This window comes from Ceratotherium simum, chromosome X (genome assembly GCF_057802395.1).
Source record: "Ceratotherium simum simum isolate JZ-2026a chromosome X, ASM5780239v1, whole genome shotgun sequence".
Classification (NCBI taxonomy): domain Eukaryota; kingdom Metazoa; phylum Chordata; class Mammalia; order Perissodactyla; family Rhinocerotidae; genus Ceratotherium; species Ceratotherium simum.
In genome coordinates this window covers 30127629-30413201 of record NC_141940.1, presented here as the reverse complement: position 1 = coordinate 30413201, position 285573 = coordinate 30127629, and the positions used below count along the sequence as shown (strand labels likewise).

The 285573-nt window shown below is 42.8% G+C and overlaps 5 protein-coding genes across 9 annotated transcripts in view; 3 read left to right on the top strand and 2 right to left on the bottom strand.

The window, feature by feature from the left end:
• Window positions 1-72601: 72601 nt before the first annotated feature.
• On the top strand, window positions 72602-80660 carry PGRMC1 (progesterone receptor membrane component 1). Its single transcript, XM_004442257.3, has 3 exons — window positions 72602-73006; window positions 76458-76613; window positions 79339-80660. The coding sequence occupies exons 1-3, from the start codon at window positions 72679-72681 to the stop codon at window positions 79440-79442; spliced, it is 588 nt and encodes a 195-aa protein (XP_004442314.1). The 5' UTR covers window positions 72602-72678; the 3' UTR covers window positions 79443-80660.
• A 2198-nt stretch (window positions 80661-82858) lies between these two features.
• Window positions 82859-203041, bottom strand: LOC101395896 (A-kinase anchor protein 17B-like). Of its 3 annotated transcripts, none has more exons than XM_087426385.1 (6): window positions 202506-203041; window positions 101704-101807; window positions 92558-93326; window positions 90962-91092; window positions 88901-89168; window positions 82859-87285 (listed from the first exon to the last, which is right to left on the bottom strand). In XM_087426385.1, the coding sequence occupies exons 2-6, from the start codon at window positions 101754-101756 to the stop codon at window positions 85642-85644; spliced, it is 2865 nt and encodes a 954-aa protein (XP_087282511.1). In that variant the 5' UTR covers window positions 101757-101807; window positions 202506-203041; the 3' UTR covers window positions 82859-85641. The 3 variants fall into 3 exon arrangements, with proteins under 3 accessions (XP_087282511.1, XP_087282510.1, XP_087282512.1); XM_087426384.1 differs by lacking the exon at window positions 202506-203041 and adding an exon at window positions 105962-106242; XM_087426386.1 differs by lacking the exons at window positions 101704-101807; window positions 202506-203041 and adding an exon at window positions 93764-94390.
• On the top strand, window positions 181679-219514 carry SLC25A43 (solute carrier family 25 member 43). Its single transcript, XM_087426387.1, has 5 exons — window positions 181679-181982; window positions 188339-188580; window positions 191701-191873; window positions 216831-216965; window positions 217669-219514. Exons 1-5 carry the CDS (start codon window positions 181708-181710, stop codon window positions 217867-217869), a joined length of 1026 nt encoding a protein of 341 aa, XP_087282513.1. The 5' UTR covers window positions 181679-181707; the 3' UTR covers window positions 217870-219514.
• Window positions 219515-229291: 9777 nt separating this feature from the next.
• Window positions 229292-232117, top strand: SLC25A5 (solute carrier family 25 member 5). Its single transcript, XM_004442260.3, has 4 exons — window positions 229292-229472; window positions 230467-230953; window positions 231173-231313; window positions 231703-232117. Exons 1-4 carry the CDS (start codon window positions 229362-229364, stop codon window positions 231858-231860), a joined length of 897 nt encoding a protein of 298 aa, XP_004442317.1. The 5' UTR covers window positions 229292-229361; the 3' UTR covers window positions 231861-232117.
• A 44281-nt stretch (window positions 232118-276398) lies between these two features.
• Window positions 276399-285573, bottom strand: part of STEEP1 (STING1 ER exit protein 1) — a 22184-nt gene continuing 13009 nt past the window's right edge. For all 3 annotated transcript variants that reach the window (XM_087427164.1, XM_087427166.1, XM_087427165.1), the window contains 6 exons: window positions 283054-283095; window positions 281174-281312; window positions 280546-280635; window positions 279718-279810; window positions 278406-278498; window positions 276399-276813 (listed from right to left, as the gene is read on the bottom strand). In XM_087427164.1, coding sequence (XP_087283290.1) covers window positions 278436-278498; window positions 279718-279810; window positions 280546-280635; window positions 281174-281312; window positions 283054-283095 — 427 coding nt within the window. In that variant the 3' untranslated portion in view covers window positions 276399-276813; window positions 278406-278435. The remainder of the gene's footprint in view (window positions 276814-278405; window positions 278499-279717; window positions 279811-280545; window positions 280636-281173; window positions 281313-283053; window positions 283096-285573) is intronic.

The following is a 285573-nucleotide window of genomic DNA, read 5'->3' as shown; positions in this document are numbered from 1 at the left end:
CCCCATCAGGCAGTCTTTAGAGTCATTGAGCATCTCCTTCTGCCTGGACACCTTGGATTGGGAAGGGGAGGGGACAACCAGGAAAGTGACCATCATTTGCCACACTTCAGGGTTGTTCTTGTGGTAGAGGAAAGCAACCAGATTTGGAGGAAGTTTGTATTATATGGAATGTTTAGAATGTAGTTTTATTACTTTCAGCCTATATATCTAATAACACAAACTCGGCTCCAGGTGTGGTCCTAGGGGACCCACCTGACTGAACAGAGATGAGAGGAGTTTGTAAATAGCCATTGTGAAATGTTTCTAAATGCACATGCATCCATCTGCTTGCCTGCTTGATTTGCCCGCGTTTCAGATTTTCCCTTTCCTAAGTGGGAACTGGAGCTCAGATGGGGCCCATGAGGTTGGGAGTAAAGGTGCAAGGAGATGAAAGATCCTTGCCAGTTTCTTGCTGGATGCCTTCATTTCCTTTCTCCTGGCTGTGTGAAAACTCCAAAATGATTCTCTCCACTCCCCCAAGCTCCCTGGCCCCCAAGAGCCTGGGGATGGAACAGTGCTCAGGAAGGAGGAGGAATCCAATTTTCTTTTCCCTCACCTCTATCATGGCCAAAATAATGATCCCCAACCTGAAAATCACCAGGAAAGAGAAAGACACACATTTATCACTCACACTTCACTTAGCTGAGAGCTTGGAGGTGTGAAGCAGCTGCAGCCCTACAGCTGCCACCTCCGGGGTCAGAAACCTTGCCAAGTTGCACTTCCCCTTACAGCCAGCCCTGTCCAAATGCATGCCCCCCTCCACCAGCCATCAGCCCAGGAAGCAAGGGCCCAGCCAGGGATGCCACCCCCGCTGGAGGAGGGAGACTTGCTTGGCACAGTAAATGGGGTTTTTACCACCTAGCCAGGCAGAGAACTATTCTGGCTTCTTTGCCCAGGCAGCTGAGGGGGAAGCGACCCCCTGGGTCTGGAATCAGTGATTCATGCTGGCCTACCCAAACAGCCTCCTGCTTTCATTTTATTTCCTTCATTACTTAACATCCTGGAGAAGGAGTTCCTAGTCCTTCCTCCTGGGCCACTGGCATCCTGAGTTGAATGACTGGTCAGTGGGACAAGTAAAGGCATGTAGCCAGGGCAGCTGGCCTCCAAGAACTCCCAAAAAAGAAAGAAAATGCTTCAAAAATTCTAACGGCACACAAAGGTATAAAATGATGAAGCATGAAAGCCCCTCTCTACCCATCCTCCCCAATAAGTCCATATTCTGTGTCTTGGGTTCCTTCCAGGAAATAAAAGAGTTGTATGCATATATATTTTTAGTTCTTTTTGTTTACAAAAACAAAAACCAACCAACCAAACAAAAAAACAAATCACGCTCTACACTGCTTTTTCGCTTGCTTTTGTTCCACCTAATGAGCTATCTTGGCAATCTCCCCCTTGTAGGCCAAGAAAGGGTTCCTCATTCTTTGATAACTGCACACCAACAGACTCTCAAATAATCCTTGGGAATGAAAATTTGAGAACTGCTACACTGGCCTGTCTCTCACACTCACCCCCAAAGTCTCTGTCCTGTTTCCTCAGCCTTGCTGTGGAAGCCTCAGCACCTCAGAGCCTTGCTGTGTGCCAGGTGACAATAGCTGGTAATAGTAATCACACCAGCAAACCAACACGTTATTTGCCTCAAGCCACAAAGAGCATAGTCCTGCTAAGAAGAGGTCCCAAAAAGTGGTGTTAATGATGGGAGGTTCGGGTATCATGGCAGGTCCAGTGCAGAGGATATTTGAGTTGGGGTGAAATGGGGAAAAGGTGTAGATTTACAGGCCACCTCCTATCTGCCACCTACTTGACTGCTGAATTTAACTGTTCTAGTGAATTACCACCAGCATCAAAATGACTTAGCTTTTACACCTAAATGCTGACCCAAACAAGAGCCCAGAAGAAGGGGATAAACAGAGGAACAGAAAGGTCTTTTCTTCTTTAAACTTTTTATTTTGAGCTAGGTTTACATGCAGTTGTAAGAAATAATACAGAGAGATCCCATGTACCCCTTACCCAGTTTCTCCCAATGGTAACATCTTGCAAAACTATAGTATAATGTCACAACCATGGTACTGACTTTAATGCAATCAAGATATAGAACATTTCCATCACCACAAGGATCCCTCATGATGCCCTTTTATAGCCACACCCACTTCTCGCCTACCCCAGCCACCTTCTCAACCCCTGGCAACCACTAATCTGTTCTCCATTTCTATAATTTTGTCATTTCAAGAATGTTATATAAATAAAGTCATACAGAATTGGTACAGCCACTGTGGAAAAAGTATGGATCTATTAAAAATAGAACTACCATATGATCCAGCAATCCCACTTTTGGGTGTATACATAAAGGAAATGAAATGACTATCTCAAAGAGATATCTGCACCCCCATGTCCTTTGCAGCACTATTTACAATAGCCAAGATATGGAAACAACCTAAGTGGTCATCAACAGATGAATGGATAAAGAAAATATGATACACAAACACACACATACACACACACACACACACACACACGAATATTATTCAGCCATAAAAAAGAAGGAAATCCTGCCATTTGCAACAACATGGATAGACCTTGAGGGCATTATGCTAAGTGAAATGTCGTAGAAAGAGAAATACCATATGATCTGACTTACATGTGGAATCCAAAAAAGCCAAACTCACAGAAATAGAGAGTAGAATGGTGATTTCCAGGGGCTGGGAGATGGGGGAAATGGGGAAATATTGGTCAAAGGGTACAAACTTTCATTTATAAGATGAGTAAGTTCTGGGATCTAATGTACAGCATGGTGACTATAGTGAACAATAATGTATTATATACTTGAAAGTTCCTGAGAGAGTAAATCTTAATTGTTCTCACCACAAAAAAAGGTAATTATGTGAGGTAATGGAGATGTTAACTAACTTTATTGTAGTAATCATTTTGCAATATATGTTATATGTCAATTATATCTCAACAAAGCTGGCGGAAAAATCATACAGTAGGACTTCTGGTTTCTGGTTCCACAGGTAAGGAGCTTGGATGTCACCACTTTGTCCTAACAACAGTAAAAAGCTGAACAAACTGAAAAATCAACAACTCTTCTTGGATCCATGAGAGAGGGGAGGACTCAGGGCAAACTGCTGCCACCAAGATTGGAGAGACAGACAAGCAAACACAGGGAGTCATGGCTTCCCAAAGCCAAGATTCACAAACAGAAACTGCTGCAGGAGCCAGTGCCTGGGTAGGAAAAGCTGAACTGTAACTGACGAATTGCTGGAGGCTCAGTATGGACAACTCTGAGAGTTAAAAACTGGCCACACTAACTAAGAAAAAAGAGAGAAGGCACAAATTACTAATATCAGAAATGAAAAAAAAGACATCACTACCAATCCCATGGACATTAAAAAGATAATAAAGGAAAACTATGAACAATTCTAAGCCCACAAATTTGATAACCTAGATGAAATGGACCAATTCCTTGAAAGACATAATTTGCCAAATTCATGCAAGAAGAAATAGACAATCTAAATAGGCCTATATGTATTAAGGAAATTGATTGTTGAAATTACTTATTGAAGTAATAACCTTACAAAATGGAAAGCACCAGGCCCAGAAAGGTTCAGTGGTGAATTCTTCCAAACATTTAAGGAAGAAATTATGCCAATTCTCTACAATCTCTTTTGGGGGATGGAAGCAGAGGGACTACTTCCTAACTCAATCTGTGAGGCCGTTATTACCCCAATACCAAAACCAGACAAAGAAATTACAAGGAAAGAAAACTACAGACCAATATCTCTCATAAACATAGATGCAAAAATCTTTAAAAAAATATATCAAATTGAATCTGACAATGTATAAAAAGAATTATACACCATGACCAAGTGGGATTTATCTCAGGTATGCAGGGCTGGTTCAAAATTAGAAAATCAATTAATGTAATCCATCACATCAGCAGGCTAAAAAAGAAAAAATCACATGATCATATCAATAGATGCAGAAAAAGCATTTGATAAAATCCAACACCCATTCATGATAAAAATTCTCAGTAAACTAGAAATAGAAGAGAACTTCCTCAACTTGATGAGGAATATCTACAAAAAAGCTAAGTTAACATCATACTTGATGAGAAACTCAAAGCTTTCCCACTAAGATCAGGAACAAGGCAAGGATGTCCCCTATCACCACTCCTTTTCAACATCATATTGGAAGTATTAGCTAATGTGATAAGACAAAAAAAAGAAGTAAAACGTATACAGATTGGAAAGGAGGAAATAACACTGTCTTTGTTTGCAGATGACGTGATTGTCTATGTAGAAAATCTGAAAGAATGGACAAAAAGACTACTGGAACTAATAAGTGATTATAGCAAGGTTGCAGGATACAAGGTTATATACAAAAGTCAATCACTTTTTTATATATCAGCAATGACCAAGTGGAATTTGAAATTAAAAACACAATATGATTTACATTAGCACCCCCAAAAATGAAATACTTAGTTATAAATCTAGCAAAATATGTCTAAGATCTTCAAATTTGCTATATGAGGAAAATTACAAAACTCTGATGAATGAAATCAAAGAAAATCTAAATAAATGAAGAGATATTCCATGTTCATGGATAGGAAGACCCAATATTGTCAAGATGTCATTTCTTCCCAACTTGATCTATGGATTCAATGTAATCCTAATCAGAATCTCAGCAAGTTATTTTGTGGCTATTGATAAACTGACTCTGAAGTTTATATGGGTAGGAAAAAGACCCAGAATAGCCAACACAATATTGAAGGAGAAAAACAAAGTTGAAGGACTGACACTACCCGACTTTAAGACTTATTATAAAGCTACAGTAATCAAGATAGTGTGCTATCAGCAAAAGAATAGACAGATCAGTGGAATAGAATAGAGAGCCCAGAAATAGACCCACATAAATATAGTCAACTGATCTTTGACAAAGGGGCAAAGGCAATACAATGGAGCAAAGATAGTCTTTTCAACAAATGGTGCTGGAACAACTGGACATCCACATGCAAAAAAAGGAAATCTAGACATAGACTTTACACCCTTTTCAAAAATTAGCTCAAAATGGATCATAGACCTAAATGTGTAACACAAAACTATAAAACTCCTGGAGATAAAATAGGAAAGAACCCAGATGACCACGTATATGGCAATAGCTTTTTAGATACAACATCAAAGTCATTATCCATGAAAGAAATAATTGATAAGCTGGACTACATTAAAATTAAAAACTTCCGCTCTGTGAAAGACAATGTCAAGAGAATGAGAATACAAGCCACAGTCTGAGAGAAAATATTTGCAAAAGACACATCTGATGAAGGACTGTTATCTAAAATATACAAAGAACTCTTAAAACTCTGCAATAAGAAAACAAACAACCTGGTTAAAAAATGGGCCAAAGACCTTCACAGACACCTCCCTAAAGAAGATATACAGATGGCAGATAAGCATATGAAAAGATGCTCCACATCATATGTCATCAGGGACATGCAAATTAAAACAACAATGAAATACCACTACACACCAATTACAACAACCAAAATCTGGAACACTGACAACACCAAATGCTGGCAAGGATGTGGAGCAACAGGAACTCTCAATCATTGCTGGTGGGAATGCAAAATGGTAGTCACTTTGGATGACAGTTTGGCAGTTTCTTACAAGCCTAGACATACTCTTACCATACCATCCAGCGACCCTTGGTATTTATCCAAAGGAGTTGAAAACTTATGTCTGAACAAAAATACACACACATGTTTATAGCAGCATTATTCATAATTGCCAAAGCTTGGAAGCAAGCAAGATGTCCTTCAATATGTGAATGGATAAATAAACTGTGGTACATCCATACAATGGAATATTATTCAGCACTAAAAATAAATGAGCTATCAAACCACAAAAAGAATGGAATAACCTTGAATTCATATTACTAAGTGAAAGAAGCTGCTATGCTATTGTCTGAATGTTTGTGTCCCCCCAAAATCCACATGTTGAAAACCTAATGCCCAAGGTGATGGTATTAGAAGGTGGGACATTTTGGGAGGTGATTAGGTTATGAGTGTGGAGCCCTCATGAGTGGGATTAGTACCCTTATAAAAAGATGCCAGATCTAGCTCATCCCTTCCACCATGTGACGACACACAAATAAGTCAGAAGTCTGCAACCAGGAAGAGGGCCTTCACCAAGAACCTGACCATACTGGCACCTTGATCTTGGAATTCCAGCCTCCAGAACTGTGAGAAATGTTTGTTGTTAATCAGCCACCCAGTTTATGATATTTTGTTATAGCAGCCCAAATGGACTAAGACAGAAACCAATCTAAAAAAGCTATATACTGTATAATTCCAACTACATGACATTCTGGAAAAGGCAAAACTATGGGGACAATAAAAAGATCAGTGGTTGCCAAGATTTGGGTGGAGAAGGGATGAATTTTTAGGGCAGTGAAAATATTCTATATGATAGTATAATAATGAATACATGTCATTATCCATTTGTGCAAACCCATAGAATATACAACACCAAGAGTGAACCATAGTGTAAACTATGGACTTTGGGTGATTATGATGTGTCAGTGTAGATTCATCAGTTCTAACAAATGTACCATTGTGGTGGGGGATGTTGATAAAGAGGAAGGCTATGCGTGTGTGGGGACAGGGGATATATGGGAAATCTCTGTATCTTCCTCTTTAGTTTTTCTGTGAACCTAAAACTGCTCTTAAAAAATGAAGTCTTTACAAAATTTAATTAATTAATAATAAATAAATAAAATTAAAATAAATGGGAAACAAAGTCACGGTGGGGTGTGGCATGCGGGAATTAAAACAACTGATTTGCTGCAAAGATGTTCTGAATGAAGGGCCCCAGTTGAAAAATGTCTTGAAAGCTCCTTCATGCCCACCCCATTTAATTTTGGGGGAGCTCACTCTTGAGTGCCCTCCTCCATTCCCCAACCTAGTCTCATTAGGCTGAGTTTAGCCCCAGGAGCCCAGACACTACTCCCACTCCCCACCACGAACACAACTTTTTATCTGAACTCTCTTCTCCCATACACAGGAAACTGCTTGCTGATGCATGAGAGCGACAGGCACATGTGGGTTAATCAATCAATGAAAACTCTGTTAGGATTCGTGTTAAAAATCTCCAGAATCACAGTAATCCCACTTAAGCCCATGGGAATAGACATATATTTTTAAGGGCCGTAGGAAACCCTTTCATTCTTTTTAATTCTGATAATGGACATTTTAGCCACTGCAATAGATTTTTCAGTTAGGGCATTTTTTTCACTCCCTTATATTGAGAGACTGAATATACAAACGGACAATATCCAGACCATATATGACAATAGAACTCTGACCCACACCTCTACAGCAACCAGCAGGGAAGTCAAACAACAACCTCTCAGTAATGGGCCCAGATTCCCCATTTTGGCCACTATCCCGCCCTCCCCACCTTCTAACTCAGGAATAATCAGAGAAAGCCAAATAGGATCCACAAATCTATCACATAGGATGCCCTGCTTCTGGTTAGCCCGCCTCCAGCTCCCCCATGCCAACAGCCTCCAATCAGGTCTTACCCGAAGCCTTCCCTTTTTTTTCACTGTAAAGCTTTCCCACTGCCCTGCCTTCCTCTGAGTCTCTGCCAAAGCCAAGTGATGGTGGCTGACTCCCTTGTATAGCAAGCTCTGCATCAATAGCCACTTTTGGTTCTCATTTGGGTGGTCTTTGTTTATTTCCACAATATCATACCACATAGCTGGCTGCCTGCTCCAGCCTGCTACCTGCCATTGGTCAGGGCTGCCCAGAATGTCTACACTGGCACATTTGAACTGTCACAACCACGTTGTGATATAGCACTTCCATGGTTAAGTCCCCTCCTCCACCCCCTGGGGCCTTTTGGCAGCTTGGTAGCTTGATGTGATAAAAAATATTGAAATTGAAGCCATATACTCCAGCACTTAGCTGCATGACCTCAGGCATGTTACTCACCCTCCCTGGGCCTCAGTCTCCACATCTCTCAGATGGAGGCAATAATGTCCTCTGGGCCTCTTTCATAGAGTTGTTGCATCTCCAGAGGGAGACAATGTTGACTTAGAGAGGTATCTAAATGCTTGGGTCCCTGACCCTCAGTGCAATGGTCCTAGCCAAGCGCCCACTGCTGAGCGGTGGGCTGAAAAGCAAACACTTAATGATTTGCAAAGCTTTCATGTGGGAACCATGGGTCAGACAATGGCCCGGGTCGTGGAGAGGTTAGAACACCTGGCTTTTTGTGCCCATTTGGCCCACTGGCTGGGGAAGGAATAGGCTCCTTTGAAGAGTGTACAAAAGATTTATTGAGGAATGAATGAATAGATCCAAAGATCTTTGTTTTTTTCTGACTTGGCCACCAACTGGGTCTGTTGGTAAGCCACTTAAGGTTCCTGAGTCTGTTTTCGCATCTGTAAAATAGTAACAATAACCCCCACCTTCCTGGCTGACTGGATCACTATGAAGATCTGAGGGACTAATGCGTGTGTAACCACGTTTAATTTTCTAAGTGTTATACAGATGCAAGGAACTATTCCTAGGGAACATATATTTACGATGGGAGTCCTGGCAGAGAGAGGCCAAATGAGAAAGGCATGTCTTCTCATGTTCTTCATGTCTTGTGGCTGGGCTCCAAAGTCCACAGTCTATACCAATGGCCCTGTCCCTTGCAAAGGCCTCTCCCTGACTCCTCATTCATGATCCTAGTGTGCCCCAGAAGTGGCTTGTCCATGTCAATGAACCCTCACTATTCTCAGAATATGCCCAGAAATGAAAACCATCTCTTGTCTCGTTACAGCACTTAACAGTTTACAGGTCTTCCTCACACCTTGGCTCCTCACAAGAGCAGAGTAAGGGAGGCAGCCTGGTGGAATGGGTGAGTGCATGGGGTTTAAAACCAGGCTGTTTGGTAGCATCTCGGCTCTGGCACCTGCTAGCTATATAGCCTTGGTAAACAACAAGTTTTGGTGAGGATGTAGAGGAATTGGAACCCTGGTGCACTGTTAGTAGGAATGTAAAATGGTGCAGCCACTATGGAAAACAGTATGGTGCTTCCTCAAAAAAATAAAAAGAGAATTACTATATGATCCAGCAGTTCCACTTCTGGGTATATACCCAAAAGAACTGAAAGCAGGGACTTGAAAAGAGATTTGTACACCCATGTTCAGAGCAGCATTATTTGCAATAGCCAAAAGGTGGAAACAACTCAAGTGTCCATCAACATAATGGATAAACAAAATATGATATATACATACAATGGAATATTACTCAGCCTTAAAAAGGAAGGAAATTCTGACACATGATACAACATGGATGAACCTTTAGGACCGTGGAAATTAATAAACAGAAACCTCATTAAATTGGAGTCAGGAGGCCAAAATGGGGAGCTCTTACGCCCTATGTTGATAACAGAGCCCAAGAGGAAGAAGAAAGACTTCCTCTTCTTGACTGGCAAGAAGCTCAGCCAATGAGAGTTGGTCACAACTCAGCCAGTGAAAAGCCCCTACACATCAAACTCTCCATTCCTCCAATGGACTCTTTGTTTACAATAGCCCTCCCGACTTCCTCTTCCCTCTATAAAAGAGGTTCTCCTCCCTTGCTGCTGGGGGCACTCACACTTAGCTTGCCATGGTTGCAGACCCCAAACTGCAATTCTTTGCTGATCCCGGATAAACCCATTTTTGCTGGAGAAATAACTGGCTGTCTATTTGTTTAAGATCAACAGGACACTATGCTGAGTGAAACAAGCCAGTCACAAAAAAGACAAATACTGTAAGATTCCATTTATATGAGGTACCTAGAGCAGTCAAATTCATAGAGTCAGAAATTAGAATGGTAGTTACCAGGGGCGGGGGATGGGAGAATGGAGATTTATCGTTTAATGGGTACTGAGTTTCAGTTTTGTAAGATGAAAGTTCTGTGGATAGATGGTGGTGATGGTAGCCCAACAATATGAATGTACTTAATGCCACTGAACTGTACACTTAAAAATGGTTAAGATGGTAAACTTTATGTTATGTGTATTTTACCACAATTTAAAAAAACATCTTAATGAGTGCAGTGGTTGGAGGGGAGATAGAGACCTGGGCCAGATTACAAAAGGAGACCACAGTCGGGAAAGTGCTGCTAAAGGAACAGTGCCCAGCCCACAATTCCCAGCATGCCATAGGTCTCATTGTCTTGTTAGGCTCTTCCCAGCCTGACGATTTCTGCTCTATTTCAAGAGGATTTTCCCCCTTGAAACCCAAGACAGTAGGAAATGAGATTTATTTACATGTTAGTATACCCACATATGTTCAAAGAAAGAAAATAACTCTTTTCTTTCCTAAGTAGTAAACTGACCCTCCAAAAGGCTGACATTTTCAAAAAGATCTTGACGAAGAACTTCCCTTGGCTCTTAAGATAAAGATCAAACTCCTTAGCAAGGCCTTCAAGGCCCCTCATAGTTTGGTCTTAGAGCCCCGCTGATTTTGCAGCCTCAACTCCCACCATGCTTCCCCTTGATCCTCTCTCTGCTCCACCACACTGGCATTCTTGCAGGCGTACAACAGGGCATTTGCATATACTGTTCCCTCTGCCTTAAATACCCTTCCTTCTACTCTTTGCCCTGTTAAAGTATACTCATCCCTCAGGTCTCAGCAAAATCCTAACTGCCTCAAGGAAGCTCTCCCCTATCTCCCAACAAGTCAGAACCCTCCTATTATGTGCTCTCATAGCGTATATACCTCTCCTTTCCAGAACTTTTCACAACTGTATTTTTACATTTATTTCTGTGAGTAGGTGATTAATGTCTGGCTTACCAACTAGACTATAAGTTGCATGAGGGCTGGGACCATGTGTGGTTTTGCTCATTACTATAGCAGCACAGTGCCTGGCCACAGTAGAGAGCTTAACAAATATTTGTTGAATATGAATGAAAGAACAACATGTAATATTTACAAAAATTAAAATAGTATACAGTTAAGTTTCCAAGGATTTCTGATCTTAAGAATCTCAAATAAAAGCAATGGGGCATTTCCCTTGGTCTTGAAGCTCCTCACAACCCTTTCCCTTGAGATGACTACATTCTGATTAGGTGGGACAGGCTCATAGAAACTACATCTGCTTCCCTCCCTCCATATCCTTACTTGCCCCCCAGTCCTATTGCCCTCGAGTGTCACCTCCTCACATACCAGGGGTGCATTCTGCTGATGCCTACCCAGAGTGAGGCAACCCCTAGCCCAGTAAGCATAATGCAGGATCCAGAATCATTGTAGTTACAGCGAGAGGATGGCAGTTCTTGTGAGCTCCCCACTCAGGGCTGAGAGGCTAAAGGCCAGGGATGGATGGCAAAATCCTGGGTACGTGGAATGCAAAAAGCTCAGGGTGAGGGGCAAAGCCTTGGGGCTGGGGAGGAAGGAAGGAAGCACCCAGAATACTCACTCTGGAGTCAAGGAATACATATCCTTTGCTATCCACACAGCCCCTAAGCCCTGCCTAAGTGGAGGTATGTGGGAACTGCCAGCAGATTCCAGATGGGAGTCGGAAAGAGAAGATTTTTCCTCTATAACTTGGCACCTCTGTTCTGCAAAGATAAATACAGACCTAGCAGAAAGGGCTGCCTTCTGATTTACGAGGACTCCATGACAAGGTAGTCTGGGAGCCAAGAGGTTAGGATTCCAACCCCCATGTCTTTACCTCTGTGAAACAACATTTTTGTGGGAGGAGATGGGAAGTCAATTAATTTTTGACACCGTGTAAAAAACTGGTATTTCCTGACCAAACACCAGGGCAGCCAGACGTTTATAAATGAAGACTCTATGGTTCCTTTGTTTGAAAATATGTAAGTTGTTGTTGGAATAAGGAAGCTTTATTTCCTAATAGGAAATAGTCTATGCTTGATGAATAGACCCCATAAGTATGTTCCACTGACAGTACGGCCTCGGCATGGGCAGGCCAATGAAATGTGCACTGTCAGCCTGGACTGCAGAGGCACGTGGCAAGAGCAAGCCACACACTGTCACCAGAGTTGAGGGAAGCCCATGGAGTAGGTGGAAATCAAAACAAAACTTCCTAGACTTTGCTGAAGTGCGCTCTGAACAAGGTGGCTTTGTGGCTGCTCCTGGTCTCATTCTTCCCTGCAAGTGACCTCTTAGCATCGCTAGAACTTTGGTCATGCTGGTATTACACCTCCCTTGACCCAGAGAGGGAACACTGGCTGGAGTGTCAGGAACACTAACCCAAGCAGGGCCCGACTCCTATCTTACTATGTTTCTTCATCTAGGAAATGAGAAGTTTGGGCCAGAATCTAGTAACCACATGTTTTCTCTGGTCCCTCCAAGCTCTGATGACTTCTAGATTCTCCTACTAGGAACCTAGAATGCCTCACCCCATCTGTCTATCTCTCCCTTCTAGGTGGGGAAACAGCTAGCACTCATCTCATCCAGGAAACCTTGCCGCCTTATAAATTCCACTCAATCCTAGCCCCAGATTGCATAATCTCATTCAAGTCATCTCATGGGTGTCTTTTGCTAGGTAGGTCCTTGAGTACAGGAGCTGTGCTTTCTAGTTCTTTTCTCTCACACCCCACTCTCAACATGAATATAGTTTTCCTTTAAAACTGGTATGTAATCCAGGCTGTTGAATGACTGGTTGACTAATCAGGCAGTTACATACTGAAGATAATAGAAACCTAGAAGACTTTCTAAAAGAAAAGCAACAGCAATCACGGTTAAACAGCCTTCTTAAGCAAGCCACGTATTATTAAGAATAAGGATTTGGAGTCAGATAGATGCAGGTTCGAAACCCAGCTCTGTTGAGTACTAACTGTGGGCTCTTGAGCAAGTCACTCACACGACTTGTGCCTCAGTTTTCTCATCTATAAAAATAGGCATAGTAATAGTACTCCCTTGGGGCTAAGACCAAGTTTCAGTGAGATCATGCATGAAAAGTTCTCAGCACAGTATCTAGCATATAGGAAACGCTCCGAGATTTTAGCTCTTTACTGATGATGGTGATGATGGTGACAATGGTTATGATGATGTCAACTCATCCCAGGAGGCCAGGCCTCAAGGCAGAATGTCCATAGGCTTGGCCCACTGTTACTTCCTTTCCATTCCTAAAAAAGTAGAAGTGACTTCTAGAATCTTGAACAAATGCCTGGTTACCTTCTAGATATCCACACTTGATTGCAAGGAGTTAGGAAGTGATGATCTGAGATCCTCTTCTAATTGCCCTCATGATTCAGGGAAATGTCTTTATGAATAATGGGAATTCAAGGGTGGATATATGATGTGTTATAAATGGTGGTATTTGGATATAGAAGTATTTGGAAGGAGAAAGTATAGAACCTTGGATATCACCAAAATCTGTTCTTAGAAGTGTATTAAGAGTGAAAAGGAATGCATAGCAGGGAATTCACACAGGATCCAGAAATCCTTTCTCAGAAACACCTCGAAGCTGGACGTCTCTCTTGTTATCCAGCTGCTTACTGGACATCACCCGGATGTCCCACGGGTACTTCAAACTCAACTTGTCCAAAACTGAACTCATTTTCTCTCTGTAATCCACAGTTCCCTAAATTTTCCTCTCCTACCCAATTTTCCAGGTCAAGAACTGAGAAGTCATCCTCAGCTCTACCCTTCTCCCTCAACACTCCACTGTCAGGTAATCAACAAACTGTATAGATTTGAACTAAATAGCTCTCCAATATACCCGTAGCTCGCCCTCTCCACTGCACTGCCCCAATTCATCAACTCTCTTTAGACCAGAAAAATAGTCTTCTTAATAGTTCTTTTGCTATTACTCAACTCATTCCATCCCCACTATCTACAAAACCACTAGAGGGAACATTCTAAAACTCAAATCTGCCCAAGTCATTTCTTGCCTTCAAAACACCTCCCAGTCTCTCCAGGGCCTTCAGGCTGAAGTGGAAACACTTGGTGAGACACAAGCAATGGCCCCAGCTAAATTGTGCCCATCACTCCCTCTTCCCTTGGAGGCCTCAGATCATTTACATAAACTAAAGGAGGGACAGATTATAGGCCTACGAACTGCTCTAATTCATTATTGGTGTGCCTGACTATTTTACACTTCTATACCACTTCTACCCAGGTAGTGTTCCCCTCTTCCTCCCCCGACCTGGTGAATCTTACCTACCTCCTCCGTGAGGTCTTCCCTGTCCCCCCCCACTACAGCCTCTCTTTTGCACACTAATGTTCCATATAAGGCTTTGAACACACCTGTCACATTGTAATTGTCTGCTCGAACTGAGGGCTCTTCAGAGCAGGGACAATATCTTATTCATCTCAGTACCTTTGGCACTCAACACAAGACCTAGCCCAAAGTAGGCATATGATAAAGGTTTGTGGAATGAATTAATGGCCTCACTAAACCTCTATCCCCAATAACAACAAGTCAGTGTCTAATGAGAATTCCCGGACTTTGTCAGGGACAACTGAACTCTTCCATCTCCACCCCGCAGATAAGAAGCACAAAGAGAAACAGAGACACAGTACCACAGTGCCTTGTGCCTTTGGTCACATAATTCCCCCACTCCCTCCAAATCTTCCCTCTGTCCCTGGAGGCCTCGTTTGGAGCTTCTCCATAAAGAAAGACCATTCTAACCTGAGCCCAGCAAGGGATTCCCCCTCCTCTGAACTCCTGAAAGGCTATTTGCCCCGGCAAGTCTGGTACCCATTATAGACCATCTTGTTGGGTTAGTTTAGTTGGCTTTCCAGGGAATCTCAGAATGTCAGAGCAGGAAGAACCTCAGGAGACCATCTGGTCTGACTGTCTCATTGTGCCAAGACCCTGAGGCTTGAAGAGAAAAGTGACTTGCCATAGATTCCAAGTCTCCTGGGAAGTGTGATCAAATAGATTCCTGAGCCCCACCCTAGACTCATGAAATCAGAATAAGTGTCTAAGTGACATCATTTGAGAAGCCTCAAACTACCCCATGCTATATCTACTTTGTAGCTCCTCAACTGGCTCACCAGGGACTATTTGATAGCAGAGGCTCTTTCTTACAGGCTCTCTGTATCCCCCATAGCATCAGCACAGTAGTGCTCTATAAAAGTTTCTTCAGTGATTAGCCCCTGGGCTACTTCCCCATGAGAAAACTCAAATGAGCAAAGAAAGCCAACTTGAAGTTAGTCCAGCTGAGGGCACCAAGGAAGAGGTGGCTTTGGCAGCCCTCCCTAAATACTGCTTTCTGTCTGATTTTCCAAGTCATCCCTGACCAAAATGATTTCAGATCTGAAGATTCTATTTCCTAGGAGGATAAAGGGTCAATTACTTGGACCCTCACAAACATTTTTCTTAACTCTCCTTTAGTGAGAAAAATCAACATTCCAAAACACACACACACACACACACACACACACACACACACACACACGAACATACACACGCATGATTACCTGGACATCTACTGGGATCACAATCTTACACTCTGTTGTTGTCTATCCCCAGCCTTGGCAGTGATCCCAGATAATCAGGAAACTTAATCAGCAAACCAAGGCTCATTACAGTCACCAGGCTAAGCTCATGAAGGACGGAAGGTGGCCTCAGACACTTTGGTAACTTTTCCAACAAGGAGGATGACAAAATAGGCTTTCTGCTTGTACCTCAGTTTCCCAGAAATTTGCACTAAGCCCCTTCCACAGCATTCTGACCAGTCAAGGTTTCACTCTGCTGAGAAGGCCAGATACCTCAGGCCTAGCTCCCCACTGGTTCCACTGACCCTGCAGCCAGAGGCCTCTAGAAAGAAAGGAAGCCTACATGCTTGTCAGCCATCAGAGAACAGACATAGGACCAGCCCTAGACTGGCCCTCAAAATTCCTTCTGTTACCAAAAGGCCACTGCCCTGTCCCTGGATCTTTGAGCACAGTTGGACAGGCAAGAGCACTGGCTAGAGGAGGGAAGGGTTGTTCACTGTCTCACTCATTTCTAGTCTTCCACTTGTAGCAAGCTGGACAGCAAGTGCTCTTTGGAGCCCATTACTACTTATTTCCATCCACAGCTTGTCCAGTCACCCCTCTGGGGGTGGAGGTGATGAGGCAAGCTCCCCTGAGCAGGAGGCCCAGGGGCAGGACAATTACCTGAAGTCCCCTCAAAATTACGAGCTGTATCCTGGAGACCAAAGTGTCTACGTGGGGACGGCCATGTTTGGTTGTTAATTTCCAAGGACTAGTGCAGAGCCAGAAACAAGAGATAAGACCTGAAAAGTCAGATGCCAGAATGAAGGTAGGATTGGAAAACAAGGGCAACAGCAAACTGAGAAAGTCCACTGGGGGCGAGGGAGTTGAGGCACAACCATAGTCCTCAGGGTTCATGGGCAGATCATCCTGGGTTAAAACCCAGGAGACCTGGATGGATGCTACAGTTTTCTGGTGGGGCCTAGATAGGGCCTTGCCCTCAGGGATTTTGAAGTCTAGCAGGGCCTTTCCCTCATATAAAGAAATCCAAACTCAGCACTGGTGCCTCCCAGCCCTAGGTCCCCCAAGACCACCACAGTTTTGAAACCAGAAAAGGTCATTGGCATTACAGTGAGTCCTTGTGCATGTGAGAGGATGCCAACGTCACTGCCCCCCATTCCCCCATTAGCTGGACGTGAACGTTAAGTTATTTTCCTACAAGTGAGATGGACCAGCGCTGAGTCATCCACATTCTCTCATCAAGTCTTCAGTGCGGCTAAAGAAACATATTTGCCAAATTGGGTTGGCTTTGCTATCGAGGGTTTCCTGACTGATGCACCACGTTCCAAACAACTGAGATAACAACACTGCCAACCACCAGAGAGCACCTAGGGAAAGAAACATCACAGTTTCCCCCAGCCCATGCGGCTTGATAATACCATCTGAGCCCATCGTTTTTCTGAGCTTCATTTTTGTCAGCTGAAGTCAGTGGAGCCCAGATGAGGCGTGAATCAGATAAACCTTCTGATGCTTTCTAAATCTCTTCAATTCTATGAGAAAGACAATAAACCTTTATAATCCTGGGGGAAGTAAGGGGAGCCTTTGCAAGATTTGTCACTTTGGGACATTTTTAACAAGAATGAGAAGAACTACCATCCAATTGAATGTTATTCTTCATGCAAAACACTATGTGTGCACTTTACATATATTATCTAACCTAATCCTGACAACAACCCTAGGGCAGAGGGGCTATAAGTAAGCCCACTTCACAGAGAAGTTTAATGACTTGCCCAAGGCCAGACAGCTAATATGAAGCAGAGCCAAGATTCAGGCCCAGGGCTGTGGATGCTCTCAGCCACTGCACCTGTGTTTCTCAAAGCAGGAGCTTGTAAACATGAGCAGATTTCCAGGCCCCACCTCAGACCTATTGACTCAGAACCCTGGAGGGTGGGCCCAGGAATCCACATGCTTAACACCACACCAGGGGGTTCTGAGGCACTGGGATGTTTTAGGGCCCCGGCATTTGGCGTACAGAGCAGGGTACAATGTTAAAGCCTCCACGCCAGGCCTGACGCTGCTCGGCAATCTTCCAGCACGTCTGCCGCCCAGCACTGGTCACTGAAAACCGGGACTCTTTTAGCAGACCAGGACAGCTTAGCCCCTTCATCTAGACCATGGGCCCTAAGCTGTTATGGGGTCATATACCTCTTTGAGAATTTGTTGAAAGCTCTGGATCTTCCCCCTCCTCCCTCCAGACCATATGCACGAGGCCTGCACTCTTTTCGTGGTCCCCTCACACACACAACCGTTTGCATATTTTCAGCGAGTACATAGATCTTCATGAACTGCCTTGCCCACCCAGCCCAAGGACCCCACGTTATGGAAATTCTGATCTAGAAATCTGGACACAGACTAGATCCTGTGGTTATCTTTTTTCTCATCCTTTCTGTGTTATAGGTATGTACTGGAGTATTATAGGTGAAATGATATGTTGTCTGGGATTTGTTTTGAAATACTCCCAGGTATGTGGAGGTGAGGGGCATGGGGAGTGGCAAGATAGATACGACAAGATTGGCCATGAGTTGTTCATTGTTGAAACTGGGAGGTGGGTACATGGAAATTCCTTCTCCTATTCTCTCTACTTTTGTATATGTTTAGAAATGTCCATAATAAAAAGCTATAAAAAATTAGGCTGAATTTTTGTGAATTATATCAGAATAAACCTGTTTTTTTTTTAAATTAACCTTCTTTCTAGATCTGCCTAAATGTGCCAATGGATATACTAAAGGCCAAGAGAGAACCATTTACTTTCCTGCCTGCTGTTCCTTAAAGTCACAGCAACAGTTAGTCAAAACCTCTTGGTCTTGCTAAGATGGCAGGAACCACCCCAAGCAGGCCTCACTGGGGAGTTGAGAAGTCTAGTTGTTGTATATGAAGGGCCACAAGCAGGAGGCCTAATTGCTAATAATAGATATTACTTTGCTAATAATGAGCACAACAATGATAATTATTTGCATTCCATGTTCAGAGCACTTGACAAAGAAAAACTTAACTGACAGTAATCCATACCCTCTCAAGAGGCCAAAAATTACAGCAGACATCCCATTACCAGGCCTATGTCCCTGCTGACTAAAGTTTGGAATAAGAAAGATATTCCCTGAATGGATTTTAAAAGGAACAGTTCTTAAAGCTAGCAATTGGTGATGACGTTTCTCAAGACAGCCACCAGGGTAATCACCAACAGGTTTTCTATACAGAAGGCTGTGGGGGTGAGGGTGAAGAGTGACATCACTGCCCATATGCACACACCTGCAGAGTCCCCTCATCTCCCTTCGTGATGTGAAGCCTAAAGAGGCTTCCTCCAGGCCAGCCCTGTGGCTTAGTGGTTAAATTTGGAGCATTCTGCTTTGGCAGCCTGGGTTCGCAGGTTTGCATCCAAGGTGCAGACCTACACCACTTGTCAGCCACGCTCTGGCAGTGACCCACATATAAAGTAGAGAAAATTAGCACACACGTTAACTCAGGGCTAATCTTCCTCAAGCAAAAAACAAGGAAGATTGGCAACAGATGTTAGCTCAGGGCTAATCTTCCTCAGCAAAAAAAAATTAAAAGATAAAAAATAAAGAGGCCTCCTCCTATGGGCCCCCCAAATACTGTGGCCCTTGCTTGGGAAGTGACTAAACCTACAGCAATCTGCAGAGTTGGCCTAACCATAGCATCATTTTTTACAGCATGTGTCCCTCTGTCACTATAGTTTCTTTGTAAAACGGGGATGACAGTGGTCCCCACTTCAGAGGGTTGATGTGAGGTTTAAATGAGATTATCTAGGTAAAGCCCTCAGAACAGGGCCTGGGCACAGAGCGAGCACTCGGGAAATGTTAGGTATTCTCCTTAATCTTGTTTTCTTGGGATGGCTGCAATACAAACAGATATAGCAGAGAGGATATGGCAGAGTGATAGCCCCTTTGATGGACATTTTCCTCAAATTTCATCTGGATGTGCCCTAGGCTTGAAGGGAAATGACCAGAGTATGACCCGCATCCAATCTTCACCAAGGGCTGGCCACCCGTTTGCCAACACTACAGGCGCAATGACTTGAACTCTGGTGGATTACACTGAATCGGCCCCTCACATTCAAGTGGCAATTGTCCCCTCCCTCAAATTCCCCAAATGGAAGTCCTACATTAGCCGCAAATGGAGAAGAGATGGCCCCCCTCCTGAAACCTACTCTTTCTCTATTCTCTTGCTTTAATCAATTTTTTGTAATAATTTTGATTATTTCTTTAAACAATTTTTCTATCCAGAAGGGCGTTAAGGCATTTTTAACCAGTCCAACCCTCTAAGGATGCCCTCTGAAGTCCATCTAGCCTACAACACTGTAAGGCCAGCTCTGTAATCTGCTCTTAATACACACCCTGCTCCTTATGTGGATTTTCTGTGAGTGGTACTTAATAAGGAAGCCAGCTTAACAAACAAGACCAAAAGAAACCTCCACAACTCCTGGTAAATAAGAAACATGGAGCATTTGATTTTCCCTAAATAGAATCTTGAGTGTCTCTTGGATGAATTTTAGAAAATAAAAACACCCGTCTTTAGTGGATGTAATGAAAAACATAAGGAGAGAGTAACTAGCAAGCTCAAGGCGCGTCCAGCTACACAACAAAACAGACCCCACTGCCATTGGTCACAGCCACATTCCTCTGGGACCCTGGAGACCACAGCTGCAAAGAGCCAAAGGCTTTTGGGGACTGGTGAGCAGGGGTCAACAGATGATAAATTGTGTGCAATCCAGAGCCCAAAGAGCCTATTACTATCTCTCTAACAATAGCCCTTCCGGGTGACACTGGCCCCATTGTTCTGCTACTCTCATTGTTCTGCCCAAGACCCCAGGTTTCAGGGGCAGGCTCTGGCTGTCTTTGATGATAAGACTCGGTTGTGAGAAACCATAAATGGGAAATGATGGCGTATGCACTCTGGGCTGTACTTACAGAGGGTGTTACGGTAGGAGCACTCAGCACCTCGGCCATCTGACCACTGCAGGAGCAGAGCACGGCTCTGCCTTTTGAGTGATTCCCTCGGAAGCTACCAACTTACTGCCTGCCATACAGCCCAATGCCTCTGGATTCCTTTTTATATCCCTGCCCCTCTACCCCTAGCCTGATGCCAGATGCCAAAGCAATAGCCACACTGTGGGGCAGAACCAGAAACCCATGTGTTAGCAAAGCAGCTGGTTCCTCTGGGCAATCTGGATCCAGCTCTAAATGTGGGGGTCATGAGGGAGGGCACAGAGCTGGGCAAGAAATGCAGCAAACTCCATTTTTCCTTAGGCAGGTGGGATTTGTAGGCTTTGCAGATCCCTGTGATGAATTTTAAAAACAACAATTCTAGATTGGCTTTGCTCTGACTCCCAAATCTCTATTGCTAACTGAAGTGCACACAGGGAGATCACACTGGTTTTTGTTATGAGTTCAGTCAGGAACGGTTTGAAAAGGCATAGATGTGCTGTAATAAACTCTCAGACTGAAATATAAAAATATTTCCGTTTCCTTGGACCTAGACCTGAACCTTGATGAATTAAAATTGTCTTGACCAACGACTTCAAATAGCCAGCAAATTCTCCTGGCTTGCCCCAGCCCCTTACAGGGAAATGAGCCAAATCACAAGATAATGGGGAAAATTTTGAAGTGGGAACATTTTGAGCACACCCCCATTCAGCCTACCCAGTCTCCTACTTCTATATCTCTGGGTCTTTGCCATTGGTTGTCAAACTTGAGTGGGCACTGGAATCACCTGGTGCAATTGTTTAATAGGTAGTGTCCCAATCTTGCCTCCAGTCACCAACCTGGGTAGTCAACTTATATTCAGGGAATGCCTACTATGTTCCCGGCACTGTTGTAGGCACTAGGGATCCAATAGTGAACAAGCCAGAGTCCCTGTCCACCAGAAACTTACAATTTAGTGGATGAGATAGGCAAGAAAGGAAGGAGTAATTGTAAGTATCCATGAGTGCTATAAAGTAGATACAAGATGAACGTGGTATGGAACGACTGGGGTGGGGTAGTGATTTTAGAGTGGGTAATCAGGGCAGGCCTCTCTGAGAAGGTGACATTTGACTGAGGCCTGAGTGAACAGAAGGAGCCAACCACGGGAAGGGCGTTACATCAGAAGGAAGAGCAAGTACAGAGACCCTGGCCTGATAGAAAAGTGCTTGGTTCACTCAAGGGCAGAAGAACAGACAGAAGGCCCAGAGTCATTTTCAGTAGATCGGGGCCAGGAAACTGCATTTTTAACAAGAGCTCCCCTGCCAGGTGATTCTGAGGTGCAGGCCCAGTTGAGAACCTCCAGACTAGACTGTCATTCAGAACCCTGACTCCAAGGCCTACAACATCACCCTAGTCGGCAGACCTGTGCTAAGCATTGTCCACTGAGAAGGCAAAGATTTCCAAAAATAATCCACTAGAAAGCTCCTCGAGAGAAGGGATGTTGTCTATTTTGTATCCGTAGTACCTAGAATTGTGCCTGGTACACAATGATATCTGATGAATGAATGAATGGTGAATGGCACCAAAAAGCTCCTGGTGCTCAATGTGTTCATTTTCAGTGAACCAGAATTTTTCTCAAAGAAACCTTCACAGAGCCAGCCCCGATGGCCTAGCAGCTAAAGTTCGGCATGCTCCACTTCAGCGACCCAGGTTCGTTCCTGGTTGTGGAACCACACCACTCTCCTGCCAGTTGCCATGCTGTGGTGGCGGCTCACATAGAACAACTAGAAGACTTACAACTAGGATATACAACGATGCGCTGGAGCTTTGCGGAGGAAAAAAAAAAAGAGAACGATTGGCAACAGCTGTTAGCTCTGGGCAAATCTTTCCCCACAAAGAGAAAAAAAAAAAAAAGAAATCTTCATGAAAACTGAAATAAAAAGCTGTTTACTCCTGCCCACTAGTTACCTAAGAATGCTTCATGAGAACCTCCCACTTTCTGAGACTACTCCAGGGTAGTCTCTGCATTTTGGTAGTCTCACCGTGAGGCCCTGAGGGCTTAGAGGAAATGAGAACTGGTTGAATCAGCTGAGCTCACAGTTGGGACCAACCAGCTGTGGCCACAGCCACTGGGCTCCCTGGAAGGCCCACATTTGAATTCCTTGGTGCCAGGTGCCATCTACAGGCTGCTAGGAGTTTGGCTGACTCACTCAGGAATCCTGGCCAAGACTGCTGCAGGGACTCTGCAAGCCTTCTGAAGCCTCAGCACACTCCAATTGGATAACTAGGGTCTGGGCCATGTTTTGGGGCCTCTTACCTGCCCCTTTTGCATCCCTCTCAACACCTCTTACTTCACGCAACCAGGACTATCAGAATGACTTTAATCTGGACCCATGATGGTACCCAGTCCAGAGGCAGGCCCACCATACCTGGGCAGGGTTGTAGAATCTGCCTTCCAGATCTCTTCCTCTCCTCCTGCCTCCCTTACCAAACAAAACCTTCCTGTGGAGACTTCCATTTCCAGGGAGATGGAGTGGATATACTTTTCCCCATTCCTCCCACTAAGTATAAATAAGAATGCTGGACATTATATTCTTAAAAAAGAAGAAGATGAAGACTCAAAGGTGGAGAGAAGAAGGCAGACTAGAGACTTTAGGACATGAAGATCAACAATGGTGGTGGGTTCCCTGGGTTTTCTTTTTGCCTCACACATCTCAGACTTTGGGCTGAAGAAGCCAACAACCAAGAAAGGATAAGAGATGCAGTTAAAAGCAAATCCTGCTCTCCCTAGCCAAAAGACCAGGAAAGGGGGAGCCTATATGACAGAAAAAAACTATAAATAACTGCTCTACTTCACCCAGACACCACAGAAAATCTGTGGCCCCACCACTACTAAAGCCAGTACAGGCCTGGTGGGGAGCCCACGCACCCACCTCATGAAGCTGTAAGAGGTACCCCTGGACCTCCCAGCGGGGTGGTGTCAGAGGATGCCTAGTGGAAAATGAGGAATTTCCCTGCTGCCCAACAGCAATGAGGCTCTGCCACATGGGAAGGCATACAGATATAAAAGGAAGAAGTAAAACTGTCCCTATTTGCAGATGATATGATTGTCTACATATAAAATCTCAAGCAAGCTATAAAAAATCTCCTAGAACTAATAAGTGAGGTCAGCAAGGTCACAGGATACAAGCTCAACATAGAAAAATCAATGATATTTCTGTACACTAGCAATGAATGCATGGAAACAAAAACTTAAAAATATGATACCATTTACAATTGCTCAGAAAATTAAAATACTTAAGTATAAACCTAACAAAACATACAGCGCTTGTTTGCTGAAAACTACAAAACACTGATGAAAGAAATGGAAGATCTAAATACACGGGGAGACATATGGGCGTTCATGGATTAGAAGAGTCAACGTAGTAAAGATGTCAATTCTCCCCAAAATTATGTATAGGTTTAATGCAAAATCCAGCAAGCTTATTCTCAAATGTATATGGAAAGGCAGAGGAACTAGAATAAATAAAAGAATTTTGAAAAAGAACAAGTGGGCGAGGGCCGGCCCCGTGGCTTAGCGGTTAACTGCGTGCTCTCCGCTGCCGGCGGCCCGGGTTCGGATCCTGGGTGCGCACCGAGGCACCACTCCTCCAGCCATGCTGAGGCCGCATCCCACATACAGCAACTAGAAGGATGTGCAGCTATGACAGACAACTATGTACTGGGGCTTTGGGGGAAAAATAAATAAATAAAATCTTTAAAAAAAAAAAAAAAAAGAACAAGTGGGCGGAATCAGTCTATCTGATTTCAGGACTTACTATATAGCTACCGTAATAAAGCCAGTGTGTATGGGCAGAGGGATAGACACATAGATTAATGAACAAAATAGAGAACTCAGAACTAGACCTACACAAATATGCCCAACTGATTACTGACAAAGGTGCAAACAGTGCTGGAGCAAGTAGGCATCCATAGGCAAAAAAAAAAAAATTGACTCAAAAGGGATGATGGATTCAAACATAAAATGTAAATCTATAAACCTTTTACAAAAAACTGTGGCAGAAAATATTCAGGATCTAGGGCCAGGCAAAAGTTCTTAGACATGACACCAAAAGCACGATCCATTAAAGGAAAAATTGATAAAATGGACTTCATCAAAATAAAAACTTTTGCTCTGTGAAAGACACTGTTAAGAGGATGAAAAGACAAGCTACAGACGGGGAGAAAATATTTGCAAACCCCATGTCCAACAAAGGACTAGCATCTAGAATATATAAAGAACTCTCAAAATCAACTGCAGAAAAACAGTCCAATTAGAAAACGGCCAAATGACATGAACAGACGTTTCACCAAAGAGAATGTACAGATGGCCAATAAGTACATAAAAACATGTTCAATATCACTAGCCATTAGGGAAACGAAAATTAAAACCACAATGAGACACCTATCAGAAAGGTTAACATGAAAAAAATCGTGGCAGCACCAAATGCTGGTCAGGATCTAGAGAAACTGAATCATTCGTATGTTGCTGGTAGGGATGGAAAATGATACAGCTGCTCTGGAAAGCAGTTTGGCAGTGTCTTGAAAAGGTAAACATGCAGCTACCATGTGGCCCAGCAATTACACTCTTGGGCATCTATCCCAGAGAAAGGAAAACTTATGTTCACACAAAAACCTGTACACAAATGTTCATAGCAGCTTTATTCATAATAGCCAAAAATTAGAATCAGCCCAGATGTCCTCCAACAGGTGAATGGTTAAGCAGACTACAATACCTCCATGCCATGGAATACTACTCAGCAACAACAAGAAGAATCAAGTCTTGATACGTGCAACAATGTGGATGAATCTCCAGAGAATTATGTTGAATGAAAAAAGCTAATCCCAGGGCGGCCCCGTGGTGTAGTGGTTAAGTTTGGCATGCTCCACTTTGGCGGCCCAGGCTTGCAGGTTCGGATCCCAGGCACAGACCTACACCACCCGTCAGCCATGCTGTGGTGGCAACATACATACAAAATAGAGGAAGATTGGCACAGATGTTAGCTCAGGGCGAATCTTCCTCAGCAAAAAAAAAAAAAAAAAAAAGCCAATCCCTAAAGGTTACACATTAGATGATTTTACTCAGATAACATTCTTGAAATGATAGAATCATAGAAATGGAGAACAGATTAGTGGTTGACAGGGTTTGAGGAGGGGGCTAGGGGAGAGGGAAGTGGGTGTGGCTATAAAAGGGCAACATGAGGGATCCTTGTGGTGATGGAAACCTTGTATCTTGATTGTATTAATGTCAATACCCTGGTTGTGATAGTGTGCTATAGTTTCACAAGATGTTACTGGGTCAAGGGTATATGGGATCTCTCTGTATTCTTATGACTGCATATGAACCTATCTCAAGATAAAATTTTAATTAAAAAGAAAAGACCTTTCTGTGCCTCTGTTTATCCCCTTCTCTTGGGCCCTGCCGTAGTAATCTATGCTGAGGTGTTAGTGTCTATAAAGGCACTGGCATTATCCCAACTTCCCACTTGTATCTCAACGGGGGCTTCCTGGCCATCATAGAAAGGCAACTTTTCATAGAAGAAACTGCCTTGTATTGAAAATCAGGGTATCTTGAGGCCTGGCCTTAATATGCTTTGTGACCTTGGACAAATTGCTTAGCCTCTCTGAGAATCCATTTCATCACTTGTAAAAAAATTTTGAAGATTAAGTGAAAACACTTGGTAAATTTTTTTTTCCCCAAAGCCCCAGTAGATGGTTGTACGTCATAGTTGCACATGCTTCTAGTTGCTGTAACACTTGGTAAATTGTAAAGCAGTACACTAAAGAAGGATCTTCTTCCTTCTCTTCCTCCTTTCCTGTCCTCATTACTTCAGGTGGAGGAAGGGACTGTGTCCTAGGCCTTCTTGTGTCCCCATGGCTTAGCCCAAGTCCCTGCCCCAGGAGGTGCTTAGGAAGTGCTTGTTAATGCTGATCATGGCAGAATGCTTAAAACCAGGGGTTGGCTTTAATGGGGTAGAAGGGAGGTCCAGCCCCCATTGGGACAGAGGTCCTTGCTCAGTGAGACTTTGAAGAGCCCTTCATAGCATCCCGTGTAGACAGCTCCCTGCCTTGGGCATAACTCCACTCAGAGACATCATCAGATGGAGAGCCAGGGCCCATGGAACAGGCCAGTTGCCAGTTTGGGAGAGAGAGTCCTCCAGAGAGGACTGGAGAGAAGAAAAGCTTCTCACTTTGACCAGGAACTTTCCTATCAAGCCAGCCCTGATGGCCTAATGGTTAAAGTTCGGCACTCACCGCTTCAGCGACCTGGGTTCATTTCCCAGTCACAGAACCACACCACTCGTCTATCAGTGGCTATGCTGTGGCGGCAGCTCACATAGAAGAACTAGAAGGACCTACAACTAGGATATACAACCATGCACTGGGGCTTTGGGGAGAAGCAGAAAAAAAAAGAACTTTCCTATCCATTATCATCTTTGCTCCTCACCACCCTCCTGAGGCAGGCATAGCAGAGAGCGTGTTTGTTCTACATTTGCAAAGCCTGAAGCTGAGACCTGCCGAAGGTTCACACAGTGAATGAGTCAGCAAATGGCACTGCAGGGGCCAGATGTTTTCCACAGCATGGATGGTGTCCAAATGGAAAAGCTAAGACAAAGAAAATGCAGCTCTTCCCTGCCCTGACCTGGAGCCTCTCCCGAGGGAATTGTGGCCAGGCCTCACTATGCCTTTCCACACAACTTCCTATCTGAAGGAGCTGCTGTCGCAGCAGGCCTGGCAGTCTCTGCAGGGTACTGCCATGGGAAACAGCTTCCCTCTCTTCCAGCTCTGAGCTTTCAGTAACCTATTTAAAGGCAGACAAACCAGTTTGGGGTTTGGGTCTCCCAGTGTTTCTCACAGGTGGCTTTCCAAGGCCTTCCTGGACACCTCTTCCAGCCTCTCCTCAGTGGCAACAACTGGGGGTAGGGTGGGGAGGGTGCTTTTCTTCTTAGCTGTCCCCAAAGGTCCAGCATGTCCTTGGAGGCTCACTCAGAGACTGAAGAGAAGCAAGTCAGGGCCTCCCTGGAAGGCTGGCTGAGGAGGAGGTAGCAGCACCCACCACCCAGGGTCCGGATGCTTTCCCCAAGGGCCCCATCTCTCTACTGCTGCCCCCACCAGGTCTCTGATAAGGCTGAAATGTGAAAATGCACATGCTGCTTGAGAGGAGGAGTTCCGGAAGCCATTTGCTTGGATTAGTTCATCCATTTGCCGGTTGCCAACTTGGAAAGCAGAGCACAGCTCTGAGGCCAGAAAGGTTTAAATGGGGGAGGAGGAGGGGGGTGAGGTTACACTGAGAACTGTTGAGCAGTCAGCAAGTCATTTGGCAAGCCCTTACTGAGTACCTCTTCTGTGTCTGGACCCATAGTGTGTCCCGGGGGCCACTGCTTCTGCTGTTGGGTTGCTCCCAGTCTAGGATGAGGGCACAGAGCCCCCAGGGAAGATATGAGGCAAGAGGTATGAAGACAAGAGCATATGCTCAGCCCAGTCAGTTTTGGCTCCCAGGCAACTTGCGGGACCTTCAGCAACTTGCCCAACCATTTATTTGTTCATTCATTCATTCACTCATTAACCATTCCTTCACTTAATAAATATTTATGAAGTGCCTATTGTGTACTTGGCACTGGAGATACAGTGGTGCACAGGGCAGGCTTTCTGCCCTTCTGGAGCTTACAGACTAATGGGGGAGACAGAAGAGGGGAGCTCCTTTGGATAGGGTTTAGATAGGGTAGTTAAAAGAGGCCTCTCATTACCATAAGGCCACACCCTACCTCTTAAAGATCCACAGATGCTTCCCAGTTAGTGCTGCCAAACCTGAAATCTAAGTGTCCTGAAGAAACTGCCAACATTTTGCGGTCATATAAGACTCAAAAATGGGTCCCTAGCACCACATAAAAACCTTCTCCCTTCACAGGGCCTCTCAGCCCTAAAGGAAGGTTTAAAGAGGGAAGAAAGAGGGGAGTGAGGTTGCAGTGAGGCCTCTTGAACGCACAGCTGTTCAGTCAGTGTGTCATTCAGTAATCCCTTCCTCCCAATAGCTCCATACAGTTCCTCCCTATCTTTTAAAGTCACAGTGACTTATAACCAGTTAGTTCTACTTCCCTTCGCTCATGTACTCGAGAAGAATCTACTGAGCAGCCACAAAGAGCTGACACTTCTCTGGGAGCTGGAGATTCAAGGGTGAACTAAATAGCCATGGCCTCTTGGGGAGCTTACAGTCTAATCAAATAGAAGTGACAGAGATTTAATTAATCTCATGAATAACTAATTAATTACAGTTATGCTTCGAAAGAGACTATAATAGGGAGGCCCTCATTCAATGGAGGGGTCAGGGAAGGCTTTAGTGAGGAGATGACATTTAAAGCTGAAAGCTGAAGGATGAGCAGGATTTGGCTAAGTGTGGAGGTGGGAGAGAGACAAGTGCTGACTTACAGAGGATACGGCATGTGGAAGTCCAGAGGCCAAATGGTGTGGTATTTTCAAGGAACAGAAAGCAGGCCAGGGGTTGCAGTTGAGTGAATTAAGAAGAGAGAGACTCACTATGAGTTCTGGGAGATATGCAAGGAGGGACCAGACAGGCGGGGCCTCACAGGCCATGAGAAGAGTTTGGGTTGCAGCCTAAAATCTTTGGGGAGCCATTTAAGGGCTTCTGGCAGGAGACTGAATCAGATTTGCATTGGCTTTGGGGGCAGCCAAGAGTGGAAATGGGGAGTCAGTTGGAAAGCTGCTACAGTCACTCAGGTGGGAGATGATGACAGAAGCTTTGACTTAGTGTGGCACAGTGAAGATTGGAGAGCAGAGGACAGAGTTTAGACATGTTTAGGAAGTGGAATCAACAGGACATTGTGGTGGATGGGCTGTGGAGCTTCAGGGAATGGAGGATTTACTCCCATTCTCTAGAGTGGAGGGTGAGAACACATAAGAGAAAATCTTCAGAACCAAGGGCTTGATAGAGTTCTTAAACAGGATACCAAAAGCACTATCCATAAAGAACAAAAAGGATCAAACTATTGATACACAATGACTTGGATGGATATCAAGGGCTGCGTGAAAAAAGCCAACCTCTAAAGCTTGCATACTTTATGATTCCATTTATATAACATTCTTGAAGTGACAAAACTATAGAGGTGGAGAACAAATTAGTCATGTGCCACATGATGACATTTCAGTCAAGGATGGACTGCATATACGACGGAGGTCCCATAAGATTAGTACCATCTAGCCTAGGTGTATAGTAGGCTATACCACCTAGGTTTGTGTAAGTACACCCTATGGTGTTCGCACAATGATGAAATCACCGAACAACACATTTCTCAGAATGTATCCCGGACATTAAGCAACGCATGACTGTAGTAGTTTCCAGGGGTTAGGGATACGGGGGGAGTGAGTGGATATGACTATATAGGGGTAACTCAAGGAAGATTTTTGTGTTGATACAATAGTTCTGTATCTTGATTGTGGTGGTGGTTACACATGTGATAAAATGACATAGAATTACACACACACATTGTACCAGTGTCAGTTTCCTGGTTTTATATTGTACTATAGCAACATAAGATCTAACCATTGGGGCAAACTGGGCAAAGAATACACAAGAGTTCTCTGTACAATCTTTACAATTTCCAGTGAATCTATAATAATTACAAAATTTTTTAAAATTTGGAAAAAAGAAACAAAACATGGCAACTGTCGTAGAAAGTATTTGACGAAATGTAGCTACTATTAAAACTAAATGTTGTCCCTCATTTTCAGGGAACCTCTAGCTCAGCCCTGTGGCAGGGAAATAAAAGGACCTGTGGCTAGGGTGACATTCCGAGTCTGGGAGACTCAGGCTGTGTTAAACAGAGGGGACAGGAGGAGGGCAGAGAGGGTAAGGGAATCCAAGGGGGCTTTTTTTTTAAGTTAAAAGTACAAATTAGACAAGTTAGAAGTTGAGATTACAGAAGGAGTACCCTTAAAGGTCTTTAAAAGACCAGCCTGCATTTATGAATTTGTTTACAGATCATTAACTCTTTAACTGGAAATCTGAGGAGTGAAAATCAGGGAAATCTTAGCTTTGGAAGCCCCCTTGGTGGCTGTCACTGGAAATGACTGTGTCCTACTAGAACCATGTTACTTCTTTAATAACTCCTCCTGACCAAAACTCACTTTTTTCTCGGGTGTAGATTGGGCTGGGATTTGGGGGCACAGAGGCGAATCTTTCCCATTCAGTTATTTCCCATTCACTGGTTGATGTTTCTTTCCCCTTTAGAGTTTCAGTCCTTCAGCTTAAGGCCAGACTCCTTGTTACAACTCTAATCTTACCTAAGAGTAGATTTTGATGGGGAGAGACTATGCCAGTTCTCAGCTGAGGAAGAAGGGAACAGAGGATATGGGAAGAAGGGAGAGAAGACTTCCCTTTATGGCCTTTGTGGACAACACATCTTGTCAGGGCACATGCCTCACCGTTCTTATTCATTCCTGAGAGCTGAATTCAGCAGGGCAGAGCAAGCAGGCTGCTGCTGCTGATGGTAATGATGATATGAGCTACCATGTTTTAAGTACATACTATGTGCCAAGAACTATGCATGCATTTTCTCTAATTTTCACAATAAATCTTACAAGGGGGGACTATTTTTAGCACATCTTTAAATGTCTAGAAACAGTTTCAGAGAGGCCAAGAAGCTTGGTATAGCCAGGTTAGGAACCCAGGTCTAGTCTAGCCACAAAGGACCACACTGGAAGACTATAATAGAGAGGACCTCATGCAATGGAGGGGTCAGGGAAGGCTTTCCAAAGGTAGAGTCCAAAGGACTCTTCTCCGGATACCCCTTCCATTCTCAGGAGTCAGCCAGCACTTGCTCACCCACGGCTTTTAGGCTCCCATTTCCCTGGTGACAGGCAGTAAGATAGAGATCAGACAAAGAGTCAAGGTATGATCAGGATCCCAATTTGATCACATGTTTGGTTTCAAACCTCCTGATCCTTCAAGTTAGTGTAGGGGAGGAAGAAATTTTCCTCTATGCTTGTAGGTTCTTCTGGCTGGTCTAAGAATTAAATTGACCTTTGATAGAATAACAGGAGAAAATCAAACAAATTTAATAACATGTATACATGGGAGAAACCCAATAAAACTGAGTAACTCGCCGAAATGGCCAAAGCCATCACCTTAAATATCATCTTCATCTAAAAACAAGAAATGATGTTTGGGGTAGTGGTTTGGGACTTCAAAGGAGAGGAAGGCAATTCACATGGAGAGGGAAAAGCAAGTGTTTGGTAAACAAATGTTTACCATGCCTTGCAGAGACAATGAGACATGGAGAGGACTTTGATCAAATGGGCCTTGCTAGGTTCCTCCCTGTCTACCACACCTAGTTCATATTATACTGTAGTCATCTATGGTGATAGCTCCTTCTTGGAACAGGCTTCTATCTTAAACTCTTTTAGGCAATTAGGGGGAAGGTCAAAGTTTCTTCCTTAGTCCTTCGTTCTTAAAAATAATCAAGCCAAAGAGACACATTTTGGGATGGCAAATTCTGCTCCCCTGCATTGGGCATCACTCAACCCTCACCCAGAAACCCAGGTGGCCTAAAATCCGAGTGGTGTAATTTCATGGTGCTTACTCCTCCCGTCATTGCTAGACCTGAACTTTCACCCTTCCTTTAGCTTAGAGCCCCCTTTTCTCCTCTGTGGGGTAGGAACCAGCTAGGTCCCCTCAGCTGCCAAAATGCAACCCCCCCCCAGCAGCTGCCAAACACCACATCCTATGGTGTTCTCACAGTGACTCCCAAGTGAATATCAAGTAGGAAAAAGCTTTTGATAGATGTGGAGATAGAGGTGGGCAAATAGAAAGGGAAAAACTGCATACTGGGATGAGGGCAGGGCTGAAGACTGGTGGTGGTGGTGTGCTTGGTGAATGTACTAAATTTGTGGATGTTTCAGAGGGGGAAATCAGTGTCTCCTAAAGTAGTCAAACAGCAAGCTTAAAGTCTTGATGCAAAGAAAACCAACAAACGAAAACCTGGGCACCAAAGAAGTGACTGGAAGGCAGAATACTAAGTTAATAGTAGTTGACTCTGGGTCATGGGAATATGGATATATACCCATATATATGTGTATATATATGGATATATATGGCTATAATATAGTGAGATAATATAATATAATATAATATAATATAATATAATATAATATAATATAATATAATATAATATAACAATCGAGAAAGAGAGAAGCATCCTCTGCCATCCAGGAACTGGCCTGGCACTATCAGTTAGGCCCTGGTATGACTGGCAGCTGGCCCTATACTCGCAGCTAGGCCTTAGTATTCTCCTGCTGAGCATAAATAACTTCACGAACAGCAGCATCAGACAAGGCCACTCTGTAACAGTGACGGACCAAGGCAAGAACAAGACCACTCCTTAATCATGTCTGAACACAGACAAAATATGAACACTGCCCAAACCACAGAAATGACCAAATATCCCCCTCTCCTGGCTAATATGACTGGCTGCCACTTCTTTACCAATTATAGCTTTAGCCTCATTCTAGTCTGCCCTCCTTCAAGATAAGATTTATTGAAATATCCAATCATAGAAGTGGCCCTGCTTCCTGACAGCATCGGATCTAGAGCAAACTCTGGCTTCCTTAAACCCTCCCTAAATCACAGAACACAAGCCCAAATCCTATAAGTACTTTCTAACACCCTCTTCTTGAGATGGCCATGGTTCCCCATAGTGTGCATTATTCCTTGCTGCTGGAGAGTATTGAGTGTGTGTGTGTGTGTGTGTGTGTGTGTGTGTGACAGAAATATATAAATGTAGATATAAATATATCTCACATGCATATAGTTTTTTCCTACATGATTTGGCCTCAGTTTTAAATTCTTTACTTAACATTAAAATGAAGCCTTGGTTGGACCTCTGAAAAACAGAGCAAAATCTCATTAATTGAAAGAGCCATAATTCACAGTACATGAGGAGTTCAGGCAACTGAAGCTTACCTTTGCCCCAACTACAAAAAAAAGAGTAAGCTACGAAAATTAATCATCTGAATAAAAATGGCTGGAGACCGTTCAACTAGTTTAGGAGAAGCACCATTTGCATGCTAATTGTCTGCTAATTACTTTACCTTATCTGTTCGTTAACAAAGGTCAAGGGAACCCCTACTTAGTTACACCCTGTTAGGCATTAGCTGAGGTTACTGTTTTACTTGAAAATAACTTATTTTTAAACAGTCTCTGAATTGAACTTCTTACTATCATAGGGGACTTTCACCTACTAATTATTCAGAAACAGTGACACCAACTACCATCGTATACCTTAGGGGGTCTCCAGTTGATTCATGGGGCAAAGGCACGTGAGTCAATACAGTTATTCAGGCCATTTTGGCAGACAAGTAATTTGACATCTCTTCACCGTTCAGGGCAGTTCTGAGCTCCATTGCTCACTCCTCTCTAATCTAGGGTTTCTCAGCCTCACGTTATTAACATTTGGGCTGGATAATTGTTTAGCGGTCTGGGGAGTCTGTCCTATGCATTATAGGATGTTTTTGAATTATCCCTGCCCTCTACCCACTAGATGCCAGTAGCACTTCCTCCCCACCCTACCCCCACGTAACAATCAAAATTGTCTGCAGACTTTGGCCAATGTCCCTGGGGGGCAAAATCATCCAGTTGAGAATCACTGTTCTTAGCCCACAGTTTTGCTGAATGGCTTGCACTTTTAATCTCTTCTACCTCCCTCCCACTCACTTAACATAGTGGAGAGTCATCTGGAGTCTTAACCCTAGGCCTACTGTTGCCTCACACAGGTGAAAGGACTGCACAAAACCAAGGTGCAGTTGGAGGAATAAGGCTCAGAACAACCCCCCAATCAGCCTCCTGTAGTGGAGGAAGGTTTCTGGGTCTCTCTGTCACTGGACCCTTGACCTTTGAGGGATTTCCAGAGGGGCTCGTTGCTTAACTACCTTCACGCTACAATTGTAGGAGGGACCACTTGCCTCCCAGATGTCTAGGTGCTCCCTACTGGGCACCTACTCTGTGTTGGCCCTGAGTCAAAAAGATGGCTAAGATGAGCAAGGAACAGACAATCCCAATACAGTTTGACCAGGAATCTGAGAGAGGAAAGCCCAAGGAGACTGTAGAATACCCAAGAAGAGTGCCTGGCCCTTTCTGGGAGGTCAGGGAAGGAGCCCTAAATAAGGTGACGTTTGAGCTAAGTTATGAAAAAATAATGGGAATTAGAAGGCAAACACTGAGCTTGGCTGGGCTAAGGCCAGAGAGGAGTCTAGAACAGATGGATGGCATAGTATGGTCTGTGTGTGGAGGGTAGTGGTAACCTCAAGTGGTTGAGCATTTTCCCAGCTTCAGGAGGGGAGAGATCAAAGATGGGGGAAGAGTGGTAGGCAGGGGCCTGCTCACAAAGGGCCTTGGATGCCAAGCTAAGAAGAGAATTCTTTATCCTGAAGGGTTGTAGGTCTTGAAACACCCCCAGAAACACCTGGGGGACTTGCTAAAATGCAGATTTCTTGCTCCTGCTCCCAAAGATGATAATTTACCTGGTCTGAACTTGAGGCCTAGGCATCTACACTCTCTTCTTTAGATTGTTAATATGGTGGATTACACTGATTGATTTTCAAATATAGAATCTGCCTTACATTACATTACTGGATAACTCTACTTGGTTGTGGCATATTATTCTTTTTATATGTTGCTGAATTCTATTTGCTAATATATTGTTGAGGATTTTTGAGTCTATATTCATGAGGGACATTGATCTGTAGTTTGATTGATTGGTTTTTGGAACATCTTTGTCTGGTTTTGGTATCAGGCTTATGCTGGCCTCCTAAAATGAGTTGAGAACTGCTCCTTCCTCCTCTATTTTCTGAAAGAAATTATGTAGAACTGGTATTATTTCTTCTTTAAATGTTTGGTAGAATTCACCAATGAAGCCATCTGGGCCTGGGCTTTTCTTTTTGGAATGTTTTAAATTACTAATTCAATTTCTTTAATAATTATAGAACTATTCAGGTTATCTAATTCTTCTTGGGTGAGTTTTACTAGTTTGTGATTTTCAAGGAGTTGAAACGTTTCATCTGAATTGTCAAATTTATGGGTAGAGTTGTTGGAAGTATTTCCTTATTATTCCATTGATGTCTGCAGTGTCTGTATTGATATCCCCCATTTCATTCCTGAGATTGGTAATTTGTGTCTTCTTTCTTTTTCTTTTTTTTTTTTTTTTTAAAGATTTTATTTATTTATTTTTTCCCCCCAAAGCCCCAGTAGATAGTTGTATGTCATAGCTGCACATCCTTCTAGTTGCTGTATGTGGGACTCGGCCTCAGGATGGACGGAGAAGTGGTGCCTCGGTGCGCGCCCGGGATCCGAACCCGGGCCACCAGCATCAGAGCGCGCGCACTTAACCACCAAGCCACAGGGCCGGCCCTCTTCTTTCTTTTTCTTTGTCAGTCTTGCTAGAGGTCTGTCATTTTCATCGATCTTTTCAAAGAAGCTGCCTTTGGTTTCCTTGTTTTTTTCTATGATTTCTCTGTTTTCAATTTCATTGATTTCTGTTCTTTATTATTTTCTTGTTTCTGCTTGCTTTGGGTTTATTTTGCTCTTCTTATTGTAGTTTCTTGAGGTGGAAGATTAGATTATTGAGCTGAAAGCTTTCTTCTTTTCTTTTCTTTTTTTCTTTTTTTTTGGTGAGGAAGATTAGCTCTGAGCTAACATCTGTTGCCAATCTTTCTCTTGTTTTTTTGGCTTGAGGAAGATTTCCCCTGAGATAACATCTGTGCCAGTCTTCCTCTATTTTGTATGTGGGTCACCACCACAGCATGGCTTGACAAGCAGTGTAGGTCTATGCCTGTGATCCAAACTAGAGAACCCAGGCCACCAAAGTGGAGTGCACGGGACTTTAGCATTACACCACGGGGCCAGCCCCATCTTCTTTTCTTATATAAGCATTTAATGCTGTAAGTTTCCCTCTCAGCACTGCTTTAGCTGCAGCCCACAAATTTTGATACTTTCATTTTCATTCAGTTCAAAATATTTTCTAGTTTCCCTTGAATCTTCTTTGATCCATGGATTACTTAGACATCTGTTGTTTAGTTTCCAAGTATTTAAAGATTTTTCCTCTTATCGTTCCATTATTAATTTCTAGTTTGATTCCATTGTCATCAGAGAACATACTCTGTATGATTTCAATTCTTTTAAATTTATTGACATGTGTTTTATAACCCAGGATATGGCCCATCTTGGTGAATGTTCTATGTACACCTGAACAAAAAATGTGTATTTGGCTGGAGTGGGTGGAGTGTCCTATAAATGTCAATTAGATCTAGTTGGTTGATTTTATTGTTGAGTTCTTCTATAGCCTTGCTGATTTTGTCTCTGGCATCTACATTTTTAACCAGATTTGGGGAAATGAAGTGCAGCCCTCACTTGAGACCCACTGCTCTGGCGACTGAGTAGGGGATGGTGAAAAACTGACTTAAAGGGTGCCAGGAAAAAAGAACTCCCTGACCCCAACTCTCTCCCACACAGGTGCAGAATGGGAGGGTTTTCACTTACCTAAAAGCTCCATGTTCCTTGGGATGAAGCACCTTGGATTAGATACATTTAGCGGATTAAATCTTTTTCACCCACAGAACAGGATGTTGAGATCGGTTGGTCTGCAAGAGAGTTTTGATTGGGGGAAGGGGGCTCAAGCTGGGGAAGCATTACACTGGAGTTTCTATTACAATTGTTTCTGTTACAACTTTGCCTAAGGCCTGCCCCCTGGCTCTGTGGACCTGTAGGGGCCTGGTGTGAAGGCCCTCAGAATGCTGGCAACTTCCGTAGTGCATGTGAGAATGGAGGAAACCTTGATGTTCCTCCACTGGCCTGGCCTGACCTAGGCCTGTGCCCTGAGATGGTCCTGCCCAGCCCAATGCCCATGCTCATACGGGCACAGTTCTCTGGGATACAGGTAGCCTGGAAAGTCAAAGCCAATGGATCAGAGGTGGCACCTTCCTTCTTTTCTTCCAGTAAGGGGTGGGCAGCACCAGTAAGGGCCATGATTTCCTCCTAGCACTTACTCTTTGCTGCAGCTCCAAGGGGCACACTGCCCTCTCCTCCCGAACCAAGCATGGGCCCCATACACCCCCAGCCCCCCACTCCCAGCTGCAGTTTTCCCTAGGAGCAGCAGGATGGGGGTAAAAGTGTGAGGAATTAGGAAGAGGTGCATGGAGAATCCCAGGTTTTAGCCATATATCCTCCCCTTTCCTCACCCCTCCCTCCTCCCAAGCATGGCTGGAGCATAGATAGAGGTTCCCAAGGGGGCCACGTGAAGGAGGGGGAGGGGGAGACCAGAAAAGAAAGAAGCTAAAGGCAGTGGTTCTTACCATGAATGGGTCCCAGAGCCTTTTGGGAATTTGATAAAATAGTTTTGGAATTTCTTCCCAGAAAAAAATACCCTTGAGATGGACACACAGTTATGCCCTCAGTTTTAGGGATGTTTGCAACCCTCTGAGGAGTAGTCCTTGGGCCTCACTTTAAGAACTTCTGGATTAGAAGAAATGGCAAACTATATGTCTCTCTTCTCCTTCAGTGAAAACCTCCTTTCTCTCTGACCCCTGTCAGGATGGGGGACAATCTCTTTCCACCCTTCTTGTGTTCTTATGGCTGGCCTAATAATAAAATTGACAAAAGACCAGGGGGCCGGCCCAGTGGCATAGTGGTTAAGTTCGCATGCTCTGCTTCAGCAGCCCGGGGTTCACAGGTTCGGATCCTGGGTGCAAACCTATGCACCCCTCATCAGGCCATGCTGTGGTGGCATCCCACATACGAAATAGAGGAAGATGGGCAGAGATGTTAGCTCAGGGCCAATCTTCCTTAGCAAAAAGAGGAGGATTGGCAACAGATGTGAGCTCAGCGCCAATCTTCCTCCCCCGCAAAAAAATAATAATAAAAAATAAAAAATTGAAAAAAGACCAGGTTAACAGGAGAAAAACCCAGTTTAATACGTACATATTGGAGATCATAGAGAAATGATGCTCAAAGAGTGAACAAATCAGGCAGTATATATATCTTTTACACAAAGAAACAATAAAATTGTGAGGCATGACAGGACAAAGAAACTTAGATTTGAGGTACGTAATTAGTGAGGTATTTAAGCCGAGTTTAGGCTTGAGGGAGTAAATTACCAAGGTTTGTCTATGCAGGCTTCTCGGCCCTGAATTCCCCCTAGCTCTGGTGATAAGGATGCAGGGAGAGCACCTTTCACGTGGGAGATTTATTTCCTGCTTTCAGGGGGAACACAGACAGGAAGGTCAGAATGAGCTTTTTGCTTCTCAAGTATCTTTAATTCAAAATAACCAATATGCAATTGTGGGATATTTTGGGGTGGCCTGCCCTGGGTCCCGACAGTTCCCTCCTCTGAAACTTCCCTGGAAGTTTCACATATTAAAAGTCGAGTTGGTAGATTGTTCCATTGTTTCATTGAATTAATCTTTTAGTCTTGAAAATAGATCAGTTCAGTTAGACAGTTGGGTCTCATTTCAGAAGGCAGTGACGCAGGTAGGCTCCCAGAGTTAGGTCTGTGGTATAAGCAATCAGGTATTTAAAAAGGGGTATTTCTTTGGAAACAAAGAAAAACAATGGTTAATGGTTGGAGCAAATTATAAACCAGTTTCTGAGCCTAGGGGACAGCCAGTCAAGAAGGTTTCTAGATGTCAAGGTCAAAGCACCTTTTTCAGTTTGAAATGTCTCTGATGGTGTCATCAAGTGTTCAGGTAAACTTTCTGAGTGACTTAATCAGCAACAGGCACAAAAGTTGTTTAAACATGAGCTATTGTGGCAATCTCTCCTCAGTTTATACTAAGTTGTTCAGCTCCAGTTTGTAGGGCTTCAGGGAAAACGGGGCAGCTTTAGTTCTTAATGATTCCAAGTCAAAAGTGGGAGAAAAATGAGAAACATTATTTTATAGAGTTGTAGCCAAATACTTAAAGAAATTAGAAGAACTTAGGATCTAGTCCAATTTTTAGGTAAATAACAAAACTTCAAGGAAAATTAATAGCAGTAGAATCGAATATTTACAGATGTGTATTATAGTTTTTACTGAAACATAACTTTTCTCTCTAAAATCACCCTTATTTTATCAAAAATAGTCAAATTAAGACTAATTTGTTTGCAAAATAAGTCTAGTTTCAATAAACTTGGCCCAATTATTTACATAAGTGCAGCAAGAATAGTGATTGGGGGCTGGCCCAGTAGCATAGTGGTTAAGTTCGGCACACTCTGCTTTGGCAGCCTGGGTTCACGGGTTCAGATCCCGGGTGTGGACCTACATCACTCATCAGCCATGCTGTGGCCGCATCCCACATACAAAATGAACTTCCCCAAGTCAAATTCTAAGTGAAGTCTTTTTGACCTCTAGCTAACTTTGGAATTTTTCATAGGATCCCTGAAATATCTCAAAAGATTTGTTCTCTTTCCTTATAAAAAGAGGGATATGAAACTCATTAGGCTTGTTTGATATGTTAAATTACATGGGGAGCATTATCAAATAAGAAATAACATTAAGCCTTCTTTATGTTGTATCTGTATCAGTATATGTTATAAGATTTCCAGAAATTATGTGAAATTCCTGGAAGTCTAATATGTCCTGGTACAAAATGATGTCTGTTGTCAAAATTGAGGCTCACAGGAAATATCAGGAAAGTGCCTCAGCTGACCCAGATGTTAGCTCGTTAGCTCAGGGCTAATCTTCCTCAAGCAGAAAAAAAGAGGAAGATTGGCAACAGATGTTAGCTCAGGGTGAATCTTCCTCAGCTAAAAGAAAAAAACAGAATAGTGATTGATCATATAGGTTCCTTTAAATTTACTTTGCTGGAACTTTTATAAAGAATCTCCAGATTGAACTTTTTTTTTTTTTGCTGGGAAAGATTCACCCTGAGCTAACATCTGTTGCCAATCTTCCTCTCTTTTTTATTTCCCTCCCCAAAGCCCCAGTACATAGTTGCATATTCTAGTTGTAAGTCCTTCTAGTTCTTCTATGTGAGCCACCACCACAGCATGGCTACTGACAGACGAGTGGTGTGGTTCTGTGCCTGGGAACCAAACCCTGTCTGCCCAAGCAGAGCGCACCGAACTTTAACCACTAGGCCATCAGAGCTGGCTCCAGATTGAACTTTTAATAGCCTCTCCAGGCTAAGAAGCCACGCCAAAATTTCTACCTCCAATACCTGTAGATTTGGGTGAATTCCTCTTCTTGAGACTCCCAACATAGCTTGAGGTTCTTGCACCTGCTGGGAAGTGACCTTCTTTACTCACCTGGTTAGGCTGTCAGGAACCCTGTAAGTAAGGTACCGGCTGTTTTTTTCAAAGGGCTTTACTTTCTTCATAGAGTCAACCTTAATTTCTTAAAGCTGTTTGCTTATATTTTAGTTTATGCATGTCTCTTTCAAACATAACATTCCAGTCAAAGTGTTGGTAATATAACCAATGTTTCCAATTGTGTCCTATTTCAAGGAGAACAGATTCTTATAGAATTTATGCAAATAGATATATTGTCATGAAAATAAGAATACTCCCTGAGAGGTTCTGAATTCTGGAGGGATCAGGTAGGGAGAAAAGCAATTATTTCAATTCTGCTTACAAAGGTATAATTCATTAAATTGCTGTAAGTCATAAATAGCTTAAGAGAAAAGAAAAAAAAGTTTCCTTAAATCTGAAAAAACAAAGATTAAAAAAAGGAATATTTCAGACAAAAACTCATAAAAATTATAATTATCCTCATCAGTTCATTTACTCCCAGGTAATTCTTGTTCTGCTTGAACCCATTTTTTTTCTATTAGTTCTCTCAACTTTGTCTGATGATTGAGGGTGACAGAGACAGTGATAATTCCAAAAAGTTTACAAGGCTTTCACTAAGGCTTGTATGATTTGCCCAGTGAAGTGGTTGCATCGATCACTGGAGAGTGTGGAAGGTATACCCCAAGTAGGAAGTACATTTTCTAACAGTTTTCTTTGTCACTATGAGGAAATGAGCTTTGTGGCAAGCAAAGGCTTCAACTCACTTGGAAAACATACATAATACAATAACAAGAACATATTGATAACTCACACCAAGCGGCAGTTGAATGAAGTCCTGCTGCAGATGCACAAAGGAGCCAGAGGGAGGAGTTCTGAGGTCTCTGGGGACAGAAATAGTTTTTCCTATAGTGGGTAAAGGAATGTAAAAACCAAAAAATGGGGTTTGCCAGGGAGCCAAGAAGAACCAAGCAGCTGTCCTGGGTTTCCCATAGCCCTAACTCTTTCTTTAATTTACAGCTATTGCTTACCCATCTTAATTTCTCTGATTCAGGAGCAGACTGTTGCTATGTTACAAGGACACTGGGATGGCAAAGGTCTAGCAATAAGGAGTCTTTTTTTTTTGCAGAGGCAGAATGGACTTCATCCACGTGTGTCATAAGCTTTATAGATTCTGTTGTTGCTGCCTTTGCCTGAAAGTCAGCTGAGGCACTTTCCTGATATTTCCTGTGAGCCTCAATTTTGACAACAGACAGCATTTTGTACCAGGACATATTAGACTTCCAGGAATTTCACATAATTTCTGGAAATCTTATAACATATACTGATACAGGTACAACATAAAGAAGGCTTAATGTTATTTCTTATTTGATAATGCTCCCCATGTAATTTAACATATCAAACAAGCCTAATGAGTTTCATATCCCTCTTTTTATAAGGAAAGAGAACAAATCTTTTGAGATATTTCAGGGATCCTATGAAAAATTCCAAAGTTATCTAGAGGTCAAAAAGACTTCACTTAGAATTTGACTTGGGGAAGTTCATAAAAAATATCAAAGAACTTTTAAAACACTGGCCTAAAAAGGATCACAGATCATTATGAAACAATATTTAATTATCTATTTAACCAAAGTGACAAAAAGATTTCAAAGACAAATAAAGAAGTTTACATAGCTGTGTGGGAGATCAAGATTTGGCCACCCTGAAATCTATCTCTTTACCTTGATTGTTTTCTCTGATGGACATTTGACCTCCCCTACTAACTGCCTAAAGAATTTGACATAGAAAATCTGTAATATAATGTAAAATAGATGTTACAATAGAAAAGGCACCAACAAGCCCATCTTATCATCGGAAGTTCTGTCTCTCTGGCCACATTCTCTGGATGGCCCTGCGAGGAGTTGCCAGACAAACATTTACATTTATAAGGGAAATCTCCATTTGTCAAGGTATCTCCCTCTCTGTTTTGGGAAGAGGGGGGATGGCCTCATTTCTAGAAACTTATCAATGTGGAAAATGAGGCCTTAAATCTGCATAATAACCTTACCCTTGTTTACAGTGCTTTAGTGGTAATCTGTAACTGACTTCCCCCACCCCCAACAGCCTCCTTTGTCTTTAGCTGAACATGGTATTTAAGACGAGAATTTCCGCTATTGTGTTGAGAAACGCAGTGTCCCTGCTTTCTCCCATGTATACATGTTATTAAACTTGGTATTATTTTCTCCTGCTAACCTGTCTTGCTAATTATATGGCCAGCCATAAGAACCTTAAGTGAAAGGGCAGAGGGGGATTCTCTCTCTTCCCCCACAGCTGCAAAACCTTAGCTCTTTTTAATAGAAAAGACTCAACTTTTAACATAAAAGCACAGGAAATAGTTCTGATAAAACACAAAAAGGTAAGGAAAAATCTTTTGTAATCTCTTATCAGGGACAGACCAATACTCCAAGAATACTTTGTTCTTTTAAGAGATGAAAAGAAAATCAAGTTCCACTTTTATATGCATACACTATTGATATTAAAGCCTATATTAAAAATGCTTAAAATGACAATTTAATTTTAGCTAACTTGACCACATGAGATAGGATTTCTCTCTCTCTCTTTTTTTTAACAGGGAGAGAAAATCAAATTTTAATCTCATACCAGATTACTTTTGATATTAAAACTCATTTACTTAATTAAATTTATTCCAATCTCAGCCAGCACCCCTGCATTGGCCACACATAAAATCCCTTTCCAAAGATTCTTTTTTAATGGACTTTCTATGTCCATTTTAGTTTGTCCCCTGTTCTTTTTTTTATTGAGAAATAACCAGCTTTATTTTTGGACAAAATTATTATTTTTTCCTCAACAAAAATATTTCTCCATTCCTCATACCTTTTTTTTTTTTACCAAAGACATACATCTTATTTTCCTTGCATACAGAGATTTTTTTATTGTTTTTAGTAGCTTTAATTACTTATATTGATTAGAATTTTAACCCTTAGAAACCTTAATTTATAGTGAAAACTAAGAAGTAAGCAATTGTGAACTGTATGTTATATTCATATTCTTCAGATGGGCAAATTTATGAATATGTTTTATAATTTCTAGAAACATATTTTTTCATAGTGCAATCTTTCAATTAAGCACAAAATATGTTTATTAATAGACCCAAATTTATCTTTCATTCCTTTGTAATGAAAATCCAAAAGTAGATAAACTCCTGTACAGTAATTAATGTTTTATTATTTTATCTTTTCTTGAGATGATCTAGATATTCAATAAACTTTTTATCATTTAAACTTACCTAGTAAAATTCTAAAATTTTCAGTCATCAAAAAGACTTGAGGAAGTTATTTTTAAGTATATGTGGGGAGAGAGGGAGAATCCCCCTCTGCCCTTTCCCTTAAGGTTCTTATGGCTGGCCAAATAATCAACAAGACAGGTTAGCAGGAGAAAATAATACCAAGTTTAATAACATGTATACATGGGAGAAACTCAGAAATGAGCAACTCGTCCCTCTGTCTAAGCTGCTTGCTTAAGTATTGCAGCTAAAGGCGAGGAAGGTGTTGGGGGTGGGTAGTGGTCTGGGACTTCAGAGGGCAAGAAGACAATTCTTTTCAGGGTCATCTATAGATAATGTGGTCAGGGAGAGATGGAGTTTTTTGATAAAAGGGACCTGGTGCCCCTCCTATTGTAACATCTATTTTACATTATCATTACAGCCATCATGATAGATGATCTGTTCCAGGAAGGAGCCACCATGTCAAATTCTTTAGGCAGTTAGTGGGGGAGGTCAAATGTCCCTCAGAGAAAACAATCAAGGTAAAGAGATAGATTTCAGGGTGGCCAAATCTTGATCTCCCACATATACATACCATAAAACATAATTATTGCACCTAAAAATCTTTATTTTATTAACATCCATATAATTTATTTGTTCTTAACAATCATACTTAGATTATTCATGAAAGTTTCATGAGACATCAAAGCAGTTAGCCATCATCATAAGTTATTATCAATTTTTTTTGTTGACAAATTTTTTAACAGAGATAACATAAGCTTATTTGACTCATAACCCGAGTAGAATAAAAGCTGCATGTTTGCATCATATCCAATGATGATACCTCTGAAGGCATGCCTATTTTAATTAAACCAACAAACTTAAGCAAGCTTTTATTTACCAAAGATTATTTCATATCACGTTAACTTGAAAAACATTTGGTTGGTTTCTATTATATTTAGAAATAATTTATATAAGCATTTACTTTAAGTTAATTAAATAGAGCTCTTTAGAAATGAATTTTACTAATACCATCCAGAGGTAGAAAAATAACATATAGATAGACCCAAAGAGAGATCTTATAGCTTTTATTTTACAAATTTCAGCCATGAATCAGGTACAATATAAAACTCACTAATTTATAAATAATTGTGTCTCTAGCAGATGGAACAAGTTAAGATTACCTGCTTAAAAGTTTTTGGTTTTTTTCAAATGGTTTTTTTCAAATATTTGTGGGGAAGACTTTTAAGATTTATTTTATTTGCCTTAGACAAGGAGGCTGTGAATCAGATTGGCAGCAAAAGAGCCTCTCTAGCAGCCTGCATTTAAAACAAAACATTTTTCCTTTTTTTTTCTTTAACCTTAACCTTTATTGATTGAGCTAGCCAGGTTTAGTCTCCGGCAATTGTGGCCTGTTATCTCCTGGGGTGTTTACATCGTAAACACGTGGTAAAATTTGTAACTTCAAAGTACAGAGAGAAAAAAATGCAAGTTTTTTTTATAGAAGTTTCAGGATAATCGAGATTTAGAATTTTCCTTCAGCCTTAGGAATTGGGGATGGTCTAAATAAGAGTTCTTGGAGAGGTTACAAGCCTTTTGAGACAAATAAGGAATGTTTTGGGATTGACAAAAGGGAATGGGCGGAATCTGAACTGCCTCTAGAGCTGCATTTTCAGTTTTGCAAGGATTTGTAGGGTAAATAGTACAGCTGGCTCTCAATTCCTCAGAAATCGGGTTGTAGCTTAAATGACATCATAGATTGATCTTTGTGCCCCATTACATTATTCCTAATTTGTTTCTTTCCTCTGGGTACATAGTTTTATTTTAACTGAGGGAAGAAGGCCTATAAAAAAAATTCCTATCGGGCTCTGAACATCAGTTTTTAATTTGGCCAATTTTCGACCATAGAGCTACTAAAAAAAAAATCGTCTAAATATCTTGTCAGTTTTTAGCTGAGACAAATATTTCCCGCAGTATTAAATAATTCCATGGACCCAAGCGATGTCCTCAAAAGTTCCACCTTCCCAAGATCCAGAGTCGCCGGCCCCGTGGCTTAGCAGTTAAGTGCTCGTGCTCCGCTACTGGCGGCCCGGGTTCGGATCCCGGGAGCACACTGACGCACCACTTCTCTGGCCATGCTGAGGCCGCGTCCCACATACAGCAACTAGAAGGATGTGCAACTATGACATACAACTATCTACTGGGGCTTTGGGGAAAAAAAAGGAGGAGGATTGGCAATAGATGTTAGCTCAGAGCTGGTCTTCCTCAGCAAAAAGAGGAGGATTAGCACGGATGTTAGCTCAGGGCTGATCTTCCTCACACACACACACACAAAAAATATCCAGAGTCATTCCCAAAGAGAGCCAAAAGAAAGAACTGACAGCCTGCGTGCATGTCCCAGGCAGGCAGAAAGTTAAGCCAAGCCCTTAAGACACAAAAGGAGACAAGCAAGAAGGTAGTAGCTATCCCTGGAAGAGAAAGAGTCAATAACCAATGTGTCTGGATTTGGAAAGGAAGTGACAATGTGAATTTTTTTTTGACCGGGCATTACAGAATGGCCATTGAGTGGAGGTAAAAGGGCTGTTGTCCAAGGGACATGAATTCCCTGGGAGGGGGTTCTAGGATAAATCTGCAGAGGATATTGCATAGGGAGGCCTGAAGTTGGCAGAGCCTTGTTATAGAGCCCAGCAAAGCAAGCTTATTGCCTGTCCTAGGTGTTTCCACTGAATTTATTTTCTAGCTTCCAGCATTTACATGAGTAACCTATATACTCTTAGAGATTAGGCTGGAGTGCTCTGTAAATCTTGTAGGAAAAGGAAGCTAAACACTCAGATGGAGCCAGATATTAAAAGGTGGCTTTACGTTGGATTTTTGTGTTGTCTAAATTTTTATTTTCTCATCTTGTAAGGGAGTCGTCAGGTCTAGCTGTTGTATTTTTTCCTTTTCCTTCTTAAGTGCCAGATAATTGTACTTTCAATATCCTGACTTTATTTTACAGTATCTGCAAATGTCTGAAGGCAAATATGAAGGAGTCTGAGTGGACTTGAGTGGACTCGACTTTTGTTCTAATTTCTTTTCATCTTATTAAGGGAGTCTTAATGGCTAGCTCTCATACCAATATGAGAGCTCTGCAAAAATTTTTTCCAATTTAGAAGTTTTGCAATTTAAAGGCTCCATCATCTGGCCATTGACAAGTAGACAAGTAGGATCTTAACAGCAACTCAAAACAATAAACCTTTTTTATGGCTTAACCATGGATGCAAGAGGCATCCCCAAAGGAGAGTGCAAAGGATGCAGCCCTCACAAGATCCAAAAAGTTCACTCTCAAAAGTAGTGTAGAAAGCAAAGACCCTCATTGCATAGGCAGTAAGGACGATGTAGTGAAAACAGTGTCCCCGGTCTCCCACGAGAGCATGAGACGCCTCCAGTCACAGACCCACTAATCTGTGACACCAGGAAGGCACTACTGGAATGGGATTTTTCCAGCACTAACAAGCAATGAAGGCTGAGACGACAAAGGCCCCTTATGGACTGGACTCTTTATGACAAACTCCCCTGAGAGTTGGCACTGCTGGACAAAGAGAGCACTGCTCATGACTGCATGTCTCAGAACCTCATCTTTCGACTGGCCGCCAGGTGCACTCTGGCAAATGCACCTTCTGGGTGGCTGAGACCAGAGAAAATATTTTCACTGGTCACAAAGCCAAGCTCTCAGGACATAGAACAAGTCAGAAGGAAAAACCTCATCTGACTTTTACATAGAACACTCACAGCAAAGTCTGTCTAAACAGATGCTGGTCTAGTGAGTACAGTAAAACACCAGTCTGTGAGGCTGGCTCGAACAGCAGGCGTATCAAGGGCCTGTGCCAGCTGTCAAATGGAATTATGCACTTAAAAATGGTTGGGATGGTAAATTTTATGTTAAGTGTGTTCTACCACAATTTTTTTAAAAAAAAGACAATAGGCAGACAGTAAGGCTATAGCACTAGCTATTCACCCAGCACTTGACCACCAAAGAATCATTCTCCCTCTTAGTTTCATGTCCTTCAGCTCACTTTTGATCTCATTGATTTGTACTTCCAGTCTAGCCATTTGGGCTGTTTCCAGGATGCAAAATCCATCGATTTTCTAGGTATCACTATGTCTAGAGACAGATTATGATGACCAGGATACCTTCTGTGACTTCAGATTTGTGCAAAGTAAGATATAAGGACTAAGTTGCAGGGTGAAAGGGTGCTACAAACTTGAACTTGGTTGCAGCACCAAGGGAACTTAGAAAACTTACAAGTGTATCAGGCCTAGGGTTGAGGGCAGAAACAGAGCGTTTGGTGGGGGCTCTGCATCCTTGTTAAAGTGACTTTTCTTTACCCCACAGGGGCAATGTAGTGGACCCCAAGATCAAAATGCATCTTTCATCATTTTATAATGTTACTTACTTTATACTCTGTAACTGATATATCTTAGGCTTTCTCAACCAAGAACATCCTTTGATTGTTTTATCAGGCAGGAGAAATAAAAAATTTGTTTTGGCTCTCCTGCTCCATCTCATTCAGTCCAGTGAGTATTTTCTCAGGAACATTCCAAGGACTGTGGCTAAGTGAGATCAAGGGCCTGATCTGCGTATATATCTTCCCTTTGCCAGGGAAAGATATGCAAGATGATGTCCAGATCATTCGGTAACTTGTACCAGACACGAGGCTCCTGCTCAAGCCCAGACAAATACAAGTAGTTGTACCCAAGGAGCTGTAGCTCCTGGGGCTAGGAGTTACCTCTGAAGGTGACAGAAGAATCCATCTTCCTGCAGATTCACTGGATATTGCAACAGATTCCTGCCCATGTGTGTATATTTCCACCACACACTGACTTCTGTGCTCTAGTGGCCCTGAAGGATAAGCAAAGACTGTGGTCAATTTGGGGAAGCAGTCGGATACTGTGATGCCCTGGAATGTTTGAGACATATACCTTGCAGCTTAGGGTATTGGCCCTAGACCCTGGAACCAGATAAAGCACAATGGGCTCCATTTTACAGAGTGCAGTAAATGAAACCATTTCAGGACAAGAGCGGAAAACCATACCATCCTATATCTCACTCAGCTACGCAGGTTTTGTTTTTAAAAATTTTTAAATTTTCATTTACTTTTGAAATTGTTAGGTTATTTCCACGGCTCAAAACTCAAAAGGTGAAAAAAGGCATTCAGGGAAAATCCTCCCTCCCACATCTATTCCCACCCAGGTTCCCTCACCTGAGGCAAGCACTAGAACCAATTTCTTCTATGTCCTTCCACTGATACTTTGTTTCTTTCTTTATTAAAATCCTCTCCAAGTTTGGATTGGGATTTTTTTCCCACCATTTCTAGTTTGTTCCTGCAAACACAGAAGTGCTTGCTCTTCACTTGTCATCAGAGGTCACAGAACAAGTCTTTCCTTTGCAAAGCACTGCTCTGCAAGGCTTGCTACTGCTTGGGCTGCATTTTAAGGAATTCGATTCTATTCCATAAGAACTAATGCTTTGCATCCAGCCCTAGGCCCTGTGAGGGACCCCAAGATGAGTAAAGCCTTTGTCACTTCCCTGAGGGAACTTCTGTGTTAGTTGGGGACACAAGGCTACCCATCCAAAATAAGTGGCTAGAGCAGCTGAGGTGCACTGGGGATTCATGGGACTGGTTTATGGAAAGCCTCGAGTGCCAGGAGAAGTTTGACCTCAATACTGTTGGTCTTCAGTAACCTGGTGATTAAATGTCTTGGAGTCAGAGTAGATCTAGTCTCCAATGCCAGCTGTAGTGCTTGATCAGTTCTCATAACCTCTCTGAGGCCCAGTTTCTTCTTCTGTAATACAAGGATAATCATTTGTTACCATGGGCTTGTTTAGAGGATTAGATGAGATGATGAAGATGCAGTACCTGGCATACAATGGGTGCTCAATAAGTGGGTTAATTGTGCTTTTTTGTAGGAGAAACTAAACGAAACTTGAGCCCATAAGGACACTGTGTGTGCGTGTGTGTGTGTGCGCGTGTGTGTGTGTGTGTGTGTGTGTTTGTGTGTGGTGGAAGGAGGAGTACTGACTGTTAGATTCAGAAGCTCTTAGGAGTGGGAGCAGGGAGGAGGCAGGGAGAGAGACCAGATGGAGGCATTACTTACATGTGGAAGCTGATGCCGAATGCATAGGGTTGAGCTTCCCAGTTGACCGCTAGGGTAGGAAATGGAGCAGGGGATCTTTGACAGTCTATGAACATGATCATAACATGGTAAAATTAATGTTTGACAGGACTCATATAGGAGAGGTATGGAGGCTGGTGTGGAAAGAGACAGGACTAGAGGCAGAGGGTCCAGTAAGGACTGTCATCAAGGTGACAGATTCTGAGATCTGGTGCCTTGTTGGGTATAGGGAAAAGGGATGAGTTAAAGGTGACCATAGTAGGGCTTCCAGCCAGGGGAACTGGAGCTAAGATACTGCCTTTAAGAGAATAAGGGAGGGGGGCTCAGTTTGGAGGGGAAAAATAGGGTGGTATGAGCCAGCTGTGTCCTTGAGACAGCAAGATGACTAAGTAAAGCAAAACATTCTACTGAAGTAGGTAGCTTGAGACTGAGTCCTGTAAATGGAAGGAATGCGACCGGGAAAGTTGCATATCCTTCGGGGATACTGAGATAGGGCAGATCACATTGGGCCAGTTCCCCAGTTTTCTGATCCTTCCATGTTTTCAACAGAAGAAATCTGCCTAAAAGGAGACAGGGAGAAGCAGAACATGGCTTTAGATGTTGACTTAAGATTAGAGACTGTCTGGATTGCCATGGTGAGGAGGACGAGCAATGCGCTGCCTCTGCCATCAATCATATCTTACAGTTGTGTTCCTTTGTACTGCCTGGTAACAAGGGTTCTGAGCAGCCCTGTTTGCCTAATAGTCTGAACTGGATGAGAGATAGACCTGGAGCTGCACCCTGACAGGCTGTGGGGATAGATTTGGAAGGCCTCAGCTACACCATACTGCCTGGTAAGCAGTATGACCCTGGGGTCAGCACCATGATTCCACCATCTCCTTGGATTGGGTGAGAGAGAGATGCCCTTCATGATACCAGCTTTTCAGGTCCTTATTACTCTGGGTACATTCCTAACTCCCCTGTCACGATGGCCTGAGTGGCATCTTCTCTTACGCTTGTTGCCTAGAGTATGACGTAGACAAAAGTGCTCGGAGGCTAATATAGAGGGCTCATCACAGGGACATGACATAGAGACCAGAGAGGCCACATATTGTCTGATTCCATTTGTATGAAATGTCCAGAATAAGCAAATCCATAGAGATGGAAAGCAGATTAGTGGTTGCCAGGGGCTGAGGGAGGAGGGAATGGAGGGTGACTGGTAATGGGTACAGGGTTTCCTTTTGGAGTGATGAAATGTTCCAGAATTAGATAGTGGTGATGGTTGAACAACTCTGTAAATATACTAAAACCACTGAATTATACACTGTAAAGGAATGAACATTATGATATGTGAATTATATCTCAATAAAGCTGCTCTTTTAAAAAATGATCAGGTAGATTTCTGCATTCATGTCTCAAATGAAGCCCATAAATATGTATACACACTGAGAGGTAGCTGCATTTTCACTGTCAAATTGCTCTTAAGAGTTGGTATTACTGTATTAATATTTAGCAATTGTTTTTATGTTTTCTAAATCCTCCTTTGCTAAAACTATGAAACTCTAGGGATAGGATGAGGGGGGCGGGGTGGAGGGCTATTTTCTCTGATGATGAGGCTACTGGATGAAAAAAGGACTTAAACAAAACCTACCAAAAGCCCAACACACCCCATGAAAGTGATTAGTGCATGCATTTCAGGTAACCCGAGGCTTCACTGGTCCTGGCAGTATTGCAGAGGAATCTTGACACAAGAATGAACTGTGCTCACCTCATTTCCCTGGGATTGTAGGCAGGAACATGTTTTTCCTCAGCATCTGGCTGACATTTGATTCACCTCCCCATTTTGAACGTGCTATCAAGAGTGTTTCCAGTGCACGGTCCAGCACACATCCTCATCCACACTGCAATGAATATTTCCCCTCAGAGCTATATGAAATTCAGTTCAACAAATGTTTATTGAGTGCCTCCCATTTGCAAGGCATCATAGAAGAACAAGATGGTTCCTCAGGCTATCTTATCCCGCTGGCTGCATAACTGCTCTCCAGAGCAGTGTTTACTGGGTACCAAAATACTCCAGTGAAAAGGGAAATGTGTGCTGAGCACATGCCAAAATCATGCTTCACTCCTGTCCCAGGCTAGCTCTGCTGCTGGGTCAGGCTGAGAGTCCTGAAATGCCTCTGTGGGATAGTTCATAGTCATGCTTGGTCACTCTCATGACTTGATTTTAATTTATCCCCAGGAGATGTGCCTGGCCAATCATTTTGACACTCCTGTCAGCACTGGAGTCTGCCCCCAGAACCTAGAGAACCAATGCAGGGCTGTGTTTGCAAAGCCTTTAGGCCCTAGGCATGGCTCTGCCACAAAGTCAATGTGTGACCTTGGCTAAATTGCGCCCCTCTCTCCTTTTTGGTACATTTCCTTTGTAAAATGAGAGAGGAGTGTGACTGATTGTTATCTAAGGGTCTTTCCAGCTTGGCCATCTTATGGTCTATAGAACCATAACTAAGGAGGTGCATCAACTCAGAAGAGCAGCCAGGAGGAGGTTAATGCTGAGACCAGGATTGAGAATCAGTGCAATACTTCCAGAGGCCAAGAAAAAAGGGGTGGGAAGCAGGAAGGTGTGGCAGGTTCAGTTTCAAGTTTATATGGGCTGATTTCCACAGAGAAGGAAGCCGGTGACTTTGAGGGTATTTGTGTTTGCCCTGGATTAAGAAGCAAGACAAGGGAAATGGGGCTTGTTTTGGTGACTGGTTCTGAACTTTTCTTAAATTCATAACAGTTAAAATAACCCCAGGGGGACTGACCTTAGAAGTTGTCTGTGTTTAGGAGTGTTGGGAACAGGAAGACTAGTTTTGCCCCCCAACAAATACATCTCTTCCCAGCTTACTATTACAAAACAAAAAGCCCACATGCAATCAACCAATCTCAATAATCATATTAACATTAACGGAGGGAGGGGCTTACAGTGCATCAGACTCTGTGCTGACAGTTTTATTCTATCCAATATCTCATTTAATCTTTCCAACAACACTATGAGATAGGGACTATTACTGTGCCTGCCCTGAAGATGAAGACATTGTGGCACCTAGTCTGTGCTTAGCACTCTTCCAGAAACTCTGGGGAAGTTTCTGGAATGGGACAGTATATTATCCAAAATCTGGAATGGTTCTGTTAACAAAAATTGTGTCAGTTGTCTAGCGTAAAGTCACTGAAAGGATTTGCAAGAGCTGAAGGAAAACATAGCTTGTTTGCTAGTGGTAAGTTTTCATTTTCTAGCTTGAGGGCAAATTTTCAATTTTCATACTGTCCCAGAACAAAGAGAACCATGACTCATCTCTGGTAATTTATGTGGGACATTGAATGTGCCTTTTACAGTTTTATCGTGCTTCCTACAATTACCATCTTTCATTCTCTGGAAAGCAGAAGGGTGGCATGTGACCTCCTGTCTCCGTGCCTCCTCAATGCCAGGCTTTGCCTCCAAAATAAAGAAACGGACACCTTCCCTGGGAAAAGAGGATATATATTTCTAAAAATGGGAGGAAGGAGATAAAGCAGGATGGCACAGCCTCCCCCCTCTCCTGCCCCAGCACCGGCCCCAAGCAGGGTCAGGAGCAGGCTGCCCATTCTTCAGACACATCGTGTTCCTTCCATCTCTGTGCCTTTGAACAGGCTGTCCTTGAGGCCTCTCATTCTCTTCCCCTTCTCCACAGACAAGTTCCAGATTTGGCCAAGATCCAGCTCAAATACTGTTGCTGCACCTTGTGATCCCCATAGCCCGTGCACCCCACTCCCTCACTTCCAGCAGATTGGATTTCTTTCCCTTTCCCCTGTGTACCAAGGAGAGGACTAGGGTATGGTTGCTGCATGCCTGGCAGACTCCTCAGCTAGGCCCATCTCTTCAACTTTGTACTCTGCGCAAACACACACAGCACACATGCACACATCTTACAGAGTACAGTAGAGTATTGTGATCAAGTGGGTGAACTCAGGATCCAGACAGCCTGATTTTGAGTCCCAGCTTATCACTACTAAATGAATGGTCTTGGGAAAGTGACTGACCCACTCTGTGACTCAGTCATCTCATCAATACAATGGGAATGATAACAGTACTTCTCTCATAGAGTCATTTTAAGGATTAAATGCGAGGATATGTATAAAGTGCAGAGCACAGTGCCTGGCATATAGTAATTGCTCAGTCAGTGGTACTTAGTATTATTACTGCACAGGGCCTGGCACATAGAGAATGCCAAATACATATGTAAGTGAGTATCTAAGTGGTCCACACAGTAAGGCTTTAGGGGCTTAAATTAGGGAGAGGTCAGGGACAGCTGGGCTGCACAAGGAAGCTGCTTTCCCTGGCCTCATTATTCTCTGCCACCGCACCCTGTTCTTTTCCTTCAGTGAACACACAGTTTGTAATTATCCATGTATTTGTTTACTTGTTTGGTGGCAGTTTCTCCCGATAAACTAAGCTCTCTGAGGTCAGAGCCCATGTCTGTTTTCGCCACCATGATATCTCCTGTATCTGGAATACTGCCGGGAAGAGAGCAGGTGCTCAAGAAACAGCTGTTGAATTAATGAATAAGTGAAAGAGGACTTCAGGGGGGATGTGGGATTTAGGTGGCCCCTGAGGATGGGTAAGAGTTGAGTAGGTAGGCAGGAAGGCTTCCAAATGGAAGGAAATCCTGAGCAATCTGAGTATGTATGAGGCACTCGGGGGAATAGAGCCAGGAGACCCATTTGGCTGGAAGAACAAGAGCTTGTCTCCGTGGCTCAGCTTCTATAGGGGGCAGTGAGATAGCAGACTGGCCCGAGGAGGTGGGGAATGGCCTGGGGTTCATCCATTCATCAAGGATTCATGCCATTGGCTAAGGCTTCGTCCTCTGTCAACATGCAAATATTCCTAGGGAAAGTATATATTATCAACCCAGTACAATTGAGTGTAAATTCACTTCCTTGCTCTTTGCCTTAGGGAAATTTTGCTAGAGGGGAAAGTGATGATACCAGGAGGCCACAGGAAAGAGAAAAGAGTGCCCCTGAGATGATCCAAAAGCTTATAAAGAGGGAGCTGAAGACAAACCTTATCCCCTCCAGTGTTGCCTTGGTCCAGAACCTGAACCTCAAATTATTTGTAGTTTATTTCATCAAAAACAGTGACTCTTCTCTATTAAAAGTGCAGATGGGGAGTAGGGGTGGCCTGTTGGATAAGGGGAGGACTTTGATTACTGATTAAATCTCTTTACTTGTTACAGGTCTGTTCAACTTTTCTGACTCTTCTTGAGTCAACTTTGATAATGTGTGTGTTTCTGGGAATTTGTCCATTTCATCTAGATTATCTAATTTATTATCATACATTTTCCTGTGTCATTAAAAGTCCTTTGTAAACATCATTTTAGATAGTGGTATAATATTCTATTGTATGACTGTCCCATAATTTATTTAACCATTCTCCTAATCGGTTTCTTGAGGTTATTCACAGGGCTGAAATGAATATCTTTATACAAAAATCTCTACCTGTGTTACTATTTCCTTAAGATAAATTCCTAGACATGGAATTTCTGGAACAAAAGGCCCGAACTTTTCCTAAGGCTCTTGACACATCTTGCCAAATTGCCATACAGAAAGGCCAGATCAATTTGCCTTCCTCATCAGTACATGAACGTGCTTTATAATGTTGGGGGGGTTATGATTTTTAAAACATCTTTGCTGATTTGATAGGTGGGAAATGCTATCTTAACTTTTTAGGTGTCATTTTAAAATTTTAAGTGAGGTCAAAGTTTGTTAATATTTTATTACACACTTGTATTTCTTCATATGTGATTCATCTGTTCAGTTCTTCGTCCACTTGTCTTTTGCTTTTTTAGTGTCTTTCTTATTGATTTACATCATCTCTTTATCAATTGCCTTCAATATTTATTGTAAGAATTTTTGGGGAGTCTTTTACCTTAATTTTGTTTATGCTGTTTCTTGAGGTCCAGAAGGTTTAATTTTTATGTGGGCATACCAATCAATTTCTTCATGATCTCTTCTATCACATGTACACCTAAAAAGCACTTCTCCATCCAGGAATCAGTTAAATAATCTCATTTTCTCCCTTTTAAAATTTTATACGTGCAGAATTTATTTCAGTGTATGATGTGATTATTTTTCACAAATTGCAGATGATCCTAGCACTGTTTATTGAATAATCCTTCCCTTTCCCATTGATTCGTGACCTTTCCTTTACCTTATAAATTCATATATATGTATGTATACATATGTACATACACACACATGTATTTTTGTCTTGTTTTGTGTTTCTGGGCTGCCTATTCTGTACCATTGATCCGTCTCTTCTTGCACCACTATCACACTGTTTTAAATGCTGTGGTTTTACAATATATTTTGATAGCATTACTCCTGTGACTCAAACTTTTCTTAACTATTTATGTTAGTTTACTCCTTGAGATAAATGTACAATCATTTTGTCAGGAGGGCTGACTCCTTCCCAGAGCCCACCTAAGTTATACAATTTTGGGGGCTGCCTAATTCAGCTACTTGGATCATTAGACAACATCCTCATGATGAACAATGCAAGAGCCAGAATGAGCCAGGCTCCAATTCTGCCTTTAGCTTTCATACATTTGTTAGCTCTTAGAGGGAGGGTTCTAAAGAGGGAGAATATTTTGGCCACACTTGTCTGAAATGAAAAGGAATAGTTCACCACACCAACCACTGTCAAAGTCTATTTTTCCCTCTCCAAAGTGGAATTACTTTCTCAAGAGAAAAATATTATTGTTTATTTAATCTACTTTAATTTTATTATTAACATTATGGAACTACATTTACAAATGCTCTTAGATTTGTCTCTGTCTGTGGAACATAAACTAGTTACTTAGCCTCTCTGAGCCTCAGTTCCCTCATCTGTAAAATGGCGATAATGACCTCATTATGAAAAATGCCTGGTTCAGGCTGGCCCCTGTGACTTAGCGGTTAAGTGCGCGCGCTCTGCTGCTGGCGGCCCGGGGTTCGGATCCCGGGCGCGCACCCACACATCACTTCTCTGGCCATGCTGAGGCTGCGTCCCACATACAGCAACTAGAAGGATGTGCAACTATGACATACAACTATATACTGGGGCTTTGGGGAAAAAAAAAGGAAGAGGATTGGCAATAGATGTTAGCTCAGAGCCGGTCTTCCTCAGCAAAAAGAGGAAGATTAGCACGGATGTTACCTCAGGGCTGATCTTCCTCACACACAAAAAAAATTAAAAATGCCTGGTTCAAAATCACTAAATGCGAGCTATAGTGTAATTATTAGAGGTAGTAGAGCGTGTAGGTTAAGACCACAGGCTCTGGGGCCAGATTTCTTGGATTCAAATCTTATCTTCATCACTAACTAATTTTCTGACCTTGGCCAAGTTACTTAACGTGAATATGCTATGGTTTCCCCATCTGCAAAATGTGGGTAATGAACGTACTTGCTTTATTAATTGTAAGTAATGAGTTCATTCTCTAATTCACGTAGCACAGTGTCTGGCACATATTAGGCACTCTGTTTCTGTTGATGGATCCCTTGATGGTGTTACTGATACTCTTAAACCTATTTGGGCATGCGCCACACTCAAGAATATATTACCTCATAGCACCATCTAGTGCTTATTTTGGGAAATTCCAAATTTATCCCTCAAGCAACAGTCATTTGGTTGGGAAAATATCTTTAAAAAAATAAGAAGAATTATTTTTAGGAATACAAATTTTTTCGGAAATATCTTATCATGATTTCAATTTTTCTCTAGTCTATCTGGGCTTGTAATTATAACAGTCAGAGTTCTTGATTGCAAACAACAGAAACTGACTCTGGCTGAATTAAGCAAATTATTGAGCATTTCACAGAATCAACATGAAGGCAGATGAACCAGGCTAGGGAAACGGACAGGAAGCAAGGGAGGCTGGGCAGTGGGGACCCCAGTTAAGGTCATGCCATAGGACCAGCTTGGTTAGTATGTCACCACTGGCAACAGTTACCTCCATCACCTATGATACCACCACCACAAAACCCTGCTGCCTCTGGCCGCCACTGATCCAACATTGGCTACTGGGGCCTCTGCTAGATGCAGTTTCTATAAATGAATTCAAAACTGCTACTTCTTGTATACATCTCTCAAGATTCAAAGTCTTTGATGGGAGCGTGGATCCCCTATTGGTGCCCTAGCTGCCCAGGGCATGTGAAGAGGCAATATGTGCTGCCCTTGGTTTCCATGGTGGGAGGTGAGGCCATGCCTTCCACATTCACAATGAGGGATTATCTCAAAAAAGAAGAGGGTTTAAATATCCACCTCAGGGAGGGTTGCCAGATAAAATACAAGACACCTAGTTAAATTCAAATTTCAGGAAAAAATAATGCTTTTTTTAGTATAAGGATGTAAATATTACACAGAACCTATTTATAGCAAAAAAATTGAAAAGACAATCATGCCTAGTTAAGGTGAGGAGGGCACAGGGAGATGAGTACTCTCATATATTTCTGGTTGGCATATCCATTAGTATACCCAAGGATATTAGTCAGGGGTCTCCAGAGAAACAGAACCAATAGGAGATATATATATATATGTATGTGTATATATACGGAGATTTATTATAAGAATTGGCTCACGTGATTATGGAGGCTGAGATTTCCCACAGTCTGCTGTCTGCAAGCTGGAGACCCAGTGTAATTCCAGTCCCAGTCCAAAGGTCTGCGAACCAGGAGCACTGATGGTGTAAATCCCAGTTCAATGACAGGAAAGACTGATGGCCCAGCTCAGGCAGGAAGTCAGGAAGTGGGAGAATACTCCCTTCCTCTGCTTTTAGTTCTGTTCAGGCCCTCAGTGGATTGGATGATGCTCACCCACATTGGGGAGGGCAATCCACTTCACTGAGTCCACCAATTCAAATGCTAATCTCATCCAGAAACACCCTCACAGACACACCCAGAAATAAGGTTCAATCTGGGCACCCTATGATACAGTCAAGTCAACACAAAAAATCAACCATCACACCAACTGCATTAAAAATATTCACAACTTCTGACCCAATAATCCTGTTTTTAGAAATCATCATAGCCTTTGACCCAGGAGTTGAATTTTAAGCTGTTTATCCTAAGGAAATGATCAGAAATAGGCAACAATTTATATACATAGTGCTCATTGCAGAGTTATTGTTCAAAAAGAAAAATTGGAAATAATCCTAAATATGCAAATACAGGAATGGTTAAATAAATTATGGTTAATACATACGATGATATCTTATGCAGTCATTAAAATTATGCCTATGAAGAGTTTTAGCTACATGGAAAAGTCTGACAAAGGAATGTTCAGAGATAAAACCAGGGCAGATAATTGCATATACAACTCACTAGCTGTATAACCTTTGGCAACTTACTTAACCTCTACCTCAGTTTACTTATCTGTAAAATGGGGATAATATAACAACAGAACTTAGAATAGTGCTTTGCACATACAAAGTGTTATATATTAGCTGGGGTGTGTGTGTGTGTGTGTGTGTATGTGTGTGTGCATTTGAGGGGGGGGAGAGGGAGAGAGAGAAAGAGAAATGACAGTCAAGAGACAGTTGCAGTAATGGTGGCAACCCAACTCAGTGTTCCTGTATCTCAGCAAAAGTTTCATGGATGTTGGGAAGCAGTTTATGGTGGCAGTGGTAGTGGTTCAGCTTCCCTGAATTGTAGCTATGGTGTTGTACTCTCGAAGTCAATAGTCCTAGTGGAGGCTTCCTGATCGTCCACTTTCCTGACTGGGGCAGAGGTTGCAGCTCCCCTGGTGGGTCTATTTAGTGTAGAATCCTGGGAGTCATTTCCACAGCCCAGTTCCTCCAGCCCTTGCAATGATTTTGTAAGCATTTAATTTTCTGTGTTAAATCCCTTTTTCAAAATAACTGAACAGTTTCTGTTTCTTACCCCTGAACACTGACTAATACAGGGATGAAATACAAAGTTCTGTTTGGGACATGTAAAGATTCTGATACCTGTTGACATCAGATGTGCCTAATTGTATAGAGAGTCTGGAGTCTAGGAATAAGACCAGGGTAAATAGTTTAGATATGTGAGTCATAAGTATATGAATAACATTTTAAGTCATAGGACTGGATGAAATCACCTAGGGAGAGTGTGAGAACAGATGCTGGCCCAGGACATACCTGGAGCACTCCAACACTGAAAAGTCTGGCAAAAGAGGTGGAAATGGTAACAAAGGCTAAGAAGGAGTAGCCAGTGAGCAAGAAGAAAAACCATCAGAGTGTTTATCCCGGAAGCCAAGTAAGGAAAATATCTCAAGGTGCAGTGATCAACCGTCAAAGGCTGTTGACAGACAGGGTGAGTCAAGGTTACAAAAATATCCATGGGATTGGGAACATAGACAAGGATGGCTTTGAAGGAGCGGTGGAGGCTGAAGCCCAATGGAGTGGGTGGGGGAGAAAATGGGAGGCAAGGATGTGGAGGTAGTGTGTGAACATAGACAATCCTTCTGAGAAGTTTGGATATGCAGGGAGCAGATAAATGGGGCAGTAGCTAGAAGGAAGGTCTGGGATCAGGGGAGAGGGTTTTAAAAGAGAAGAAACACTTAGCATGTTTATTTGCATGATCAAGTAGAGAGGATGATATTAACAGGCAGGAGAGAGAGAGAGAGGATAACTGTGGGAGCCAAGGTCTTAAGAGTACGTGAAGCAAATGGATGCAGAGTCCGAGGGGAGGGCCCTAGACAGGAGGAAGGACACTCTGCACTGTACCAAGAAGGAAAACAGAGAATGTAGACACAGATAGGGGTTGGTGGGTTTGCTTCTATTTTCTTAATGAAATAAAACGCGAGGTGGTCAGTTGAGAATGAGAACAGAGAGGGGATATTGGAGGTTTGAAAAGAGTGGAGATGGTATAATAGAGTGCTCCCAGAGAATGAGAGTGGGAGAGAGAATGGACTATGGCTGTGTAGTATAATTGCTGGACAGCATTGTCCATTTGTGAATTATGGTCAAAAATTTTCCAGCAAGGGGCCGGCCCAGTAGTGTAGCAGTTAAGTGCGCGCGCTCCACTTCAGCAGCTCAGGGTTTGCGGGTTCAGATCCCGGGCGTGGACCGATGCACCACTTGTCAAGCCATGCTGTGGTGGCATCCCATATAAAGTAGAGGAAGATGGGCACGGATGTTAGCCCAGGGCCAACCGTCCTCAGCAAAAAGAGGATTGGCAATGGATGTTAGCCCAGTGCTAATCTTCCTCACCAAAAAAAAAAAAAAATTTCCAGTGAGCCCCGCCCCCCCATCTCCTATGCCCAGGTAGCTGCTGATATGCTTTCTGTCATTATAATTAGATTGTATTTTCCGGAGATTTACGCAAATGGAATCACAGAATATATATACCCTTTTGTCCCTAAGTATTTCACATTTTTGATGCTATTGTAAATGGTATCTTTTTCGTTTCAATTTTTGATTGTTCATTTCTATTACATAGAAATAAAATTGATCGTTATATGTCAATCTTGTATCCTCCAACCTTGCTAAACTCACTCATTAGTTCTAGTAGCTTATTTGTAGAATCCATTAGATTTTCTGTATAAGTGATCATGTCATCTGTGAATAAAAACAGTTTTACTTCTTTTTTGCTAAAAAAAGATTTTTTCAGGTGACACCAGCCAGTACAGTACCATGCTCTCTGCTGCAATGTTCAATAGTTTATGTGCAGTTAGGGAATAGGGGGACAGTTGGGTTTCACCAAGGTTGGGCTTTTGAAAAGGTCTAGTGTGTGGCCAAGAGAGAGGGTCTCCAATGTGGGGTAGAGGAAAAGGTGGTTGGAGGTGAAGAATATCGAGGAAGTGGAGGGCCAGGGTGTGGGATGGGTCATCCATCTGGATGTTCAAGTTGCCAAGAATGATGAACCAGCATCAGCTTGAGGAGGACAACTGAGTCTGGAGGAAAAGCTCCCTCAGTAGAATTTATACACCTCCTGCTCTGGGCTTCTGGGGAGTGAAGGAGACTAGGGCATAGATCCAGACACTCTGAGACTCTGCCTCCCTCCCCAGTACGTGCCCATGCTCAGGGGATCTAGTACTCTCTGAGGCTGGCCTGCCCTCCACTCCTCCCACCCTCAGAGGTCTTGCTCTCAGACAGTCCAGCTCTAAGCTCTTGATAACCTAGACTTTTTGGAAACAAAGCCTTCTTTAATCTCCTCCTTGGGCCAGCAAAGTCCAAACCTCCGTGTCACAAGCCCCGGCCACCCTTTGTGGAAGATTGAGCAAGGGAGAGAAAATAAATTTTATTTAGTGATGAACCTACAGCAGAGAAAACAGGAGACAGTTAATTAGATTATCTTGCCACACAGGAAAAAAAATATAATTCCCACATTTTAACTGTAGATCTTTCCAGTTGGTGGGATAGTAAGCTCATACCTATACACATGCAGAGGTATGGAGTGTATATGTGTGTTCGTGTGTGTCTGTGTGTGCCTGTGGACGCAAACATAGGGAGATAGGGGAAATTTGTCTTTGACACCTTATTGCCTGCCACTTATTTGATGATTCCTCCCATTTTATTTAAGTCTCTTGTCCCAGGGCTACTCCCACCCCCCTATTTTCCCTAGGCTACAGAGGATGCCCACTATGTGCCCTGTGAAGCAGAATTCTTTCCATTTCTGTCCCTACTCACCAGTTCTCTTTTAGATGGCAATGGATATGAAGGGGTTAATAAGATTGAAAACAACTTACTCTTGCTTTAGCAAACCACTGAGTTTCCTAGGCAACATAATGCCTGTATTTCTCCTGTTTCTTCCTGTTTCTAAAAGCCCCTATGGAGGGAATGGTGGAAATATTAACCTTGGCCAACACTCAAATCCCTGCCCTTCCCTTTCCCCTCCCCCTCTACTCTTCCAGTAGCTGACCTGTGCCTTTCATTTCATGGAAAACATTGAGGCCGTCAGGTGTGAATTCCCTCAACCTTGAGGTCCCCACATATATCTCCCTCTCCTCTTTTTTGTTTATTCCTGAGGAAGATTCGCCCTGAGCTAACATCTGTCACCAATCTTCCTTTTTTTTTTTTTTTTGCGTGAGGAAGATTTGCCCTGAGCTAACACCTGTGGCCAATCTTCCTCTATTTTGTATGTGGGTCACCGCCACAGCACGGCCAACGAGTGGTGTAGATCCACACCGGGAACCAAAGCTGGGCCACCCCAGGCCTAAGCGGAGTGCACCAAAATTAACCACCTGGTGACCAGGCGGGCCCCACTCTCTCGCTCCTCTTAAAGGACAAGGTACGATCCCCCCACCTGTCCTTTGGATTTCATCCTCTCCTGTCTCACTTCCCGCCACAAGGTTGGTTAATATCCCCTCTCTCCTGTATTTTCACCCTCTAAGCATCTACTAGCTATGTCGCTGCAGCCTGAGTCTATTACAGCTTTCAGAAAAACAAATCAAACCAAGAAATCCAACTTCCCTCTGGCCTCCATCCCTGCTCCCTTTAGTCAAGCTTCTCAAGCTTATTGTTTGAGAGATACATCTCCTCAATCTTCATATCCCACTCACTCCCTAGGCCACTGGAACCAGGCTTCTGCCGCTCTCACACCACACTAAAGGGACCCTGGCATAGGCAACCTGGGACTTCCTAATGGCCTAGTCCAACTTACTCCTTAGTCTTCATCTGTCTTGATCCCTCTGCAGCACTCAACATCGTGAACCTCTCCCTCCTGGGAACTCTCTCTTCTCTCTTTGCTTCTTCTGCCAGACCACACTCTCCCAGTCATCTTTCTAAGCTGGGAGTTTTTGTTCTCAATATCCTTGGTGGGTTCCTCTTCCTTTACCTATCCCAGCAATGATAATCTTCCCCCAAGATTCTATCTTGGCCCTTTTTTTCCCTCTACAACTGGCTAACAACCTGTAGATGCCAGGCAAGTAATATAAATGAGTAATGCGAGGATGGTAGATGTGTGACAATGTAGCATGTGCTGGAATTCACAAAGAAATATGCTCTCTCCTTTTTTTGGCGGGGGAGGGGGACAGTAACCCTTTTCACTATCTTTTCATTTTCCACTTTCAATAGAGTCATGGATACAAAAAATATTTGACCATCCTCTTTACTATTTACAAAAACAGAGTAAACATGATAAAAGACAACTGATATTTGGTCTCAGCATTGGGGATACAGTCCGGAGAAGTGGCCTCTGAAGGTGGCAGCTGCCAATCAGTTCTGGCCAATTGTTGCCACACAGGGGATCTAATTCCAGACTTTTTAAGAGAAGTCAGAAATATGGCTTTTATGTAAAAAGCTTTTGGTTAAGTGTTTACATCTAATATTTTAAAAATTAACATAATGTGAAGGTCAAATAAACACGCATTCAAGCCAGTTCTAATCGTCAAGGCCAATGATTTTCAACCTTGGCTCAGCACATTGTGCAACGAGCCTTGGTGAGACCTCTGCCCTCTGTACTCCTTGGCGATCAGATTCAGCGTCAGTGATTTCAACTACCACTCACAGGCTGGTATCTCCAGCCTGTGTCTTTATCTCTCCAGTCCAGACCTCTGTCCTGAGCCTCAAGCACAAATATCTAACTGAACACATTACTGGATATCTCCACCAGCGTGTTCCTTATGCCTGCGCTTTTCAAACATGAAGGCGCATGTGACTCATGTGGGGGTCTTGTTAAAATGGAGATTCTAATTCAGTAGGTCTGGGAGACTGCCCAAGACTGTGCATTTCTAACAAGCTTCCAGCTGATGCCAATGCTGCTGGTGCATGAAGCACACTTCAAGACACAACCGCCATCTGAATACAAGGTCCTTTCTGCAAGTTTGCTCTGCCGCCTGTATACCTCCTCTTGGAGGATGATATACCATCTACCCACTCATCCAAGCACGGGTTTGGGGCATAGATTGGATGCAGAGAGAATGGGAGAAGTCGAGGAGGAATCCTAAGCCCTGTACCATCCAACTCCTTAACATATATCATATTCATCCCTGTATTTACGTCCTCACTATCACAACCTTGATTTACGGTAAGGCTCCTCACTGGTGTGCCTGCTCCGGTATCCACCCCTCCAATGCATCCTCAGTGCTCCTATCAGCACGATACTTCTAAAAAACAAAATGACCTCATGTAAAGCCTGGGCTCTGGATCCAGACTTCTGGGTTTAAATCCCAGCTCTGCCTCATACTAAATGTGTGACTTTGGGCAAGTAACTTAACCTCTCTGTGTATCAGTTTCCTCATCTATAAAAAGAGGATGATAATAGAACCTAATTCATTGTGAGAGATAAATGAGGCAATATGTGCAAAGTGTTTGTAACACTCAATTAATACACATGTTAGCTGTGATGTTGGCCATGTCACTCCTAGCTTCAGGGTAGTTGGAGTGTTGAGGGTAAGGAGGAAATAGAAAGATAAAGCTGGACAGTTAGGCTGAGGCCAGATCATGAAAGGTTAGAGCCTTAGGTTGGGTTCCCTGGGAAAACAGACTCTGTGATGGAGGTTAGTACATTGGAAGTTTATTGGGGAGTGCTCTTGGGTTCTACACCTGAAGGGTGAGGCAAGGAAGCAGGCTAGGGCAGAGAGAGAAGTTGGGCTGCGATGTAGTCACAGCACAGCCTCAGTCAAGCCCACAAGGAGCTCTGAGGCTGGGATGGCCCCACAGAGTCTGCCCCACAGACCACCTGCCTCACAGTGTTTTATGAAGAGCACCTGAGTTATCTAACCACTGAAAAGAAATGATAATTATGTGATGTGATAGAGGGGCTAATTATTGCTACAATGGCAACTATATTACAATATATAAATGTATCAAATTAACATGTACACCTTAAATTTATGCGAAGTTATATGCCAAATATATTTCAATAAAAAAAGAGTACATGTGTTATTCCATCCAAAGGGTTTGGAACATTGCCTGGCACATAAGTGATCAAGCAATGTTGTTATTAGTACCATGATTCGATTCCAACTCCCAGCAACCCTGTGTACAGCAGAGAGGACCCCTGCCTGGTCTTTTCATGCCATCCTCTCACCTTCTGGGGCTGTATCAGACAATGCTCCACTGCTATTCATAGGGTTTTCATGGCCAATTTTTTTGGAAGTCCGTGGCCAGGTCCTTCTTCCTAGTCTGTCTAAGTCTGGAAGCTCCACTGAAACCTGCCCACCATGGATGACCCTGCTGGTATTTGAAATACCAATGGCATAACTTTCAGCATGACAGCAACAGGCAGCTGCCAGTGTATGACAACCAACAGACAGACGAGTGGTGTGGTTTCCTGACCACCAGGGCTCGCTCAAACAATGTTAGCTATTACTAAAGATGCAGATTCTCAGGCTTTACCTTAGACCTACTGGATCAGAATCTTTAGGGGTTGATCCCAGGAATAGACATTTTAATAAGTACCCTCCCCCCTCCCCAGATTATTCTGATCCTCACTAAAGTTTGAGAACCACTGGTTTCCCTAGAAAACTCATCGCTTCTTTGTCCACCTGGTGAACATTTTTAAGACTCAGCTCAAATGTCACCTGTATGAACCTTTCTAGATCAGACCTCCCATCCCTCCTTTGCCTACCTCCCCCTTACCATGGGCAGACCACGATCACAGCATCTATAACCTTTTGGCTTTCTGTCTCCCCTTACTAAGCAGTGAGATCCTGCCTTGCTAGCATCTACCACAGAGCCTAGCACAGAGTAGGAGCTCAAGAGAGGATGGTCAGGTGGATGTAGATGGGCAGGCCCCTTTTGAGTCTCTTTAAAATCTCAGCACCAAATGCTGCCTACTCTAGTCTCTGAAACGGAAAATGTGGAATCCATACACTTCTATTATTTAAGACATAGTTGGAAATTTTGGAGTTTTGTTTTTTATCCTTTAAAAGTTTGAACTTTGTATTGCTTTTCACAATAATAAAAGTAATTTATGCTCACTGCATAAAAAAGAAAGCAAAAATTACCCATAATCTCACAACCCAGAGATAACTGTTAGTAACTTTTATGTATACTTCCTTCACATTTTTTCTGTGCATACCTATTTAACATAATGAGATTCTGTATTCAAATCAGTTCAAGGCCATGAATATTTATTGAGCACCTACTATATGCCAGCCAGTGTTCTAAGAACAGGGGATACAGCAGTGAGGGAAATAGACAAAATCTCTGTTCTCATGTAGCTTATATTCAAGTTGGAGGAGATAACCAAAAAAGTGAGTAAATGATATTGTATATTAGGAAGCAGGAACTGTGATGGGGAAAAACAAAGCTGAGAAGGGGGACGAAGAGTGGGGGAGGGTGTTTCAAGATTTGGAAGCAGTGAAGGAATGATCCATGAGGATATCCGGGAAGAGCATTCCAGCAAAAGGAATCATAAGTACAGAGGCCCTGGGCTGGAAATATGCCTGGTTTTCGAGGGCCAGCAAGAAGGCCACTATGGCTGGGGTAGAGTGACCAGGGAAGGAAGTGGGAATTGAGGTCCTAAGGTGCTAAAGATAAGGGTAGGGTGGGGCAGTGCAAATCCTGTAGGGCCTTGTAGGCTCCTATAAGGACACTGGGCTTTTACTCCAGGTGAGGTGGGGAGCATCTTTGGATACTTAGATGGTTTCCAGTTTTTTGCTACCATATATCGTGCTTTGTGATTTTTCTATACAAATCTCTGTTCACATCTCTGAGTACTTCTCTAGGAAAAATTTCTAGAAGTTAAATTCCTTAGTCACAGGCTACAAATAATTTGAGAATCTTGTTGCATATTGCTGAAAGGGCTTTCTAGAAAGCCTTACAATAAAAGCCCTATCCACTTACAATATAATTTAATTCAACAAATACTTACTGAGTGCCTACTATGTGGCAGACATGGTCTAGGGGCTTGAAATACATCAGTGAATGAAATGAATCTTTCATTCTAGCAATTTCACTCTTGCCAGTATTGTGGCAGAGTGCTTGTCTTGCTGTGTGCTTGCCAACACGAAGTGTTTCCATTCTTAAAAAGCTTCAAGAAACAAAAGGCAAAAAAGAACGCTCCAGTAATTTGAATGATGAAAAATGGTACATTGTTATTATGTCCCTTTGGATTTATTTGATTACTAGAGAGGTTGAATTGCTTCCCACACATTTTCTAGCTAATCAGCCAATTGTCCTATTTTTCTTTAAAAGCTCTTTAAAACCTTTGAAAATAATTTAAAGGAGGCAGGAAGTTTGGAAACATTAAAAGACAATATATATGTTGGGAAATACAGTAAGTAGTCCACAGGTCAAGTACATAGGCTTTAGAAATTGATTTGAGAGCCAGCCCTGATGGCTTAGGGGTTAAACTTTGGTGCTCACCACTCTGGCTGCCTGGGTTCATTTCCCAGTCCTGGAACCATCCCACCCGTCTGTCAGTTGCCATGCTGTGGTGGCAGCTCACATAGAAGAACTAGAAGGACCTACAACTATGATACACAACCATGCACTGGGGCTTTGGGGAGGAAAAGAAAAGACGGAGATTGGCAACAGATGTTAGCTCAGGGTGACTCTTTCCCAGCAAAAGAAAGAAATTGATTTGAAGCCAAACAGTGGATATAATGCAACTCTCATTTTCTGGAGAGGGCTTTTTAGTCAGGAGCACATTTCTTATTTCTAGAGAACTTGAGAACTGCCCCTCTGGACAAGACTTTTCCACCAAGTATTGTGACGTGAACCAGAATGGTGGGAGGCTTTTCTTCAATAATCTCAACATTCCAGTGCTACCTAAGAGCCCAGTTTATTTAACATCAAATCTGGTTTGAAAGCATTTATATTTTCAAGCTGTATCACTTCTTGAGGTTTTTTTTTTTTTTTTTTGCAGGGAAAGATTTGCCCTGAGCTAACATCTGTTGCCAATCTTCCTCTTTTTTTTTCTTCTCCCCAAAGCCCCAGTAAATGGTTGTATATCCTAGTTGTAAGTTCTTCTATGTGAGCCGCCACAAAAGCATGGCAACTGACAGATGGGTGGTGTGGTTCCACGACCGGGAAACAAACCCAGGCCACCAAAGTGGTGAGGGCACTGAACTTTAACCACTAGGCCATCAGGGCTGGCTCTTGAGGTTTTAAATTGCACAAATTTCCTACCCTCTGTGTGAAGCAGGACTTCCTTTAATCCATTACCCCTCCAAGGTACTGTACTCCAAGGGAGTACAGATGTGTAACAGGAAGGACACCGGACTGTGATAACAGAAAAATTATAAATCCCCCCAGCCCTCCATAAAAACATTTCCCCCACTTTTTAAAACTGAGATATGTGACATATAGCATTGTGTAAGTTGAGGGTGAACAACATATTGATTTGATACATTTATATTGCATTATGATAGCCATTGTTGTGTTAACTAACACCTGTGTTGCATCACACAATTATCATTTCTTCTAGTGGTGGGAACAATTAAGATCTGGTCTCTTAATAAGGTTAATATTTATAACACAGTTTTGTTGTCTATAATCACTATACCATGCATTAGATCTCCAGGACTTATTTATCTACGGGTTGGAAGTATATACCCTTAGACAACATCTCTCTCATTTCCCCACCCCTCAGCCCCTGGTAACCACCACTTCACTCTCTAGTTTTTCAAGTTCAGGGTTTTTTTTTTAGATTCCACATATAAGAAATATCATACAGTATTTGTCTTTCTCTTTCTGACATTTACCTTACTTATAATAGTGGTTAACTTTGAGGAGAGAGACTCAGGGGTGAGGAGAGGGCATTTAATTTACCTTTTGTATCTTTCCATAGTTTGAATTTTATAACCTTAAACAAATATGACTTTTAAAACGTTCCAACAGAGGTTATCTGGGTGGGAGCTAATGGCTTGTTATTATTTTTCACTGTATCTCTCTTTATTAGAAAAAAATTGATGAATCATTTATTATTTTAAAATTTCCCCAGTTTTGTAAAGCAAAAATCTATGCGTGTGTGTGCGTTTCACGTCTGCAAGAATATCAAGCAAACTGCTAATGTGTGGGCCCTATTTAAAAACTGCTTGGGGTGCTGGGAGAGGGAGAAATGAGTTTCATTTTTTTACTTTATATACTTACATATTGTTTAAGTTCAGTATGATGAACATGTCATGTATTACCATTCTACATTTTTTCCGACAAGAAATAATAAACCATTTTTTTCCCTGAGGCTAAAAGCGAGATGTGCTTATTGTGGAAAATGTAGGAAAGGATAAAGAAAAAACTAACAATCATAACAGTCAACATTTTAGCATGCTTCCTTGCACGCATTTTTTTTCACATAGTTGAGTTCATACAGTGTATAGTTCTGTATCCTGTTTTTCTCTCAAGACTAAAACATAAGCATTTTCCTATGTCATGATAATGTCTGAATGGCTGCATCATACACCATTTTATGGTTTTGTCACAATTCAAGTGGAATAATTAGCTATTTCTGAAAGTTGAACATTTATGTTGTTTCCAGTTTTTCCACATTACAAATGATTCTCTGATGAGCAACTTAGTCATGAAATCTTTGTTTGCATTTCTAAGAGTTTCCTTGGGATAGATTCCTAGAGGTGGAATTACTGGACCAAAGAGTAGATTTCTAAAAGTGGGATTAATGGATAGAAAATATTTTTATGGACCACAAAAGGTTATACCAAGTTCTACTCCCCCCAAGAGTGTACAAGAGTCTCACCCCTCGCTTGCCAGCATTGTATATCATCCTTTTTTTCCTTTTATCTTTCCTATAGGAAAGTGGTAGGCCCCAGTGGTCTCTCCATTTTTCATTGCTAGCGAGACTGAACAGTTTTCATATGCTTATTCACCATTGGTATCCCCTTTTCTGTGAACTACCTATTTCTATTTTTGCCCATTTATTGACTAGAATTGTACAGATTTTCTTATCAGTCAAAACGAGCTCTTAAAAGATATTAACACTTTGTCATATTAGTTGCAAATGAAAATATTTTTTCACAAGTTTTTGGTTTTTAAAAATGTCTTGACCATACACATTTTTTTAAAGATAATTAGATTCTAACTACAGCCAAGTGCCCTCAGTTTGAGCCTGTTTCCCCTTGATTAAATTGAAGAGGTTTGACAAAGGATCTGGAAGGGCCATTTCAGCTAATCCTAAATTTAGATCTGTGAAAAAAAAATGTGTGGCCCTGATTTAAAGTTTGTTCAGCTCATACGCACTTTTAAATGATTTAAGAAGATGGGGTTGGGGGCAGGGATGGAAGCAGTTTGTGCCAGAAATTTTTAGAATTCTGAAGTAAGAAGCCAATTCTCTCGAGTCTCCTGCATGTTGGGAGGGGGAGTATATTATGCGCAAGCGAACAGAACTCTTGATGGAAAAGTACTGCTCTGGGCTGCAGATGTGTGCATGGCTTGGTTTTAATTATTTTTTCTCCTTCTCTCTGTCCTTGCTTCCGCTCCCCTCCCTTGCCACAATAAAGAGGGCGGCCAGATTAGGACTCTAAAGGGTATAGACAGCCGTTCCTCGGTCAGCACATCAAAGCCCAGATGAAATACCTAGGAGAGGAAAGGAGCAAATCTAGAATCCTTCCAAACTCCTGCCTTCGTCTGGGCTCTGGCACAGGGTTATTGTGACTGCCAAGGGTAGCTCGATAGACTTCAAATAGAAGAATGCTGCCAAACAAAGAAACTTTGGTCATTATTCTGAGCCAAAAAAAAAAAAAAAAAAAGCACAGCAGAACGTTGCTTGCTGATGCCTTGGGACTGAGCAAATCGGTGATTGCAAAAGGGTTTAGTTTTCCGAGTATGAACCCAAAGTAAATCGGGCGATCCGATCTGTTTCCCCAGATATGGGGAGGGTTGTCAGACGGGGGCCTGTGCACTGACTGTAGCTATCCCGGGAGTATCTGCCCCACAGTATCTGGGGATTAGAGAAGGGTCGTCAAGGAGAGCGAATGGGGGTTTCCAAGGTGAAAATGGGTAGTCTGGGTCTCTAAGGTGGAAAAAGGAGCTCGAGGAGTGAGTTTCCTGTCTCCTAAGACAGCCTCGTGGTCCCGAAGGATGGCCAGGAAAAGAGGAGGCTTCGGAATGGAAGGCGGGGGAGAAGTCTGAAGAGAAATGGAGTCGGTGTTTGGCGCGTATCAGGTGGCGGAGGGGGCCTCAGACAGAGCCCGGCAAAGCCAAGGCTCTCGGAGCGGGTCGGTGTGCGGGGAGCAAGCGCGGGTGAGGAGGAGGGCCGCGCGCTGCGTTGCTGTTAGCCAAAGGATGGCGTGAGCATGGCGTGAGGTGGGGGCGGGGGCCTCGCAGGTAGAGCTGAGGGGCTGACTCCGCTCTCGCGGCGGCGGCGGAGGCGGGACCCGGAGGGGGGAGGGGAGCGACGATCCCGAAGCAAGTTGGGGGGCCTGAGGTGGGCGAGGCGGGACTGAGCACCTCCGGGCGCATGGGCGGCTTCAGAGGAGGCGGGGCTGGGAGGCCCCGCCCACTTAGGCCCCGCCTCTGTCCCGCCTGGCCCCGCCTCCGCCCCTGGCTAGTCCCTTGTCCGCCGAGCCCTGCGCGCCACTAGCTCGCTGAGAGGGAGGAGAAAGCAGTTAGTTCCGGAGCCCTCCCGAGCGCGGCCCAACCTTTGCTTCAGAGATCATGGCTGCCGAGGATGTGGCGGCGACAGGCGCCGACCCGAGCGAGCTGGAGGGCGGCGGGTTGCTGCACGAGATTTTCACATCGCCGCTCAACCTGCTGCTGCTCGGCCTCTGCATCTTTCTGCTCTACAAGATAGTGCGCGGGGACCAGCCAGCGGCCGGTGGCGACAGCGACGACGACGAGCCGCCCCCTCTGCCCCGCCTTAAGCGGCGCGATTTCACCCCTGCGGAGCTGCGGCGCTTCGACGGCGTCCAGGACCCGCGCATACTCATGGCCATCAACGGCAAGGTGTTCGACGTGACCAAAGGCCGCAAGTTCTACGGGCCCGGTAAGGCGGCCGGCCAGCGGGGCGCCGAGACAAAAGAGGGGGCGCCCGCGCGGGGCTGGATCTGGGAGAGGCGAGGGGGGATCGGGGCGCCCCCGAGGGGAAGAATGGCGGCGAGCCAGGGAGGGCGGGCAGGCGGCGAGCCAGGCGGTCGTGGCAGGGCGGCTCCCCGGGTGGGCAGGGGGCACAGGGCGCTCTAGAAGGGCTGCGGGCCAGTGGGGAACGCAGATTCCCGGCCCGCGCCGCCAGCGCCGGGATGGGGGTGGTGGAAGAGGGCTGAAGCGCTTAAGCCGCGGGTGGGTGGGTGAGATCGCTAGGCTGGAAGCGGGGTGGGCACAGCAGAGCACAGTATTATGGGAGTTTCGAAGGTATCGGGTTTGGGGGTTCCTGGAAGGAGGAGGAGGTGGTATCGGGCTGGAGAAAGGAAATGAAGGTGTCTCGAGGGAGGGCAGGAGGAGGCAGGGCCAGCCTTGGAGAAGACGAGAAGGCCGATGACGCCAGGAGTAGCCATGGTGGAATGTGAGGGTGTGGGAGAAAGAAAGCAGAGTTGGGATTAGCAGCAGGTAGAAGCATTTTGCGTGGTGGTGAGTGAGGGATGTGTGTGTGCGTATTCGGTGTATGTGGCTTGTCAGGCGTGTGTGTGTGTGTGCGTGCGCGCGCGTGCGCGTGGAATGTGGCATGTGTCAGGTATGTGTGTGGCATGTGTTTGGTATGTGTGTGTGCGTGCTGTGTGTGGCAGACGGGGAAAAGCTGGAAGGTGAACAGGGGAGGTTCCATGAGGGGAAGGGAGCTTATTGAGGGAGGAATGAAGGCTGAATGTAGCGGACAATGGGAATGTGACAAGATGAGAAGGTAATACGTATTTTAGTCTATAGCAGGAGAGAAAGGACTAGAAGGCAAAAAAAAAAATTAAAAATGGAGGGAGGGATAAGTGGGAGGATCCTGAGAAACAAAAGGGGTAGGGCTATGGAGGCTGCTGGGTGTGGGGATTTCAGGAAAAGCCGACCAGAGGGGAAATGAGGGGTGGATGACTGCTGAGCTGTTGGAGGGGGCAGGCTTGAAGTGGCCTGGGAGATGAGGCTTTTCCAAGCCTGGTTGCAGATCAGAATCACCTGATGCGCTTAAGGAAAAATACAGATTCCAGGCCTAATCACCATAACCAGGGAAGAGTCTCTGTGGGGGAGGTCCAGGAATATGCATTTTAACAGGCTCCCCCCGGCGAATTTGAGAAGCGGCCAGGTTTGGAAAGTCCTGCTTTCTAGAATATTTGGAGAGGAGGAGGAAGAGATTTTAGCTTCTCCAATATGGACTCCTCTAAAACAGGGAGCTCAGGGAGTGTGTCCACATTGATGGTGCCCTCTCCCCGCTGGTCTGGAGAGAGGGACGAGTATATAGAAGGCAGCAATCTGGTCATCCTCACTCCTGCTTTGTTTTGCTCTCCCAGTCCAACTAATCAAAATCAGATATGTGAAGGTTCTTAAGGAACTCTCCCACTTAGTAGTTTTTCCTTGTGGACGATTTAGAAGACCTACTTTCTGTAGGCATGTAACTGTCAAAATAATTTGAAAACCACACCTATATTATTTGTCACTTATAGTGGCACACCTAGAGGCATTATCAATAAACATATTCATGTAAATACCTGTTATTAGTGAGCTACACCATAAAGTAGTCAAAACACGTGCATGGGCCACCATCATATGATTGTAGTTTGCAGAGTCATTGAGAGGAATGTAAGCCTGTGCACAGAGCACAAAACTAGGGGTCAGGCAACCTGGATTCTAGTCTGGTTGGATCACTGACCTGCTGTGTACCTGGTGCAAAGCATTGTTCTCTCTGGGCCTTAACTGTTCCTCTGAAAAATGATAAGGAAGGCCCTTTGTGATATCTCTAAGTCTCTACCCTGCACTGTCATCCAGTGAGCCCATGAATATGTGACATCATGTGTAAATGATACTTCATGTTATAAGGGATTCCTAAAAATTATTCATTTGCGTGCCTATTATTCTATGCATGGCACTTTTTTAGGTGCCGGGAAGATAGCAGTGAACAGACAGGCACAAATCTCTGGTCATGGAGCTTACATTCTAGTGAATATACATTCTGGTGAATAATATATATTCTCCAAAGACTTAATGCTCCCCTCAGACTATGTTTAAGTATTCTCTGACCATAATTTCTGAAATGGTGAAGTCCAAACCAGTATAAGTGGCCTATTTTCAAGTACTAGATGCTACCATTTCCATTAGCGGTGTACATTTGTGAAAACTGTGAAAGTTTTTTTTTGCCTTCTTTAGTGGAAATGGTAGCATGTAATGATGATCAAAAACAACCGTTATTCTTTGGAATCTTATTTGCATTTAAAGATTGATCATCAATTTTGCCTAATTTGTAAAAAAAAAAAAAAAAATCCTAGTGGATTGAGGTTTCAGGTGACCAGGCCATACCCTATTGAAACTTGATCCATTCTCATACTTGGCCTAGTGGTTACCTACAAACTTTTTAATGTAAGGGTTACTACTCAGTCTACCTTTGGGGAAACAACACATTGTTTAAAGTACACTGGATTCTTTTCGTTTACTTGTGCGATATTTAAACATGTCTAAACATCCACTTTAAGTACCTACAAAACGATTCACCTTTCAGACAAAAGTTCAGTATAATAGTATATATAATAGCATTCTAATGTTTTATAGAATTATTTTGGGGTATTGATTCAGCCTTCTTTTCCATGAAAGTTTTAGTATTTTCACAGTCTTCTCTTCAAACCCACCAAAAACAGTGACAGCTGATCTCTCTGGTATCTCTTTGTTATTGACAGTGAAGATTATGTAACATGTGGATAGATTTCTGAACCACTGATACTCTTATAAAATGATTTCTTCTGCAGAGGCCACATGTTTAATCTTTAATACAGTATCACAACCAAAGATCTTGATAAGATACTTTCGACTCATCAAAACACATCAGAATACATTTATAAAGAAATGTTTTCATTTACTAAAGCCTTAGTGTTTATTATCTTAAGAAAACATAACTTTCACTGGTGTAGCTTAACTGCCTAGAACAGAGCCAGGCTCCAGGTTCAATGTCCTAAAGTTGAATTCTGATCCATGAATTCAGTATTATCCTGGATCATTCCCTACCACTTCCCCAGGAGATAATCATTTATGACTTTTTTATTAGCTATTTGAAAATCACAGGAAAGGGATGATAATGTTTAACATTTTGATTTAGTTTGAGTTATTTAAAAGTTTAATGACAACAGGTCTTTCAGTGTCCACTACATAAAGATCAAAGTATCATCATCACTTACGGTTTCTGAATAGAATTTGATATTCAAAAAGGGGGCCTTGTTTGTGGGTGGGTAAAGAAGCCATTTTCTCTGTATTAACCACAGAGAAATGGACTGTCTAATAAAGAATCGGTCTTTGGTTTTGTTTTGTTTTTAAAGAGGGGCCGTACGGGGTCTTTGCCGGAAGAGATGCATCCAGGGGCCTTGCCACGTTCTGCCTGGATAAGGAAGCGCTGAAGGACGAGTACGATGACCTTTCTGACCTCACTCCTGCCCAGCAGGAGACCCTGAGTGACTGGGACTCTCAGTTCACTTGTAAGCGTTTTTTAAATTGTGCCTGGGTCAAATTTCTACCAGTAACGGGATTCAGGGCAGTACAATAGTTATTACCAGCCTGAAAGCAGCCTGAAACTGGGGAGCATTCTGATAGGCTCCTGAATCTTGGACGGATCAAGTTCATGGCTAGAAGTAATTGCAGCAGTGCTGAGTCACTTGCTGTGATTGCATACCAATTTTTAGCTAGTTCTCTGTGGAAACTTGGGTCTCTGTTTTTTTAAATTTTTGAGAGGTTTGCATAGATTCCACACTAGGATTTGGTGCATGGTGTTTAGAGGAAAGGAGAGTGGCCATCTTGGCTACAGAAACAGGGGTTTTCATAAGCCCTCACTTGTAGAGCTTGCCGTTTAAAAGCAGCCCACATTTCTGTTGAAGAATGGGAGACTTGTATTCTACAAAACAGCTTCTCTTTGAATCTAATTGAGCCTAACTATAGGCCTCATCTACAAATGATGCTTATAATCTGCCCAGCAACAATGGTGTCTGCATTTTTAAAAAGAAAGGAAAAAGGAGACACTTGTTTCCTGGCTTATGCTATGGGCTGAGGTCTTTGAGGGGAAGTAAGGATGGGGGTTAAGTTCAATTTTGAGAATTGAGGAATTGGCTTTTGTCAAACCTAAGTGTTTATCACTTTAGCAACATTTCACTGCTAAGAATGTGAATAATAATCTTTCCCAGCTTTGAAACAGTTTATAAAGACCATGACCATCTCTTTGAGGAAGACTTTTCTTTAAAATATAGTTTTCTATTTGTTGTTCTCTATAATCAGTTCAATATTACTGGCTCCTTTGGCTAAATCCAACCATTTTGTTTGAAAATAATGCTGACTTAGAGAAAGTTCTGGGTTAATAATTAGCGTGATACGGCTCTACCTTTAGAGTTTGGATCCCAAGCAGTCTAAGTATAGCTTTCATGTCTAGAGGCAAGTCTTTGTACTTTGAAAACATAATTCAACTATCTAACATAGTCCTTCATTTTTTGCATCCTAAGCGTGCCTTTGTAACAATAGATTCTTCTATATGAAACCAATGAGTTGTGATTTATAACTAACAGACCTCTATTTTCTAGGGCTTGCCTTCATCAATGGGGTAAAAGTGTGATTCCCCCCCACCCCCCCGTTAAACTAGGCCTAGCCCCAAATACTTTTGTGACACTTCCACTACACTCAAAGCTGGTGTGGATTCCCCTTAAGGCAGGTTTCTCAGGCGCCACCCAACTTTTGTCTCTCGCAGTCCCAAGCACCCTAGGGACCTTTGTAATATGTTCAAATAGGGAAGTTCCGATTGTTCCCGATGATCATTTCACACAAAAGCAGCTCTGGTTACCTGGTTCAACAGGTTGATTACTCCTCCAATTCCTACCCATATTCAGAAAGAGGAGACGAGGCCCTCTTGGCCTTGGACACTGAGATGATTAACTCTGCATGAGCTTGGCCGCAACTATGCAGCCATTGTGGTGGTGGCTTGCTGACTCCCTCCCTTCTCAAGTCTTTTGCATCTGGTTTGCACTCTTAAATCTGTTTTCTCCAACACCTCCAGTGCTCTCCTGTCTCCTTTATCACTTCCTTTAACTACATAGAGCTTTTCCCCTATGTTGAGGGAAAATTCTGCCTCCCGATACCCTCTCCATCCACTAGACTTATCACTCCTTCCCTTCGCTGTCAAACAACTAATAAGTGGATGTCCCTAATCACTGCTTCATTTCCTCTCTCTACCTCCTTACTCCCTACAGTATGGTTTCTATCCCTACAATTCAATTGAACTTTCTTTCTCAAAGATTTCCAGCGACCTGCTTCTTGCCAATACTAACTTCACTTCTCCAGTCCTTGTTGTAAGTCTCCTGTCGTGTGCCCCCCTCCATAGTGGCTTCCTCTCCAGAGTCCCCATTTCGGCCCATGGAATCTCCAGTTTTCACTTCATTAACTCATGTTTCCAGTTTTCCTCTAAAGCATCTCATATCCTTCCCTTTCCATTCCCATGGAAACCCCCCCTACTCCTGGCTCTTGTTCCTTCACATGTGAATCTAATGGCTAGCCTCCTGGTCACCCTGTTCCTGGTCTCGCCATACCTGCTCTATACACCACAATGATACCATTGTTGCCAAAGCACAATTTTACCGTGTCATTCCTTTGTCATAAACTTCAGTGCCCTTTGTCACCTATAGGATAAGTGCAAATTCCTCAGGCTGGCTTTTCACATCCTTCATATTTCCCCACACTGCTTAGCAAACCTTACTCCTACTCTACTCCTGCCAACGTGGTCTCTTTATTGCTCCCCAGATACATTCAGTCTCACCCGCATGCCTTTGTATGTGGTATTTTCATTTCCTGGAAATCCCTCCTTCCCCAAATCCTTCTACACATTTTCCAAAGCATATTCTTCCTCCATGAATTGTTCTGCAACCCTTCTAACTCAGAATGAGCCCTTGCTCTTCTAAACACTCTTACACACAAACACAACTCATTTTGACATTACCTGGCACGCTCATTGTCAGACATCGCTACCCATTTTATATTTCTGTCTTCTGAACAAAACTCTTAATTCCTTGTTGGCAAGGACTGTAGTACAAACCACCTTTGTATCCTTCAAGAAGCCCAGAAAACACATTGCTGTGTAGATTGTAGGCCTCTAATAAATGCTTTAAAATGAAATGTGATTTTCTAGAGAGCATGAGAATGACTATTTGTTTTCCTCTCTATCTCCAGTCAAGTATCATCATGTGGGCAAACTGCTGAAGGAGGGGGAGGAGCCCACCGTGTACTCAGACGAGGAAGAACCAAAAGATGAGAATGCTCGGAAAAATGATTAAAGCATTCAGTGGAAGCATATCTATTTTTGTATTTTGCAGAATCATTTGTAACATTCCAGTCTGTCTTTAAAACATGGTGATTTCAATATTTAGAGAAGTTTTGAACTTGCTGTAAATTTTTTTAATTAACATCACTAGTGACACTGATGAAATTAACTTGTCTTAGAATGAATGCATGATATGTTTGTGTGTCACTGATCCAGAAAGTGAACTGCAGTGCTGTAATACAAATATTATTACTGTTCTTGTTTTATCTGTAGTTAGTACAGGCTGAATTTAAATTTGTTTTTCCTGAGAGACAGGTAAGACTTGGGTATTTCCCCCAAACAGGTAGAAATGTTAAATGTGCAAAGTCCTTCAAGCGCCAAGAACAAAGGATCAAGTTTTAGTCATGATGTTCTGTAAAGACAGCCAATCCCTTATCTCTCAATTGACTTAACTGCATGATTTCTATTTTATCTACCTCTAAAGCAAATCTGCAGTGTTCCCAAGGTTTTGGTATTGATTACAGAGAGCTGGCCAGGAACAAAATGACATCTCAAAGCTGGGCTCAGTTGGAGGAAATATATTTACTGTGTTTCTAGACATCATCATGTCCTCTTCCTCCTTTGCACACTCAGACGCCCTCACTAACACGGTCATCTACAATGAGGATTAAAACAGGACCTGAACATTCAAAAGAAAGCTTTGGAAAAAATCAGCTTGCTTGCCTAAAAACCTAAATACATGAAGATTGTAGGACTATCTTCCCAGTCCCCACGTTCACTGTGGGGCAACAGTTATTTTACGCAATTTGACGTGAGAGAGGGGCATGCAGAACAGGAACAGGTGTTTGCGCTCCTAAGAGCCTTCACACCCAGCCCTGAAGAATGAGGAAACAGTACACATCAGTAGCCAAGTGGTTTTTAAAGTATATTCATAAGGAAAAATGATTCTCCTGTTGTTACAAAACTATAGCCACTGCAAGAGTAGTAGTCAAGTGTCTAGGTCTTTGATATTGGTCTTTTGGTTAACAATAAACTTAGCTTAAGTAGACTGTACAGTTGTATGAATTTGTAAAAGTATTATATGAACAACTAGTGAGGTTTCAAACTCTTGTGATTGTAGTTGAATAGTCATTGTGTTTTCTTGTGAACTGTGTTTAATGGGTTTACCTCAAATCAGAAAACAAAATGAAGTGCTTTGGTCAGTTAATAAAATGGTTTTACCCAGTATAAAGTGGTGTTTGTTTTTTTTTTTTTAACCTTAATCTAAAGAACCAGATTAATCACTTTACTTTAGCTTAATACTCAGAGTTTGACTTTTGAGTGATTTTTTTTGGATTCCAAAAGAAACAAGGGGCAAAACTTCATAGAGGCCTCACACCACAAACCAAATACCAGCTTGTCTTGTTAAGAAATAGTGAAATGATGGCCAGCCGGGTGGCGTAGTGGTTAAGTTCACACGCTCTGCTTCAGTGGCCCCAGGGTTCTCAGGTTTGGATCCTGGGTGAGGACCTACACACCACTTATCAAGCCATGCTGTGGCAGGTGTCCCACATCTAAAGTAGAGGAAGATGGGCACACATGTTAGCCCAAGGCCAATCTTCATCAGCAAAAAAGCAGAGAATTGGCAACAGATGTTAGCTCAGGGCTAATCTTCCTCACCGAAAAAAGAAATAGTGAAATGAATTGGTTTTTTGTGACTTGTCAAATTCTGCCTCTTTAAGTCAGAACTTGCTAACCTCTCAAAGGCAGACCTCTGCCTTGAGGTCTATAGCAAGGTTATTGAGGGGTAACTTTACTGAAGGCGTTGGTACCAAGTGCCAAGGCAGAGTTTCGTTGTTAGTGTTTTAATGTGTCATCCGATCAAGAAAGTATTCAGGAATCCTTATAGTAGCAAAGTTAATTCACCTCATGTCAAAAGAAGGATATCAGATTTGCATATGCAGTTGGTTGTATAAACACAGACAACCTATTACTCTATTAGTATTTTGCCATTTTAATGTTAAAATTGGCAGAGTTTTCTTACAAGGGATGTACTCCCTGAACCAAAGAGGGCTCACAGCTTTCCATTTTTTATGTTATCAAACCATATTGCCTGTTTTCGTTGTTTTTAAATGTGCCCTTTTCCTCTACTAGGTTTCATTCAACAAATAATTTGAGTTGCCTATTGTGCCAAGCAACCTGGTACACCATATGCTTTGGGGAAGGGAGGGGAGAGAGAAGTTGGGTCACCTTTGCAGCCTGAAATCTCATTTAGATGTGAAGATTAGGCTATTGCTTCTACAAAGTTAAACAGGTTTGTCTGATGCCAAGAGAAAAACATCAAGAGCCTGGTTAAAGCTTCAACCCCAAATAGCCTGATTCCTCTCCATTCAGAACTAAATCAACATTGTATTGATTACATGTAAAGGGATATTACTATACGACAGGACTTTGATCTAAACACTTCTCAAATCCAGCTAGCATATTCGTAAGCCATATTATGAAAAAGGCGCCATTCAAGAAGACAAGGGAGTGGTTGTTACAACCACCACGTCTGTGGGGAGGTGTCAGGTGAACATCTGCTCTCCACCCGCTTTCCTCCAACTCCCGGCAGAGATACTGTTCTCAGTACCAGCATCTAGGGTTCATAAGCAGCATTGGCTACGTGTTTTCAGTATCTCTCCATATCTGTGGCTTCTCTGCATAACGTCACATTCACCCTACCTCAGAAGGCCAAACTTTCACAAATCCTAGATCCAGAACAAGCATCCATACAACCCTTGCTGTTTCAGAAAGAGCTCTTGGAATCCAACGAGGACCGTTTCAGCTCTAAAGTGCCTAGACTGTACTCTAAGGTACAGTCTCCCTTTGTTAGATAATACTTAGAGGCAGTTTGCTGTACATTTCATGTGAAAATACAGTTAACTCTTGAATGGTCCCAGACTGATTACTGAGGCCCCTGCCTTCTCTGACTAGACTCCCCAGCCCACACCCACACTGGGTTTTGGATACTGTATAACTTGAACACTTCCACCAAGTGCTGAAGGAATGAGATGAAATTCCAGAGTCCATTTTGCTACTTTTTAATAGCACTGATAAAACCTTTGCTGAAGGGAGGATAGTCTTAAGTCCAAATGCCATGATTTCAATTTATCCAAAATGAAAATAAAACTGGTTTCACAAGCTCTGACAGAGCCAATTCCCATAAATGAGCATCATAAAGGGAAAAGTTGCATAGAAACAGTATTGAAACTAGACGTGTATATTTTCATAGAAAATGTTATCATAGATGTGCAACATTCTAGCCAATACATGTGGCAAATGAACAAAGACTCTTCACTATGACAATTTTATTTTTAATATATCTGAAAATTAAATATGTGTTATTTCTCTAACAATGCAAATGAGAAAAAGGAACAGCAACATTAGTGCAAAGCAGCATACTACAGGTAGAAACTTCCCCCCCAAAGAGGAATTATCAGCATTTATTTAAAAGTTAACATTTTTTAAACAGTCTTGCAACAAATAAAAATGCATTTATTTGGTTCTTATTTTCAAAATTACCAGGTTACATGGCTTTCTACCTGAGAAATTCAAACAAATTGAACAGAAACACATTGACAGATGTTCAGTTTCTTAAAGCACTATCAGTACATACAAGGAAAAACCTGAAAACATCCATTTAAAAAGACGAAGTTTAAAGTTCAGGCCTTTACTTAATAGGACATAGAAGATATGAGAAAATACTTTTGCACCACTTAAATAACAGTACAACAAGGAATAACAATGCTAATTAATAGAAAGTGATTACAATATTTTCGGTTCTTTTCATTCCTTACTAAGCCATTCAACTGAAATTACAAGATCAGTTGTTCTCTTCCTTGTCAAAAGTCTACACCAAAAAGAGGTTTACTCAAACCTAGAATGCATTACCACAAGTCATAAAAATCCAAGGTTGTACAGAAAGTAAACATAAAACCAGTATTTTTACTTTCTTCTAGGTCCCAGGATGGTATTTAGCAAACAAAACAAAAGACAAAGATATTTTATAGAAGTGACTTAGCACCAGTTATATTATAAAAAAAAAAAATTGCACATGCTGTATTCTGCAATTTCTTTTTTATGTCTGGTTACTGAGCAGCAAATTGGTTTCATGCCTAAAATCTCTGCAAAGAAAAATTATGAAAGAAATTGAGATTTTTTTTTTTCAAAACCAGCATAGCTGCTTTCCATTACAAACCCGTAATGTTCTTTGTTTTAATGGCATGAAACATGAAAAAATAAGGAGGGAGGGTCTCATTGAAGGAGAATAATACCTACTTACCAAAAGTTGTCTGACAAAATACAAGCTGTTAGTAGTTTACAAGGCTACTCTGGACAACAGTACTTGGAACATTAATGGTCACTGCTAGTCCTCGGAGGAGAAAAGGCACTCGCCCCATGAGTGATTTTTCAGATTTGACAAGCCAAACCTAGTTTCGATGGCAGAGTCAGCGGCTTGAAAGTGAAATTGAATACAAGAGAGCCAACAAATCATTCATTGGTTATTATCTTATTAATAATAAACATAATCTGCTATGGTGCATTCATTTCTGAACTTTCGTACGTACTAGCATACCTCTATTAAATGTGATTAGAAGAGATCAGTGAAACCACTTGTGGCTCCTACTTTAGATAAATTAGAAGATTCTGCAGCCCCTACAGATATCAGGTTGCTCAAGAGGCTGGTTCTGAGCACACATCATGCCTCGTCATTCTGGGCAACCACAAGGACTGGCATCCCACCTTGACTCTACCAGCTGGTGCTTTTCTACAGAATATCAAGTTAAGACTGTCTGAAATGAATCATGGCATATGAAAATGTTGCCTTCCACTACTTCTGTGGATTAAAATCACCTTTTCCTGCTGCAGGCAGTCTAATCTCATTGATGTCTTCAATTGCCAAGTCAGGCATAGCTTTGTTGGGGAAAAGAAAAAGGTCATCTACTGCCCCTGAGGTCCTAAATCCAATATAAGGCGGAATGAATCAGCCAAGCTTTCAACAAAACATGCACTGCATTAAGATGTAAGTCTTTACGAATCTATAAAATATCTCAATTTAAAAACATATTCAAGAAGTCCAAAACCAGGAGGTAAAAAGATAAATTGCTTATGTTACGAGTTTACAAATCCTAGACACATACAATTTTTTCCCAACTAGAAAACTATGGGCTTTGCCCTTGACTCTTCCTAACTTGATGGCATTATTGAGGATTGAGGAGGCACTTGTTTCTGTTTTATAAAAGTCAGTTTGGGGATATTCAGTGGCTTTTTACAAACTGATGTCACCCAACCCTGAGTGAAAGGATTACATAACCTGAAATGGAATACTGTCATGTCCTCTCTTCCCAAGTGCCATTACTGGTGCTCCAGGATCTTTCAATATTTTCTTTTGCAAATCCCACTGGTTGCATCACTTCAATCCTGTTGCTTTTCTAGGATGGAATGACATGGGGTTCTTCAAAAAACAACTCTGCTAATGGTCCACTATCCATTTAAGCCTCAAAGGACAATCTGAGCCCCTTTTAGATTCTTCCAAGACTTTGTTTCTAAAGAGACAACTCTTCAAGTACTATGAACATATTGATAAGATTAATTTCCTTCTGGTGGGTGCTTGTGAAACCCTCTAACGTCACGGAGAAGTCTATTATATGCCCTGGCTGTCATCTCCTTTTATCTAGGGTTATTTCTAGATAAAAGTCAGCAAAGTTTGTTGCTGCATGTGGTGTTTCTGACCAAATCAAAGAACATGTGAAAAGATCCTTATTTGTTCACTGTTGTCCCCTTTGAAGATAAATGGTACTAAATGACATTATGACAGCTAAAGAGCCATAGAGGGCTATCTCAACTCCTCTCAATGTTAATTTGCTCCTTTGCTGGCACCAAATTAAAGTTGCAGTTGAACTGTAGAAACGTCTGTCCTTGGATAAAGAAGTTTTGCAAGCACATTGGTTTACCAAGCTTCAGAATCTGGATGTTTTGTATTTCCAAATCTTGCTAACACACCTGCAGTCATTTTGATCTATGTTTTATACTTTGGCAAGGGAAACAAGGTTTTGTATTTGACCTTGCTCAAGCTTTTAAATGTCACTCTCTTGCTCTGTAATTCCTAAATACATAGCTATATTTGGTTTTAAATTTTATTCTTGCAAATTGTTTATTGTGAATAAGGGTGTCCCTGATCTAAGAGACCATCAAAACATTTGAAAATATAAAGAACTAGTGTAGTTGTTTCCTAAATAGCTTCCATAGTCAATGTGCCCCTGACTGCTCTGTCTAATATAATAATTATCAGAATTCAGCATGAAATCTTGAGAATTCTCATATCTTTTAAACCTTCTTGCATCCTGGTTATATTCTGACTTCCATGGAGTCTCTCTTCTTTTAGGAATATTGCCCAAATAGAAAGCATTAGCATTTTTTGATGATGTTATTGGCACATAAGAGGGCCTATAGTTCACTTTCTGGTCAAATGTACTATTACTAAACCTCCTCCTCTTCCTTGTGATGTCATCTAATAGCCCACTGGAACTGGATTGGCGGTAATAGCCTTCATCAAACAAGTATTTGGGGGCTAGTATCTCCCTCTTTATGCTGTTGCTCTCCCAGTCTCTAATGGAATTGTTTTCACTCTCAAGCCATGAATATCTCACTTCATACTTGGACCTTTTGCCTGGTCTTTGAAGCTTGTATTTAGAGTATTTTTCTTCCCCATCATGTTTCCACTTTGAATACAAGGTTTGCTGACTTGACCTAATTTCTCGATTGCAAGTGACAATTTCATCAGCATCAAGAGAAGCTTTTTCTGGGAAGCTATCATATGTGGCCACAGACTTCTCTTTCTCCTCTTTGTTTATGCTAAAGGTTTCACTAAAGCATTCAGAATCACTACTAATTTCCTCTAAGAAATCTGTCAACTCCAAATCTAAGTCTGCTGACCTGTTGGGTGAAGAAGCTCGGCTTTGACTTGTGGATTTGGACTCTTTGACCTGGTAAGCATGAGTCTTTTCCAAAAGATGGCTTTTTCCATCAGTTGGGGACAGCTGATCACCAGCTTCACTGGCTGTGTCCTTGCAATGATTTTTAACCTCCTTAGTACATTCTTTGGCATAATCTACTTTTCCTCTCTTTTGTGGTTTATGCTCAAGACCCTGAGTACAAATCTTTGCCCAGTAATCATCTTCTTGAACCTGTTGTCTCCTTTCCAGGTTTTGCATTTGGCTCAAACTGGCTGAGTGAGGCTTACATTTTCTCAAATTGATTTGAAGTCCATTTCCCTTAGTATGGACAGCCCTCTGCCACTGACACGTGCTTGTTATGTGACTTGGTTGTAAGCAGATACGGGAATATTTTGGAGTTTGGTAATAGTTTAGTAGATAGTCAATAAATTCATCTGTTTCATAGATTTTCTGTTTCCTCCCATGGTCTCTCTCAGACAATCTGGAAGAATAGGATGTATTAAAACTGTGGCGGTCTTCTTTCTCCAGAGACCGACCTTGAATCATTGCAATCTGCAAGGCATTATGGTCAGAGACAAAACTGTGATTGTATTCATAGATTAACAATTTTCCAGTTCTTTCTTTTCTAGCTGAATATCTTATTTTTTTTCCCCCAAAGTGGTGGGAAGATTTACGTAAGCGAGCCCTAATTCTTTTCTTCATTTTGTGTTTTCGTTTATTGTCTGACTTGGCAACCTGATATTTTGGCATTTCCTCTTGATTTTGAAGATACTGAGCATTTAACTCTTCTTTCTTCAGAGTTCCCACTGTGTTCCTCGGGGCATGACTAGCTTCTGGGCCTGCAACGTCTACCTCCTGTGGATTAAACTGTGTGGATCCCTTCAAAGAAAAAGGTTAAAAATTTCACATGAAAAACTAAACAGATTAAACATTTCAAAGAAAATTGGGCTTTTGGACATTGTTCTGAAGAGCTTTCTAATAACACCTAGAATAGATCCAAATTAGGACAATATTGCACTGAGGAAATAGGAGGTACAAAATTAAATGTCAGTCTAATATGAGCCTCTTTTACTAGGTCTGTGCCCATCCTTACGTTAGAAGGCACCACAGTTTACATACCTTCAAAGTACAAGACCCTGTTTTCATTTGTTCACAAATTGATGAGTCTACTTACTGTTCCAAGTATTGTGCTAGGGACTGGGGATATGAAGAGGAGTAAGAAATATTCTACAGCCCTCCCAGAAAATCCTAGAACAAGAAAAGACTTGTTCTAGTCTTTTGGTGGTGAAATGTGTGTCTAAAAGGGTCAAGTGGCTTAAAAGATAAACTATCTTTCTTTCATTCCAGCCTCTTCCTATGCATTGCAGGTGATGGTGCCTCTGAGCCGCCCCCTCTTGCCCGCCTTAGTCAGAAGCAAGATGGCAACTGGAAAATGTGGCCGTGACAATGGTTCTGTCTGTGGTGCTCTCTGCTCTGCACAATCGCAGGGCAGGTGAAAGGTGCTCCCCACAGGCCCCACCCTGCTGGAAGTTTGTACCGTGCTCCCACTGACACCTGGCACAAATCAGGGCACGACGCTTACCCATTAGCTGGGATTAGAACCTGGGGACTGCGTAATCAGTATAAGGTGTCAATGGGGCCAAGAATTAGGTACCACACACATTTAAAAAGATAGAATCTTAAAAAGGAGTCACGCTACGCGGTCACTAAGGTAAACTAAAAAAGATCCAGCTAGCCTTATTATAAATGTAAATGTGAGATTTTTCTGATTCTGATTTCATTAAGTTTCACTGTCTACACTAATGAGAAAAAGGTTGAGACTGCAAAAATTAACTCAAACACTAATGCCATTCACTCTTCGTATTTAAAAACAGTGAATGTGGATTTTTAAATTAACGCTTTGGGAGCCTGTCTGGCCTTTACTTTGGGACATCTGCTGAGTCTGGTTATCTTTAGGAGGTCAGTAAGTGGGGCGAAAAAAAACCTTCCCAAACTGAAACTCTCCAAACAAAACAACTGCCCTGTGACATGAGAAATTCCTTAGCAAATAGTTTAAGATGAGACTGACAGGAGCTTGCTACACAAAGGTCTCTGTTCAAGGCTCTCCCTTCTCACCCCAACCTGCTGCAGACGAACGGACAAGCAAAGTTAATGGAAGGCTACAAACCCAACACCCACACCATGCATTTCTGCCCCCTGGCATTTTCTGCTACATCCATTAGGAACTCAGAAAAGTACATACATTAGCTACATCACCCTGGGTAAAATCATCCTGAAGTTTAGAAACACAAGGTGTTTGTGCCAGATGGCAGGGGTGAGACACAACTCCTTTAGAGGATCTGGGTACCCCTTCTGTAAATCCACAAGTGGGGTTATTAGATACCAGCCTGTGGAAAACAATCCCCAGTGAATGCAATGAGTCTTCCATAGAGTCAACTTTAAATAGGCCGCTGCTTAAATGTAAACGTTGTGTCTCAGAAAGGTCAGTACCTACCAAGACTGCAGAACGACCAGGAAAGAGCCTTGCTGCAATTTTCCTCAGGAGCACCCGTAGCAACTGAAGGGCCTCCACCCGCCTCTGAGCCAGCAGGTACTTCCTCTCCTCCCACTCCTCGGAAGAGTCGGGCTCCGGAGGCGCCTCAGCTTTGGCTCCGTCCTTGTGTTTCCTGTGCCGGTGTCTGTCCCTTTCCTTTAGGGCTCGCCTCCTGACCCTGGCCTTCTTCCTCTTTTCCTGGGCTTTCCTCTCCTCCTCTTTTCTTTTTCTGGACAATGATTAAGATTCAACCATTCAGAAGGTGTTTATTAGGCATTTGCTCTCTTCCCTGCTCCTGCCCCCCTGCCAGGGGAGGACAGATCATTTAGGTTTCCAGGAATCTCTCACTGCTAACCCCAGGGCCTGACAGACACAACTGATGATAAAAGACTCTGTGACACACCAGTCTAAGGGAAAAAACACATAACTGAGTGGGGCAATTAGAAGCAGGTACAGAAGACCTTATGCAGAGACAGAGTATCAAAAAAAGGTGGCTACAGGGCCAGCCCTGATGGCCTAGTGGTTCAAGTTCGGTGCGCTCCGCTCTGACGGCCCAGGTTCGGTTCCCGGACGTGGAACTACATCATTCGTTTGTCAGTTGCCATGCTGTAGTGGCAGCTCACATAAGAACTAGAAGGACTTACAACTGGAATATACAACTATGTACTGGGGCTTTGGGGAGGGAAAAAAGAGGAAGATTGGCAACAGACGTTGTTAGCTCAAGGCAAATCTTTCCCAGCAAAACAAAACAAAGGTGGCTACAGAATTCAAAGGAGTGGCCTCTAGCCCCCAATTTCTCAAACCACAAGCAAGGACTACTGGATCCAGCTTTCACACTGATGATTTCATTTCTCTTGGGATCACAACCTTCCATGACCTGGTTTCACATAGGCGAATAAAAGTAAGTCGATCTTAAGGGTGACAACTGGTCCTTGGTACATATTACTTAACATGGTACACTGTCATAAAAACATACTGGCTTAGAAGATTATGGGCTTTTTTTACTGCTGTTTTCTGAAAATTTAAACTGTTTTGGTTAGGCCCTTACAGAAATGTGGGGAAGGGGAAAGAAGGGACAATTACCTGAGTGAGGATTTAGCCCAAAGCTGGAGGATTATCTAAACTGCATGTTCAGCCTGGAAATTTGGGGGGGGGGGATAATTCCTTTGACTGGGTTCAACTTCTGGACAAGTTTCACAGATGTGAACTCAAGGAGCTCCTATCACCCTGCCAGCCAGAAAAGCAGAGGCATATGGAAGGGTACTCTTTGTCTCCTTTTTTGAATGGCTATAATTTACAGGAAAGACTGGGAGAATAAACATGCAAGGGGAGGGGCCAGGAGGTAATACTGGTTGTCAGAGCCTTGTAGTTCTGGCACATTCGTACCTTCTTGGCAAACCTTTGGCAATCAATAGCCCTTTCTAGTTTCAAGCTCCTAAATTGGGAAACAATGATAAGCCCCAAAGAAATAAGTATGGAAGCTCCTTAAGTTCACAAAGAACTTAGGCCAACAAGAAATATAGTCCCAACAAATCCACACCTTCTTGTCTATGGGTTGTTTGATTATTGATAATTTTATGGAAGAAAACCTCTTCTAGACCTACAAAGAATTTTTTAAAATTTTAAATTGGTAGATGAGATAAAATTTGATAAACTTTAGGTAAATTGGTAAAAGTTTTAATTTGTTAGGCTAGGATTTTCACTATAAAAGTTCCTGGCCCTATTTTTTTTCAATCATTTCTTCCCAGATATTTTAATCTGGCTAGTCCCATTATTCCTCATTACTTGTTCTCCCTAACAAACATACTTTCTTTTTAAGTCTCTTGTTTTCAACTGTTTTGTCATTTTGCTTTTATAACAGCACAGTTGAAAGACTGTAGGCTTTCATGGAGTTCTCCAATCTGTACCAATTCTTGCCGCCCCTCACCTCAATGGTACCTATCAAGTCTAGCCATTCACCCAAAGGGATAAATCCATATATCAAAAATAAAAAACCCGCTTCATTAAAGTTGGTCTCCTCACCTTTCAGCCTCTTCCTCTTCTCTCTTCTTTTCTTTTTTCCTTTCTTCCTCTAGCTCTAGTAATTTTAGCCTTTCTTGATTTCTCCTTCTTATAGCTCCTTCGCTGAAGTGTTTGGTTGTATCAAACATAACCTGCCCCCAAACAATTCAAAGTTTCATTAGAAAAGTTTGCCAGTGGCTGGGGGTATCCCAGGCCAGAGAGATAAAACTAATATGTACACGGCAATTCAAAACCAAATGAATTAAAAATATACTCTCTGAATCCCAATACCCATACTGTCCACTGCTTCTCAGTCACTTGTCAAACAGTCCTTGTGGGCTCCAGAATTTTCTTTGGTAGAACCCTTGGGAAGCTCGCTTTACAGTCATAGGTGGCATCACAGTGCCATCATGGGCACAGGCTCTCAGAGAGGTGACTATATTACCTCTGGTTTGTCATAAAAATCAACCGAGTTAATGTATTTTTTTTAATCACCAGAGATAAAAATAGTCAAAAAGTGTGTGTGGGGGGGAGGAGCAAAGATGCAGGAAAATTGACTTAATGAGATACAAGATCTGACAATAGTGATTATTAAACTACTTTGCAAATCTCAAAATAAAGTGCAAGTCCGATCAAGGCACTACAAATAGATCTGCTTCAAAAATAAAAGAAGTAGCTATTCAAATATGCACAAGAATGATAAATTCACAATCATGGTTACCTTTAAGGGGATGGAGGGAAATGTGAGGGAAGATGGGTACACAGAGGGGGGTGGTTTCTCATCTCACTGGTAACATTTTATTTTTTAAGCTGGGCAATGGTATATGGGTGGTCATTATAGTATTTGCTATATCTTTTGTCTGAATAGCTTATAATTTTAAAATATACATTTTAACCTAAGTAGCTTCACACATAACACATATCACACACACACACACACACACACACACACACACACACACTCTCATACACAGGAAGCTACTTGAGCTGAAAATCCAAATGCATGCTAAAGACTGATTGAGAGAAAAAGGAAGGTTTAGGCACACCTTTTCCTCTGCTGGATTAAGACTTCAAGAAGGAGATGATCAAGCATTCAGACATCAATGAGGCGACATGATTGGATAGACAGGCTGATTTTGAAAGGAAAGGATCCAAGTTTGTTGAGATTATGATTTAGCAATTTACCTGACAGACATCCTGAAACTGTAAGTTGTGACCCCAAGAGTAAAAAGGGAGTAAACTGCTATCCTTATGGTTTCAAACTGTGTGTATTCCTCTCTCTCAGCAACTTGTCAAATAGAATAAGCATATGACATAGTTCCACAAGGGCCATGAAGAATCCTTTAATGCCCTCAAGAAGCTAGGGCAGAGCCCCAGATTTTACCAACCATCTCTTTAAAACCACAGCTGGCGACATGCCTGATAGTAGAAGAATGTTCAAATCAGGATTATTTTTCTTCCTAAATGTCCATGTATTAATGACAACACAATCTTTACATTAGCTATTGATCAGAGCCGAGTAGGGTCTAAGGAACTTTATTCTAGATGCTTTCTTCTAGCTTTTACTTAGGACCACCTGAAGAGCGGGAAATAAAAGAAACTCTGGCTACTTCTTACCTTAATGTTACATGCCAGAGCCTTCCCATCATCTCCTTTAAGCATCAGCTTCATCCCTCGAAGGGACTCCATGGCTTTTATGAAGTCAGTTGACTCTTGGTACTGGATAAAGGCCTCGAATGTCTGCAAGCCAAAGCTAAAACTCCCAAAGCTCCCACCAGTCATCACTTCTCTGTAGGGGTCAAGCATAGGGATATCCACATTCTTGATCTTCCCAAAACTTTCAAAGACCACCCGAAGGATCTCTTCACATGGCTTCTCCCCGCTGGAACCTTTCGGTGCAAACCACTTGCAGGGCAGGCCTTGGAAATATATGGAATCTGGGCTATTATCATGGTCCTGATCTTCAGCCCCATCACTCGAGGGAGCCTCCTTTTCCTTGGGGAAGTGTTCCCACTCTCCCTGGGCGTCTGTAGCCACTACTTTTAAGTCTGTTTTCAAACCATTTAGCTTGATGATCTTCCCATGTAACTTTGCCTTCAGGATCTGAACCAAATTTCGTGTTTCAGCCTCACCCTCAAATAGGATGAAGTCCTTTGTACTCTTGGAGAGCCGAACTGTGGTGAACTGGTCAGGGCAAATCAGGCTCTTCAGCTGGTCAAGAACTTCCCAGTTAGAGAAGGGCCTCAGAGGTTCTGTACTCTCTGGGAGTAATACGTTGATCATCAATTTTGCTATGGGCTTGAGGTAGAGGTGCTGAGCTGCACAGAGCTCTGTTGCCTCAGAGTTATCATACACCACTGTGACCGTCATGGTATCCTCAGGAAACCTTAGAGGGTGAGAGAGAGCATTTTGATACAAATGGGGCAAAACACAGATTTGGATTCTGAATGGTGGACCTAGGTCAAATTGATAGAGGAAAGTATACTATGGAGAGAATTAAGACAGTAGCTTACATTTGTTTAATGTGTTTTAGAGGTTTCCAAGAGTTTTCATATACTACTGTGTCTCCGTTTCCTTAAATGCAAAATAGAGATAATAGGATTGCCAGGAGGATTAAATGAGTGAATGCATGTGAAATCCTTAGAAGAGTGCCTGGCACACAGGAAGTTCTCAATAAACACAAGTTATGACTATTCTTTATTAGTGGTAGTTTTACTTTATCTCATTTGATTCATGAAGCAACCTGTGAGTAGGTATTTTATGCCTGTTTTACAGATGGAGAAATTCAGATGGATTCAGGAAAATTAAATGACTTGCCCATACATTGAGACCCCAAGATTCCAAATCTCCAATCTGTTGTACAATTGATCTCAAACGTAAAGTCCCATAAAAACCTGCTGGAGGTGGCACAGAAACAGGACAAGGTTAAATACGTATATCACATTCATGAACATGCACCCAGCCACTAGTTGTAACCCATGCACCTGACTTAGCATCCTTCGTCCAGGTTGGTTTCTAAGTCTTACATGGACATATCTACTCTTATTTTTCCAGTCTATTGACTTGAACTAAACTGAACTCTAAGTTCAAGTGAAGAGGAGACAATCTCTTCTAATGAGTGACAAAGGGACCAGAAAAACCCCAAAACATGAATGCTTGCTGGCATTTCATATTAACAAACTCGCGCAAGCTGTCCCCAGGTGAATGAGATCACTAATACTGGAATTAGGGATTTCTGCTCCCATTTGCTGACTTCAAATAGCACTTCCCAATAAAGGAGTTTTTTCTAAAAGTGGATGTATCGGAGTCTATATCTTCTGAGTTTCTCATCAATGTCAACTTCAGGGAGATTTAGACCCAAACATACATGGCCAGATGATGGAAATTCTAACACAAAATTGACTACTAAATCTTGGTTAACTTTATAGGTACATATTTCTTATAATAACTGTCCCTGAAGGACAATCCAAGTGAACTCCCTTAGGAGATAAAATTTATATAAACTGTTTTTTTAAAGGCCACCAAAAGCAGTATCTAAGATATTAGGTTCTAGAAATCCTTATGATAGCAATGCTGAACTGGGATGATTTGAGAATAAACATGTTCTTTTTCTCCAAAAACATTATCTGAATAGCAAAATGAAGAAAAAATCCAGTTAGTTTGCTGCAATTTGCAACATAAATAAGAATCAACAGTAAGCTCCTTTAGGAGAAAATTTAATTTGGTGTTAAGATATACTGAACCCCCAAATTTATCTAAAGTCAGTATTTATTTATACAACCAAATTTAAAGCAATGCTTTTAAAAAATAGTCCAGAAAAAATACACACAAAATAGTTGATCACTGCAAAGTAATCAGGTTTGTCATGCTCTCCATTTATTCCAGTGATACAGTCTTTGTTTTAAACATTTTAGAATGCTTATCTTGGATTGATTTCAAAGTGTGGGTTACATTCTTTTAAATAGCCTTGATGGAGGTCAATTTTGAAATTCTTTTATCGTGGATTTGGTATTTAGGAATCACAAAAAATTACCTAGAACCAAGAATGTTGGATAAAATGGATGACTATAAAGAACAAACTGATTTTCTTAATTGGCTGATAACTCCCCTTAGAAGGAGAGTCCAAGAAAGGTTCTAATTATTATTTTTTAATTAGTGGGTACATCGTTGGAATGTGTACAGGGCTCTTAAAGACAACAACGTTGAAGGACAACATTCATTTGAATGTTGCGGTATAACGGTTGCAAAAAGGATCCCGATTTTCCACCTCTCCCTGTGTCTACACCCGTTGTAATGTGACTTTGAGTTATTGCCATCAAGAGAGAGAGTCTGTTTTTTCCCAGCCCTTGAATGTGAGCTGGCCGTTTTTTTTTTTTTTTTTTTTTTTGCCAATAGAATGTGGCAGAAGTGACTGAGTGCCAGTTCTAAGCATAGGCGTCAAGTGGCCCTTACTCTCCTGGAACCCTACCATGCCATGAGGACAAACCTGGGCAAATCTGTTAGAGGATGAGAGGCCACGAAGAAGAGCTCACTTGTGACAGATGAGCCATCCTAGATTAGCCAGCCCGCAGCCAACCCACCAACTGACCACTGACACCTGAGCAAGCCCAGCCGCGATCAGCTGAAGCCATCACAGACGAGCAGAGCAGCCCTGCCCACCTATAGACTGTGAGAAATAATAAAGGACTGTTGTTCAAGCCACTAAGATTTGGGATAGTTTGTTATACAACAACAGCTAACTGATGACACAAACTTCTAAATTTTAATTAGTTCCAAGATACACAATTCCTTTTAATAGTTTTTACACAAATAAATAAAAATTATAAAAACCCATTCTGGGGAAAGTTTTGGGAAGAAAGAAAAAACAGGCACCTTCATGTCTTGCTAGAGATAATGTAAATGTTACATCTTTTTCTAGAATAATTCGGCAAAACAAACTAAGAATCATGTAAATACTCATCCCCTTTGATCCAGGAACCTGCTCTAGAAACATCCGAGGAAAATAATTAAAAATAAGAAAAGAATATGTTCAAAGCTGCTTATTACAGTGTAATTTTGAGTGCAATTTTGTCAAAATTATACATCGAAATGAAATTCAGAAATTATGATTTTTTTGCAGTTTAAAAAAACTTTTTACTGATTTAATCAAACTTTTAATAGATGCGTTTTTAATCATTCATTTAAAATTATGACCAATATAAATAGATTTTATTTAAAATTTCAATTGCCTCTTCTACTTAAGATTAAATTCACAAAGACATTAAAAATCATCCACTTTTTGAGATTAAATATATGCTTCATATCCTTCGCAAGGGTAATTTCTACACAATAAAAGAAGTTTCTATGTTTTAGCCAGGTCTCTGTGCTTTCCTGAAGTGTAATAAAGGTTCTTGTCAAATTTGGAGAGAAAGAAGTCAAATATTATTTTATAGTTTGATGTACTATATTTTTGCCATTTTTTTAAAGACTGGCTATCACTTCCATCTCACACCGAAGCAAAACTAAGCAGTAAACTTGACAGCAGAGGTTACAACTCGGATGACTACAGTGAACAGCAAGATGGTCTCAGTGAGCAAAGAACACTGAGCAGAGACTGAGGAAGGTGCTCGACCTAAAGGGGTGGCTGCTACTCAGCTACAGCTGCCCTGAGGGAAGGGAGGCCTAGGGGGGCCAGAGACTCCCCTTCTTCCAGAGAGGCCAGAAATCTAGGTCCTTATGTGAAATCTGACTTTCAGATGTTGGCAATCAATTAAAACAATTTAAAAGCACTGTGAAGTGCAACTAAACATACCCTCAGGCCTCATTGGCTTGCCAGCCCATGACCTCTGCTCTAGAATCTGTCTTTTCACAGCTGTTTCTCTAGTGGTAGGACTTTACACCTCAATTGGGAAGCATTTAAGTTCTTTTCTGACTTTCCCAAGAAGACCCAGTTATTTTTAAAAATAAAAAAACTGGCCTCCTTAAAAATCCTCAACTCAAATTCCTGTTTCCCAACAACAGCAACAAGAACAAATTAGACATTTGTTCTTCTCATATCTCCCCCAGTTGTTCACAGGCTTCAGATCTTAAAGGTTTATGAATATTTCATCTGGAAACTAGACTTCTGGTGGTGAACATGATGCAGTCTATACAGAAGTCAAAATATAATGATGTACACCTGAAACTTATATAATGTTATAAACTAATGTGACCTCAATAAAAAAAAAATACTCTCCCAGAATAGAGAGGTAATCTTCCAATCCTACTTTAAAAAAATATTGAGGACCTAGTGTGTACCAAGAAGTAGGCTTTTTACATATGTCACAGCTTCAATGCCACAGCAATGTCATTGGCAACTTCTGCCAGATCACTAAAAATTAATTAGACAGTGCCTGGCACATAGGTGCACAATAATGATTAATTCCTGTTGTGATGCTTTTCCTTAAGGAGACCTCAGGCCAAAAACTAACAAAAAATGAAGAAGAAGAAGGAGGAGGAGGAGGAGGAGAGGTAGGAGGGGGAGAGGGAGGAGGGAGAGGAGGAGAGGAGAAGGAAGGAAGAAAAGAAGGAAGGAAAGGAGGGAGGGAGAGAAGGAGGGGTAGATCTGTACTTACTGACATGGAAGAATACCCATGATACTTTTTAGAGGAAAAAATAAAAAGGAAGTTGCAGAATAATAATGTGCAATATGATCTTGTTTTTGTAAAAGTAATACAATAAAGTAATAAAAGCAATATAAACACACATGCATGGGCACGCACATGCGCACACACTCCTCCGTATATAAAGTCTGGAAAGATGTACATCAAATTGTTAACAATATTTCCCCTGGGAAATGGACTGGGAGTATAGGAAAGGAATGGACTTCCCTTTTTGCTTTGTACACTTCTTATTGCTTGAATTTTTGATTGTTTACAATAAGCATGTGTTAATTTTATATTAAGTTTTTTTAATTAAAAAGAGGAAACTCACATGATGATAAGAAACTATTAAAAGGAAGCAATTCACAACTACTGATACAAACTTGCCCAAAAAAGGGTCAAAACAGAGTAATACAGGGGCCGGCCTGGTAGTGTAGTGGTTAAGTTCGTGTGCTCCACTTCAGGTTTGGATCCCGGGCGCGGACATATGCACCGCTTATCAACCCATGCTGTGGCAGGCGTCCCACATATAAAGTAGAGGAAGATGGGCACGGATGTTAGTCCAGGGCCAATCTGCCTCAGCAAAAAGCTCAGGACTAATCTTCCTCCCAGACACAAAAAACCAGAGTAATACAATAGCAACTCCCTTGCCCCATCAAAGACACCCCTTTATCTGCCATCACTGTAAATGCCCATAAGAATCTGAACCCATAACCAAAGTTTGTGTGATTCATGACTGAAGCCTGGGAGATTAGAATAGGACTGTGGACAATGAAGGAGCCCTTGGCCACTTCAGTACTAGCTACACCATAGGCTGCAGAAGTTATTTTTAAAAATTGCTTTATTGAAGCATAATTGACATAGGATAAGCCACACATTTCATAACATAATAAACTGCACATGTATCAAAAGTGTACATTTTGATGAGTTTTGACTTATGTATACACACCTATGAAACCATCACCACAGTCAATATTGTGACAATGCCCGTCACCCCCAAACGTTTCCTCCTGCCCCTTCGCAATCCTTCCCTCGCCCGCAGCAACAACTGATCTGGCTGCAGAATGTTTAAGTCATAACTGATTTATTTTATAGCAAAAACAGACAGATGTTTCTGGAAAATACTCATAGTTACATCCAATACTCAACTGTAACAGGTGCTTTCTTCTAAATCAGGAAACTTTCTCAACTCCAAGCTTAAATGTGCCAAATTCTTGAATCTAGTTAAAGCTGTATAGGGCCCTACTTTGCTCTTGAAAATAGGTCCAAAAACACTTGTGCTTTTCTCCCCATATAATCCCTGTTTTTAACCATTTAACCATTAATCATTTAAACCAAATAAACATATTTTTAAATAATCTATTTTAAATTAGATATATTATTTAGTACATATAGTTATTTTATGAATATTTATATATATTAATAAAAATATATCTATCAAAACAGGTAGAATCACTGCGATCAAATTCTTAGGCTATACTTAAAATTGATCCTTTAGAACAACCTAATTTGCCCTCTAAATTCCCTTTTAATATGTCTGTTCTTCAATTGACAGTAATGGTAGAATTCAGTAACAATTTTCCCATCATTTTCACCATAACTGTCATATGCATAGATTACTTTATTCAACAAAAGTTTAAGAGCCTAGTATAAACCAAGCCCTGACAATAAGGAATGCCATAATTATGGCCTCCATGAATTATCAAAAAGTCAAGTTTTAATAAAGATTTTTAACTATTCACATGTTCTATTATGTTCCACCGTGACCTCCCTAATCCCCCCACACATACACACATCTCTCTTCTAGCAACACTACTGAACTCACTTATTCTTTAACTCCTTCACAGAGGCAAGTGAGAGCTCCTCTAACCTTAAAAAATTATAGTTATTCAATAATGTTTACACAGTGGGCATTCCAGCAGTATCTTGTGTACATAGCTTTACCAAAGCATTTCACTCAACATGCTCCCAATGCCAGAACGTTTCTAGCAGATTCTCAGAGAACATGGTTTCTTTCTCTAGTCATCCGTCCACCTCTTTTTCCTTGCCTCTATACCTAGTAGCAAAGCTGACTGAATAACAGTAGAATAAGAGAAGAGAGAAAAGAAATGGTCTTGAGACATTCTCTCAAGCCTAAAATGGTTGTTTTAACCTGCAATGAAAATTCAAGAAATTCTGCAGGGTCTGCATCCAAAGTCACTCCAATACCTTCTTTCATTTCAGAAGATACTAGAGAGATTCCTCTGATATATTTCAGGTTTTTTAGATCAGAAATATAACTTTAAAACTTTAAAAGCACTTGAGTCATAAGTAAAGTATCCATCATTCACTCTCTCTCGCTTTTTCTCACTCATAAATATTTGCTGTCAGAGTGCCAGCAAGGCCATTTGAATGAGGCACGTTTTTTTAAAAACAGTGAAAAAAATAGGACCATCTGTGCAACTCAATATCCTCTTTCAAAGTAGTTCTTTGCTTTCTTTTTTCTCCAGACTTTTGAACCTTCAAGTTAGTCATTTTAAAAACATTTAAGATGTATAAAATTATATCATCATATTTATGGTCAGCAGGGCAGCCAAAATGCAGTTGGGTCAAATCAACTAGCCAATTTCCAATTTCCTGGCTCTGCAGAATCCCAGTAAGTCTTGACCAGATAGAAATATTCCCTGGCTCTTTAGTCAAGAGGTCAGGGATGAACGTTCATGTGTTCGGACACATCATTAACCCAAACAACATTTTTAAAACTGAAGCTGACCGTATGCTCTGATCCTGAAAAATTTAAAAACCACATCACTGAAATGAGCAGCACTCAGTGTTACAATAGTAGAAATACAGCCAATATAGGATCCTCCAAGTGACTACATTCCCCAATTAAGGTGGTCCTAAAGGGCTTATTGGGGCACTGGGGGCGTTCAGGACAGAAAGGAAGGGGCTTTTGGAGACCCACAGCCATTCTGCAATGATACATTTGCAACCAGGAAATATTGGAGTTGTACTGAAAGAGAACGTCTCCTACCACCACTTAAAGAAAATCTGTTCTCAGGTAGGGTCTAGTACGGGAAATTTTGATCTTGAAATGAAGAAAACTGGATTTATGTTAATTTGTCTCTTTGGGCAACTTAATTTCCTGTTTTTGTTTCCCTATTTTAAAAGATCATACTAATGTTTCCCTTATGTGATAACGTCTGTGAAAGCAAAGTGTTTCTGAGGCTAACAAAAATAAATTAACCTAGAGCCAGCCCTGATGGTCTAGCAGTTACAGTTCAGTCTGCTCCGATTCAGCAGCCCAGGTTCAGTTCCAGGGCATGGAATCACACCACTCATCTGTCAGTAGCCATGCTGTGTCGGCGGCTCACACAGAAGAACTAGAAAGACTTAAAACTAAAATATACAACTATGTACTAGGGCTTTGGGGAGGGAAAAAAAGAGAAAGATTGGCAACGGATGCTAGCTCAGATGGCATCTTTCCCAGCAAAAATAAATAAATAAAAGTAAAAATAAAATAAATTATCCTAAGAAAAGGTTTGCCTTGGGCCTTTCTATGCAGATTTATTTACATAATGTCTGCTAGTGAGTACAGGAGTCACTCCATGATTGGAAGGGAGGGAGCTATTTTTTAAAATATGCACAGAGCAGTTGGCAGACCTGTCTGACCAGTTTTTTGGTCTTTTTGGCCCTTCTTTAGCACCAGGAACACTTGTGGTGTAGAACACCTCTCTCTAGACACTTCCAGTCAGGAATATCACTTTACACCTTGGATTAATTTACTATAATGCTACTAAAGTAGACTCGTTGCATTCTCTTCTTCATATTAAAAAAAAAAGCTATCAGGGATTTAAAGGAACGTGGCTGAGTATCTTCCGTACTTTTGCCTCACTCATTGAATAGTCAGAGTATTATTTGTGGGAGACCCATATCATGAAGTCACCATGTTTTGCTTCTCAGTTTTATCTCCACAGACTGAAAATTACCAGCAAAATTCCTGCCCACAAGTCGCCACCTACAGGGGAAAAGTAACCTTTACAAGGGACTGTGCTTTGCACTACCAAGCAGTTTCTGAGAGCAGCAGTATTTCCCAACCTTTTTAGAATCCCAAGATAAATTTATTTGAATACAAGTCCTGCGGAATAGGATATTACTCAATACCTTATGACGAAAATGTGATCAAGGGAGGAAAGGTTGGAGAAGCCACAATTCATGTGAACTCTTCATGGTGGCCCACTGTGCGGTGGCATCCTGACCAGGGAGCACTGCCAGAGAGAAAGAGGTACAAAGTCACAAGTGGATGAAAAGTTAAACAAATAAGACAACCGTATATTTACAATTTTCAGCATGAACAGCATGTGAGATTTACACAGTTGTACTTATGGACCGTCATGATCTGGTTTTTGCACCTGTTTTAAAACAATTCTAGACATTAACATAGTCAATACATTTCTCATTTTTCATGCTTTTAGCAAATTTCTGTAGAAATTCTACATATAGAGAAATTCTATAGAAACTCTATAGAGAGTTACTACATATTTGGTTAAATATACCCCCTCCCTGGGGACTTGTGTTTTCCAATTTTTTCTTTTTCTTTTTGCTGAAGAAGATTCACCCTGAGCTAATATCTGTCACCAATCTTCTTCTTTTTTTTACATGAGCCACCACCACAGTATGGCCACTGACAGACAAGTGGTGTGGCTCTGCGCCCGGGAACCAAACCTGGGCTGCTACAGTGGAGCATGCTGAACTTTAACCACTAGGCCACCGGGGCTGGCCCCCACTTATTTTTTTTTTGAAAGAGCACTACTCTATACTACTAGTATGAGAAAGAGCATCACTATGAAAATCTTTATACAAATCTCTCAAAAAATTATTTCCTCAAACTATATTACCACGTCAAAGGGTAGGAATAAATTTATATGGCTCAATACATATTGTCAAATTGTTCTCCTGAAAGATTGTCAATTTATTCAGCATAGCAGGCTTCAAAACTCCAGCCCAGAGGAAAGGTACCACCTATGGAAAATGCTCAGTCTCTGGCCATCAGCCCATCCCCAGTGATGTCCACAGCATCCCTGTGTGTTAAGATTATTCGCATTTCACAGAGTCGGTTCTACTGCATGGCCAACAATTCCCTAATTACACAGTAAGACAAGAAGCTAACCCTGAACGAGAATCTTCCTGAGTGAGGGTTTATTTCTCTAGAGTAGGGGTCTGGGGCCTACAGGGCCAGGTAGGTCCCAGGACTGGGGGGAAGGGCGGGGGGACGTGGAGCACTCAGACCCCAGCTAAAGGAGTCAGCACGGCCCAGCTCTGCCTTCCGCAGGTGAAACACAGACCAGGCCTTCTGGCATTGCAAGAGAAGCTGGAAATCCTGATTTTTATTGAGATCTTTTGGTTTTTCAATGTTGACCCCTAATTGCTAAAATAGAGCCTTTTACAATACTGTGCAGGCTGCAGCATATCCATCTCAGGCTGAATTTGACCCAGGGCCCCTCTTCTAGCTGGCTCCTTCTGCGCACTGAACCCAGGAATCTATTTAATCACATGCACCTGGTGCTCCCCAAGGGTTCAGGAAATTCAAAAGCAAGAGTTAAATATGCTGACAACTGGGCGAGGTTCTCGAGAAAGAGTGAGACGGGAACAGGCTCAGGGACCCAGGTAGGGCACACCAAGTGATTAGTACTGGTTTTGCTATGCCCTTCCTTTGCTCAAAAATTCTCAACATGTCCCTATTTCTCCTGCATCAAATCACAAGTTCCTTTCAAGGCTCTCCAAAACATGCCCCTACCCCACCTCACCAGCCTTATATTTCCTCATGCCCCTGAGTCCATCCCCCATTCTAGTTGGGCCAGTCTTCCTTGAGTTCCTTCAAACCTGTTGATCCCCTCAACCAAATGTCCTGTCTCCCTACCCACCCTTCAAAGCCTTGCTCACAGCCTCCCTCTTTTGTGAAATCTTCTCTGTGACAGCAAAAAGTAAAATGCTTTCAAGCTCAAGGGCTGCTGTCAAGCAGATCTGAGTTCAAATCCCACCTCTGCCATTGACCAGCTGGGTGATTTACCTAACCTCTTTGAGCTTTAGAAGATGATAACAGCGCCTACCTTACAGAATTTTTAAAAGGATTAAGAGAAGTGATGCAAGTAAAGTACTCAACCCCCGGGAAGTGATAAATGTGAGCTCTTATTATTATTATGGCAGACCTTCCTCTCCTCCTGTAAGCGGTCCAGCCCCTACACTGTCTCTTCTGAGCATGCGCACCACTGGATTCCGTGCGGTCCACATTTGTTCAGACTGTGCCCCAGGCATTAGTCTACCTCAGCCCCCAGCATGGCTTTAAAGCTTCTTAAAGTTCCAGGAGCAAGTTGGATATAACATAGTACTCATATAGACCAGGGTGGACACTAAATCAGAGAGTTGCACAAGTAACACCGCCCTGTCTCTGAAACAACTCAGCAAAAGTCCCTCTCTCGAGCAAAGGCAGGAATGCATGCTGGGAAGATAGACATGTAGCCAGTCTCTGTGGCAGAGAGCTGCTTCGACATTTGAAACAAGTCTCTCTCTCACACACACAGCCCCCCCACAACTGCCACCACCGTTACCTTCACATTCCCAAATCTCTGCACCTCACCCTTCCTTCTGATGACACATGAACCCGTCAAAGGCCACTCCCTTCCCCTGAGTTTATGATGCAGAAGACAAACAGGCCACACTGCAGGTGTGATCTTTGGCTGGGACTAAGTGGAAAGCCCATGACCCACCACAGGAGCCAAGATGGCCTCTGCAGGCCCTGTCCCCACCCCCCAGTGTTACACCACCTCAAGTCAGCCCCACCCACCCTCTGATATGCATGATAGCCAGGATCCCTGGGCACCAGTGCCAGCAGGCCTATTCCACTTGTCACTTTTCTCTGTGCTTAGCAAGAGTCGAGGCAAAAATATCTTTATGCAAGTTACTCCGTGCTTTGAGCTACTCCCTCCCAAACAAAAAAAGAGGGCATAGAAAAATGTGACTACTGGAATGCCACATTCTTATAAAGCAAACAACAAAACCAAAACTTGAGAGGTCCCAACTACGCTATCCCAGAGTGGTTTTCTCAGCATGAAGACTGAGCCCTAGCAATCGTGCTGCACAAGTTTACACTCTTCCAACAGCATAAAGTTCCAAAGGTAGATCAGAGGCAGGCAGAAAAACAACATAAAATGGGCATGATCTTTGGAACCTTATTCTCAATCTAGAAAAGACACAGAGGAGATGAAAAGGCCCACAGGATAACCAGGCCTCATGCTGGAACCCAGTTTTCCAATACAAGTCACTCCTGCGAGTTAGCAGCATTCAAAAGTTCTCTGGTACCGCTTGGTTTTAAATAAAACTGCAAAAAGCGGGAGAGGAAACGTAAACAAGTCAGCGGGTCCCAATGACCAAGACTACATGATTCCTTGGGACCAGCCCGGTGGCGCAGCGGTTAAGTGCGCGCGCTCTGCTGTGGCGGCCCGGGGTTCGCGGGTTCCGATCCCCGGCTGGCACTGACGCACCGCTTATAAAGCCATGCTGTGGCAGCGTCCCATATAAAGCAGAGGAAGATGGGCATGGATGTTAGCCCAGGGCCAATCTTCCTCAACAAAAAGAGGAGGATTGGCATCGGATGTTAATTCAGGGCTGATCTTCCTCACAAAAAAAAAAAGAAGAAAGACTACATGATTCCTCCATGTTCGGGGATGGCAGTTTCTCCCACTGCATGGGCCTCTTCAACTTGCTTCTTCCGCTCGCCCTGTTGCTCCCCAATCCAAGCTCAGGACCCCGCGTCCCGTGCCTTGTGGGTGAGCCTGCTTTCCCAGTCAGATTGGAAACGGTCTTATTCCACCCGCGCTGGAAACCTCAAGCGAGACTCTAGACAAGTCTCTGAAACCAAGAACCGGGTTATCAGGAGGAGCCGGGCGGTGGAGCCCTGATAATGATTAATTGAATGAGCGCAGCCGGAGCAGGGAGGAAGCCAAGTGTCCCGGCCCTTGGTGTGTGGATCGAACAGGAGAGGGTACCTTCAGTTCCCATTAGCGGGATGCCACTGCCAGCGTACCCCAGGGGAGTGCCCCAAGTGACCTCGGCTGGAGCAGCGACCGGAGCGAGCCCTTGAGTGGGTGCCAGGGCGCCCCCTAGTGCGGCCCCAGGGCAGCAAGGTCTAGGGCGAAAGGAAAGAACCAGGGGAAGAGCCTAGGCGCATCTCTGGAAAATCCGACTCCGCAGGGGCAGGTGGGGCGACTCAGGTCTCCTGCGCATCCCCTCCCCAATCCCCACCGAGGGTCCCGCGTGGCCCTGTCTGCGAGGCACCACAGCTCCCGTAGGCCAGCGCAGCCAGCCGGCCCAGACGCAGCGGGACGTGGCTGCCTTCTCTGCGAGCAGAGCAGAGGGCATTTACCGGGAGCCTGAGGAGCCGCTGCGTCTCCACTCGGGCCTCCGCCGGGGTAGCTGGACTACAGCCGCCGCCGCCGCCGCTTTCCAGCCGCCGCAGTCGCAACCGTTAATGCTCCCAGCCGCTCGCTGCCACTGTGGCCCGCGAGGCCAGCTGTTGAATGGCTCGCGTCCAGCGCGCGGGGCGCAGAAGCGTCTCCGCCGCATCCAAGTCAGCGACGCAGGCGCGTGCCCCGGTGCCAACGCCCCGCGCGCCCCTCGCCCCGCTGCGGCCCTGGCGAGCTCGCCGCAGCCGCCTCCCGGCTCCGGCCTTCCGGCTCCCGGCCGCGGGCTCGCCGGCCTGCCCGCCCGCTCCCCTCGGTGGGCTCTCGCCAAGCCAATTGCCTCCCCTCGCGGGCTCCGCCCCCTTGCTGCCATCCCTCAACTTGCCCGCAGGACCAATGGCAACCATGGCCTAGTCCCGCCCCTTCGATTCCCCCAGGGCCAATCGCCTTCTCCAGAGGACCCATTCAAGGAACCCCGCCCCTCTCGTGCGGCAAAGCTGGAGCCAAAGTTTATCCCACTGCGCGGTTGCTCCTGACGATTGCAAGGCTTTGCCCGGCCTCCCCTACTCCCAACCCCGGCACAAAGGTTCAGTGATTTAGAGGCTGCAACTTACCCCGTCTGCCGACCTCCACGCAACCTATTTGCTTTGAATAAACGAGTATAAGAAAGCTAACGAGAGAGATACTGTTGTCCTCTTCATTCCCGAGGCAGGACTGCTGAGAAATGTGCACCCGCTTGGCCAGAACTTATCACAGGGTCAGCAAGAACCTCGAAGGTCATCGACTGACTATCCCCGCACTGGCTGTTTTTGTTTTGGGGTTTGTTTGTTTTGTCCCATGTACAGGGTCCCTGCCCTCTAGTCTGGACAACTTCCAGTGCGAGGACTCACAGGCTCCGCGGACCGCCGCTTGGGTCTCTGCCTCATGGCTTCGGGCTGAGTGAAATTGGCCCCCTGGTAACTTCTGCCCCCTCGAGGCCAAGCAGAGCCAGCTTTGCCCTTCTTCCACATGGTGGTCCAACAATTTGAAGACAAATCTTCTGGCCCCACAGTTCTTCCAGAATCTATTGCTCCAAAGACCTGGGTTCAAGTCTGTTCTTTGAGTTTACACCAATTCTTTTATATTTTTTGAAAGTGGAAGGCGAAAACTGAGTCTATCATTCTCCCCCATTCCCCCAACCCCAGGACACAGACCATTCTGCACAGAGCAGACCAGGACGGTCTCGTCTCTTGTCCAGACACTAGACTTCTCTGCTCCAGTTCCCTAAGATGGCATTCGCTGTCTGGACTGCCATATCACGTGGCTGATGCATATTAAATTTACTATCAACTCACCCCTGGGCCGTTTCTCACTGCTGCTGCTATCACAAGGCTCAGTTTTCCACTTGATTAGTGGGTTAAATGTCATTGGGTTTTGTTTGGAGGAGGGGTGCTAATTTCACTCCCTTCTATCAATACCTCTGCCCGCTTATTCTGTCCTAAATATCTCTCCATCTCTGCTTGCTACCACTGCCTTGCTCAGGCTGTCATCCTGTTTGCACAACTGCCAAAGAGCCTCCTAAGCAGGCACCTTGCCTCTAGGCTTGCACCCTCCTGGCTGGCCTCCCAAGGCTCCTCTCCTCATCCATTTTACACCAGAAGCCAGAGTTGTCTCTAAAACACAAATACAATCATGTCAACACACCCCAACCTAAAAGCCCACCCCAGCTTCAAATGCTTTTCTACTCCCTTTCTGCCCACCCGCTTCACTTTTAGGATAAGATCCAAAATCCACGGCATAGCATATAAAACCTTTGGTGATCCGGCCTCACCTGCCCAGCCTCGTTTCTAGCTGTGCCACCTCCACCACAGAGCGCTCCCTACTTCAGGTCAACTGAACTTCCTGTTGTTTCTCAAAGGCGCCATGCTCTCTGACACTTATATGCCCTTTTTTCCTCCCCAAAGCCCCAGTGCATGGTTGTATATCCTAGTTGTAAGTCCTTCTAGTTCTACGTGAGCTGCAGCCACAGCGTGGCAACTGACAGATGGGTCGTGTGATTCTGCCACCGGGAAACAAACCCAGGCTGCTGAAGCGATGAGAGCTTCAAACTTTAACCACTATGCAATCAGGGCTGGCTCGACACTTCTATGCCTTTTATACAAAGTCTGGAATAACGTGCTCCTTACCCACCTAGTCCTGACCTACAATACACTTACGTATTTTATTCATTCGTTGAATACATATATCTGGAGCACCTACTATGTATCAAGTACTGGGGGTATAAAAAATGATTTTTTTAAAAAATTTGATTTGATCCATCCATCAGGTGCTTCGGAGTAAAGCCTAATGATTCTACTTCCGTTCACATTGCCACACAGACATCAGGCAGCTAACTGGAATAATTGGTTTGAACTTCAGATTCATCCAAATACCGAGACTGGGATTTTCTTCCTTGCAGAGTATCATTAAATAATATTCAAACTCTTTCCTTTTAGGTTGGCAGTTTGAAGGCCAGAGGTTGGTGCTTTTCTTTCATGTTCACTTTAACTTACAAAAACCCCAACTTGTTCAAGTGTTCTGTGTGTGTGTGAGTATGTGCTTATTGTGTGCGAGTGTTGGGTCCTTTTTCCTTTTTATTTTTCTTTTTAAAGATAAGGATCAATCAAACCAACACGTTGTACACCTCAAACTTACACAATGTTATATGTCAGTTATATCTCAATAAAAAATACATAAACAATAAGATCAGGATAGCAATTTGTAACATACTATAGGTGTTAATGTTTCTGGATCTGAAGAGAAAGCACATGAACATGACTGTATATTGTAAAAATGAATCAACTGGCATCACACAATTACAAAACTTCGGTGTCAGAAGGGACTTTTAAGTTAGTTTAATCAAACCCCACCTTAGTTGCTAGAACTACTATGTGGGCAGTTTTTCAGATTCTTCACAAAGTTCTTAGCTCCCTGATCTCTGAAAGCATGCTTTGTTCTTACTGTTAAAATATATGGCTTGACTTGGTTAAGTGATTTGAGGGGCACCTGGAATGCTTCTCTGTCCAATTTTTTCCTCTAGGGTTAGATGTGGCCTCAGGACCTCCTCTTTCAAAATGCAAATCTCACTTGTAAGAGCCACATGCCAACACTTATTAGTTATTAACACCTAGCATAAGGAAAGCAGCATATCTTAATAGAAAAAAAAAATTTAGGGTACCTGTACCAAGTTGCAGTTTTCAAAGTGTTTTCACTTATTTTGTCATATTTGATTCCCATAGTAACCTGACTGAATATCTTGATTTCCACTTTACAAGGGAGGAAGCTAAGACTCGTCTAGGTATTTGATGTCCAGCTCTGCCATTAACCTTGGGTAAGTGACCATGCCACTCTAGGCCTCAGTCTCCCCATCAATAAAATCAAATGAGATGCTTTCCAAGGTTCCTTTCAGCTCTGTCTATAACCCCTCCACTCCTTGCTGGCTGAGATTAGGGCACTGGGGGCCTGGGCATTTTCATGGTGGCAGGAAATAATTTTGGCACCAGAGGTACTTGTTGGAAAGGACAAGCTCTGGTGGAAGGCCAAAGCAGACAGCATAAGAGTAGTGAATATTAGAAGGAAGAAAATCTGAGCAAGGAAAGACAAGAAGCCCTGAATTCTAACCTTGCCTATTCCCTAGGTCTATAATATGACCACTTCAATTCAAATTTTGAGTTAAAAATTCCAACTTGTTTGCTTTAAGGATAAAAGAATCTTCTATGCAAACCTTAATTAAAATCTGCTTTGGCAAACTATTTTATCATATTCAAGCGATAATTACCACAATAAATTACATAAAGAAATCCATTGTGGGGGCCAGCCCCGTGGCTTAGTGGTTAAGTGCGCGCGCTCCGCTGCTGGCGGCCCGGGGTTCGGATCCCGGGCGCGCACCAACGCACAGCTTGTCCGGCCATGCTGAGGCCGCGTCCCACATACAGCAACTAGAAGGATGTGCAACTATGACATACAACTATCTACTGGGGCTTTGGGGAGAAAAAGAAGGAGGATTGGCAATAGATGTTAGCTCAGGGCCGGTCTTGCTCAGCAAAAAGAGGATTAGCATGGATGTTAGCTCAGGGCTGATCTTCCTCACAAAAAAACAAAAACAAAAACAAAATCCATTGTGCATCCCCTGCTTATTGCATATAGCGAAAGGTCAGCTAAGCTAATGACTATGTATGTGCTTAATCATACTAAGCCAATACAGGCTTTATGCTTAATGTAAAAGGAATTTAAGGTGCCAGGTGAGAAGTGGTGATCTTTAAACTGGTTACGCAAGAAACTGAAAGCTAATTCCTAAGATGACAAGCCTACTTAATAGTCTGTCCTTTTTGGAGTGATTAAAAACATGCTTAATTACAGTAGAATCAGTTTTGGCTCACAGACATCTAATCACTCTTTCAGTAAATGGCTCTAAAGTCAGAATAAATAACACTAACCTACTTTGCTGAGTTTGTACAAAGATTAATTAATTGATTTTAAAGAGTTTAAAAAGTTTTAGAAAACAGCGGCCTAGGAATCAGGAGACCTAGATTTAGTCCAGACTCTGTCTTCAGTAGCTGCATGGCCTATAGTGATTTATTTTACTTCTCTGGGGCTCAGTTTTTCCATCTGTAAAATGAGGAGGAATTGGGCTAAATAATCTCTAACATTTTAATACTCTAGAGCTCACCATCATTATATCCTTTTTAAAAATACCTTAAAACAACAATAATCTACTTTTGGTTTTCCTAAAATTGGATTCCTAGAAAATTTTCCAAAATGCCCTTTGTTCCCAAACCCAGCCAGTTAGGCATACCGACCCCAACAAACCTGTCCAAATATGAATAGAGCAAAATATAATAAAGATACACAAAGAGGGAAAATAATAGAATCTAGACTTTCACATTCATGAACAAGCAAACTGAAGCCATTTCTTCGTCATAGTGGACCCATACTTTCCTCTTCCCATCTTTTTTCCATGTTTTTCTTTTCCAAGGATTTTATTACTCTGCCTCTTCTCTAAAATGAATCTGGGGCTCTCATTACTGGCTCTAAAAACACTATGACTATTTATAAGAGGACTTGGGAAGAGATGTTTTAAAAGGAAAATGGCATTATACGGAGAGGAAGAAAAGCAGAATGCAAAATTGTACATATCATATAATCTCAACTGGGCTTGAAAATAGTGCATATCCTAAAGACTGGATGGCCACATATGGAAAGGTTAACAGGCTGGGCTCTGGCTGGCAGGATTGAGGGTTAGATTTTCCCCTTCTCTTTAGCATGTTGGTGTTTTTTTTTTTTTTTTTACACTTAATGAGCATGTATTGTGTTGGTTATTGTGTCTTACCATGTGTGACCTTGGCCAAGTTATTCAACCCCTTTGAGACTCAGTTTCCCGTCTATAAGATGGGAGTAATACTAACAAAGGACCTACCTCATCAAGTTATTTTCCAGATTAAATAAACTACTCCATGTAAGTGTTAGAACAATGTCTGGCACATTATAAGCTCTCACTATTAGCCATTATTTAAAATGTTAAACATTTATTGTAAATATAATGTATGCATGTGGTAAAAAAAAATTACAGAAGACTTTAAAATAAAAAGTAAAATGAAAAGGTAGAAATATGTTTCCCCCCGTTTAATCCGCAGGCTCATTCCTAGAAGTAACCACTGTTAACAGCTTTTTATGTATCTTTCCAGAAGTTTTAAAGGCAAACACAAATGTGCACCCTCTTTTAAGCACACACACAAGAGCAGGCACACATAGAATCATAGTATATGTGCTATTTTTCACCTTGTTTTTTCATTTATGATCTCTTTCCATAGCAGAACATCTAGATTTACTCCTTTTTTTATTGTGGCAAAAACACATAACATAAAATTTACCATCTTAATCATTTTTAAGTGTACAGTTCAATAGTGTTAAGTATATTCACATTGTTGGTGAAACAGATCTCCAGAACTTTTTCATCTTGCAAATCTGAAACACTATACTCGTTAAATAATTCCTCTTTTCCCTCTCCCTCAGCCCCTGATTATCACCATTCTGCTTTCTATTTCTATGAATTTGACTAGTTCAGATATCTCATGTAAGTGGAATCATACAGTATTTGTCTTTTTTTTTTTTCCCCCAAAGCCCCAGTAGATAGTTGTATGTCGTAGTTGCACATCCTTCTAGTTGCTGTATGTGGGACGCGGCCTCAGCATGGCCGGAGAAGCGGTGCGTCAGTGCCCGCCCGGGATCCGAACCCGGGCCGCCAGCAGCGGAGCGCGCACACTTAACTGCCAAGCCACGGGGCCGGCCCAGTATTTGTCTTTTTGAGACTGGTTTATTTCACTTAGCATGATGTCCTCAAGGTTCATCCATGTTGTAGCATGTGACAGGATTTCCTTCTTTTTTTTTTTTTTTTGGTGAGGAAGACTGGCCCTGAGCTAATATCTGTGCCAGTCTTCCTCTACTTTCTACATGGGACGCCACCACAGCATGAGTCGATGAGCGGTTCATAGGTCCGGGCCTGGGATCTGAACCTGCGAACCCCGGGCCACGGAAGCAGAGCACGCAAACTTAACTACTACGCCTTGGTGCCGGCCCAGGATTTCCTTTCTTTCTAAGGCTGAATGATATGTCATTGTACGTACATAGCACATTTTGTTTATCCACTCATCTATCGATGGACATTGGGTTGCTTCCATCTCCTGACTATTGTTAACAGTGCTGCTATGAATATGGGTGTACAAATATCTGTTCAAGACCCTGCTTTCAATTATTTTGAATATATACCCAGAAATGGGATTGCTAGATCATATGGTAGTTCTATTTTTAATTTTTCTTGAGGAACCTCATACTGTTTTCCATAGCAGCTGCATCATTTTACATTTCCACCAACGCTGTTCAGTGTTCCAATTTCGCCACATCCTCGACAACACTTGTTATTTTCTGCTTATTTTCTTTAATAGTAGCCGTTCTAATGGGTGGGAGATGATTCACTCCTTATTTTTAACAGCTACATAGTGTTTCATGATATACAAAAACCTCAATCAACAGACAGTTTGTTTGAGCCTGGTCTTCAGCTGTTTCAAATAATACGGCAGTGAATGAACATCCATGCATCTTTATATACACGTCGAGTACTTTTTAGCAAAGGAATTGCCAGGACAAAGTGTATGCGCTTTTTTTTGTAGCTTTTTATTATAAAATAATTTCAGATGTACAGAAAAGTTGTAAGAACATCCCCGTTCCTTTCAACAACTGAGGAAATTGAGTTTCCTCAATTGTTAACAGTTTGTTAATTTGCTTTATCATTTCCTTTCAATGTATGTGCATACTCCGTTCTTTTCTGAACCATTTGGGAGTAAATTTTAGCCATGATGTTCCTTTAGCCCTAAATACTTCAACATGTATCTTTCAGAACAAAATATTTCTCTTACATAAGCACAGTGCAAATATTAAAATCAGGAAATTAATATTGATAAAATATTATCTAAGCTCCAGACCATACTCCAGGATGTAATTCAGGATCAGACATTGCCTTTCATGACTGTGACATTCTTTTTATTACTTATTATTATTATTTTTATTTTAAAGCAGTCACAAAATTACAGAAAAATTGGAAGTACAAAACAGAATGTCTGGATTTTTCTTCATGAACTATTTGAGACTAAGTTACCAATCTGATGCCCCATTATCCCTGAATAATTTAGTGGTGTTTTTTTGGCCATCAAGTGTATTTTCCTATCTGACTATGACACAATCACCAAAATCGGGAAATTAACATTAATAGATTACTAACATCTAATACTCAGGTCCCATTCAAGTTTCATCAGTTGTCTCCAAATGGTCTATTACAGCAAAAAGATCCAGTTCAGAACCATAGGGTGCTTTTAGTTGTCACATCTCCTTCATCTCCTTCAGTCTGGAATATTTCCTTGGTCTTTCATTGACTTGCAAGACCTTGGCACTTTTGAAGACTACAGGCTAGTTGTTTTGGAAAATGTCCCTCAACTTGGGTTTGTCTGATATTTCCTCATGATGAGATTCAGGTTACCCATCATTGACAGGACTATCACAGAAGTGACACTGTACTCTGCATTCTGTCAGATGGAGCGTGATTTCAATGCGTCCTATTACGATGACGCTCACTTGGATCACTTGACTAAAGTGATGGGTGCCAGGCTTCTCCACTGTGAAGATATTCTTTGTAATTAATAAACACTTTGTGAGGAAGTACTTTGAAACTGTATAAATCTTCCATTTCTAATCAAACTTTCAATTTATTCGTTTGTTTATTTATATCAGTATAGACTTATGGTTTCCTATTTTATTGAGTGCGTTATAATCCGTTACTATCATTGTTTACTTTGATGCTCAAGTTGTCCTAGATTTGGCCACTGGGGCCCCTTCAAGCTGTCTTCTGTGTCCCTTTGATGTGTCCCCATCATTCTTTGAGCACTTCCTTACTTTTTGGCACAAGATGTTCCAGGCTTACCTTGTGCTCTCACTTATTCAGTCCTGAAATCACCCATTTTTCTGAGATGCCCTGGTTCCTTTTAGTGGAAAATAGTATTTAGAAGCCAAATTTGGGCACTAGGTGTAGATATTACTATTGGTGTGTTGCTGCTCCCTCACCTTCTCACAGGCTTCACTTATACACTTTTACTCACATGCTTACACACACACAACACACACGCTCACACATTTTATATCTATATCTATCTATCTATCTATCCATGAGTTCACTCTGATATATACCATCCAACACCACAGAGTTTGTTCTAGTTTTCTCTCTTTCTGTATTTTTAACCATTTATGACAGTGAGAAAACTAATTTCCATTATTCTTAATGTATCCACTCATTTTATCAATTCCCCTGTATGTAACTGTGCTAGGAGGTTTATTTTTCTTTTTTAATAGTAACTACCATTTATTGGTTGCTTATCATATGCCAAGCACTGTTCTGTCTGCTTCACATCCAAAATTTCATTTAGTTCTCAGTATACCCTGTGAGAAGGGCATGATTATCCCCATTTTAGAGAAGAAATTGAGACATAGAGAGGATAATTTGCTCAAGGTAGGATAACTAGTTAAAATGGAGCCTGGTTCAAACAAAGGTCTAAATTACCTCCTAAGCACTGTACTATTCTTTTTTTCTTCTTTTTTTTTTTTATTGTAGTAAGAACAATTAACATGAGATCTATTCTCTCAACAGATTTTTAAGTGTACAATACAGTATTGTACAGCAGATCGCTAGAACTTATTCATCATCTTACATAACTGAAACTTTATACCCTTGAATGGCAACTCAACATTACCCCCTCAGCCAAACCCCTGGCAACCATCATTCGATTCTCTGTTTCCATGAATTTGACTATTTTAGATGCCTTATATAAGTGGAATTATGCAGTATTTGTCCTTCTGTGACTGGCTTATTTCACTTAGTATAATGTCCTCAAGGTTCATCCGTGTTGTCACATATGGCGGGATTTCATTAATTTTTAAGGCTGAATAAATAATCCATTGTATATCCATACCACATTTTCTTTATCCATTCATCTGTCAATGGACACTTACTTTGTTTCCATAGCTTGGCTATTGTGAATAATGCTGCAACAAACATGGGAAACAGATATCTCATTGAGATCTTTATTTCAATTCTTTTGGATATATACCCAGAAGTGGAATTGCTATATCATGTGGTAGTTCTATTTTTAATTTTTTGAGGTAACTCCATACTGTTTCCCATAGTGGCTGCACTATTTTACATTCCCATCAACAGTGCACAAGGGTTCCAATTTCTCCACATTCTCACCAGCACTTATCTGTTGTCTTTTTTTTTGATAATAGCCTTCCTAACAGATGTGAGGTGATTTTGATTTGCATTTCCCTTATGACTAGTGATAATAAACACTTTTTCATATACCCGTTGGCCATTCGTATTTCTTCTTTGAAGAAATGTCTATTCAAGTCCTTTGCCCATTTTTTAATTGGGTTGTTTGATTTTTTGCTATTGAGTTGTATGAGTTTCTTATATATTTTGCATATTAACCCCTTATCAGACATATGGTTTGCAAATATTTTCTCCCATTCTGTAAGCTGACTTTTCACTCTGCTAATTGCTTCCTTTGCCGTGCAGAAGCCTTTTAGTTTGATGTAGTCTCATTTGTCTATTTTTGCTTTTGTTGCTTGTGCTTTTAGTGTCATAGCCATGAAATCATTGCCAAGACCAATGTCATGAAGATTTCCCCCTATAGTTTCTTCTAGGAGTTCTACTGTTTCTGGTCTTCCACTTAAATCCTTAATCCATTTTGAGTTGATTCTTGTGCATGCTGTAAGATAAGGGTCCAATTTCATTCTTTTGTATGTGGATATCTAGTTTTCCCAGCACCATTTGTTGAAGAGACTATCCTTTCCCCATTGTGTATTTTTGGCACGCTCGTTGACTATATACGTGTGGGTTTATTTCTGGGTTCTCTATACTGTTCCATTGGTCTATATGTCTGTTTTTACACCAGTACCATACTGTTTTAGTTACTGTTGCTTTGTAATATATTTTGAAATTGGGAAGTGTGATGCTTCCAACTTTTTTCCTCTTTCTCAAGATTGCTTTGGCTATTCGGCGTCTTTTGTGGTTCCATATGCATTTTAGGATTCTTTTTTCTATTTCTATAAAAAAGTGCCTTTGGGATTTTGATAGGGATCACATTGAATCTTTAGATCACTTTGAGTAGTATGGACCCTTTTTCCAAGATGTCCCTCAGCAACCCCTGCCTAGTGATATCCGTCCACTTGTGTAATCACCTCCCCTTGAGTGTGAGCCAGATCTAGTGAATCAATTCTAATGATAGAATTTGGCAAAATTATAGGACGTCACCTCCAAGATTAGGTTACAGGAAGACTCTGGCTTCTGTCTAATTTACCTTCTCTTGCTCTCTTGTGCTCTCTCTCTCTCACTTGCTCTCAGGGAATCTCGCTGCCCTGTGGAGAGGCCCATGTGGCATGGAGCTGAGGGAGGCTTCTGGCTGACAGCCATGGAGGAACTGAGGCCCTAAGTCAACAGCCTGTGAGGAACTAAATCCTAACAACATCACTGAATGTGCCTGGAAGCAGATCTTCCTTCAGTTAATCCTTCGGATTGTAGCTTTGTGAGAGACTAAGCCAGAGGCACCCAGCTAGACTGCGCCCAGATTCCCAACACACAAAAACTGAGATAAATGTTTGTTGTTCTAAGTCACTGAGTTTTGAAGTAAATTGTTACACAGAAACAGATAATACAGTAATCAATCTCCCATTTCCATTGCCACAATCCCTGACACTAAGTCTGCTCTCCCTGCTTGGGGCCTCTCATTCCCCATCACTGGCTGCCCCTCTTCATAGACTCCCTCCCCACCCCGCTCAGACCCTGACACCTCGTGCCATGCCACTCCATTGTGGGATGCCCTTGTCAGCCCTCTCAGGCTCTGAGTCCCCACACCAGGCTGCCCTTCCACGAGGACACCTGCATCTGCCTGCTCGGACTCTGATCCCTCATACCAGACTGCCCTCCACAGAGACACCCTCCTCACCCTGCTGGGTCTCTGACCTCCCGATCTGGGCCTCCTACACTCCCCACCATGAATGCCTACTTTGCCCTGCCTCACCTAAGGGCTTTAGGACTGAATTTTTCAGGAAGGTGAAACAGAAGGACAGGGTATGTGCATTTTGATTTTTAACATATATATTGCTAAATTACCCTCCAAAAATCTTACATCAATTTACAATCTAGTCTCCCTCCCTCACCCCTTCCTTTCCTTGTTTCACAGGGTGCTGGTTGGTTTTTCCTGCCTAATGCTGTTTCTAGGTCTCAGCCAAATGAAATGTCAAATGGTCCAATTCTCTTTAAAAACATCTACTAGGTTTCTCTATACTGGCATATCTAAATAGAGAGCATTTTCTCCTTAAAAGGCAAATCCTCTGACAGTTATGGGCTTATATCCTTGGTCGGTGGGTTGTAATGCAGAGAACTATAAAGGGGAAAAAAGAAAGTAAGAGTAGTATCCTTTCCAACAGTTTGTGACAAGGATGGACATTTAAATTGCAGACCTACGAGAATTTTTTCAAAAAGGGTTACCTTGCCCTTTGTTAAGTTCTGAATTAATATACATCTAGCCTGCAATTTGTGCACATATGTGTATTTACCCTACCTGGAGCTCTAGCTATGCTGGTTTGAGGTCTCTGTCCCTTTGGGTAATAATAATTAACATTTATAAAGCACTTCATGAAAAGCTGTTAATTCATCTAGTCCTACACCAGCATTATGAGTTTGATATTTCTGCCTCTATTTAACACATGAGGAAAAACTGAACCTCTAAGGGTGTGACTTAACCAAGGTCGCACAGCTAGTTAGTGACAAAACTGGGGCTGGAACTCAAGTCATCTGACTCCAGACCCTGAAGTCTTTCTACTCCATCGTAGATGGAGTTCTCTCTGGGTTCTCCTCCTTCAAGGAAGTGTTCTTGAAGGCTTGAGCTCCCCTTCCAAACTGGAGCCTGAATATGTAGAAACCTTTGCCCAGCCTGGTAGACTCTATTTGGCCAGGCCAAATCAGCTTTTTAGAAGTGATTTGTACTGGGATTTACCTATAGCTCTTGACTGCATCATTAAAATACAATTTTAGGGGCTGGCCCTGTGGCCTAGTGGTTAAGTTCAGTGCACTCCACTTCAGCGGCGTGGGTGAGGTTCCCGGGCATGCACCTACACCACTCTTCGGTGGCCATGCTGTGGTGGTGGATCACGTACAAAATGGAGGAGAATTGGCACAGATGTTAGCTCAGGGCGAATCTTCCTCAGCAAAAAAATAAAAAATACAATTTAAAAAAAATGTCTTGGGGATACTGAGATTATTACTCTTACCAAAAAATACAAATAAAAATAAATTGATATATTAAGCAAAAAAAAAAAAAATCCAAAACCTTCATCAGTAACACTATGTTGGGGGCTGGTTTTGCTCTTCAGTAGTATACTTTACTTTAAGAATATAGGCTAGATGCCACTGAGACAAATTAAATGTCCTTCAAAGGGGACAGGTTAAATAAATTGCGATACAAGGGAATACTATATAGACATTAAAAAAGAAGGCAGATCAATATAAGAAGTGATTTCCAAGCTTTATTGTTAAGTGAAAACGAATACAGACAAAAAGCAATGTGAATGGTATCCTATCATTTGTGAGATATATATATGTATATATATATGTGTATATATATATATCCATATGTGTGTATATATATATTTGTATATGCATAGAATAATAGAATATCTCTGGAGGGATAAACAAAAAATTGAAATAGTGGATGTTTCTGTGAAGGACAAATGAGTGACAAAAGTGGGAAGGAGATTTACCTTTCACTGTCTATCCTTTTACACCATTTCTTTATGCCATCTGAATTTTTACCATGTGCCTGTTATATTTTTAGTTATACAGTGCTTTACAATTTTAAAGATATTTTTACATATATGATTTTACTTAATATACATGCAACCCAAGGTAGTAAATCTGGTACCTTTCTCATAGAGACCTTCAAACTGGTTCCTGCCTTCAGCCTACTTTTCAGCTTCCCCTCTCTCCACTCCCCGCATGCTCCAGCCACACCTTAGAGAAGACTGATCTACACTTTCCCTCCAGCCAGCAGGGCCTCCAGCTCCACTCTCTCACTCCCTGCCAATTAATGTAACTAAGCATTGTGTTCCATAATTACAGGGTCTGTCAGCGAAATCAACAGTTGCCTCCCTTGCGACAATGACATTTCAGCTCCATCAATCTCCCCGGAGCCCGGCAGCTTCTCCGAGCCAACAAAACTCCCCAGATTACTAACACGTCCCTTCGCTCTCACTCATTTTCTTGCACGCAAGTAAATGAGTAGATTCTCAATTCACGTGATTTCATACACCCTATCCATGATTATTTGGAGACAAAATGACAATCAAATGTATATCTTTAAGGGTTTAGGGTGGTATAATTTCCATATTACAAAATCCACCATTGTGTGCACATGGTTTTGTGATTTTTAGTAAACGCATAGAGTTGTGCAACCTCAAATGTACTTTTTAATGATGACCTTAAGAATCTAAGTTAAAAGATCCTAGACCATAACCAATTTCTGATATAACTCAGTTTCTCTCTTCTGACCCCAACTCCCAAGTCTGTTCCCTGCCGTACACCTTAATGGAAGACTTTTAATTCTATTGTTTCCTGAAAACTATAGCATGTCAGAGTTGGAAGGACCCTTAGAAATCAACTAGAGATGGGAAACTGAGAGCCACACAGGGCACATGATTTGTCTAAAGTCATTTAACAGGTAAATGGCAGAGTCAGGACTAAAACCCAAGATTCTTGTTCCTAGCCCAGTCAACTTGCCGTTATAGCACAGAGCCTCTTCTCTTAAGTATTGCTAATGTCCTGGAAATCAATAGATCAACCACCAGCAATCAATTTGCCCAGCTAAATCTAAAGATTTGATGATGGAGGAGGGGCTTGGGTTGAGGGTGGGTCTAGAGAACAGAGAGAAAATATAGGCTTTCATTCAGGATCCTTCTGGGTGAATTTTTTCTTAGTATTTAGCACAATTAACCAAGAAGATAGGTCCTTTTCTGTCCACAGAAAGACCTTATAGTTACCAGTCATAGTATCTATCATTATTATTATTACTCTTATTGATATTGCGTTTTCACCAGCATATGTTAGCAAGATGTGAAGGTGGTATGAAACAGTAGCAGATGAAACCACATAGGCACTGCTTCCTGCTTTTGTCAAAAATTGCGCTAAAATTAGCCTCTATTCCCCACGGATTTGAGCCAGGGAAAGCAATCTAGCTTCTCATCTTGTTTTTCTAGCAACCAGTCTGTAATAATTAAACAACTGGTGATAAAGAGAGAAGTACACTTTATTTTATTGTGTGACCAAAACTGAAACCGTTCTCTATCATCAATTATAGTGGCGCTTGGTGTCACCATAGTAGGAGGGACCAGGCCAACAACATTTTGAGGTACTGAATACGGCATTCTGAACTTAATGAGAAAACTCGAAAATGTCCAGATTGACATGGAATCACTGTCAACTATTTTCCTACTTTTTATTAGAAATCATACTTCCCCCTTAAAAAATCACCTTTTCCTCCAGTAATTCCCATCTAAGAATGTATCCTAAGAAAAAGCAGAGATTTATGTACAAAGATATTCATCACAATTTTTTTATGAGTGAAATATTAGAAGTAATTAGAAGCAATTAGATGTGATTAAATAAAATATGATAATCCCATACAAGGCAATTTTAGGTAGCCATTAAAATCACCTTTTCAAATTTTTTTTTTAATTTTTAACAGCTTTACTGAGACATAAATTATATACCATAAAGTTTATTGTTTTGAAGTGTAAATTCAAAGTTTTTGTATTTACAGAGTTGTGGAACTATCACTGTAATCTAATTTTAGAACACTTTCATCATCCCAAAAAGAAACCTTGCACTTATTAGCAGTCACTCTCCATATCCCCATCCCATAAATTGTTGAGAAAAATACAAATGACTCAAAAGAGGATTGCACAAAGGAAAGAAAATCACAGAAGATTACATGCAGATGAATAATATGCATATGAAAAGATGTTCAATTTTACAAGTGATAAAGTAAATGGAAATTAACACAATGAGATACCACTTTCCCCCATCAGATGGGCAAAATTGAAAAAGATTGATAACATCTGGTACTAGTAAGCATGTGGGGAAACAGGCATTCTCAGACATAGTTGGTAGGAGTATGAATTTTTATGACCTTTTTTGGAAAATAATCTGGCACCATTTACTTACTTTTTTAAAGCACATACCACCGGGGCCAGCAACTCCACTTTGGAAGTCTATCCTGTAGCAATTCAAGGACCAGTATGTGAGGATATATGTAGAAAACTGATTTCTGCAGGGATGGCAAATTGCAGAGCAGTATGCATAGTATGATCCCATCTTTGTGCCAGGCACTGCTCTTGGCATAAAAAAATACATGCCTATCTTCGGTCCTCCCAGCAACCCCATGATTGCAGATAATATTCTTGCTCTCCAGGGGAGAAACTGGGGCTCAGAGAAGTGAAGTGACTTGTTTTGGGTCTTACACGAAGCTGCCAAGTGACAGAGCCAACATTCATATCCAGGTCCATCTGGCCCCTAAACCAAGATATCTGCCAAGAATAATAACTTTCTGGTTGGAATACCTGAAACTCCCTCAGTGGGGGTGGGGCTAATTTTTTGGGACATTGTTTTTAAGAGGCAAAGTGCACTCCTGTCTCAATGAAAGGAGTGGAAGTTTGTGGTGCCAGAATTGGGTGAGAGAATAGTTAGTGGGAAACTGGGTTGGGGAGAACATGTAAAATTCATTTATTCATTATTCAACAAAAATTTATTAGCACTTATTATGTGACAGGCACTGTTTAAAGTACTAGGGGATGCATCAATGAATAAAACAGAGAAAAGTCTCTGCCCTTAGGAATTTACATTTGGGGGGGTGAGGCAGACAATTAACAAATTATATATATAAAATTAAGCAGGGAAGGGAAATGGGGGTGTTGAAGCGGGCGTTGCAATTTTAGAAATGGTGGCCAGAAAAGGACTCATTGAGAAAGAAACATTTAAGTAAGGATCTGAAGGATGTGAGACAGCAGCCATGCAGATATCTGGTGGAAAAGCATTCTAGCAGGGGGAACAGTAAGTGCAAAGGACCTGAGGTAAGAGCTTATCTGGCATGTTCGAGGAGGAGCAAGAAGGCCTGTGGGACTGGGACTGAGGGAGGGAGAGGAAGGGTAGTAGATGATGAGGTCAGCGAGGGACCTGGGAGCCAGACTGTGTAGAGGCATGCGGGCCATGGTTTTACCTTATTTTCAGAATAAGATGAGGAACCTTTGAAGAGTTGCAAGAAGGACATGATCTGAAGTACATTTTAAGATGGTCACTGTGGCTGCTGTGTTGGAACTAAACTGAAGGGAGGAGGAAGACCAAATAGGAGGCTAATGCAATGATTAAGGAGAAAAATGATGGTGGCCTAGACCAGGGTGGTAGCAACGGAGGTCTAAGAAATGGTTAGGTTCTGAATATACGTTGCAGGTAGAGTCAATAGGATTTGCTGATGACTTAGATGTTGGATGTGAGAAGAAAGTTTTGCATGAGAAACTGGAAAATTGGACTCGCTCTTACTGAGATGGAGAGGCCTTTGGGAGGGGCAAACGGGGGGCGGGGGTTGGAGACCAAGGGCCTGGTTGACTTGTCTGAGCTCACAGTGACAGGACACTTCAAAACACCCAGCAGCTTCATTCCTTGAATTCTATTGTGAATCGGACCTAGATATCTCAGGACTGAAAGGAGCCCTCCTAGGGTCTGCTAGATTACATTCAGGGATAGAGATTCTACCACTGAAGACTGAGAAAGTCCCTTTCATCCTGAGATGCATCTGACTAAAAGCAAAACAGAAAAACAACAAATTCAAAAGCCGCAAGTTTCTTATATAACTGTACAGTGAATATAAACAGAAAGCTGAGAGCCGTGCATTATGCGAGACGCCACAGGGAAAGATGTCTATGGATGATTGAGAGAAACGGCCTCTCCAGGGTACAGTGGTGGGAAATCATGGTAGGCAGAATAATTGCCCCCTCAAAGATGTCTACGTCTTAATCCCTGTGGCTTGCTTTCAAGCTAAGACTTAAAGGTCATGAGCCTTCACCAATTTTTCCAGGGGAAGGAGGGCTCATTCCCTTTTCCGGGCAGTTGTCCCTTTTCCTTTCTTCATCACTTAGTGTCACTTTTACAGCTTCCTCTGGAGACCTCCTATGATTCCTGCCCTCATATTTTCAATTTATGTTGATGCTTGTGTCATATGTGAAAATCTTTTAGAAATTCCAACATATACAATTGCAAAGCATTATTACTGCCTGCCCGCTGGGTGGGCACGGTCTTGTGTGATGTGCTGACTCAACTTGCCCACTGGTAGCATACATCTAATAGGAGTATAACAAACGTTAACACAGAGAAACACATGATAAGAGCCACAAGAACAATATAGAAAATATAGTGATCTGCATCACTGTCATCTTCCAGGAATCAACAGGCCAGGCAGGAGCCAAGGGCTTTGCTAGAGAGCCTTTTCAAATCTTGCACTAGCATTTGCCATCATGTCTGTATTTATTTCCCTTTGCTACTCTGACAAATTACCACAAACTTAGTGGCTTAAAACAACACAGATTTATCATGTTACAGTTCTGGAGGTCACAAGTCCTACAGTCAGAGTACCAGCAGGGCAGCGTTCCTTCCAGAGGCTGCCAGCATTCCTTTCCTTGTGACCCCTTACTCCATCTTCAGAGCACATCACTGCAACCTCTGCTTCTATCTTCACATCTCTTCCTCTGACTCTAGCCCTCTTGTCTCCATCTTATAAGGACCCCTGTGATTATATTGGGCTCACTTGGGTAATCCAGGAGAATCTTCTTATCTCAGGATCCTTAACTTAATCACACCTGCAAAGTCACTTTTGCCAGGTAATATAACACATTCGTAGGTTCCAGGGGTTTGTTGTAGATGCTCTCTATTGAGTTGAGGAAGTTCTTCTCTATTCCTAGTGAACTGAGAGTTTTAATTCTGAATGGATGTTGTATTTTGTTAAAAAGCTTTTTCTGCATCACTTGATATGATCATGTAAGTTTTCTTCTGTAGCTGGTTAACTGATTGATTTTTGAATATTGAATTAGCCTTGCAACCCTGGAATAAACCCCACTTGGTCATAGTCTATGATTCTTTTTATACATGGCTAAAATATTTGCTAATATCTTGTTAAAGATTTTTGCATCTATATTCATAAGGGGTATTGGCATACACTTTTCTTTATTGTATGATATCTCTGTCTGGTTTTGATATCAGGTTAATACTAGTTTCATAAAATGAATTGAGAATAACGCTATGCAGAAATTTATATAACGTTATAAACCAAGGTGTCCACTATAAAAAAATAAATAAAACCCCACAGTTAGCTCATGCCCCTTTGTAATCTCTCCCTTGCACCTCTCTCTTCCCCACACCATCCCCAGGTAACCACTGATCTGCTTTTTGTCACTATAGATTAGTTTGCTTTTTCTAGAATTTTGTATAAATGGAATCATAAAGTATGTACTCTTTTTTTCCAACTTCTTTTACTTAGCATAATTATGTTAAGATTCATCCATATTGTTGCATGTAGTATTTCATTGTATAGATACACCACAATTTATCCATTTGCCTATTGATGGATATTTGGGTTGTTTCTAGTTTTTGGCTATTATAAATAAGGCTGCTGAAACATTCATGCACAAGTCTAGGCCCATAGGATTTTATTTCTATTGGGTAAATACCTAAGAGTGGAATGGTTAGAACATACGGTAAGTGTATGTTTAACATTTTTTGTTGTTGTTAGTGCTGTCGAGTCAATTCCAACTCCCAATGACCCTGTGTACAGCAGAGCAGAACCCTGCCTGGTCTTTTTGCTCCACCCTCTCACCTTCTGGCACTATATCAGACAATACTCTACTGCTATTCATAGGGTTTCCATGGCCAATTTTTTCAGAAGTGGGTGGCCAGGGCCTTCTCCCAAGTCTGTCTTAGTCTGGAAGCTCTGCTGAAACCTGTCTACCAGGGGTGACCCTACTGGTATTTGAAATACTGGTGACATAGCTTTAAGCATCACAGCAACACACAGTTGCCACAGTATGACAACTGACAGAAGGGTGATGTGGTTTCCTGACTGGAACACAAACCTAGGCCGTGGTTGTGAGAGCACCAGATCTTAACCACTAGATCTTAACATTTTTAGAAAGTTAAAATCATGTATTTCCACATCTACCAAATTTATCGGGTGCTGATTTGTATCTGTTGCTTCTTAATGCATGAAACCTAAAGATGGTCCCCTTCCTAGTGCCTCCCCTCCCATCATTCCTGTCCCTTTTGGGGTTTAGCCAAGACCTCTGGAAGCTGGACACTTCGAGCTGCATACAGTGTTGGTATTCTGACATATTTGCCAAGAGTCATACACAGTGCCACATTTTTCACTAATTCTTTTTTGTTTTGGAAAAGACAATTATTTTCATTAAAATATTTTGTTTATAGGGTGATGTCAGCATCATGGCAGAGTGAGCCTTCCCCCTTAGACTATCCTCCCCTAAGATACAACAAAAAAGACATTCATACACCAACAGAGGACATTGACACAACACAAAAGACATCTGAGAGACACACACAGCCTTACATCTGAAGGTGGAGGTGCTGGAAACCCCAGAGGAAGTGGAAGGAGGTAAGGAGAACTCCTCTCCTTCACCAATGACAGCGACCCTGGGAGCAGGACCATGTGGCTCTCAGAGAGAGAGCGGGGGGGGGGGGGGGCAGACATCCACAGGAAAATTGTCACTCTCCAAGTTCTCTCACAGCCAGTGGGAAATTCCTACATGGAGGGGGCTGAACTGTTGTGGGTGTGTCTTCATCAAGGTAGCACCCCAGGAGAGCAGATACCGAGGGAAGAACAAGAAGCCCCTGGGATCAGGTAGGTGAAAGAAAGAGCCCCTCCCCTGGCCCAGCACTCCAGCACAGCTCTAGCACAGCCAGTCGACCAGAGTGCCCACAGATCACAGTGGGATCAGAATAGACAACTCTTGACCACCACCCAGTGGCAGCAGGTGGAAGCTGAGACCAGATATTTTCAGCATGAGGAAAAATAAGCCCACACCCTCAAGCAGTATGCAAAAATATATTAAATCTCCAGACCAGAAGGAAAATGACAAGCACCCAAAAATCAATCCTAAAGGTGCAGAAGTTTATAACTTAAATGACAGAGAATTCAAAATAGCTATCATAAAAAAGCTCAAAGAATTACAAGAAAATACAGTTAGACAATTCAATGAAATTAGGAATTTCTTCACAAAAGAGACTGAAACTATAAAGAAAAACCAATCAGAAATATTGGAGATGAAAAACACAATGGAGGAGATAAAGAATAATCTGGAATCTGTAAAGAACAGAGCTGATAATATGGAGGAAAGAATTAGCATTATTGAGGATAAGAATGAGTAATGTTCCAGATGGAGGAGGAGAGAGAACTAAGACTAAAAAGAAATGAAGAAATTCTCTGAGAAATATCCATCTCAACTAGGAAATGCAACATAAGGATTGTAGGTATTCCAGAGGGAGAAGAGAGGGAAAAAGGAGCAGAGAGAGCTTGTTCAAAGAAATAATAGCTGAGAACTTCCCAAACCTGGGGAAGGAGCTGGAAATACAAGTGAATGAAGTCAATAGATCTCCTAAATATATCAACATGAATAGACCTTCTCCAAGGCATATAGCAGTAAAGCTGACAAAAGCCAATAACAAAGAAAAATATTAAGGGCAGCAAGACAAAAAAATAACATACAAAGGAAGTTCTATCAGGCTCTCAGCTGATGTGTCAGCAGAAACTTTACATGCTAGGAGAAAGTGAAATGATGTATTCAAAATTCTGAAAGACAAAAACTTTCAGCCAAGAATACTCTATCCAGTGAAAATATCCTTCAGATATTATGGAGAAATAATAACTATCCCAAATAAACAAAAGCTAAGGGAGTTCATTGCCACAAGACACCCACTACAAGAAATGCTCAAGAAGGCCCTCATGCCTGAAAAAAAAGGAGAAAGGGGATACAAAGCTTTGAGAAAGGAGAAAAACAGGTAGACAAAATCAGAAAAATTGCACCTCTCTATCAGAATAGGTTAGCAAACACTTAATTATAACATCAAAGATTAAGGGAAGGAAAACACCAAAAATAAATATGACCTCATCACTTTAAACACAAACTTACAACATAAGATGGAATAAGTTGTGACAATAATAACTTAGAAGGGGAAGAGGAAAGGAATAGAATTGACTTAGTCTAAGGAAGTAAGAGGCTATCAGAAAATGGACTATCTCATCTATGGGATTTTTTATACAAACATCATGGTAACCACTAAACAAATAATCAGAACAGGGACACATGTGATAAATAAAGAGAAAACTAAGAAAACCATCATACAGAACTACCAAACTGAATTGATAGTCTAAAACACACAGGACGAGAAACAAAGCAAATGCAAAAGAACCAGAAAATGTGTGACAAAATAGCAACATTAAGCTCTCATATATCAATAATCACTCTAAATGTAAATGGATTGAATTCTTCAATCAAAAGACACAGAGTGGGGGCTGGCCCTGTGGCACAGCAGTTAAGTGCATGCGCTCCACTTCAGTGGCCCGGCGTCCGGGTTTGGATCCCAGGTGTGCACTGATGCACCGCTTGTCAAGCCATGGTGTGGCGGTGTCCCATATAAAGTAGAGGGAGATGGGCATGGATGTTAGCCTAAGGCCAATCTTTCTCAGCGAAAAAGAGGAGGATTGGCATTGGCTGTTAGCTCAGGGCTAGTCTTTCTCACAAAAACAAAAAAACAAACAAATAAAAGACACAGAGTGGCAGGATGGATTAAAAAACAAGATCCAACAATATGCTGCCTCCAGGAAACACATCTCAGCTCTAAAGACAAACACAGGCTCAGAGTGAAAGGATGGAAGACAATACTCCAAGCTAATGGCAAACAAAAGAAAGCAGATGTTGCCATACTTATATCAGACAAAGTTGACTTCAAGATAAAACAGGTGATGAGAGACAAACAGGGGCAATATATAATGATAAAAGGGAGACTCCACCATGAAGTCAGATCACTTATAAATATATATGCACCCAACACAGGAGCACCAAAGTACATGAAGCAACTATTAACAAACCTAAAAGGAGATATTAACAACAGCACAATAGTAGTAGGGGATCTTAACACCCCACTTACATCAATGGATAGATCATCGAGACAGAAAGTAAATATGGAAATAGTGGACTTAAATGAAAAACCAGACAAGATGGACTTAATAGATATGTAGAGAGCACTCCATCCAAACACAACACATTACACATTCTTCTCAAGTGCACATGGAACATTCTCAAGTATAGACCATATGTTGGGAAACAAGGCAAACCTCTATAAATTTAAGGAGATTGAAATCATAACAAGTATCTTTTCCAACCATAATGCTATGAAACTAGAAATTAACTACATGAAAAAAACTGGGAAAGTAACAGAGATGTGGAAACTAAACAACATGCTACTGAACAACCGATGGATCATTGACGAAATTAAAGGAGAAATCGAAAAATATCTGGAGACAAATGAAAATGAAAGTACACCATACCAACTCATATGGGACGCAGCAAAAGTGGTCCTGAGAGGGAAACTCATAGCAATACAGGCCCACCTTAACAAACAAGAAAAATCCCAAATAAGCAACCTCAAACCACAACTAACAGAATGAGAAAAAGAAGAACAAACAAGGCCCAAAGTCAGTAGAAGGAGGGAAATAATAAAAATGAGAGCAGAAATAAATGAAATTGAAACCAAAAAATCAGTAGAAAGGATCAATGAAACAAGGAGCTGGTTCTTTGAGAAGATAAAGAAAATTGACAAACCCTTAGCCACACTCACTAAGAAAAAAAGAGAGAAGGCTCAAATAAATAAAATTAGAAATGAAAGAGGAGAAATTACAATGGATACCACAGAAATACAAAGGATTATAAGAGAATACTATATGCTAACTAATTGGACAATCTAGAAGAAAGGGATAAATTCTTAGAGTCATACAACCTTCCAAAATTGAATCAAGAAGAAATGGAGAATCTGAATAGACCAATCACAAGTAAAGAGATTTAAACTGTAATCAAAAACCTCCCAAAAAATAAAAGTCCAGGACCTGATGTCTTCGTTGGGGAATTTTACCAAACGTTCAAAGAAGACTTAATACCTATCCTTCTCAAACTATTCCAAAAAATAGAGGAAGAAGGAACACTTCCTAACACATTCTATGAGGCCAACATCACCCTGATACCAAAGCCAGACAAGGACACTGCAAAGAAGGACAATTACAGGCCCATATTGCTGATGAACATAGATGCAAAAATCCTCAACAAAATATTGGCAAACCGAATACAGCAATACATTAAAAAGATCCTATGTCATGATCAAGTGAGATTTATACCAGGGACACAGGGATGGCTCAATATTTGCTAATCAATCAATGTGATACACCACGTTAACAAAATGAGAAATAAAAACCATATGATCATCTCAATAGATGCAGAGGAGGCATTTGACAAGATCCAACATCCATTTATGACAAAAACTCTCAACAAAATGGGTGTAGGAGGAAAGTGCCTCAACATAATAAAGGCCATATATGACAAACCCACAGCCAACATCATACTCAACAGGGAAAAACTGAAAGTCACTCCTCTGAGAACAGGAAAAATACAAGGGTGCCCACTCTCTCCACTCTTATTCAACATAGTACTGGAAAAAACAGAAAAGCCACAAATACGTGGAGATTAAACAAAATGCTACTGAACAATGACTGGGTTAGTGAAGAAATCAAAGAAGAAATCAAAAAATACCTGGAGACAAATGAAAATGAAAATATGACATGCCAGAATTTATGGGATACAGCAAAAGCGGTTCTAAGAGGGAAGTTTATAGCGATACAGGCCTATCTCAACAAACAAGAAAAATCTCAAATAAACAATCTAACAATGCACCTAAAGGAACTGGAAAAAGAAGAACAAACCAAGCCCAAAATCAGTAGAAGAAGGGAAATAATAAAAATCAGAGCAGAAATAAATGAAATAGAGACCAAAAACAATAGAAAAATTAATAAAACCAAGAGTTGGTTCTTTGAAAAGATCAACAAAATTGACAAATCTTTAGCTAGACTCACCAAGAAAAAAAGAGAGAAGGCACAAATAAGTAAAATCAGAAATGAAAGAGGAGAGGTTACAACAAACACCTCAGAAATACAAAAGATTATAAGAGAATACTACGAAAAGCTATATGCCAACCAATTCGACAATCTGGAAGAAATGGATAAATTCTTAGAATCATACAACCTTCCAAAACTGGATCAAGAAGAAGTAGAGAATTTGAATAGACCAATCACCAGTAAGGAGATCGAAACAGTAACCACAAACCTCACCAAAAATAAAAGTCCAGGACCAGACGGCTTCCCTGGTGAATTCTACCAAACATTCAAAGAAGACTTAATACCTATCCTTCTCAAACTCTTCCAAAAAATTGAGGAGTGGGGGAAGCTCTCTAACTCATTCTACGAAGCTGACATTACCCTGATACCAAAACCAGACAAGGACAGCACAAAAAAAGAAAACTACAGGCCAATATCACTGATGAACATCGATGCAAAAATCCTCAACAAAATACTAGCAAATCGCATACAACAATACGTTAAAAAGATTATACACCATGATCAAGTGGGATTTATTCCAGGGATGCAGGGATGGTTTAACATTCGCAAATCAATCAACGTAATACACCACATTAATAAAATGAAGAATAAAAATGACATGATCATCTCAATAGATGCAGAGAAAGCATTTGACAAGATACAGCATCCATTTATGATAAAAACTCTGAATAAAATGGGTATAGAAGGAGAGTACCTCAACATAATAAAGACCATATATGAGAAACCCACAGCTAATATCATCCTCAATGGTGAAAAACTGAAAGCCATCCCTCTAAGAACAGGAACCAGACAAGGATGCCCACTGTCACCACTCCTATTTAACATAGTACTGGAAGTCCTAGCCAGAGCAATCAGGCAAGAGAAAGAAATAAAAGGGATCCAAATTGGAAAGGAAGAAGTGAAACTGTCACTATTTGCAGATGACATGATTTTATATATAGAAAACCCTAAAGAATCCACCAGAAAACTTTTAGAAGTAATAAACGAATATGGTAAAGTTGCAGGATACAAAATCAACATACAAAAATCAGTTGCATTTCTGTACACTAACAACGAAGTAGCAGAAAGAGAAATTAAGAATACTATCCCATTTACAATTGCAACAAAAAGAATAAAATACCTAGGAATAAACTTAACCAAAGAGGTGAAATAGCTGTACACCGAAAACTATAAAACATTTCTGAAAGAAATTGAAGAAGACACAAAGAAATGGAAAGATATTCCGTGCTCTTGGATTGGAAGAATTAACATAGTTAAGATGTCCATACTTCCTAAAGCCATCTACAGATTCAATGCAATCCCTATCAAAGTTCCAACAACATTTTTCATAGAAATAGAACAAAGAATCCTAAAATTTATATGGAACAACAAAAGACCCCGAATAGCTAAAGGAATCCTGAGAAAAAAGAACAAAGCTGGAGGTATCACACTCCCTGATTTCAAAATATACTACAAAGCTATAGTAACCAAAACAGCATGGTACTGGCACAAAAACAGACACACAGATCAATGGAATAGAATCGAAAGCCCAGAAATAAACCCACACACCTATGGACAGCTAATCTTTGACAAAGGAGCCAAGAACATACAATGGGGAAAAGAAAGTCTCTTCAACAAATGGTGTTTGGAAAACTGGATAGCCATATGCAAAAAAATGAAAGTAGACCCTTACCTTACACCATACACAAAAATTAACTCCAAATGGATTAAAGACTTGAATGTAAGACCTGAAACTGTGAAACTTCTAGAAGAAAACATAGGCAGTACGCTCTTCGACATCAGTCTTAGCAACATCTTTTCAAACACCACGTCTGACCGGGCAAGAGAAACAATAGAAAAAATAAACAGATGGGACTACATCAAACTAAAAAGCTTCTGCACAGCAAAGGAAACCATCAACAAAACGAAAAGACAACCTAACAATTGGGAGAAGATATTTGCAAACCATACTTCTGATAAGGGCTTAATCTCCAAAATATATAAAGAACTCATGCATCTCAACAATAAAAAAACTACCAACCCAATTAAAAAATGGGCAAAAGACCTGAACAGACATTTCTCCAAAGAAGATATACAGATGTCCAACAGACACATGAAAAGATGTTCAAAATCACTATCAGGGAAATGCAAATCAAAACTACAATGAGATATCACCTCACGCCCGTCAGAATGGCTATAATTAACAAGTCAGGAAACATGTGTTGGAGAGGATGTGGAGAGAAGGGAACTCTCATACACTGCTGGTGGGAGTGCAAACTGGTGAAGCCACTATGGAAAACAGTATGGAGATTCCTCAAAAAATCAAGGATAGAACTACCATATGATCCAGCTATTCCACTGTTGGGTATTTATCCAAAGAACTTGAAAACACCAATTTGTAAAGGTACATGTACCCCTGTGTTCATTGCAGCGTTATTCACAATAGCCAAGACTTGGAAGCAACCTAAGTGCCCATCAAGGGATGAATGGATAAAGAAGCTGTGGTATATATACACAATGGAATACTACTCAGCCATAAGAAACGATGAAATCCAGCCATTTGTGACAACATGGATGGACATTGAGGGTATAATGCAAAGTGAAATAAGTCAGAGGGAGAAGGTCAAATACCGTATGATTTCCTTCATTAAGTAGTAGATAATAACAATAATAAACAAACACATAGGGACAGAGATTGGATTGGTGGTTACCAGAGGGGAAGGGGGGAGGGAGGAGGGTGAAAGGGATAATTTGGTACATGTGTGTGGTGATGGGTTGTAATTAGTATTTTGGTGGTGAACATGATGTAATCTATGCAGAAATAGAAGTACAATGATGTACACCTGAAATTTTTACAATGTCATAAACCAATGTTACTGCAATAAACAAAAAATTAAAAAAAAAACATAGTACTGGAGGGGCCAGCCTAGTGGCTTAGTGGTTAAGTGCGCACGTTCTGCTACTGGCGGCCTGGGTTCGGATCCCGGGCGCGCACCAACGCACCACTTCTCCGGCCATGCTGAGGCCGCGTCCCACATACAGCAACTAGAAGGATGTGCAACTATGAAATACAACTATCTACTGGGGCTTTGGGGCAGAAAACAAAGGAGGAAGATTGGCAATAGATGTTAGCTCAGAGCCGGTTTTCCTCAGCAAAAGAGGAGGATTAGCACGGATGTTAGCTCAGGGCTGATCTTCCTCACAGAAAAGCAAAAAAAAAAACATAGTACTGGAGGTTTTGGCCTGAGCAATTAGGCAAGAAAAATGAATAAAAGGAATCCAAATAGGCAATGAAGAAGTGAAACTCTCACTGTTTGCAGATGACATGATTTTATATATAGAAAACCCTAAACAATCCACTGGAAAACTATTAGAAATAATCAACAACTACAGCAAAGTTCCAGGGTACAAAATCAACTTACAAAAATCAGTTGCATTTCTATACTCTAATAATCAACTAACAGAAAGAGAACTCAAGAAGACAATCCCATTTACAATCGCAAGAAAAAGAATAAAATGTCTAGGAATAAATTTAACCAAGGAGGTGAAAGACCTATGCAATGAAAATTATGAGACATTATTGAAAGAAATTGATGATGACATAAAGAAATGGAAAGATATCCCATGTGCATGGATTGGAAGAATAAACATAGTTAAAATGTCCATACTACCTAAAGCAATCTACAGATCCAATGCAATCCTAATCAGAATCCCAATGACATTCTTCACAGAAATAGAACAAAGCACCCTAAAATTCATATGGCGCAACAAAAGACCCCAAACAGCTAAGGCAATCATGACAAAAAGAACAAAGCTGGAGCATTACAATTTCCGATTTCAAAATATACTACAAACCTATAATAATCAAAACAACATGATACTGGTACAAAAACAGACACACAGATCAATGGAACAGAATTGAAAGCCCAGAAATAAAACCACACATCTACGGACAGCTTATCTTCAACAAAGGAGCTAAGAACATACAATGGAGAAAGGAAATTCTCTTCAATAAATGGTGTTGGGAAAACTGGACAGCCACATGCAAAAGAATGAAAGTAGACCATTTTCTTTCACCATACACAAAAATTAACTCAAAATAGATCAAAGACTTGAAGGTAAGATGTGAAACTATAAAACTCCTGGAAGAAAATATAGGCAGTACACTCTTTGACATCAGTGTTAGAGGGATCTTTTTGAATTCCATGTCTACTCGGACAAGGGAAACAAAAGAAAAAACAAACAAGTGGGATTTCAGCAGACTAAAGAGCTTCTGCAAGGCAAAGGAAACCAGGATCAAAATGAAAAGACAACCCACCAGCTGGGAGAAAATATTTGCAAATCATATATCCAACAAGGGGTTAATCTCCATAATATGTAAAGAATTCACACAACTGAACAACAAAAAAACAAACAACCCAATCAAAAAATGGGCAGAGGATATGAACAGACATTTTCCCAAGGAAGATATACAGATGGCCAATAGGTACATGAAAAGATGTTCAACATCACTAATCATCAGGGAAATGTAAATCAAAACTACACTAAGATATCACCTTACACCCAGTAGAATGGCTATAATCACCAAGACAAAAAGTAACAAATGTTGGAGAGGTTATGGAGAAACAGGAACCCTCATTCACTGCTGGTGGGAATGCAAACTGGTGCAGCCTTTAGGGAAAACAGTATGGAGATTCCTCAAAAAATTAAAAATAGAAATACCTTATGATCCAGCTATCCCACTTCTGGGTATTTATCCAAAGAACATGAAATCAACAATCCAAAGAGGCTTATGCACCCCTATGTTCACTGCAACATTATTCACTGTGGGCAAGAAGTGGAAGCAACCCAAGTGTCCCTCAACTGATGATTGGATAAAGAAGATGTGGTATATATATACAATGGAATACTACTCAGCCATAAAAAAAGACAAAATCGTCCTATTTGCAACAACATGGATGGACCTGGAGGGTATTAAGTTAAGCGAAATAAGCCAGACAGAGGAAGACAAACACTGCATGATTTCACTCATATGTGGAAGATAAACTAACACACAGACAGAGAGAACAGTTCGGTGGTTACCAGGGGGAAGGGGGTTGAGGGGTGGGCACAAGGGGTGAAGGGACGCATTTATATGGTGACCAACAAATAATAATGTACAATTAAAATTTCACAATGTTATAAACTATTATGACATCAATAAAAAAATGTCATTTATATTAACATGTAATGAATGTATTTTTAAATTAAATATCTTTTTGACTTCTCAGTTTGAATCTCTAATATAGTAGATATCAATAGATATAACCCATATAAACAAACGTTCTTTAGGTTCCTCAATAATTTTTATAAACATAAAAGGGTCCCAAGACCAAAAAGTTTGAGAACCGCTCTGCAGCTATGAAAACTAGCAACTATCGCTACTCACAACATCTATATATTTCACATAGAGTGAAAGAAGCCAGACACAAAAGCATACATACTGTATATTCTATTTATATAAAGTCCTGAAACAGGAGAAACAATTTATGAAGTTAGAGATCAGGATGGTGGTTACTCTGGGGGAAGCAGGAGGGGTACAGTGGTGTGGAAGGGAGGTATGAGGGGTTCTGGGATGCTGTCACTGGGCTGTTCCTTGGCCTAAGTGCTAGTTACACGAGTATTTTAAACTGATACAATACGGGGCCAGCCCCGTGGCACAAGCAGTTAAGTGCGCGCGCTCTGCTTCGGTGGCCTGGAGTTCGCAGGTTTGGATCCCGGGCACGCACCAACACATGGCTTGTCAAAGCCATCCTGTAGCGGCGTCCCATACAAAGTGGAGGAAGATGGCCGTGGATGTCAGCTCAGGGCCAACCTTCCTCAGCAAAAAAAAGAGGAGGATTGGCAACAGGTGTTAGCTCAGGGCTGATCTTCCTCACAAAAAAAAACAAAACTGGTGATAATTCACTGGTGTTTCATGTGTGGGAGATCAGAATTGGCCACCTCAAAAATATGTCTCTTTACCTTGATTATTTTCTCTGAAGGACGTTTGACCTTCCCCCAAACTGCCTAAAAGCGATAGACTTGGAGGGTCCTTGCTAAGCCCATTCTTATCAAAGTTATGTTTATGGGAAATCTCCATTTGTAAAGGTATCTCACTCTCTGTACCAGGAAGAAGAGGGGATGAACTTATCTCTAGAAACTTATCAGTGTGGAAGGCGAGGACTTAAATCTGCATGCTCTTGATTACTGTGCCTTTCTGGTAATCTCCCATAGCTGACTCCCCCACCCCCAACACCTCCTTTGTCTACCTGAATATGCTATTTAAGGTGAAAACCTCCGCCACTTGTCGAGAAACTCAGTTTCCCTGGTTTCTCCCATGTATACATGTTATAATGCTTTGTTTGATTTTCTCCTGCTATTCGGTCTCACGTCAATTTAATTTGTAGCCTAGCCAGAAAGGATCCAGAATGGGTAGAGGATAGTCTACCTCCCCTTCACCTGCATTTTTCTATATATATGTTTTGCTTTGCTTTTTTAGAAGTCAAAAAAAAAATCCCCCTCTCCATCTTAGCTCTGCCATTTTCTAGTCATGAATTGGAAAAGTTACTTGGCCTCTCTTCATGTATTCAACAAACAATTCTTGAGGACCTACTCAGTGCCAGGCACGCTGTTACACAGTAGGCATAGTAGCAGCACATAATACATAGTCCCAGCTTTATCTAGTGCAGTGCAGGAGAGACAACCATTAAAAACATCATGACAGGGGTGCTAATTCTTACTACAGAAGAGGAACAGGGTGCTATAAAGTGTATAACAGGAGACTTAACCTTGCCCAGTGAGTCCAGGATGAGGATGTGACACTTAGCTGAGCTGTGACAAATAAGTAGTAGGCCATAAAAGGAATGGTGAAGATCGCCACTTGACATCTCTGCTTGGCTGTCTAATAGGCATCACAAACTTAACATTGTCAAGCTGAATTCTCGATCTTCCCCTCCCTACCCCACTGCCACTTGACCATCCTGCTCCTCCTGCAGTCTTTACCACATCAGTAACAGCAACTTCATCCTTCTGATTCCTCAAGTCAAAAACTTTGGCATCATACTGAACGTCTCTCTTCCTGTCACACTCCACATCCAGTGCCAGCTTTACTTGAAGCTAATGAAGTTTTAGCTTCAGGGAATCTTATATTCCTAGCCCCTGGAAACGTCCCTAGGATGGTGTTACATTGTCATATATTTTAGTAAAATTTGGAAAGTTAAGATATTTTAACTGTAGTCAGTTAAGACCACTGTCTCTTTCCATTCCAACTTTCCTTCCAACACATTTCCCCTTGTGTTGAGTGGTGTTGGAGAGACCAGGGACATTTTTGGGGATCCTGCTTAGGTGAAGTTGAGTGAGCTGGGCTTTGGCGAGATACACATATGTAGTTTGCAGTCACTTTCAGTTGTCATGACAGAACAGTAGAGGACCATAAGTCATATTGTGGTAGGAATCTGTCCTATGGTACTTGGCACTGGAAGTATACAGGTAGTAGAGGTGACACAAGGTTTGAAATGTACGTGGCCAGAAGCTAGACTGTGGAAAATTCTCCCAAAGTATAAAATTGTATGCAGAGGATTTGGTTCTTATTGATGCCCAAAAATGGAATTTCTCTCTTGTTAAAAATATACTCAATAATGCAGCACAGACAATTATTAAGTGCAGCCTACTCTTTTTTCCTTCTTTTTTGTTGGGAATCTCCTTAAGTAGAATTGATCAGAATCCCTGTGTTTTTAGACACAAGCCTGTAGCAGTACTATAAGCACTGAGTATGTGTGTGAAGTCACGTGCTTGCTTGACGAATCCCAGCATGTCAAATCATGTCTTAGGGTATCTGACCCATCTTGTCCTGACAAAGTCTGCCTGATCTTTCTGATTTTTTTTCTCGCTTTAAATACATATTCACTTCTGTACTTAATTTTGTATTCTTTTATTTTAACTAAGGCCCCACAAATTATATAAGCTTCAGGCCCTACATATGCAGTATGGCCTTGCTCACACTCTACATCCAACCAGCAAGTCTAGATGGCTATACTGTCAAAATATATCCATAATCCAACCCCTACTCACCACCTCGATTGCCACTACTCCAGCCCAAGCCGCCATCATCTCTCACTTGGATTATTGCAATAGCCTCCCGACTGGTCTCCCTGCTTCCTCCCCATCATTTTCCATCTACAGTCTATTCTCAACATAGCAGATAGAAGGATTTTTTCATAAAATAAATTAGATTATGTAACTCTTCTGCTCAAAACTCTCCAAAAGCTTCACATCTCGCTCAGAGAAAAAACCCAACCTACCTGCCCCTTCATGATCTAGCCTCTAGCAGCCAATTTGGCACCATCTCCTACCATGCTTCCCCTCGCTCACTCCACTCCAGCCATACCATCCTCCTTGCTGTTCCTCAAACACACCTCGCAAGAGTACCCCTCACAGGTTTGCATTGGCTTCTTCCACTCAGCTAGAAAGTTCTTCCTTCAGACATCCACATGGCTTTTTCTCTCACCTCCTTCAAGTCTTTGCTTAAATATTACCCTCTCAATGAGGCTCACCTTGATCTCCCCATTAAAAATTTCACTCAGCTACCCACCCTCCTCTGCACTCTTGATCCCACATACCTTGTGCTCTACTTTTTCTTTTTTCCCACAGCCCCTATCACTTTCTAAAACACTAGGGAGTTTACTTATTTATTAAATTTATTATTTTTCATCTCTCTCCTCCTTCTGGAATGCAAGTTAACAGCACAGGAATCTTTATTTTACTCACTGCTGTATCCTTAATACTTAGAATAGTGTCTGGCACCTCGTAGGCACTCAATAAATATTTGTTGAATGAACGAATAAATGAATCAAGAGTAGTCCAGGCAGAGGGAAGAGCATGTGCAAAGATCCTGAGATGAAAGAGTATGTGGCTTATTTAAGGAACGCAAAGAAGTCTCAAGGAGAAAGATCAAAAAGGAGAGTGGCTTAAGCTGAGTCTGGCAAGGGCGGCACGAACCAGAGGGTGAAGGGCTCTGTAGGCCAGAGTAAGGATACTGAACTTCCGAGCAAGCAAAAGCCATTGAGGAGATACAATCAAGGGAGTGTGTGATCACAGTTTGAGAGATCATTGGCAATTGTATAGGAAATGGATCAGTGTGGCGGGGGGGTGGGTAAGGACTGGAGGCAAAGAGACCAGTTAAGAGGCTGGCTATTGGAGTCCAGGCAAGAGGTGATGGTGTCTCAGACTAATTTGGGTGGTGACAGTGGATATGAGAGAAGTGCAAAGATATTTTATTTAGGAAGTAGAATCAGAAAGCTCTGATGGTGAACCAAAGGAAGAAAGGGTTCTGATAAGAAGGATGTGGTCATCTCTGCTGATTGCTGCTAGAAGGTCAAGCCAACCAGGACTGAAAAGTGTCTATTGGAATTTAGGGACAGGGAAGTAATTGACGATCTCCTCAAGAGCATTTTCCATGAAATGGAGATGGTGAAAGTCAGCCCGGAGTGCACTGACAAATGAGTGAGGTCTGAGGAAGCAGAGGCCACTTTACATATCTACAAAGCATCTGACACCTAGTAGGCCCTCAATATATGCTTCTTTCTCCCTCCCTTCCCTGTATTAAAGATATTGCATAACTGCAACAGTATGGCTAATTAAACAAACTCTAGGCAAAGAAAAAATGTTAAATTAAAACAATTTCATAAGTAGTTAAATATTTACTATTCCTTTGGCATCAGATTTCTTAAGGTAAAATATTAAATTCAAATATTAATGAGGAAAACAGCTGGTACTGAATATTTAAGCTCCCAGAGGAACACATTAATGACTCATTTTTAAAGCTGGACAGCTTCACATTTAATCTGTTCAAGGAATAGGAACACAGTCATTTCTCAATTATCATTTTATAAGATGAATATAAATTTCTGATTAGTCTGTTCCCAAAATGGAAACGGCCTTTTAACATTACAATAATAAATGTTTGTTGTAAGAAATTTAGGCATTAATTTAGTGTATAAAGAAGAAAGGGGTACAGAGTTTCAGTTTTGCAAGATAAAAAATGTTCTGTGGATGATAGTGGTGATAGTTGCATAACAGTATGAATGTACTTAATGCCAATCAACTGTACACTTAAAAATGGTTAAAATGGTCAATTTTATGCTATGTGTATTTTACCACAAATTTTTTTTTTTTTTTTTTTTTGTGAGGAGATCAGCCCTGTGCTAACATCCGCCAATCCTCCTCTTTTTTTGCCGAGGAAGACGGCCCTGGGCTAACATCCGTGCCCATCCTCCTCCACTTTATACGGGACGCCGCCACACCATGGCCTGCCAAAGCAGTGCGTCGGTGCGCGCCCGGGATCCGAACCAGCGAACCCCGGGCCGCCGCAGCGGAGCGCGCGCACCCAACCGCTTGCACCACCGGGCCGGCCCCCACAAATTTCTTTTAAAAAAAGAAAAGATCACTGTTTAATCCCATTGCTTAAGTTAGCATATAGGATTCGTTCTTCATTCATTCACTCATTCAACAGATATTCATTGAATGCCTGCTATATGCCAAGCACACGTCTAGGTGCTGAGAATACATTAGTGAACTAAACAAAGTCGTTCCCCTTATGGAGCTTACTTCTAGTGCAGGAGAAAAAAATAAACAGGGAAATATGTATTATGTCACATGGTGATAAATGACATAGAGAAAAATAAGGCCGAGAAGGGAGATAATGAGTGATGGCGAGGCTGTAATTTTATACAAAGAAGCCCTCACTGATAAGGTGACATTAGAGCAGAGACCTGAAAGAAATGAGGGAGCAAGTCATGCAGATATCTGGAAGAAGAGCTTTTCAGGCAGAGGGAGTAGCCAAGGCCAAGGTCCCAAGGTGGAAGGATGTTTGGCATGTTCAAGGAACAACACAAAAGCCAGGGTGGCTGGAATGGAGTAAACTGGGGGAGAGGAACAGGAAAGGAGGTCAGGAAGGTGTAGAGGAGCACAGACCACGTAGGTCTCAGAAGGCCATAAAAAGGACTGAGTGAGGGTGGAAACCATTGGAGTTTTGAGCAGAGGAGGGACCTGATATGACTTCAGTTTAAAAGGATCACTCTGGCTGCTGCGTTGAGATTAGACTGAAAGAGGGCAAGGCAAGAGGCAGGGAGAAAACCTAGGAGGCTATCGCAATAATCCAAGTGGAAAATGGTGGTGGCTAAGACCAGGGTGGTGGCAGTGCAGATGATGAGAAGTGCTCAGATTCTACACAGATGTGGCAGGTAGAGCCAACGGCATTTGCTGAAAGACTGGATATAGGCAGGGGTAGATCTAGGCTTTGTGTGGCCTGAAGATTATACAATTTGGGGGGTTCTCTGTTAGGAAAAAGATACAAAATTCGTACAAAGGTGAATATTTATTTAAAATCAGAAAAGAAATATATCACAAATTTATAAAAGCTTACAAATACTACAAACATCAGAAAATCTAGAAAATAACCTAATATTAACTTCCTGACACACCCGTATAAGGCCTTTTTCCTATATTGTTGGTTACATACTGTTTATTCACCTGTTCATATGATGATTTTATAATATTTTCTGTAAAAGAATAGAAAGATAATTCTCTCCTCTAGCATAGTCGAACAAAATTTGTGTTTTATTAATGACATTTTTATGTCATTTTTATCATTGATAGAGTTTTTAATTGCCATTGTGATCATTATAAGACAGGTTTTGACAAGCTAGTCTTCTTTCTTTCAGTTTACGTATTTAGATTCCTTCCTATATTTAAATATATATTCCTCAAAAATTCTGGAAAAAACACAAAATGGATCTGAAAATAAGGCATTTATATGAGCAATTTGAGTATATTTAAAAATTGACACTGCACTGTATTGAGTTATGTAATTATATAATCAAATCACTCTTAATAGTCCATACATTGAGTTATTGATTAATATGTTCAGGCTTTTTGTGACTGGAACACTTGTTTCCTCAGGCTAGTTTGCTATATCCATGACACTTTCATGTGCCATTTCATCTGAAACTGCCAGTCTTCACCAAAACAAAATATGTCAGACACGCTAAAACATGGTCCAATATGTTAAGATGCATAAAACATGCAAATTCATACATAGACAAAATTATAATTTGTAGTACTGCTACAGGCTTGTGCTCTGCAAGCATAAGATTTCTGATAAACTCTATTTCACAAGTTTCCCGTAAAAATGTGAAGCCACTATGAAAAACAGTATGGAGTTTCCTCAAAAAAATAAAAATAGAACTACCAACACGATCCAGCAATCCTGCTCCTGGATATATATCCAAAAGAATTGAAGTCAGGATCTCGAAGAGATATCTGCACTCCCACATTCATTGCAGCATTATTCACAATAGCCAAGATATGGAAACAACCTAGATGCCCGTTGATAGGTGAAAGGATAAACAAAATGTGATATATACATACAACGGAATACTATTCAGCCTTTAAAAAGAAAGACATCTGGGGCTGGCCCAGTGGCGCGGTGGTTAAGTTTACGTGCTCCACTTCAGCAGCCCAGGGTTCACAGGTTCAGATCCCGGGTGCAGATTTATGCAGCGCTCATCAAGCCATGCTGTGGCAGACGTCCAGGAGGATTGGCAACAGATGTTAGCTCAGGGCTAACCTTCCTCAAAAAAAAAGAAAGAAAGAAATCCTTTCACATGCTACAACATGGATGAACCTTGAGGACATTGTGCTAAGTGAAATAAACCAATCACAAAAAGACTAATACTGCATGTTTCCACTTATGGGTATCTAAAATAGTCAAACTCAGAAGCAGAGAATAGAATAGCGGTTGACTGGAGCAGGGAGCAGGGGGAGGTGTGTAATGGGGAGTTGCATTCAATGGATATAAAGTTTCAGTTATGGAAGATGGCTAAGTCTAGAGATCTGCTGTACAAGGTAGTACCTATAGTCAACAATAATGTATTGCACACTTAAAAATTTGTTAAGAGGGTAGAGCTCATGTTAAGTGTTCTTACCACAATTAAAAAATGGATGGTGCATTTATAGCTGAGTATGCTGCATTGTTGAGTGTATAAGTGACAGAAGGAAACTCCCATTCTGACTAGGCAGTACTGAGATCTCCATATATAGTTTTACATGTCCAGTGAATGAAAGAATTTTCCACAGGCTAGTTTCTGGCTTTGTACATTCCAAACCTTATTTCTCCTCAACTACACATATTTCCAATGCTGGGTACTGTCGGACACATTAGTACTGAGATACAATCTTTGGCCCTACACCATTAGTCAGCATAGCATGAGGTAAGAGTATTCCTGGAAGCCATTTATACGCCAGAATGGCTAGCAATGACATAGAAGTGACTGCAAGCCGGGCAAATATATGTGATCAAACTCAAAATAAATGTAAACCCAATTCAACTTGTCCTTTGTATGACCCCAAAATGTCCACAGCCACCCAGTGCCAACCCCAGCACGAGGGGAAGAATGACAAAGGGCAAGTTGGAGTGGAAAAAGACAGCTATCTTAACTGATTGCAATTAAATATTTTACATTTGAAAATTTTACAAAAGCATATAGCCATGTTATTCCCCTGTTAGGGCCTTGTAAGGAGCTGCTGCAAGGGAGGGTCTATGATGCTTAAGCTTCGTTATTTTCAAAGTAAAATTTGGTGTTAGATTTGGAGTGTGTGTGGGGGTCGGGGTCAAGGATGACGCCCAGGTTTTTGGCCTGAGCAACTGGGTGAATGGAGTTGCCATTTACTGAGATATAGAAGATTAGGAGAAGAGAAGGTTTCGGGGGGAAAATCAGAAGTTCAGTTTGGGACAGGAAAAGTTTAAGATGTCTATTAGACACCTAAGAGGAGATGTCAGATAGGCAGTTGGCTATAAGTCTGGAATTCACAGGAGAGGGTTGGCTGAAGAAGTAAATTAGGGAGACAATAGCACATGGAATGTATTTGAAGCCATGACATTGGATATGGAGGGAGGAGAGAGAAAGAAAAAAGGTGGACCAGGATGGAGCCCTGGGAAACTTTATCATTGGGGAAGTCAGGGAAAGGAAGAGGGGTGAATAAAAGAGACTGAGAAAGGAGCAATGGGCAGAAAGAACCCAGGAGAGTGTGGGGTCCTGGAAGTCAAGTGAAAAAAGTGTTTCAACATGGCAGGAGTGATCAACTATTTCAAATAATGTGAGGACTGAGAATTAAACATTAGACCTGAGATTGAACCTTAGCATCATTGAGGTCAAGGGTAATGGAGAGCCAGCCCGGTGGCGCAAGCAGTTAAGTGCGCGCGCTCCGCTGCGGCAGCCCGGGGTTCGTAGGTTCAGATCCCGGGCGCGCACCGACACACCGCTTCTCTGGCCGTGCTGAGGCCACGTCCCACATACAGCAACTAGAAGGATGTGCAACTATGACATACAACTATCTGCTGGGGCTTTGGGGAAAAAAAGGAGGACGATTGGCAATAGATGTTAGCTCAGAGCTGGTCTTCCTCAGCAAAAAGAGGAGGATTGGCATGGATGTTAGCTCAGGGCTGATCTTCCTCACAAAAAAAAAAGGGTAATGGAGAACTTGCCAAGAATTGGTTGGAGTGAGTCAGAGAGAATGGAAGGAGTAGAACTACAAAGGGTGATCAGACTTGGTGCTTCTGGACCTGCTTTTCTCAGTAAAAACTCTTGGGATTGTTCCTTATCAGCACATATAGATCTACTTCATTATTTTAAAAAGTTGTTTAGTGTAAGGATTACTATAATTTATTTATCCAGTTCCCTTTTGATGGATATTTAGGCTCTTAATTTTGGTGATTATAAATAATGCTGCAATGAATATCTTTTTGAATATACATTTTTGTGCACATGCAAAATATGCCTCTAAGATAGATTTCTGAATTCTGAAATTACTAAATAAAGAGTATGCACATTTTCAGTTTTGACACATATTGTCAAATTGCCCTCAATTGACTTTCTCCTCAGTAATATGTAAAATTCTCAGTAATGAGAATTGCCCTTTACCCACACTTTTTCAAGCATTGGATACTAATAATCTTTTAATTTTTGTCACCCTGATAGGTTTTTTAAATAGCAATGTTATTTTAATTTGCATGTCTTTGATCACCAGTAAAGCAGAACAGCTTTTAACGTTTAGTTCCTTTTGTATTACAACTGAGGCCCTTGCTGATTTTTCTATTAGAGCATGTGTCTTCTTTTTATTTTAATCAGTTTGTTAGAAACATGTCATATATGTTGCAAATATTTTTTCCCGAAATTTTGTTTAACTTGCAACATTATGGTGTTTTTGCAGAGATTTTTAAAAATGTGGTCTAAGCTTTCATTATTTTCTTTTAATGGTTTTTGCCTTCAATGTCACATCTGATTGTTTTTTAACAAGAGCCACAGAAATAGATTTTAAGATTATTAATCCAAAGCTTACAGAGAACACGTTCTCTTTTCATAGCTAATCAGACATCTGCAATGGGGACAAAATTGCTCCTCCCCACCCCCAACTTTAATCAAGACATTTCTCTTTATACCATTGGCAAAAAGTACTGCCTAATTGAGACTTCTGTGTATGCAATAAATGCTTCTGGGTATTTTGCCTCACAATGCCCAGGGGTTAATAGGACCATGTGCTTTCTCTAACAAACCTGAGAACAAACATGAGTAAGACAGCCTATTATGGGCTTTTTCAGCCCTTTTGTAAAATATAACATGTTCAGCATGCAAATTACATAAAATGGTAGCAACGCAGTTTTCTAGGTTTGAATGCCTTTCAGTTCATTCCCTTTATAAAGCAGACTTGAAATAAAGTAAGTCCATTCCAAAATATTTTTTTTTTGTGAGGAAGATCAGCCCTGAGCTAACATCCATGCTAATCTTCCTCTTTTTGCTGAGGAAGACCAGCTCTGAGCTAACATCTATTGCCAATCCTCCTCCTTTTTTCCCCCAAAGCCCCAGTAGATAGTTGTATGTCATAGTTGCACATCCTTCTAGTTGCTGTATGTGGGACGCAGCCTCAGCATGGCCGGAGACGCGGTGCATCGGTGCGCGCCCGGGATCCGAACCGGGGCCACCAGCAGCGGAGCGTGCGCACTTAACCGCTAAGCCACGGGGCTGGCCCCAAAATATTTTTTAATCATGAGTTTTCTTAAAACTCTTTAGGTCAGATGTTTTTGCCTTGCATGGGGTTAGAAACCACTGGTCCATTAAATGAAGTGGCTTCCACAGTATTTAAACAGTGCAAGTTGAACTTTCTTTAAACCTAAAAGCTGACACAAAAGAGTTTCAGTATCAACTGAAGTGTTAAAGTAATTTTCTTAATGATTAACAAGTCAATTTCAAAAAAAAATGCTGTCAACTACACACAGAATAAAGAGTTCCCAATTTTCTTTCTTACCCAAAGTAGTCCAGGTGTTTTAGACACAAATTTTGAATTCAGTAAGTGTCCAAAGTAAAGAAGGAAAACCAAATAAAGCATCCAGATTTCAATTATTGAAAAAAAAAGTTTAAAAAATCTTTCAGATCACAAGAAACTGTGAAGTTGTTAAAAGAGCAGAATCCAGAAACAGATACTTCAAGCATTCCTGATAGGGAAACAAAACCAGGAAAAAGAATATTCTCTATTTAAATTCTTTCCTCACATTTATCTGAGATGGCTGGTTATGAGATTGTCATATAAAATCGATAACCAGTTACAACTAATAAGAGAAGAAATTATCCTATTCACAATAGGAATAAAACCCATATCTAGGACTAAACAAGAAATGAGCAGGAGGACCTCTATAAAGAAAGTAGAAAACTCTTATGGGACATAAAATAAGACATGAATAAGTGGGGAAATATTTCATTCTTACATAGGGAGACTTGACATTATAACAATGTTAGTTCTCCATCAATTGATCTAGAAACCCAACATACACCCAACCAAAATTCTAGAAAGAAATTCTCTGAAGGGAGAGATGAGGAACTTGACAAAATCATCGTAAAACACATTAAAATCTGGAAAATAAGGGTAATAAGTAGAAATTAATCTTACGAGATAGTAATGTGTATTGTAAAGCCACAGTCATTAAAAGAGTGTGGTACAGGAATTGACAGCTCAATGGATCAGAATGGATTATAGAAACAGACTCAAATATATGGGAGAACATAGTACCATATGATAAAGTGGACACTCATTCATTCATTCAATAAATATTTATTGAGCCATATCTGATGTAGACATGCAACACTCAAAATTTCTGCCTTAAGTGAAGTTTCAGTTCTCATGGAGGAAACAAACACAATAAATAAAATATATAGTACATTAGACAGTGCTCAGTGCTATTGAGAAAACTCAGACAGGAAAGAGAGATGGGAGTTGGAGGCATTGTGATTTTAAATAGAGCAGTCATCTCTAAGAAGGTGACATTTCAGCAACGACTAGGAGGTTAAGGCATGAGCCATATGCAGATATCTGGGAAAAGAGTAGACCAGATAGGGCAGGGTTTCTCAACCTGGGCAATATTGACAGTTTGGGCCAGGTAATTCTTTGTTGTAGGGGAGTCTGTCCTGTGCATTGCAGGATGTTTAGCAGCATCCCTGGCCTCTACCCACTAGATGCCAGTAGCACCCTCCCCCTGCTTGTGACAATCAAAAATGTCTCCAGACATTTTTCGAAAGAAGATATACAGGTGGCCAACAGGCACATGGAAAGATGTTCAACATCACTAATTACTAGGGAAATGCAAATCAAAACTACAATGAGATATCACCTCACACCTGTCAGAATGGCTACTATTAAAAAGACAAGAAATAAGTGTTGGAGAGGATGTGGAGAAAAGGAAACCCTCATACACTGCTGGTGGGAATGCAAATTGCTGCAGACACAATGGAAAACAGTACGGAGATTTCTCAAAAAATAAAAAAAATAGAACTACTACATGATCCAGCTATTCCACTTCTGGGTATTTATCCAAAGAACATGAAAATACTAATTTGAAAATATATATGCACCCCTATGTTCACTGCAGCATTATTCACAATAGCCAAAACTTGGAAGCAACCCAAATGCCCATCAATGGATGAACGGATAAAGAAGATACTACTCAGCCATTAAAAAAGACAAAATCATGCCATTTGCAACAACATGGATGGACCTTGAGGGTATTATGCTAAGTGAAACAAGTCAGACAGAGAAAGACAAATCCCATATGATTTCACTCATATGTGGAAGATAAACAAAGAAACACACGGATAAGGAGAATAGATTGGTGGTTGCCAGAGGGGAAGGGGGTGGGGAGAGGGTGAAAGGGGTAAAGGGGCACATATGTATGGTGACAGATGGAAACCAGGCTTTTGGTGGTGAACATGATGCAGTCTATACAGAAGTCAAAATATAACGATGTACACCTGAAATTTATACAATGTTATAAACCAATGTGACCTCAATAAAATAATTTTTAAAAAATGTCTCCACACATTGCCAGATGTCACCTGGGGAGCAAAATGGCCCCCGAATGAGAACCTCTGAATTAGAGAGAATAGTGAGAGTAAATGTTCTGAGTGGCTGAGGAGAGCGGCTGGCATGTTAAAGGAACAGCAAGGGAGCCATTGTGACTAGAGTGGAGGAACAATGAGTCAAGGATTCAGGTGGAGGGGGAGCTGAGAGAAGAACTAGTAGAATACGAGATAATACAGGAGTTGTGGCAGATCATACAGGGCCTTGTAAGACATTGTGATGACTGTCTTTTGTGCAGGATGAGATGAAAAGCCATTGGAGGATTTTGAGCAGAGAAGTAATTTGATGTCTTATATTTTCAAAGAACTACTCAGTCTGCCGTGTTGAGAGTATATTGTAGGGGAGCAAGGGGAATATGCAGGGAGACCAGTTATTGCAATAAGCCAGATAAGAGGTGACAGTGGTTTCAAAAAAACTTGGACTAGGATGATAGTAGTGGACGTGGGGAGAAGTGGTAGGTTCTGGATATATTTTGATGGTAGAGTCAAAAGGATTTGCTGACAGCTGTGAATACAAGAGGGTAATTAAGAATGATTCCCAAGATCTTAGCCTAAGCAACTGAGGGATAGAGTTGACATTTACTGTTATGGGAACACTTCAGAGGTTGCAAATTTTGAGAGAAGATTAGGAGTCAGGTTTTGGACACGTTGAATTTGAGTGATCTTTTGAACATCAAAGTGGAGGGGATGTGGTCAGTTGGTTATGTGACTCTGGATTTCATGGGAGAGGTCAGGGTTGGAAATATAAATTTGAGGTCATTCGCATAGAGGTGGTATTTAAGCCACGAGACTAGATGAGATCACCATGGGAGTAAATTCAGACAGAGAAAGGTCTAAGAAGTGAGACCTGAGATGGCCCAATGTTAAGAGGTCAGGTGTGGGGAGAATGGAGTGGGAAGGGGTGAGTAGCTGGTAAAAGAAACTGAAAAGGCAGGTCAAGAGAGATGGAAGAAAACCAGGAAAGTGTGTCCTGGAAGCCAAGTGGAGAAAATGCTTCAAGAAGGGAGGAGTAATCAATTATGTCAAATGTCACTGATAGGTCATTGGATTTAGCAATAGGGAAGTAATTAGTGACCTTTGTAACAGCAGTTTGAGCAGAGTGGGGAGAGTGAAAGAATGGCTGGAGTGGGATCAAGAGAGAATGGGAAGAAAGGATTAGAGACAACAAGAACAGGCAACTTTTTTGAGGAACTTTGTTTAAGAGTGGAGCAGAGAAAGAGCAAGTAACTAGAGGAGGAAGTGAGTTCAAGAGAAAGTTTAAGATGGGGAATAGAAATAACATCTTTGTATGCTGATAGGAATGATGCAGTGGAGAGGGAAAAGCTGATGATGCAGGAGAGAGAAGGGAACTGCTGGAGTAAGGTCCTTAAGAGTAGGAGAAAGGGGATGGAATGTAGTGCACACGTAGAGGGATGGGCCATACATAGAATCATGGTCGGTTGGTTTATAGCAATAGGAGGGAGAGCAGTGAATAGAGACACAGTTGCAGGTAACAGACTAGGCTGTGAAGGTGAGAGCTTGTGGAAGTTCTCTTTTGATTGCTCTTATCTTCTCAGTGAAATAGGAAGCAAGGTTAGCCGCTGAGAGTGAAGATCAGGGGGTGTGGGGGGGCAGTGCACAGAGGCCTGAGAAGAGAGGAAAAAGCGTGTGTTTTGTGAGCTGTTTTACTAAAGCTGCTGCATGGCACTGACCTCTCATTAAGGCAAGAAGCATACTGATTAATGGTGTTGCTTTGTAACCGCCGGTCTGAGGAGAGCCAAGGTGATTTGGAGCAGCTGGTCAACATTGTGTATAACAGTGAGACTGATGATTTGCACCCTGTCTCAGTGTGACATCTGATCCTCCCCCCAGGGCTCTACTGTTGAGGCTGGAATATGCCTATGCGACTGGCAAAATATAAAAAACCCCAAACGAGACTCCATTTTAGACCCTCGTTCTGAGGTATTCTATGCACAGTCAGTGGTTCCTGGTCCTAATGAGAAAGTGTCCTGCCACGGCCCTTACAGAGAAAGGCAATAGGACCCCTTGCTGTATTCCTTTCCTGTAATAAACTGTACATTTGTAAGCATTGCCCTCTGGGTCCTGTGAGTCTCCTCTAGCAATTGAACCCTGTTCACCTGCCACTGTGAGTGCAGTGTGAAACAGACGTCCAGGAGAGTGGAAAAAACCATCAGCGAGGATAAGATACATTGTTCAAATATGGTGCTGAGACAAATGGTATAGTAGATGTGTCTGCCAGGTCACAATGATTCCTCCTAGAGAACTTCTACCCTCTCTATCTTCTCCATTCCAATCCATAGAGTTTCAGGATTGAGTTCCCAAGAGTCATGTTTATATGACCCATGTTCATATATGACCCATGTCCCCTAGTCATAACTGATTGGATCAGAGGTGAACCCCTGACCCAAGCTGAACTAATCAGAGTCTCTTCCAGTCTTAAGGGTTGGCATCTTGAAGGGAGGAGAGCTAAAACCTTAGTCGAGTTTTGGTATGGCCATCCTCCACTAACAGAACCAAGAAGCAAAGAAAGCCCATCCACAGAAGAGATTAATGAAGCCAAGAGAGCAGCAGAGATGAGAAACGGAAACTACTCTTTGCATTCCTGACACATTTTCGTTCCCAGATTCCAGCCCTTTTGGAGATTAAATTCCATCCCAAACCTAGGGTTTCAGGGAAATAGTTCATATTCCCATAATAAATTCCCTTTTTTCCTCATCAAGCTAGTTTGAGTTAGCTCCTTTACTAGCAGCTAAAGATCCTTAATTCATTAGACGTGGAGAAACACAGAACGCCAGATCCCTATCTCACCTCCTACACAAAAATACATTCCAGATGGAGTTCAGATTTCAATTTAAAAATAAAACAATACAAGGAGTAAAATAAAATACAAGAATATTTTTATAATCTTGGAATCCAGAAACCAAAAAGGAACAAGATTTAAACATTTGGCTAGATAAAATTTTAAAATGTGTTAACAGCCAAAACATACCAGAAACAAAGCCAAAATGCATAAAATTGGGGAAATATTTTTAAAAAATATGAAAAGTAAATGACTAATATTAGTAATACACAAAGGGCTGTTATAAATCAAATAAGACAAAAAAGGGGTAGACAAATTGGCAAACTATAAAAATTGGTAATCACTGAAGACAAGTTGTAAATGGCCAAAAAACATATGAAAAGATGCTCAACCTGACCCTTAATTCAGAAATAGATGAAAACTATAGATCAGCAAATATCAAAAAGAGTAATAACCCTAGTGTCGATGAGGTTTTGAAAAAGCATGCACTCTCTTTTACCATGGGTAAAAACTTTTTGGGGTGCAATTTTGCAACATCAATAAAAATTTTAAATACATGGTACCTTTCGACACGAGCAATTCCACTGCTAGGAATTTATCCTACAAAAAATATTCACATAATTTGTGTAACACTATATTATAAAGATGTTTATTATAAAATGGTTTACAATAGTAAAATTTGGACACACTCAAATATCTATTATAGGGCATTGCATTTTTTTAAAAATATGATATATCCGCAGAGTGTAATGCGCTACAGCAATTAAAAGAGATTGAGGCAGCATTGTACGTGCTGACACTAAAAGTTACTGAGGAGATATTTTAAATCGAAAAAGCAAGTTGCAGATCACACAAAAAATATGATCTTATTTTTTTAAGGAGCCATCCCTGATGGCCTGGTGGTTAAAAGTTCAGTGCACACCACTTTGGCAGCCCAGGTTCGCTTCCCAGTCGCAGAACCACCCCACCTGTCTGTCAGTAGCCCTGCTGTGGTAGCGGCTCACATAGAAAAACTGGAAGGACTTACAACTAGAATATACAACCACGTACTGGGACCTTGGGGAGGAAAAAAGAAAGAGGAAGATTGGCAACAGATCTTAGCTCAGGGTAAATCTTTCCCGCAAAAAAAAAAAAAAAAAAAAAAAGAAAGAAATGCATTGCAAACTATTTAAAAAAAAAAGAAGGCAGAGGGGAGACTAAAGTACCATGACCTGATTACAGTGGTTACCTACGGGCAGTGGGAATGGGGCAGGAGAAGGAGACAAACAGCTTTTAGTTTTTACTTTACACAATTCTGAGTGGTTTAAAGTTTCTACAACAGACATTTATAAATTTTGTAATAATTTTTAAATAAAATATTTTTAGAAACCTCAGAAAAAACTTAAATAGAAAGACATACCATATTTTTGATTGGAAGACACAACATCAAAATATGTCAATTCTTTCTAAGTTAATTTATAGATTTAACATGATCCCAGTAAAACTACCTATTTTGGGGACGAAGGAAGCTTATCTAATGATCATATGGAAAAATAAGCAAGGAAGAGCAAGAAAACTACTGAAAAGGGAAAATAATAGGGCAAGGGGGACTAGTCTTACTACTAATAAAGCATACGGAACATATATAAATAGCAAGGATGTTTATTGCAGCAATGTTTGTATTAGAGACCGACTGTAGACCACTGAAATGCCTCCCAATATAGGACTAGTTAAATGAAATATGGTATGTCCATGTTATGGAGTACTAAGTGGTCATCAAAAATAATGAAATTGATGTACTGACGTGGAAAGATGTTCATGATATGTTGCTAAATCTAAAAAAAAACAAACTGCAAAACAATAAGCATAATGTAATCCCACTTATGGAGGAAAGACATATGCATGCATGAACACACTTATGCTGCACATATGTAAATGTATGGAAAGTAGATGGGAATTATGCCCACTGAACTGATAACAGTGGTTATCTCCAAGGAGGGGACTGGGATTCAGATGGTGGGAGGGAGGGTAATAAAGACTTTTGTTCTGTATACTTCTAGAATGTTTGAAACTTTTATGATGATTACACATGTATTACCTGTGTAATGTTTGAAACTTTTGTGATGATTACACATGTATTACCTGTGTAATGTTTTTTAAAAAGTAGCTCATAACGTTACTACAAGAGTAGTTTCAACCTGCTTTCTTGTGAATTGTTGGGCATATTGGACCACGAGCAAAGTTTACAAATGAGTCTTCAGCAATTCATTCAATCACATGTTCATTTCTTCATTCATTCAACAAATATTTCTTAAGTTTGCTATGTGCCAGGCACTTGGTGCCCTTGGTGACTAACAGACACTGCTCTGATCCAAGGCAGCTCACTCATCTGGGTGATTGCTGAAGCCAGCTGTCAGATGAAGTGACTGAACCACAGCAGCAGTTGATATGGCCCTTTAGAAGCCACATAGATCTATTGTGTATGATTAACTACTAATAATAAAATAATAAGTTAAAGCCTATTACAAGGAAGACCAAAAGTGAGAGAGAACATGACAGAGTCAGAAAATTTGAATCTAATGATGCAAAAAGGGAAAGCAAGCAACGTTGGGAAAAAATCCAACATGTCTCTTGTAAAACTTTTGCCTAAAGCCTTTCTAGTTCTTGGAACCGATGATGGAATTGACTTTGCCCTCACTTGTACTTTTTGGGCTGCCAAAATGGAAACCCACCCATGGAACTCTGCATTTTCCTTCTGTATCATCACAGACTCAAGGAGTAGAGAGGGGCAGGGTATTGCCAGGGCAGCTATGGGGACCTCAGGATCCATAGATTTGTGGCTAAATATCTGAATCCTCCCTTCCTGGGGAGGACTGGGTTTTATGGGGCCAGAGCCAGAGTGCGAGGCTTCTACTAGAGGTAGCACAGGCTGCCAAGAACGTGAAGATCAGGTCAAGTCAAAGCCTTAAGGAGAAAGCTGAGGTCTGATCACCAGGATGCCCTGGTGCGGGTCCAAATCCAAAGTCAGAGGCAAGATCCAGACTGAGCCAAGAATTTGGCGCTGTGTCTCCTCTCAGCCTGCCTGCCCCCATCTCTCTAAGTTACTCAATTCCCTCCTCACATTCCCCTTTCTGTTCTCCCACATTCTTTGGACTCAATTCATGATGTTGGCTTTCCTGTTAGAACCTTGGCTCTTCACATAGCGCCTGGCTATCTGCCTCAGGCTGCCAAAAAGTCCTGGGACAACTCAGCCCCTGGGACCCTGCTGCCTAGAAGTTAAGCCTATGGCCAGTACTCCCACCACATTTGCCCTAGTCCCTTTGGTGGGGGCAGACCAGGACCCAGATCATGGGCATTAGAATCTCATTAAAGGCGCCCTGGCAAGCTGAGCCTTTCTGAGCAGCTCTCCCTTTCCAATATTGCTACCTTGGCAATACTTGCCGTACTTGGCATGCATATTTCTCGGTATAAAATCCCAAATTAGTATTCTGGATTAGCAATCAACCACTTGTAAATTTAAACAGGGGAATTCTGACCCTAGACCTGAACACTCCTGGGGAAGCCAAGAAGACAAAGTTTCTGAATCCTCGAATTTCAGAAACAGACCCAAGGTCCTTTCAGAAAGAGATCCTAGGCCCTTGGGAGGCCCTGCTCATACAGCCAGCTAGTTTCTTTACCACCTCATCATGGCAACAAGCAGAGGCCAAGGGATGATTCTGAAATGTAAGATCCTCTCTGCAAAGTTGGGCTTAAGGAAGGCCTCCAGGAGGGTCCTTGGGCAAAAGATACAGGGTGTGCAAGCATATGGTAGTAGGGAGGGGTCAGTGGCAAGAAGGAAGACCTAGAGTAGAAAAGTAGCTAAGAATGAGGGCTCTGCCTGTGTTTGTATCTCAGCCTGCCCATTTACAACCTGTGAGACTCTGGGCAAGTTAATTAACCTATCTGAGGCTCAGTTTCCTCATTTGTAAAATGGGATCATATAGCACTTACTGCTATGTTATGAAAATTAAATGAGACAGTACCACAGAAGACTTAGCACAATGCTGAGCACATAGGAAGCACTCAGTAAATGTCACCTGTTCCTAGGGGAGAAAGTAAGGCTAAGGAGGTTCCAACAGGGAGGAAAAGGGACATGAAAGAGAGGTGAGAAAGATTCAGATAAACTTGGCCTAATTCCCATTTTTTTCCTAGGGCCAGCCTTGAATATTTCAGGTGTTTACCCAGAAACATATTTGAATGCTTTGTACATTTCCCTGTCATTACTGACTTCCAGTCCCAACTCTGTCCTTGTCTAGCTGTGTGGCCTTCGGCAAGTCTCTTAATCTTCCTATGCCTCGGTTGCTCCAAATGTAAAACTAGGTGGTTATTGTAGAAAAATGTTAAGGTCATTCCTAAGACTCTGGTTCCACCTTACATTCTTGTCTTTTTCTTTGGAAAAGTGTTATGGGTTGAATGTTGTCCCTAAAAAAGGTATGTTGAAGTCCGAACTCCTGGTACCTGTGAATGTGGCCTTATTTGGAGATAATTACAGATGTAATCAAGTTAAGATGAAGTCATTAGGCTGGGCCCTAATCCAATATGACTGGTGTCCTTATAAGAATAGAAAACATACAGAAACACACAGGGAAACATTCAGCTTTGGGAAAACAGGCCAACAGGCACATAAAAGAAGCAATGCATTCCATTTTCACACTCACAATCATGCTATTAGAGACAACCGTCTTAAGCATCAAATAAAGTTCACATGCAGATCATGTCATCCAAAATACTTCAAACAACTCGATATACCTTTTAAACTATGTATATCTGTGCCATGAATTAACATTTCTACCCTGAAATTTGCACGAACTTAAGAAAATAATCTTCAACAAATTCTTTAGCCTTATTTATCTGACTTCTCGGGTATTTGATAGCAATTTCAAGTATTATGAAACATTCTAAAGTATTTTACAGCAGCCTGCAAATTTTGACTTTCTACTCCTTATTCATAAAAGAAACTTTCTAATAGACTTTAATGAACTTTGTATTAATACAGTAGTATGTATATAAAATCACACTGTTTCTTGAATTTAGGCTGCTGAGCTGAAAGTAGAGTTACCAAATGTTAAATATAGTGTATTTAATTCTTTCATGCAATATACAACCCACATCAGGGCGTCTAGAAGGCAGTCTTTGTCCATATGCTTTTTTCTGAAATAGTACTAAGGGCAGTCAAAAATTATAACTTCAAGGAAACCATAAAGTTTACAGTGCCTCAATTGTTTTTTCTTTTTTTGCTGGGAAAGATTCTCCCTGAACTAACATCTGTTGCCGATCTTCCTCTCTTTTTTTTCCCCCTCCCCAAAGCCCCAGTACATAGTTGTATATTATAGTTGTAAGTCCTTCTAGTTCTTCTACGTGAGCCACTACCACAGCATGGCTACTGACAGACAAATGCTGTGGTTCCGCACCTGGAACCAAACCCAGGCTGCCGAAGCGGAACATGCCCAACTTTAACCACTAGGCCATCAGGGCTGGCTCTAGAGTGTCTTGATTTTTAACATTTCCAATGAAATGGTTTAATCCATGCTTTTGTTTAATAAAATAGAGAAAGGAAGGAAGGAAGGGAGGGAGGGAGGGAGGAGGGAAGGGAGACACAGAGAGAAGATGGCCATGTGATGATAGAGGCAAAGACTGGACCAATGCGTCTACAAGCCAAGGAGCACCAACGATTGTCAGCAAACAAGAGAAGCTAGGAAAGAGGGAAGGAAGGATTCTTCTCTACAGATTTCAGAAGGAGCATGGCCCTGCTGACACTTTGATTTCAGACTTCTAGCCTCCAGAACTGTGAGAATAAATTTCAGTTGTCTTAAGCCACCCAGTTAGTGGTACTTTGTTTTGGCAGCTCTAGGAAACTAATCCAGAAAGTTTTCCCCAAAGCATGTCTATCTTGTGCTATCAAACCGTTGTTTCCAAGGGTCCTGCCTGCTTTCAGATGTCCATTTCTAATTAAAGAAAGATTTAGCACAGCATTCTAAATTCCTGATATAGTAATTTCATTAAATGATAAAAATTAATGCATGATATACCAGATATTCAGAAAATGTAAATTGCTAGATTGTTATAGCAACATCCATGCCAGTTAACATGCTTTAAGAAAGGCCATGCATGTTTATCAACTAATTAGAATCATACAATCAGAAGAATAAAGAGTGGTTCCATGGGGGATATAAAATAAATAAATAACTACAATATTTTCATTAGATAGTTGGCAATGGTCCTTTGAACCTATTTGAATGTTAGAAATTGATGTATAAATTAAATGGTTTTACAGTTTAGATTTGCTGTTTAGAAGACACTTAGACTATTAGAGAAAATTGTTTTAAAATGTATCATATGTTTGAAAACTGCTGACACTTAGGATATGTGAAGAAAATGAGTGTAACTCATTTCAAACCTTGAAAAGAATGTTTTAGAGATTCATTTCCATATTCTTATGAGGCAAATTCTCAAAAGTTCAGAGGGTTTGATTAAAAAATGCACCAATTCCTAGATCAAGTGTTGCCAACCAAAACCCATAGGGCAAGTCCACCCCACCACTGGTTTTTGTACAGCCCACCAGCTAAGAATGGTTTTCATATATTTAAATAGTTGAAAAAACAAAAGAAGAATGATATTTTATGACACATGAAACTTATAGGAAATTCAAATTTCAGCATCCATATATAAAGTTTTCTTGAAACACAGCCTCCCCTTCTCGTTCATTTACATATTGTCTACGGCTACTTGTATTCATTTCTTGTTGTGCAACAAATTGTCACAAACTTAGTGTCTTAAAACAACACAAATTTATTACCCCACAATGTCTGTAGGTCAGAAGTCTGGGCAGGACTTAGTTGGTTCTCTGTCCAGGGTCTCATCAGGCTGAAATGAAAATGTCAGCTGGGGCAGTAGTCTCATCTGAGGCTCGAAGCCCTCTATCAAGCTCACATAGTTGTTGGCACAATTCAGCTCCTTACGGTTGTAAGACCGAGGCCTCCTTTCTCTTACTGGCCATCAGCTCAGGCCTGCTTTCAGCTCCTAGAGGCCACCCACCTTCCTTGCTACATGGCACCTCCATCTTCAAAGCCAGCAACAGAGAATCTCCCACACATTGAATCCCCTTAACACTTTGAATCTCTCTTACTGGGAAGAGCCTCATCACTTTTAAAGGCTCACTTGATTAGGTTAAGCCAACCAAGGATAGTCTTATGGTCAACTGATTTGGGACCTTAATTATATCTCCAAAATCCCTTCACAGCAGCACTTAGATTAGTGTTTAATTGAATAACTGGGATAAAGTGTGTGTACATGAGGGGCCAGGAATCTTGAGGACCAACTCAGAATTCTGCCTGCCACATTGCTTTTGAGCTACAATGGCAGACCCACGTAGTTGTGGCAGTGACCATATGGCCCACAAAGCTGAAAATATTTACTATCCGGCCCCTTACAGAAAAAGTTTGCTGACTCCTGTCCCAAATTAAGCTGAGTTTCAAGCTCAATGCATGACCCCCATTCAGCAAATAACTCTAAATCTGGGACAGTGTAAACAGAAAGAAGATGCCATGAGAGTGGGAAAATAGTAGCATTATCAAACTGTTTTAAGTTCTTCACTCATGCACACACAAGTAGATGAGACTGAACTAATGGTACTTTCTTCAAATGAATCATTTCAAACACACACTAAGGGAATAATAAAATAATTATTCATGATATTATCACTACCCATCTTTGTCAAATCTTAACATATTTGCTTCTTTTTAAAGTAATAAAACAGGGGTCGGCTCGGTGGCGCAAGCAGTTAGGTGCATGCGCTCTGCTGCAGCGGCCTTGGGTTCACTGGTTCAGATCCCGGGCACGCACCGACGCACCGCTTGTCAAGCCATGCTGTGGCGTCGTCCCATATAAAGTGGAGGAAGATGGGCATGGATGTTAGCCCAGGGCCAGTCTTCCTCAGCAAAAAGAGGAAGGATTGGCAGATGTTAGCTCAGGGCTGATCTTCCTCACAAAAAAAAAAAGGTAATAAAACACATACAATTGAAGCCCACTGTTGTACCCTCCTCTATTACCATGTCACTCCCTCCCCCTCCAGAGGTAACCACTACCCTTGACCACATGTTCATCTATCCATAGATAACATACAGCACAGTTTATCATGTTTTGAAACTTTACATAAATGGAATTATACAGCATGTATTCTGAAATTTGCTTCTTTTCTCAGTGTATTTATGAGATTCATCTACATTGATGTGCATAGTTATAAATTGTTCGTTTTTACTGCTGTATAGTATCCCATTTTATGAATCTACCATAGTTTGTCTATTCTACTGGTGATATACATTTGGGCTATAGTCAGTTGTTTGTTATTACAAACAATGCTGTTATGAGCATTCTTGTGTAGTCTCTTGGCCCAAATATGAAAAAATATCTCTAGGATATTAACCTGGGAATAGAATTTCTGGGTATTAGGGTATGTGCCTGTTTATCATTGTTAGATATTACCAAATTCTTCTCCAACATAGTTGTGCCAATTTATACTCACTAACAGTGAACAGAATTCCCTTTCCCTAAATCCTTCCCAACAATTGGCATTATCAGACTTTTAATTTTTGCCAATATCTTGATTGCGAAGTGGTGCTTTATTATTGTTTAATTTTGCATTTTCCTGATCAGAAATGATATTAAATATCTTTTCATATTTTTATTGTCCCTTCAGGTTTCCTCTTCTGTGAACTGTCTGTTCATAGCCCTTAGCAATTTTCCTATTGAGCCATTTGTTCAAAGTTTTCTAGTTGATCTGTAGTTCTTTATATACTCTGAATACTAATCCTTTATCACTTATATTCATTTCTTCATTCATTCAATAAGTATTCATTAGTATATACTATGTGCTAGACATTGTTTGAGGGCTGAGAATTATGGCAGCCAGCCAAACAAAGTTCCCTGCTCTCAAAGAGCTCAAATTCTAGTGGAGAGATGGGCAATAAATAAATGAGCAAATAGACATAGAATGTCAGATAATAATAAGTGCTATGAAGAGAAAACAGAGAAGAAGATGGAGTCACAGAGGTGTTATTTTCAAAAGAGTGGTCAAGGAGGGCCTCCCTGTGGAGGTGACTTTTGGACAGAGACATTACTGAATTGAAGGAGAGAGCCAAATGTATACTTGGATGAAGATTGTCCCAGGCAGAGGAAGAGCAGGTGTCAAGGGTCAGGAAGGAGCAAGCATGTTACAAATACCTTTTCCTAGTCTGTGGCTTGTTTTTTCATTTTGTTCATGATTTATTTTCTCGTACACAAATTTAAAATTTTTAATGTAGTAAAAATTGTCAAGCTTTTACTTATGGTTTATCTATTTGTATTTTGTTTCAGAAATCCTTCCCTACCACAAAGTCATACAGATATTTGCCTATGTTATCCTCCAAAAGTTTTCAAGTACTTTTCACATTTAGGTCATAAAACCACTTTGAATTTGTTTTTGTATACAATGTGCAGTCAGGATCTAATTTTAATTTTCTCCATATGGATAACCAATGGTTCTAGTAACATTTGTTAAATAATTCTTCCTTTCCGCACTGGTCATGTATCAAGTTTCCATTTATCTGTGGGTCTGTTCTGGGCTCTCTATGTTGTTCCACTGGTCTATTTATTTTTCTCTGCACTGTCCTAATTACTACAGCTTATAAGAAGTTTTGACGTCTGGTAGGGTATATTGTGTTGCTTTAATATTGTTTTAGCTATTCTTGGTCCTGTTTAGAAGTTTAATTGGAATCTCATTAAATATCTAAACGAATTTAAGGAGTCTTGACATCATTACTTGTTGACTTTTCCTATACATGAACACATTTTACTCCTCCATTAACTTAGGTTTTCTTTAACGTAATTCAACAAAGATTTATACTTTTCTGCATACAGGTCTTACACATCTTTTGTTAGATTTATTCCTGAGTGTCTTTTAGCTTTTGTTGCTACTGGAAGCTCTATTACTATTCTTACTATTTATTTATTTATCCTTACTTTTTCTCACTATTCTGATTGGGACCCACAGTACAAGGTTGAATAGAAGTACTAGTTTTGTTCTTTTATTCTATTATTATGGTGATTTAATATTACTGAGATAAATGCAACTTGGCCATAAGGTACTTTTATACCGTACATTATTGTTTCTGATTGCTGTATTTTATTTTGGAATTTTGTATGCATGTTCATAGGTGAAGTTAGCCTGTAATTTTCCTTTCTCGTAATAGCCTTGCCTGGTTTGGCATCAAGATTATGCTAGCCTTATAAAATGAGTCGGAGAGGATTTACTGCAACAGTTTATATAGTACTATATTGAGATTATCTGTTCCTTGAATGTTTGATGGAACTCGTCTGTACAACCAACTATCTAGGGGGTGCATGGTGAGTTGTGTGTTTGCTTGTTTGTTGGTTGTATTGGTTGGTTGGTATATTTTAACCACTGCTTCAATTGCATCAATAATCATAAGTCTGCTCAGTTTTTCCGTTTCTTTTTGAGTTGATTTTGGTAAATTGCAGTTTCATATGAAACGATCCATTTTATTTAAGTTTTCAAATTTATTGGCACAAAAATGTTCATAAAGTTCTCTTATTATTGTTTCAATGTCCTTTCTACTGTATTAGCTTCTTACACCTATTCTCATTCTCATTCTTTTTTTTTTTTTGGTGAGGAAGATTGGCCCTGAGCTAACATCTGTTGCCAATCTTCCTCTTTTTGCGCGAGGAAGACTGTCCCTGAGCTAACATCCGTGCCCATCCTCCTCCATCTTATATATGGGACGCTGGCCACAGCACGGCTTGACGAGCTGTGTGCAGGTCTGCACCTGGGATCCGAACCCACAAACCCCAGGTCGCCAAAGAGGAGCAAGGGAACTTAACCACTATGCCACTGGGCCGGCCCCCCTATTCTCATTCTTATTGTTTATTTGTGCCTTCTCGCCTTTTTTCCAAAGAGTTGTCTGTTTTATTCATCTTTTTCAAACAACCAGGTTTTCATTGTATTTCTTTTTCTGATTTGTGAATGCACTTACAGGATAGACTTACAAAGGCTAAGTCACATTTAACTTTCTAATCAATAATGTTTATTAGAAAGAATAAAATTACATGAGAAGAAATACAAACTTTAACAACAATAATTATCTGTTAACACAATGGTTGAATCTGTATGAGATCAAGCCCATCCTGGTGTATCTAGAATGTATATTTGTCATCTTTATGTTCATATAAAAATCTAGCATTTTATTTTGTTGTTGCTCTTGATTTGGCTTGGTGTTCTTTTTCATTAATTTCTGCTCTTACCTTTTTGAAATTCCTTCCTTCTACTTTCCAGCTGTTTTATTTCTAATTTCTTGAGTTACTTTTTAGCCTTTCATCTTTTCTAATATAAAAATTTAAACCTCTATATGTTCCCCTAAGTATCAACTTTGAGACTTTGGTTGGGCCTCTTGTCAATTTCTATTACACAGAGAGCCTAAGAGCCTAGGGTCAGTATCAGCACCAGTTTTCTTTTGGTTATATTTCCTGGGCATATTTATTCTATCTTTTTACTTTCAAACTTTCTGTGTCCTTATATCTTAGATATATCTCTTATAAACAGTGTATGTTGGATTTAAAAAAATACAATTTGTCAATATATGTTGTTTGGTTTGTAAGTTTCATCTGTTTACACTTGTCATTGCTAGTTTATTGGATCTCTTTCTACCAGCTGAATTTGTGCTTTCTATTTACCATACTTTTTCTTTTTCTTTTTTTTCCTTTTTTGTTATTCATTTGTGCTTGAAGTATTATCCTTATTTTTGTGTGTGTGAGGAAGATTAGCCCTGAGTTAATATCTGTTGCCAATCCTCCTCTTTTTGCTGAGGAAGACTGGCCCTGGGCTAACATCCGTGCCCATCTTCCTCTACTTTATATGTGGGATGCCTGCCACAGCATGGCTTGATAAGTGGTATGTAGGTCCACACCTGGGATCCGAACCTGTGGACCCCGGGCCAATGAAGTAGAGCGCACGAACTTAACCACTATGCCACCAGACCAGCCCTTATTACCATTGTTTTTAATCTATGGATGGGTTTGTGACGAGGTTGAGCAGAAGGGTATTTATTTATTTGTTTGTTTGTTTGTTTTATAGGAATCTTTTTAATCCATTCTTACATTTTGTAAGGGTTAGTTTAATTAAAACCAGATCAGATTCATGAATTCACTTAAGTTGCCATAGTAAAGGGCAAAATCTTGCAATACACTAGAAGTGATAGAATGAGTATGGTACCACTGCCAAACCCTCTGTGTTCTGCGACTCCTACTCATCTTTCAGGATACCTTGTATCCTGTGTCTGACACCAACTGTCAGCCATAAGACTAAGTGAGCATGCCCATGATGTCAATCTATATATTAAATACCAATATCTTACTTTTGGTTTAAAAATATAAATAGATATTTTCTAATATTTTTATCCCCCTCCTCAAAAGGGTTGGTGTTATGGGTTGAATTATACCCCCAAAAAAGATATGTTGAAGTCCTAACCCCCATCCCCACCCCGTACTTCAGAATGTGACCTTATTTGGAAATAGGGCCTTTACAGGGGTAATTGTGTTAAAATGAGGTCATTAGGGTGGGCCCTAATCCAATGTAACTGGTGTCCTTTAAAAACGGGAAATTTGGACACAGAGACAGAGACACAGGGAGGACGCCATGTGAGGATGAAGGCAGAGATTGGAGCAATGCATCTACAAGCCAAGGATAACCAAAAATTGCCAGCAAATCACCAGAAGCTAGGAGAGAAGCCTAGAACAGATTGTCTCTCACAGCCCTCAGAAGAAACCAACCCTGCTGATGACAACATGATCTCAGATTTCTAGCCCCCAGGACTGTGAGACAATAAATGTCTGTACCCAGTCTGTGGTACTTTGTTTTTGCTGCTGTGTTAGTGATATTAATTCATATTAATATTAATGTTGCTGATGCAGTTGGGAAACATTGACCTTGACCACAATATTACTGAAACTAGATGTCCTTAAGGGCACTTCTTTACTTCCCTAATCTACATTTTTTAAATGCTTTTATTCAATAATAGAAGACAGTATGTTGTTGGAAATATTTTTAATTCATTTCTTTTTCTTTTTCTCCCCAAAGCCCCAGGGCATGGTTGTGTATCCTAGTTGTAAGTCCCGCTAGTTCTTCTATGTGAGCCAGCACCACAGGTTGGCACCTGATAGATAGGTGGTGTAGTTCCACAACTGGGAAGCGAACCTGGGCTGCCAGAGCGAAGAGCACAGGGTTCTAACCACTAGGCAATCAGGGCTGGCTCATAATTCACTTCTTCATTCAATAAATATTGAACACTTACTACATGGCACTTGCTGGGGATATAGCAGGGAACGAAACAGACAAGCTTCTATCCTCATGGAGCTCACATGCTAATGAGGGAGACAGACATGAAACAAATATATAGGGACAAACTTTTTAAGTGATAAGAAATTTTCACATATTGAGGTATATGGGGTAGCTATTCTGGTTTAAACCTGATTTGGCCTGAACTAAAGAAGCCTGACTTATCGCCTGTCAGACATACATTGTACATCTGCTTTAACCATTAAAGAATGCATTAAACATTATCTCAAAGTAAAAGAATGAACTCTTTGAAGATAAGGATGCATACTTCCTTTCCTATGATGCCAGTATCAGTGCTCCTTTGAAGATGTTTTCTGTCCCGGATGTCAGGGTCATGTTGACCTGCTAATCTGTAACTAAATATCTCTTTGAATAATGTATCCTGGACATGTTTGATGTATGTTCTTTGTTCTAAAAAGGTATAAAACTGTCCTGAAAACCATGCTTCTCCAGAACACTTTCTTCCTTTGTGGAGACTGCATTCCCGGGCTAGTCCTCAGATTGGCTCAAGTAAAACTTACCTTATCTCTCTTATCTATAGAATGGTTATTGGTTATTTGTGTCGACATAAGTGGTATTAAGGAAATACAGGGTGCTACGAGAGAGTATAAGATAGTGCTAGAAGTCCTCGCTGAGAGTTAAGCTGAGAATTGAAGGGGAAGGATTCCCATGTAAAGACAAGGAGATCATTTCAGGCAGAGGAAACTGCATGTGAAAATACCTTGGCATGTTTGAAGAACAGAAAAGACATCAGAACTTGCTAATGCACTGGATATGTATGGGAAATGATGGAGAGGAAGCAATGATGACTAACTTGGAAACTAGGTGAATGGTGGTAGCTATTTACTGAGGTAAGGAAGACTCTAGGGAGAACAGATTGGGTCAGGGTGGGAAGCAAGAGTTCAGTTTTGGACAAGTTGAATTGGAAATCTAATAAATCTTCAAGTGAAGATGTCAAGTGGGCAATTAAATATATAAGTTTGGAGCACAAGGGAAGGGTCTGGGCTGGATCTTTATTTCTTTCTTTTTTTTTGGAGTCATCAGTATAGGTGGTATCTAAAGCCATGGGACTGGAAGGGATCATCAAGGGAGTAAGTGTAGCTAGAGAAGAGAGGAGGGCCAAAGACTGAGGCCTGGAGCATTCTGACATTTAGAGATTAGACTTTGTCAGGTCTGCATTATAGTCTAAGAGTCTCCCTTCCCTATACTGCTGTCCATTCCCTTTCTGCTCAAAAGTATCAGGTCTGCATCATGGTCTGAGGCATTTCCTGCTCAATCCTGTTTCCTCCCCCTTTGTACTTCACAGGCAATATCCCCAATAAACCTCTTGAACTCCTAACTCTGTCTCAGTGTCTGCTTCCCAGAGGATCTGAACCAACACAACTGGTACTAGGATTGGTCTGAGAAAGCAGAGGTAAGGTGAGGCTTTGGGACTGGATCACTTACTACCTGAAATGAAATTAGGACCTCATCCCAAGGTGGTATGTGGGCCAAGGATAGTCTCTGGTACAAGATGGTGGTCCAATTGCTAAAACTTTCAGTGGTAGTGAGTTGGGAGAATGTTCTGGTGAAAGAAAATGCTCTGGCAGGTGCAATGAAAAGTAGAAGTGGATAATATTGATTAAAAGGACAGTGGAATTGGCTGGCTGTTATTAAGTTGCATTGACACCCTGTGGAGGGATAATAAAACTGCTGAGGGCAATTAACAATAGAAAACTAAGTGTAAAGACCAGAGAGCCTCTTTGGTAGTTCACGAAGAAGTCCCTATCTCCTTCAATGCGAGAGCAGAAAAACATCAAGACCAAACCCAGAAGTTAATAATAAGAGTCACCAAGCTTCAAAGATGACCACTCATCCAAGGCAGGTCTGTTATCCCAAGGTCAGGGCTCTAGTTGGGAAAACCCAGGATCCTGGCACATGGCATGGGAACATCTAAGTGGATATCCCCAAAGATTTTTGGCTCCCTAGACTGCTCTGAACCGTATGAGCATGCAGAGGTAACCCACCTCTCCCTATTAAGGGCCAGCACTCACCCCACCCCTTAAGGGAAGACATTACAAAGGCCTCTCCCCTATAAGGCAACAAGATCTGCTTCCACCTCTTCTCCTGGCTATCAGGCCAGTAACTGGCTTAAGTCAGGGTATAACCCAGCCAGGGATGTGTTGGGCTTGGTAAGGAAGAAAAGGGTCTATTCTGCAAAGGAGCTGCAAGACCTAACCAACATATACTGGAAGGAGTCAGAGAGCTCTCATGGATGGGATTTCGACGGTGTTTGATCAATGGGGCCAGAACATAAGACTGGATAACGGAGGGTTTATTGTGGGGCACTCTCTTGGGGTATAGGACTTAACACCCTGGCAAGGACCCCAGGGATTGGTGCTAACTCACTGTTATGGTGTCTGCTAGAAGCCTGGAGAAAGTTATGACCCACAGTGTGTGAGGTTGAAATGCCTGAACTGCCACAAGATGGTAAAGAAAGGAATTAAAATGCTTGGGGAAGTGAGCATGCTGGAGTGGATATGTCACCTAAGGCCAGAAGACCCACCAGAGAATTATGTTGCATGGAAGGGCTCAGGAGACACACCATTCACCAAGGCCAAAAGGAATGCACTGGTGAGAGGGGTGCCAGCATCACCAAGAAGTTCTGTGGTGGCTCTTCTCTGCAGGTCAGGAGATATGGTAGGAGAGGCAATCACAGAATTGGTATCATTAATAGAGGCCAAAGTAACAAGGACCAGGTGGCTGTGTTTAACTGCCCAAAGCCAGAAGGCCACAATAACCATAAATGACTGGAAAGTCAGAGGGGCAGCCAAGGGGGACCCTCAGGGAGTCAAGAGGGTTAATAGAATATGGTATCCCTAGGGGCAAAATAGATGAACAGCCAGTAAGGATATTGTCTAATTAATTTTTTTTTTCTGTGAGGAAGATCAGCCCTGAGCTAACAACCATGCCAATCCTCCTCTTTTTGCCAAGGAAGAGTGGCCCTGGGCTAACATCCTTGCCCATCTTCCTCCACTTTATATGGGACGCCGCCACAGCATGGCCTAACAAGTGGTGCGTCGGTGCACGCCCGGGATCTGGACCCAGGCTGCCAGCAGCAGAGCACGCGCACTTAACCGCTATGCCACGGGGCCAGCCCCCTGGGTATGGTTTTGCCTTTCCTGCCCATAGAACCTCAGCCAGCACCACTATCCAGGGACTTAAGGAGTGCCTGGTCCATACCATGGAATCTGACACAGCATAGCATCTGACCAAGGGACTTACTTCAAAGCAAAGAAAGTGTGGGAGTATGCTCGTGACCAAAGGATCCCCTGTGCATGTCACATTCCATACCATTCAGAAGTAGCTGGCCTGATAAAGCAATGGAATTGCCTGCTGAAGGTGTAGCTGAAGTGGCAGCTCAAGAGGAAAAATACATGGGTGTAGGAACCAAGGGGTGGGAGCAGGAGTGACCCCATAGACCATCATTCCCAACAACCTACTAGTAGGGAGACATGGTGCTTTCCATCTCCAAAATTTTGAGCTCTGCAGTGTAAGAGGTACTTGCTCCCAAAGCGAGCACACTCTTGCCAGGGGCACAGCAAGAATCCCACTGGACTATAAGCTGTAGCTGCCACCAGAGCACTTTGGAGGCCAGAGAGATGGGGGGTAGGAATTGGAAATACTCTGTTATAAGATACCTGCACTACACATGAAGCACTATAGCATTATTTGAAGGTGGATTTAGATTAGTTAAAAATGTATATTATAAATTCTAGGGAAACCACTGTAATTGATATACTAAGAGAGGAAATAAAATGGAATCATAAAAAGCTCAATTAAAACCATAAAAGACAGAAAAAGTGGGTGGGGAGGAAACAAGGAACAAATGCAACAAATAGAAAACAGTTACAAAGATGGTAGATATTAATCATTTTAAACGATTAAATGCACCAATGATTAAATGGTCTAGAAGCACCAATTAAAAGACAGAGTTTGTTGGAGTAGATAAAAAAACAAGACCCAACTATATGTTGTCTATAACAAACCCACTTTAAATATAAAGACACAGGTAGGTTAAAAATAAAAAGGATAGACACAAATATACCAAGAAATCACTAACCAAAAGAAAGCTGAAATAGCTGTATTTCTATCAGACAAAGTAGGCTTTAGAATAAGGAATGCTATCAAGAATAAAGAGGAGCATTACATAATGATAAAGGGGTCAATTCTCAAGAAGACATAACAATCCTAAATGCACGTGCACTTAATAACAGAGCATCAAAATAAGTGAGGCAAAAACCGATAGAACTGCAAGGAGAAATACATATACCCCCACTATTATAATTGGAGACCTCAAGACCCCTTTGTCCGTAATTGATAGATCAAACAGGTAAAAAATCAGTACAAACATAGAATGGATAGTGGAGAAGGGAGAAGATGAGAACCAGTGGTAGCCCTAAGACCAACTGCAGTAAGGTGGGCTGTAGTTCTTCCCACTAACCTCCTCTTCTACATTTCCCCTCAGGAAGAGAGGCCCACAGGAACACTGAACAGATTTGGAGAAATGAATCCATGCAGCCCAAAGGGTGGACTGCGGCAGACATGGAGGTGCACTACTTAGATCTCCTTTCAAGAAAAAAATTGCCATATATCTGTAAGGAGCGCAGTTAGCTGGCTGCCTCCAACTGCAGCACCTTCCAAGATCAGTTGCAGCAGTCTTGACGAGGCCATGCTTTCCCTTGGAAGACTCCAGCCAACGACCGAGCATGGTGGCAATACTAGGGCCTGGCCGTTTCCACCCAACATGGGACTGTTCTAACAGGCCTTCTTTCCTCCAGAACTCTCCATTGGGTTGACCAAGACTTTGTCACATCTGCTCACAGTCTAAGGCAATTCTGCCCAATTCCCCTTCTTCTCCCCACCCTTTCACATGTGTCAGATGGCATTATAGTCTAAGGGCTTTCCCTGCCCAATCTTGCTCCCTGCCTTTTTATCTTTAACAGGCATTATCCCCAATCAACATCTTGCATTTCTAACTCCATATTAGCATCTGCTTCCTGGAGGACCCAAATTGGCGCAATTAGCCACTCACCACTGCCATCCACTTTGGAGAAATTCTGCAGAAGACACTTAATCAAGTACTTCAAGAGTCTCTTCATTATAATCAAAATGTTTGCAGCAAGTTCCTCAGTTGAATTCACAACTAGGTAATTCAGACAATGAAAATCACTTAATACCCCAAACTCGCAATCTTCATCAAGGTATATGTGCTGCAGCTACAGTTTTTTGCAATCTCTGCATTCAGTTTCTCTTGCACGGTACAACACTGACGAAGCTTGTCATAAAAGCATAAATTTGGGTTGTTCAAAGTCAATCCTAGTGATGCTTATGATCACTCAGATTGAAGGGCTTTTTTTCCAGAAAGACACAGATTTTTCCTGAAAGTCAAATAGTCAAGTGATGACTTTTCCTTATGAAAGTCAGTGACTTTCTTGAGCAAAAGTAGTTTTTTATAGTCATTGCCCACCTCTTTATAAAGCTGAGAAAAAAATCCTTAACATAACTGACAAGCATTAAGTGCTTCTCTTAAATCTTCATGTATAGCTCAGGTGGAGAGGGCTTTCCTCTGGACAACAGTGTGTAGATGTGTTAGTCAGGGTAGGTTAGACTCTGCTGTGATAACAAATAAATGCTGACATTTCAGTGGCTTAACACAAAGGTTTATTTCTCACTCACACAAAGTCCCGTGAGATGGCTCCTGTCTGAATAACTCTCCTAGACAGGTTTCCTCTGAGTGGTGAACTCAGGGATCCAGGTTCCTTGCATTGCACTCTGCCATTTCAGAGTCCTTTGCTTCCAGCTGCACCAACAGCAGACAGATCCAGCATGAAAAATTGTGAGGGCTATTGTATGGGACGGGCCTGCAGTGGCAGTTATCAATCCCACCCACATTCTATTGGCCAGAACAAAACCACACGGCCCCACTTGGCTCAAAGGAAAGCTGGGAAATATAGAGGAGCACATGGATATTGGTGTACAGTCTCTGCCATAATAGGCTTTGTTTTTGGTGTAACCACTTGAATAAATGAAACAAGCCCTCAAGTTGAATTTACCATAGCTTTAACAGCCTTCATACTTTCTCCTTGTACATCACTTTCAGTCTAAACTATTCTCATGAAGTCATCAATAAGCTTAAAGTTCTTCCCTATCTCAGGTAATTGCATCACCATCCACCCATTTACTCAAGTCCAAAATTTAGAAGTTATCCTTGTTTCCTCTACATGGAAACTAGAAAAGAGGGAGCCAAAGAGCTCAATGCAGGGGTGATTGCAAAGCAGCTTCCATGAATATTACAGTCCAAGAGGAAGGCACCGTCCTACAATGAAGATGGGTTGATAGCATTACTTATCAAGAATATCCCAATATTTCCCTAACTCCTCATTGTAGTGTGATAGCCCATTAAGACTCCCCTAAATGGAATAGGGTGCCCTGAATATCCAATGTGAGTATTCAGGTCCGCTTAGCAGTCATATTTCTCACAGTCAATTAATAAACAGACATTCTGATTCATATATCAGTACCTTATGAGTTGGATCATTCATTCATTCATATATTCAACAAATACTTATTGAGTGCCTACTAGCCTACTATGTGCCATGGCACTGTACTAAGTGCCAGAAATATAGAAGTCTACAAAACAGACAAAACTCCTGTCCTCAGGGAGCTTATATGCTAGTGGGCTAAAGAGAGACAGATTTTTTAAGGAAAATATATAGTACATCAGATAGTGATAAATTCCACAGAGAAAAACAAAGCAGGGAAGGGAGCAATGGTAAAAGCAGAAAGACCTGTTAGGAGGAAATTCCAATAATGTAGGTGAGAGATTATAAATTTTAAAGATAAAAATGGGTGTCAGGCATCACTACAAGATTTTTGGCCTGAGTTACCAAAAGAACCAAGTTTCCATTTACTGAGATGGGGAAGAATAGGAGGGGGCAGATGTGGTGGAGAAGACTAGAGGTTTGGTTTGAGACACATTAGGCTTGAGATGCCCATTAGATGTCCAAGTAGAGCTGCTAAGGAGGCATCTGGGTACAAGAATCTGGAGTTCAGGGGAGAATTCCAGGCTGGGAATACATATTTGAGAGTCATCAGGACATAGATGGTATTTAAAGCCTCAAGACTAGATGAGATCACCATGGAAATCAGTTTAAACAGAGAAGAGGCTCAAGGACTGAACCTTGAGCACTCCAATATTTAGAGGTTGTGGAGATGAGGAAGATCCAGCAAAGGAGACTGAGAAGGAGTGACCAATAGTTATCAAGAGTCAGCCTCCTGAACCAGCTCACTGCAGGGTATACTGATAAAGTTGAATTTCTGGATCCGCAAAGCTAAGGAATAGATAGCAGGGCCCCCCACCAAAGTACTACTCTCTTGTGAAGTCTGGCTAAGTAGTCAGTCAGCCTTTCCCTTTGACATCTTTTAAATGCAACAAACCTCCTGCAAATTCTATGCAAAATAGCAGCAGCATGGCAATATTGTGGTAGATACGGCTAGTCTCTGGTTGGGGTCATTAAACGCCAGAACTATGCATGCCACACTTGCAAGAGGAGCTCAGCCCTGTGAGCTCCAACCAGGCCTTATCTTGGAGAACATCCAGAAGAGACACTGAAAACCATTCCCAGTGCCCCAATAGCAAAGGGCTTGCAGCCAGCTGCTGCTACTTTCGTTGCTGCTGCCAACACCAGATGACCTAGACGTAAAAGAACACCTCACACTACAACAGCTGGACCTTACCAGCAGGGTAGAGTGAGGACGAGGGTTAAGTTAGGGTTAGGGTTGGGTTAAGGTTAGAACTCTCAGTCTGTGATGGGCTAAGTCCCAATAGGCTCGAACTTCTCCTCAGGATGTTCCCTCCACATTCTGCTGTAACTGCAACTTTTGCTGTCTGCTGGCCCCTCTAAAGTGCAAGCTGTTTATTCTCTCATCTCCCCACAGCTAAATGCCTTAGAGAGTGCCAAGAGGTGGAGTTGGAGCTCTCCTTGCTCCCCAAGGCCGCTTTCTGATCTTTCCTCCTCCCCACTCTTGAGAAACCTCTGGCTCCTCCTTGGCTCACACCATCCTGTTATTTCATCCTCTCCCCATCCTGGTGGTAGTCTTCCGTCACCTCCCTGGTCACCGCCCTCCTTCATAAGGGCTTTAGCTCTTGACTTACTTTCTGTCCTCTTTGCCCCAACTTCTCCCGTGATTCTCAGTGATTTCAACACTCACGTGGCCAACCACCCAGCACCTTGGCCTCTTCTTTCCTCAATCTACCCATTGCCAATGATCACTGCCATTTGGGGAAGCACTTCACAACCCAGAGCACCTGTATGGGGCCTTGTATCATGAAGGTCAATGTACATCAATGAACTCTTTTCACTGGTACATCAACACATGATTTCCAGAAGTTGACAAACCTTTAGTACAGGAAGTATGTAAAAGCACGTATAACTTTTATTAGGAATTAGGCCTGTGCTTAATTCTTTTCTGTTTTGTTTTCTGTTGAACTCACCACGGGTCATGGGATTTTAAAATTTAACAGTGGATGGAGATAAACTCGCAACAATACAAAAATACATATGCAAAGGTCATTCATTGCAACTACAAAATATTGTATATATAACTACAAAATATTGGAAACAATCTAAATGGCTATATGTGGGAGTGTGATTGAATAAACTATGGTATATTAATACAATAGAATTCTATGTGGCTGTAAAGAAGAGTGAGAAAAATCTCTATGAACTGAGCTGGAGTGACTCCCAGGATATAGTATACAGTGAAAACAGCGAAGTGCCAAAGATATATCTATAGACTGTTACCTTTTATGGAATAAAGAAAGGGAGATATTTTCTTTCATACAAACACCAATATACAAATGTTCATAGCAGCTTTATTCATAATAGCCAAAAACTGGAATCAGTCCATATGTCCACCAATGGATGAATGGATAACCAAATTGTGGTACATCTACAAAATGGAAAACTACTCAGCAATAAAAAAGAAGAAATTATTGATGAACACAACAACATGGATGAATTTTAAAGACATGATGCTAAGAGAAAGAAGCCAGTCTCAAAAGGTTACATGCTATATGTTCCCACTGATATGACATTCTCAAAGGGCAAAACTATAGAGACAGAGAAAAGATTGGTAGTTGCCCGGGGCTGGGGGTAGGGGAGGCCTTAACTGTAAAGGGACAGCCTGGGAGAATTCTGGGGGCTGATGGAGCAGTTCTGTATCCTGATTGTGATGGTGGTCACACAGATCTATATATGTGTTAAAACTCCTAGAACTCCACACCAAAACAAGGTAATTTTACTGTACATAAATTGCAAAAAGAGTAGAAGTAGAGTGATTAAAATGTGACCAATTTAGACCTATACAATAAAAACTATAAGACATTATTGAAATAAATTGATGATGACATAAGGAAATGGAAAGATATCCCATGCACATAGATTGGAAGAATAAACATAGTTAAAATGTCCATACTACCTAAAGCAATCTATAGATTCGATGCAATCCCAATCAGAATCCCAATGACATTCTTCATGGAAATAGAACAAAGAATCTTAAAATTCATATGGGGCAACAAAAGACCCCAAATAGCTAAAGCAATCCTGAGAAAAAAAGAACAAAGCTGGAGGCATCACAATCTCTGGCTTCAAAATATACTGCAAAGCTATAATAATCAAAACAGCATGGTACTGGTACAAAAACAGACACACAGATCAATGGAACAGAATTGAAAGCCCAGAAATAAAACCACACATCTACAGACAGCTAATTTTCAACAAAGGAGCTAAGAACATACAATGGAGAAAGGAAAGTCTCTTCAATAAATGGTGTTGGGAAAACTGGACAGCCACATGCAAAAGAATGAAAGTAGACCATTATCTTTTGCCATACACAAAAATTAACTCAAAATGGATCAAAGACTTGAAGGTAAGACATGAAACTATAAAACTCCTGGAAGAAAATATAGGCAGTACACTCTTTGACGTTGGTCATAGAGGGATCTTTTTGAATTCCATGTCTACTCGGATAAGGGAAACAAAAGAAAAAACAAACAAGTGGGACTTCAGCAGACTAAAGAGCTTCTGCAAGGCAAAGGAAACCAGGATCAAAATGAAAAGACAACCCACCAGCTGGGAGAAAATATTTGCAAATCATATAACCAAAATGGGGTTAATCTCCATAATATATAAAGAACTCACACAACTGAACAACAAAAAAACAAACAACCCAATCAAAAAATGGGCAGAGGATATGAAGAGACATTTTCCCAAGGAAGATATACAGATGGCCAATAGGTACATGAAAAGATGTTCCACATCACTAATCATCAGGGAAATGCAAATCAAAACTACAATAAGTTATCACCTTACACTCGTTAGAATGTATATAATCACCAAGACAAAAAATAATAAATGTCAGAGAAGTTATGGAGAAACGGGAACCCTCATTCACTGCTGGTGGGAATGCAAACTGGTGCAGCCTTTAGGGAAAACAGTATGGAGATTCCTCAAAAAATTAAAAATAGAAATACCTTATGATCCAGCTATCCCACTTCTGGGTATTTATCCAAAGAACCTGAAATCAACAATCCAAAGAGGCTTATGCACCCCTACATTCATTGCAGCATTATTCACTATAGCCAAGTGTTATCAGCAACAAAGAAACCAAAAGTATCGTGTGACTACCATGAAAAACCATTGAAATTTGGATTACTGTGACCTGGTAATAGGAAGAAATTAAATTCCATTATGTGACATACGTATTCCCAGCATAGTTCCCAATATAAAGTATTCAATAAATATTTGTGAAATGAATAAATTAGAGAGTGAATGAATGAATGAATGAAAAGCCTCATACATTTTGATATGAAACCTTCCTGCTTCAAACATCATCAAAAATTTTGAAGCAGAATGGAAGGACATTCAAGCATTGCCTAATGTTAAGTACAGCGTGCCAAGGGATAAAAATGCGTAAGCTGTGGAAGCCACTCTTTATAGTGTCGTATTTAACTCCAAAGGTTAGAGCTGCTGAAGTCATTGTTGACACACTTGCCAAAACGGCTGCTAAATGATGATTGGGAAGAAAGCAAGTATCTATATCAAATATCACAGTTCACCTTAGAATTACAGATGTGCTGGAAATTTAAAATGGCAAATATCCAAAGGAGAACAGATTGGTGGTTACCAGAGGGGAACAGGGTGGGGGGAGGGTGAAAGGGGTAAAGGGGCACATATGTATGGTGACAGATGGAAACTAGACTATTGGTGGGGAACACGATGCAGTCTATACAGAAAATGAAATACAGTGATGTACACCTGAAATTTACACAATGTTATAAGCCGCTATGACCTCAATAAAAAATAAAATAATTAAAAAAAATAAAGTTTATTGAAAAACAACAAAATAATGGCAAATATCCAATTTCCAACAAGGCTAACATTATTCACTGTGCATTGATGAATCCACCAATCTTACGAATTTGGCTAATCTTTTGCTATTATCATACATGACCTAAATAAATACTTTCATGAAGATGTTATGTTCTGCTAATCTCTTTCAACTTGTAGAACTGAAGAAGAGATTTCTTTCATTCCTTCTTTCTTTCCTTCTATCTCTTCTCCCTTCTTTCTTTCCTTTCTTCCTTCTATCCTTCCTTCATTCATCTAACTAATGATCACTAAGCACTATGTACCAGCCAGTGTTCCAGGAACAGGAGACACAGCTATGAACAGAGACAAGATCCCTTTCCTCAGGGATCTTACATTCTGGTAGGTGGAAACAGATAATAAACCAAGAAAAGAAAAATAGCATATAGGGATAAATGCTATACAGAGAATTGAAATGGGGCGATATGGTAGAGGGAATGGGGGCTCTGTAGATTGGGTGGTTAGGCCAGCCCTCTGAGAGGAGATAACATTTCAGTTGAGCTCTGAATGACAAGAAGGAACCAGCTCTGCAAATATCTGAGGAAAGAACTTTCCAAGCAGAAGGAGCAGCTAGAGCAGTGGTTCTCGAAAGGAATGGCACTGCTTCCTAGGAGGCATTTTGGAAACTGGAGGAGGGGGTTGCCACAATGATTGGGGGACTCTACTGGCATTTAATGGGCAAGAGCCAGGGATGCCACACATCTGCAATGCACAAGACTGTCCCACTTCCTTCACGGCTTTCCAAGATCCCACCAGACATCCGTGTAGGTGGAAAAGCTGTTTATGATTATCAGAGTCGAGAACTTAACTCTGCTTTACTCAGAAAGACAAAACATTTTTTGCACAGTGTTTATGTACACGGAATTTCCCAGGAATGTAAGTACCATGTAAATAGAAGGCAGATTGTATTTTGTTTCACTCAGAACCTCACCAAGAGTTATTCATCATTTCAAAACCAACACCTCCCCAATGGCAAGGCCATGTCACAGAAAATACTGCCCCTAATGGGATGCTTCAGAGAAAATCGATGATGGAGGAGAGATTGTTTTTAATTGATAATACACATCCATGGTAAAGAGAAAAGAGGGGGAAAGCAAACAGTACAAAAGAGCACATAGTCAAAAGTCAACCCCCTTCCACCAGTTTTTTGGATATCCTTCCAGAGGAATTATCTCATTTTTGTTTAAAGGCAAGTCTGGCAGGAAGGAAGGAAGGGAGGGAGGGAGGGAGGAAAGAAGGAAAGAAGGAAGGGAGGGAGAGAGGGAAGAAGGGAGGGAGGAAGAAAGCAAGGGAGAGAGAGAAAAGAAAAAACTCATATAAATGAACATTTGTTTGAGCATGAAAAAAAATGCAAGGAAGGATGCACGCCCACACACCAAGCTCTTAATGTTGGTGACCTCAGAGCACGTGCAGGGGGACTTAATTTCCTTTAATACACTTCTGCACTCTTTGTCTTGGTACAACGGGTATATGGTACTTTTGTAATTCACAAAATTCCATAAGGTTAAAGAATAAAAGACAAATTAAGAGAGCAGGAATCAACCAACATTGATATAAAGATAGCAAGATAAACTATAATCCGAGGAACATCAGCAAGTTCAACTAAGGTAATGGACTGAGAGAAGACTGCACTTAGTGAGAAGACAAACTAAAAATGAGAGTTGGAGAATTACAAACTGTTAGCATCTCCCCGGACCCGACTAGGGTGACAGGAGGCTGCCTACTGGCTCGAATCAGCTAGTCACCTTTCTCCTTATGGTACAACACTACTTCTAAGATTTTTTTTTACTGATTGCCTCTTTCCTTTTATTTTTTTAGTTATCATACAGGTATTTTTAACATAGAACCCCAGTTTCACATCATGTGCCTTTTTCAAAGTTGGAGATACTTAACCTGCTGTCAAGTCACAATTTAAACACAGGACACTCTCAAGAATTGATTTATGTTTAAGATGAATATACAGCACGTTCCCAACGCTTAGCAAATGCATGAGACTCTGGCTGAGTAAGATATTAACATATGTTATGTTAGCAGATTATCATGAAAAGACAGAAGGCAGCAAATACATATTTTGCTGTTACTCATTTTACTCTTTGATGTACCTGCAGTGAAAAAATATACATTTTTATTTTCTAGGTTAAAATAGACCGTCAGCTCACCATCTCTCCTGGCCCACTGCTATGGAGACTAAAATGGCTCTTCTCGCCTCTGGCTCACTTGAACATCTTATTCGTGCTGAAGACAAAAAGAAGGGCAGCACTAAAGAAAAGTGTATACCTGGTTCCCAAGGTGGGTGCAGCTGAAGCTCTCACAGAAGTGGCCTTAAAACAAAAGGAAAACAGCACAACTCAGTTGAGCCAATCTCCACACAACGGGGTTATTGCTTCAACCGTTCCGTTCCCAGGCAGAGCTCCCTGAAGCGGCTTTAGGATCCAGTGCTGCTGTCCAACAAGAGTGCTTTAGGACAGAACTGGCACCTGGAGGTTTCCTTATTGTAGTCCCCAAGTTCCAGTTCAAGCCCTCTTAAAGTTCAGTGTCCTCTGGTCTTCAGAGTCACAAACCTACTTTCTCCAACCTCCCACAGCCGTGAAATTAGCTGGCAGCAAGAGAGGAGGATTCACAAAACAGGAAAAATAAGCATTCCCCAATCGCTGAGAGCAGAGCCAGGCTTCTGCAACTAGAACAAGTCCTCTCAATCTAAACCCTGCAGTGCCATTTAGAAAAGCTTCCTTGATCATCCTGTGTGTTAGTAAATGTAGAAAAGAACTATAGAAGCCTGAAAGCAACCGTGTACCTGGGATGTCTTATAGTGACAGACTGCTGACTGCCCCTTTCATTTCATTATTATTATTGATGTGGCTTTTTAAAAAGAGAGACAGGGAGAAATCTGAAATTTTTTTATCGTATCAAATTCCTTCTTGGATTCTGGCCAAGTCACTCTTCTTTGCCTCTATTGTCCCCTTAGCTGAAAATGTCCCTACTCGAGTTATACTCTGCAGTCATAGTGGATGTGTAGTGTAGCTGTCAATGGATGTTGGCATAAAACTGACCTAGATTTGAATCCTGACTGCCTGGTAGTAGCTAAGTGACCTTGAGCAAGTCAATATTTCTGTCTTGGTTTCCTCCTCTATAAAATAATATCTAATCATAGCTAACACATATATAGTGCTTACCTGTATCATTGTTCATTTATCCTTACAACAACCCCCAGAGGAAGAAACTATACATTAAGCAACTGAGGCACAGAGAGGTTGAATGACTTCCCCAAGGTCACACAGCTTGGTAAGCTACAGAGCCAAGATTCTAAAGCAGGTTCCAGAGCCCAGGCTCTAACCACCACACCTACAACCTCTCCAAATAATGAGGACATACCTACTAAGGGCTGTTTTGAGGATTAAATGAGATAATGTCTGTAAAGCCCAGTACTTACAATTGTTTGATAGGTAGCTGCTGTTTATGTCATAGAAGGTTTTTCCCTCTGCACTGGGAAATCGGCAAGGCTTTTCCTTGGGGCAGTGATAAATAAATGACAAGCAATAGGATATATTGGAGTATATGAGGAAGCAATTTTGGCTAAAACTAATTCGGTCAGCCTGATCTTGTTTCTCCAAAAAGGCCTGACGTGGCCTATTGAGCATGCATTGTACATCTGCTTTAAACATTTACTGCATCCCAAAGACAAGAAAGATGCCCTTAAAGATAGGGATGTGGGCCGGCTCCGTGGCTTAGCGGTTAAGTGTGTGCGCTCTGATGCTGGCGGCCCGGGTTCGGATCCCGGGAGCGCCCTGAGGCACCACTTCTCCATCCAACGTGAGGCCGAGTCCCACGTACAGCAACTAGAAGGATGTGAACCTATGACATACAACTATCTACTGGGGCTTTGGGGGGAAAAAAACTGAATAAATAAAATCTTAAAAAAAAAAAAAAAAAAGATAGGGATGTAACTTCCCCCCATAACGGCATTTCTTTAAGGATAAGCATCTCTTCCTGAGAACTAAGGATTAGTTACCCACCAGCTGCGCTCACCTTGTGACCACTGACCTGCTGTGCCAGCTAAGCATCTCCTGACAATTGTAAATGTGACATTCCCATCATATGTGATGTATGCTCTTTGCTCCAAGGTGGTATATAACCACTCTGTACACCCCACTTCTTTGGTGCCCTGCCTTTCTTGGGGAGGGAAGGCCCTGGGCTAGTCCTCAGATCTAGCTCACAATAAAACCGCCCCAATTTTTATTTATAGATTAATTATGGATTATTTGCATCGACAGCAGGAAAAGAAACAGGTTGGAGGGAAGAGGAGAGGCAAGCGGAGGAAGGGGGCGAGGTGGAAGGTGGAAAAGGAGAAAAGAGGTAAACAGGAAGAGAGGCAGAGGCAGCGCCGACTGCTTGGGAAACAAGAAGTCTAGCTGGCTAGGCCTTGGGACAACGCAGGGACTCTTTCTCAACTTCAAACAGAAACTTGCCAACTGCAGAGCAGACAAGAGATCGGCCAGGCCTCAGTGCCCGGGGCGGCCTCCTCAACCCCACCCCTGGCCCCGAGGCCACCCAGGGCGGGGACCGGCTTCCCGTCCGGGCCGCGGGGCCGCCCTGCGCCGGGCGGGGCCTGGCCCGCCCCCTCCGCCGGTAGCCCGGGAGCCCCAGGCCCGAGCCACGCGGTCTCCGGGCCCGGGCTCGGGCGGGCCGCGATGGTGACTTGGCGGCGGGACGGCCGGCTGACGGGCGGCCAGCGGTTGCTGTGCGCGGGGCTGGCGGGGGCGCTGAGTCTCAGCCTCACGGCGCCGCTGGAGCTCGCCACCGTGCTGGCCCAGGTCGGCGCCGCGCGGGGCCGCGCCCGGGGGCCGTGGGCCGCGGGGCTCCGGGTGTGGCGGGCCGAGGGGCCCCGCGCCCTGTGGAAGGGGAACGCGGTGGCGTGCCTGCGCCTCGTCCCCTGCAGCGCCGTGCAGCTCGCCGCCTACCGCAAGTAAGAGCCGGGCGCCGCGGGCGGGCGGGGCCCGGGAGCCGGGAGGCCGGCGCGGCGGGGCTGCGGGGGGTCCGCGGGGTCCCGCGGCCCGGCGCCGCCCTGGCGCCCGCGGTCGGGGCCCTGCCATGGGCCCCAGCCCCCCTCCGGATCGCGTGGGAGCCCCTCAGGGCAGTTTGGCCCAAAGGCAACATCCACGGCCCCCAAAGCGCAGTCTCCATGTTTTTTCACTTTGTCTCGGGATTCCTGCCCTGCTAAGTGCAGTTACGGGGGGCGCAGCCCTGGTCCAGAGAGGGGTTGGCCTCGGGGTTGGACGAGCGAGGAGATGGAATGGGGCAGAAGGAGATTTGGGGGGAAGGAGTGAAGATATCTCCAGAGAGATGGCTCCTAACCATTCCCACCGGCCACCAACTTGGAAAATTTTGATTTGCCTGGCTCAGGAGAGAGCCTTTTGAAGGTGTGATTATGCAAGTGTGCCTATGTGACTGAAACCCCCAGAAGAAAGTGCTTGGTAGGGGGTTGAGGGCCCAATGCATTGCCACAAAAAGGCCACAGATTCCCCCCCACCCCACCCCATCTAAGTGAAGCTTGCCTTTAGGGTCCAACAGACGCTGCAGCTTCAAGCCCCTCCCCAAGCTGCAAACCGTCCCCTCTGCCTATTGACTCACCCTACCCTTGCTGCCCACTGGCCTCATTCTTTGGGCTTTTTTCATTTTCTTCCACAACAACACTTGCTTCTCAGGAAAAGATCTAAAGATGTAAATGCTGGATGAGTCTTAAAGCTTTCTCAGAGCTCAGAAATATCTGCATTTTAACTGAAAACAAAGCCTAAAAGAATGAAATGGTAGTGATGGAATTTCAGGAAGAGGTGTTTCTATATTCGGGAGGATGGTCCCTGTGTGCCTCATTCGGTGGGCACAGTGCCAACGCTGAAGAATGGCCTTAGCTCTGAACTAGTCAAACAGCCCCGTCTTGACCACCTATCTAGTTCAGCCTTGGAGGCTAACAAAGGATTTTGCCTTTGGCTCTGGGAGGCCAGAGCTGGAAGGCTCACCTGGTGGCTGACAGGCCAGATATAATCATCCTTATTACTGAGTCCTCTAGACCAGGCCGCAGTTCACCTATGCCTGGCATAGAGTTACCTTCTCTTCCTCTGGAGAGGGCAGGTAGTGAGATCTGGGGCATTTCTGTCAAGGCTCTCTTCCCTCCCCAGCCTCGCCTTGCCCTCAGCAGCATCAGGCCTGCAGTCTGTAAACAGTTCTCCTCTGCATTTTAATGACTCAATTTCTCCTCGCTTCACTCTATTCTTCACAAAGTCGTATGGAAATCTTCCTCTGGATTGTGTACCAAGGGGAGGGAGGCAGAACTTCAAAGGCTAGTTTAAGTATTGTGGCTTTTTTGCTAACCACCTTGTATATATACATCACTGGATTTTTTTGACAGCTTTATTGAGATATCATTGACATATAAAAATTGTATATATTTAAGGTGTACAACCTGATGTTTTGAAATGATCACTGCAATCAAGCTAATTACCATATCCCTCCCCTCTACATAGTTATCATTTTGTGTGTGTGTGTGTGTGTGTACATGATTGGATTTTTACAACTCCTGCCTCCTGGCCTGTAAGGTCCACAGTGCAGGAAGTATGCCCATTTTACAGATGCAGAATTGGGCTCACACTGCCCACACCACTCATCAGTGACAGAGCTGAGCTCCACCCCCTGGCCTTCTGACTCCAAATCCCATACTCTATGATGTCACACTGCCTTTCTCTCTGCATTCATTTGACATTAATTTAGTGAGGCTTCATTAAGTACCCACTACTGTACGCATGATGCTGGGGACGATGCAAGGATGAAAGGGGCATGGTCCGTGTGCCCCAAGAGCTTACAGAGTAATAGAAGAATAAGACTAGTGTGTCCATAGCGTGTGATTGCCATGGATAAAGTGCTATAGAAATTCACACTTCTGATGAGGGATGAGGAGGAAAAGATGTGAAGACTTCACAGAGGAGGAAAGCCATGGAATTTGGTCTTGGGAGAATGAGTAGGAGTTTGTTGGGCAAAGATGGGGAGAAAGATATTGCGGGTTAATGTCATGAGCAAAGGCACAGAGGTGGGAAGGCGTGCAGCTTGACTGCAACATAAGGTATGTCTACAGCAGTATGGGAAATATAGCCAGAAAAGCAGGTTTGAATGAGATCTTGGAGGGCCAGGTTAAGGAGTTTGAACTTGACTTAGTATGTAAGGGTAGCTGTGGGAGATTTGGGGGAGTGCTGTGATTAAAGCAATTTGACAGGAATTATTGGTGGTGGCAGGGTAGGCCGACTAGAGAGGAGGAAGACGGGGGTGGCAGGACCAGTTAGGAACCTGTTGCACTAGTCCATGCGGCAGCTGAGGGCACCTGAAATAGGCTGGCAACAGTGGGAGTGGAGAAGAGGGGCTGTGTGGAAGAGGAAGAACAGATAGTTACGCAGGCTGGGTTTGTTAATAATTTTTTCCTGCAAGATTATTTTCTTTCTGGAAACTAATAGGAAGTATTTCAGTCAATGGCTAGGCATAGAAAGCAAAGTGGTTGATTAATCGTGGTGCCATCCTTTCTACATAAAGATGATACCTTTGGTCCATCATTATACTGATTCATCTCTACTCTTTCCTGACCATGAATTTGCAAAACAGTTGGCTGGAGGTAATGGTCCAGCCTACGATCATGGGTTTGAACAAAGCATACACATCCAGAATGTTCAGGGAATGGAGTGATTACATGACTTGTCCACAAACACAATTAATGGCAGAGCTAGAGGTTGAAAGCAGGTCTTCTGGCTCCTTATTCCAGGGCTCTGCCCACCATTGCATAGCTGAAATGCCTGTGTACTTGGATTTACAGTCAAAAGAGTCCGCTCAGTAGAGTTATTAGGAGCTAGGGTCTTGTAAAAACAAACAATCCGTAACACCATGGATGGCTTTCAAATGCATCAAATAGTAGACCCTCACCCACCTTTACTCCACGACTGCTTGTCTAGCTGTATAAACATTGGTTTGGGTCCCTGCAGCTCTGAGAATGTTCATAACCAATACCATTTCCTTATTGTGTAACCACTTCATGAGCTTGTGTTTGGCTGCTGACATGTTCGGTTGAAGTGTTGGCAGTTCTAATTACGTATATCCAGAGTGTGTGTAATATCCGTGTGGCTGAAAGGAAGGGGTTACTGCTGTTCACCATTTTATCCGGTGTGGCTGGAGAAAGCTTTTGTGCATGTGGGGGTGGGAGGAAGAGCAGAAATGGGAATACTGCTGCCCCAGCCAATCAGACAAGAACTTTAGATGTGGGGACCAGAATGACATCATTCATGGCCTATCAGGGTTGCCTGCCTTGACTGTGATTCTAAGGGGAAGGATTGGTGGTCCTTACCTCTGTATCAGATGGTAAGAGTCTGAGAAGAAAAGACTTCTTTTGGTTCTTTTTAATTTTGTATATTTGATAGTAAGACCCTATTTTATAAAACAATCTGATATAAGACAGAGTTCCTCTTCCTAGTTCATCGAGTCATTCATTCAGTGAACCAACGGCCTACTTCCTCTCCTGTTGCCCTTCCAGTCATTTCTTTGGCAGGACTGTGGAACTCTCATGATCTAAGCTGAGTGCTAGCACAGTGTCTGGCACATTGTAGATGTTCAGTGAATAGGTAATAAATTAATTAATGCCCTGGAAGTGGCCAAGTGGGATGGGGAATGAGTGAAGCAATGAGAATGAATGGTGTTTCTTTTGGCACTTCAAACTCCACCTTCTAGGTTGTTCCAGCTTGCTGTAGACCAACCCTCCAGGCAAGCATTTCCACCTCCACTGTCTCCCCTGCCCCTCCTAAGGTTCCCCTCCAACTTGACTAGCCAGGGGAGAGAGGAGGGAGGAACAAGGAAGTGTGCAGGCAGTGAAACTGAGGCAAATGGCCCGTTGGTGAATGCCGGCTTTAGTTACCTGCATCTTTAAAAGGTAGCTGGTTAACTCAAATGACTGTTTCAGTTGGTGCAGTTAAGGGAGGTTGAAAAACTAAAGTCAAGACTTTCCTACAGCTGGAAGATGTTTTAAATCAATGAGAGTTTACTCGGGAGCAAAGGAGCTGTCCTAGAACCCCTTAAATGCTTTCGTCTGAACACCTACTCGTCTTATTTATCACGCAGAGGCCCCTGGCCTGCTGCCAAACTGAAGGAGCAGAAGACACACCTCTTCACTGGTGGTTTGTGAAGCCGAAGAACTGGGGATGCTCTCATTTTTAAAAAGACGCTATACTTTTATTTTAACCTAGCTCTGTTCACTTTCCTTTTATTCAAACCCTTGCTATCCCTCTCGCTCTCTCCCTACCCTACTCTCTGGCAGAAAATATTATTATTTTTTCTTGTTTCCAAGCCCTTTTTGATTTTGCCCTTATCAGCAAGAAGAAATAAAATTCCTTTGCTTCCTGGCCAGGGAATGGGTACAGTGTAAAAGTCCCCTCGTAATGATTTCTGCCGAGAGAGGCCCTCACGATGGGATGCACTGCTTCCAAAAAGAGGAGTGGTAACAGAGTGGCCTTCTATTTTCCATTTGGAAAAGTCCACCCAAAGCCATTTTTGACTAAATTATAAAACTGCAGAGAAACACAAAGAATAGTCTAGCAAACACTCATATACCCACCATCCAGAATTGACAGCATGAAAGATAGTAGTATAAAAGATACTTCAAGTATCTTGTGTGTGTGTGTGTGTGTGTGTGTGTGTGTGTGAGAAAGATTAACCCTGAGCTAACATCTGATGCCAATCCTCCTCCTTTTGCTGAGGAAGATTGGCCCTGGGCTAACACCCATGCCCATCTTCCTCTACTTTATTTGGGACGCCGCCACAGCATGGCTTGACAAGCGGTGCATCAGTGAGCGCCCAGGATCCGAACCTGCGAACTCCAGGCTTCCAAAGGGGAGTGCGCACACTTAACTGCTACACCACCGGGCTGGCCCCTCGAGTATCTTTTTTGTTTTTTTTTTGTGAGGAGGACTAGCCCTGAGCTAACATCCTATGCCAATCCTCCCCTTTTTTCTTGAGGAAGAGTGGCCCTGGGCTAACATCCGTACCCATCTTCCTCTACTTTTTATATGGGGCGCCACCACAGCATGGCTTAACAAGCAGTGCACTGGTGCGCGCCTGGGATCAGAACCTGTGAACCCCGGGCTGCCGAAGCGGAGCGCAGCACTTAACTGCTTGCGCCACTGGGCCGGCCCCTCAAGTATCTTTTTTTAATACAAGAAATAAAATATTACAGGTAAAGCTGAAGTCCTCTTCAGTCTCATTCCCAGTCCCATCCCCTCTCCACCTTCCTGAAGGTCTATTTTACACTTTTTAATACGTATCTGTATCTATCCATGAATAATATGGGGTATGGTTTTGTAGATGTGTTTCTTAATTTACATAGATGGTTATTATACACTATAGGTCACTCTGCAACTCGCTTTTTTCACCCAACTTTATGCTTTTATGATTTATCCATGTTAATACATAGTTCTAAGCTCATTCATTTTAGCTATAGTAACCATTGTATGACTGCACTACAATTTATCCATTCCCCTACCAATGGACATTTAGGTTGTTCGACTTTTTCACACTTATAAACAATGCTGTATGTGTCTTCACATGTACAATGTCCCTGTCCAAGATGGAATTGCTGGGGCAAAGTAGGCATTCTTTAATTTTACTAGATACTGCCAAGTGGCCATACCAATTTACACTTCTACCAGCAGTGGTGAGAGTTCCCCCCATGTCCTCACCATCACCTGACATTATCAGACTTTTTAATCTTTGCCAATCTGCTGGGTGAGAAATGGTATCTTGTTATTGTTTTTATTTTATTTCCTGACAACTAGTGGGGCGGTGCATCTTCTCTTATAATCATTAAGCCAGTATATATTTAAAACTCGATTACTGGGGATGCTCAAAGTCATCATTTCAAGCAATTTCATTTCTTTTAAGTTTCAACAGAACCAAAGGAGCACATTTCAGTTCAGTATTTACACGTAGTTCTGTTCATTTATACGCCACAGGCAAGCCAGAGTTGACAGTTATGCAGATAAAAGGGGAAAATGCTTAAAATGAAGGGGGAAGGACTTAGGGTAGATGAAAATAAGAGGGTTGGGCATCTCTTCCTTATAGCTAACTAGAATTGTATAAATATAGTAGAAATGAATGTGTTATTCATTAATCCTTATAGATGAGTATAGTTATTTTCACTTTGTAAAGCTTTTGCAAATCCTGGAAAGTGTTGCAAGTAGTATAGAGCACTCTAGCACAATCCATGGCTGATTCCCTTGGGCTTTTCCCCCTATTTTCTCCCAGGTTTGTCGTGCTGTTCACAGATGACCTGGGCCATATTTCCCAGTGGAGTTCCATCATGGCTGGGAGTCTCGCAGGCATGGTTTCCACCATTGTGACATATCCTACAGACCTCATCAAAACCCGATTGATTGTGCAGAATATGCTGGAACCGTCTTACAGGGGGATCCTCCACGCTTTTTCTACTGTTTATCAACAGGAAGGGTTCCTGGCCCTTTATCGAGGGGTTTCCCTTACTGTTTTAGGTAAGATGGAACTTTTCACCTTGTCCAAGAAAAGGCTGCATTCTTTGACATATATGAATGTATTGTATACCTTTGTTTGTAACTAATTAAGTCTGTTTTACAGTCAAAGTCAGAGTCATATGGATTCAATCCATATAGAGTCAGTTAGCTGCATTCTATTCCATAGCCATGCACCTCACTCCTAACTTTGGCCTGTCACATCCCAGGGAGGGGAGTAGGACAGAGAGTGGAGGTGGCTCAGCACAAACCCATAGGAAGACAATCCCACACACTCCCCATCTGACTGTGGGAAGGAGTCTCTGTGTGCATGCATATGCTCATGAGCACCGCCAGGGTAGCAACTGTGTCTTCGGTGGTCTTTGTAACCTTTGCCAGGGCTACACACACACAGGTCACCTGTGACCCCCAGTTGCCAAATCCAGTAGACTTTCGCTCTTTATCTGACCTTTGTTACAGCATTTGATGAGATTGATCACCCTTTCTTCTGGAACCTTGGCTTCTATGACCCCACCGTCTCCTGGAGGCCTTTCCCACCTCTCTTTCTTATCTGACTCATCTGGTTCATCTGACACTGCCAGCCCCCTACATATCGCTATTCCCCAGGCTCCTTCTTTAGCTTTCTTCTCACCCTCCACACCCTCCCTAGGTGGCCTCATCTAAGCTAGTGGCTTGAACAAGCATCATTATACTCTGATACTCCCAATCTAATCTCTCTAATAACAACGACTAATAGTGGTGCTTACTAAGTGCCAGGCACTGTGCTAAATGCTTTGCATAGTTTCTCATTTAAGCCTCATTTTACAGATGAGGAAATAGATGCTTACGCAAGCTAAGTGACTTGCCCAAGTTCATATAGATAGAAAGTGAAAGAACCTAGCAGTGTAACCCCAGAGCCCTGTCTCTTAACCACTGACTGCTGCCAATTCCCAGTGGCAGTACGAATACCTACTATGGGACACCTTCACCTGACGCTCCCATGGTGCATCAAACTCAGGACTAAACTTGATGTCCTCAGTCTCACACCTGCTTTCGTCCTGTGTTCCCTGATGGATGAGAGCGCCTTCCTCTCACCCAGTGGCCCAAGCCAGAAGAATCCTAGACTCCCTTCAACGCCTCCTCTCACGCCACTTTTGCTTCAGTCACCAAGTGCTGTCTATTTGACCCCTTAACTCTCAAGTCTGTCCCCTTCTCCATCCGCATCTCTTCTGCTTCATGCTCTCATCATCTTTCCCACAGACACTTACAAAAGGCCCCTCCTTGGTCCCAGTCTTGGGTCTCTGCTGCTCCAGTCTACCCTGTGCACTGCTGCCAGGGTGTGGTGATCTTTCTAAATGCAGGTTGATTATTTCACCATCCCCATTCCACGGCCTGCCCTAAAAGCCTTCACTGACTCCTGAGCTACAGGGAAAAGCCCCAATTCCTTATGACATACCAGATCCTTCAGACCTAGCCCCAGCCAGCCCATCCTACCTCACCTCCTACCATGCCTCCACCTGCACTCATGATCCAGCCATTCAGAAATACCTGCATTTCCTGGAAATACCACTCCCTTTGTACATGTTGTTCCCTCTGCCTGGACTGCCTGTCCACTCTCTCAATGTCTGATGAACTCCTACTCATTCCTCAAGACCCAGTTGAAAAGTTCTCTCTTCTGTGAAGTCCTTCCTGATTCCCCCAGGCAAAATTAATCCCTCCAATCCTTGTGTGCCTAAAGCACTTTGTATAGCCCCCATTATGGCATATGTCAGCTGTCTCCTCCATTAGATGGTGAGCATCTCCGGGAATTAGCCTACTCTTTGTATTCCTGGCACCTGGCATAGGGCCCAGCATATAGCATGAGCCCCACAAATGTTTTCTGAGTGAAGGTTAATGAGAGGTTGGTGCATCATTTTTACTGTGTTTTTTAAATAAATATTATATTTTTCTAAAGATGAGCAACCCCACTTGTATTATCTCCTCTTCTAAATCTCATTTTGAGGGGGAAATTCACTCCCTCTGTGAACTTAAGGTGGTTCCCAAAGTTTCTGGAAGTTTATGCAAGTACCACCTACTGCACTACTTGCTCGCCATCTTTTCTTGGAAAGGTGAGGATGCCGCACAGTGCAGGGTGCCCGCTGGGCCCTGATGTAGCCATGTCATTCCCAAAGGCAAGATCTAGTAACCTCCCTCACCACTACAGTCTCACTTTCCAGTTTTCACAGAATGTTTCCTTCTCTGCTAGAGATCAGTCCCTCGTAGCCTCCAAAACTTGATGAAGTGCCGCCCACTAACTTATTTTTTGTGTGTGTGAGGAAGATGAGCCCTGAGCTAACATCCATGCTAATCCTCCTCTTTTTGCTGAGGAAGACCGGCCCTGAGCTAACATCTATTGCCAGTCCTCCTCCCTTTTTTCCCCAAAGCCCCAGTAGATAGTTGTATGTCATAGTTGCACATCCTTCTAGTTGCTGCATGTGGGACGCGGCCTCAGCATGGCCGGACAAGCGGTGCGTCGGTGCGCGCCTGGACCCGAACCCGGGCCGCCAGTAGCAGAGCGCGCGCACTTAACTGCTAAGCCATGGAGCCGGCCCCCACTAACTTATTTTTTATGGGAGTGATTTTTTCCAACATTTTATTTTTTTACATTTCGAACACCCAGAAAACTTCAAAGAATTGGAAACACCCATGTACATGGTGTAGCATCTAGAAGCTACAATTAACATTTTCCTTTATCACATATCTATCCATCCCTCTGGCCATTCATCGGTCCATCTTATATATTTTTTGATGATTTCCATGTAAGTTGCAAACATCAATACACTTTATCCGTCAACCCTTCAACACGTGTATCATTAACAGAGTTCAATATTTGTTTATGGTTCTTTTTAAAGTAAAATTTATGTACAGTAAAGTGCATAAAGCTTTAGGGAACCATTTGCTGCATTTTGACAAGTGACACAACCCCTATCAAAATCTAGCATATTATCATCACCCAGGAGACTTCCTTCCTGCTCCTTCAATTGGAGTGATGTTAACAAGCCCAGAGCCAGCCCTGTTTACTTTCCTGCATTCCCCAGATGCATTGATGTTCTCAAGCCAGTGTTTCCTGAGCCATCAGCAGCCTTTCCCGGCCTTGTTTTGCAGGTGCTCTCCCGTTCTCTGCTGGCTCCCTTCTAGTGTACATGAACCTGGAGAAAATCTGGAATGGACCCCGAGATCGGTTCTCTCTCCTCCAGAACTTTGCCAATGTCTGCCTGGCCGCTGCCGTGACCCAGACCCTCTCTTTTCCCTTCGACACGGTGAAGAGAAAGATGCAGGTGAGGAGTTATGTTGGAGGTAGTGTCGGGGTGGGGGGGATGCCTCGAAGTGTTTGTAGTGGGTAACAACAGCAGAGAACAGCGACCCTGAGTGATGCCAGGTTTCCAAGGAGCTTGTGACTGCTCATACAAATACTATGCAAACCCCTACTCCATGGCATTTCTGCTGCTAACCTCCGGGCTATGCGCTCAAGCCTAAGCCACCTCCCGTCCCCATACTCTGCTGTTTTGAGTCTTTTCTGAAGGCTCCAGACGAGGCCCATTTTTCTTTCCTCTCTTCCTCATAGCTGCCGCCACCCGTTATGTCAATGCAGCCTCCTAACCTTCCCTCTCTCTGCAGCTCCCACAGCGAGGACACGGCACTTTTTTGCTTTCATAGCCACTCCTTATGTCAGTGAAACAGACTGGGAAGAGTCAAAATAAGCCAGGAACTATCGATAACAATGGTCCCGTAGTCCCTGACTCCCTTGCTAAGGAAGTGACTGCATTTGAAATGGGTCGGTGTCATAGTGGTATTGGCCCTGCCTTTTCCTAATTGTCACCTGGGAAAACTCACATTTTCTCCACAGACCACAGAGGCAAAAGCCTGCTATCAGAGGTCCCAAAGTCAGTAATTGGCTTAACCTAGAATCAGCCAATTTTGATCAAAGAAAAATCAGAGTGGTCTAAGTAAGATTGGGGTTACAGGCTGGTCGGTACAGTGGGGCAGGCTCCGAATCAACCAGGGCTGAGGCTTCACATCTGCCCATGGTCCTGCTCACTCTCCACTAGCCTCCCTTAACAATCCCCTCCCCAGGCTTGCCTGCCTCCCAGCCTCTTCTGGGCAAATCTTGATTATACAACTGATATATTCCTGAAGAGCTGCTTGGATATTAATTTGGGGTCAGTTGAATCCAATTTTAAGTGATCAGTCTCAGCTGAGTTTGTTTTTCTGCATGTCTCTAACTTGTCCCTCTGCTGCTCAGTGGCCCCCAGCTTCCTCTCTGTGGCTTTCTTGGCTGGGCTGGGCCTCACTTACATCAGCACTAAAAATCGTGAAAGTACAGTCTGGCCCTCCGTATCTGGGGGTTCAGCAGCCGGGGGTTCTGCATCCGGGGATTCAGCCAACCATGGACCAAAAGGCCTATGATGGTTGCATCTGTAATGAACTTGTACAGACTTTTTTTTCGTGTCATTATTCCATAAATAATACAGTATAACAACTATTTACATAGCATTACATTGTATTAGGTGTTATAAGTAATCTAGAGATGATTTAAAGTATACGGGAGGATGTGCTCAGGTTATATGCAAATACTATGCCATTTTATTTATATAATAAATAACTTGAGCATCTGCGGATTTTGGTATCCCCGGGGGTCCTGGAACCCATCCCCCATGGATATCGAGGGACAACTGTACTTACCTCAACCTATGAAGACAAGCTGCCTTCAGAATAATACACATCACGATCACACCCAATTCTACGGCTCCAATCTATCAAACTTTTCACTGTCTGGGTTGTGTTCCTTTCCTGTCCTTTGTCCAAACAAATAAATAATTGTCACATTATTGTAATTGTAATGTAGATGCCAGTTTAGAGCCTGCTTAGTGCATGCTTATTTATAAAAACCATTATTCCTAATTCTGAAAAGTAATGCATATACACTTAAAAATGGTTAAAATGGACAATTTTATGTTATATGTGTTTTACAACAATAAAACAGTAATGCACAGATTGTAGAAAATTTGGGAAATACAAAAAAGTACGAAAAATATAATGACCTATAAACCCAACACCTATAATGATTACTAGTTTTACTCCTCTGTATGTTCATATGTGTATGCACATATGTATACATGTGCATAAATACAAATATATATAACATGTATATGGAAGGTTATTTTTTACAAAATTGCATTCCTATTGTGTACAAAAATTATTATCCTGCTTTTTTCACTTATTATATAATGGATACTGCCCCAGGCCATCAAGTATTGAGAACATCTTTTTTAATTATCACATAATATTCTACCAGCTGGATGTGCCATAAATATTTTTTTTTTAAAAAACAACAGAGATTTATTCTTTCAAAGTTCTGGAGGCTAGAAGTTTACTCTCAAGGTGTCGCGGTGTCGGCAGGGCCATGCCCCTTTCGAAGGCTCTAGGGGAGGCTCCTTCCTTGTCTCTTTCAGCTTCCAGCAGCCCTACTCGTTCCTTGGTTTCTGGCAGCATCACTTCAGTCTCTGCCTCCATCGTGCCGTAAATAACTTCTCAGTCTTTGAATATTTAGGCTGTTTCTAATTCTTCGGTAATGATAACATTGCAGTCAAAACTCTGGTATTTTTTACATCTGTGATGACACCCTTCGGCTATGTTCTTAGAAATCGACTTACACGTTGCAAGATAAAAATAGTTCTAAGGCTCTTAGTGAAGTTTGCACCCTAGAAAGGTTGTAAGTTTACACTTGCACCAGCAGTGAGAGTGGTTCAGCTCCTCAACTCTCATCAACGTTAATTACTGTCACTTTTTAAATCCTTGTGAACCTAATAGCTGACAAGTGCTATCACATTGCTTTAATTTGAGTTTCATTGATTATAAGCAAATTGCACGTTTTTCATATATCAGTTGGTCCTTTGTGTTTCCTTGTAAATTTTCTATTTATGCCCATTGCCTATTTTTCTAGGGTATTCAACTTTTTCTACGGATCAGTAAGAAGTCTTTATATGTTGAAGATATTAACCCTCTGTCATACATTGCATATATTTTTCCTAGTTTGACATTTGGCTTCTAGTGCTGTTTATGTGTTGTTGTTTTTATTGTATATATTTTTTAAATTTTCTGCAGTTATATCTATTACTAATTTTTTGTTTCTAGCTTTGCTTTTTCTGGTGTAAAAGACCTACCCCATCCCACAATCGTATGACTATTCACTTATAGAGTTCTTTAAATACTTTTTTGTTATAATTTTTACACTTAACACTTTAATATACTTAGAATTTACTGGAGTATGATGTGAGGTAATAATCTAATTTTTTCAAAAAAAATAGTTTACCAATTGTTGAAGCATCACTGTTGGAATAATCTTGTTTTCCACCCTACTTTCTGATGCGACTTTTACCACCTCCTAGATGTTCACATGCTCTAGGGTCTGTCTCGGAGCTCTGTATTCTGCTCTGTTATCTGTCCATCTGTTCTTGTGCCAGGACCACACTATTTCAATTCCTGTAGCTTGATAGTACCTTTTCGTATATGGCAGGGCATCTCCCTCCTCATTCCTCTTCTTTGCAACATTTCCTTGAGTATTCTCAGTCATTTGTTCTTCCTGATGAACTTGAGCATTACCTTGTGATTATGATTAGAATTATGTATATAATTATATTAAACCTATAAACTTGGAATAATCTATGTAAAATATTCTGTCTTTTATTCAGGAATACAGTATATCTCACCTTTAGTTTCAGTCTTCTTGAAGAAGAACCATATGAAATTGCCAACATTCTATGTATGTCCTTTTGACGTACTCAAACAGCAATTTCATGTGGTTCAACCCTTAGAACAGTTGATTTCTTTGTATGGCAATTATGCTTTTTCTAAAAATTATATCTTCTTTAAAAAAAAGTCAGGGAGAGGTTGAGTGGGAAGGAGGTATGATATACTACAAGCTTTTTATTCAGTTTTTGTGTGTGTGTGTGAGGAAGACTAGCCCTGAGCTAACATCCGATGCCAATCCTCCACTTTTTGCCAAGGAAGACTGGCCCTGGGCTAAAATCCATGCCCATCTTCCTCTACTTTATATGGGACAGCACCACAGCATGGCTTGACAAGCCGTGCGTCCATCCGCGTCCCGGATCTGAACCCGCGAATCCTGGGCCACCACAGCGGAGCACACGAACTTAACCACTGCGCCACTGGCCAGCCCTTTTATTCATTTTTTAAAATCTGGGGCCTAAGAATTTCTCTTACTGTCAGGAGTGAGAAGAGGCTCTCGCTGTTGATCATCAGATGATGGATGAAACAAAGGCTACTTAGATCACTGGCTTCCATGCTTTGAGGATCAGTTTTTGAAATAGAGCCAGAGGCATCTCTCCAGCACTTTCTGGCACCTCTTATAATTTAGTGTTCCTTATGCGTAGTTCAAGGTTTGGTGAGCTCAGCTTCCTCCCCATACCAGGCCTGCCCAAAACCGGGGCCTTGAGCCTGGGGGTTGAGGTAGTCAGTAAAATAAGGGTAAGATTCTGGGATGAATTCTGATGTGTGAGTTTCATCATGCAATTGGGTTTCACACCAAGGAATTCTCCAACACCAGCTGGGTGTCCTACAATTTAACTCAATTCTGACACTATCTATTGGGAGATAGTATCAGATTCCACAGGTTAAGGGCTCAGTCCCACAAGACTGCCCCCCACTTCAGATGCCAATTGAAAAGTCCAAGTTGTTACCTGTGCTTCTGACCAACTGGCTATAAATCAGAGGTTCCCACAACCGCCTCCTCAGGTTTGATTAATTTGCTAGAGCAGCTCACAGAACTCAGGAAATCAGTTTACTCACTAGATTACCAGTTTATTAGAAAGAATATTAAAGGATATGAATCAACAGCCAGGTGAAGAGATACATAGGGCGAGGTCCTGAACAAAGGAACTTCTGCCCCATGGAGTTTGGGACCTGGCATTGTGGCACATGGATGCGTTCTGGTTCACCAACCTGGAAGCTGTTCAAACCCGGCGCTTTTGGGTCTTTATAGAGGCTTCCTTACATAGGCATGATTGATTAAATCATTGGCCGCTGGGGATGGGTTCAACCTCCAGCCCATATCCCCTCCCAGGAGGCCAGGAAGGCGGGAGTGAAAGTTCCAGCCCTCTAATCACGTGGTTGGTTCCCCTGGCAACCAGCCCCATCCTTACGTGCTTTCCAAAAGTCATCGCATTAACATAAACTCAGGTGTGGTTGAAAGGGGCTTGTTATGAATATCAAGACACCTTTATCACTCTTATCACTTAGGAAATTCCAAGGGTTTTCCTTGCCAGAAATGAGGACGAAGACCAAATATATATTTCTCATTATAAATCACAGTATCACAAAGGGTTTCAGATGAAATTCAGTGACATCTAAATGTGGGGGGTGGGGGTTTTAGTCCTCTCCATAAACTTTTAGCTTTCCTTTCTCCACTTAAGAGCTAGAACAATGACCTCTTCAGAGGGAATCTAGCCACCACTACCTTCTACTCTAGAATATGTACTTACCACAACAATCTACTATAAACTGGGGTAAGATACACTAGAAGTAGATATTTAGGGGTAAACTTAATAATCTTTTCCCTTGTATGGAAACCTTCTGGATCATGCATACACAGAGCTTCAATAAGAAGCTTTAAAATAAATGCAAAGTCATGATGGTTGTAAAAGAAAATCCAAAGAGGTAATTGTGTGGTTTTCATAAAATATGATCAGCATCCAGTTATGAATAACATCATAAATATCATCCAGAGGTATAGGAAGTAAATTCTTAGGGTTGCCATCAAAGTATTATTTTATAGCGGTTAATAAACATAACACCTTGTCCACCCTGCTTTAAAAAAAAAAATGAACCCCCAACACAGAACCACAGGCTGCTTTTAAGTGCAAACATGCATTGCTCTCTCTGGCCTTTAGATGTCGCTGCAGTAAATGGAGCGTATCTGAGCTCTATCTGAGGGTATTAGAGCCTTGCAGCTAGCGATCTCTGTCCAGTTAACGACCTGCTAATCCTTGCTGGAAATACATCTTCGATTTGGAGGACAAGGAGCCTAGAAACAACAGGCTAACCCTAAATTCTGTTGTAGTTGTTTTTTCCTACAAAGCACACAATCCAAATTCTTTGCAAAGAGAATCCTAACAACAGTCACCCCCCATGGGAGCAGACAGGGTTTGCCGGCAGAATTTATAATGAGGGAGCTTTGCAGGGCAGCCAGGCTGCTCTGACCTGAACACACTTAGTGGTAACATTTGCATTCCGTTGACTTTCCTCAGTGCACTGCCTGTCAGGAAGCAAATGGACGTCGGGTGTCTATTAGATAACCAGCTGGACAGGGAATTTTCTCAACCCCCACACTGACTGGCCACTTTGTCTGAATGTCTCGTTCTCCTAATATGCTTTTATCCAGACCCATACACACACACAATCTGCCCATTTAATGCCACATCGGGTTGGAACTCTCCTGAACATTAATGATAATAATCAGAAGTCTTGTTTAACCAGCTGAGCCCTTCCTTCACCATGCTTACACTCATTTTATTCCTTTGTCTTTTTCTTGCCCTGGCTCCTGGCTGGCATGCTAGAGAATGGAGAGGTAAATAAATTATGCACGTGCATGTTTTGATGGAAAGGTTTCTGGTGGGAAGGGGTGTGGGTCGGCTGTCTGCACAAATGGAATGAGGTGACCCCCACCTGGTGTGCTTTCATGGACCCCAGGACCACCCTGCCTGAAATCCCCTTCACCACACTTCAGTGCATTTTAGCTCAAGCTCTTCCAGGTACCGCCTGGCCTTTTCACCTTTGTGTCTATCTCCCACACCTGGCCCAGAGCCTGGGCCTAAAGAAGCTGGCAGCACTGAGTGTATTGAGAGAACAGGTAGGAAGGGTAAAATATTGATGGAGATTAATTTGTCTGATTCATCCGTGGGCCCCTAAGAAGGACTAGGGAGTCCTGAGCAAATGGATCTCTGGACAGGTGCGTGTGGAAGAGAGAGGGAGCTAAGCTGCCCTGAAAATCCAGGGAGCAGCTGAGAAGGTGGGAGCCTTGGAACCTGGTGGGCCTTCTGAGAGGATCAGGAGGGAGGCACCAGGCATAAGCTTGGCACCCCCACAGCTCTGCCTGACACCCTCCTCTCTTGTGCATATTAGTTGTCTCCATTTCAGCAAACATAAAACCAAGTGTCAGTCTGTTTCTTTATACCCCAGAGGACTTTGACCCCATCAAGGCTCACAAGGCAAGCAGGATCGAGCCAGGTCAGCATTTGAACTGAAAGCGCAGAAGATGAAGGACAAAGGTGTATCCAAGGGGCACAGCTGACTGAGCAGAATACACATGGTCGGTCCGTGAGGGAAGAGAGGCCCCAGCCTGTTCAAACAGAGGTGCTGAACACCTCGGGCTGCCTTTGCTGAACTAGACACTTGCTTCATCCCTTTCCCCCCAGAACCCCCCTCCCCTCTTGAGGTTTCTCCTGCTCAAATCCACATCTTCAGCCCTGACCCACATTTCCCAAGCCCTGGTCCTACATTTCTCACTGCCTGCTGGACATTACCATTTGGCTGTCCCCTCTCCACTGTCACCTCTAACTTAATGTGTATCAACCTGACTTCTTCCGCTGAAACTTTCTTCCCAGAGCTTTCCATTTCAATGCCATCAGTCCCCCAGTTACCCAGGCTGGAAATCCGGAAGTTGGCTTTGACTCTTCCTCTTCCCCCTCCTCCAGTCAACCTTGAGCCCAGTTGGTTCTTCATTCCTAAGGCCCCCACATTGGTCTTTCTTTTTGTCATTGTCCCTGCCCTAATCTGGGACCTTATCAGCTCAGACCTAGGCTATTATAGCAATAATCCTCAACTGGTCTCCAGAATCCACTAAAAATGACCATCAGCCTCCAGCACTAATGTACCAGTCACTGTGCTAAGGGCTTTGTGCTCCTTATCTCATCTCATCCTTACAGCAGCCCTAAGAGGTGGGTACTGTTCCCATCAAGCCCATTTTACAGATGAGAAAACCAAGGCACCGAAAGATTCTGTAGCCTGCCCAAGTTCACTCATGCAGGAACTAAGCTGAGATTTAAAACCGGGTAGCTTATCTCCAGGGTCAATATTCATTTCAGTTCCCTCCAGTCCAGCTTATGGGCTTCTGCCAGACTAATTTTCTTCAAGTCTGCTGGTGTTGTGTTCTTTATTGCCCTTAGAGAATAAAGCTGAGCCCCTCGGCCTGGCATGCTGCCCTTACCGACTTTGCTGCTCTTGTTGCACAGAGACCCTCTATATCAGAAGTTGCGAAATCAGATGCCAGTAGGAACTTGGAAGTAACACGAAAAAGAGAAAGTAGGGAAACCCAGATAACATACACTAACCCCCTAAAGAATACGCTTTCAACTGCATTCTGAGCCACCGTGGCTTTCAAAGCATTCTGGAGCGCTAACTGCACTGTGCTTACAAAATGTGATTAGCATCTAAATATGAATAGCAGCGACCCAGCGGAGGCTGTGGCAGTTCCTCTTCTGCAAAGGAGGGATGCCATTTGGAAATGTGGGCCCAGTTTTCAAGGGAGCCTAAAATCCAGATTTTTATGTAAAATCTCCCGGTTTTTCAAAGTCGGCAAATAAAAATTGTTAAATCCTGCCTGGACTGAACAAAACACACCTTTTTTTGACCTCTGCTCTATTCAAGCCTCCAATTCAATCAAAATGATCTTAATCCCGCGCCCCCATCCCCCTAAAGAGTAAGTGTATTTCGCATTCCAGTCACCTCCACCTGGAGTGTCTATCTCCATCTCCTTAAAGGCTCAACGGAGATTTGCCTCAGTGGTGGCTGTCTCTTCTGACCAACAATAGCACATATCTGCTGCTTTTATTTGATAAATTGTTGGCTTTTCCCACCCCTAAAACAGCTAACGTTATCTTAATGGATAAAGGCAGGTGTTTCACCTTGTAGAACCACAATGGGGGGTGTTCTAGACCACTTTGGAGAGGATTCGGGGGCAGGAGAATCCATATTAACTAACAATGTTCTCCGTCAATTATTGCAGATGCGCTGTTTTCACTGTTACCCCCACCCCATGCCCAAGGGCACAGTTATTTTTTTCCAAGAGCTTTATGGGTGAATAACTCCTTTTAAATGATGCTGTTAGCCTATATGTGCCCTCTGATCCAGCCAGTTTATTTTCCATAGCATTTCTCTACATGTCCCACCTTCTCCCATCTCTATACCCTTGCTCTGCATCTTCACCCCGTCAAAGCCACCTCCTGGAGTCTTCTCTCACTTCCTGAAGCAGAAGGAGTCTTCTTGTTCTGAATGCCCTTGGCTCACTCTTGCTGTAGCTCTCTTATGCCCATGTCACATGCTTCCTTGCGTCATAATCTTCTGTGTCCATTATTTCCTGTAGACTGCGCGCTCTCTGCCTTTGGGGTGTATGTATTACACATTCGTATATCCCCACAGCATGTAGCCTCATGTAGCAGGCACTTGATACTTGTTAAAAAATGAATGAAGTTCAGGGCTGCCTTATGAGATCTCACTGTGACTACAGACTTGAACCTTAGCCGCCAACGGGTGAGCTCCAAGTCTGTGCCTGTCCTTACCCATGTTGCAGGTAAGATCAGCCTGCTCTAAGGAAAACTCTGCTTGTCCCCTATCTACAACGGCCTCTAATCCTCGCTCTGATAACGCACTATCTTCCATCTCCTATCTTAACAGTTGGGTTCTGTGTATCTCAGTGCTAACAGCTGTTAACATTTCAAGATAAGTAAATATGCTGAAAGGATGAGTAAAACAGTCTTGACACCGTTTTTGGTGTGCACCCCCTCTTCATTGCAACCTCCCACCACTTTGGATGGTGCCTGGAAGTGCTTGACGAATCGTAGTGTCATAGAATTTGTATTTGTTAGTTTGTCAATTTCAGTAAATGTGACTGATGTAAATGAATGGATCTAAATCTGTGCTCTCCTTCGGTGGGAAGGCTTTTGTCAGGGGTCAGGATGGGGACAAAATATGTCAGGAGGAGGTAACAAAAGGAAAGCCTTCCCTGGAATTAAGAAATTGTAATAATATGATAATAATTACCATTTATTGGTCATTTAATATGGACAAGGCCGTTTGTTTTCCCATTTCATCCTTTTTATAGACCCTATGAAGTAAGTACTGTTATTATTCCTGTTTTCTAGATGAGGAAATGAGGCACAAGTAACTTGCTCAACAGTCACATAGCTAGCCAGGGGTGGGGCTGGGATCGAACCCAGGTCTCTCTTTCTTCAGGCCCATGCTTTACCCTCCAGGAGTACCGGGGCGTGTTCCCAGGTGCTAGGTGATTGGTTAATTTTTTTTGTTTCAGTTCCCTTGCCCCAGGTGTGGGAGTAGACGATGAGGGAGAGGGAGTCGGAACCTTGAGAATTGGGAGCTCACAGTCTCAGTGCAAGAGCAGTTGAAAAAAACAGTAGTATGCAAGCTCAGAAACAGGCAAGAGCCCAGCTTTGGCTGGGGAAAAAAATCTCTGGAAAATGAGGCTGTCCCGGGGCTCGCTTTAGTCCCTGGCAGCCTGACAATGGAAGACTTGAAGCCAGCCGATTGGAATGAGGAGCATAGATCATTCGGCAGCCACAGACCTTTGGCCAGCAATAAGCTGACCACAACCTGACCACTGCTGCTCAGAGAGATGGGGAAGAAAGCCCTGCTGGCTCTCTGAGCCCCTGGGAGAGCAGGCACAAAGCCTCAGGAGAGGAAAGTCAATTGTCATCACCACACCTGCTAGGAAGTGCAAACAGAGTTTCAGCCTAGTTCAACATTTCTTGCTTGACACAGCCTCGATTCTCAGTAGGAACAGAGCTCTGTTTCCCAACAGAGCCAGCTTACCTGTCCTGAAGTCCAAACACTGCTGGCTTCCAAGCTCTCAGGGTAGCAGGAGAGGAAGGGAACATTACCTTTACTTTGTTGCATTGTCAACTCGCTGCTTTCTGTCGTCTTTGGAGTCTCCCCTTGGGGACTAACTTCTGCCTAAGTCAGTAGCATTGCCTTGGCAGTCTGAGAAAAAAGGACGCTTTTCAGATCCAGGTAGCTGGACATCCCTTAGGTGACGAGGCTTTGTCTGAGCATCATTGTTGAGGTGTGGGGACAGAAAACTCTCCCCTTTGTTTTTTCAAAGGTATAAAGTGCCCTAAATACTTCAGGGATTCCAGTTGTTGATCATGGAAACGAGACTGTCCCTAGAGGGGAGGCGAAGAGGGAGGAGGGAGGAGCCTTCCTAATTCCACTCCTTGTAAGATTGCTCTGCCCTTTTTCTCCTGACCTGAGCTGGCTTACTCCTTCGCAGAGATCAAGTCTGGGAATCAAAATGGCCACCCTGTGCTAAGCAGGCTTCTGAGCTCCAGCTAAACAGTAACAGCAGCTAAGAGAGGAGCTCCCTGCTCCCCACGCCCACCCCACCTCCAGAGTGGGGGTGAAGAGAGAGGTAGGGGAAAGGGAAAGAAAGGTTCCAGAAAAGGCCTGCTGTCAGCCAGCAAAGTCACCTGCAGCTCCTGCTGTCCGGAGGAGGTGAAGACTGGGGTCTCCACACCCCTCCGCTGGCCACACCCCTCCGCTGGCCTCCAGCTGGCTTTAGAAACACAGCACCAATTTTCACCTCCTTTTTCCCACATAACTGTGGCGTGTTTGTTTTTGACAACTGCGTTCATCTTAAAGCTTTAATGGGCAGACTAGCTTAGTGGTCAGGAGTGTGGGCTTTGGGCACCAGCCCTGCCCCTTAAGAGTGCATGAACTTGAGTGAGCCGTGGGGCCTCTGTGAGCCTCGTCTTCCTCATCTGTAAAACATGGGGACAAGCATAGCGCCTAGCTCATATACCTGTATAGAAAATTGAATTGGGTTAATGCAGTTGCAGAGCTGGGCACATGATAAATACTCCATAAAGGCGAGGTGCTATTTTTATTGTTCTTGAAGCATCTCTTCAGAATCTATGCATGGCATTGAAGGCCTGATTAGAACTATAAAAGCCAGTCGAGGTGTGTTTCTGTGTTTCCTATGATTGCTGTAGACATACAAATGAGCTAGCATCACAAAACCTCAAAAGACCCTCGATCTCTATAGATAATGGTGAGCAGGGATGGTAGGAGAGTTAATTATTCATTTGTTGGGTTAGTTTAACAAGCATTTACCTAGAGGCCACCATATACAAGGACTGCATATATATCTGTATATTCCCAGCCTTCTGAAAACTCGTCTTACGAATCTTTTTCCTCGCCCTTCCTACGCAATCTCACTCCCGATCAAGGTGACGCTAAAAGTTGGCTCCTCCGGCTGCTGCTGCTCTGCATGTACTCCCATGGCCCCGGTGGCCTCCGGCAGCTCTGCTCACTTGCATCTCAATTGCTTTTTCTAGTCTGGCCCGGCTGCACTTTGGTTTCCCCACCCCCACCCCACCCCCAATGGGCACACAGGAACTGACTGTTTTTCTTCTCTCTTTCCAAGCAGAATACTAACCTGCTGTCCGTGTGCTCGCTTCCCCCACCATTACCTTAGCAGGCTTGCTGAGCAGCTAGTCGGTCCTCTGGCCAGCTGCCAAAATGTGAGGCTTGCACTGCAGCCGGGATGGAGGGTAGTTTGTAGGCGTGCCATGCTGGGGGAAGCTGCCTACACCCACTTGTGCCAAGATCCCCACTGCAGAGCCAGGGTGCTTCCCAGCTGTATGAGGACAGCTCTTGGGGACCTGGTTCTGCCAAGAGAAACTTGGGCCATGGGGTTCACATAAGGACATAACGTAAAGTAAAGAGACATAAAGATCCTTTTACTCCAGTACCATTGGCTTTTTTTGTTTGATCATTGGGGATTTGCCAAAAGACAAAAGCCTTGTACAACTGCCGTCCACACATATATGTCCTCAGATGGTTTGGGAATTGGACAGCTTAGTCTCCAGGTTGTGTCCTATATAGTCTATAGAAGATAAAAGTCATTTCCAAACAACAAGCAAAAGGTTCTGAGCTCTTGTTCGCTCCAGCTAGCAGACTCTTTTATTTCCTTTTCTTTCTTTTGTCTCTCCTTTTAAATCCCCTTTTTTTAAAATAGACTTTATTTTTTAGAGCAGTTTTAGGTTCACAGTAGTATTGAGCAGAAATTACAGAGATTTCCCATACACTACCTGCCCCCACACATGCACAACCTCCCCCATTATCAACATCCCCACCAGAGTGGCACATTTGTTACAATTGGTGAACTACATTGACACATCATAATCACCCACAGTCCATAGTTTACATTAGGGTTCACTCTTGGTGTTGTACATTCTACAGGTTTGGACAAATGGATAATGACATGTATCTGTCATTATAGTGTCATGCAGAGTATTTTCACTGCCCTAAGAATCCTCTGTGCTCCACCTATTCATCCCTTCCCCAGACCCCCAACTTCTGGCAACCACTGATCTTTTTACTGTCTCCATAGTTTTGCCTTTTCCAGAATGTCATATAGTTGGAATCATACAGTATGTAGCCTTTCAGATTGGCCTCTTTCACTTAATAATATGCATTTAAAAGATTCTTCCATGTCTTCTCATGGCTTGATAGCTCATTTCTTTTTAGCACTAAATAATACTCCATTGTCTGGATGTACCAGTTTATTTCCATTCACCTACTAAAGGACATCTTCGTTGCTTCCAAGTTTTGGCAATTATGAATAAACCTGCTGTAAACATCTGTGTGTAGGTTTTTGTGTGGACATAAGTTCTCAACTCTTGGGTAAATACCAGCAAGCAGAGTTGCTAGATCATATGGTAAGAGTACATCTAGTTTTGTAAGAAACTGCTAAACTCTCTTCCAACATGGCTGTACAATTTGCCTTCCCACCAGCAATGGGTAAGAGTCCCTGTTGTGGGCTGGCCCCGTGGCTTAGCGGTTAAGTGCGCGCGCTCCGCTACTGGCGGCCCGGGTTCGGATCCCGGGCTTGCACCAACACACTGCTTCTCCGGCCATGCTGAGGTCGCGTCCCGCATACAGCAACTAGAAGGACATGCAGCTATGACATACAACTATCTACTGGGGCTTTGGGGGGAAAAAATAAATAAATAAAATTATAATAAAAAAAAAGAATTTAGAAAATCCCCTTTAAAAAAAAAAAAAGAGTTCCTGTTGCTCCACATCCTCATCAGCATTTGGTGTTGTCAGTGTTCTGGACTTTAGCCATTCTAAGAGGTGTGTGATGGTATCTCATTGTTACTTTAGTTTGCATGTCCCAGATAACATGTGATGTGGAGCATCTTTTCATATGCTTATCTGCCATCTGTATATCTTCTTTGGTGAGGTGTCAATGTCTTTGGCCCATTTTGTAATCAGGTTGGTGTGTTTTCTTATTGTTGAGTTTTAAGAGTTCTTTGCATATTTTGGATAACAGTCAGATGTGTCTTTAGCAAACATTTTCTCCCAGTCTATGGCTTGTCTTCTCGTTTTCTTGATTAATGCTCTTTTTAAATTAAATATTCTACCTTTGCATAGATAACACATGCACATGATACAACATCCAAAAGGTTCAAAGAGTATATACATTGAAAAATAAGTGTTGGGGGCCGGCCCCATGGCTCAGAAGTTAAGTGCGCACGCTCCACTACTGGCGGCCCGGGTTCAGATCCCGGGTGCACAACAATGTACCGCTTGTCCAGCCATGCTGAGGCGGCGTCCCACATACAGCAACCAGAAGGATGTACAACTTGGGCCGGCCCCATGGCTTAGCAGTTAAGCGCACGCGCTCTGCTGCTGGCGGCCCGGGTTCGGATACCGGGGGCGCACCAACGCACCGTTTCTCCGGCCATGCTTAGGCCGCGTCCCACATACGGCAACTAGAAGGATGTGCAGCTATGACATACAACTATCTACTGGGGCTTTGGGGGGAAAAAATAAAAATAAAAAAATAATAAAGAAGGATGTACAACTATGACATACAACTACCTACTGGGGGTTTTGGGGAGAAAAAGGGAAAAAAAGGAGGAGGATTGGCAATAGATGTTAGCTCAGGGCTGGTCTTCCTCAGCAAAAAGAGGAGGATTGGCATAGATGTTAGCTCAGGGCTGATCTTCCTCATGAAAAAAAGAAAGAAAGAAAGAAAAAGAAAAGAAAAGTAAGTCTGCCCCAACCTTTGTCCCTTGGCCTCCCAGTTCTCTACAGAGATAACACTGTTGTTTCCAGTTTCTCACCTGTATCTTTCCAAAGATGGTCTATGCAAAGATACACATAAACATGTGCATTTGTGTTCTTTTTGTTTTTAGATAATCAACATATACTACATATACTCTTAGCACCATTTTTTTCACCTAAAAATGTATCTTGGAGATGGCACCATATCAGTCCAGATGGAGCTTCCACGTATTTTTAAATGCTGACATAGTATTCCATAGTATGATGTATGATTTCTTTAACTAGCCCCCTATTGATAGACATTTAGATTATTTCCAATTGTCTGCTGTTACTAACAATGCTGCAATAAAAATCCTTAGAACATACATCGTTTCCTACATGGGCAAATATATCTATAGCATAAATTCCTAGAAGTAGGATTGCTTTGGCCAAAGGGTATATGAGTTTTACATCTTTATACATATTGTTTAATTATTTCAGTCCTCATGCAAAGAATGAACAACCTACAGTGTTGCCACTGTTGGAAGGTCTGTGTGGAGTTTATCGTAGAAACAATCAAGTGCTTTGCTTTGAGGTATTTCTCTTTCATTTTCACCTCCTGCAAATTTATTCCTTCTTTCCTTCAGTACGTATTAAGCACATACTGTGTGCCAGGCATGTTGGTAGGCTTTCGGGTAAAACCACAAAGAAGACAGACATAGGCACTGCCCTCATGGTATTTACAGTCCGGGAGGTGGGGTGTGTCAGGGAGAGCACACATAATTATATATTAAATCATTACAAACTGTGTCACATGCCATGAAGGAGAAGTACAGGGTGACCAAAAGTGTTTACTAGGCTCCTGACTTAGTCTAGGGATCTGAGAAGACTTCGTGAGGGAGTGATGTTTATTCTGATCGCTAAGAGAGACTTAGCTGGGCAGGTTTGAAGTCCTGGAGGCAGGAAGGAGCATGGAGTAGGACCAGCAGCCTGGATTATGGGAGCAAGAAAGAGCCTTCAAGGTCGTTTAGTTCCAATCTCCTCACTTGACATGCGAGGCAACTAAGGTTCAGAGGACTGAAGAACTTGGTCAAGGTTATACAGATAGTGGCAGAGCCAGGACGAGGATGTGGCTTCTGTGATTTTTTTCAGATGATGCCATGCTACAAAATGCCCATCCTGGGAGCTCGACAGCTACGGCACAGTTGCCTGGGTTTGTGTGGAGGGAGGATTTGAGTTCAGGTCCTTGTGACTAGCAGCCTGACATGTTTTGTTTCTCTTTACTAGTAAGATACAGTTTGGGCAAATGGTAGTCTAGCATCCCACTCTAGTGGGTTGGTTTAGTCTTCAGCATACTAGTCTCTTCTCCAAGTTTAGATAATAAATAATAATGATATTAATAATGGTGGTTACTTATATAGTGCTTGCTATGTGTCAAATGCTGTTCTAAGCACTTTACATGTATTTCATTTAATCTTGACAACAATCCTATAAGGTAGGTATTATTATTGCCCCAGATTACAGATGAAGATATTAAGGCTCAGAAAGGTCAAGGAATTTGCCCAAGGTCAAAGAGCTAGTGAGAGGCAGAGTGGGGACTCAGTCCAAGCAGTCTGTCTTCAGGAGCCATGTGCTTTCCCCAGGCACTCTCAGTGGCAGCATCAGGGCGGTGGACTCAGGTCTGAGCCCTGAGCTGCCTTGTGCTGTGGAGGGCCTTCAGCAGTGATCCTCAACCCTGCCTGCACACAGAACCACCTGAGGAGCTTGCCAAAAATGCTGATATCCAGACCTCACCCTAGGTCAGTTCCATCACAATCTCTAGGGGTAGATCCCAATGACTGATGGTTTTGAAAAGCTCCCCTGGTTAGTCTAACATGCAGCTAAGGGTTGAGGAGCACTGGTATATAGCCTTACCATTCCTTCTTCCTTTGGGGGTATCTTAGTTCAAGCTGCTATAACAGAATACCACAGACTGAGTGGCTTAAACAATAAACACTTATTTCTCGTAGTTCTGGAGGCTGGAAAGTCCAAGATCAAGGTGCCAGCAGATTCAGTGTCTGTGAGAACCTACTTCCTGGTTTTCAGACGGCCACCTTCTGGCTGTATCCTCACATGGTGGAGTGAGAGAGATCATCTCTCGTGTGTTCTGTCCTTCTAAGAGTACTAAACCCATTCATGAGGGCTCCACCATCATGACTTAATCACCTCCCAAAGGCCCACCTCCAAATACCATACACTGGGAGTTAGGGCTTCAGCATGAATTTTAGGGGCTCACAAACATTCAGTCCATAGCAGGGGGCTATACGTGCTTGCCTTTGTGTTCTGGATATCTGTTTAGTATGACACTTGGAGAGGCATTTATTCATACCACACCATGAACACATCTTCGCATAGAGAATTTATTCAGTGTACATGCTGTGGCAGCCACATTCAATGATGATGTGTGGTAACAAGTTTGTCGAGGGCTAAGATAGTATTATTAGTCCTGGGCATCAGGAGACAGTGTAGCTTAGTGGGGTAGAGCTTGATTCTGAGTCAAACAGACCCAGGTTCAAGTTGATGCTTTGTCTCTTATGTTCTGTGATTTTGGAGATTTTTTTGGAGTCCTTTCGCAGACTCCACTTTGTGACCTATAAAATAGGGCTAATAAGATAATACAGATCTTCCTAGATTTACGACGAGGTTATGTCCCAATAAACTCATCCTAAGTTGAAAATATCATAAGTTGAAAATGCATTTAACTAACTTATCGAACCTAACTTATCGAACATCATAGCTTAGCCTAGCCTACCTTAAACGTGCTCAGAACACTTACATTAGCCTACAGCTGGGCAAAATCATCTAACGCAAAGCCTATTTTATAATAAAGTGTTGAATATCTCGTGTAATTTATTGAATACTGTACCGAAAGTGAACAACAGAATGGTTGTGTGGGTACACAAGGGTTGTCAGTGTATCTATTGGTAATTTACCCTTGTGACCATGGGGCTGACTGGGAGCTGTGCTCGCTGCCACTGCCCAGCATCACGAGAGAGTATTGTACACACATCGCTAGCCCGGGAAAAGAGCAAAATTCTAAACTCGAAGTAGTTTCCACTGAATGCATATCACTTTCACACCATCATCAAGTCAAAAAATCGTTAAGTCAAAACATTGTGAGTCAGGGACTGTGTGTACTATCTATTTCATGAGGCTTTTGTGAGGATTAAATGAGATGTTATATGTAAAGTACTCAGTGTAATGCCTGACACCTAGGACTCAGTAAATATTGGCCATTTTTTCACTTCATGACCATCCATGTGGCTTATTTGAGCCTGGTCACAAGTAAACAGTTGTATTTGGGAAAAGCTACTAGTGACACTGATACTGAGGGGAATTTGGTTTGACATTGAATGAGTGCCTTCTGTGTGCAGTGAAGGGTGTTAGAACCTGAAGAGCTAGGACAGTGAGGAAAGCCTAGTGCCCGTCCCATCAGCTTGCCGGCTGCCAGCCCAGATAGTGCCCCCAGGTAACTCACACCAGATAGACTGTGCCTAGCAGAGGTCTAAACAAATAGCTAAGGGAGCACAAGACAGGGAAGGAACCTCGATTCAAACAAAGAAGCCATAAAATAGTTATAAGGCAATCAAGGAAATGTGAACACTGACTGGATATGTGATGATATTAAGGAATTATAAATTTTTAGGTGTGATAATGGTATTATATATATATTTTATATATGTTTTTATATATATAATATATTTTATATTTTAGAAGAGAAGCCATTACATTTTAGAAACATAATTAAATACTTACTGTTGAATTGAAGTGATGTGGGGCCGGAGATGAAGAAAGATTGGCCATGCATTGCTCATTGTTGAAGCTGGGTGACGGAAATTTGTGATCGTTTTACTATACTGTCTGCTTTTGTATATGTTTGAAATTTTCCACAATAAGAAGATTTTTAAAAAGAGAGAGTGATGTAAATTTTAAGAAAAGAGGGGAAAAAGGAAAGGAGAGAGAGAAAGAAGGGAAGAGGGAGCAAGGCAACAGGCAGGTCCAATTAGGGAATCAAAAAAAGCTTCAAGATGAGGTGGTAGCTGACCTGGCCCTGGGTGACAAGGATTTTGGCCATCAGAAAGTACACATAGTGTTCAGGAAATAACAAATGTGACTGGATGTCAGGTTCCTGGGGTGGGGTTAGGTATTAGTCAGAGCTCTCCAGAAAAAAAGAGCCCATAGGATGTGTATAGTCATCCCTCGGTATCCACGGGGGATTGGTTCCAGGACCCCCGCAGATACCAAAATCCACGGATGCTCAAGTCCTTTATATAAAATGGCATAGTATTTATGTATAACCTATCCACATCCTCCTGTATACTTTAAATCATCTCTAGATTACTTATAATACTGAATACAGGGGCTGGCACTGTGGCGTAGCGGTTAAGTGCGTGCGCTCCACTGCTGGTGGCCAGGGTTCGGATCCCGGGTGAGCACCGACGCACTGCTTGTCAGGCCATGCTATGGCAGCGTCCTATATACAGTAGAGGAGGATGGGCATGGATGTTAGCCCAGGGCCAATCTTCCTCAGCAAAAAGAGGACGATTGGCATATGTTAGCTCAGGGCTGATCTTCCTCACAAAAAAAAAATACTGAATAAAATGGAAATGCAATGTAAATAGTTGTTATACTATATTGTTTAGGGAAATATGACAAGAAAAAAGAAGTCTGTACATGTTTATACAGACAGAAAAAGTCTGTGCATGTTCAGTACAGACACAACCATCACAGGACTTTAGATCCGTGGTTGGTTGAATCTGGGGATGCCAAACCTGCGGATATGGAGGGCCGACTGTACAAATGTAGAGAAAGAAAGAGGTTTATTTTAATGAATTGGCTCACACAATTATGGGGGCTGGCATGTCTGAAATCTGCAGCGTAGCCTGGCAGGCTGGAGATGTTGCAGTTCAAGTTGATGTTACAGTTCAAATCCACATGCTGACTACTGGCAGAATTCCCTCTTCCTCGGGGGACCTCCGTCTTTTTTCTCTTAAAGCCTTCAACTAATTGGATGAGGCCCACCCACATTATGAAAGATAATTTGCTTTACTCAAAATCTAGTGATTTAATGTACAACCAAAATTTCACAATGTTATAAACTATTAAGGCATCAATTAAAAAAAATTTTTTTAAATAAATAACTAAGGGCCGGCCCCGTGGCTTAGCGCTTAAGTGCGCGCACTCCGCTACCGGCAGCCCAGGTTCGGATCCCAGGCGTGCACCAACGCACTGCTTCTCCTGCCATGCTGAGGCCACGTCCCATATACAGCAACTAGAAGGCTGTGCAACTATGACATACAACTATATACTGGGGCTTTGGGAGAAAAAAAGGAGGAGGATTGGCAACAGATGTTAGCTTAGAGCCAGTCTTCCTCAGCAAAATGAGGAGGATTAGCATGGATGTTAGCTCAGGGCTGATCTCCCTCACAAAAATAAATAAATAAATAGATAGATAGATAAATAGATAAATAAATAAATCCTGGGGAGGTAATGTACAGCATGGTGACTATAGTTAATAATGCTGTACTGTATGTTTGAAAGTTGCTAAGAGAATAAATCTTAAAAGTTCTCATCAGAAAAAAAAATCTAGGGCCGGCCCCGTGGCTTAGCGGTTAAGTGCGTGCTCTCCGCTGCCGGCGGCCCGGGTTCGGATCCCGGGTGCGCACCGAGGCACCACTCCTCCAGCCATGCTGAGGCCGTGTCCCACATACAGCAACTAGAAGGATGTGCAGCTATGACAGACAACTATGTACTGGGGCTTTGGGGGAAAAATAAATCAATAAAATCTTTAAAAAAAAAAAAAAAAAAAAAAAAAAAGAAAAAATCTAGTGATTTAAATGTTAATCTCGTCTTAAAAAAACCATCACAGTAACATCTAGACTAATATTTGACCAAATATCTGGGTACTGTGGCCTAGCCAAGTTGACACATGAAATTAACCATCAAGAGGTGATTAATGGGAAATAATACTGGAAAGAAAAGTGGATGCCAAATTGTAGAGGGTTTTGAGTTCTGTTAAGTTTTTCTTTTGAAAACTTTTCTTCTGGAAGTTTTTTAGAAAATTGGGAGTAGGTGAAGGTTTCTGAGCAAAGCAATGACAGCATCCGATGAATTTGGAGTGGTACCTGGCTGCAATGTGGAGGATGGGTGGAAAGAACAGAAACTGGGGGTGAGGGGCTGGATAAGGAAACTGTGGTCCTCACTCAAGAGAGAGATGATGCAAGGTACTGGCAGTGGAACTGAAAAGTATCTGAAGCGTAGAATACAATGCAGGAAGTAGTAAGAGATCAGACTGAGAAGTAGGCAGAGGGCAGGTCATGGAGGGCCTGGTAAGCCAGATGAAAGAGTCTGGACTTTATCCTGAGGGCAATGAAGAGTTAAAGTCAAGGGAGTAACCTGATCAGATCATTCTGACTGCTATGTGGGGAATAAGGGCAGGTAGACTGGCTAGACACAGTTGTTGTAGTGAAAGTGAAAGATGCTGGTGGCTTGGACTAGGATGACGATAGTGGAAAGAAAGAAAAGTGGACAGATTTGGGGCATGTTTGGAGGCACTGGAACTAGCTGGAGATAGATGAGATAATAGAAGGTGAGGGACAGAGAGAACTAAAGGGCGACTCAGGTTTTTGGCCTAAGCAAATAGGTCAATGGCAATGCCATTTACTGACATGAGAACAACTAGAGGACAGTCAGGGTTGGGGTGGAGTTCTGATTGGGATGTACACAGCTTGAGATGTTTATTAGACTTCCTAGTGGAGATGTCATGTAGGGAGTTGGTGACACAATCCTGTGGCTCAGAGGAGAGATTGAGGCTGGAGATAGAAATTTGGAAATCATCAGGCAGAGGAGAACAGAAAAAAGGCCAGTGAAGTTGAAATGTAGCATGTGAGCAAGAGTGACACAAGGTGAAGTTGAAAAGGTGTGCAGGGGCAGATCACGTAGGGCCTGTAGCCTTCAAGTGGTGTGCTAGAGCCAGCTGTTTTGGCTCCTGTAACTCCAAGCTGGAGACTCAGCTTGTCCATTTCTTTTTTTTTTTTTTTTTAAGATTTATTTATTTATTTTCCCCCCAAAGCCCCAGTAGATAGTTGTATGTCATAGCTGCACATCCTTCCAGTTGCTGTACGTGGGACTCGGCCTCAGCATGGCCGGAGAAGCAGTGCATCAGCACGCGCCCAGGATCCGAACCCGGGCCGCCAGCAGCGGAGCGCGCGCACTTAACCACTAAGCCATGAGGCCGGCCCTCAGCTTGTCCATTTCATGTTCTGTTTCTTATACTCTGGTCTGTGCTTGGTTGTTACTGTGCCTCAAAGGGAAGGTCTAACCCACAAGTTTACCCTTCACCTTGATGGAGGACAAAAATCCCTTTTCCCACAGAGCTGAAATTCTAGTTGGGGGTAGGAGCAGACAAATAAAGAAAATAAATAATTATACCAAATATTAAAAGGCAATGAGTACTCTGAAGAAAATCAAGGCAGGGAAAAGATATAGGCCTGGCCAGAATCAGTGAAGCAGAGTAATGGAGACAGATGTTGGATGGCAATGAGTAGAGCAGTGAGTGGGAAGGGAGGAAGTGGAGTTGGCCAGAATAGACAGCTATTTCAGGAAGTGCAAATGAAAAGAGAAAGAGATTTCCATCAACAGGAGAATGGATAACCAAATTGTGGTACATCCATGCGGTGGAATACTACTCAGCAATGAAAAGGAAGAAACTATTGATGAACACCACAACATGGATGAATCTCAGAGACATCGTGCTGAGTGACAGAAGGCAGTCTCAAAAGGTTACATGCTGTATGTTCCCATTTATATGACATTAGCAAAGGGCAAATCTATAGGGACAGAGAACAGATTAGTAGTTCCCCAGGGCGTGGGGTGGGAGAGGCTGTGACTACAAAGGAGCAGCACAGAATTCTGGGGGCTGATGGAGCAGTTCTGTATCCTGATTGTGGTGGTGGTCACACAGATCTATGTGTGTTAAAATTCCTAGAACTCCACACCAAAACAAGGTAATTTTACTATGTGTTAATTTGGGCAGTATCTGAAGTGCAAAGTTAAGATTGGAGGAAGGAGTTGTTTTTAAGACGAGAGGGACTTGAGTTTATTCACGTGCTGGGGGGGAAGTCAGGTCTCTTGAGAAAGGTGCCCAAGAGGAGTTCAAAAGTGTGAGATCCAGGGCATTGGTGGGAAAAAAAGATGTTTATGCAAGGAAGCAAAAGTTGAGGTGCTGTATAATCTGTTTTCCCTATGAACTAGGAGGTGAGGTCACCCACCTAAAGTGGACGAAATGAGTGTGGGGTGCAGGGCATTGTGTGGGGTGCAGGGCGTTGAGGGGTGTGGGAGGGAAAAGCCAGCGTGAGGAATGAGAAAGGATGCTTTGAAGGCTTGCTTCACAGTATGAGGTTCTAGCCAAGGTTAGAGACCTCGAAGCTTCAGTGGTACCAATCTGCCCCTTTGTGGATTCATCTTCAGTGGCTTGAAGCAGAGAAGGGGTTTATGGGGGGGAACGGGAATCAGCTGAAGGACAAGGGGCAAGGATTTTGAGAGTAGGAACAAAAAAAGGACCTGCGAGGATGAAAAAGGAGGCCTGCGAAGCCAGTAGGGAACTGGTGGCCTGGAAGATAAAGGAGAGGGCAAGTGACTAGAGAGGTTAATGATCTGAATGATTCTGACTAATAGGAATCAGGGAGTGGGGAGCTAGATGGATGAGGACACTGGTCCGAGCAGTTCTGAGGTGTAAGATTTCAGAAATGGATATGGAGGACTCATAAGTTAGGTAAGGAATGTGGTTGATATTTAGAATACTTTCTCCATGATAGTAATAGCAATGCTAGCTCATATTTACTGATCCTGGCTATGTGCCTGGCACTGCAGAGTGCTTTACATGCCCATCCCGTTTAATTGTCACAACAGCCCCATGAAGCAGGTACTATTCCCATTTTCTAAATAAGGAGACTGAAGCTCAAGAAGGTTAGGTAAGTTGCCCAGGGTCAGACGGCCAGTAAGTGAAGCAGCCAGCCTAGACCCCGACCTGCCCACCTCCAGAGTTTCTGGTCTTCTGACTGGTGTCCTATACTGCCTCTCCCACACGGAAAATCTGGGTTCCACTGCAACTAGACATTTCAGAAACAACCCAAAGTATGTGCATAACTTAATGTGAACTTGACACCATTTCTGAAAACCAGCTATGGGGGCTGGTTTTCTCATAGTGGACAAGTAGTGTTAATTTTCTATCTAGATAGTATATTGAAAGTCATTTCATCTGATCATAAAATTGTTTTTCTAAAGGGGAACAAAAGGACAAAAAAGTTACTTTCGGAGAGAAGGCATTTTGTGATTGGTCAGGATAGTTCTGGGGGTGGTGATAAAGTACATGGGGTGGCCAAAGAGGTGTAGAGGTGAGGATCACTGCAGTCAAGGTCCAGAAACTGCGTATGGGATGGGTTGTCTTTATAGATGCCCACATCCCCTGAGATGGTGGTGAATCTGGGAGACGGGGAGCCAACAGATGTCACAGTCTTCAGTGAATGTGGAAGAGTGGCCAGGAGGTCAGTAGATGAGAGCAGCGACAAAGAATATGGTTCAGTGACATGAGCCCCAGCTGAGAGCTTCTGGCATGAGAGGGAAGGAGTCAGAGTCTGGGAACAGCAAGAGGGAGCTAGAAGAATGCCACCATCACTCTGCTCCCCACCCTGGGACATCTGTGAAGTGGGGAAATGAGCAGCCCCCACTTGAGAGCTTCACAGAGAAGGGATCAGTTAAGACAGGGAAGCAGGAGGGCACTTTAAAAAGGGTAAGGACATGGGAGTGTGTTTATCATGTCCAGAGGGCATAGGTTGGAAAGCAAGCTAAGTGTGAAGTTGACTCTGTCCCAAATGGCTGCTTCCTTCTAAGCACAATAAACCACAAGTATGTGAACAGAGCATCATGACTTGACTGCTTATTAATATTCGTTCTAAGCCCATGGAACAAGAAGAGCCCTGTGGCAGCCATTCTTTGCCCTCACCTTGGCCAGGACATTGCATCTGGAGTCCAGACTTGAGACCCTGGCTACTTTGACTAGAACATTTATTTCCTGGTGACTAAATCACCTCATCCCATCTTCTATTTCCTGCCAGGCTCAGAGCCCCTACCTTCCCCACTGTGGAGGAGTCGACGTCCATTTCTCAGGAGCAGTGGACTGCTTCCGGCAGATAGTGAAGGCCCAAGGGGTACTGGGGCTCTGGAATGGATTGACAGCCAACTTGTTGAAGGTGAGAGGAGTGGTCAGTCTCTACTGCTTCTCTGTGTCTCCCAATTCTACCCTGTTCCTTTGCCGCTCCCCCTACAGTTTGCATGGAAACGCCCCCTCCAGCACTGATGGTAGCACAAGGCCCATGACTGCAGGCTGGCAGTCAGCCCTGAAGAGAGGAGACCTTGTGCGGTGTTGGGCATCTGATACCGCATCTCAGAGGAGCTGAGCATTTAGTGTAGGGGTTCCTAACATGGGGGGTTCATGGACTCCTAAGGGGAATCTAACCCCCCATCCTAAAATCATATGGAAAAATGTGTATGTATGTGCATACATGCATCTTTCTGGGGAGAGGATCCATAGCTTTCATCATATTCCCAAAGAACTCCAGGACCAAAAACTAAGGTTAAGAACTCTGGACTAACCTTGCACTAGTTGACGCATGAATGATTCCAGTCAAGACAAGCATATGTTGACAGGCATATGTCAACGTGCATATTAATCTAGACCCATGCTTCCCCGGGGCATGCCCTTCCATCACTCGGCCATTCTTCTCCCCCACTCACTGTGCCAGCTTTCATTCTGCCATCTTCCCTGATTCCAAAAAGAACTCTGTTGTGTTGTCCACAGACTTTGTCTCAGTTTACCCTGATGCAATTGATTGCAGACTCATTGACGTTTTCTTTTTAGGATTTTAACATGAGTTTCATTTTCTTTCTAAACAGATAGTTCCATATTTTGGAGTTATGTTTGGCACCTTTGAGTTCTGCAAGAGAATCTGTCTTTACCAAAATGGTTACATTGTGTCTCCTCTGACCTATAAATTGACCCCAGGGGTGGATCAGAGTTTGAAGCCCCAGGAATTACGCGAATTAAAGAAGTTCTTCAAAACTGGTCGACTAAAGTCTAAAAAGCCAACTCTTTAAAACTGAATGGCACTAGAAGTGCACTGACTGAAGGTGTGTTGTAATCACAGATAAATGTAGCCTCATAATTGTGCACGTGTGGAGCGACGAGAAATGCTGCTCTTGGAAATGAGAAGACGCAGCTGTGCACCCCCTCTGAGCTCCAGACTGATGTCCCTGTGAACACCTGCACCATGGGAAGGTTTCCCATCATGACCGTCTCATGATGGCATCTACCAGATTTTATAACAGATTTTATAGCACTAATGGAATGTGCAATTTACACTCTGAATGTAAACGTGCAATTTACACGGCACCAAAGAAAGGGCATTGCCATGACACCTCAAAGCAACGTGCAGTTGAAGTGGCTGAGCAGATACCACGTCAGGAGCTCAGCCACAGGGTCACAGCTTACAGTAACCCACGTCAGCCTAGTTTCACTCAATTTGACCCAAGGCTTCCCAATACAGTTCTAGAACTCATAATTTTTCCTGACTTCTGAGTGTACACACCACAATGTAAAGTATGCCTTATCAGAAACTAAATGAAAACATTTAACATTTAAAAGTTATCACTATCATTGTAGAACCGTCCTTCTTTATTTAAATTTGAAGCATCCCAGCCTTAGAATCTTGTGTTTCAGGAAGGCAGTATTTACCATGACTGCTTAATTATGCTCCGAAAGACCTTCCACTTGAAGTCGTGTACAGTTCAAGTGGCCTGAATTCTCTGCCTTTTTAACTTGCTTGCAAGCCTACCCTGAAAATAAATTATTTAGTCAACTTAAGTTATTCTCACCAGATATCCCGGTTGCCTACAAAGGATCAAATAGAACATTTAGCACACATACCAAAAAAAATGTAACTGAAAAACACTTCAGTCAGGCTAATCATCTCTACTAGATTTTTAAAAAATCAAATTGCAGATTGTTCCACCTTGGGGATTCTATGTCAAGTTTATATAACTATACTTTTGAGTAGTGCCTATCTATGCATTAAAAAAACAGTATCCAATATTAAGTTGTTAATTTATGTATATATATACACACACACACACAGAAGCTTTCAATATGTTGAAAGTATTTTTCCCCATTAAATTTATTTTCCAAAGAAAAATGATGCGTTAGTCATTTATCACTAATATGAGTTATAAAACTATGGTTAAATATATACTGGCCAAAATCTTTAAACTCTCAGAACCTCTCAGAGTTAAAATATACCAAAATCACTCATTTTTCCAACTGCTGTGGCAGACTGCGTTTTATGGGGAATAGCAGTTAATACCCATGTGAAAATCTCATCTGTGGCCCAATGTGTTTGTTAGAGTTTGGAGGGTGGCAAATTCTTTACCCAGAGTGAATATTTCATATTTGTTACTGTTTTCCTTGAGGTGAACAACTTTTTAAAAAGTTCTGAAATCTGAAAAAAAAAATTTATTTTTTTACTAAATCTAAATCCTAACTTCAGTTTACTTACATCATGTTAATATCTTCTGTGTATTCTTCCCCAACTATTATGAGATAGATAGCTAAGCTCTTGCTACTGCCACACAGAGGAATGTTTTCTGAGCTGCAGTTTTTATTTTTTTCAATAAATTGAATGGGGGAAAGAATATGCCTCATTTTTCTAATTTCAGAACAACTCTTTAAAACTCTAGTTCTGTTCCTAAAATAAACTCCCAGCTATGTTCATTTTCTCAGAGGTAAGAAGGGTGTGTTCTGCTTTTCTACTTTATGGCTGGCAGTCTGCACCAAACTGGACTAAGTGCTTTAGGAAAATTGTAATAAAGAAATGTGAGGCAATATTGACCCAGGAGTCACTTACAGTCTTAAGGAACAAAACATGCCTACATACATGAAATGACTATAATTACAAAGCAAACACAAGCAAAGGCATGATAATGTGGTAACAACTGTTCACAAGATTGCCAAGGGCCTCAATGTATACTTACTGAATCAATGATTAAGGGGATCATCATAGTTGAGAAGGGCCAGAAATGAGCAGGGGGTTTTGGAGGTAATGAGTCTTGAACTACGTTTGGAAGGAAGTGAGAGGATGTTAGTTGGTCAAGAATAGGTTGGGGCCGGCCCCGTGGCTTAGCGGTTAAGTGCACGCTCCTCTGCTGGCGGCCCAGGTTCGGATCCCGGGCGCGCACCGACGCGCTGCTTCTCTGGCCGTGCTGAGGCTGCGTCCCACATACAGCAACTAGAAGGATGTGCAACTATGACACACAGCTATCTACTGGGGCTTTGGGGGAAAAATAAATAAATAAAAATTAAAAAAAAGAATAGGTTGGAGGGCATTGCAGGTGGAATGCAGGGCATGTGCAGTGTCACAGAGGTGGAAGCAAGCACAAGGTGTTTGGAATAGAGTTCATGCATTTATTCAACAACTGCTGGGCATGCTGGGCACTCTGGACACAGTGGGACATGAGGCAGATAAGGTCCTTGCCCTCATGGAGCTTACATTCTAGTGAGGGTGGCAGTCAATACAAAAGTAGACTAATCAATAAGCTAGGTGATTACAGATTGTAATGTTATGAAGGGGATAAACCGGGTGCTTATTAGAGAATTATGTGAGGGTGAGGGAAATATTTTAAATCAGGGAGCCAGGGAAGGCCACTCTGAGAGTTGACCTTTGAGATGAGTCCTATAAGATGAGAATGAGCCAACCATGCAAAGAACTAGGGAGAAGAGCACTCCTGGCAGAGGGAACAGAAAGTGCAGAAGTGGTACTGGTGGTGGGGAAGACTCAGTGAACAGCAAAGAGATGAGTGTAGCCAGAGTGGTGAGTGAATGAGCGAGTGTAGGAGACGAGGTTGGATAGAGGGCCAGATCAGACGGCCATTTGGGCCATAGTAAGAAGTTAGATTTTATTCTAAATGCAGTGGAGAGTCACTGATGGTTTTTATGCAGAGAAGGAATAAAATCTGATTTTCATTTTTAAAATATCCCTCTGGTTGCTGCATGGATAATAGATTGGAGGGAAGCAAGGCTGTGAGTGGGAAGACCAGTTAAGAGATTATTACAAAGTCCAGGTAAGAAATGATGGCTTGGACTAGAATGGCGGCAATAAAGATGAAGAGGAGAATGGGTTCAAGACATATTTAGGAGTTGGACTCAGCAGGATTTGCTGAGCAATTGAATGTAGGAAATAAAAGGAAGGCACCTAGGTTTTTGGCTTTTGACTTGAGTAACAAGGGAGATAATGTTGCCATTTGCTGATGTGGAGAAGACTGGTGAGGGCCAGAGTTTTGGTAGGGAAGGAGTTAAAAGTTCTCTTTTGGGGCCAGCACCATGGCCAAGCAGTTAAGTGCACGCGCTCCGCTGCTGGCGGCCCAGGTTCGGATCCCGGGCGCACACCGACGCACCGCTTCTCCGGCCATGCTGAGGCCGTGTCCCACATACAGCAACTAGAAGGACGTGCAACTATGACATACAACTATCTACTGGGGCTTTGGGGGGAAAAAAAGGAGGAGGATTGGCAGTGGATGTTAGCTCAGAGCCGGTCTTCCTGAGCAAAAAGAGGAGGATTAGCATGGACGTTAGCTCAGGGCTGATCTTCCTCAAAAAGAAAAAATGCCCATGGAGACATCCAAGTAGAGAAGTCAAGTAAACCATTGGCTCAAGCATAGGCTGTCTGTGTAATTGTCCAAACCAGTTGTGGTAGACAGAATAATGACCCCTCCAAGGGTGGCCACATCCTAGTCCCTAGAACCTGTGAGTATTTGCCTTAAATGGCAAAAAGACTTTGCAGATGTGATTAAGGTTAAGGACATTGAGACGGAGAGATTATCATGGCTTATATGGGTGGGCCCAATCTAATCACACAAGTCCTTAAAAGTGGAAGAGTGGGTCAGAGAGACTCAAGGATGGAACAAGAGGCAGAAGAAATGAGGCATAAGAAGGACTTGATTCATTGTTGCTGGCTTTGAAGACAAAGGTGCCCAGGAGCCAAGGAATGGAGGTGGCCTCTAGAAGCTGAGAATAACCCTCAGCTGACTGCCAGCAAGAAAATGGGAACTTCAGTCCTACAACCACAGGAATTCAATTCAGCCAACAACCTGAATGAGCCAGGAAATGGACTTTCCCCTATAGCCTCCAGAAAGGGACCTGTTTATGTCCCATCATTCAGAAAGTGTCCTGCTAGACACCTAGATTTTAGCACAGTGAGACCCACATCAGACTTTTGACTTCCAGAACTATAAGATAATCCATTTGTGTTGCTTAAACCGCCGAGTTTGCAGTAATTTGTTACAGCAGCAATAGGAAACTAATACACCAGAACACTATTAATAATTGTGTCAGGATAATAAGCATAAACCAGGACCATGTGGCCAAACCAGGATAAGTCTGGGGTTCAGGGGAGAACGGTGGCTGCAGATAGAAATGTGGGTGTTGTCAGCAGATGGATGATGTTTAAAGCCAAGAGACTGAACGAGACCACCAAAGGAGTGGATGGGAAGAAACTCCTGGAGGAGGAGAAGCAAGGAAAAATGACACTGAGGAGATGGTGGCTAAAGAAAGGCCTCAAGATGTGGAGGAACTGGAACTCTTATACCCTGCAGTTGGGGATGTAAAATGGTACAGTCATTTTTGAAAACAGTCTGGCAATTCCTCAAGTAGTTCGACACAGAGTTACCATATGACCCAGCAATTCCACTCCTAGGTATATATCCCAGAGAAATGAAAACATATGTCCACATAAAGAGTTGCACAGGAATGTTTATAGCAGCATCATTCATAATAGGTAAAAAGTGGAAATGACCCAAACGTCTATCAACTGATGAAAAGGTAAACAAAATGTGATATATCCATACAATGGAACTACTTAGCAATAGAAAGGAATTGACTATTTATACACGAAAAAGCATGACTGAATTTCAAAATATATATATCAAGTGAAAGAAGCCAGACCCCTCCAAAAAAAAGGTACATACTATATGATTCCATTTATATGAAATTCTAGGAAATGCAAACTACTCTGTAGTGACAGCAGATCAGTGGTTGCTTGGGGAGAGAGAGAGGGATTACAATGGGGCATGAGAAAATTTAGTGTGGTGATGGATATGTTCACTATCTTAATTGTGGTGATAGTTTCATAGGTGTATACATATGTGAAAAACTTATCAAGTTGTACACTTTAAATATGTACAGTTTTATTGTCTGATAATTATACTGCAGCAATAAGACTTGTTTTGTTTTGCTGTAAGCAGTTACCCAGGGCTGGAATCCATCTAATGCTTTCTAAGCCTGCCCAGAGGGGCCAGAAATAAAATCCTTGGGTGAGAAAGGCTTCAAATGCTAAGCTGAGGCGTTTAGGTCTGAGCCACTAAGCAAAGGAGAGTCACCGGTTTCTTCAGCAACGTAGGTGATGTGATGAAAACTGGATGAGAGCTCGATTGTTCCAGAAGCTGAAATAGTAATGAGAGACAGGAAGACTGGCCCACAAACGATGAGCGTTGTTTTCTCCTCAGTAATTTCACTGCAAACACAAGTGTGATATTACAGTCTTCCGTATTGCAAATACAAGCCAGGTCTGAAAACTGAGAGTGCTTTTTCTGGGTACCTGTTAGAGATTCAAACTCTGCTTATATGGTCTCTGATATGGTTACCAAATTATAGGTAGGGTCCTTACCTGGGAGGGAGCACTGGCTTAAGCAGGGGTGGAGTGATTTGTTCATTAAAACTCAAGGGTTGGTGAACCTAAGTTAGTATTTTTCTTAGTATTAATCAAATCTAACATGTATTGAAATGCTTACTATGTACCAGACTGTTCATTCATACATTATCTCATTTAATTGTCCCTACAGTCCTTCAAGGTATAGGTACTATTATTATTCCCACTTTACACCTGAAGATGTTGAAGTTTGGAGAGGTTAAGCAACTTACCCAAGGCCTGACAGCAAGTGGCAGAGCCAGTCCTTGAACTCAAGCAGTGTGGCTCCAGGGCCCACCCACTTGACCACTGAGCTAAATTACCTCTCTCTGTCTATTTTGTCCCAGCTTCCCAAACTCAGATGCTCAAATCTATTCAATCTTATAGATTCAAAAGCATCAGGCCACAGAATCTTAGAATTGGAAGGGTGTAGAACTCTCCCCAGCCAAGACAGAAATCTCCTCAACAGTGTCCCTAACAGGTGACTATTCTGCCTCAACTCTTAACATTTCCAGCGACAAGAAGTTCCCTACCTCATAAAGCAACCCATTCCACCTTTAAGTAGCTCATATTTTAGCAAGTTATTTCTTGTTCAGCTGAAGTCTACCTTCGTGAAACTTCTAGCAGCTGGTGTTGATCCCATATAGAACGTCTAATTCTCTTCTACCCGACAGTCCTTCAATTATGAAGACAGTTATGATGTCCTTCCTTCACCCAAAGCTCTTTTCCAGTTCAATAGCTCTAATTCATTCAGCCATTTCTCATATGACATGATTAACAGGCACTTCACTTTCCTGACTGCCTTCTTTGAATATGTTCCAGTCTGTTAATATCCTCTTAAACATGGCATCCAGAAATGAGCACAAAGCTCTATGGGCTGGCCAGCCCAGAGTGGCCCAAGTGGGACTGAAAGTCCCCCTGATCTGTTCACCACCATCCTCTTGGTCCAACTCAAGACTCCTTAGCATTACCAAAAATGACTAATGACTCATAGTCACTGTGAGTGACTGCCAACTCACAGTCAACTAAGACCCCCTGTTCTTTCTCACACTTGCTACCGTTAAGCTCCAGCTCCTTGTCCTTAAATGTCCTGCACTAAACAAAGCCTTAGAACCCTTTACTGTGGTCCTTCCCATTGTATAAGCCTGGGTTTATTCTGGACTTTACCCCTTCTGATTCAGTTCCTACAAGTTTGTGATACTCTTTGGTCTTTGTCTTTGGAAGCCTAGCCCTCCTGTCATCTATACATGTACTTTTAAAATCTGAGCTCATCAGAGAATAATCTGTAAGGATCCTTTAGTTTATTAGATATCTCTCCCCTTTTAATTTCTCATTGGAATGTTTCCAAATCATACAGGTCTGAATTTATCTTAGCAATCTGTTGCCCTCTCGAGCGATCTTTCTCTTTTGATGTCTGGCCAGGAGAGCATACTTATCTTTTCTCTGATCCTTTTGAAGTTTACCACACACACACATTAGTTAACCTATCTGACCATGCCTAGCATTCTTTTGCTTAACAGATGCACGAGGCATGGTCAGTTTCCCCAAGATTCTTGTCACTTTCACTTCGCTAACCAGATCTTCCTTATTTATTGTCAGAATTAAGCCCAGTTGAGCAATTTACTTCACTGCTTCTTCAGTCTTCTGAGAACTGGAATTATCAGCAAGAGAGTCAAAAATTTATCCAATGTGTTGCTATCAGAATAATGCAAGTTCCAGCAGATATTCAGATGGTTTATGTCTCTGATTGCCATTTCTCGCCTATGTGACGGTTTTATGAAGTACTACTAGTAGCTTTAATCTCTCTAGGCAGTCTCTCATATACTTCCACAGCTACAATCACTTTCATTTTCACTGAATGCTTTTCACCCTCTAGCCAATGAATTACTGGTTATACCTTCTTGATATGTTACTACTCTGCTCTCCTTCTAGATGGTAGCTTTCTGAACCAGGTTTACCCTTCCTTTTCCAGATGTCAGTCAGAAGTCCCATTCTACCAAGTTTGAATGATACCTATAAAATCGTGTCTTCATGCTTGTATCAACATTTTACATTCACTTTATTACCCATATTCTGGGTGTGTTGGTACATAAATAACTGAGGCCTCAAGTATCATTTCTGACCTTCTTCCTTGTTTTTTCTTGAGAATTACTAGGCACTGCCTTAGCTTTAGTTCCTCTTTCTTAATTATACATGTATTCTACATAGTTTCCAGGAACACAGTAGTTACTAACACTTAGCCCCCACCATGCCTCACTGGAGGAATTTGTTTTTAATAAATTGACCAGCCATGTATCATTATCAACATCATCATCATTATCATTAACATTAGTCTCTATTTTCTTGGGTTCTTGCTCCTGGTTTCTTCTTATTTTTCTTCTTTCTTTACTTTTTTTTTAACTTGCAGACATAAAAATGTTGCCCAAAAAAACCAGTATAAAGAATTTCCATATATCCTTCACTCAGCTTCTCCAAATGTTAACATCTGACATAACCACTGTAACTAAGAATAGCATTGGTAGAATACTATTCACTAATCTACAGATATTCAAATTTCACCAGTAGTACCACCAATGTCCTTTTTATGGTCCAGGATCCAATCCGGGATCACACATTGCATTAAACTGTCATTTTCCTTAGTCTCCTTTAATCTGTGACAGTGCCTCAGTCTTTCTTTGTCTTTCATGACCTTGACACTTTTGAGAACATCTGACTCCTTGAAGTACACCTGGCGATAGGCAAGTAGGAGAGCTCCAGCTCACAGCGGATTGAGCAAAATATCAAGTCATGGCATGAAGTTGCTTTGAAATGACCCAACTTTTATTTCATCTTCAAGAAAACTACACTTAGGCACCCAGAGACTGAGAAGGGACAAATTCTATGTAATTATTTGATCATCTTTTTGTGGAGAGATAGAAATCTGACAGAACAGTAAATGTGGAAGTGCTTGAAACAGTAAGAGCTTTGGAATAGAATACAGTAGGGACATCGTGCTCAAAGGGAATAGCAGATGTGGTCAGCGAACGGTAGAAAAAGGGTACATAAGTGATGGCCAGGCGTATCAAAGAGAAATAAATATTTGAATGAAAATGCATGAATCAGAATGTCAACAGTTTGAACTAGAAAGGCTTTAAATTTTATTTTGAAATGCGTTCTAAAAGCCACCTCTCTAAATAAAATGCTCTGTAGATTTTTACTTTAGCTCTTAATTCTCTCACTAGTAGAGGGAGAGGAGTGACTATCACTTTCAGAGAATATACTCTTTCGGGCCGGCCCCGTGGCTTAGCGGTTAAGTGCACGCGCTCCGCTGCTGGCGGCCTGGGTTCGGATCCCAGGCGCGCACCAACGCACCGCTTCTCCGGCCATGCTGAGGCCGTGTCCCACGTACAGCAACTGGAAGGATGTGCATCTATGACGTACAACTATCTGCTGGGGCTTTGGGGGAAAAAATAAATAAATAAATAAATCCTATAATAGCACATTCCTATTAAAAAAAAATAATAAAAAAAAAGAGAATATACTCTTTCATTCTCTGAAACTGTACGCAAGGTCATTTCTGTATCCAGCTGCATCACTGTCATAATCAGCTAACAAGAAAAGTAGCAGCCTCTCATTAACACAGGTCAAAGATATCCCCCAGGAGCAACAAAGCTGGATTCAAAATTGCTCTTCTTTGAACACTTGCAGGGTGTGCCCATCACTTCGGATTGCTGGGGTTCTCGGGAAGACTTAGCAGATTGCAAAGTATAACTGAGAGGAAGGCGGACAATCTGGAGGAACCCTAGAACTGGGTCCTTTAACAGGCAGATCTGACAGCCCCAGTAGTCTAGTGGTTAAGATTTGGCGCTCTCACCGTCACGTTCCGGGTTTGTTTCCTGGTCAGGGAACCACATCACCAGTCTGTTGGTTGTCATACTGTGGTGGCTGCGTGTTGCTGGGATGCTGAAAGCTATGCCACCGGTATTTCAAATACCAGTAGAGTCAACCATGGTGGACAGGTTTCAGCAGAACTTCCAGACTAAGACAGACTAGGAAGGATGACCTGGCCACCCACTTCCCCAAAAATTGGTCATGAAAATCCCATGAAGAGCAGCAGAGCATTGTCTGATGCAGGCCTGGAAGGTGAGGGGTCCAGGCAGGGGTCCACTCTACTGTACACAGGGTCACTAGGAGTCGGAATCCACTTGAGGGCACTAACAACAATAACGGGCAGATCTGGAGAAGGTGGGAAAGGGCAAGAAAGTAAAGTGAGGGATAAGCCCTGGATGTGTTCAGCATGCTAGGCACCTAGGGTTCAGCTGCAATTGCAGTTTTCAACAGCTATCCTTATTTTTATAAACATTGTTGTGATTACTTAGACAGAATTTGTGATTACACTCTAGGCTCCTGTTCTGAACCTGAGGGAGTGCACTCAAGCTAACAAGTAGGTTTTAAAGAACCTGCGTAGCAAATGATTAAGGGGCTCAGTAAGCACTTGTCAATTGACACAATGGCTGTCAATCTAATTCTATTTATTCCTCTAAACGTTTCTGGAATTCAGGAATCTACTACATCCAAGAGCACTTTACCTGGGGTCCAGGGAGCCAAATGCCAGCCTAGTTCACACAGCCTCTGAACCTTCCTGGCACAACCTCTATACTTGGCTTCTGGCTGAAATAATTTCCCCACCCCCAGCCAAGTCCTTTGGCCCCTCCTCTGCCAATGCCTGCGAGATCATTGTTTCACTGTATTTGTTTAATATTTTGTTAAACTTCAAACGAGTCTGGAGCACGCTGACAGTGTCCCAACTCTGCTGTTCTCCCAATTTCCTCTAGCTTCATGGTGAAGCTCCAGGGCAGTGCCAGGTCTCGGCGGAGGAGAGTGAGGCACTTCCCTTGGCGCAAAATTTAAGGGGGAGCTAAACAATTCAGTAATCAAGATAAATGATTTTATTTTTTTTTATATTTTTTAAAGATTTTATTTATTTATTTATTTTTCCCCCCAAAGCCCCAGTAGATAGTTGTATGTCATAGCTGCACATCCTTCTAGTTGCTGTATGTGGGACGCGGCCTCAGCATGGCCGGAGAAGCGGTGCCTCGGTGCGCGCCCGGGATCTGAACCTGTGCCGCCAGCAGCGGAGCACGCGCACTTAACCACTAAGCCACGGGCCGGCCCAGATAAATGATTTTATAATGTACTATTTTCAAAACTCCAAAGTAACGCAAAAAACCATAGTGAGCAAATTATCAAAATTTATAAAATAAAGACAGGATCCCACCCTGCACTTGAATGACCCTGCCTCACGTGCCCCAGACCTGGGGCTCCAATCCTACTTTACTTACAAAAACAGGCGACCGGCCAGCGGGCTGTAGTTTGCCTATATGAATTTTTTAAATATTGCATTAACTATTATCTATCTTGATTACCGAGGGTTTTTTGGCATTCCCTTAAATCCTGCGCTTCCCCCTTGTCCCAGCCATGCTCCAGAGATTTCTGTCCAGGCACACCGTGACCTCCCCCCCCTCCTTCCTCACTCCCAGGCCTCTCCCAGGATCCCGCGTCCAGGTCCTGGGTATTCCAGGGGGCCGCCCCCTCCTCCGGCCAGGTCAGGCGCCGCGGGCGAGCCGGGGCGGCACGGACGGCGGCCCCGGGCGCGACTCCGTGGCTCCTCCCACCGCGCGCTGAGCCAATCAGCGGCCCCGCCGCCCCGCGCGCTGGGGCTCGGCGCCTGCCCTGGCCCGCCTCCGACGCCGGCCGCCCTGGCGCCGGCTCCCCGTATATAAATCGGCCATTTGCTTCGCTCCGCCCCAGAGCCCCGGAGTCGAAGCCGGTTTCTGAGTCAGTCCCGTAGTCGCCTGCCTCATCTTTCGTTTCACTATGACAGATGCCGCCGTGTCCTTCGCCAAGGACTTCCTGGCAGGTGGAGTGGCCGCGGCCATCTCCAAGACCGCGGTAGCGCCCATCGAGCGTGTCAAGCTGCTGCTGCAGGTACGTCCCGGGATCGGAGAGCCGGACCAGGAAGTGGGGGGAGGGGGGCGCGCAGAAATCAGTGTCTCAGAGATGGAGGAGATCGAATCCTTTGGAGATGTCCAGAGAAGTGGCAGCTTGGGGCAGGGGTGGCCGCAGAGTCTGACCAAAAGGCAGACTTGAGGCAGGTGCTTTAGTGACCTGAGGTTCTGGATTCAGTAAGGGGTCTGGGGCGGAGGGAGGTGAGGAAGACCAGGGCCTTGGCATCCCGGAGGCAGCGAACCCGGGCTCTCCGGGAGTGGCTGTTTCCCCGAGCCTTGGAGTCAAAGGCGAAGCCTGAACGCCGGCGCTAGAAAGAGGAACACCTGTCCTTACCGACGACCTCAAGGTCGCGACAAGGAAATAACAGCCTTGCGGACGCCATGCGGCCGGTTGAGCGGCCACGCAGCCAGCGGCCGCGCTTAAACCTCGCCGGGCCGGAAGCCGGCGCCGGGAAGCGCGTGTGCCTTCTGCGGCCGCCCCCGCGCGCCCGCCGGCGCGTCCCCGCGGCCTGCCTTCCCGCGCGGCGCGCTCTCCCGCTCCGGCTCTAGAGGGCGCCCCCGCACGGGCGTAAGGGTGGTGGCCCATGGGTCACCTCTAGGAGAGTAGTGGGGGCGGAGCAGGAGGGAAGCAGCTCCAGAGACCTGAGGCCTAGGCCACTGTCACCAAGGTGACCGCGCCCTACATGGGACTCGCCCTAATGCTTTGGCACCTGAGTCTAAGGTAGTGACCTTTCTCCCAGGTCTAAAGGTCGTGGATCCGCTTGAATGTGCCCCCTCCCCACCCAAAGGGGTGGCGGCTTAATGCCTCTAGTGGTGCAGATCACCTGTGACAAAGCTAGGAGGGTCCAGCCTGTGTGATATAGAAGACTAGATTTGGGGAAAAGTGGGAGCGTTAATTGAGATAATATAGTCTCTTCCCTTTTCCTTTCTCCGTGGTTGTAACTCTCCCTATTGGCCTCCTTCTTGTCGGTCAGGTGCAGCATGCCAGCAAGCAAATCACCGCAGAGAAGCAATACAAGGGCATTATAGACTGTGTGGTTCGGATCCCCAAGGAGCAGGGAGTCCTGTCGTTCTGGCGTGGTAACCTGGCCAATGTCATCAGATACTTCCCCACCCAGGCGCTCAACTTCGCCTTCAAAGATAAATACAAGCAGATCTTCCTGGGTGGTGTGGACAAGAGGACCCAGTTTTGGCGCTACTTTGCAGGGAATCTGGCCTCAGGGGGTGCCGCTGGGGCCACCTCCTTGTGTTTTGTGTATCCTCTTGATTTTGCCCGTACCCGTCTAGCGGCTGATGTGGGCAAAGCTGGAGCTGAAAGGGAATTCAGAGGCCTCGGTGACTGCCTGGTTAAGATCTACAAATCTGATGGGATTAAGGGCCTGTACCAAGGCTTTAACGTGTCTGTGCAGGGTATTATCATCTACCGAGCTGCCTACTTCGGTATCTATGACACCGCAAAGGGTAAGTTTGCTCTGTGCTTTGAAGGTATGTTCTTATGAGACAGTTTAAAAGGTCATGCTATCCTAATTTTCCAGGAGCCAGAGATTTTTTGTAATTGCTGAAGGAAGCCAAGGTCATCCAGTACAAGCCTTGTGTGCAGATGCAATTTGGAGGGAGGTGGAAAACAAGAAGTCAGTTAAACTCTGCTTTCTGGTAAAAGTGTCTCTTTCCTGTTCTCAGGAATGCTTCCAGATCCCAAGAATACTCACATCTTCATCAGCTGGATGATCGCACAGTCCGTCACGGCGGTTGCTGGGTTGACTTCCTATCCATTTGACACTGTTCGTCGCCGCATGATGATGCAGTCAGGGCGCAAAGCGAGTAAGTTTGAGCAGAAGATAAAGACACGGGCGTGGGGCATGGACACAAACTAGCGATGGGTGACCTTAAACACAGCAGTCTGTTCAGTTCACAGGATGGGGTTGGTTGGTCTGTGTCTGCTGCACAGTTGCCTTTGAGCAGGCCCTTTGCATGCCTGTGAATGAGGGTGCTTAAATGGTATTAGAGGTTAAGACTGATGGGTACTCTACATATGCCTGTTGTTCTCTAGTCACAGCATTAATATTTCAGTATTGGCCACGCTAACATGTAAGTGTCAGGTTTTTGAAAACTGACATTAGCTCTTAGAAGTGGGGCTCTGGTTTAGTCTCACAAATCTTAGGACTTTCATCAGCCTTCGGTCACCAACTCCGTGTCTTTATTCTTCGCAGCTGATATCATGTACACAGGCACGCTTGACTGCTGGAGGAAGATTGCTCGTGACGAAGGACCCAAAGCTTTTTTCAAGGGTGCATGGTCCAATGTTCTCAGAGGCATGGGTGGTGCTTTTGTGCTTGTCTTGTATGATGAAATCAAGAAGTTTACATAAGTTATTTCCTACTTTTCCCCCCCGCTGTGAACAGGCATGTTGTATTATATAACATATCTTGAGCATTCTTGGCAGACTGTTGGCTGTCTATTTATCAATGGCAACTATTTACTGGTTGAAAATGGGAAGCAATAATATTCATCTGACCAGGTTTCTCTTAAAGCCATTTCCATGATGATGATGGGACTCAATTATATTTTGTATTTCAGTCACTCCTGATAACAAATTTGAAGAAATAAAAAATATCTGAAATATAATTTTGTTTGTGGTTTATTTTCATATAAAAATATATTTTGTGATTTTAGTAAGTGCTGCATTTGAGTAAATGCTACATGTTCAATAAATGTAATATCTCCTAAAGTGAAGAGCTTTCTTTTAAAACCAACCTTCCGAGCCAGCCCTGATGGCCTAGTGGTTAAAGTTCGGTGCTCACTGGTTCGGTGGCCCGGTTTCGCATCCCGGTTGTGGAACCTCACCACTCGTCTGTCAGTAGGCAGGCTGTGGCGGCAGCTCACATAGAAGAACTGGAATGACCTACAACTAGCATATACAACTATATACTGGGGCTTTGGAGAGGAAAAATAAATTTAAAAAATTAAAACCAATCTTCAGCCATCCACTTACCAGAGAATAGCTTTGAAGTTCAGGCCCAGTGCATCCAAAACCATTAGTCCATTGCCTGTGGGTGGTCATAGCTGAATGAGCTTTCCCCCAAAGTACTATGTACCCACCTTTCCTAGTCCTCTGGTTATTAATCAAGAAATATAAGCTGAATTATTCACTTTAAAATAGTTTGCTATACGAATTTCATCTCATTGAAACAAAAAACAGTAAAATATAAGATACTAATAGTTACCAATTTTTGTCCTGTCGCCTTCCCTCATCCATCTTCACCTGGCTCAGGCCATTTTAATTTAATCCCGTTCAAAGCAGAGGATTAGAGCTGGTACAGTGCTGAGATTGCAGTGCTGTTAAAGATTATGGCGAGAGCTAGACAACTGCCACGGCTTCAAAACTCATTTTAGAAAGAGGAAACAGCATCTGCATTTTGCCTAACGCTAATAAGCCCAGTCAATGGAGGACATATATGTTGCTTTTGGATAAGCCCTTGTTTGGGATCCACATGAGAATGTGTGTGATTTCTGTAGCTCTTGGTTAGGCCTCAGAAATCCAGTGGATTTTGTCTGTAACACGAGATTTGTATGAATGAATAAAGCACGAGGGCTGTCAAGCCACAACGTTAAAAGTAGAAAATAATAGGCTAGGTGATCCACATGCACAGGTAAAACATGTTTCAGAGGAATATCGCACACACTGGCATGTTTAAGGGCTGCTCATAGACGGGCCTGCATGGCTTGCATTAATGCCCAGGGGATCCCAGGGGATTTTCTTGCATGCCCCCTGGCCAAGCACCTGAATTGTAGTACAGCTTAGCTGTTACGAACTCTTCACAATGTATACATATATCAAAACATCAAGTTGTACACCTTAATATATATAATTTTTATATGTTAAAGATATCTTAGTAAAGTTGTTTAAAAAGACCAAAACTAGGGGCCGGCCCGGTGGCGCAAGTGGTTAAGTGTGCGCGTTCTGGTGCAGCGGCCCAGGGTTCACCGGTTCGGATCCCTGGCGCGCACTGACGCACCGCTTATCAAGCCATGCTGTGGCGGCATCCCACATAAAGTAGAGGAAGATGGGCATGGATGTTAGCCCAGGGCCAATCTTCCTCAGCAAAAAGAGGAGGATTGGCAATGGATGTTAGCCCAGGGCCAGTCTTCCTCAGCAAAAAAGAGGAGGATTGGCACCGGATGTTAGCTCAGAGCTGATCTTCCTCAGAAAAAAAAAAAAATTCTGTTCTGGTATCAAAGAGGCCTGGATTCTTCCACTTAACTGTGCTGTTGGGCAAGTTATTTTCTCTAAGCCTCAGTTTTCCTCATCTATAAAATGAGGATAATAATAATACTTGCCTCAGAGGGCGTTGCAAGGATTAAATAATTTATGCAAATCATCTACCATAGACCATGCATAATAAGCACTCTGTGAATGGTGACTATGATCATTATTAAGAGGCAGTTAAGATTTCGGGAGCTCCAGAAACAGAAGCACCTGGAACTGAATCCTAGCTCTGCTGCTGGCTTAGCTGTATGACCTTGCACGAGTCACTTCATCTGGAGTCCCAGTTTCCTCATCTGTAAAATGAGGATATCATAGTGCTAGCTGTGTTTCCTAGGGGTGTCGTGAGTGAGGGTTAAGTCATACAAAGCATGTAGAGCAATAAATATGACGCCTGGCATCTAGCAAGCACGCCAATGTGAGTTTTTTATAATTAGGCATCCATTTTGTTGAATGGCGATCTGCCCAAGCAGAGCACTACTTAAGAATGAATTCAAGGGCCGGCCCCCGTGACTTAGAGATTAAGTGCACGCGCTCTGCTACTGGCGGCCTGGGTTCGGATCCCGCGCACCGACGCACCGCTTCTCCGGCCATGCTGAGGCCGCGTCCCACATACAGCAACTAGAAGGGTGTGCAGCTATGACATAGAACTATCTACTGGGGCTTTGGGGAAAAAAAAAAAGGAGGAGGACTGGTAATAGATGTTAGCTCAGAGCCGGTCTTCCTCAGCAAAAAGAAGAGGATTAGCACAGATGTCAGCTCAGGGCTGATCTTCCTCACAAAAAAAAAAAAAGAATGAATTCAAGCCCACCTTTCTTTTTCTGCAACAGCCTAGACGCACTATATTGTGTAGAATTTATGTAAAACAAACTTCAGCTTAGGTCTTTTCAGTTATAGATTTTACTCCTGAAAGGGGCTAAGAGGCTGTCCACTCAGGGCTGTAAACTACAATACAAGAGAACCCGAGCCCCCTTTATGGTTGTTACAATGGATATGGACTCACTGAGCTGGCAGCTATTAAAATAAACCTAGGACCAGGCATTAATGATCAGAAAGCAAGAAGTGGTGTCGCCTACAATTGGGTGGCTGACATAGATGAGGTGTTTTGTTTTTTGTTCTTTCTATTCTTGTTATTCAATGATTTTTGAAATTTAATTTAAAGACAAAGTGGTTTTAATCTCTCCAAGCTGTGCAGGATGGTGCTATAGAATTCATTATGTCCATTATGCTCATGCGAACATTGATGGTACACAATCTTAGCAACACCCTAATTTATGCCGTTGTTTTGTTACCATTGAATGCATAACAGGATCGGTGAAGCCTGATTCCAGGTGAGAGAGCCAGAATACAGGTCAGCTCTCGCACAGCCGCGCTTCCCATTCCAGGGGCCTCTCCACTCGGTCACTGGAGGTGGTGTGCTGCGGGTGCTCCGGCCGGACCGCCGGAGAAAGAAACCAAGGGTATCTCCCCGCAGGGGCTGTTGTCGTGGATGGTAAGTCATTTAAGCCATTATTTTCATATTAAAAGAAATGCAGATATGTTAGAAAGCCTATCGCACAATTTGAATGCATTTTAAAAACATAAGCTGCAAAGAGAGTTCTTGTATACAGAGGACCATTTCTGGCACTGCCCCCAGACCCCAGGAGGAACCCATTCAGCCTCCTCTGCCATTACGGATACTTTGGTAGAAAATTTTTAAAAGTAATGCTATACTAGATAATAGATTTTCAAGCGTCAGTGCTACTGGGATAAATTTCATTTCTCCTGTGAAGTTTGTGAGCATAGTATTTCTAATTTGTTTTTTAGGTTTTTAACACAGTTGTTAATATCTGTACATGGTAATCTGTCAAATAGTAAAGAAAAGATATAAAATGAAAAGCAAATATCTCCCTGTCCTGCCTCTCCCATCCCTTGTCCCCCTCCTCAAAAGTAACTGTTATGAACAGTTTCTTGTATAGCCGTGCAAAAAGAATTAATGCATATTGTAATAGTAGCAGATTTGTTTTTATCTGAATCATATTCTGATCACTTGGATTCAAAATGGCATGATTCTTTTAGACCAGTGTCAGACTGTGGGGCACCAGGACTCAGACGTTGTTGGGGGCAGGAGGGTGGGGAAGGGGTAGCTTCTGGACTCGCAGCAAGGGTTTCTAAGTGTGACACTTTATTAAAACCCTAAACCAGTACTTTCCTTTCGGGTTTTAGCTTGGTCGCTGAGTGACGTGGGGGCAAGTCACTTCTAACATCAGAGCCTTAGTTTCTCCTCTCAAGTCCCCTCCAGTTTAGATGTTCTCTAGGTGCATCATTTTTACATAAAGCAGAATCTGTGAAAGGACCGGGATTAGGTGATTTAATCCTTCCAGGGAACATTTTTAAATATCTAACACAGTCGTAAGTGAATAGTCTCTGACTCAGAGCAGTCATTTGCAGACTGTGTGGGTGGGTTGGCATTGGCAAGTTAAATTACAAATGTAAAGATTTACATTAATTTCGGGACCAAGAAGCTGAGCGACAAAATTACAGCTCAGAGTTTGGGTCAAAGGTGATCTGATTTACCTCAAAATAATTAACATCTGCCTTTTCAAAGCCTCATCTTATTATGTGTAATGTGCACTTCAGTATGCAGGTGGAGATTTATTTGAACAACAAATATTGGATGCTGCAATTTCTGGACACAAAAAATGCCTTGTGTTCCACTCAAAATGTTTGGAGGAGCTTTCCCATCATTTCAGCCATTATTTGCTTTACGTGAAGGTGAACAAGTTCAGATGCATGGTGTTGTTCTTAGCCAAAGGTTTAAAAGAGCCTTTGGTATCCCAGCAACAAATATAAACCATGTTCAAGTGACAGATTGGGTTCTTGTTTTCACTGGACCCTCTTTGGAGACAAAACTGAGTTAAATTAAAGAAGTCTATTAGTCCATGGCTTTTCCACGCCTGTCAATGCAGGAGACAGTGAAGACAGGTCTTATTTTGATGATGAGCATCCATCCTGGGATTTCATTTCCTTGGGCAACTTTTGTAACACAGGGAGGAAATTTAGCACTGTCGAGATTTAAGAGAACGTGCCGAATCTGATCACATGACACATTTCACTACCTCTAATGTTTTCAGTCCCAGGACGGAGATGGTTGTGGCCCTAAAGACATAACCAGAGCAAAGTCTGTGCTAAATTGCTGTTGACAGATCAACTTCTAAGGGCTTCGTGTCTGGGAGTGAAAAGGAAAACTCTTCTGTCTAAATGAGCTTCCAGTGCCCTGCTCGGCGACGAGCAGAGATATCTAATGGGCAGAGGCAGATGTACTGTGAAGCTAACGATGCTTCAAGCTGCAGGGCCACCCCCTGCACGGGCCCCTTCCCGGCCCTGGGAGGTGCCGTAGCAATGTATTCATTTGGTCATACGGTTTTGTAAAATTTTCAAAAGTAAGGTATGTTTGCGTTTTTTTAAAGAGGGCACCAAAATTATATAAGTCGCTCCCCCTACTCCTGCTCGTGGAGCTGGAGGAGACGAAGGAATTTGGAGCCAGCCCCATACATCAGGGCAGAGGTGGGACCTAGGTATGGGACTTCCTCATCGCCTGATCTCGCCACTGCTCTCCATCTTCCCCCTCAGGACTCGCTGGTGAGAATCTTTTGTGCTAGAGGTCTCATTTTCCAATACCGACCTTTCTCATTTGACAACTATCCAACTTTTACTTACCTGCTTTGTGCTTCAGTTTCCCCACCTGACATATATGGCTAAGAATAGGACCTACCTCGTAGGAGTAGTGTGAAGATCAAAGGGGTTAATATGTGTAAAGTGCTTAGAATAATGCTGGGCACCTGCTTTACACAATTTTGCTATTATTATGACTATTATCGTTTTATTGGAATGCTTTCAATTATTTTAACTTCATTTATGGGAGATTGTTGTGATGGCTTTATCACTGACCTACAGATTTTCTAAAACAGTCTCAAGAAAATGCCACACTTACTATAGAAAATGAATCAAACACACACACATGCACACTCACACACACAGAAAGAAAGAAAAGGACCTTTTGGAAGGGACTGAATAGGAACACGTGGTGGTAGTGATGGTCCCAAGCGTGAACTCAGAGCACTTATTTTACAACTCTGATTATGAAAGGGAACAAAGGCCAAAAATAAATCCGTCTTGCCTCACACCCAGACCCCACCGCCCTGCTGGCCGAGGGGGCACCGTGTGGTCATCAGGGTTTCCTCCGGTCTTGTAGTATTTCAAGGAACCATGAGGTCCCAGCCTGATTACCCAGCCCTGTGACTTCACTCCCTAGGGAAAGGAGCTGCTGGGCAGAGGCAATGAACGGAGACCTCTGGAAGCAAAGGAGCTCCTTTCGTTTTTGCAGTTAAGCTCAGGGCTCAGGAGTCCATTTGTTATAAAAGAGCCTCGTAGTGGGTTTACCCTAGAAGTGAAGGTCAGGGGTAAAGGTGCTTGGGCTTCTGGGTAAAAGCATGCCATTTGTCAGTTAGGATAGAAAGCTGGGAGTCTGGCCACTGAGATGGTAACCCCACTTCAGCTCCGTGCTTCTCTGTCTGGCTTGGGTCACATCTCGCCTTGTTGTGGGTTTGTACGTACTTCAGTTTGTCCACCAGGAAAATTGGAAATCAACTTTTCTTGTTAGAGTTACAATATCATTTCCTAAGTTTTCTACCAGGGGCTGTGGCTCTTTTCGAAATTTCTAGAGCTAGACAGATTGGATTAAGTTAAACCTGCTTCTGCTGATTAAACGATCCATACAACCAAGTACCAGTGAGTTCTCTAAAACTAGAGAATCAGGATCATAGCTCATTACTTTGACCTCTTATATGCCAGATGTTGAGCTAAACACTTTACATAGATTAACTCTCCTCATCCTCACCACAGCCCTGAGAGGTAGGTGTTATTATTAACTCCGTTTTACAGCTGATGAAACCGAGGCTTAGAGAGGTGAGGTAACGTACTCTGAGCTGACTGCCTTGACAGAAGCATTCAAAGAGAACTTCAAGGTGATCCTATCCAACTACTTATTTTGGGTCATGAAATAAAATATGAAAGCCGGCTAGTTTCAATACCAACAGACAAAATCCACTTGACAAATATTAAATAGAAATTGTCATAACCAAACCACTGTTTACAGAGTCCATTTTGAGAGTATGAGTTATTTTCTATTTTCAGCCAATTTAAGAATTATTATTGTAAAAACTTTCTTGAACCAACAGCTCTGGAGTTAAATTTGGTTTTATTCAATTTTCGTTAGCTTTTTCAGGAGAGACCTTCCTTTCAAATGAAGTCTCTTAGCAAGGAATGCTGAGCCCCCTCTAAGGTTAATGCCTGAGGCTGGGGTATTAGGCCATTGGGTAAGGTCCAAGCCAACTCACATGGCCACATGACCAGGTGGTGTTTGGCGCCCTCTCACCTCTCACCAGGGTTAGGAGTCTCAGAAAAACGCTGAGACCTGGGCTTTGCTCTATTTTATCTGATTGCCCCTTATATGGAGAGACAGTAACACGCACCTCTTGTCCTGCTACTCCTTCCACACATGCTCCACAGTCCCAAACCAAGCCACTTGTCAATCCCTCTCCGTGCCATTCACTTTCATAGTTCCAAGCTTTGTTGTACTATCACTTCCCTGAGCCTGCCCTTGCCTGCCTGTCTGCCAGGGCATGGTCCTTCAAGACCCAGCTGAGGTCACACCTCCTCTGTGAGCCTTCCCAAACCCCACCAGCCAGTGCTCGCTGCCCTCTCCTTCGAACTGCTAAAGTAGTCTTGGGCCGGCCCCGTGGCTTAGCGGTTAACTGCGCACGCTCCGCTACTGGCAGCCCGGGCCCGGATCCCAGGCATGCACCGACGCCCCGCTGCTCTGGCCATGCTGAGGCCGCGTCCCACGTACAGCAACTAGAAGGATGTGCACCTATGACATACAACTATCTACTGGGGCTTTGGGGGAAAAAAAAAAGAGGAGGATTGGCAATAGATGTTAGCTCAGAGCCAGTCTTCCTCAGCAAAAAGAGGAGGATTAGCATGGATGTTAGCTCAGGGCTGATCTTCCTCACACACAAAAAAATAAAATAAAAAAAAAATAAAGTAGTCTTATTATGTCAGCTCTCTGAGCACAGGGATTTTGTCTGTTTAATTCATGGTTGTATCCCCAGTGCCTAGAACAGTGCCTGGCACATAGTAGGTATTCAAGAAGTAATTGTTAAGTGAATTAATTATAATGTTTATTTCATGGTATGGTAACTGTTTACTTGTCTGTTTCCATTAGGGGCTATGTCTTTCCTCTTTACATTTCCAACACCAAGCATAGAACCTAATGCATAATGAATGTGTGATGAATGTCCACTGGAGGGAGAAATTAATGAGAGAATGAATGAATGGACGACATGTACAATTTGTTCCTTTGGTCATCAAATGGCATGAATTGATTTGGCTGGATCCAGCCCCTTGCTACCTGGGACCAGTTCTGCACTAATAAATTGCACAGGGCCTTCCTGACTTGGATCTGTTGTTTGCCCAGCTCATGGGCTTAGAGGGAGGATCTGGATACAGCAGGGGTTTGGAAATCACCTGGTTCCTGTACTGCCACTATATAGTCCGTGCTAGAGAACGAGAGAGCCAGGGCCTTGGAACACCTCCCTCCCCAAATCTGTGTGGAAAACAGGTATGACTCCACATCAAGTGCTCCTACCATCCTGTGAACGTATGCTGCCCATTTGATATGAACCCCTAGCACGGAGCCCTCCGCATAGTAAGTACTTGATGGGTATCTGTTTGTGATGGCGACAATGCTTAACACTGCCTGTCACACAAGATGACTCAGGCCACTCCAAAGGGAGAGGAACAGACGTGTTACTGGGGCACCTGAGGACGCTGCCATCAGAGCTGTACCAACTGCACACCCACGTGACTTATTAGGGCTGATTAGACCAGACATACTCCCACACCTGGGCCTAATGTTCCCAGCAGCTAGGACAGCCCCGGCCACTGAAAGCCAGTGAGAACCCTAGAGTGAATGTGACCCTCTTTGATCTGCTCTGAAAGCAAGTGAGTCTGTTCTCTCTCTTTTTCTCTCTCGCAGGTGAGTGGGAAGCCCCTAGGGGTACTCCAGGGGCTTGGTCTCTTCCTGCTCACCCGTTGTCACCTCTTGAGCTTTCTCCTGTGGCTCAGGCACTCTTCTAATTGTGTATGGATCCTCTCATTTAGTCCTTTCAGCAGCTTTTTGATGCAGGTGCAGCGATGACCATTTTCCAGGTCAGGATAATTGAGGCACCTGGCAAGCCACATATAGCACCTGCTGCTAAAAACCCTGAAAGCGGAGGCCCCATACTTAGAGAGGGCCCGGAAGCAGCACAGGATGCTGTGGCGCCTGGAAAATGACCAGGGAGACCCAAGGAAGGGGAGCGGTTCAGGCTGGGGTGGGGACTGACCCAACGCCAGCAGCGTCAGGAGAGGCGCTTTGTGTCGTCGTTAAGAGCGCGACTCTGCCGCTTTCCAGCTGTGAGCCCGTGGGCGAGGTACTAAGCTCACAAGGCCTCAGCTTGCTCAGCTGTAAAATGGGATCAAGAACAGCACTGTAGTGCAGATTAAATGAGTTAGTACTTGCGAGGCGCATGCGGCAGAGCTTGGCACAGAATACGAGCTTAAGTGTTAAATGACCGCCGGGCTCTCAGAGTCCAGCCTCTTCCCTTTCGGTGCCGTCTTTTTCAAGGGAAACTTCGTAGGGGGCGCTCTCAGCGTGTCGGCTACAATAGTCCCTGCTGCGCACGGGGAGAGTAGCAGAGGGAAATGCCCCCGCCCGCCACGGGTGGAACTGAAGACAACTAACTAGGAGAGAGGAGGGCTGGGCACACCCTGAGGGGAAAACGCCGCTGTTGTGGGTCTAATGGCGACTAAAGACGCTGGAGTGCAGGGCTGGAGGAGAGACACAGGCTGAGAAAGCCCCGGCGCAGCGGCAGCCGCAGCAGCCAACTCGCGCCCGCCGCTCGGGGCCGGCTCCAGGCGCCTTCTCGAAGCTGCCTGCAGAGGGCGCGCTCCTTCTCGCCTGGGCCTGGGCGCTGCCGCCTGCTCTGCTGTGAGCGCTGCGCCCTCCACGCCGGCTGCTCTCCGCCTATCGTGGGCCAACCCACCTCCTCCAAGAAGCCTCCTCCGACCACTGCAGCGACAGTCTTCCGCCTCTGATTCCCCAAGCATCATCCGCGCTTGCATAACCTAGAACTTGGGTATGTGCTGGCTGGTTCGCTAAGAGTGTGGATGTATAGGACAAGTCTTGGCTCCACAACAATATCATACCTTGTATTTCTTCCCGCATCACACAGGGCCCCTGGCACACCGGCAGCCACGTAGCGGGTACCTCACAAACACTTGAATTGCCTCTATGAGGTCTCGCTGTAGTGACTCCCAAAGGAAGCCCTCAGGGTCCCTGATGTCACAGAGCCCAGGAGTGGCAGAAGGGGCACCTAGCAGGATGCCTGCACGGCCTCGGTTGCCACTTTGAGCCTTTACTAACCAGGTGGGATGGGTATAGCCCGCCTCAGGAGGCAATGCCTTGGTGCAGAGGAAAACTGTCTCTAGGGAAGTCCATTGATATGGGAACATTTGCTGAGCCCCAGCTTCTGTGCAGAGCCCTGTGCTCAGCACCTGGGATACAGAGAGGTATAAACAGGGTCCTTGCCCTCATGGGGGGCAGCGTGGAAAAATGGAAACGACAAGAGATTTAGAGTCAGAAAATTCCCACACGCACTAGCTGTGTGACCTTAAGTGACACACCATGTCACTTCTCTGAGCCTCAGTTTCCTCATCTGTATCTCTGAGGGGGGTGGGGTGGGGTGGGGTAGGGATGGTCAAAGAATACTGTAGCCAGATCTATAATGTTTTCACTTTCATGAGAACATATTTATCTATTAAGTAATTTAAATTATATTTTATTTTATTTGTGTGTGTGTGTGAGGAGATCAGCCCTGTGCTAACATCTGCCAATCCTCCTCTTTTTTTGCTGAGGAAGACTGGCCCTGGACTAACAGCCGTGCCCATCTTCCTCCACTTTATATGGGACGCCGCCACAGCACGGCCTGGCAAGCAGTGCATGGGTGTGCGCCCGGGGTCCCAACCCAGGCTGCCGCAGTGGAGCACGCGCACTTAACCACTACGCCACAGGGCCGGCCCCTAAATTATATTTTAAAGTTGAAAAATAAAATGGAAGTGGTAGCGTTTTGTGACAATCAGATGATAAAATATTTATGAAATCTCTTTGTTAACTCAAAGAGACCCCACAAAGGTTCCTCACTTTTTCCATTGCTAAAACGCATAGTAGGCACTTGGTAAATGCTTCTTGAGGAGAATGAAAATGTTTTCTGGGTGGTGAAGTGAAAGGCAAGTTAAGGTGACAGGATCCACATATAAATGTGAAAGTTAAGGATGTAAGAACGTCTGACATGTGCCAAATGACTCGTCCAGACACTTGAGTTGTCTAGATGGCAAGTGTTGAATGAATTCAGAGGCGGGAGCAGTCACTGTGGGCGGTGGAGGCTCCAGCACGGAGGTGGCTCGAGATGAGCCGTGAGGGCTGGATTGGATGTGGGTAAAGAGGCACAGGGCGGACCATCCAGACAGAGGGAATGCACGAGGAAAGGTGCAGAGGCAGGAAGGCATGAATGGTCGGGAACTGCAAGTGCCGAAGGAAGACCTCTGTTTTCGCTCACTATCACATCCCCAGTGACTAGCACAGTCCTTGGCACGTAGTAGGTTTTCAGTAAGTGTTTGTGGAATGAATGAATGAATGAATGAATGAATGAATTTGGCCAAGTTGAAATCAAAGCTTCCCACAAATCGCGAGAGTCAGGACAAGCAGACAAACAGAAACTAGAAGGACAAAGATGCTTGAAGCAAGAACATTGTCTCCCCCACCAGACTGGAAGCTCCAAGAAGGAGGGCCAGAGCCATTCCTGGCTTGTTCATCGCTGTATCCTTAGCACCAAGAACAGTAACCAGCACAGAGAAAAAGCTCTACAAATATTGGTAGAAAAGTGAGGGAGTGGACGAACGTGGCAGTTGCGGGAAAGGCATGGACTGTGGATCAGAGAGCCCTGGGTTTGAGTCCTGGCTCTGCCAGTCATTGCCTGGGTGACCTGGGGCAAGCTGCCTAACATCTCTGAGACTCATTTTCCCTTCTGATTATAACGCCGACCTCACAGGGTTGTCCTGAAGAGTCAATGACATAAAGTGTATAAAGTGCCTGCCTGCAACCTGCAAAGACAGTCGGTAGCCATTGTGATCACATCCCTTCGGCTGGAGCAGATTTCTGAGGAGTGCTTTGTAAACAGTAGGCGTCAGTCGGTATTTTTGGCTGAGAGGAAGGTTGGGGGCCTTGAACTTGTCTCCCTGTAGGCAGCAGGGAGGCTCATATGTAAAGTAGGGGCTTGGCTGATTAGCGTGGACGTGGTGTGAGGCGTGGGCTGCAGGCGAGGAGGGGAGGCAGTGCAGGTGCGGAGGCTGCTGTCACTGTGAGGGGATTAGGACAGGCTAGGGTGACGGCAGTGGAGATGGAAAGAAAGGGATGACGGGAAAAGGAGAAGCTGAGGGGAGACGACTGCAAACTGAAAGGGGAGACAGGTCTAAGCTCAGAAAGAGGCAGAGACCTGACAAGTGGGTTTTACTGCCAAAGAGCAAGGAGCTGAGCGCTGCGTGGAGCCCCCAGTCAAAGAGTAGAAGAACCCAGAAGACTCACAAGGGGCTCTGCTGTCCCTGGTCAGTGAAAGTCACAGTGGCCAATTCCCAGACCCTGCAAGATTTTCAGGCAATGGTATTTTTCCAGGAATTTTAGAGACTGGGTGTACTTTCTTCTCCTTCTTTCCCAAAATGTCAGAAAAGCACAGTCCACAAGGGGGCAGAGGATATCTGGCAGAGTCCAATTTCCGTGGAAATGCGGTGATATTAAAAGGCGATCTTCCCTCATAGATGCTCCAGCTGTCGGAACAAGCACGAACAGGAGATTGGTGTCATTCATTTCCCCTGGCTCATTGGCAGGAGCTGCGCTGCCAGCGGTGTGCAAGCCGTGATGTGGCCACGAGGTGACCACTGGGAAGCTGCAGAGCCCATGCCTGACTGCAGGGGACATGGGTGATTGCTCAAACTTGGCGCTGCCTCCTGCTTCTCGCTCCTGGCCTCCTGCCCTTTGCATCTCCCTAGCAGGGCCGAGGAGGAGCAGAGAGTCTGATGCCCAGCTGACCTGATGGTGCGAGCACAGCTCCTGCAAACTGAGACCAATCAGGCAAGTGCCCACTCCAAGCAGAGCCCAGGATTGGGTGTCAGGATGTGGAAATCCAGAAGAAATCAAATATTCCTTTAACGAACTGAATCTAATGGAAGAGAAAAGGCAAACCCACACTGGTTCAGAGAGTGGCTCTGGGATCAGAGAGACCTGAGTTCAGAACCCAACTCTACCACTTCTTAGCTCTATATTCTAGGGCAAGCCAGTTAACGTCCCCAAGCCTCAGTTTCCTCATATGGAAAATGGGGAGAGTACTAACAGCACCCACCTCACAGGGTGGTTGTGGGGTTTCAATGAGATAATGTGTAAGTGAGATAGTGCCTGGCAAAGAGCACTCAATACATGGTAGCTGGAATCCTTGCTATTGTTAGTAGCAACAATAAGGCAATACTGAATATAGAAAAAACTTGGAAGACACAGTGGCAGGTGAGTAGGAGGTAGGATTTACCCTGAGTTGTTGAAGGTGAAGAGGCCGGAGTTGTGAGAGCAGAGTGGGGAGGGCATTCCAGGCAGAGGGAAAGAGGGATATCTTCAGGGTTGCCAGGTGACTTCACTTGGCTGGCCCGCTGGGTCTGCATTGGCAAGGACGGAGGCTGCTGTAGGGGACTGAGTGGCTGCAGGACTTCCCGGGCCAGGCACGGGAGGCTGCTTAGCTCCCCATCTCAGCATTAAGAAGCCAGGGAAGTGATATGAGGGAAAGAGCATCTCAGGTGATAGAGAAGTCTCTTGGTCTCCAGGCTCAGCATTTTAGAAGAGGAAGGCAAATCCATGAGAGCAAGTGTATTAGTCAGACTTCTCCAGAGAAAGAGAACCAATAGGAGATATACATATATATATATAGCGAGAGAGAGAGAGTAGATTTATTATAGGAATTGGCTCATGCGACTATGGAGGCCAAGAAGTCCCCAGATCTGCCATCTGCAAGCTGGAGAGCCAGGAAAGCTGGTAGTAACTCAGTCTGAGTCTGAAGGCCTGAGAACCAGGAGCACCAATGTCCGAGGGTGGGAGAGATGGATGGCCCAGCTCAAGCAAGGGGAGCAAATTCTCCTTTCCTCCACCCTTTCATTCTATTGGGGCCCTCCACAGATTGGATGATGCCCACCTGCATTGGTGAGGGCCATCTGCTTTACTCAGTCTACCGATTCAAATGCTAATCTCTTCCAGAGACACTGTCACAGACACATCCAGAAATAATGTTTTACCAGATACCTGGGCATCATTTATCCTAAAATCAACCCTCACAGCAAGCTAAGGAAGATAAGAGTCCCAGGACTCTCTCTGCAGGTGTAGACTCAGGGGGAATAAACTGAGAACATGGAATAAGGGAGTCGGAAAGTTTCTTTGTTATGGGCCCCACACTAGTATCTAGAATTCCGAGATGATGACCCAGTGGGACCTAGACGTCAGCGTCTACCCACAAAGCCCTCAGCTATCAGCTGCAAAATGCTCATCCCCAGGCCAGTGCCCTCCCCACCCCCACCCCGGGGGCAGTAAACTGAAGGAGGTTCTTGACGTTTTTAACCCCAGGGCCTGGTCTACGGTTTTCATTTCCATGCTGATTTTCTAGGTTGAACTTTCCCTGTTAGCAGATCTTTTAGGGCCCTGACTTGGGGCCAGCAGAGCTGGGCTCATTTCCTGTCTGCTCAGATGGTGTGCGCCCATATGACCTTTGGTTACACAGGCCCTTGGAGGGAAGCCTCGGCCTAAATAGCCCCACACGAGAGATAATAGACGAGCCTTTTATATTTAGCTTTAGGATATCATAAGTGATTTCTTGGTAGCACATTTCCCTTCCTAAATAGGTGTGGATTAGACTAATATTTAAACTTTATGAGAGGCAGTATAGCAGAGTGGTTAAAAGCCTTTATAGCATAGGGGTTATGGGTTCATAACCACACAATCCGGTTTCCAACCCAGTCACCATCGCTACTAGTTGTGTATCGCTCTGAAGCTGTTTCTTCATCTGTAAAACGAAGGTGGCCAGAGTACCTTCCTCATTGGGTGTTTGTGAGGACTGCATGAAATACAATGCATGTAAAGCACTGAGCCCCGTGCCTGGCCTGTGGAAGCATTCCACAAAGGGTGGTAATCATGACGAGCATCACGTTATTATTATTTCCCCAGCAGACCTGCTGGGCTTCAGAGAAAGGAAGCCTGAAGGTAGCCTGTGGGGAGGGGCATGTGAGGGAAATTCAACCCAGGATTGAAGACTGCCAGCACACAATCCAGAACAGTCTTGTCCACTAGAACATTTCCTTGTCCACTTGTGATCCTGAAAACCGCCAGAACCTACTTTCTCAGCCTAGGCTCGTGCTGGTCCTCAACAGGTTTAGGCTAGAGTGAGCAGGTCGCACTGGCCTGCCACCAGCTGGACACAGAACCTGTCAGGAAACACTTCTCTGTGCCAGGGGGCAGGCCCGGCTGGGGATGGGCGTGTGTCTGCAAGGTGAGTGTGTGTTAGCACACAGTCACCTTTGTCCATGAAGGGGGGAGGGAGGAGGCCAGAGCCCGTAGAAGGACAAAATCCCTTCTGCCTCAGGCAGGGCTCACCCTCCTCCGCATTTGTGTCAGGTTATCAGTTTCCTCTGTGACGTCTTTGGAAAAAAGACTAGAAAACACACGCTTTTTTTCTAACCAGGACACAGTAAAAAGACCTCTTAGAAATAACTGTCATGGCTAAGGCCTGAACTCTGTTACAAGCAGGGAAGACAAATTGGTAAATTTGGTCTTTCTGTCCTGATTCCTCCATCCTTGTCAACCACCCTAGCACTTTGAACACACCTGTGTGTGCTCTTCTGCGCTTCGCTTCTCCGGTTACACATCCACGTATTTACCTCTCCTTCTTACCTCATTTCTTTTTACCTAGGGAATATATAGGGAATACGTCCTCTGACACCAAATTCACAAGGCATGAAGGGTTTGCAGTGACAACTCAGTCTCCCTCCCACTGCCATTCCCTAACCACCCACAGGCAATCTCTCTTACCACATTCTGCTCCTCCCCTCCCGAGATCATCCCTGCATGTGCAAGCGTGTATTATGTTAGCACAAATGGCAGCATTCTTACTCATATTTGTAGTCCCAGTGCCTAGTAGAGTGCCAAACACATTGACCTTCAAAACAAGTTTATTGGTCGAATGTTTGCTCCAAAATTTGTTGCTCTCATCTCAGCCCCGGGTGTCTGCACCGTCTAGTTGAAATTTCCACAGGCGTATCCAAGTGTCACCTGTTCGGGCTTGCAGCTCCGCCGGTACTTTCTCAGGCCTGAGATTTACAGAGGCCACTGGGGCCTTGCTTACTGTAGACAACTCATTATCTTTCACGATAGCACCCTGATGCACTCATATTCTTCCCTGCCCTGCTCAGCATCAAGCCAAAGCTTAGCTCCTGCCGCTCTTTGTTGGGTGGTTGTTGCCTGAGGCTAGGGTTAAAGAGATTTTGATGCCACACTCATCTTCGGGGAGTTTCTAAGCACACTCGGCTCAGAATTTTGGCTCAGGAAATAAAACGCAGGAGGTTCTGAACCACTGCGGTATGCCTCAGCCTCTGCCAGAACTGGCTTTTCCAGAAGCATCCAGACAATGCGCTCATTCTCATTCATTCTCTCTCTTTCTCTCTGCTCTCCCCACATGTGACTAGGGGACAGGCTGGACTCCTGCACTTGATTAAAATAAAAGGGCCCAAGGAAGAAAGGAAAGGGAGGAGTGTGAGGGTCGCCCCTTGTCCTGCTCTGCTCTTACAAGACTTGCAAACCCAGGGGGGCAGCAGGGCAGGAAAGTAAAGAGAACAGAGTCTGGGATCACACTACCTGGGCTGGAGTCCTGACTCTTGCCACTTATCAGCTGTGTGACTTTAGGCAAGTTATTTAACCTCTCTGTGCCTCAGTTTCTTCAACTGTAAAATGGGGATGATGACTCTACCTACTTTAAAAGATTGTTATGAGAATTTAATGAGTTAACAGACTGTAAAGCATTTAAAATAGTGCCTGGCACATGGTATATGCTATATAAGTGCTTTTGAAATAAAAATAAAACTTATAATGTTAGTGGTTCCTGTGTTAGATCCATTTCCCCCTATTCCCTGGCTGTAAGTTTCAGGGCTTCACTTACTGATCTGGGGCTCCTTGGTGCATTTTTTTCCTATTGGGAAAAAACTGAATGCTGTGTTATATGGTACATCTATTACACAGAGAGGAAGATCTGAAAAATAGCCTATATCTAGGCTAAAAGTCCTGTATAGGGCAGGATTTTGCCAGCTAAAGTCCTTACTACACTGACTTTTGCCTGGGGCTGCTCTTGGGGCCCCACTCCAACTCCAGAGGGCTGAGAAGAGCCCTCCCCAGAGCCTCCCCAGCCAGTGCCTCCTGGGAAGAGTTGCTCTGGCTGCCGAGCTGGGCGAAGCGCTCAGCCTCCCCAAAGATGTATATAGGGCTATGGCAACAGGCCTGGGCCCTGCGGGGCTGCAGAGCAAGACACCAGCCTGGAATCCAGGTCCAGATCTCGGCGGTCATCAGAGGTCATTTTGCCAGATTGGCAGGCTGTGCTCCAGGCAACAGAGGTGTCCTGTGCCTTTCAAAGGGCTGGGTTGTCTGCCCAGCTCCTCTTAGGCCTTCTCTCCAGGCCTCTCCTCATTCTGCATTATTCCGACACAAGCAGCGTGCCTTCCAAGTGACCTAGCACTGGAAAGACTTCCGAAGTCAGCTCACTCAGGCCAGGCGGCTAGCTAGGCCAGGGCTCCTGGGAGGTTCCATGGGAGGAGCCAGGGACTGTCATCTAGGGAGGCTTTAGAGCCTCAGGGTGGATCCTGGACAGCCCTGAGTCGCCCTTGGGGACTCACTCAGGGTTTGGCATCCCTCAGTGACAGGACCCTAATGATCCTGACCGCATGCACCTGTATTCCCCATGCCGTGTGCTCAGGCAGGGCTGGGCCCAGCTCTGCCAGAACAGGGGGAGTCCAAAGGGCACGCCACCTGGTTCTCAGCGTTGCCCACACAGAGTTTAGTGCAGTTCCATGGAAAGGGAAAAAAAACGCGTATCCTTGATAACCAGTATACACATACAGACTCAGTCAGCACACCTTTGTTGAGTGCCTGTTATGAAGGCCCTGCGCCAAGTACAGAGGGGAGGGGAAGAGGATACAGACACGAATTAAGTGCGGTCCTCGCCCTTGAGCACTTTATCCTCTACCAGAGAAGCCAGCCACATATGTAACTAGCTATCATGAGGCCAAACTCGTCCACTGATTTGACATTTGCTGAACACACACTCTGTGCGGCACTACGCTAGATGCGGGCATACCCAGCAGAGAAGAGAGAACAAGTCCTACCCTTATCTCCCAGGGAGGGACACAGAGAAGTAAGAAGACAATTACAATATAGTGTGACAAGTTGCTGCTAGGGGTCAGCAGACAGAGCTTTGGGAGCGAAGGGCAGGAATGCCCAACCGATACTTGGGGAATCTGGGAGAGCTTCCGAGAGGAAGTTCCATCTGAACCAAGACCCATGGCTGCCACATGGCATGGCTACAACATGAATGGCGCCCCCTGGAGTTGTGCATCGCCATTTGTGGGAGCCCAGGCTGAAGGATGAATAGGAGCTAGCCAAGACTTAGCAGGTGTGGCGAACCGAAAGTGGCTCAAAATGGCTAGAGTTCAAGGGCCAGCTGGTAAATGTGGATGGAGGGCAGTGGGAGTTGGAACCTCGTCACTTTGCGAGTATCATCGTAAAGACCAGATGGCACAAGAGTTATCAATGTGTGCTAAATCTCATGGAGATTTTAATGAGAAGCAGTATATTTGTGTGGTCTTAAAGTGTACCCCTACAGACCTCTTATTATGTGCAAGGGAGAAACAAATGTAGCTATAGAGTAGAGAAATCGGGCACCACCTTGAACTGGTGATCAAAAGTAACATCACCATGAGAGACAGACATACACTGAGCGCCTCCAGACACTACACCATATTACCTACACAGTGCGCCAGCAGAGATGCATATCCCCAATCAAATCATGGGGAAACATTGGGCAAACACAACTCAAGGAGCATTCTGTTAAAAATGTTAGCAAGAGGGGGCATGTGTTCTTCCAAAATAGCAGGGTCATTGCAAAGAAGCAAAAAATGCTGTGGAATGTTCCAGATTAATGAAGGCTAAATAGAAAGAACAACTCAATGCAATACCTGACCCTAGAGTAGCTCCTGTACTAGAGGGGAAGCAATGTTCTAAAGGACATTGGTGTGTCAACGGATGAAACTGCAATGTGGTCGGTAGATTAGATGAACGTATTGCAGCAGTGTTCCATTTATGAGACTGATAGCTGTACTGTGGCCGTGGAAAAGGCCTGCCCTGTGCTTGGGAAATCACGCTGATATGCAGGGGTGAGGGATCATGATGCATACAACCTACTCTCAAATGGCTCAGAAAAAAGTGTATACAAAATGTATGTACATAATGCGTGTATATAATGTGTGTATATATGTGTATGTGTGTACATATATAATGTATATACATAAAGTGTGCATATGTGTATGTGTGTGTGTATATATATATATATATATAGAGAGAGAGAGAGAGAGAGAGGGAGAGAGAGAACCCAAATGATAAAGGAAATGGGATAAAATGTTAACAATATGTGACTCTGGGCAAAGGGTATACAAATGTTCCCAGTGCTATTTTTATTTTTGCAATGTTTTGTAAATTTGAAATTATTTCCAAATAAAAAGTTAAAAAATGATGACCAGGTGTCAGGTACAAAGGATTGGGAGGGGGGTAGTGATGAGAAATGAAAGCAGCAGCCATATCCTTTTTTTTTCCAGCTTTACTGGGACGTAATGGACATATTAGGTTGTGTCCGTTTAAGTTGTACCACATGGTGATTTGACCCACTTATATATGGCAAACTGATGACCACCATAGTGTGAGCTACGTCACATAATGACCATCACATCCATCACCTCACATAATTATCATTTCTTTTTTGTGTTGAGAACATTTAAGATCCACTCTCCTGGCAGCTTTCAAGTATATAATACAATATTCATAACTATAATCACCACGCTGTACATCTTAGAGCTGGAAGTTTGTACCCTTTGACCAACATCTCCCCATTTAGCAGCAGCCAGATCTTGAAGAGACTTCCACATTGTGGTCGGAATCTGGACTCTATCCTGAGGACAATGAGATACACACCACAGAGATATTTAGAAAAAAAGAGCTTGCACCACAATGCTGACTTGTTTTGTTTTCTAATTTGTACCTTTTGGTAGTTTACAGATTCAGGACCATGGTCACATACAGTGTATTACAGCGCTGGGAGGGGGCGGCAAAAGGTGTGTTGTCAACAGAGCGCAGGGAAAGGGGTTGGCCTCGGAGGAGAAAAGGTGAGCACGTTGCAGGCCGAGCAGAGAGAGGCATAGTGGTAATTTTCTGAGCACCTCTTATGTTGGGTGACATTTCACACTACAGGTACACAGATGAGTGAGACACAGTGGTCCCTTCCTAAGAAGTCCGGTGGTGTCACCATCCTGGAGGTTTGGTCGGGTAGTGTCCTGTCTTTGTCAGAGGCAGCCACGAGAGATCTTAGGCTTCAACCTGGCCTTGCAGGACTGCAGAGGGGCTGGCAGGAGCTGTAGCTATGGGGGGGCTATCTCTCCAGAGGATGGAGTTTGGGAAGAGATACTTGTGTTTTGTAAGGAATGACCATGTAAGGGGAAAAGGCTCCTTCAAACTCTCGGGAGGATCAGGGCCCACTCACCCAGAGTAGAAACGTGGGGCTCTGTCACCTCTTCAGGTCAGAGGTCTCAGGGGGGAGAATGGGTGCTGCTTCTCCAGCCCCACCCTCAATTCCCTCTCCCCAGTTGCTCCTTCCCTTCTGGAAGGAAGCCCAGACCGCGTTCTGGGAGATCTTAGCATGCTGCCTCTGAGCAATCTTCGCTGGCTCCCGCCCCAGAGAGACCCTGGGAGGGAAGCACAGTCAGCAGTCACCCAGTCACCACAGGAGCTGGCCGGCTGAGACCTCTCCCTTCCCCAAGGCGGCGCCTTCCTCAGCGCCGGCTTTCTTCTGGGCGGTGCCTTCAGGACCCAGCCCACTCCTTTTCTGGAAGCCACTTCCCCCAAATCCTGGGAATCTCCTCTGGCTCTGTGGACATGCGCATTACCCTACTCTGGGCCTCCCCCTGACTTCCTCATTGGTGTCAAAACTTCCTTTTCATTTCACATTCCTTCCTTTCTGCCCATGAAAATTCAGTGCCAGTAGGATAAATCAGACAAGCTGGATTCTGCTCAAGAGTGAGCTAGCTAATATCACAGCATGTGTTCCCAGAATTGACCAAAATAAGGGGACCTTCAGGCACCTACAACTTGGAGAGAAAGACATGTTTGGTCAGGCGGGCCTTCTTCCTGCTGCCTTGGGCACGTTATTTGGGACTGGTTTCTGGCAGGGGTTGAGAATGGACTGGGGGGTGGGGTAGAGATGGTGGGGGAATTAGAGGCAAGAAAGCACATCAAGAGGCTGTTGCTGCACTTATAGAAGGCGGTGGCCTGACCTAACATCTTGCCAGGACGTGCAGGGCTAGGTTGATGAAGCGCAAATGTGAAGTCTAGAAAAGGCCTGACTTGGTGACCGGCTGTAAGGAGATGTGAAATGAGGGAGTGCCCAGGTTTTCTGTTTGGCCAAGTAGGTGAGTGGCAGTGCCATTTATTGAGAAAGGGATCATTGGGCAGGACAGATTGTGGGTTTGAGGGGGAAGGAAAGGATGATAAGTGTGGTTGGGTATGTCAAATCTGAGTTGCCTGTGGGACACCCAAGTGGGGCTGTCCAGGAGGCATTTGGATTGGGGGAGGAGGGGTCTGGAGCACAGGAACAAAATCTGGCCTAGAAAAGAAAGTTTTAGTATTCTAACACACACACACACACAGTCGCGGACACCAGAACTTCCAGCTCTGTACACTCACGGGTTCATTCAGCCCAGGGCCTGTTGACAGAGAAGGTGGGGAGGTCCTCCTTGGAGACAGGCATGAAAAGTTCCCACACAGTGGTTTTACGATGCCTCCCTAACAGTCATTATGCATAATCATAAGGACAAGAGTCATCTGGGCCTGGAGACATTTTACTACTGCATCTCCATGGTCATGCCTCTCTGCAGGCTCCATAGTAGGGCCCCCTCTTTCCCAACCCCCTGTGAACGGTGTTGGCAGAAGGCATTTGCTGGAGGATGTGTGGGAATGCTGGGGTGTGTGTGCTGGGCGGGGCGTGGGGCTCGCCGGGAGTGGAGCCCTCGTAAATCTGTCGAGTTGGGTCCCTCCCATTCCGGAGTGTATTGAGCCCTTAGTCCTCACCCTGGTCAATCTCATCCCGTGTACTACAGGGAGGCAGCGCCACCCTCTCAGCTGCACAGGATGTTCTCAGGCCGATGCCAGGAGCAAATCACTCCCAGTCAGCACTTCCGCCAGCCTCGGTAGGCATGGGGTGGAGCAGTGTGCCTGGGGGTGGGGGGCAGAGGTAACTTTTCTCATAGGTTGGGAGAAAACCAATTGGCATCTGAACTTCCTGGTTATAGAACATCTGGCTAGTAAAAACCTGTGTGTGCACAGGGGTGAAGATTGGGGAGTTTCCCCTCCTCTCAAGTGTTAGCAGTAATAAAGGACACTCCTTGCACAAGATGACAAGATGAGAGCTCCCACACAGGACTCCACACGGGCTTCTGTTTCACCAGGAAGAAATCTTGACTGTCAGCCAGGCTTGTACTCATTGATTCATTCAGTCACTGCGGGCTGGTCTTTGTACTGAGTGCTGGGTGGGGTAGGGCTGGGGACTGTGCCCTTGGAGAGCCGCCAGCCTAGGTGCAAACACAGAACACTCATTCATGCAGTGACATCAGAGCAGTACATCCCGACATGGCCCCAACTGCAGCAGAGCAGCTGTGCCTGCTAAGATGCCCGAAGGTGACCTGAGAAGCGGAGACAAGTGCATGCGGCCCAGAAGGAGACAAGGTTCATTGGTGGCCTGCGCACAGAGGATGGCCCAGAATGCTGGGCAGGCTTTCCACCAGAGAGGGTCACATTCCAAAGCAGACTGAGCCAGTCGGCAAGAGGCCCAAGCACAGACCCGAAGTCCCACTGCCACTCTCTCCTTCCGCTGAAAAGGAAACAAGGCCCAAATGTAGACTCAAAAGGCAGACAGCGGGTCACCCCCAGGAGGACCTTCCAGGGCGCTGGCCAACATCCAAGAGGCAAGAGAGAAGCATTTGGCCCCCCTCCCCAACCTACAGTCTCTGGTGGCACCAGCCTTTCTAGAAAGCCTTCAACAATAAATTACAGCCCAGCCAGGAGCAAGGCTGAGTAGCCAGAGGGTGAGCCAGAGCTCCATTGCCCTCACTCCTTCATGCTTCCTCCTCCCCTTAGTCTTGAGTGCTTGCCAGATGTGCCTTTCAGAGTCACTGCAAGTGTCCCTGGCTCTCTTCCACTCCTGCTTTTTTCAGGCAGAAAAAGGCCACCCACCCATGGAAAAACCACTGTTGTCAATCTGTCCTCAGGGCCCTTGTTCAAGGTGGCAGCTAGGATTAGCTCTAGAATCCAGGAGCTTCCCATCCACGGCGGTGGGCTGTGGGGTCCTGAGTTAATGGCAAAGGGGAGTGGGAGCAGTGACAAGGGTCGTTCAGGACCTGGAAATATAGTTAGGCCCAGAGGTGCGCTGGAGCTGGGTCCTTCCGGCCCATGAAAGCCAAATGCTACAGTTTCAAAAATGTGAAACACTGCTATTGTTTAAAAATATATATACTTACAATGACATAAATTCTATTAAAAACTAAAGTAATAAATACCCCAAAACTCATCACTTCCTAATCATTTTCCTATATTTTACTATTATCTGTGCACTTGAGGTTATCTATCATATCTGTATGCTTGAAATACGGTACAATAGTGTGCAATTGCACATCTCTTTCCAACATCACAGTGAAGTTGGCAGCCTGAATCAGCCACCGTGGGAGTATTTACAACTTAGAAATCAGTAAATGCTATAAATCAGGGTTTGATTTACTGTTTTGTTGATTATCTAGACCTAAACAAGTGAGGGAAAAAATGTTAATATGGCAGATAAAACTCAAGTGTGAGCTACGTCTGTAGTTCTTACATTGTGAATAATACCAAAAAATGAGGAAATAATCTTCCAGTGTTTGAAAAGCACTATCCTCTTCAGCAAAGAAGTCACTCACAGTATTGATGAATTAATGGAGTTCTGACATACGTCTTTGTTGTTTCACACATAAATGAAAATATCAACCAACAGTCATGTCACAACTATATTCTTTCATCAAATGCAACCATAGGTTGGCTACAGATACAAAAATGAAAGCATTCTGTGAGAATCAGTTGGCTACTGATTAATAAATAATGTTAATATTATTGATTAATATTAATAAATAATATTTATTAATAATATTGTGTATTTTATTGTTATATGTAATTTGTGTGGCATGCATACTTTATATCAGTAAAATTGATAATTGACTTATGTACATATATACACGCATACACTTCCTTCCAGAGAGCTGGTTGTTAAACATTTACCAACACTCCCCTGGTTGAGCCCAAGGTTCAGAACTACTTTGGCACCAGAAACACAAGGCTCAAAGGTCCGAGAGGTACTGCAACCCTGACCAAAAACCGGTAGAGGACAGACTCGTGACTAAATAAATCTATGTGTTTAAAAAAAGACAAAACAAACAAATAAAAGCCTGTTTTGGCTCTCACTAGGCTATAAACTCCAAGAAGGTGGGGACTTGGCCTCTCTCTTTCACAGTGGTATCCTTGGCGCCTAATCAGCATCTGGCACGCAGAAGGTGCTCAGTCAACTCTTCTTGAAAAAAATGAATGGTTCTTCTATGCCAACTAACTTGGACTAACTTCCTCACAGCGTCACCCAGAGGTGGCCCTGACTGGAGCCCAGGCCTGTACCCCTTAGGCTAGAAATTCCCCTCGCCACAGGTTCCTTGCTTCACCCTCAGTCAGGCTCTGAAAGGACGCCTGCTGCAGCACGCCACGCTGGTGCCTGACAGGAAGGCCCACTGCTTTCCTTTCTGGACACTGGCTCTCCAGAGGTTGGCCTGGGCTACCTTGGTGCCTCCACCACTGACAAACCACTTTGCTCTAGCTGCCAACTGTGCCTGTATGGACAGAATGAATAGAAATTGGGAGGTGGCAGAGGGGAGTAGGGGCAATGACGGAAGCGCGGAAAAGTACAACCCAAAGGGGAAGCCATTTGGCTTGGGGGAGAAAAAGCATAGACCAGTCTCCAGACTAGAACCCTATGGAGATTTCCAGTTCTACCTACCACTTAGTAGTTGTGAGATCTTCGACAAGTCACTTCACCTGTCTGATCCTCAGTCTGCGTAGGTGGAAAATGATCTAAAGGGACTGTTCTAGAAGATCTCCTTCACCAGCTTTGCTGGTGCTGGGGGCTACTGCTGACACAGACCCCTGCAGTCTGAGACGAGGGGAGGGAATTCGGATATACCAGAAGAAGGGCACCACTTGAAGCTTGGGAGAGGTGTGTTTTTAAGAAAAGAATTTCTCTTGAGAAGGAAGCAAAATGCGTGGAAAACATCCCAGTTGGTGAGGCAGGCTGAAAAGAAATCCTGCAGCTTCCAAAAGGCTCGGATAAATTCACAGCTGACAGTTTACTAAAGGACTCAACGATGATGTTTGGGACTTCGCATCCCATGATGCCCTTGTCTGAGTCAGAGGAATCGGGGCCCACAGTGAGGCATTTTATACTCTTGTGTTCTCCTCTCCTTCAAATGCCCTGGCCCAAGTCCTTGCTGCTGCACACGCATGCCCACACCTCCTTCCCACAGCCTCAAACCACTGCCCAAGACAGGCAGGTGATCTGCAAAATGAAGCCCAACAGCTTCCGGAGAGCTGACAGGAGGCTTCTTCTCGGCCCCTCCTCCCCACTGCTACTTCCTGTCCCCAACTGCAATGTGCGTTCAACTCCTGACAGCGTTAGTCCTAGGCCTCTTGCTCGGCCTGTATTTTAGGAAGCTCAGAATAACCCTGTGGGAATGATAAGGCTAGCCTTTTTCAATCCTGCCTCCACACTGCAGGTATAAGGGGAGCCTTCCCTAAAAGTGTTTTCCTCCTGCTGTTCTTTTGTTCAGAATGCCTCCAACTGCCTGCTATTTTGAGTCCAAATTCATGCCCTGACCTTCAAAGAGAAGTTATTATTTATTCAGCACTTACTATGTGCCTGGCCTTGCATCTAACCGTGTATCCCCTGAACCTAGTAGCAAGTCTAGGCTAGGCCCTCTGCTATTTGCCAAATGAATGAGTGAATAAATCCTCAGAACAACCTTGAAAAGCAGGTATTACTACTCCTCGTTCCACCAGTTAGGAGACTGAGGCTTAGGAAAGTTAAGTAACTTGCCCAAGGTCATGGTTAATAAGAGGAAGAGTCAGGATTCAAACCCAGGTCCATCTGATTCCAAATCCTGAGGATGCTATATATACGGCTCTTCAAGTCTCCGCCATCCTCAACCTTCTTCACCCAGGAAGGTTCCGGCCTAGCAGACACAGCCTTGTAATGTTTTTGATTCCAGTTCTTCCTGTGGAGATGGCTGCAGCCTTCCAAACAGAGGGCACATATGCCAGCTGCCCCATCCACAGGCACTGCCCGCCACAAATGGCTCATTATACCTGGAGGTTTAGCCATATAATAAGGCAGCTGCCCCTGGGAACTTCCACAGCATTCCCAGGATAAGCACGCCCTTGGCCAGTCACAACCTCTGCTACGTCACTGGAGGGGCACTTCCTGGAAGTTCTGGTGGCAGAAGGATTTCCTTTTAGGGAACTGCTGTGCAGCCAGGAACCAGGGCTGCTATCACAGAGGCCAGCTCCACCTTGCACTGTGTGGGCCTCTTCCAGGTACCCCACTCTGCTCCTACGGAACCTACTGACCTCTTGTGGGCAGAGTGTAAATGTGCTGTGGCCGGAGAGCCTCAGAGGGCCTCGGCCCTCAGCCAGTTGCCCTTCTAGAAGCTGTGCTCCCACATTTTCCTCTTCACTGGAAGCCAGCTACCCTTACCAGGTTTGATTTGCCTCTGACAGTGCTGTAGCGGATAAGTCTCGACCTCGCTGCGCCTCCGTTTCTTCACCTGTAAAACGGGGATAACCAAAGACCTCTGCCATGCTTGAAAACAGGAGAAAAAGCTTTAATTGGGGGGAAACCTGTAAGTAAATTCAAGATGCCAAGGCCCCAGGGGGGCACTCACGACATTCTTGATATCTGACCAGAATTATTAGACATTATTTAGCAATGTTAATCAACCTTTCCTGATGCAGAGAGGTGAAGAGATCACAGCCACCCCACAGACCTCTGGGCAGAAGCAGATTGCATTTGGGGATAATCTTGGTCTGTCAGAGCCCCAAGACAGGGTGTCTAGCCAGAGCAAAATTGCGCGTCTGCCTTCTGTCTTCCCTCAAGCAGCTTGTTCTCCTTTCTCCTCCTGATACCCACTCACACCTCATCGACTCATTCATCCTAAAAGCCCTTAATGAGTGGCAAGCAAGTGCCAAACTCCATGCCACGTACTGGGATTACAGATGGAACTGCTGGCTTCAAGAAACTCAGTCTGGTAGAAAGAAAGACATGGAAAGAGAGGCGCTGAATAAGGCGCGATGAGTCCAATGGAGGTCTGTGAAGAGAAGGGAAAGTGCAAGAGCCTAAGACAGCCTCAGAGAGGCGGGCAAGTTTGCAAGGACACTTGAAGAATAAATGGGGGGTGGGGGAGGGAAGAATAACCGGGAGTCACAAGGCAGCTTTCCAGAGAGAAGGACAGGGACAAAGGAGGCATTGAGACGTGGGAGAATGAGGCATGTTCAAAGCACTTCAAGTAGTCCAGTTGTGCTAGAATATAAAGTGCTGGATGGGGGTAGGGTGGGGGGCGATGAGCCAGGCAGGCAGGAGCCAGATCAGAGAGGTGCCAATGAAAGGAGTTTTTACTTCATTCTAAAGGCTATAGGAGCATTTTTGACAGGGGAGCGCCACGATCCAAATGACTTTTCAGAAACACTGTTCTGGCCGCAGAGGGAAGGGCAGAGAGTCGAGGCAGGGAGACTGCTGAGAAGGCTGCTGCCGTCATTTGCGTTATATGGATTCAAAGCCCAAACTAGGACATCGTCAGGGGCGGGATGAAGAGGAGGGATTTGAGAACCCTTAAATAAGCAGAATCAACAGAATGTGGTGGTTGTGGGGAAGTAGGTGATAAGGGAGAGATGTCGTGCCAAGAGAAGTGCCAGCTTTCTGGCTGGAGGAACTGGGTACGTGGTGGTGCCATTCACTGAGATCGGGACCACAGGGAGGACCCAGGCTGGGGCAGGACCCGAGAGCCATTGTGGATAGGCAGGGTTTGAGATACTCGTGGGACACTGAGGTGGGGATGTCTAATAGCCGCTTGGATATAAAAAGTGTTATGACTCAGCAGCAAGATCTGGGCTGGAGATACAGAATTGGGGCATCTTCAGCATGCAGGGGGTAGTGGAAGCCACGGTCATGAATGAGATGATGGATAAGAAGAGAAGAGGGCTGAGGATGGAGCTCTGGAGATCACAGCATTTAAGGAATGTTAAGAAAGTGGGAGAGAGCCAAGTGTCCTAGAAATGAAGAGAGGAGAGAACGGCCATCAGAGCCAGGCGCACCAGAGAAGTAAAGTCAGATAGAGCTGAACCAGGAGGAGAGACATTTCAGCAGAGTGGTGGAGGCAGAAGCCAGACTGCAGTGGGCTGGTTCCAGAAGCTTAGACTGTGAAGGGGAAGACACAACAGAAGCTAGAAGGGGGCTCTGTGTCAAAGGAGGTTTTTGTTGAGGGTATTTGTTCAAATTTCCATGCTGAGAGGAAGAGATGGAGAGAGAGGGGGAGGTTGAAGCTACAGGAAAGAGAGGGCATCAGTGATGGAGCAAGAAGAGCAAGGGGGGCTGGACCGGAGCACACGGGGGAGGTGGGTCTCAGCCTCGGGCGGGAGGAGGGGGTTGGGGGTGGGAGAAGGGGGTGTTGCAGGTTGGGTTTGCTGAGAAGCTGACTCTGAGCTAGAGATCAGCATGCAGGAGGTTTGCTAGGGAGTGCTCTTGGGCTCTGCACCCATGGAAGGGAAGGGATGGGAGCAGGATTGGAAGAGGGAGATGTTGGGCTGCAACGCAGGCTCCATGAAGGCCTCAGCCAGCCCCCTGGGAACCTCCGAAGCTAGGAGTTGGGACCAGGGGGCAGGCCTTTCTACCCCTGCATCAGTTATTCATTGGATGCAGGCTGCCCTGGCACGCCCTTGGGCAAAGCAGCTCTCTTCAGCTGAGGCCATCCCCAAAGGGGTCTGACAGCTGAGGGCCGTCTGCTGTAGGCACTGAGTCCTGCAGTCCTGAAGGGGGTCAGGGAAGCACATACAGTGCTCACTGCAGAGAGGAAGGGGGCGCTATTGCACTTGAGTTGAGTCTGTGGGCCAGTGGGCATAAGGCTGAAGGAGTTCACACTGTTGGCCTGAATTTTGCTCTGCGAAAATGGACACAAGTCTTTCTGCCGACAAGGGGAACTGGTCAGGGTTTGGGGCTGGAGGAAAGTGGAATGGCCATGGGATGGCTGCTTCAGGACACTGAAGAGGAGCTGACCAGGCACGTGCGACAGGACTGCCAGGTGGTGGTGGAGTCTTAGTTGAAACTAGAGAGTGAATCATTGTGGCAGGCCCAAATAGTGTTCAGATTTCAAGGCCCTCATCCTTGGCCACGTGGATCTGTCCTCTCTCCCTTGGATTTAGTTAGTTTGTACCAGGAAACGTCTATATTATTTTGAGAAGAACATTTTACTACACCATGTCCCTACATTCCCAAACTTTTACCTAAACAAGACCTAAATGCAAGGACTTCAGCAGATAACCATTATTTTTGTTATGATAATAGTTACTTATGCTAATGGCAACAGTCTGGCTAATAACAAATAAAACTGTGTGGATACTAAACATTATAAACCGATCAGAAAACTATTTCAGAGTTGACAATAAAGAAAATAAACACTTGTCTATGAGCAGGCGAATAAAAATTACAGGAGTCAGGATTAAACCTAATTAGCAGGCAAATACAAAATGTAGAAATTTACAAAGGAAAACTAATTATGAAGCAACAAAGGAAAAACTGCTGCTATACTGACGAAGTATAGAACAGGTGGCTTACCAGGTACTAGAGTGACAAAAGCTAAGTACACTGCCCAATTAAACGAGCTTTTTTAATCCATACAGGAATTATACGGATGATCATTCAAACACAATGCCTTGCTGTTCTGAGAAGAAAGGGTCCCCGCACGAGGAGGAGTGGGCAGAATGAGAACTCTTGAGGCTTAAAGCGGGGGCTAGGCAGCCAACTGTGCCTCGCACAGGAAACCAGCTTGTTGTCCATGAGTAACTATGAGCAAATAGTGATAACTTTTATAACTGACAGTAGCAATATGGTTCCTAGGAAAAAAATGAAATATCCAATTCTAGAACAAAGTCAACATTTGTGTTGGAGGCTCACCCTGCTTCCCTGCACAGATCTGCCCCTGAGTGTACGTTTTAACAAAGGCTTTGTCGCCCAAGCTGTGAGTGACTCTAATTGTTGAAATTTTAGGACACAGAGAATGGCAGACCTGTAGGGGAGCTATTTAAGAGGCATCAGGCTGCACCCTAAAGTCATTCTAGATACAAGGTGAGTAAGGCTTGCTTCCAGCTGTACCTTAGAGGAGACATGGGGTTCCCCACAGTTTCCAGGCGTGGATCGCTCCCAGCAAATATCATCTTATAGCTCTTTCCACTAGCCTGCCAGAGCACTAGGCACGAATTCCAAGAGCTCCAACTACTGTTCCCCGTCCCTTACCCCCAATCTCAGAAACACATGTGCACACACACGCACACACACATACACGCACAAAGTACAGGTGATCTGAATCCCCATTGATAACGTCTACTTTACCACGTTCCAGACAGCCTACTAAGGGCTTTGCACGCGTTTCCTCATTTTTTCCTCTCAAGAACCCTAGAAGTAGGTACTGCTGTTATCTCCACTTTAGCGATGAGGACACTGATGCACAAAGAGGTGAAGAGACTTGCCCAAGGTCACAAGCAGTACATGACAGAGCTGGCACATAAACGCAGGCAATCTGATGGTAAGGTTGTGTGTTTCCCATAATGCTATGACACCTCCTACATTTTGAGGACCAGACCAATGATTCCTCACCATTCTTTCTTCACTGGCCCCTCTGAAAATCCGGTGAAATCAATGAACCCTCTTTGCATAAAAATGCCCATCTGCTCACACACACAAAAAAAACATATTTAATTCCAAGGAGATCAGCGACTCTCTGAAGCTCAACCTGAATGCTGTGAAGTCTAGGTTAAGCTCTGCTGGAGGCTAGTCCACTCCCAGGAAGCAAGTTGGCCAGGATTCCACCTGGCTCATTGTGCCCCTAGCTTCCTCTGGGAGAGCTCATGTCCATTGCCTGGGGCCTCTCTCACAGCTGAAGTTCAGAATGCTCTGGCTTTGTAACCTGACACTTGGGACCTCACATTTTCCCCAGCATTCCAAGCCTGTGCTATCTCCTGCTGCATCAGGATGACGTTTCTGTGGGCTAGCCCAGCCCTGGCCCAGAGAAGATAAGAAAGCTCTAAGACTTTTCACAGAGACCAAGGCATGGTGCCCCAACTACCAAATCGAGAGGGAGGCAAATCAAGATCCCGGAGAGAGCAAATGAAAACTCTGATGCCAAGGGTGCCCTGAGCACGGCTACAGGTCAAAAGTGGAAATAGTCAGGAAAGGACACAAGAGGACACGGATGGAAACTTGCTCTCAGAGCATCTAGGGTGGGTGCTGTGGTCTGGCCTCCACCACCAGAAATGCAGTAGATTTTAGCTGTCACAGAACTCAAAGGGCTCTGCAGCAAAGAGACGGGGGCTTCACATTTGAGCTCCAGAGAGATGGGGGCAAGCACATTTGTAGTTCAACTATTCAAGCCACAGGTAGTATTTCGCACTTGTTTATTTACTAGGCACTTATCATATGCCAGGTACTGTTCTAAGCACTTTACAAATATTAACTCACTTAACTCTCATGACACCACGATGAGATGGGTGCTACCATCATCTCCATTTTACAGATGGGGAACCTAGAGCACAACAGAGAGTAAGTGACTTGCCTGAAGTTATACAGCTAGTAAGTGGCAGAGCTGGGATTCAAACTCAGGCAGCCTGGCCTACGGCACCCACGCTCTGCACCACTATGGTCTGCATAGAGTGCAGTCCAGGCACTGGGCTAGTGACTGGACACAGAGCAGTAGGCAGCGCAGACATGGTCCCTGCTTTCAAGGTGCTTACACTCTAGCGTGGCCCCAGAGCAGTCAACAGGCAATTACAACACATTATATTAGTTTCTCAATCAGGATGGGGAGGCTATGACTGTGCTTCAGAGCAGGCCAAGGGTCCGGACCCCAGAGCAGCAGCCAACAGGTTGCAGGGACTCCTTTCTCTGGCCCAGGATCAAAGGGGCCAAACAGAATGAGGGTAACCATTTCTGGTTGCAGGGCCTCCTGTTCAGCTCCCACTCTGAAGCCTGGAAACCAAACAGCTGTGAGTGAGGCTCCCATCAGGAACTGCAGGAGCTCAGGAACCAAGCAAGTGTCTTCACTCCCGTCTGGGGTATCAGAACAGGGGATTCCCACAGACCTGTTTTCTTGTCGCTTTCTCCTGCGAGCTCCTCGAGGGCAAGACCTAGGCTTGTGTCTTTCTCCATCACACCCTCAGTGCCCAGCACAGGCTGGCACCTAGTCAGCACTCAGTAAATGTTTATTTCATTCCTTCAGTCAACCAATATTTATTGAGCATCTACTATGTTACCAGGAACTCTGCTAGGCTCTGGGATACAACAGTGACCAGGAAAAAAATCCCTGTCCTCAATGAGTTTATAGTACAGTGGGAGTGCCAGACAATAAACAAAATGAGCAATAAAAATATATAGGGTCTCAGAGGAAAAATAAAGCACGGAAGGAAGATAGGAAGTATGGGGAGGTGATGAAATTTTAGACAGAAGGGACAGCCAAGTTCTCTCTGAGAAAATGAAATTTAAGTCAAGAACTGAAGCTTGTGAGGGAGCGGGCCATACAGATACCTGAGGTAAGAGGGTTCCAGGCAGAGGGAAGAGCGAATGCAAAGGCTTCAGGGCGGGAATGTGCCTGGTGTGTTTGAGGGCCAGGGAGGAGACCATTGTGGCTGGAGGGGTAGGAGCTGAGGAGGATCATAGTAGAAGTTGAGGTCAGAATGAATGAATAAGTAGTGGAGAGTGTGTCTGCTGCCTAGGAGCAGGGGAACCAAACCAGTTCCACAGCCTGGAAGGCTCCAAATCCTGCTGGGACTCACCGGGGAGAGAGAGGAGAGGCCCCACAGAAACGCCTTTTAATAACTCACTCTCTCTAGCTCCATTCCAAAGGCATGACCGGATTCTCCACTCCACCCCCAATCACCAGCCTTGGGAGGACAGGCTGGGGCTTCCTTGAATCTCCTCCTCCTCAGTCTGGGATTAGGGCTGAGCTGGCAGGAGCAAACTGATATTAAGAATTGAACTTTAGAGTTTACACAGTCCATCCTTCTACCTCCAGAGAGTCTGTACTCCACTCACTTGACCTTTGAGATATGACAATGGAGGGCATGATGGGCTGTGGCCACCTGTTCCCTCTGGTCCTTCTGAGAGAAAAAAACTCTCAATTAGGGTCATTGGACAGCAGATTCCCTTTCAAAATCCCACTTTCTCTCCCTCCTGCAGTGTCTCCAAAGAGTCCAAAGTCAAACCCTCTATTATCTAAAAGATGATGTGTAGTTCTGTAGATATTTTGGATATGAGCTTCATAATGTTCTGTATTACAAATATCTTTGCCCACTCTGTGGCTTGCTTTTTCATTCTCTTAATGGCGTCTTTTGATGAACAGAAGTTCTTAATTTTAATGTAGTCAAATGTATCCATCTTTTCTTTTATGGTTAGTGCTTTTGTGTTTTGATTAAAAGGTCTTTCATTTCCCAAAGATAATAAAAATATTTTGCTATATTAAGTTTTCTAGAAGTTTTATTATTTTACCTTGCACATTTAGATCTATGATTTAGCTGGAGTTGATTTTTGTGGATGATATGAGGTAGTAGTCAAGTTTTCTTTTTGCCATATGGATAGACAATTGTCCTAGAAAGGTTTATTGAAAAAAAAATGATTTCCCCACTGAAGAGCAGTGGCACCTTTGTTGTATATCTGTTATATCTGTGTGCATCTGTTTCTAGACTCTATTCTGTTTCATTGGTCTATTTGTCTATCACTGGGCCAATATCACATTGTTTTAATTACTTTCATTATATAATAAGACAATATCTAGTAGAACAAGTCTTCCCACCTAGTTATTCAAGAGTGCCTTAACTATTCTCGGACTTTTTCATTTCCATACAACTTAAATTAGCTGGTCAAGTCTCCCCACACGCAGACACAACTGTTGGGATTTTGAACGTGGTCTCGTTGAATCTATAAATCAGTTTGTAAAGAATTGACATCTTAAAGCTATTGAGTCTTCCGATCCATGAACATGGTATATCAGTTCCAATTATTTAGGTTTAAATTTGTCTCAATAATATTTTATAGTTTTCTACATAAAGGCCCTCCACATGTTTTCCTAGATTTATCTCTAGGTATTTTTATGCTATTGTAATGACTTAATATTTATATATTTTAAATTTCCAACTGCTTGTTGCTTATATACAGAAATACAATTGATTTTCGATATTGATCACATGTCCAGCAACCTTTCTAAATTCATTTTTCAATTCAAATGTTTACCCTTCAATTATTTTGGATATTCTATGTACACAATTGTGTTTTCTACAAATAATGACAGTGTTATTTCTTCCTTTCCAAATCTTTAAACTTTTTGTTTCTTTTTCTTTTCTTAATGCACTGGCTAGGATTTCCAATACAATGGTAATAAAGGGAATCCTTGTTTCATTTCCAATTTCAGGAGGCAAGCTTTTTTGTTTGTTTGTTTGTTTTTTGTTTATTGTGGTAACATTGGTTTATAACATTGTATAAATTTCAGGTGTACATCATTATACTTCTATTTCTGCATGGATTACATCATGTTCTCATGTTCACCACTCAAATACTAATTACAATCCATCACCACACACATGTGCCTAATTATCCCTTTCACCCTCCTCCCTCTCCTCTTCCCCTCTGGTAACCACCAGTCCAATCTCTGTCTCTATGTGTTTGTTTGTTGTTGTTATTATCTACTACTTAATGAGTGAGATCATATGGTATTTGACCTTCTCTCTCCAACTTATTCCACTTTGCATAATACCCTCAATGTCCATCCATGTTGTCACGGAGGCAAGCTTTTAAGTATGATACTTGCTGTAGGATTTTTTTATAGATACTTTTTATCATAATTAAGAAATTTTCTTCTATTCCTAGTTCCTTATTCCCATGTGTATGCTTACAATAAATCCCTATCATTTAAGATAACTTGAGTATCTATTCCTAACATCCAAAAGAGCCTAATTAAAGCAATAATTTTTTCATTTTCTTTTAAATATTTATACCTCCCAATTTTATTAATTTAGTAAGGTAGAACTTCCAGAATAATATTGAGTAATAGTAATGATGGCAAGCATCCTAGTCTTGTTCCTGACATTAATGATCATCTGGATTCTATTTGATATTTTATTTAGTACTTTTACATCTATATTCAGGATTTTTATATCTATATTTATAGGTGACATTGGTCCATATATTTCTTTTTCCTGCTATCACTGTCAGGTTTGGCATTAGTTATCCTATTTTCATATAAAGAATTGGGGAAAGTTATCTTTTTCTATTCTTTAATACAGTTTAAGAACTATCTGTTCATTGAAGTTCTGCTAGAACTCAATGACACATTCTCATTACCCAGAGACCATCACTATTAATATCTTAATGCATACCCTTCCAGATCTTTATGTGTATGGGTGTGTTTGTATGTATGTGTGTACATACGAACAGATATATAATAACCAAATAAAATCACTGTACATACTATTCTGCAAACTGCTTTTTCCAGCCAACAATCTCTACCATTTTAATAAATTTTCATCTCATCTAATACCACATATTTATATTTTCCCAACTGACTCCAAAATGACCCTTACATTTGGTTTGTCCAAATCATAACCCAATCCAGAACAAGGCACTAATTGCTTCTGGTTGTTTTGAAAAGGAAAATTTTTCTAACAATTATATCTGTCTTAAAATGGAAATAGCTGCTTTGGAAAATTGTAAGTTTACCATCACTGGAGACTTTCAAGCAAAGCCTGGACCAATAGGTGTCTGGGAGGCTGCACAGGGAGTTCCTGCATATGGGAGGTGAGAGCACATGATTTTTTGTGTGTGTGTGTGAGGAAGATCAGCCCTGAGCTAACATCCATGCCAATCCTCCTCTTTTTGCTGAGGAAGACCGGTCCTGAGCTAACATCCATTGCCAATCCCCCTCCTTTTTTTCCCTTTTTCTCCCCAAGGCCCCAGTAGATAGTTGGATGTCATAGTTGCACATCCTTCTAGTTGCTGTATGTGGGACGCTGCCTCAGCATAGCCAGATAAGCGGTGCATCGGTGCATGCCCGGGATCCGAACCCGGGGCCGCCAGTAGCAGAGGCAGAGCGCGCACACTTAACTGCTAAGCCACGGGGCTGGCCCCGAGAGCACATGATTTTTAAGGTCTTTTCCAAACTTGAGTGATGAAGATTCTATGACTGACTTTCTATAAATCCTATTATTGTACCACTTCTGCACCAGATCTCATCCTTTCCTGCCTACTCAAGTACACTGCTTCAGTAATCCTCCTCTCTCTCCTGCATTATCAATTTTTGCTTCTCTCTTGGCTTTTTCCCCATCAGCATTCAAATATGCTGTTATCTCTCCCATCTTGAAAATACCTACTGTCAATCTTACTTCCCACTCCACATACCACTTCATTTCTCTCCTTTCCTTTTACAGGAGAACTCCAAAAAAAAAAAAAAAGAAGTTGTCTGTATTCACTGCCTCCAGTTCCTCTTTCCCCATTCTCTCTTGAGCTCACTCCTGTCATGCTTTTGCTCACACCATTCTATTGAACTGCTCTTTGTCAAGGTCACCAAAGACTTCCACATTGCTAAATGCATGTCATTTCTTTTTTTTTTTTTTTGTGAGGAAGATCAGCCCTGAGCTAACATCCAATGCCAATCCTCCTCTTTTTTTTTTTTTTTTTTTTTTTTTTTGCTGAGGAAGGTTTGCCCTGAGCTAACATCTGTGCCCATCTTCCTCCACTTTATATGGGACGCCACCACAGCATGGCTTTGACAAGCGGTGCATCAGTGCACCCCTGGGATCTGAACCAGTGACCCTCAGGCCACCAAAGTGGAGCACAGGCACTTAACCGCTTGCACCACCGGGCCAGCCGCAATAGTCATTTCTAAGTCCTCATCTCAGTTAAATGTGTTGGTCATTTTCCTATTTGCCCTCAGAGCCATTCCTCCTCTTTTCCTGCTCTGCTGTGTAGAGCAGACAACTACCTTTCCCAGGCACTTTTCCTCTCTGACTTCCTGATAGGCTTGGCCAATGGGAATCATTGGCTGAAGACTGGAGAGCAGAAGAAGCCAGGGTATTCCCCTTCCTTTCTCTCTGTTTTGAGTGTCATCTCTAGCAGTGACTGTGTCTCCTCTATGGCTCCCACTGGATAGGCCGTCCCTCCATGGACCAAGCTCCTGCTGGGCCAGTCTTCCTGCTTTTGCTGGGTGGTCCCTGATCCTGGACTTGGGTCAGGGACTCAAGTTTTACCTTCAGTAAAACTTCTACTTTTACCTCCAGTAGAAGTGAAACAGCTAGAAGCCCTAGAGGTGATGCAGCTTCCTGCTGTTGCTAAATTTCTGGGTAACCATCCTCTCTTTGGTTTCTCAGCAATTCCTGAGAAGAACAGCTCTCACCTGAGTAACCCACGCCTCACGTTAAATTCTTTCTGTTTAAAATTTTGAACGTGGTTTCTGTTTTCTAACTGGCTGCTGACTGATATAAAACACTCACTTCTCTTAGCTTTCAGGATATTTCTCTGTTTTCCTCCAACGTTACCAGCCATTTCTACTCAGTCTTCTTTGTGGATTTCCCCTCATCTCTTGACCATTAAATGATGGAGTGCCCCAGAATTCAAGCCTTGGACCTATTCTCTTTGTTATTTACATTTATGTCTTTGGGAATCTCATCCCGTCTCCTGGCTTTGAATAACATCTATACACTGAAAACTCCCAAATTTATATCTCTAGCTGGACCTCCCCAATTGAGCTCCAGACTGCATATCCAACTATCTCCCTGACATCTCCACTTTGATAGCCAGCAGGCATTTCAAACATAACATGTCCAAAACAGAGCACTTGGCTTTCCCCAGAAAGCTGTTCCCCCCCATCTCGGTAAAGAGCACTTCAATTCACTCACTTATTCTAGCCACAAATTGAGAAGTTGCCCTTGATTTCCCTCTTCCCTTCACTTCCCACATCCAATCTATCAGCTAGTCCTAATAACAAAGCCTCCAAAACACATCTCCACTCACTTTCTCCAACTCCTCCATTACTACCCTGGTCCAACCACGCTCATCTCTCCCCTGGACTACTCAACTGTCTCCTGACTGGTCTCCCTGCTTCTTCCATTCTCGCCTCCCAACAAGCCATTCTCCATGTAGCAGTGAGAATGATTTTAACACACAGATCATGCTACTCCTCTGCTTAAAAGTCTCCAATAACTTCCCACTGTACTTTAAAGATCCAAAATCCTTATTTGGGCCCACAAGGCTATACGTGGCCTGGCTTCTGCTCACTCCTCTGACCTCACCTCTTGCAGCTTGTTCATTCTCTCTTGCTCAATACAGTCTAGTCACATTGGCCTTCTCTCTGTTTCCCAACATGCTAAGCTTACCCCTTCTTGGGCCCTTGTCTTTTTTACTGCCATCACCTGGAATGCTTTCCCCCAGATCTTTACCTGGCTGCCTCATTCTCATCCTTTAGGTCTTGTATGACTCAAATGGCTCCTCCTCAGGGTCCATCCCTGACCACCCATCACTCTCTATCACATCATACTATTTTAACTGATCACTTTCTTGTCCACTTGTTTGTCCCCCCAACCCCCAGAATGGGAGCTGCTTTGTTCTCCACTATGTCCCCAGCTCTTAGGGCAACATTTAGCACATAATAGATACTTAATATATATCAGTTGAATGAATAAAAGGTTGTGGATTAGCCTTAAGCAGGAAGAAGGCCACCTCTTCCTCTGAGACTGAAAAGAGAAAAGGATGGGAGCAGATGCAACTAAGTGTGCCCCTATGTTCTTGGTGCTTGGGGGAGAGAAGTCATCTGCTGAGAGAGGGCTTGCAGGCAGAGAGGTTTGGGGAAAGCGGTGAAGGCTCTAAACTGTTCCTGAGGGAAACAGGAGGGTTGCTGACCCAAAGCACATAGTAGAAGGATCGACTAGCTGTAGTAAGAACCCATCTGACATCAGAACCATAAATTCACGATGTCAAACTCCATTCATCTATAAGATGTGGACACTCATCTATTTGGGTAAAAGATCAGAGAAAGCAGATTGCAGGACTGATTCTAAATTGGGAGCTTGCAGGGCAGATGTTATAATATTAAAAGGAGGTAGGATTTATCTATCTATCTTTTCAGTTGAGCATGGGTGCTGTAATAGAAATCAAGTTCAGAGTGTTAATCAAAATGTTTGATAATTAGGAATCATTGGCAGTGGCTTAAAATATTTGGGCAGAAGACTGTTACCCTACAGATTTGTGTAAAATGTTATCTAAAAAGAACTATAGGGCTGGCCCCGTGGCTTAGCGGTTAGGTGCGTGCACTCCGATGCTGGCGGCCCGGGTTCGGATCCCAGGCGCGCACCAACGCACTGCTTCTCTGGCCATGCTGAGGCCGCGTCCCACATACAGCAACTAGAAGGATGTGCAACTGTGACATACAACTATCTACTGGGGCTTTGGGGCAAAAATAAATAAATAAAATTATATAAAAAAAAAAGAACTATAGGCCTGGTCTGTGTACACCTACCTGTAATCACCGTCACTCTAATGAAGTGTCGTTGCCTCTCCACCCACTTCCCAGACCTGCTGCAATTCCAGACTGGCTTACCTGGAGACCTTTGAACCAAGAGATAATGCATCTCCTTGACATTGCCACAAGTATGTAATATGAAGTTTCTTTATGGCCCAAAAGGTCCTGCAGCTATTTACCAGAGTTAGTGTCAACTAGAAAAAAGCAATACTCATGCACTGGCTCTGGAGAGCCAGAATGCCACTGTGAGAGGAGTCAGAGTGGGGGCTTAAGGCATGGGGTCAGGAGATGAATGGAATTTCCGCCTGAGCATTTATCAGAATAGGCCTAGTGATTTTGCAAATATACCTTGAGATTATTTCCCTTGTTTAAAAGAAGGTTTACAGTAGCACCAGAAAAAATGAAGTATTTAGGTATAAATGTAAACAAAATATTCACAGGATCTGTACAGGAAAAACTATGAAACACTGATGAAAGAAATCAAAGATCTAAATAAATGGAGAGATCTACCATGTTCATGGGTTGAAGGATGCAATTATCACTAAGATATCAATTCTCCCCAAACTGATCTTTAGATTTTACACAATTCCAATCAAAATCCCAGCAAGAGGGGCCAGCCCCGTGGCTTAGTGGTTAAGTGCACATGCTCCACTACTGGCGGCCCAGGGTTCGGATCCCGGGCGCGCACCGACGCCCCGCTTCTCCGGCCATGCTGAGGCCGCGTCCCACATACAGCAACTAGAAGGATGTGCAACTATGACATACAACTATCCACTGGGGCTTTGGGGGGAAAAAAAAAAAAAAAAAAGGAGGAGGATTGGCAATAGATGTTAGCTCAGAGCTAGTCTTCCTCAGCGAAAAAAAAAAAAAAAAAAGAGGAGGATTAGCATGGATGTTAGCTCAGGGCTGATCTTCCTCACACACACACACACACAAAATCCCAGCAAGAATTATGGAGATACCAACAAGCTGATTCTAAAATTTGTATGGAAAGGCAAAGGAACTAGAATAACCAAAACAATTCTAAAAAAGAACAAAGTTAGAAGAATTATACTACCTAATTTCAAGACTTACTAGAAAACTACAATAATCAAATCAAGATAGTGTGGACTTGGTGCAAGGATAGACAACAGACAGAAGAGAAAGTCCAAAAATACAGTCAACTGATTTTTGACAAAAGTACAAAGACAATTGAATGGAGAAAGGAAAGTCTTTTCAACAAATGGTGCTGGGACAACTGGACATCTGTATACAAAAAAATGAACCTCAACACATGCCTCACACCTTATACAAAAATTAATTCAGAATGGATCATAGACCTAAATGTAAAATATAGAAATTCTACAATAAAATCTGCATGATCCTGGGTTATGAAAGGCAGTACACTATTAAGAGAATGAAAAGCCAACCCACAGACTAGGAGATGTTACAAATCACATATCTGATAGAAGACTCATATCCAGACTATATAAAATAAAGCTCTTAAAACTCAACAATAGGGCCGGCCCCCTGGCTTAGCGGTTAAGTGCGCGTGCTCTGCTGCTGGCGGCCCGGGTTCGGATCCCGGGCGCACATGAGGCACTGCTTCTCTGGCCATGCAGAGGCCGCGTCCCACATACAGCAACTAGAAGGATGTGCAGCTATGACATACAACTATCTACTGGGGCTTTGGGGGGAAAATAAATAAATAAATAAAATCTTAAAAAAAAAAAAAAAACTCAACAATTAAAAAAACCCAGTTTAAAAATAGGCAAAAGATCTGAACAGATGCTTCACCAAGCAAGATATACAGATGGAAAATTAGCAAATAAAAATATGTTCACAACAACAAAAAATCAAATAACCCAATTAAAAAATGGGCGAAGGACTTAGACACTTCTCCAAAGCTAATATACAAATGGCCAACGGGCATATGAAAAGTTGCTCAACATCACTAATTGTTAGAGAAATGCAAATCACAACCACAAAATATTACCTCATATATATTAGGATGCCTACTATAAAAAAATAGAAAATAGGAAGTGTTGGTGAGGCTGTGGAGAAATTGGAGCCCTGTACATTACTGATGGGAATGTAAAATGGTGCAGCCGCTGTGGAAAACAGTATGGCGGTTCCTCAAAAAATTAAACAGAGAATTACCATAGGACCCAGCAATCCCATTTCTGGGTATATATCCAAAAGAGCTAAAAGCAGGGTCTCAAAGAGATATTTATACCCCCATGTTCACAGCAGCACTGTTCACAAAAGCCAAGAGGTGGAAGCAACCTGAATATCCATCAACAGATAAATGGATAAACAAAATGTGGTATATACATACAATGGAATATTATTCAGCCTTAGAAAAGAAGGAAATTCTGTCACATGCTACACTGTGGATGAACCTTGAGAACATTATTCTAAGTGAAATAAGCCAGGCACGAAAAGACAAATACTGTATGGTTCCACCTATAAGAAGTATCTAAAGTAGTAAAATCCATAGAAACAAGTAGAATGTTGGTTACCAGGGGCTAGGAGAGAGTGAAAGGGGAAGTTACTGTTTAATAGGTATAGAGTTTCAGATTTACAAGATGAAAAAGTTACGGAGATCTGTTTCACAACATTGTGAATATACTTAACACTACTGAACTGTGCATTTAAAAATGCTTAAAATGGTAAATTTTTTGTTTTTTTACCATAATAAAAAAAAGAAGAAAAATATGTTCAATATCATCTGTCATTAGGGAAATGCAAATTAAAAGCATGAGATACCACTGAGAAACTGTCATAGATCAGAGAAGACTAAAGAGACATGACAGCTAAACGCAATGTGGGATCCTGGAACAGAAAGAGGACATAGTGGAAAACTGGTGAAATCCAAATGAAGCTTATAGCTTGATGTTATTGTACCAATGTTAATTTCTTAGTTTTGACCAATGTACTATGGTTTTATATATATATTAGTCTGCTATAACAAAATACCATAGACTGGGTGGCTTGAAAAACAGTCATTTATTTCTCACAGTTCTGGAGACTGGGAAGTCCAAGATCAAAGTGCTGGCTGATTCGGTTCCTGGTGAGAGCCCTCTTCCTGGCTTGTAGATGGCCGCCTTCTTGCTACATCCTCACATGGTAGAGAGAGATGTGGAGAGAAAGAAAGAGAAAGTGCGAGCTCTCTGGTCTCTCCTTATAAGGGCACTAATCTAAACCTAATTACCTCCCAAAGGCCCACCTCCAAATTCCATTACATTGGGGTTTAGGGTTTCCACATATGAATTTTGGAGGGGGACACAATTCAGCCCATAGCATTATATAAGATGTTAATATTAGGGGAACCAGAGTGAAGAGTATATAGGAACTCTCCGTACTGTCTTTGGAATTTTTCTATAAATCTAAAATTATTTGAAGATTTTTTTAAAGTTTTAAAAAAATCAAGGTTAAGAAGAGTTAAAGGTGCTGGTGAGAGGAATTCAGATCATCAATCACAGGATCAGTCTGGGTCAAAAGGAAGAGAGATGGCGGCAGAACCACAACTCTGGGAGAAAATGGGAGGATCAAGGTTCTATGAAGTTTAAAAACAGGGTTAGTTCACCATAAGTGATGCTTCTTGTTTTCCTGGAGGAATATAAAATACTAAAACCTCAAGTATAATGGACTGTGCTTTGTTAAAAATGAGTGAAAAGAGGAGGAGTCAGGTGAAGAAGAAGTGGAATAAAACATCAAAGAAACAAAAAAAGGGAAGATTTTTCCTTAAGAAAAAGAGGTGGTCCACAGTGGCAAGGATCCTAAAATGGTCAACACAAGCTAATATTTAAAAAGCTTTTCATGGGCTGGCCTGGTGGCTTAGTGGTTAAGTGCGCACGCTCCGCTGCTGGCGGCCCGGGTTCGGACCCCGGGCGCGCACCAACGCACCGCTTCTCTGGCCATGCTGAGGCCGCGTCCCACATACAGCAACTAGAAGGATGTGCAGCTATGACATACAACTATCTACTGGGGCTTTGGGGGAAAAAATAAATAAAATTTAAAAAAAATTAAATAAAAAGCTTTTCAATTTCTCCTAAACAATAAAATTACACTTCCAAATGTCATCAATTATTCCACCAGAAACATTTTACATTTTATTATTTTATCAGTTGATAATTTGCAAAAATAAAAAAATAGAATAAGACTTTCCAAAATTTCAATATGGCTCTTTCTACTAACATTAAAACACTGTATTTGCTGCTGAAATACCATAAGTAAATAAACAGAATACAGACACTATGTCATGTTAGTTTAATAATTATTTCAATGAAAGAATAAAACATAATGAAGAGCACATGCTTGCTTGGTGCTAACAACATAACAATTTGCAGTCTTAAAGATTAAGCAAAATGCATAATTTGAACCAGATGTTGAAACGGTTTAGGATTAGTATTTAAGGACAGATATTTCAGAAAATATGTAGACAGGTAACCACACATTTGCTTCAGGGAATCCTCTAGGCAAGTGTCGACATTGCACTTCAGTTGATTTCTCAAAATGAAATTGCAATCTGTTCTCAATAATATATTTTTTAAAATCCCACAGGAGAAGCAGTTCAGCATAGTTCTACAGTCATATTTCTGGCTTCATCACTTACTGGTTATGGGATCTTGGGAAACTTATTAAACTCTCGGAGCTTCAGAGTACTCATCTGTAAAATGAGAATGACAATAGTTAAACCTATTTCATAGGATTACCGTCTGGTGTAGAGTAAGATAATACTTACAGGTATAGTGCTGCTCATGGCACCTGACACATAGTAAGTACTTAATAAAAAGTAGCTAGTATTAGTATCATTATTACTACTACTATTTTTGATTCTTACTACTAATAAAATAATCACCCTTCAAATCTAAAAACAAAACAAAACAGGTTTAGTGGAAGTGAGAGTATGAAAGTAGCTACGATAGGAGGTTGTGGTTGGGGAATAGAACATTGGATTTCAGAGGTGGCGGAGATGACATCCAGGCTGTGGTCAGGGGAATTTGTGGCTAAAGTGGAGTGAAGGTAAAGGCCATTGCTTGGAGTTGAGGTCAAGGAACTGTGAGGAGGTTATGGTTGGTTATCCACATGATGCCTAATTATTTCTCTGAATGAGGACAGGAAACGAGGTGGAGAGGAAGACTCAGTTGCAAAGACTTCACTGGATGCAGGAGAATAACTGGGAAGATGGTAACACAGCCCCACTCCAGGCTTTCCCAGGACCCCCACCCCTCTTTCTCCCAGCTTGCTAGCTCACATCTACCCCCACTCCAACCTACTTTTCCTTCCAAACAGAGAAATCAGGGGAAAAAAACAAAGAAAAACGCTCTATTTCCCAACAGCACCTCACATACACACCTTGGGCACCTACTAAGTACAACCTGCTGTAGATAATACAAGGAGGCTGAAACACTCTTCCTGCCCCAATACCTTGTCATACAACTGAAGAGATAAAAACATGGATGCAAACACTGCATATTGATATCACTGCAGCAGCGTGACACTAAATATTTACATATAACACTCCCCCACAAATAGCAAATGTGAAATAAAAGATACCCAACAGATACTTTTGTTTACCTCAGTCTCATTTCTTACTCTATACTGTCTCCTTGCCATGCGTCCACACATGAAGCAGCACTCTCAGCTGCTTGAGAGGATGACACCTCCCTGGGGTTGCTTATCGAGACCCCATTTGCATTCAGATCTGAGCTACCTGACTGGCTCACCTACAGCTTTAATATTTGAAGGAAGCTTTATGCAGATTCTGGCTTTTTATGAATTTTCTCTGACAGTAGAGAGATTCAAACCATAGCCAATACCTGCTAGTCTAAGGATAAAGACAGAGTCACTTAAAAGGATCTGACTTGCTGTAACTTTAAATATAATTCAGGGTGCTTTTTTCTATGACACATGATAATATTTTTTTCAAAAATCTTTAAACATTTTATTAACTTTGAAGAAGGAATAACAACAGCTACTTTAGAAACTAGAGACACTCAAGCACTGATCTATTCATAGGGTTTATACACAGCTGAAGAAGTTTACATCAAATGGACAAAAAATAGTACAGAAGACCTATATACAGAAAGATTTAGAAAAACCCATCTCTAGAAAGCAGGTCAGATGGACTCAAAGACCTCACTGAATGTAGGAAAATCAATGGGAAGCAATGTAAAGCCTTCTGCTAGGGCATAAAGGTAGGGACCAGTCCATGTAGTCAAGAAAAAAGTTCTTTTTCCTCTCGATCTAAATGCTTGCCTCCAGTCTGGGTTCAGAGAAAGGTCCTGATCATTTGAACTGGTTGTCGATCAAGGTCCCCTTCATTTTCGCTTTCTTGGCTTCCAGTTCAGCCTGGAGAGGAAGAAAAGTATATGTCCTGATACATGACACAAAATTCTCATTTTCCTTCTTTATTCTAACTGCACAAACCCTATTCCTTGATGCTTATTTAGTATACAAACTAGAATAGTGGTTCTAAAATTGTTATGAATCTCTAGCCATTGTTTTCCAATCTTTCTGATGCTATGGCACACACAGAAAACGATATTATCTGTACGGCAAAATGGGGTAAATACACAAGGCTGTGGCCAAAGGCAATCAGTACAGGGATTCCACAGCCCCAGGACCCCTAAAGGGCCAAGGGAGTCAATATCGTGGCATACCAGTATCCTATTCTTGGCAGAACAGGAAGTAAAACACTGTTCTAGAACAGTGCTACTTAAAGTTCTGTGGACCATGCAAGATATGCACAAAAATTGAGAGTAAGCATTTAGGAATTTTTACAGTAATTTGACAGAGTAACAATAAAATAAAATAATTTAATAAGGAGAATTGAGGCAAATTTCTTTTTATTGCATTTTATAAATTACAAATCTGTTCTTGACAAATTGGAAATTTAAAGAAAAAAAGAAAGCACTGCTCCTTCACCTCGGAAAATTTGACGAGCCCTGCTCTAGTCCACTATGGCGAGGTAAAGTAGCTCCCAAGATCCACCACCTCTGTCAGCAAAAAAATCCTCCAGAGTCATTAGAATAGACTGGTATCCCTTTTGATGAGGCACCAATGAAGTGATGTCTGATATTCAAGAAATATCATAAGTAAATTATCATAAAGAAAAGAAAAACATAGGCACCATCATATAGAGATGTGCATGCTCTATGATGAGCCCATGAATAACGTAGAAATTGGTGGTGGTGCCAGTGCTTTAAGAGGCAATGACCAGCCCCAATCCTGGTCCTGCCAACGTAGCACTATCGTATGCCATCACACCCTGCGAGAGCGGCCTTGAACCCCAATGTTTAACTCCTGACCTTGGACCACAAATAGCAGATTTAAATACCATTCTAGTTAGGGCTAGCTAACAAGTACTATAATTTTGGGCCTGGATCCTGTGGTCACTACTCCAGAGCAGGGCATAACAACAATCACAGCCCAGGGTTTGATGCCTGGCAGCCAACTACACCAGCAACCCGACAGACCTCCTACAGGATTTTCCTGACTGCTGGAGGGTCTTTCACACCAAGAAACCCAAATAGTCAAGCCTAGCACCTTGCCACCCCATGCTACTCACCAGCTCTTGCAGCCGCCTTTTGCTCATGCCTTTGCGCTCCAGCTGTTTTTCAATAACTTTGGCATTCTGTGCATACGAGTCAGCAACTTCCCTCTGAGGGAACAAAGAAGCGCCCTTAAACCAGCAGTCTCATCAGTGAGTAACAACAGAGACCTTAAGTAGCAATTTATACAACTCGATTACGAAATTATTACTGAAATGGCAGGACTCTGTTCCCATTCAACTCTTCAGCTTTTCAATAATCCAGGAGAGTTCAGGTTTTGACCAAAACCATTTTTAAAATAACAGATAACACCTCTCTGTAAACATCATTATACTGAAGTACCATAAAGGTAATTGCTGCCACTGCTAAGGACAGACTCACAAACCATCAGAGCTGGACTGGAAGGGACCTGAAATTGTTGAGTCCAATAGGTTTTTTTTTTGTTTTTTTTAACTTCTTTTTTTTGTGTGTGAGGAAGATCAGCCCTGAGCTAACATCCATGCCAATCCTCCTCTTTTTGCTGAGGAAGACCGGCCCTGAGCTAACATCTGAGTCCAATAGTTTTTAAACTGAAAAGGGATGAGGGATTTGCCCCCTAAGGCATCTCAAAAAACAGTTTGAAAAAAGTCACCGATCTAGTCCAACTCCCTGGTCCTCATTTTACAGATGTCCCTGAGATCCAGGGACACAGGAACTAGCCCGGTGCCAGTTTCTTACTAGCACAGTAAGGTCTACAAGCAAAGTTTCTAATTATTCTGCTACTCGGACACTCTAGCTCTAAAGTCCCCTTTCCTTTTGGCCCCCACCCCCCCCAATCCAATCCCCTTGAGAGCAGAAGCACTTACAGCCTCAATCTCCTCTTCTTCTTCATCGATAGTAGACACAGTGACAGAGCTGAACTTGCCCATGTCTTTGGTCCGTTTGGTCATCATCACCTGGAGTCGCAGGAAGAGGAATCAGTCTAGTTCAGCACAGAAGGCTCCGTGAGCCGTGTGTCTGTGTGTGGGGGGCGGTGTGAGTGGACATGCCTGGGTGCTGGGGAGTGGGGAGGAGAGGGGTTGTTGGACGGGACACCCACCTCTTTGGGACAGGCTGGCCTATCTAAAAGTGCCAATGTTTTCATTTGCATTATATTTTTCTAGCATTTTCCATCAAGAGTTTTTAAAGTATATTTAAAAATTAGCCTGATTCATTCTATTTTTAGTTGTTCACGCTGCAAAAAGAAGAAATTTCAAAGGAAATAAATGTGAATAAAAACCATACAATTTCTAACTTTATTCATAGGGCAGCTGTAGGAAAGAAAAAAGAACACATAATAGACGTTACAATCCCGTAACATCTGCTTATACACAAAATGGCATTCTCTTAATAAAGAATGCATCCAATAAAAGGCAGTTTCTCGTGTACTATAACCTTATTTTAAAAGTTAGGGCTAAATCTGTTAACCAGTCTGTCTCCTTCAATGATAATTACCTTCTTAGGAGGCTCTTGTTTCTGAGTATATATATTTGTTTTCCCAAAACCCTGGCCAAACTTGACTACTGCTCCATCCACAATGAAGGTCACGGGAGCATTCTTCGGCTGGGACTGGTAGAAGAGTGGCAGTCCACACCTGCGAACAGCAGAGTCAACCTCCGGGAGGCCTCAGAAGCCAAATCCCCAAAACAGTGATTGGCAAAGCATGCTTGGACTCTGGGCATATTTGTGTTTGTGGCACAAACGAATGATTAGCTCCTCCCAGTGTTTCCCAAAACTACTTGATAAGAATCACTGAGGGTGCTTGTTGAAACTGTTGATCAGATTGCAAGGTGCCCCCCCAGAAGATCTTGATTCAGCAAATCCGGGGGTGAGGTCTGGGAATCTGTCCTTTTACTTAGTATCCCAAGTGATTCTTATCATTAGACAAGTTTGAGAAACGCTGGCTCCTGCTACTGACTGCTTTCCAGTTAAAACTGCTGCCATTCTTCCCAGACATCTGGGTAACTGGTTGGGGGGTTTTGTCTAGTTTTGTGTTGTTTTGTTTTTGCAGTGTCAAGAGGCAGTGCAAAGACTCCACTGCAGTGCTCCGCATACTACTCCCTGCGGTAATCGCCATAATTTCTTTGGTTGGTCATTTTTACTATACTTTTTCAGCTAAATGAAGTAGACCATAAGACGTGATAAAACTAATTTAACTAATCCAGTGTGGCTGTGAAGTAAAATGCCTTCTTAGCCATTTCCCTGCTTTAATTCTCCCAGTCTGAGTCTTCTGAGAGCCAAGACATAACCATAGTTACATCAACAAGATTAAATTTACTATAGCTTAATATTCTCACTATTAATAAGCTAAGGCTAGAAATATATATATTGCTTTATATATTGCAATATATATACTGCTTTAAATAATGCTCTCTAAAGTTCTTGGGTCTGTGGTCCTATAAGAGGCTTTATAAATAGGTCTGGATTAAATTACACAATGTTACATTGACCAGATAACCCAGCAATCCCACTCCAAGAGAAAACACATGTTCCCACCAAGATTTATACTAGAATGTTTAGCAGCTTTATTTATAATAGCCCAAACTGGAAACAACTCAAATGCCTTTCACAGGGTGAATGGTTCAACAAACTGTGGTGCAATGGACTAGTATTCAGCAACAAAGAGGAACAAGCAATTGAGATACATAACAACTTGGATGAAGCCCAAAAGCATTATGCTAAGAAACCAAACATAAAATATATATACATAGTAGAACACAGAGTGGAGAACTTAATAAATATTAGAAAAGGCAAAACCATAGTGACAGAAGGCAGATCAGTGATTGCCAGGGGGGAGGGGTGAGGAAGGGGACAGACTGCAAAGGGCAAGTGGGGTACTGGAAATGTTCTTTATCATGGGAGTGGTGGTGTTACTTGACTGTATGCTTCTGTCAAGACTCATCAAATTATACACTTAGGAAGGGAAAATTTTATTCTATATAAATTACAGCTCAATTTAAAAAATTATACTATGTTGGGGCCGGCCCTGTGGCATAATGGTTAAGTTCGGCATGCTCCACTCCAGCAGCCCAAGTTTGCATGTTTGGATCCTGGGCGCAGACCTATACCACTCGTCAGCCATGCTGTGGTGGCGACCCACATACAAAATAGAGGAAGACTGGCACAGATGTTAGCACAGGGCCAGCTGGTCAGAGATGTAACGTTGACTATTGTCTTCGAGGAGCATATTGGTATTTGTGTAGTTGAAGTTTGAAGGCAGTTGAGATTATAAGGATAAAGACATAACAGAGAATTGTATCTAAATAATTCTTTTCCTAACACATTATTGCCTCTACTTGCTTATGCTCAGAGAAACCTACATTGATAATACTTACTTTGCACACTTCTTCCTGTACTGTCGTTCAATGCCTTCAGGCCTGCGCAGAAAACAGAAGTTAAAAAAAAAAAGATATGAACAAATCTCATAACTTACCAACCTCATTATCTCTTTTCTTTCAAATGCTAAAAGGGCATTTCCAAGTTTTCATTTCATAGATCAATTGGTTAGTTTCAATATGTATTAATTTTAAAGCATTCTTTCCTTCCACAAACATTTACTGAGCCCCTACATGGGTCAGGCATCTCCCTGATGGAGGAGGAGGAGCAGCAGTAGTTATGGTCACAGTAATAACAGTAACATCAACAATAATAATAGTAGTGGCAACCACTTGTATAGCTTGTATTATGTGCCAGGAGCTGTTCTAAAGTGTACATGTATTAACTCATTAATCCTTACAACAACCCTGTGAAGTAGGTCAGATTATCTTCCCATATTACAGATGAGGGCTCCTAAGGACAAAGCAATTACATGATTGGCCCAAGGTCATAGAGCTAGGAAGTAGAATAGGTTGAAGTCAACCCCAGGTTGAATTCAAGCTCAAGAGCCCACACAGCCTTAGATAAACAACACAGGGATCAAGACTCTTCCACCATTCCAGTTGCTTAACAGAAACCTGGGACTCATCCTGATTCTTCTCTCTCACTCATCTCCCACACCTACTTCATGAGCAAATCCTGTCGGTTTTATCTCCAAAAACAGATCTTGAAAGTGTCCACTTTTCTCCACCTTCCTGCCACCATCTTGGCCCAGGCCACCAGAATCTCTTCCCTGGACTGCTGTCACAGCTTTCTGACGGGTCTCCTCACTTCCTCTCCCCTTGTTTAATTTTTTTTAATAAGTGATATATGCACATAGTATACATAAGAGTATAAAATGAAAAGTCAATATCTTCCCCATTCATCCTCCATCCACCCTTTTCTCTTCCCCAGAGGCAAATACTGTTTCTGGTTTCTTCTGCTCCTCTCAGAGATAGTTGGTGCATATACAAAGAATTCTTATTGGTATATAAAGAAAATATGTATTTTTTCTTTTCCTATTTAGACAAATGAAGCATAACTTAACACTGTTCTCTACTTTTTGTTCACTTAAAAATGTATCTTGGTTAAAATATATATATATGTGATCCTTCCCAATCAATTGATAAGGAGTTGCTTCATTTTGTATAAGGGCTGCATTGTATTCCTTTGTATGGATGAACCAAAATGTCTTTTATCTGTTGGATAAATTCCTAGAAGCGTATCCACTTTAAATTCTGATAGATACTGCCAAATTACTCTCTAGAGAAGTTGGACCAATTTACACTCCTACCACCAATGAGAGAGTTCCAGTTCCCCTATGGTCTCGCCAACACAGTATGTTATTAAAATGCATTATTGCCAATTTGGCACATGAAAAATGTGATCTCATAATTGGCATTTCTTTTTTTAAAGAGTGAAGATAGGCATCTTTTTATATATTTAATAGGCATTTGTATTTTCTTTTTTTGTAAACTGTCAGTTCAGACTCTTTATCTAATGAGATGTCTTTTTATTTTATATTAAGGAGATTTGCAAATGTTAAGGGGCCTTGCAAATATTTCTTCCCCAGCTTGACATTTGTCTTTGACTTTTTCCCCCATGTGAAAATTTTAGATTTTGAAGTGGTCAAATCAGTCGTGTTTGTGTGTGTGATACTTAGTTAGGTCTTCCCCATTCTAAATTCGTATCTAAAATAAAAATCCTGACTGCTTGTTCTAGAATCTGCTTCCACTACTCTCTCACTCCAAATCATTCTTGAAATAGAGGCAAGAGTGGCTTTCCAAGACAGCGAGAATAAAATTCAAAGTCCCTACCATGGCCTTCCTAGCACTGACTAGGCCCCTGCCTCAGCACATACATTCCCTCCCCTCCCTCACTATGCACTAGCCACACCTGTCTTCTCTCTGTACTGTGAACAAACAAGTGCCTTCCCACCTCTGACCTTTCACACACACTCTTCTCTTTGCCTGGAATGCTCTTCTCACAACTTTGCCAAGGCTGTCCCATTCTTGTCTTTTTTGGTCTCAGTTCAAATATCACCTAGTCACAGAGGCATTCCCTGACCAGCTTTTCAAAGAGGTCCTCATGTGATTCTGTATGAGCCCTTTGCTTCATTCATATGACTTTCCAGAATCATAATTACTTTATTTTTCTGTCATCTCACTAGACTGTAATGTCCATGAGATCAGAGGTCAGCAGAGACCATGTCTGTCTCACCACTTTATCCCTAGAGCTGAGCAAAGTACTGGAAACAAAGTAGACATGTAATAAATATTGGCTGAATGAATTCTTAAAAGAATTTAAGTTTAGTGAGGAAAATTATAACCATGGAGGTAAGTTCTTAAACAGAGGAATGTATACAGTGTAATGGAAACACAGAGGTGGAAGCACCAAGTCTGTCTGAGGCAGTCGTGGAAGGCTTCATGAGGAGGTGATGTTCAAGCCAACAGTTCTGATAGAAAATGGTATTTCAGGCAGAGGGAATACTACGTGCAAAG

What these genes read in the sequence shown, in the direction of transcription:
- PGRMC1 (XM_004442257.3), top strand. Translation starts at nt 72,679, where the DNA reads ATGGCTGCCGAGGATGTGGCGGCGACAGGCGCCGACCCGAGCGAGCTG. An exon ending in CCGCAAGTTCTACGGGCCCG is followed by an intron (nt 73,007 to 76,457) that starts GTAAGGCGGCCG and finishes TTGTTTTTAAAG; the next exon opens with AGGGGCCGTACGGGGTCTTT. An exon ending in CTGGGACTCTCAGTTCACTT is followed by an intron (nt 76,614 to 79,338) that starts GTAAGCGTTTTT and finishes CTCTATCTCCAG; the next exon opens with TCAAGTATCATCATGTGGGC.
- LOC101395896 (XM_087426385.1), bottom strand. Translation starts at nt 101,756, where the DNA reads ATGAATTGTGGCTTCTCCAACCTTTCCTCCCTTGATCACATTTTCGTC. An exon ending in GAAGAGGAAGAGGCTGAAAG is followed by an intron (nt 89,169 to 90,961) that starts GTGAGGAGACCA and finishes ATCATTGTCCAG; the next exon opens with AAAAAGAAAAGAGGAGGAGA. An exon ending in CTGGTCGTTCTGCAGTCTTG is followed by an intron (nt 87,286 to 88,900) that starts GTAGGTACTGAC and finishes TTTTCTTTGAAG; the next exon opens with GGATCCACACAGTTTAATCC.
- SLC25A43 (XM_087426387.1), top strand. Translation starts at nt 181,708, where the DNA reads ATGGTGACTTGGCGGCGGGACGGCCGGCTGACGGGCGGCCAGCGGTTG. An exon ending in CGGTGAAGAGAAAGATGCAG is followed by an intron (nt 191,874 to 216,830) that starts GTGAGGAGTTAT and finishes ATTTCCTGCCAG; the next exon opens with GCTCAGAGCCCCTACCTTCC. An exon ending in TGACAGCCAACTTGTTGAAG is followed by an intron (nt 216,966 to 217,668) that starts GTGAGAGGAGTG and finishes CTTTCTAAACAG; the next exon opens with ATAGTTCCATATTTTGGAGT.
- SLC25A5 (XM_004442260.3), top strand. Translation starts at nt 229,362, where the DNA reads ATGACAGATGCCGCCGTGTCCTTCGCCAAGGACTTCCTGGCAGGTGGA. An exon ending in GTGTCAAGCTGCTGCTGCAG is followed by an intron (nt 229,473 to 230,466) that starts GTACGTCCCGGG and finishes CTTGTCGGTCAG; the next exon opens with GTGCAGCATGCCAGCAAGCA. An exon ending in TATCTATGACACCGCAAAGG is followed by an intron (nt 230,954 to 231,172) that starts GTAAGTTTGCTC and finishes TCCTGTTCTCAG; the next exon opens with GAATGCTTCCAGATCCCAAG.